This window comes from Mustela erminea, chromosome 9, assembly GCF_009829155.1.
Source record: "Mustela erminea isolate mMusErm1 chromosome 9, mMusErm1.Pri, whole genome shotgun sequence".
Lineage (NCBI taxonomy): Eukaryota > Metazoa > Chordata > Mammalia > Carnivora > Mustelidae > Mustela > Mustela erminea.
Genome location: NC_045622.1, coordinates 79,713,068 through 79,995,848, shown reverse-complemented (window position 1 = coordinate 79,995,848; position 282,781 = coordinate 79,713,068). Strand labels below are relative to the sequence as shown.

The 282,781-nt window shown below is 39.3% G+C and overlaps 3 protein-coding genes across 3 annotated transcripts; all 3 read left to right on the top strand.

The window, feature by feature from the left end:
• The first annotated feature begins 104,065 nt into the window (after positions 1-104,065).
• On the top strand, positions 104,066-111,532 carry LIN7C (lin-7 homolog C, crumbs cell polarity complex component). Its single transcript, XM_032358158.1, has 5 exons — positions 104,066-104,173; positions 107,439-107,557; positions 108,062-108,133; positions 110,208-110,417; positions 111,025-111,532. Exons 1-5 carry the CDS (start codon positions 104,137-104,139, stop codon positions 111,178-111,180), a joined length of 594 nt encoding a protein of 197 aa, XP_032214049.1. The 5' UTR covers positions 104,066-104,136; the 3' UTR covers positions 111,181-111,532.
• Positions 111,533-129,480: 17,948 nt separating this feature from the next.
• LGR4 (leucine rich repeat containing G protein-coupled receptor 4) lies at positions 129,481-232,804 on the top strand. Its single transcript, XM_032357668.1, has 18 exons — positions 129,481-130,227; positions 185,475-185,546; positions 204,771-204,842; positions 206,095-206,166; positions 214,150-214,365; positions 215,200-215,271; positions 217,385-217,453; positions 218,570-218,641; positions 218,824-218,895; positions 219,495-219,563; positions 221,049-221,120; positions 222,215-222,280; positions 223,020-223,091; positions 224,981-225,052; positions 225,364-225,489; positions 226,314-226,429; positions 226,682-226,765; positions 229,595-232,804. Exons 1-18 carry the CDS (start codon positions 130,043-130,045, stop codon positions 230,869-230,871), a joined length of 2,856 nt encoding a protein of 951 aa, XP_032213559.1. The 5' UTR covers positions 129,481-130,042; the 3' UTR covers positions 230,872-232,804.
• Positions 232,805-236,435: 3,631 nt separating this feature from the next.
• On the top strand, positions 236,436-260,549 carry CCDC34 (coiled-coil domain containing 34). Its single transcript, XM_032356994.1, has 6 exons — positions 236,436-236,871; positions 242,091-242,223; positions 249,666-249,773; positions 257,659-257,817; positions 258,382-258,523; positions 260,016-260,549. Exons 1-6 carry the CDS (start codon positions 236,531-236,533, stop codon positions 260,231-260,233), a joined length of 1,101 nt encoding a protein of 366 aa, XP_032212885.1. The 5' UTR covers positions 236,436-236,530; the 3' UTR covers positions 260,234-260,549.
• The last annotated feature ends 22,232 nt before the right edge of the window (positions 260,550-282,781 follow it).

Genomic DNA, 282,781 nt, shown 5'->3' with positions numbered 1-282,781 from the left:
AATATTAATCCTCAGGTGTCCTGGGGATTCAAGAATTCATGGACATCCTACTCATACAGGGAAATCAGATTCCAAATGAGGCCACCATGAGGGAAAGGCAGAGTGGGATTTTGTGGTCACACAGCTTGGAGCCAGGGAGCCCCAACCTTAAATTATGGTTCTACCACTTACCAAACATGTGACGTAGAACATGTTAATTCACTTCTCTGGTCTCCAGTTTCTCTTTCTGCAAAACTTGGAAAACAATATGTAAAGCCAATAGTTATAAAATGCCTTTTATTTTGCCTGTTATACACTAAGACTCTCTTTTAACCCATTGTTATTTTCCTTCCTACTTCCTCTTTGAAAACTCTAATGCTAGAGCGCCTGGGGGCTCAGTTGGTTAAGCGTCTGCCTTCGGCTCAGGTCATGGTCCCAGGGTCAGGGTCTTGGGATGGAGTCCCACATCATTGGGCCCCCTGCTCAGCAGGGAGCCTGCCTCTCCCTCTCCTTCCTGCTTGTGCTCTCGGTCACTATCTCTGTCTCTCAAATAAATAAATATTTTTAAAAAAAGAAAAAGAAAAGAAAACTCTAATTTTCAGGGCACTGGGCAGATAACCTAGGTGAGTGTGAGGGACCAGAACATATAGGAGAAGGCCTCCCCCATCCCAAGAGGCTTCTTTAGATCTGGCCTACTCTAGCTATGGAAATGCCAGCCCAGGATAATCAGATGTGATTTTTGAAGAGAAGTCAGAAATGAGGGGCTTTATGTGTAGTCTCTCACTTTAAATGTCTCAAATAATTCAGTTTTTTTAAACAGCCACATTATAAGGTAAACCCTCAACAGACTGTGTTCAGCCCATGGGGGCTGGCCCATCCTGACAGAAGAAGTAACAGCGGGATCCCAGCCTTAATCTCTCCTCAGAAACCAGTTCAAACCCCCCAAGGCATCTTCGGTTTCCCCCAAACAGCAGGCCATACTGAGGGAGAAGTGGAGATAAGACCAGGGACTGCCTCTCTAGAGGAGTTCTTGGCTATCCACATTGCATCAGGAGCTCCCACGTCCCAGCTGTAGGTCCCAGGAGTCCCCGGGAATGACATTTTCTCAACTCCCATTTTCCTGTACTTGGACTCAGGTGCTATGAGGCCGAAGTCCCCATAAGATGACGTTCCACATATTAAGAAATGTTCTCTTCTGGGTGCTCCTGAGGAAAGCAGGCTGCGGAGATCATCCTTGATGCAAAGCTGAGGGACGTATTTATAAAGCTTGTCAGGGGATTGATTGATTTTGACATTATCTCTTAGGCTGCCCAAGCTCAAATGAGAAGCAAATCATCTTGGGAATCAGGTAGAGGAGGAAATGTCACTGAGAGAGACAGCCGCAAACAAATGTAGATGGAAGCCCCTTGAGAGACACTGGCGTCAGAGGAAGTCAACACATTACAATAAGGTCCTGGCCTCAGTGGGTTAAAAAGCTATCAAATTCACGAAGAACATGATAGTTAAATCCTAGCCCAGCATAGAGGGAACACTTCCAAGGACTTTATCCTCAATAATCAGATAATTTTAAAATCCTCTATGGCTGGCACTGCAGGCAAAATGAAAGGAGAGAGTCCCCATGTGTTAAACACCAACTGTATTCCATGCATGATGGTTATATGTATTCTCTAGCTATGGGACATGGTGCAAGGTACTTGACCACACTGCGACTCAATTTGCACTGTAATATAAGAATGATAATGTGCATGTCTTATAGGATTATTATAGAAAATAAAGCAAAGCATATGAAAGCCCCTGGTACTTGGTCTGGTACATACTAAGTATTCAGTCTTTATCTTATTATCTCCCTGATTTCGCACAACTACTCAGGGATATATACTACACTTCTTGATGAGAACTTAAGTGCACAGATGTTACTAGACCAAATTGCTTGCCCAAAGTCTTGCAGCTAATAAGTCAAAGACCGAACTTCCAATTTAGGTTTGCTTTTGTTTTGTTTTGGTTTTTTTTCCTACAATATTCTTTTGCTGGTTTAGTGACATTAGCAAGTCAATTTTCTAAATTTTTCTAACCAGAGTAATTTTTTTTCTCTTGAACCAGAATTGAATGGGGCAACATTTAACACCCTACTAAACCCTCCCAGGGCAATGCTTTCTTCTATAACCCCAGTTTCACGACCTGACACCCAGTGCCAAAGCCTCTCCTATCACTGCCCACCTCTGCCCTGTATCTTGGTTTTGGGGTGTCTGTCCCAGGACAGGTCTTTCACACACCATAGAGCTGCCATCTAACACGGGATGCCTTCCTAGCTGGATCTGCACCTCTACACTGTGTTCCTCCCACTTTCTTGTTATTCTCACTGCTTCCTGAACTTTGTCTCCTGTTTGTCTATTGTGTTTCTGACATCTGACATCCGACATCCTGACATCTGATGATGTTCTGACATCTGATTTGGCTTCTCTACCTTGACCCTCAGACGTCTGTTCAATGTGGCTTTAATATAGCTCTTGGGTCCCTTTCTCAAAACCAGCTTGTAGAAACCAACTCACCAGAGCTGGCCAGGGCCCACAGTGCCAGAAGCAGAGAACTATGCTGCTGTTTGCAATTAAACTGAGTGTTTGGTATTCGTTAATCTCTTGGTCAACACAGTCAATTCACTTCTAGGAAGCAATGATAAAAAATAACACACACACACACACAATAACACAAAAGCATGCATATATGTAAACAATACAGCATAACTTGTAATAACAAAACAATAAGAGTTTGAGTATCCATCAATGGTGCAATACCTAATGTCATCAAATAAAATAAAGTTAATCTAGAAAGATATTCGAGCTATACTAAGTGAAAAAAAGTAAGTTGCAACTGCATATATTAAGTCTAATCCCCCTTCGGTTTAAAAACACAGCTTATAGGTACATAGGTACTTGACTTTGTAATCAAAAGAGAGCTCTGAAAAGATACTCTCCCAGAAGCAGCAGTGTGCAGTGGCTCAATTTTTTTAAATATTAACTTACATTTATCCTCCCTGTATTTCTTCCTTTCTTCCATTGTAAGCAGATGGCCAGGGCTTTTTGTGGCCTCTTGCTCCAAAGGAAATTTTTGTCAGAGGGCCAGAAGACAAAGTTGTCTTTAAGACACTTCTGATGTAGGTCTGGAATTTTATAAAACCTAAACCCATTGAGGAATTCTCTCTGGTATTTTGGAGGAGCAGGAGAGAGACAGGGAGGCCTTTGAAATGGAAATGGATAGAAGTCTGTGATCCTGGAGTACTCCCAGTAAGAGGAAGACCTCAGATGAACTGGCCTAGGGCACTGGGAATTCTAAAGTCTCACCAAAGATTTTCCTGGCTTACAAAGAGGCAGCTGGGGAGCCAGAACTGGAAGAGATCATGTGCTCTGAGACCATGAATGTCTCAGTAAATATAGACTACTTCCAATGACTGAAGAGTCCCGAGGACTTGGTGCTATGTAAAACCCTGTGACCTTTGTCCAACACTGAGAATGGCAATAATGATGGAGATTGAATTTCTAATAACCTGATAGGATGAGGAGAGTGGCTGTACACTCAGAATTGGATTTAATTTATGTAAAATAAATGAAGTGCTATTTCTTGCACACCTGAGTTTATAAAATAAGAATCATGTTCACTGCACGTACTGGGCTGGAGAGTTAAAGGGAAGGATTTCACTTCTTATGAAATTTTCAATTGGAAGATTATGGATAACTTTTATTTACCTATTTATTTTGCTGCTGCTCAATACCTCCCATATTTTTCTAATACACCTGCTTCTAATGTTTATTAAGTCATCCCACCCTCTCAGTTAGGGGGCAACCTCTCCAGAAGGATAGTTAATTGCATAACCATCATTTCTTTTTTTTTTTTTTTTTTTTTTAAGATTTTTTTATTTATTTATTTGACAGAGAGAGATCACAAGTAGGCAGAGAGGCAGGCAGAGAGAGAGAGAAGGAAGCAGGCTCTCTGCTGAGCAGGGAGCCCGATGCGGGACTTGATCCCAGGACCCTGAGATCATGACCTGAGCCGAAGGCAGCGGCTTAACCCACTGAGCCACCCAGGCGCCCCATAACCATCATTTCTGACCTGAATACATGGGTCCTCTTTACTCATTTAAACATCACTTGAGGGGCACCTGGATGGCTCAGTCAGTTAAGCTTTGGAATCTTGATTTTTGGCTCACGTCATGATCTCGGGGTCCTGGGATTGAGCCCCTCATTGGGTTCCATGCTCAGTGGGGAGTCTGCTTGAGGATTCTCTCTCCTTCCCCTCTCTCTTTCTCTGCCTCTCCTCTCCTTCTCTCTGTTCCTCCCTTCTCTTTCAAATAAATAAATAGTTTTTTAAAAAATATCACTTGAAAGATCCACCTACTTAAATGGTCTGACACTTGCATAAATTGGAATGTTCATGCTCCTGGGTCCTGAATTTCTGCTTCTCTTGGACTCTGAATTCTTCTTTCTCAGAAACCAACCCTCATTCTACCACCTCTTCATCCATCTCCTGACTCAAGTTTTCCCCAAAATCTTTGTCAGATTGTGAACTTACTTTCACACTCATTTATTCTCCAGATTTCCTTGATGAGATTGTTTTAAATTTTCTTTGGAGAGCTTCCCTCTTAGGAAGAGAAAAATGCCTCTAGGGGTGAGTAGGTAGGAGAGAAATGATAGCTCAGGAAAGCTGTGCCCAGTCTGAAGGGGATTTTGCTGTCAGAGTGCTACAGAAAAGATAACTTGAAAAATGCAATAATGACATCTAAGCCCCCTGCCTGGAAGAAAAAAGAAGAGGCTCTTTTCTACACATCAGTCCTTGGGTCCCATCAATCCCTCCAGTCGTAGAGCCCACTGCTCTCCAACACACCACCTCCTGACCATCAAGCCAGATGCTACACTGATCCCCACAAGGGCACAGGTCCAATCACATCTTTGTATAAGCTGGTTGCCCTTCATGGAAAACCACCTCCATCATACTTCTACTAGCTGAATCTTGTCTATCCTACTATGAAACTCTCACTACTTCCTTCTGGCAACAATCACCTTCTCTGAATCCAGATGTTTCACAAACACACCTGTATTAGTCAGCGTCCTCCAGAGGAACACAATCCCAAATCCACATCTAAAAGCACATCTTCGCAGAAAAATCTAGATTGGTATTTGATCCAACAAGTGGGCACAATAGTTTGGTCAAATTGACACCAAAATTTAACCATTACCATCCCTTCGCCATTATTTTATGTATTTGAATTTTTTCTCCTCCATAGGATTTTAAGCTATTGGAGAACAGGGAACAGAATGACATCATGCATTCGGGGAGAGATGTGTCTATTGAAAGCCCCATATAGTAACCAGAATTGGAAATACTGAATCTCAGAGTCTTAATTCTGAATGTCAGAATCTCAAATACATTTCCTGTGACTGTGAACTCAACCATTCGGGGATAGAAAATGTGAGTTCTCATTCTTTCTGCTACAGACTTCTGGATGCTTGCTGTGGAAATGGGGTTTCCTCTGGAATTTAGCTCTCCATGAAGAAAGGAAGCAACTTTCAGCTAAATCTGGAGTTAGCAACTGTCATAAAGGGTCAGTGGGATAGATTGTTGAACGTTGTGATTGAACTGAAATTTATAATTATCTTCAGATTGCTTCAAGCTGTGCTAGCTATATTGGAGAGCACCCAGGGCCAGGTGAACTGATCAACAGTAAGTCAAATATTAATTGGGTCATTCTCCCTTCCCCATCCTTTACCTCTCAATACACACTTATACACACACACACACACACACACACACACACACACACACACACACTCCTCTGACTGAATTTTTGCCTGAGTTAACTGAAGGTTGACCAAAGGTTGACCGATTATCTACAAGATAAGTCTGAGAATCAATCTTTATGGAAGCTACTGGGAACAGAGTCAAAGAGAATGATACCAAATGGGGAAGCAGAGGGACAAACTGTTTGGACTCATAGCCTTGTTTCTGCTACCCTCCAGAGTTAACTACAAGTAATAGTAGCATTTCAAAAAAGGTCCCAACTGCAGTAGACAGTGATCATACACACAACTCCATTTATAGCATACCTGTGGTGTGGTAAGATTGAAATGTCTCATGGCTGTTCTTATCCTTTCCCTGAAACCTGTCATATGCTATAGGGATGGTATATACATGCATAATGTTATATTTTAATATTTAATATAAAACACATACAAGTAGTACTTCATCTGCCTGTATCATGTTCCTAGAAGTATATTTAGAATTTTAAGCTGTTCCAACAATTACACATTTTGCCAAATTTTAGTCATTGAGGGAGTTGTGTTTAAACATCTGTTGACTGCAGATGTTAAGCAGTGTGAAATAGTCTTTTAAGATGCCAAAATGCAATTATAATCATAATATTTTTCTTAGTAACATATCATGCTACATCAATGGAAATTCATAAAGATAACACTCAATGAACAATGCGTGGTAATAATTCTCTAAACAAATCAGCTGTGGCTCACAGGAGAGGAGAATTAACTTTTAACTAAATTATATAACATTATTAATGCCAGTTTGCCAGGTTCTTGAAGATAGATAAACAGATAATTTTTTTTTTTCAAACCAGACAGTGGTCAGTAAAATGCAAGGAAGGACATATTTTTTGGGTTGAAGGATAAAGATAATTCCCTTACTTTTAGCTGGACCACTGAACCAGAAGATATCAGTGTTTAAAATACAGAAATGCCAACTCTTCTCTTGAATGCTAATGTAGGGGTGTCTGATTTATACCTGGGCTCAGGATTCAGTGGAAGGTATGTGGAACATGGACCTGGACATGCCTCAACTTGGGTGTTAAGTATCACCTTCAGCTGTGGAGAAAACACATTTATAACACAAGCAGAGAAGATTCTTCTGTGCTTCTCATGACCTGAAGCTGCCTTGTTTTGGTTGCTAGGTGGGAAGCAGGAGCATTACTGGAGCTTCTAGAAGAGAGGAGAGAGCTATCTCTTTAGTATGAATTAGGCAGTACCAAGAGGCCTCACAGTTCAAAATAGCTTTCTCCCATGCCTGAAATTCTACTGCTAGAGTTTTTCTTTAGGTTTAAAACCTTAGAAGCTCTATAATGTTCCTGAGTAGAACAACAAAGCCATTAGCAGTCAATGTCTCTCTTTAATTTCTTTTTTTTTCTTTTCCCCATTTTGGTTTCAGGTCTAATTCTATCTGTTCTATCTGCATCCTAAAAATATGTTTTGTATTTTCATAAAGACTGGACCTTCATATGTAATTGGTTCTAACATCTTAATGTGTTGACTAAATCAGTCAGAAATTTTTTTCTGGATAAATTGGGTTTATCAAATTTGGTGACCCAGTGTTTCTTAAATTCATCATTGAATGATTGATTGATTGATTGAGCATCTGTTATATGCTGAAATAATTTGTAATGACCACAGTACTGGCTAACATTACTAAGGACCTCCTGGACCACTATACTGCACTAAACACGTGACATGCTTGTTCACAATAATAGTTATCATCTAAGTGTTTCAATGTACCACGCACCATGTTATAGTTCTTCCAAAGATTACATAATTTAATCCTTGTGACAAACTTAAGAAGTATGTAGTATGATTATCCCCATCATCTATACCAGAAAAGAGAAGCTCTGCAGGGTTAAAAGATTTACCGAAGGTCACCTTTAACTTCTCAAGAAAGAGAGAGAATGCTTAGAAAATGAAATAACCAACACTGTGTGCCTCCTGATGTGATAGAATGTATAGCACAGGGCACCACTTATGAAGTATGGTTGCCCAAAAAAACTTGCATTTTTAGACCTAAATTTCAGTTTATTGAAAACAGAGGGATAAAGAATCAAGATGAATGACACCATAAAGAAGTAAACAGAAAAATTTGGAATTTGAGAGTGTAGAAACTGCAGGTCAACTGCCCTGCAGAAGGAAGAGAGCTAGAGAGAGAACTTGGTTTGGGTAGAGTTAATTTAATGTTTAAGCCTTGTTTGGTTCCTAATTTGAGGAAACCGATTTTAAAAAGACGTTTTTTAGTAAGTTGGGAAATTTGAATGTGGACTGCTTATTGGAGGATACCAAACAAATATTCTTTTTTATTTTTTCAAGATTTATGTGTTTATTTGAGCGAGAGCAAGTGGAGGGGCAAAGGGAGAGGAAGGAAAACAGACACCCCACTAAGCATGGGCCTCCTCACCATCTCTGGCTCAAAGCAGGGATCCAAGTGGGGCTCCACCTTGGCTTGACTGGGGATGACTTCATGACCCTGAGATCACAATCTAAGCAGAGATCAACAGTTGGACACTCAACCGACTGAACCTCCCAGGTGTCCTGTAGGATACGAAGCAAATATTCTTAATTTTCTTGGATGTGATCATCACACTGAGGTTATGGAAGAAAATGATAATTTTTTTGAGATGTGTATAAGCGAATTAGGGAATGATGTGCTATTTGCTTAAACATATTTAACAACAATAACTACAACAGAAAAGGATAAATTACAAGAGCATGGCAAACGTTTGCTAATTGTTGAAGCTGACTGATTGATACATAGGGGATTGTTATAGTCATCTCAGTTTTTCTGTGTGTTTGAAATTTTTTAATATAAAGATTCATTTTAAAAAATGCATGGCTTAGGAACGCCTGAGACAAGGATGCCAAGAGCCGGCGACTCTTGGTATTAGGGTTGTGAGTTCAAGGTCCATGTTGGGTGCAGAGATTATGTAAAATTAAAAAGAAATTATATCTTAAAAAAATGCATGACTTAAATCATCAATCAGGCTGAAAACGGATCCTTCTGTACCAGTGGGCCCAGCTTTTTGCAGATAGTAGGTGCTCAAGAAGTACATGGAAAGTTATTGGATTTGAAGCATGGATAACAGCTACAATATGAATGGAAAATGCCTTTGTACCTTTAAACATACAGTCACAGCAGAGCACTCCAAACCAGAAACCTCTCTTCTCTTTCTTCTCTTCCAGAAATGAAATACCTTCCTTCTGTCTTTGCCTTCAGAGATGCCCTTCATGGTAATTTAGATCAAAATTCACACGGATAAAATTTTAAAGGTGGGCCTTTGTAGAATGTTCACCTTTTGAGTCCGGCTTGTTTGATTACAGAAAGCTTTCAATGCAGACTGGGACTCCGGCGTCGTCTCTGAAATCACAAACAGTAGCCACAACTTGAACATGGACATGATGAAATCAGTGCTTTAAGGAGATCAGTTTCCAGCTTCTCTTCCCAGTGCACCTCCAGATCTGTCTTCCACCACGTTGTTTCTCTTGTGATAAGGCAAAAATACCCCTTAATCGTGGCTGTGGAGGAGTGGGGGTAGAAACAGGCAGAAAGACACTGCCCATGCTAATCTCCCATTCTGAACATGACCTAGACTATTTTTCCATATCACATCTGCAGGGAGTAACAAAAATGACGTCAACAAATATTTTGCCGGAAACTGATTTCTTAGACCAAATATGAAATGACTGATACTTTTCCGAGAGGGAAACAAGACAGAAAGCTCTGCCTGTAGCCTGGTTATAATAAGATATTTATTTTTCAATTCCAGAATCTGGCGGTTGAACTCCCAGAAATGAACTGGCACCAATTCCCATGAATGAAATGACTATGAATCATTTCATTCTTGAAAATTAAACAAAGATGTGACTGAACAGGTGATGAGTTGGGTAGATGTGCAACATTTCCACAGACACTCAGCCACAATAGGTGCTCATATTACTGATATGAATCGGAACTCTTTAAACATTCCTGCGTCTGAGCCATATGAGAGAAGGAAAAAACCTTGAGAATATCTGTTTGAACATGCTCAACAACTTATTTTTGTGGAAGTCCATCTTTCAGTGTTTCAGATGAGGTGATGCATAATTTCTGTAGTATGGAATGTCCCGTGTAGCCTGGGCATCCTATCAGAAACAAGTTTCTGCTTTTGAATAGTTCCCTTAACTAAGTGAGCAATAAAGGGAGAGATTACCAGAATTAAGTCACTTCTTGACTCTTGTTTTACAAATCCAGAATTCTGCTCATCCATCACTTAGAGTAAATGCACCCATGCTGCAAAATACTACAGCCAGTAGCCACATGTGACTGTTTAAACTTATACTAATTAAAACTAAACATTCAGTTTCTTGGTCACACTAGCCACATTTCAAGTACTCAATAGTCACCCAAGGCTGGTGCTACCATACTGAACAGCCAAGATTTAGAACACTTCCATTGTTCCAAAGTGAGTGGGGGGAGCACTGACATGGTTTCCATTTCCATTTTTTTTTTCAAGTTAGAAGAACAGCATTTGTCTCTGTAGCCCTCATAGAAAGTTATCGTAGCATCAATAAGAAAATACTTTTGTTTAGTTTCTCCAAAATTCATTCTAAAATTCTGTAGTCTCAGCTGAAATAGTATAAGATTTTGGGGCATCTGGGTGGCTCAGTGGGTTAAGCTTCTGCTTTCGGCTCAGGTCATGATCCCAGGGTCCTAGGATCGAGTCTCACATCGGGCACTCTGCTCGGCAGAGAGCCTGCTTTCTCCTCTCTCTCTCTCTCTGCCTGCCTCTCTGCCTACTTGTGATCTCTCTCTGTCAAATAAATAAATAAAATCTTAAAAAAAAAGTATAAGATTTTTATTAAATAGGTCCTGAAATATTCGAAAAAAATGACCAGAATGAAAAATTTTGGAGTCTACTGTAATAGTTAATTGGATTTTTGATAGTTGATTTAAAAAATAACATTTTGTTAGATCTCATCTGATACTAAGGGAATGGTCTGGTTTATCTATATGCCTATTTCTATATCTACATCTGTCTGTATCTCTATAAGCCACTGATTGGAAAAACCTTGACATACAGAAGACATGCTTATGTAATACTTACAATCTTTAATGTGTTGTGCTTGAGAACAAGTATAGAGCAAGAGACCAGTAGCAAATGAGAGTTTCTTCTTATATGTGATGTGCAGAATGACTCACTTGTTAGTAAGATGACCAAGGACGAGGAAATGGGCCCAGAAGATCTGAAAGTAAAGTTCCTTTCAGAGATCTAGAGTTGGTAGTTTATGTCTATTTCCTGGAAGGCTTCTAATGAAATGATTTGTATGCACTGCTTGATTCAAAGCTAAAATGAGGAGTACCTGTGTAGTTCAGTCAGTCAAGTATCTGCCTTCGGCTCAGGTCATGATCCTGGGGTCCCAGGATTGAGACCTGCATCAGGCTCCCCACTCAGCAGGGAGTCTGCTTCTCTCTCTGACCACCCCCGTCTCATGCTTTCTCTTTCTTTCTCTCAAATAAGTAAATAAAATGTTTTTAGAAATTAAAAAGAAAACAAAGTTAAAACCAATATTAGATTAAGAAGTACTGGGGCGCCTGGGTGGCTCAGTGAGTTAAAGCCTCTGCCTTCAGCTCAGGTCATGATCCCAGGGTCCTAGGATCAAGCCCCGCATCAGGCTGTCTGCTCAGCAGGGAGCCTGCTTCCTCCGCTTTCTCTCTGCCTGCTTCTCTTACTAATTGTGATCTCTGTCAAATAAATAAATAAAATCTTAAAAAAAAAAAGATTAAGAAGTACCTGTTGGGTAATGAAGATTAGTGAAAAAATGCTTCACGGTTGGGGAAAAGTATTCGTTTAACAAAGAATGGAGCATCCATTAGTACCAGTCACTGTCTAGGTACTTAGAGTATTTTAGGAGAAACAGCACTAAGGAAATAACCAAGTTAATAAGTAATTATAACTGAAATAAGTATCATACAGGAAGAGTGGAGAGTCCTATAAAAGCACATGACAGGAGGACCAAATCTACTTCTGGGAGTCAGAGAAGATTTTCCTAAAAGCATGATACTCAAGGAGACACCTGAAGAATGAGTAGGATTTATCAAGATCCAGAGGTAGAGAAAGAAAATTTTGGGAGAAGAATATGTGCATTAAAGCTGGAAAGAGCATTGAGCATTGTTGTACGGCAGGGTTTAGCAAACAAGAAATGGGTTGGGGGATGGGGTGTAACACCAGGGTGGATCCTATAAGCTCATGCAAGACCTTGTACACCATGATCAGTAAATAAACTAAACAACAAAATGCGCATTTATATAAATGTGTTATTGTTTGTATTTTAATGAGCAGTTATAATACATAGCAATTATGCAGAAGTACATAGTTTGGAATGTTACATAGTTACCCAGACCTATGAAAAAGATTTCCAGATGGAAGGAAACAATGGTTTCAAGTTTGTGGAGGTATGAAAAAATACAGGGTTTTCTGGAAATAATTAAGGGGAAAGGCAAGAGAGAAAATCAAATTGTAGATGAGGCCAGATTGTTAAAATTTTTAAATGGCAGGATAAGGTGAATGAACTTGATCTGTTTGTGGCAGAGAACCATTGAAAATTTTCATTAAGGAAGGAGCAAAATAAGGACTTTTTTAAAGGATGATCAAGTGGTAGTGAATGGTTGGGGAAAGAAAAATTTTAATGGATATTAGAGCTTGAATTTGATGTTGTGGCCACAGGCAAGTTATGTTAGAGTCTTGATGTGAGGATAAAAACTTAAATGAGAAAAATTATTTAGCAGGCGGGTAGAATAAAGCCATTGGAGAAATGAGTTAGGAAGGGTTAAGAGCGGGTATGTTGGAAGATAGGGTGGGTGAGGGGATGTGGTTATGAAGAGCCAGAATCTGGAAGCCAATGAGAATAGGAGGATGGGCTCTCTGTGGCTTTTCCAGCCTCCATTTCCCTCTTCTTTCTTCAACAGCCTCGAAATTTTCCTCTGGAGAACTGCCCCCACCTCAGCTTCAAGAAATGTCCAGCTCCTGGTTTTAGTAATTGACTCAGGAATTCATAAGAATTCCGATAAGGGCCGATAAGAGACAAGGAGATACTTGCTGGGGCTTCTCTAGAAAAGAAGCTTCTTCCTAGTTCTCTAAGAGGTGGTACTCTTCCTCTCCCTGAACAGACTAAGAAAAGGATGTGGCACCTCTTTAATCAAAGATGGGGAACCAGGATGAGAATGAGCTCTTCACAGGTGGGAAAGCAGAGGCAAATGAATCCCAGAGAAGTGGGTCGTACCTGTTGACACTGAGAACCTCCACACTCCAGTTACAGGAGCCAATAATCCCCCCACTTATGTTGTATGTGCCATTTTGTGCAGGGATTCTGTAACTCGACACCACCACAGGAAGCTAAATGATAAGGGAAACAAAAATGAGTTCATTTTTAAAAATAGAAAACTGATGAGACATTATCACCAGGAAGGATTAATTTTATCTCAGCTATATGATGAGAATTGGCTTTATAATCAAAAGGATAGATTAGAATCTATAAGACATACAGTAGCACATGGCATAAAAACCAAAGATCCCAATTATAGCCATGTGCTGCTACTTATTTTTTCCCCAGAATTGTTGGTTGCAATAAAGAATCATGACTAATAAGTGAAATTCAAAAATTTAAAGAAGAATATTTAAACATCCCTGCTATTTCCAGTCATTTTTGCCCATACCCAAATTTATTTTCATAAAAATGAGATCTTATTGTATGCACTGTATTATAACCTGAGTTTTGCACATGATAGTATGTAATGGACATGTTTCCACGTCAGAGAATGAAGATTTACGTCATTGTTTTACGAGCAGTTTCACATACTTGTTTTTACAAACCATATCCTCTGATGGTAAAAAGGAAAGATTTAATGCTAAACTGCGTGCTCAGATCCTGCCTCTGCCCTTTACCTCTCCAATACTCTCTGGTACCTCACTTCTGTTTTGCAATTTATTTATTTTTTTTAATGATTTTATTTATTTATTTGAGAGAGAGAGAGAACACTAGAGAGAGAGAGAGAGAGAGAGCAAGTGCCAGTGAGGGTCAAAGGGAGAAGGAGAAGCAGACTTCCAACTGAGCAAGGAACTGGGTGTGGGACACGATCCAGGACCCTGGGATCATGACCTGAGGCAAAGGTAGAAGCTTAACCCACTGAGGCACCCAGGGACCCCATATTTTGCAGTTTAAATGAAATGCTGCCTCCATGGTCCTTAGTACAATGCCTGGCCTGGGGCAGCACTTGATAATAAGAGTTACTATTATCATTTTTAATATACTGTGTGCTGCAGGGGCCAAGGTGAGAAGATACATATTAGATGTAAATATAAACTAGAACTTAGGCCTTATCTGTGCATGATAGAAATGAATCAATAAGAGAAGTTATAAGAAATAACCAAAATTATCATATTCCTTTATTACTAATTTGAAGGCCAAATAGTATTTACAGCATAATCAATACAAATTTGAGCAATGAGATTGTTGAAACAACTGAAGCCCTAAACTCTTTATTTGATTTCTTCCCACCTTCTACAAATTAGGATGAACAGAAACAAAAGAGTAGAGTTTATGGTCTTTATGAAAAAGTGCTTTTCTCTGTGTCCTTAGGCAAAATGCCTTCAATTGACACAGACTCCATCTGCACTCCACGCAAAACTGCACGTTCTTCTTTTTTTAAATGTGTGTCTTGAAAATACCATTTGGCACCCACCCTACAAAGCTTAAAAATTAGCTTTTGAAAAAAAAAAATCACCCAAAATGTTGCCTCGCGTGTAGAAGCAAGCAAATCAAATTCATGTAAATGATCCTTAAGAAATATCTTCAAAGTCTGTATTCCAACAACTGCATTTTTAAAAATACACATTGATTTGCTTTTAAAATTCTTATCTCCTTATATTTTGCTTCCTCTTTTAGAAAAGAACCTGAATTATGCAAATATAGTTTGCATTGAAAACCCTTGTAAGTAAAAACTTGTATTTGCATCATGGAAAAATTAGGGAGTCATTATTTACTCTTCAGAATGATTTTCAAAAATAATTCAAAGTAAAATCCCTTTAAATAGAAAACCTACCAGGGAAATTAAAAGCATGATTTAAACATAATACAACTTTTCTGAACTCGTCTACTAGGTATAGTAACGCAAAAGTGCACATGAAAAAAAATTAATATATCCTCCATTATACTCTCAGCAGTATATGTTTGTAATATTTGGAGCTAAAGTGAGATGGCAGCATTTCTAGCAGAAATGACCCTTGTGATACAAGAAATTACTCTTACCCAATGGAGACTAGCAAATGGTAATAGTAGGAGTAATTTTTCATTTGGCTGTAAGATCTTTCAAGGCAGAGACTATATACTATTCATATTTGTATTAGTGTTCTTTTCCCTATAACATGTTGAGTATTTGCATTCTAAAACTGCCATCTTGTGACTTATTCAGTAAGTAATTGGATTAACTGGATGACTTTAGAAAAAATAAAGTAGGATTCCCTACCACACTCTTTAATATTTAAAAATTAATTCCACATGGATCAAAGATTTAAACACCAAAAAAACCAGAAACTTCTATTTCAGCAACATGAGAGACTAGTCCTTGGGGAATTTTTCACAGTACAGAATACCTAAAAGTTTGAATTAAATTCTTAAAATATATTGTAATGCATGGATGAGCTGTAGGGAAGTTAAAGGGAATTTTCAAAATCCTTGAGGCCACAATCAACAGTAAAAAGAAATAATCTAGTACAAAAATTGCTTATCCCTGAAAGCCCAAACCCTTGGTTTTATTGGGCCAGACATGAGATACAAAGTTGAAAGTAGCCAAAGTAGAATGAAAAAGTAGAGCAAAAATTCTAAAGAAGGAACCCTACATTCAAAGGTTGATTTCCTCATTAGATGATAAATAAACCTGCCACAAATAAAAAGTGTTGGCCTATCTCAGACTCGATTCTAAAAAGAGTTGGAAAAGCAAGAGTGTGGGAGGGAAGAACACCTCACCCTAAATTCCTAACCATAGGTTCCCACTCACATGATTTGTGGGGATGAATTAACATTATGTGTGGACATCCGCAAACAAACAAACAAAAATAACTTTAGTCAAAAAATGTAGTTCAAATGATAAAATGTAGTTATTGAACTACTCAATAACATTTTGTTTAAATAATGATTGGGAGAATACCAATGAAATTGTATACCCACTTCACACTGAAACAAAATATCAGTTCCTGATGGACTGATGACATTGAGAAGGGGAAAATTTTTAAATCTTTAGTAAAAAATATGGAATGCTACTTTTCAACTTGAAATAAGGGAGGAGTTCTTAAACGAGATCTAAAATGTGCAAACCAAAAGAGGAAATACTGATAAATTTGATCATTAAAATTAAAACTGTTTATCAAAAAATACCACCAAGAAAGGAAAGTGACAACTCTTAAACAAAAACTGTGCTGAACCTGGAAGGGAGACTTCCCATAACTACCTTAGAGCCCTTTCTTAGGTCCATATGGATCTACCCACCTTTATTCTTCACATAGGGATATTCATTTGGTTATAATGTCACTATGTTCATACCATCTTATTTAAAATATTGCCATTGACATTGCTATAAATGGAGCAAATCTGGGTTTCAAGAAGATTTGCTCTGTTCTAATTTGCCAATATTCTTTCTTTTTCTCTTTTTAAGGTTTTTATTTATTTATTTGAGAGAGAGAGAGAGCAGAGGGGAGAAGCAGAGGGAAAGAGAGAGAAGCAGGTTCCCCGCTGAACAGGGAGCCCGAGGTAGGACTCAGTCACAGGACCCTGGGATCATGACCTGAGCCAAAGGCATACACCAAACGCACCGAGCCACCCAGGTGCGCAGTTGCCCAGTTGTGTTCTTTAGGGGATCATTCCATGTGTTCATTCAACTGCTTATTCATTCATTTTAATTAGTAAACATTCATTGAGCTTCTACTTTATGCTCAGCACAGCACTAAGTCCTGAGTATCCTCAAGAGAACTCGACTGGATTTTAAAAATTAATTTATTCATTCCTCAACAGCTATATATTGAGCAACTATAACATACCAGGCACTGTTCTAAGCATTGAGGTGTAGCAGGGGGTGGGAAATGAAAGAATTTCCTGTCCTTACGGCATTTACTGCCTAGTATTACCTCTAAGCGTCACATTAACATTAATATCTAAGGCTCTCTACATCCATTCTTTTCTGCCACCCAAGAATTCCAATCCCTTGCATAACTCCCCCTACCATCAGTATATTTGTGATGTCTGCCAAGGAGGTATCATTCTGCCCACAATTCAGGACAGGCTGTCATTTACCACTGGCCTTTGCTCCAGCATTCTGAGCCAACCACCAAGGTGGATGGCCTTAAGCGGCGCATGCCCTGCTAATGTTATTATTAGAAAGACAAATTTACATAACGTTAATAGCTACCATTTAGCACATGGTAGACACTACGTCCCTAACATGCATCATTTAATTCTATGAGATATTCTGTGTCGCCTTTAACTTTGAAATATATTAGCACAGATAGTAATATGTGTGTATGTTTCAATCTACACCTTAGGGTTGTTAATTATCCTGGGTAATTACCCTAATTAAAACCACTTTAGGAAGATTAATTAATATTCAAAGGACTCTAATCAGGAAAACACACTCTAAGGATGTCTAGTTAGCCTTTGGAAGACCTTATTAGAATCCCACATTCCAGAAGCAGTTACTACAAAACTACTTTAGTCTTTTAGCCGTCATGGTCTTTGGTCAACACCAAAAGTTTATTAACTAGAATAGCGTAATGTGTATTAGAAATCACTTTTGTTAATGACACAAGGAGTGTTTCAGCTGCTGGACTGGCTAGTAGTAGTATACAGGCACTCTTGCTCTGCGTTGCTAAAACAGAATACAAAAATCTAGTCACTCGGGGCATCTGGGTGGCTGTCAGTTAAAAGTCCAACTCTTGAAAAAAAAATCTATGGGCGTCTGGGTGGCTCAGTGGGTTAAGCCTCTGCCTTCGGCTCAGGTATGATCCTAGGGTCCTGGGATCGAGCCCTGCATTGGGCTCTCTGCTTGGCAGGAAACCTGCTCCCTGCCCCCCACCCCTCTGCCTGCCTCTCTGCCTACTTGTGATCTCTCTTTCTGTCAAATAAATAAATAAAAAATCTCGGGGCGCCTGGGTGGCTCAGTGGGTTAAAGCCTCTGCCTTTGGCTTGGGTCATGATCCCAGGGTCCTGGGATTGAGCCCCACAGAGAGCCCCAAGCTCTCTGCTTGGTAGGGAGCTTGCTTCCTCCTCTCTCTCCATTTGCCTCTCTGCCTACTTGTGATCTCTGTCTGTCAAATAAATAAATAAAATCTTTAAAAAAAAAATCTAGTCACTCAATAGCCCAGTTGCTTCAAAAAGGCATCCCTAGGTTTAGGGTTCTGAAAGAGAAGATAGTGTTAACCGCTCCTATTAGAAATTTAGGCAGAATTCTACACTTATAAATTTTCACAGTCACCTAAACAGAATCACGGAACCTGACATTTTGTCACACTTACAAAATCGTTTGTATGACTGCTGCTTCCTTATCTGTGGCGAAATTTGAGATTTGGGCCCGAGACTTGCTTTCATTGCAAAGCAACTCCCGATAAATTTGGGAAAAGGAAACCTACAGCCCTCATCTACCTACCTACCTGCTATGTAACTATCACAAGGTACTTATTTTCTCCCAAAAAGGGCCCAATAATAATAATCCCCGGAGGATCTGATAGTGCTGAGTAAGCAATAGGCTTAGGTCCATTTGCCACAAGCAGGTATTATCAACCCATTTTAAAGAGGAGGAAACTAATAAGGTTTGAGATGTTAAATCACTTCATCAAGTTCTTGAAATTAGTAAGTGAAGGGAGTGGGATTTGAAAAGCAGGACTGTGTGATTCTACAAGCTTTATACCAACCCCTTAGCAATATGATACACCATATATAATGATGAGACTCTGTATTACATTATGGAACATATAGCCATCTGTTAGTCTAGCCTTTGGAGGCAAAGCTTGGTTCTCAACCCATGGGTGAGTCACATGCACAGCCATTGCGAGACTGACCAGATACATACTCATTAATCCTCCTTGTCCACATCACCACTCCTTTGATTTCAGGTTTTTCCTGGTACATTTTTGGGTGCGTAGTTGGTTCTGGGACCCCAAAATGGATGTCTTTTTTAACTATGTCTGCCTCAGGAAGGAAGATGCAGGGCCTCCTGAAGTCCCACTAGCTCTCCAAGACACTTTTCTCTCTGCAGGATTCTGCATGGAATCCTGCAGAGAAAAAAAATGGTAGGAAGAAGGTAGGTTGCTAATCTTATTAAAATAGTCCAATTGTTTGAGCTCAAATGCTGGGCAGCATATGAATATGCACGGATCAGTTTACAGCCAGGTAATCCAATCCACAGAACATTCTGCCTAAAATCGAGACTGCTCAGATCCACTCTGATGGCAGCCCAGGCTGAGAGGTTTCCGGTAAAAGCAGTGAGATGCCCAGGCGAGTGGGTCTCCAGAGCTTTATCTCTGTTGGGTAGGGAGGCTGGCTTCTCCCCATGTATTGATATTCTTTACATGTTTATAGCCACACCAGGATGGCATCGCCTCTCTAAGGATGGTTCTGCACAGCTGACTTATGTTCTATTCTCCCCCTTCAAGCCTTTGAAGTCACCTGTACAAATGGCCCAACAGCCCCATGGATGGTGCCTGATACTGAGGGGAAGGACTCAATTACTATGGTAATAATAATAATAATAATAATAATGAAAACATTTTTAGTGTTTATTGAAGGACTCAATTATTATGGTAATAATAATAATAATGAAAACATTTTTAATATAATAAAGTAAATGCTTTACATACACTGTTCTAGAAGAGCTCACAATAGCCCTCTGATCCGGGTATTATTATTATTATCATCATCTCTATTTTACAAATAAGGAGACTGAGGCTCAGAAAGTTTAAAAGACTTGGAATGAGAAATTAAATTAAATAAAGAAAGAAAGAAAGAAGAAAATAATGTGAGTCTGCTTGACATGTGCCTCTTTTCTCAACCACTTTTCTTGCAGGCAATCAACCCATGGAATATGAGACTCTTTTTGATTATAGTCACTCAGATGTAATGCGTTTGATGTCTCTCTGAAAGAAATAAGTAGTGATTTACCTCAATATGGTAAAGAGAGCATGGTATTTGGAATTAGGGGACCTGGGATCAATCCTGGGACTATTATTGGCAAGCCGTCTGATCTTGAACAGATTAGTTCTCCATAGTCTGCTCTTCTTATCTGTAAGATGGAAATGATGTAAACATTACCCATTTATTGTGTGGATCAGATAAAATAACTCCATAAGTCTCCGTTCTCTCCTTCCCCACATCACTCAGCTTATTATTGACTGTGCTAGAATCTAGATCTTGTAACTCCCACTTCTCTTTGCTTTTTAGTTGACCAGACAATCTTTTGACTCACAACTTATTGTAATATGCTGGGCCAGTGTCTTTGGCTTTTGTCCCATTTGATATGTTAGAGAAGTTTTACGTGTACTGACAGCTGAAAGCCCATTAGTAAGTGAAGGAACTCGAGGAAAACTATAAAATACAAACCCAAGATACAGTACACAGAAGCTATTTAGCACTGGGGAAAATACCCCAAGAGCTTCTAAAAGTGTCCCTACTCTAGCACACAGAACTAATTATGTTTGTTCAAAAATGCAGATAATAATATAATACTTTTTAGAAAGCTATCCACTAGCCATGCTCAAATTTTAAAATGAAAAGATTTACTCTCTAGGAAGATAGGCCTGAGATCTGGCAATTCATCCAGAAAAGTCTTCCAAAGTCTCTCTAGCCATTTATTCAATAATTATCAAGACTCTTACCAGCTGACAGACACTGGTCTTGGTACTAAGAATACAGTAGTGAACACAATACACAAAAAGTCCTGCTTTTATGAACCTCACCCTCTTGTGAAGTCTCAGGCAAGGAATACACACACACACATACACACACACGTATATATATATATATGTATATACATATACATATTTGTATGTGTGTACATATACGTGTGTGTCTGTGTGTGTGTATATATAGTAGAGAGTGCTGAGGATAAAAATGAAACAGGGAAAGGAAGCTAGGAAATATTGGAGTTGAAGGTTAAAGTTTTAGAAAGGGTGACCAGGGAAAGGCTTCCTAGAGAGTGACTTTTGAGTAAAGACATAAAGGAAGGGAGGGAACTAGATCTGTTGATGCTTGGGGAGCACCATCTAAAGATGAAGGAAGAGGAAACGTCCCCAAATGGGAACATATCTGGCTTGCTGCAGACTAGTGAGACCAGTGGAGCAGAGTGAGTGAGGGGGGCACAGAGTGATATTGGGGCAGCAGGGAGAGACTGATCACTTAGAGTAGCAACACAGGGGTGGGGGAGGAGAGAGTTCCGGTAGGTTGGTCTACAGGTCATACTAAGAACTTTGGCTTTTATTCTGCATTAGATCATTGGAATTGATACTTTTACAAGATCACTCTGGCTGCTTCCTGAGAATGGACTATCAAAGGGGGCAGGGCCAAAAGCAGAGAAACCAATTAGGAAGTTATTTCAATAATCCAGGTAAGAGACGATGAGACTTTGACCAGAGTAGGGGCAATGGGAACGGTGAGAAGGGGTTGGAAAACAAACAAACAAATAAGTTGTTTTATGTTGGAACTGAATGTGGGGTCTGAGCAAAGAGATGAGTCAAGGATGACACTGAAATATTTTCCAAAAGCAAGGAAAGAATGATGGAATAATATCCAGACAAATCCCAAGCTCTGTAGTCTGGGAGCTGCACCCTTCACAATCTCCTACTTTTCTCCCACCATTTTCCCTCTGTGTTCTGACCCATTTTCAGGTCTCTGAGCTTATCAATGCTTTCTCTTGACCATAGGCCTTCACACAATGCATTTCTTCTTCTTATAACACTTTTTATTCCCTTAATTCCATGAGAGAGGAGACATATCTTCAGCATAGAGCTGGTAGTGTTAAAAATAAAATTGATTAAATGAATATCTCAATACTGCAGGGAACTTCTGGCTGCCTCAGAAGGTAGAGCATGCCACTTTCCCTCTTGGGGTCATCAAGCCCCACACGGGGCATAGAGCTTACTTTAAAAATATATATATATATGCTCAATATTCCAGGTAACTGAGGTTTGTGTCTAGGATCCCATGGTGCTGAAAAGAGGTTGGGTCAAGGCTGAGAACGAAGGCAGGAGTTGAGTCCCAAGGAGCTCCAGGGATGTGGATGCCAGTCACTGAAGGATCGGGGTGGACAGGGGTGGAGTAAAGGCTGGGGTGTTTCATTCAGATCCCTTTATCAGGGTCGACATGTTCATCCCTCAGCTATTGGAATTACTGGCTGAGTTTGTCCCTGGAAATTGTCTCAGCCACAGAGATCTATGTCATCCAAGGCATGCCTGTGTTCAGGGAGCAATCTGTGTCCCATGACAGCTTCTGTGAGGACAGAATGACTGGAGTCCTTGCCTCCTTTTGGGATGGCTCTGATGGGACATCCTAACCATAGAGGGTCTGACAGGATGGCTGAGGTCTGAGCCAGGGCGTCTTATAGGTCAGCTCCTCTGCTCTGCCCCACCCTGCCTTCCTCATTTCCTCACAAGAGCCTGTCCTAATAAACCTTCTCCATGCAAGTCCCTGTCTCGAAGTCTGCTTCCATAGATCTCCGTCTAGGACAGAGCACATTTTTCCAGAAGACAGCTCCACAGTGGACTTGAACAAGTAGGATCCCTTGTGTATTTCAGGGGCTCGGGAAGCCCCAGTGGCTTCAGAAGGTGAGACAGCTGTGAGGTTGAGGCTCTGGCAATTCAAAAGGTTCATTAGTGAAACTATGTGGTATAATTTCATAGAAGATTATTCTATCTGGAAGCTAACAGATGGCATTGAAGCCAAATTCGGGACTCTAATTCAACAGAGAGATTCTGCTGATGTCACCAGCACTTGAGCTGTGTGTTCCAGTGTGGGCTTTTTAAGGGTTTTGGTTGTCTTTTTTTTTTTTTTCTCTTCCACAAACAGCCATAGAGCCTCGAGAGTTAATTCAGCCTTGTAGTCACTCCAAGGCCATCTGTTGTTCAAATTAAAATACATATTTTTAACTTTAACCTTTCAATCTCTAAAGTTTTAAACCTTTGCAATAGAAACAGTCACTTTGCAACAGCTTTTCAGCTTCCTGATTCAGTGACATCAATGAAAGGGTAATGTCAGTTTCAGGGACGTCAGTAAGGAACGTTGGCAGGGCTGACATCGGTAGAGGGACACGGAGAATTTACCAGGCTATTTTCTGTTCTTGCATGACATGGTAACGTGCTATGCTCTCATTAGCTGGAGTTAATCAAAACTCTGAATAGATTTCATGAGGGATAATTTAGGAATTCACATTTATTCTGAGACATAAATAAATAAAGAAGGATCTAGAAAAAAACACAGCAGATTTTCATTTCCTTTGTTAGTTCTATTAATCTGTTGGCATATTCTAGTGTGGAAGCAAGAATAAAATGTAACCAAAATATTAATGTCTTTGTGAATGATTTGTTTCTTATTTTAAAAGTCATGCATGCTTATTATAGAAAAATACAGAAAATGCAGGAAACTCCAAAGATATTCATAATCCTGTTGTCCAGACATAAATGCTTTTAACATCCTGGTGTATTACATTTGTATTTTTAAAAGTTTAATCAAACTCTCTCTTAAATACAGAGACGAGGGGTTGTCATTATAACCTGTGGTATGTTGTCCTTGATATTTGAAGAAGCTATTGCTAATACCTCACTAAAAGGGGCATATGTCTTGAATCAATTTCATCTTGTGTCCTCCCACAAAGCTATGGTTTGGCAGGGAATGGGAAGGGAGACTTCCATCCATCTTATCTGCAACAAATAAAGTAATTCGCTAAAGCGATTTGGAATTACGCAAATCAAAATGGTGTATTATCATTCTCAATTTGATTTAATTCAACAGTGTTTTTTATTTATAACAGGTACTGCATATTCTGCACTGTCGTGGGTGAAGTACGGGGATGGGGTGGGATAAGGAGATACAAATGAGTCAGCTTCCTGACTAGACAAACTCCTATGTGTTCATGCATGCAACGAATATTTAGTGAACACCTACTATATGCCAGGCATTGTCCTAAGTATTGGTGACATAGTAAAGAACAATAGGGACAAGGTCCCTACCTTTGCGGGGTTTACCTTCTATTTGAGTAGACAAAAGAAATACATAAACAAATAAGAATATTTCAGGTAGTGTGCACTCATCATGTTTTTTATTTTCTGTATCTTGTGATTTTTTTTAGATTAATTTTTTATTGGGGTATAACTGATCCATAAAATCATATAATGATTTGATATTTTATATATTACAAAATAATCACAATAAATCTAGTTAACCTCTGTTTCCATAGATAATTACAAAAAGTTTTTTTCTTGGAATGAGTACTTTTAAGCTCTACTCTTTTAGCAACTTTCAAATACGCAATAAAAAGTTATTAACTCTAACCACCATGCTCTACATGCCCACAACATGATGTCTTAACATATTAGAAGTTTTGCTGGCAGGAGAGAGCTGACCTACCCAGGGCTAACCAATTCTTAGCGATGACAAAGAGCTCAAAATGGAGTGCACCTTTCCTGTGCAAACCAACCAATCCTGAGTCACCTCCATCCAGCTACCCCTTTACCAAATTCTCACACACCAAGTCCATATTTTCTCTGCTCAGTGCCATCCAGAGCCAGGTACCAGGCAACTAGAGACCACCCCTATAATCCAAAGCCCACCAGAATTATTCAAACTAGCCTATCCTAATCGGTTTTCTCTGCCCTGCCTTGCCTTTCCCAACAAAGCCTGGGCTCTACCCTCGCTTCTGCCTCCCAACACAAACCAGATATTTCCCCTGTAGTTGTACCTGATACTGCATGCCCTCTTCTCTCCAGAAATGAAAGTGGTATATTCTTATTTCAGTGTTGACCTCCCCCAGTCATCACTCAGTCATCTCCATGAGTTAAAGTCATTGAGACACAGTGGTAAGCACTATGGAGGCATTAAAACAGGAGTGTTATGGAGAAAAGCTGCCATGGAGAATGGCATTAAGGAAACGCTTCTCTAAGAAGATGGTGTTTTGCCTGAGACATGATGGAAGCCATGCAGAGAATGTCCTAAGCAGAAGTAATCGCAAGTGCAAATATCCTGAGGTTAGGTGAGCTTTGTTTGTCCAGAAAGTCCTGGATGACTGGAGCAGAATGAGCTGTGGTAGGAAGAGGTGGGGGAGGGAAGCAGGCAAAGTTCATGGAGGGCCCTGGAAGAGGGTGGGTCAAAGTGGGCCAAACACCACATACAAATAGGCATTACAATATACAATACACAATATACAATATACCGCAAACTATTTGCACTTCTCTCCAAGTTTTTGGAGATACAGTACTAGTGAGCCCAGAGGTTTGGATCTCTGGTGCACTCCCAGGAACTATGGCACAGCAATGTGAATGGTGCTTCTGGGTGGATGCGTTTGATAGTACCCCTTAAATCACACCCTGGCCTTGCTCTTACATCTCCTATAAAGTGAGTCTGTAAATTGAAAGAGGACTATTTTCATCCAGCAGTGTTGAGTGAAATGAGATATACCACAATGTGCATAAAAAGGGCCAGAACCAAGGGCAAGGTACACATCCTTATGTGGGTAGAGGTTGGGGGAGGAAGCTGTTCTTCTTAGTAAGTTCTTGTTGAAGCTCAGCTTCCCAACTGTTGGGTTCAGAGCCCGCACATGAATCATGATTCATAAGCTGCAGCAGAATCCTGATCAGAATGACAACTAGGTGGCTTAGTCCTCACTGCTTTATAAAATCAGACACAAGAAGACATATCCTCCTCTTTGGTTTGATGCAACATAATTGTGTTTCCATTTGCCTGCTAAGCCCGTAAAAATATTTAATCTCTAGGTTCAAAAAACAGACTCTCAATATTATAGGGAAAAAATTTGTTTTAATTTAATGATACCCTTGTATAATATAGCCCATATATTATTTTCTTAATATATATTCCCCCAAGACAATAGTCATCATAACAACCCATTAAATATTTATTTTATATGTTTATATTTATCCCACATCATATTTCAAAAAAAGCATGAGGTGTTTGGAAAATTATACACAATTTTAACATTATACAAACGATTATAAATAAGTGTTTACATAACACAAAGAAAACCGCAGGCAGGAAGTGAAACAGAAGCAGAGACAGGTTATGTTCCCCAATATATGTGCTTTAAGGGGCTTTGACCTTACCCTTACAATGACTTCCAGTGCATTATCCCATTTGATCCTTAACATAACCCTACAAAGTGGAAAATCTGGGTATTGTTCACCCAATTTTGCAGATGAGGGAACTGAGATACAAAGAGCTGAAATGATCTTCCCATGGTAACAGAACCAGTAAGAAACCAGGAGCAGATTCATGTTTCCTCACTTCTAGCCAGAGACCCAGTGCCTTGTGGTACCCAAGGCTCTAGGTGGGAGAGATCCAGGCAAAGCAGGGATGGCCCACCAGACTCTTCTTGTCCAGTCTCCAGGTATCATTCAAGTCACTCCCGCTGTTTACTGGCCACCCGGTGCCCCTGCTAGAGCACTGCCATCCCATGCTCCTCCTCCTCACCTCCCCAGGGTCTCATTTAGACATACCTCCTTGAACAGCATCAACCCCTCCTGGGCTATGAAAATCAGCCAGTGCAGTGTATATACTGAGGCTTAAACATATGTGTATTAAGGCAAGTCATGAACCAAAGGTGACAATTATAGAGAATGATATTTTGGTCTCAGTAAAATGAAGAGCCTTCTCACAAGGCTGTCTAAACACAGAAGGTGCTGTGCAGGTGAGGGAGGTGTGGATGGGTGGTAAGCTCCCATCCCTGCATGGCTCTTGCATGGGCTCAATGCCCACTTGTCAGGGATGTGCCTCTATGCTGCTACTAGTTGGATTAGATGCCTTTGTCTTTACTTCCAGTCCTCCAGATTCTAAGGTATTCTAAGGGGATCTACACTGATAAGCCAGTCTAGCCCGGCCTCTCCTCTCAGGCAACCTTTTTATACAAGCCTGCTGGGAGTTGACTCTCTCAATCAAAAGTGTGACCACACTGGGGAGAATCCCCCAGGCCCGCTGGGGCTGGGGTGGGTGAGACTTCTAACCCCCTTCAATTCAACTGTGGAGAAGCCATGGACCCCATATAACTTTGCTTCCTGGGATGATCTGTCTCTCTATGAGGTTCCTTGCAAAACTTCTCTTTTTCGGTTGGTGTTTAAAAGTTTTCCGATAAAAATCACTGAATTGTATCTCTATTTTTAAAAGTTTGAAAGTGTTTCTCGGTGAATACGAGTATCAGGAAACATCAGAGCAATAAAGCAGCCTTACATCTTAGTCCTGGTTGATCTCACAGCGATTGTCCCCATCAAGCAGTGAGGCTAGAATAAGAAGTCAGGGAGAGAAGCCCATGCACCTCCCCCAGAGGTGACCAGTCCAGTGTTTCGAGGGTAACGTATGTTCACAATGCGATTGCTAAAGCTATCATGAAAAGCTGATGGAGGAAGCAGAGTGAATGGCGGACTATGAAATACTTAGCCATGATCTCCAAAGGCTGACCCTGGTTTTGTGTCCTGCATCACCCCAGCCAAGGAACAGGCACGCCCCTGCCTGCCCCCTCCATAGTCAGCTTCCCTCCTGCTTAGATGTAGGTGTGACCCATGCCCAGACTACTTGTGCTACACACCTCCTTTGTGTCAGTTTGAGCTGGGCACTACCTTAAAGGCCACTGAAACATACACTTAAAAATGGTTAAAATGGTAAATTTTAAGTCATATATATTTTACCGCAATAAAAGTAAAAGACCCTGGATTCCAAAAGCTTAGTACAAAACAAAACAAAAGAACCTCATTAGTGGGGCACCTGGGTGGCTCAGTCAGTGAAGCGTCTGACTCTTGGTTTCACCTCAGGTTGTAATCTCTAGGTTATGAGATCGAGCCCTGCATCGGACACCGAATTCAGCTGGAAGTCGGCTTGAGATTCTTTCCCTCTCTCACTGCCCCTCCACACTCAAATAAATAAATAAAAAATAAATAAATAAATAAATAAATAAATATTGGAGCGGGGGACGGCAAAAGAAAACAAAACAAAAAAATACAGGAGCACCCAGGTTGCTCAGCTGGTTAAGGGGCTGCCTTTGGCTTAGGTCATGATTCCAGGGTCCTGGGATAGAGCCCCACATCAGGCTCCCTGCTCAGCAGAGAGCCTGCTTCTCTCTCTCCCTCTGCCTACCACTCTGCTTACTTGTGCTTTCTCTCTAGCTCTCCGTCAGATAAATAAATAAAATCTTCTAAAAAATTTATTAAAAAACACTAAAATATAATGAATAATGTTCTTAGAGGTTGGGACAAGTCCCACAGGAATTTCCTGACCCCATTCTTCAGTGAGGTCCCTATTATTTCATAGAACAGTGTCACAAAATCTGTTCCACCAGTGGCCAAAAGTGCAAGGAAAGGCACAGCAGTGCTGAGTGAATGGTAGGTCTCATGAGTGCTACTGGCATTCAGAGGAGAGTGAACTTGCTGGGGGATCATTGGTAACAAAGGGCTTTCTAAATGTGTGGGGCAACTGCTGGAGCCTCAGAAAAAGTAGGATTTAGACTGGTGCCTGGCACATACTGGATACTCAAGAAGTGATAAAAATCTAACTTGACCTTGATTTGGCAAAAACAGAAATGTATGGAAAACAGGTTGAAGTGTCACATAATTAAAAGAAAGGGTTGAACATTAAACAGTGGAGGCAGCCTGAAGGTGGGCCTTGGTGATGGATATGAGAAGTGCTGTCCAGATCCCTTTCAAAGAAGGATGTGTTGCCCCAGATACTGGCCATGTGGTCAGCAGACAGCCATCAGCTGTTAGCTACTTCACGGTTTGCCTCAGCTATAGAGAGTTGCCTCACCCAAGGACACATCTTCCATATCTAGTGACCAGTCACTGTGGGAGGATAAAGGTCAGGTTCTCTCAGGTCAGCAGGATAATTCCGATAGTCACTGAACACTGCAGAGCTCTCTGTGAGGTCATCCAAACGTTCATTAGACCTATGCTGCAGTTCAGTTTCTCCTTCTCTCTGTTTCTTCCCTTCATTTCCATGACTGTTGTTTCCTAATAAGTATCCTGTACCCTAAACTCCATCCCAGAGTCTGATTTCATAGAAGCCAACTTTTGACAGCCTAAGAAACATGTAGAGTAAAGGGCTCATATGTCACCAGGATGTTCTCTCTCTTGTTTCTCCTTCTCTCCGCATTTTGCTTCTGTCTCTTCCACTCCAGATTGGCTTTCTCCAAATACTGGGAGACCCGAAGAAGACATACAGATTGTCAACAAACACATGAAAAGATGCTCAACATCACTCATCATCAGGGAAATGCAAATCAAAACCACAATGAGGTAACACCTCACACCTGTCAGAATGGCTAAAATAAAAAACATAAGAAACAAGTGTCGGTGAGGATTAGAGACAAAATGAACCTTCATGTACTGTTGGTGGGAATGCAAACTGGTGCATCCACTGTGGAAATAGTATAGTGATTCCTCAAAAAATTAAAAATAAAAATATCCTATGATCTAGTAATTGCACTACTGGGCATTCACACAAAGAATACAAGAACATTAATTTGGAAAAGATATATACACCCCTATGTTTATTGCATCATTATTTATAATATCCAAATTGTGGAAGAAGCCCAAGTGCCCATCAGTACATGACTGGATAAAGAAGATGTGGTATATGTATATACAATGGAATACTACTTAGCCATAAAAAAGAATGAAATCTTGTTATTTGCAACAACATGGATGAAGCTAGACAATCTAATGCTGAGTGAAATAAGTCAGTCAGAGAAAGACAAATATCATATGATTTCACACATATGTGCAAATTAAGAAACAAAACGAATAAGGAAAGAAAAAGAGAGAGAGGGAAAAACCGAGAAACAGACTCTTAACTACAGAGAACAAACTGATGGTTACCAGAGTGGAAGTAGGTAGGGGGATGGGTGATTAGGTGATGGGGATTAACGAGCGCACTTATCATGATGAGCACTGAGTAACGTATAAATTGCTGAATCAGTATATTGCACACCTGAAACTAATAACACCTGAAACTAATAATGTTTAATAACACTGCATATTAACTACACTGGAACTAAAAAAAAAAAAAAAAAAAAAAAAAAAAAAAAAAAAACAAGAAAAATGAAAAAGAAAATCCCCCCAAAATATGTGCCTTTATTTTTTTTTTTAAGATTTTATTTATTTATTTGGTTGAGAGAGAAAGCACAAACAGGGGGGAGTGGCAGGCAGAGGGAGAAGCAGGCTCCCTGCTGAGTGGGGCTGCTGAGTGGGGCTCAATCGCAGACCCTGGGGTCTTGACCTGAGCCAAAGGCAGATACTTAACCAACTGAGCCACCCACAGGTCCCAAGATGTTGTTTTTAAATTGAAAAAAAAAAAAAAAAAAAAAAAGGAGACCTGAACATGCAGAGTTTCTTATTGTTTTTGCCACAGAAATGGACAGATTGTTCTTGTTCCGTTTCTAAAAATAAATGTTTTAAATCCCAGAGCCCAGTGGGGGTCAGGTGCCCACTTCAAGCAAATCACCTCTGGCCTGGATGTCAAGATACTCTAATTGGCTATGTTTGGATCAAAACCTGTGTCTCAGGCATAGGATCATACAAGAATAAACATGGCAGCCCCCACAGGGCCATGAGGTATGGGGGAGGATTGCTGAGAAAAACACTTGATGATATTTTCTACATTTCAGGGAGTAGGAGCAATTGTCTTTGGAACATTAATTTGTGATTTGAATGTCAGGTGCAAGAAAAGATAAGACATCTTTATCTATTTGCTGATTTTTAAACAAGCACTTAAAGCAACAGAGCTCTTAAATAAAATTTAACTTGGGAACACCAACATAATAAGTAGGTAACAGTGGGGGCTGCTGATTCAAGAGGAGGTAGAATCTAGTCTTCTGGTCATCTCAAATTCCATCTTCTAGCAAGCAATGAGTCACCTAATTCATTCATTCATTTTATGAATTTTTACTGGATAGTTATTCTGCCCCAGGTATTATGCTAGACACTGGAAAGACAATGGCTGAGTAAAAATAAATAGCACGTTTCTGCAGCATACTCTGTATGGTCCTAGAACACAGTTTGAAACTCACTATTCTGGGCAATTTTGTGGGAGTAGGAGAATGGGGGATTGAGAGAATTAAAAGGATGCTTTAGGAATACTGACCTGGTGGTTGTTAGATGAGGTCATTTGGATTTGGTGAAGACTGGTGTATTGATTAATTGGGAGACCATTGTAATAACCAAGACATGAAATGCTGGTTCTAATCTAGAGAAAAAGCAGAGGAAATGAAAAAGAAACATGGATACAAGAAATGTAAGAAAAATGGATGAGTTTTGTTGACAACCTCTTAATGGATCTGGCTAATATCAATGCACAATATTAAAACAATCCCACATATATTTACAGGTACTAGATACCCCCTACTTTTCCCACTCAATCGAATGTGCAATATATTCCAACCCATGTCACTGCACGTATATATTAATCATTCATGCATTCTTGACAGCTCATTTCACTCTTATTCTTTCAGCTACTTGACAACACACACATATTTCTCATGGCCTAAGTACAACACTCTCTCCTGACTGATAGCAATCCATGCCAATCCTTATGTCTTCTTTGTATTCCACTGTAATCAATGATAAATCCCTGAACATTTGCAGATCAATTAATGTCAAATACTCCTTTAGACAAGACATTGTTCCCTGGTTTATCAAGGATTTATTTCGTGTTGTATGAAAAAATTTAATATTCCTTCTACATGTTTTAAGTTCATGTATAGTTTGATGTGATAATGACAGAAGGTCCATTTTTCTGGCTGCATTTGTGATGACCCAGTATTTTCTAGCCTCTTTGAGTTGAAGATACTTGTAAAAGTGTCCCTTTGTATACTCCCTTTAGATTATCTAAAAGTTTTACAAAGGTTATTTTTAGGAAGGTCCATTTCAATCATCACTCTAGCGCCTGGCCTCACTTGCATTCCACAGATGAGGAAAGTAAATTCTAGAGAGTTAAAATACTATACCCTGAACTCCTTAATTTCAATCTTGTGTTCCTTTGCTACTAAAAGATGATATGAGAAAAAGTAGACAAGTATATATTTTATTCCAATCACCCTAAAGGATCAGAGTAGTTTTATTCATTACTGAGCTCTGGTCACAAAACTGAGGGGCAAAGGCTTAAATTTAATTCCTGCTATAGAATTTTTTTTTCTATAGAAAAAGTGTTAGAGTTTTGTGTGCTTGATGCTAAGTGTATACCTAGGCTGCAGACTAATTGAAGAGAGAGTACCATGTATTATATGTCCTTATATCTCACACACTCTTTTACTGGGAACCAAGATTCTAAGTCACAGATTACTCATGTATTTATTCATTTAACAAGTATTTATTGAGTACCTCCTATGTACCAGGCACTATTTGTTTAGGATAAAGCAATAGGTAAAGAAGATAGTCTTTATCCCCATGGGACACATTATATAATGGGAAAATAAGACACTGAACGAGTAGAACTTAGTAAAAAAGAGAATATTCAACAAATAATAAGAAGTCTGATGAGGTTTACAAAAAAGGAAGTGCAGTCTATGGGAACTACTATCAACAGACCACCACCCATTCCTCTCCTTTCTTCCCCATCTTACATAATGGGAGTGTCATAAAGTCGAGAGACAACTGGCAAACTCGAAAAAAAAAAAAGTTAATAACATACACCACAGACCAAAAGGTCTTTCTCACAATAAACTCACAACAAAATCCTAGAAGAAAAGAGAGAAATAAAGAATCATCAATATATAAATAATTTTTTAAACATTTTTGTTTATTTGAGAGAGAGAGAGAGAGAGAGAGCATGAGCAGGTGGAGAGACAGAGGGAGAAGCAGCCAAACAGGGACCCGATATGGGGCTCCATCCCAGGATCCCACGATCATGACCTGAGCCACCCAGGTGCCCCATGGGAGTGAATTTTTTACCATTGAGAAAAGAAGTTATAAATAAGGAGAAGGAGGGATGCTAGAATAAACCCAGTGGTTTCAGAGTGGAATCAGTATATAGGTTAGATAGATAGATAGATAGATGATAGATAGAGAGATAGAGAGATAGATAGATGTATGTATATATACCTCCTGCCTATATATACATAGGTTCATATATAGAAATATATAGAAATATATTACATACATATATATTTTTCCAGCTCTGCCTGCCAGTAGCAATAATAGTTCAGGAATCATAAACAAACTTGGTGCCCAGATCTTAGTCTCTAAAGACCATCCTCCAATGAAGAGAACTCCTAGAAGTGTTGATGTTGAAGTGGGAGCAGGGAAAACACAAGATGATCCTGGAACCTACTGTGATGGCAGACAGAAAATGCTGAAGTGAGACGGCAGCATCTCAAAGAAAACAGGGGCAACCTAATGGCCAAAGCTGGAACAACAAAATCAATATTGATACCATTAGGTTTTAATCCAGAGAATAAAATAGATATCAGTGTGTCCATGTGCATATAATAAATCATCATATAAATAAATGGGGGGATGCAATAGCTCTTTCTCACAATAAACTCACAGTAAAAACCTAGAAGAAAAGAGAAAAATAAAGAATCATCAATAGACAAACATAGCAGTAATTATTGCAGACAAGATGTACTGGTGGATGTTCAGATTACTGCACACAAGTTTGAGGAGGAATAGGATTTGCATAATCGGAAAGTATCTCTCCTAAGATACTTAGCAATTATGAAGGCAAAAGTGATAACTTTTCAATGAAGAAACGGTCAAATACCAATCCAACCAAGTGATCAAGGTAATAATACCACTAACAATTAGACATGTCAACCTCATGAACCCCTTGATATGATGCACTGAGAGAGTTACAAGAGCATTTTTGCAGCATTCTATCCAAAATTGCACAGCCTCAATCTAATCATGAAAAAGTATCAGATAAACCCACACTGAGCAAAAATCTACAAAGTAACTGCCTAGTATTTATCAAAAGTGTCAAGGTCAAAAAAAAAAAAAAAAAGACAAGGGAAGACTGAGAAACTCTTATAACTAGAAGAGGGTATGTGGAAACAACAGCTGAATGTAATGTGGGGATGTGGGGTCATCCTTAGAATCCTAGTACAAAAAAAAAAAAAAGAACATTAGTAGGGAAAGCGGGGAAAATCAAATAAAGTCTGTAGCTTAGTTGCCTATATTGTGCCAATGGTAACATCCTGTTCTTCAGCCTTATACTATGGTTAGATAAGTCATTTTCTTAAGGAGCCCCTGGGTGGCTCAGTCGATTTCAGTTAAGCTTCTGTCTTCTGCTCAGGTCATGATCTCAGGGTCCTGGGGTGGAGAACCCATGGGGCTCGCTGCTCAGTGGGGTGTCTGCCTCTCTCTCTGCCCCTCACCTGGCCCCTCCCCACTGCTCATGTAGGCTCTCTCTCTCTCTCATATAACGAAATAAAATCTTAAAGGAAAAAAAAATATTAGATGGTTGCGGTGCCTGGGTGGGTCAGTTGGTTAAGTACCTGCCTTTGGCTCAGGCCATGATTCCAGGGTCCTGGGATGGACCCCCATGTCAGGCTTCCTGCACAGCAGGGAGCCTGCATCTCCCTCTCCATCTCCCCCTGCTTGTGCTCTCTCACTCTGTCAAATAAGTAAATAAAATATTTTGAAATTAAGTGGGTAGGAGAAGAATAAATGAAACAAGATGGGATTGGGAGGGAGACAAACCATAAGTGACTCTTAATCTCACAAAACAAACTGAGGGTTGCTGGGGGGAGGGGGTTTGGGAGAAGGGGGTGGGATTATGGACATTGGGGAGGGTATGTGCTTTGGTGAGTGCTGTGAAGTGTGTAAACCTGGTGATTCACAGACCTGTACCCCTGGGGATAAAAATATATGTTTATAAAAAATAAAAATTTAAAATAAATAAATAAATAAAATAAAATAAAAAGATGGTTCTCTTAAGGGATGTAGAATGAGGGTATATAAGGAAAATGTACTGTTTTTGAAATAATTTTTAAGTTTAAAATTGGTTTAAAATAAGCAGTCTTCTTAAAAAGACTTTTGCGGGGGTAGAAGGGCTCTTTAGGTTTTAGGGTGTTAGGAATCCCCAGCGGGGTAGATGTCCCATTCCTTGAAGTCTGTGGCCCTTTGTGCCTGTGCTACACAGACCTTCAGCCTGAACTTGCCACAGCGTTGAAAATAATTACTGAGCTCCAGGGCTCCCATTTATGATTCTGCCTCTGCACTGACCTTGAATAATAAGAAGAACCTCATAGTCCACTACTAATTCCTAATGAATGACCATCTGACCTGAGCTGAAATTTCACAGTTGGAAGCTTTTGCTAAGGAAATGTGAAAAATAGGACATGCTTTGCTTGTTGCTGTTTCTTTTTTTAAGTTAAAAAAAAAAGTATATTGTAGCATTATTTATAATGGCTAACATGCAGGAAAAAAATAGCGTCCCAAACCAGGGGACTGGTTAATAACTTATGTTACATTCATACATTGGAATGCTAAAGAGCAATTAATAGTGATGTGGACTATTCAGTGATATTCCATATCATGTTTGTAAAAAGCTCAATAAAAGAGGTTAATAAATAACATGCAGGCTAAAAAATTATTATGTACCAATTTACTTAGAGAGAAACTGAAAGAACATTTGGAAAAATATTCCCTAAAATGTTAACAGGAGTCACCACTGATTGGCAAAATTATCAGCAATTTTCCCCTTCATTTGTTTCACTTTTCTGCATGTCCGCAGTGCACATACATTCCCTTTCCAATTTATAAAAAAAAAAAAAAATAAAGCGAGGGGACTTCTGTTTTAACCTGGTGGAGTAAGGACACCTATGCTCTTTCTCATCTCCAAAGTCACCCTGCAACAATAAACAGAAGGAAAACAGAAATGCAAGCTCCATCTTTGACCAAACTAGGAAACAGCTCCAAACCTGAACCTCATGTGTGAGGAAGGAGCTGGTCAACGCAGAGACTGCCAGGGACCACCGTGGGAAGACAGCACCGGAGCCTTCCTGCAAACACAGAGCTCAGGCAAAATGTGCAGAGCACCAGTGCTCCTCAGAAATGGGAGACCCTGAGAAGAGAAGCCAATTCCTTGTTGCAGCAGTGGTAATGGAACATGCAGCCTTGTAATGGAAACTTCTTTGGTCTTCATTTGTCACCCCAGAGACGTGAGGAAGTTGGGGTTGAAGGCAGAACCACACGTACATGACCTCTTAACAGGAAAACAATCAGTGAGGTGAGGCAAGGTGGAAATGACCTTGAACTGTCAGCTGCCACCTTCCATTAGCCCTGAAAACACAATTCTCTCACACACCCATGTACCCACACTCACTCATACAACCCTGCATTATGGGAAGTTTTATTACTGGGGTTCCTGGGTGGCTCAGTTGGTTCAGTGTCTGACTCTTGATTTCCACTCAGCTCATGATCTCAGGGTTGTGGGGTCAAGCCCAGCACTGGGATGTGTGCTCAGCACAAAGTCTACCTGTTCCTCTCCCTCGGCTCCTCCCCCTACCCATGATCACATGCTCATTCTCTCTTGAATAAATAAATAAAGTATTTTTTAAAAATTATTTATAAAAAAGTTTTATGACTGTGTCAGTTAAGATTAAGCTCTTAACATCATAATAGATGTTTCTCTCATTTAAAAGAATTTTTAAAATAGAATTTGTACCATAGTTTCACGGTGTCATCAGAGAACCCAGCTACTAATTTTCTGCTCTGCTTCTGTCTGTACATGGCTTCCACCTTCAAGGTTACTTCATAGTTTAAGATGCCTTCTGGAGCTCCAGTAATGCATATTCCAGGCTAAAGGGGTAAGAGGGCCCCATTCCCCTCCCACTAAGGAGCTTACCCAGAAGTCACACTCAACACTTTTTTTGCTTTCCATATTGGTTTACAGATAGAGTTAGTCACACAGCCATAACCGGCTATAAAGCAAGCTGGGAATTTTAGCATTTTAGCTGGGCACAATGACAATGAATAGAATCTGGATCCTGATGTTACAGAAGAAGAAAGAAATGAATATTAGAGAATGAACTATGAACTGTAAAGAATTTCTTATAACTCCGAAATATAGGGGCACCTGGGTTGCTCAGTTGGCTAAGGATCTGACTCCTGGTTTTGGTTCAGGTCATGATCTCATGGGTCTTGAGCTAAAGGCCCACATCAGGGTTTGCACTCAGCAGTGAGTCTGCTTGAAGATTCTATCCCACTGCCCCTCTGCCTACGGGCATGCACATGTTCTCTCTCTCTCTCTCTCTCTCTCTCTCAAATAAATAAATAAACAAATAAATAAACCTTTAAAGGAATAAAAGAAATACAATATTTTTCTGTCTCTATAAATCTCCTGCAAAAAGCTAGTTCAGAAAGAACGGATCTCATTCAAAGTTAAGTAGCAGATGATAGGTTCCTTGAAAAGGAGCTAGTACGGAAAGATATTACAAGAGAAAGAAGAAACAGAAAAAAGCAAATGGCAGAAAAACATTCAGCCCCCCCAAATGTTGCCATCAGACAGTTAAAATTACGACCAAACATATGGTCATATACCCCAAGAATTTAAAGATTTTATTTATTTATTTGACACACAGAGAGAGATCACAAGTAGGCAGAGAGAGAGGAGGAAGCAGGCTCCCTGCTGAGCAGAGAGCCCCATGCGGGACTTGATCCCAGGACCCTGAGATCATGACCTGAGCCGAAGGCAGAGGCCCAACCCACTGAGCCACCCAGGCACCCTACCCCAAGAATTTAATAAGAACTTTTAATTATCTCAAAGCAAAATACAAGAGTCAAGGAAGAAAGGAATAGATATTCCTGAGAATACTATAAAGTATACAAAAGACCAAGTTTAAATAAAGAGCAAAAAAAATAAATATGAAAAAAGCACGACAGAAGCCAATCAATGTTAAATGAAAATGTACATAACCGGTATCCTTGGATTACATGTGTTCATTTCTGTATATAAACAAGAGAGATAAACAAACAAACAAAAAAATGATCAAATGTACAGTGTCCCAAGAAAATTAATGTAAAACAAGTGATGCCACGATACAGCCTATTAGACTTCAATAATACAGAGAGAATTCTTTCAGCATTCAGGCAAAAAGACCAAGTCATTAATGTGAGTAAAGGAAGAGTGGGCAGGAACCGAGCTGACCTCTGACATCCTTGCAGCACTGTTTAACATTGGAAGATGAGCAATGCCTAAAAATGACTCACAGTCCAAGCATTTTAAAACTAGCTAAACCAGGGGTCAGAAAACTTTTTCAGTAAAGGACCAGATAGTAAATACCTTCAAATACTCAGTTGCAACTCTGCTATTGTGTTTGAAAGCAGACATAGATAATACATCAATGAATGGGCATGACAGTGTCCCAGTAAAACTTTATTTACAAAAACACACAGCTGGCTATATTTGGCCCATGGGCCATAGCTTGCTGATACCTGAGCTCAACTATCACTCAGGTATAAAAGCAAAAGAAAAATATTTGGGGTGTTGTGAAATCTTCAGCGATATATCCACATAATCTAGTGTTAGAAGACAAACTCCATGGGCAAAAAAGATAAATGAAGGAATTGAAGCAAAAGGACTGGGAAGAAATTAAAAAGCTAAAATAAGCTCTACTACCTGGAGAACAAAAAAAAAAGGCATACCTTCCGGCTCCTTTGGCAGCAAGTCCTTTAGAAGCCCCATGACGTGAAAGGATAATTCAAGAAACCAAGACATCTGTTGGAAGCCATAAAAATTATGATCAGTTCTAAATAAAGAAAGTGATGTCACATTCACAGAGCCCTTTTAAAAACATCTCACAATTCACAGGGATATTTGAATTGTTAACCCACAGCGACAGCTGAAGTAAAAGGGCCTCACTTTCTCAGAAGTAAAATGAGTTGCTGAATTCAATCAGAGATTCTCAGTCCTGACTGCTCATTCAAATCATTTGAGGCATTTTTTTTTCCCCCAAATGCCTGTGCCTGGGTCCCATTCCAGGCCAGTTAAATCAGAATTTCTGGAAATAGGAAAAGCATATGTATTTTTTTAAGCTCCACTGATATTCAGATATGTAGCCATGGTGGAGAACCTATGGATTAGTTATTTTTGAGGTATGGATCAATTCAGAGACTCTATAATCATGTATGTCTATACAAAGAATTATTCCCAACTTGGAAATTCAGAAACTGCTACCTAAAAGAGGTTAAAATACTTAGCCAATTTGGGGTGTGTATTTCTGTAACAGAACCTTATGGTCCACACCGTTCCAACTAACATAGGCTTCTCAAGAGAACCTAGAGAACTAATGCCATTCTAACCTAAAGAAGCTGGTCATTACTCATGAATGAAGGAAGAGTAGAACACCAACTGACAATATAATCAATCCCTTATATTAAAAAAAGGTGTCCCTGTCACTGTCAGGGAACTTGTAAAAGGCAAATGTTTCTTAGTTTTTGACAGACTAAGCCCTTGAGATGATGTTTATTTGCTTTTTAAAGAATTTCATTTTTAATTTTAATTCTAGTATAGTTTTTTATTTTAATTCTAGTATCGTTAACATACAGTGTTCTATTAATTTCAGCTGTACAATACAGTGATTCAACAATTCCATACATTACTCAGTGCTTATCACAAGTGTCCTCTTGATCCCCTTCACCTATTTCACCCATTCCCCCATCTACCTCCATCTTAATAACCCTCAGTTTGTTCTCCAGAGTTGAGTCCATTTCTTGGTTTCTCCCTTTCTCTTCTTCTTCCTTTTGTTCATTTGTTTTGTTTCCTAAATTCCACATGAGTGAAGTCATATGATATTTGTCTTTCTCTAACTGACTTATTTCACTTAGTGTTATACTCTCTAGCTCCATTCATACTGTTGCAAATAAAGAGATCTCATTCTTTTTTATGACTGAGTAATGTTCCATTGTGTGTGTGTGTATTATGTAATGGATAAAGATACATATGTATATAAATATGTGTAACAGATACATGTAATTATATATATATAAAATGATATAATGCATAACAGATGAAGAAGATGTGGTATATACATTCATCTATTGATGGACAGTATTTGTTTGCTTTTAAAGAACATTTCATTAAGTCTGGTCCTTAATCTATTTCCTCAAATAACTCACTCCAGAAATTTGCAAAGTCAAAGAGAGATTTAAACACATCAAGAGGGACGCCTGGGTGGCTCAGTTGGTTAAGCAGCTGCCTTCGGCTCAGGTCATGATCCCAGTGTCCTGGGATCGAGTCCCGCATCGGGCTCCTTGCTCCGCAGGGAGCCTGCTTCTCCCTCTGACTCTGCCTTCCACTCTGTCTGCCTGTGCTCGCTCTCGCTTGCTCTCTCTCTGACAAATAAATAAATAAAATCTTTTTTAAAAAAATTTAAAAAAAATAAATAAATAAACACATCAAGAGAAATAAATGAATCTCAATAGAAAAAGGTAGTTTCCTAGGTAAACTCGATAATCACTAATAATTAGGGTGACAGTAGTTCCAATCTGCCCAGGGTGATCTCAATGTATGCCTGTACTGGAATTGACAGCACTTCCTTTCATGTTCAAACATTTCCTCGTACAGACAATATATTGTATGGTAACTACCACCGATGTTCACAATAATAAATGAGCCATATCTTTTCATTAGAGCAGATGCAAAGACCCTAGGCCTAAAAATGTATTAATGATTAAATGGTACCCTCAAAAGAGGGGACAGCATCTGTAGCAGGAGTGTGGAACTGAGACAGTCTCAGGCTGTGGTGTGGAAGGTGGTATTAAATATGTAGTTGGATCACAATTAGTATTTTCACAAGAGGATGTCATAAGACATTTAAATATAACATTCTGGAAAGGCAAAATGGAGTCTGTTGAGGAAGGGATTGGAGGAATTTGTTTGGGAATCAGACAGAACTTGCTAAAATGCTAAGAGAAAAGCAAGTGCAAGGACCAGGGTCCCAGGGAGGAAACCTGATCATGAAGAGTAACAGGAGGAGGGAGTCCCAGAAAGGGAGGATTTGGTTTAGAACAATTTTGCCAAGGACCTTCCTACTGTTTCCTCTAGCCTTACTGACTAAGTGCATCTTAAAGCACTAAGTTTTTTGGGCACTCAAATGAAGGCAAAATTCATACAAAAAAAAAAGTAAAACAACGTCTATTCTTGCAAAGATTTTCTTAATTCAGATCTTTAATTCAAACTGTTAAGTTGGTTTAAAAAATAATTTTTCAAATCAGGATTTCTGGCTTTGAAAGAAAACTAATTGAATGGTTTGATAAAGTAATTATCCTGAAATAGTGTTAACTTGATCTTTTAAGAGTTTCATGCATTATATAGAAAATTAGAGTCTGCAGAAACATGAAGATTAAGTGTCAGATCAGTCAAATCAATTCTGTCAGTCTGTGGAATGACAAATGTCACTGTCATATCTTCTTCCAAAAAGGAACAGGTGGGGCGCCTGGGTGGCTCAGTGGGTTAAGCCTCTGCCTTCGGCTCAGGTCATGATCCCAGGGTCCTGGGATCGAGCCCCGCATTGGGCTCTCTGTTCAGCAGGGAGCCTGCTTTCCCCTCTCTCTCTGCCTGCCTCTCTGCCTACTTGTGATCTCTGTCTGTCAAATAAATAAAATCTTTTAAAAAAAAAAAGAAGAAGAACAGGTGACAGCACCCTATAAGTGAATGAAGTACATTTATTCATTCAACAAACATGTATTCAGATCTGCTATGTAGGTGACACTATGCCTACCTAGAAAATTATGGGGGTTTGTGAAGGCATGTGAAAAATTAACTATAACAACAATAAATGTTTGAACCCATAAAGGCACAGAACAATGAGCAAGCTGTTTAAAAATACTCAGTTTTACGTCTTATCTTAGAGTTTAATGAGCCATCCTTGTTTTCTTTTTCTAATAAATTCCCCTTTTTGCTTAAGCTAATTGAAGCTGATTTCTATTGGTTGCAAATAAACAATATTGACTAAAATGGGTAACAATGGCAAATCTGATATTTTAATATAAGAAAGTAAGTATAATTCGTATGCTTTCCTGACATTTGGTAGAATTCATATCAAGAATATAGCAACCAAAGGAAATGTCTTCCCGAAAAACATGGATCAACTATAAAAGGAAGGAAAGGAGCCCAGGGATAAATAAGATTAAGATTAAGATTAGTAGGAGTCCTCAATCTTGACACTGGAAGCATAATGAACGCAATTTGGGTGAGGAGAAAATGAGAATGAAACAGAACTAATAGTTACAGAAGCATGCTACTGCGTATTTAATCAATAGAAGTTAGAGACAGTGCCTTCTTTTTTTTTTTTTTTTTTTTTAGATTTTATTTTATCTGCCAGATTGAGAAAGAGAGAGAGAGCACAAGCAGGGGGAGCAGCAGGCAGAGGGAGAAGCAAACCCCCCGATGAGCAAGGAGCCCAACATAGGACTCCATCCCAGGTCCCCAAGATCACAACCTGACCCAAAAGCAGATGCCCAACTGACTGAGCCACCCAACATCCCTGAACAGTGCCTTCCTAAAACATACCAGAAGCCCTGAGTTTTTGTAATTACAAATGGGAACTCTTAAACTTCCTTTTATGTGTTGAGTTTGAACATTTATCCGTGAACTTTCAAATAAACACTTCCAGCTCTCACTGAATGGCATCGCCTGTTGGTTGACCAAGACAACTTAGTTTCAGCAATGTAGCCATCTTTGCCCTTACTACAGTGTTTGCGCAATTATTGGAGTATTCTTTTATAAAAGTCTCTGACTATTTTCTGAAATGTGAGTGGGAAATAAAAAGATTAGTAGTAATGCTACCACTAAGTAATATATTTCTCATTAGCTTATTACAATTAAAACCAAGATTGAAGTCATTAGATTTATCAAAAATAGTGGATTCTTTGCCATCAGTTGAGTTCACTGGAATTAAGCTGTCAGTTGATACTTAGGTTAAAGGAAAATAAAAATATTAAGGAAAATGTATTAAAAAACAGAATTAACATCGTTGTCTTTTTTTCCTCCAAGTTGTGGTATAATTAAGGATCTTGCTTTATTATTCTGGAAACAGAGTCCTCCATTATAATGTCCAGTCTAGGGGCCTGGGTGGCTCAGTGGGATAAAGCCTCTGCCTTCAGCTCAGGTTATGATCCCAGAATCCTGGGATCAAGCCATGCCTTGGGCTTTCTGCTCAGCAGGGAGCCTGTTTCTTCCTCTCTCTCTGCCTGCTTTTCTGCCTACTTGTGATCTCTGTCTGTCAAATAAATAAATAAAATATTAAAAAATAATAATAATACCAAGTCTACCATTTAATACCTGTATATCTGATTTCTGCACAAGCTTAGGGAACAATCATATACTAAAATAAGGGGTGTAACAAAATTGGCACACAGAGACGAACTATATGTTGATGGGAAATTGCAACTCTCTTGACATCTACTAGAAGTCTTTTATAGCTCAAAGTAAAGTGGTTAAAATTGTTTCACTTACCTTACTGAATATCATCTCTAAAATAATAGAAGCTGCAGCAAAAAGACTGCTATTTTGGACCAACTTTTCTCTGACAAGAAAGAACTGAGTGGTTACCATGTCATCTTGGAATTTATAATAAGGAGAGGAAATATACCGCAGAGGCTGATATGTGCTGAAGGTTTTAAGAAAGCAGATGTCAAAAGCTTCAAAAGAGAGGAAGGAGTTATAGCACGGGGTTTGGGGGGCGGGGGAAGGAGTGGTAAGAGTTCAGACGACAGACTCAAGAAAAATGTAGGTTTGAATCCTAGGTGTGCCACTTATGAGTCGTTTGACATTAAGCAAGATATTCAACCTTTCTAAATCTCAGTTCTCCTTGCAGAGTAAGGATAGTAAGGTAGAGCTACAAACTGCCTGGGAAAATTACTTAACCTCTCTAACCTTGTTAAACACACACACACACACACACGCAAGGATAGTAATTATATATGACACACAGGTTTGTGGGAAGAGGACACTATGAAAAGTCATATAAAATACCTAGCACTGTGTTTGGTAAATAGAAAGCATTTTTTAAAAATGCATGCACATACATATTTGATGGTCTCTAAAATTCTGAGAGAATTATTCTATTCTATCTATTCTAGCTAGATCAGATTTAAAATGAATAGAAGTTGGAGTAAATGAGGATCCAGCTAAGAATTAACACCAAAGGCAATCACGGACCTCTAGAAATGAGCTTTAACAGGATAATGCTGAAAAAGAAATGAAGTTGTATTTCTAAAGACAAGGCTTCTTCAGCCACATTTTGTGGGAAAATGAGGAACAGAATGCCTATACTCTTTGGGGACTATTATACAAAGTTACTAAGTGAAAAAAAGAAGGGGGAGGGCTACATCATTTCTATTTGAGGTCTACATTTCCCAGCAAGAAGAATGGTCCTCAGCTGGGAAGGAAAAAAAAAAAAGAGGAAGCCAGGCAAAGAGAGTGTGTACTAAAAGATGGGTTAGAAGATAGAACGGGAAGACAGAGTCACATGGATTCGACTCTGCAGATCCACAGACTAGGTGGTGTCTCGGATTTTTTCAGGATCACAAATGCAATTGCTTGACATAAAAGAATTTGTTACAGCAATGAAGATCTGAAATTATTCTGACAAAGAAACATTGATATGGAGATAGAGATACACTCATTTAAATAAATTGGCCATCCAAATCTTTATAGATTTTATTGGGCTTTATAAATCATACATAGTTTTTACTTTGATGCATTCTTGTGTAGAATATTTAATTATTTAGACCAAATAAGATGCTGCTGAAGCCAGTCAACCATTAGTAGACATTATCCATTACAAAAATCTGCTTCATCTTTCTAAAGCCTGACAAATGGCTCAAAGAAACTAATTCTTTTTTATTTTTTTAAGAGAGAAAGAGCACATGAGCAAGTGGGGAGGGGCAAAGGGAGAAGGAGAGAGAGAGAATCCTAAGCATGATCTACCCTCAGCACGGAGCTTGACTTGAGACTTGATCTTAGGACCCCGAGATCATGACCTAAACCAATATTAAGATTCAGAGGCTTAACTGACTGAGCCACGAAGTCAAGGACACTGATTCTCTTTTTTTTTTTTTTTAAAGATTTTATTTATTTATTTTACAGAGAGAGATCACAAGTAGACAGAGAGGCAGGCAGAGAGAGAGAGAGGGAAGCAGGCTCCCTGCTGAACAGAGAACTCGATGTGGGACTCGATCCCAGGACCCTGAGATCATGACCTGAGCCGAAGGCAGCGGCTTAACCCACTGAGCCACCCAGGCACCCAAGGACACTGATTCTTAATCATCCAACAAAGGTTGAAGCATTTATTATGTGGGAGGGAACTAAAGATATTCTCTTCTTTCTATGTAGTAAGGAAGATAGTCATGTGAACAAGTTGAATTTCAAAACATAGTTTGTTTGAAATATAAAACATAGGTACAAGCAAATTGTTATAGGAACACCCAGAAAAAATAATAATTCTGAGTTGAGACATCAAAGAAAAGAAATATTGTAAGCAAGATTGCTACTAAAAAGACACAACTTACATAAGATCACCAATCAGAATGGACCTCTGACAAATCAGAACAGGTTCTAAGTATCCAGTATCATGATACTAGAAAAGTAGCTGTGGTTAGAGGGGAGGTCTCGTAAAGGCTAATCCTCAAAAGATATGTGAAATTTTGATAGGTTTAGAATGGCAGAAACAAAAACAAAAAACAAAATAAAACAAAAAAACCAAACCAAGACAAAACAAAAAACACCCTTCTAATCTAAAAGAGGAAAACAAACAATGGACAAAAACATGGATTGTATAATATATAACTAAGAACTTCAAATTCATTGGTATACTGGAATGGCAGATCAGTTTGATTTGAGGAAAGAAATAGAAGGAGATGTCACTGTGAATGTTTTTTGAGGCTCATCTATAGCTTAAATACCAGAATAAGTGGTTTGAATTTAATTCTACAATTAGCTACAAATAGCTACAATTTATGGAGCACACACTATGTAACAAAAACTTTATGTGCATTATTTTATTTAATTTTTACAATAACCTCAGGAGAAACATCCAGTTATGACTTGGATTTTACTAAGCCTTAAGACATTTATTGACATGCCCAAGTTCACACAGCTCATTAAAGGTTAGAATTTAGATCCAAATCCATAGCCACAAAATGACTAAGCTGTACATCTTTGATTGTGGGGAAATGAGAATGATGAACACTTTTCGAGAGGGGAGACATAATTAAAACTGAGTTTCTGGAAGATAAAATATGCTGGCAATGGATTCCAAGAGAAGTGAGAAACTGAAGGCGGGAAGTTTAGCTAAAAAGTTATTAGTTCAGATGAGAAACATGAGGGACCTGAATCAGACATGAGAGCAATAAAGAAAAAAGGATAAATATAAACATTGAAGGGAAGAATGAAGAGAACTTAATGTATTAGTTTTCTATGCTACATAAGAAATTAACACAAACTTAATCACTTAAAACAACATGCATTTATTATCTCACAATAAACTTATGTTTATTGTCTCCAGAGTATAGACATCTTGGTTAAGTCTCTGCTCAAGGCTGCTGTCAAAGTATTGATTGGGCTGTGATCTTATCTGAAGGCTTGACTAGGGGAGAATCTACTTCCAAGCCCATGTTGGCAGAATTCATTTCTTTGTGATTATACGACTCAATTCCCCCATTTTCTTGGTAGCTATCATTGGGGAATACCTCTCAGTTACTAGAGGTCACTCTGAGATTCTTGCCCCAGGTTTCCTCCTCTCAAACATTGCAGGGTACTAATTCAAGGCCAGCAAGGGAATCTCTGCTGCTTCAAGTCTCAGGGCTCAAGGAAAGCTAAATTCCTTTTTAAAAGGACTCATCTGATGAGGTCAGGCATACCCAAGTAATCCCCTTTTGATTAACTCAAAATGAGCTGAATAGGAAACGTTAATCACATCTGCAAAAATGTTTTACTTTTGCAATATAATGTAACCTAATTACTGGAGTAATTAGAAATCAGGCTCTAGGGCACATGGTTGGCTCAGTGGGTTGAAGCCTCTGCCTTTGCTTCAGGTCATGATCCCAGGGTCCTGAGATCAAACCCCGCGTTGGGCTCTCTGCTCAGTGGGGAGCCTGCTTCCTCCTCTCTCTGCCTGCCACTCTGTCTCCTTGTGATCTCTATCAAATAAATAAATAAAATCTTAAAAAAAAAAAAAAGAAATCAGGTTCTATACACACTCAAGGGGAAGAGATTATACATGACCTATTATATCAGGGACAAGAGCCTGTCTTGGAGTTCCGCCTAACACATTTAACAGTTGCTTTGATACAAGGAGACAAAGATTACTCAGAGTTTTTAGCCTGAGTATTTAAGATGATATCTGTTAATTGAGATATGACATTGGAAGAAGAAAAGAAGCTTAATGAGAAAGATCAAAAATCTTGCTTGAGATTGCTCATCTGTAGGTATAAGTGGTAGGTACATCCACTTCGCTCAAACAAATTGCATCAGTTAATTTCAATGGTACTTAATGTATTATTAAATTATGTGGAGAAGAGGGGCTTCTTACATCTGGAAGTGATTCCATCATAAGGTACACAATTTTTTAAAATGTTACAAATAACCATAAACTTGAGAAACATTTAGCAAGTTGATTATGTTTTAAATTCATGTCTTCCTTTTATCCCAGCAACCAGTTACAGTGATTTTTTTTTTTTTAATTGGGTTGTTTTGATAAATGTTCCTTTCAGGCTCTGTTTTTCCTGAGAAATAGCCAAACATCTTATTTCCTCCATGAATGTTTATCTTAAAGTATATCCAATGATAGCTGAATGACTTGTTAAACAAGTAGATAAATGAAATACCCAAAATAACCAAGAGAATATCAGGGTTTTAGTGCTAGTATAAATTAGAACAAATAATCTAAACTCTCATTTTAAACTATCTGAATTATCCCATGGCTTTGGGGTTAACACCAATTACATGTTCCCTGGCACACAGTGAAACAGGATATTACTTACTGGCACACTGGAGAAAAGTTATAGTTCCTGGGTGTCTTCCTAATGCCAAGCCCTATAATAGAACTTTTACATATGCTATCTCATCTTATTCTACCAACTCCAAAATAGGCATACATTAATCTTATTTCTTTAATAGATAAGGCAGCTGGGGCTGAGAAGTTAAATGTTGCTCCCAAGCTAGGAGGTGGGAATAGTCTGATTTCAGACCCAAATTTATCTTATTCTTCAAGAATACTTACTCACTCTTCCCACTATTAATCTTTATTCAGTTCTTAGATGAGCTGTACCTTCCTCTAAGAAGTCTTCCCTGACCACTCTGGGATCTCCCAAGACCGCATTGGTTGCACAATCCCACCACAATGTTTTTCCATACAACCGAACTGAGTAGGATCAAAGTGCTTGATTTGAATGACTGCTTAGATAGGATTCAAATGTCACCTTCACATTTGCTAAGTGTTTAAATTTGCAAAATTGACTAAGCTTCAGGCTTTTCACCTGTAAAATGGGAAAAATGTATGGTACCTGACTCAAGGGATAGTGAACATAAATCCCTATCATCAACAACATCAGCAGTAGCAGCATCATATGCTATTCTACTTGTTACACTGTTACTTCACTGATTACACTGGGTTGCAATAGCCTCTTTACTTTTCTGTACTCCAGACTAGATTGTGAAATCATCCCTGGGACAGTAGCTACATCTTATTAGCATGATTTTCCCAGAGCCTAGCACAGTGCCTATGGCACTCAAAAAGTTCTGCTGTGGGAGAGAGAGAGGGAAGAATGGGGGGAAAGAAAGAGGAGAGGGAGGAAGAAAGGAGGAAAGGGGAGAGGAAGAAAAATAAGAGACTGTCCATTACATGGATGTTCTTGCTTTTCATTGGCACAGCCTTAATAAAGGTAAGAACTCTCATGTTTCTTGTGGTATTATTCACAACAGTCAAGATATGGAATCAACCTAAACTCCATCAACCAATGAATAGACAATGGAGATGTAATTTATATCTATATCTATCTGTATCTATATATCTATATCCATATCTCACTCAGCCATGCGAAAGAAGGAAATAATCCTGCCAGTTGTGACAACATGGGTGAAACTTGAGGGCATTATGCGAAGTGAAAGAAGTCTGACAGAGAAAGACAAGGAACTACTGAATACTACATGATATCAATTATATGTGGAATCTAAAAAACCTGAAATCATAGAAACAGAGTAGAGTAGTGGTTTACCAGGGCGGGAGGGCAAGAAATGGGGACTATTGGTCAAAAAGCACAAAATTGCCATCGTAAGATAAAGAAGTTCTGGGGATCTGATGTACAGCATATGGTGGTTATAGTTAACGATACTGTATTATATACTCGAAAGTTGCTAAGAGAGATCTTAAATGTTCTCACCACAAAGAAGAAATTGTAATTGTGTGACAAGACAGAAGTGTTAGCTAAAGCTGCAGTGGTAATTATTGGCCATATACAAGCATATCAAATGGGCAGGTTTTACACCTTAAACTTATACAAATGTTCTATGTCAACTATATCTAAATAAAATTGAAAAAAATTAGACATGAGAAGTATGCCGATGAAAATAAGCCACTACTTCCCTTGAGTTATATTAGACAGTAAAGTTTGTTATGACATCATTAATGCCGAGTATGATCTAAAAACCTTAATCGCGGGACGCCTGGGTGGCTCAGTTGGTTAAGCCACTGCCTTCGGCTCAGGTCATGATCCCGGCGTCCTGGGATCGAGTTCCATATCGGGCTCCTTGCTCAACAGGAGCCTGCTTCTCCATCTGCCTCTGCCTGCCACTCTGTCTGCCTGTGCTCACTCTGACAAATAAATAAATAAAATCTTTTTTAAAAAATAAAATAAAATAAAATAAAAAATAAAAATAAAAACCTTAATTGCTAAATTGTGCCTGGGAGAGGTCAAAGCCCAGGCAGTCTCTTAACAAGTGAGCATTCTCCCTCCTCAGGAGAAGAGATAGCCACCCTTATCCTTCAAGACTGAGAGTCCCGTGCTAAATGGGAAGGGTCTCCCCGAAGTTTCAAAGCCACCCAAAGGACAGTAGCCCATTCCCAGCTGCCACCAACTCCCAACACTGCTCTGAAAGATGCCCCTGGTTCCTACTATCTCTTTAATGTGAAATAACCTAATTTTTGTATTTCAATAGAATTAACATAAAAACATCATGTAAGTTTAAAGAGTACCACGTGTTGATTTGGTATCTTTATATATTTCAGTAAGATTACCGCCTCAGCCTTAGGTAACACTCCTATCACATAAGATAATTATCACTTGTGTTTTGCCATGACAACACTGAAGGTCTAGTTTTCCAGCGACTTTGAAGTATATAACACAGTATTACTGACTATAATCACTATGCTGTCCATCAGATCTCTAGAACTTATTCATCTTCTAACTACAGTTGTGTACACTTTCATCAACATCTACCCAAGTTCCCCACCGCCCAGCCACTGGTGACCAGCTTTCTACTCCGTTTCTATGTGTTTGGCTTCCCACTTTTTATTTTATCTATCTCAGCCATATATAGTTGCATTTTGTCGCTTTTGGCTCCTAGCAGGCCAGTGCCTGTTTTTATTCTCCTGATGGAAATAGCATGTTTGGATTTGTATATGCATATGCATATGGGTATATGTACGGGTATATGTGTATATGTATACGTATATGTATATGACTTGTACCTACTTGAAGTCCTGCATGCAAGTGAGGACAAAATATCGAAGCAAGCATATTTAACTAATCCAGGGTCAACCAGTTTGGGCTCTTGTGGGCCATGGTAATAAGAGAGGATTCTTCATATTTTTCATATATTTCTTATAATAAAGTCAAAGTCACAGGTAAAAATGCAAATCAGGCAAAAGTAACCCCAGGAAAGAGAGATGAATACAAAGATGAACAGCCCTATTCATTTGTGATGCAAAAATCCATTATTAGGAGCAAATCTCCCTGGACAGCCTTGTGTGCATAATTCACCGAGCCCAACCATACTTAGGAAGTGATGGTTAAATATTGAAACTCTGATTGGAAGACAGCAGTGGCTTCCTGCTCTTTCCTGTAATTGCCTTGTCTGATTTTTCTCATGAACAATGTATCACCGGAATTTTTGACTATGATAGAGAGCACCCTCCTGAGAGTTCTGCCCTGAAGGCTAGGGCTCCAGCTTCTCGGGAGTTCTCTGATGGAGGACTTCAGACACGTCCTCTGCACCTGTCATCCCCCATCCCTCGTCCAGCCCCAGGGTGGTGTGTGGAACTTAGGAGCCTCTGCAGAGCCTGCCGCCCTCCACCCTACTGCCTCTTGCACATTACAGCAGCCTAATGAGTTGAAGAGACAGAGCCAGCCCAGGCTTCCCATTACAATCACATTCCATTTTCTTCAAATAAACCCTACTCAGAACAAAAGCAGGGCCTCTGGACACAGCCTTGGTTGTAGATGTTTAATCACAACATTTTGGTGGGACCCTGAATATTATGATGATTGCTTTCAAGCAATTTGGGATATCCATGCTTGGTTGATGATGTCACTGCGCACTGCTGCTGTGCTTTCTGCTCCGTGGCCTCACGCGGCATAGTTTACTGTGACTGTGACAGCATACTCTACAAATGCAAACAGATGTGTTTCCCATGACCTTAACCCTGACAAGGAAAGAGTTGTTTTATGTATTTCCCAGTTAACATTTTTGAGAGTTTCAAAATGCTGCCTCCTAAGGTCTCTCCCTACTTGAGCATTTTATACTTTTGACTATTTTAGGTATTTTAGGAATGTGATAACACTAATGAGACATTAGGGCAAGAAAAATAATAAAAAGCCTATAGGCTCCAACTTTTAAAAAGTTTATTTTAAACTTGTTGGTTTCCCTTATGCTTCGTTCCCCATTAACTGATTAAAGTGATAATAAAGAACTTTGGGGGGCATTACATTTTAACACAAAAATATTCAGGGGAAAAACATCTAGATGTCGGAATATAGATTGAAAATCTAGCGAGAGGAATTCATAGTATGTTATATCACAAGCAAGTGGGGATTGTCCTGAGAGAGTTGATTGATAAGATCAACTAAAACCATCCTGCCTCAAATGCCATAATCATCTCAAGGAACCATTTCCTCTTTTGTGTTTTGTTCTCCTAGGGCCTAAGGAAACAAAAAGAATTTTAGTAGCTGGGAGTGCCCCTTATTTGTGCCTGCTTATTAATGTCTAGAACTGTTTTTCCAACGTTTCCTTGCTAGTGTTAGATAGTACGTAATGGCATGGGCTTTGAAGTCAGATAGGTTTGAAATTAGAACATTTCCAAAATGATGTTACAACTGATCTTTTAAAATTATAGTTTCTTATTTTGAAATGGTTTTTGGCTCACCAAAGATTTCTAGAAATAATACAGAGAAGTGTCGTGTATCTCACCCAGTTTCCCCTAATGATAATATCTTCCATAATCATAGTGCATTGTCAAAACCAAGAAATGGACCTGGGTACAATACTATTCTACTATTCTCAAGTACTGACCTTATTTAGATTTCATAAGTTCTGCCATGGACTCTTTTTGGGGTGTGTGGGTGTGTGTGTGTGTGTGTGTAGTTCGTAACTAGTGTAACCATCACCATAGCCAGTATACAGAACTGTCCTATCACTGCAAAGAAATGCGTTGGGTTATACCTTAACATTATATCCTAGCCCTAAACCTAACTCCTGGCCACCACTCATCTATTCACCCTTAGAATTTTGTCTCCTCAAGAATATTATAGGGGTTCCTGGGTGGCTCAGCTGGTTACGCGGCTGCGTTCACCTTAGGTCGCCATCTTGGGGTCCTGTTATGGGGCCACATCAGACTGCCTGCTCGGCAGGAAGTCTGTTTCTCCCTCTCCTTCACCCTTCCACCCAACTCATGCTCTCTCTCTCTCTCATTCCAGTAAATAAAGAAAATCTTAAAAAAAAAAATAAAAAAGAATATTATATAAATGGAAACAGACCATAGGTAACCCTTTGAGATTGGCTTCTTTCGCTCAGCATAATTCTTTGAAATGCATCTAAATTGTGAATATGTGTCAATAGTTAATTTTATTGCTGAGTAGTTACTCCACCGTGTAGATTAATGGCTTTGTTTATCCATTCACCTGTTATAGGACATCTGGGTTGCTTCCAGTTTTTGACCGTTACAAAGAAAGCCACAATGAACATTTACGTACTGGTTTTTGTATGAAGTAACTTTTTGCTTCTCTGAAATACATAACCATGACAGAGATTGCTGAGTCATATGATATGTGTATATTCACCTTATAAGAAACTGATAAACCATTTTCTAAAGTGGCTAAACCATTTTACATTCCTCATCAGCACTTAGCACTATTGATATTTTTAATGTTTGTTATTTTATATGTGTGTAATATGTAACACATGCAGCTTTAATTTGCATTTCCCTAGAGACTTACGTGTTTATGATAATCAGTTGTCCTCTTTAGACTAGTGTCTATGCAAGTGTTTTACCCATATTCTAATTGGATTGTTTGTTTTCTTACTATTGAGTTTAGAGAGTTCTTTATTATTCTAAATACAAGTTCATTATGAGACAGTAATCTGAAAATCTGTGACTTTTTTTTCATCCTTTTAGCAGGTATTTTACACAAAGCAAAAGATTTTCATTTTGATGAAGTCTGATTTACCTATTTTTTTTTTTCTCATTAATGCAGGGCAGGGATGGAGATCAGGGTTCCTTGCACAGGCTCTGCCAGAGAGGTACACCTCCTCATTACTACAGGATAGGATTTGTTATGAAATGAATTGTGTCCTGCCCCCCATCACAAAAAAATTCATGTGTTGTTGCCCTAACCCCCCCAGTGTGATTATATCTAAAGATGGGCCCTAGAAAGAGGTAATTAAAGGTAAATGGGGTCTTAAAAGTAGGACCCTAAACTGATAGGACTAGTGTCGGTATAAGCAAAGGAAGAGACATCTTTGTCTCCAGGATGCACATGGAGGAAGGGTCACGTGAGGACACAGTGAGAAAGCAACCATCTGCAAGCCAGGAATCCAGATCTCATCAGAAACCAATCCAAAGGCACCCTGAACTCAGACTTCAGCCTCCAGAACCGTGAGAAAATAATTTTCTGTTGTTTAAGCCACCCAGTCTGTGGTCTCCTGCTATGGCAGCCCGAGCTAAGAGAGGGCTGGAAGTCAGAATGCCACCCACAGTTCTGCAGGGGAAGGTTCCCCCACTTCTTTACTGCAGAGAGTCTGGGCAACAGAGCTCTGCCCCATGGAGTCTACCCTGCATCTATTAGGATGAAGGAGGGACATGACTTGCCCATGGAATGAGCCCTGTAAGAAAGTACATATGGATAAAGGTTTCTGATAAAGGATACTCTTCACAAAGAACTTCTCACATTCTTTTTCTAGAGAGCCCAGGCTCCTCTTGTGGCTATTTTTTGGTCTTCATGGGCTTCCAGTAGTAGGCTTCTGTAGTGCTAAGACCAAGACAAATAGTGAGCAAAAAAAAAAAAAAAAGAAAGAAAGAAAAGAAAAGAAAAAACAGGGAATTTACTTTTAAGTAATTACTCAAGTCCTGAGGTTTCTAGCCAGCCCAACTTCTCTATTTTTCAGATTTATGTATTTTGTCCAGGCGGGTTTGTTGTGATTAGTGGGAGGAGCAAAATGGAATTTTTCCTTCATCCTGCCCAGAACTAGAGACTACAACTGGTTTTTTTAAATTTTGTTTTGTTTTGTTTTTAAGAAAATGAACTTAAAAATAAGATTTCAGGAACGTAATAGCAGCATTCTCAGGGGTTAGAAGTTTTCTTGTTTGGGAGACATATTCCGGATTCAGCTAAGTCCAATACAGAAAACACTGTGCTTGGAGGGCTCAGTTCTTGTCTCAGTTTCTGTGTAACCTTGGACAAATTGCCTCACCTGTCCATGTCTCAAGCTCCTCACCTCTCCAAGACACACTTGGACTTGATCTGGATTAGTAAATAGGTTTCCTCTCTTGAGCCAATCAAATGAAATAGAAAAGATTTTTGAGATGTACTTTAAGAACATGATTAGGCTTAGTGAGAAGGAACACTGTATTTTATTAAGAATTTCTGCCTTACACACAAGATAAGATAATAGTAGCATACCTTCTTTGATTTTTTTTATTCTTTGGACGAGAAGATCTCTCAGAACATTTCTAGTTCTAAAATTCTATAATTTTAATACAAAAAGGAAATTAACTTTAATATATGGATATTTTAAATGAAGGTAAAAGAGGTAAAAATTATCTTATGAGAAGGGAAGATAAAACATATTAGGAACATAGGATGAAATAATTGAAGGAAAAAATTTGTCTTAGGTTCCTGACAGCCACAGCAAAAAGGGAAAGTCATTGAAAGTCATTGCTTTTTTTTAGCCTCCAGTCCTACCTTCAGAAGAACTTGTAAATTTTTTATATTCTCTTTTCTCTCTACAAATTTGGACGCTGTAGAAAGTATTTCTATCCTTTTAACTGCTATGCTTAGATTCAAAAAATACATTCTTTATAAGTGTTTCAAGAAGAGTGTAACATTATTCAGCATTAATACCTCTATGTTCCTCACAAAAAAACAGAGGTACCAACCTACTAAGTACCCAGGGAGGACTCCCCTCTATTTTCTATTATTCTTATTCAGAGATTTCGTTTTTTGTTTTGAATACTGTGCCACTTACTTTTTTCAGTTTCTCTGCTTAATTTTGTATCTTGTATTACAGTCTTCCTCTGAGTTAAAATATCTTCTTGCTAACATATATCCTTTAGAATTCTTTTAAAGATGGTTTGTGAGTAAAAAATTCTCTTGTTCGTACATGTGGGAAAATGTTTTTATTTCCGTGCAATAAGAATATAACACCACTAGCAGTGATCACAAGTTAGGATTGGCAACCAAACTCACATAACACAATATGGTTGAATCTATCATTATATTTATTTAGATTTATAGAAGGATAGAAGTCAGGAAAAACAGTATTTTTCCAATTGGGAAGCCCTAAATTTATGTATGTACACAGTTTCTTGTTTCTCCCCTTATCTACCCAGGATGTGTGCAACAGATAGGGATGACTTCAATATGTATGTGTGGGTTTTTTTTTTTAAGATTTTATTTATTTGAGATAGAGAGTGTGTGTGGGAGAGAGAGAGAGAGAGAGAGAGAAAGAGAGAATGAACACGAGCAGGGGGATGGAGTAGAGGGAAAAGAAGACTCCCTGCTGAGCAGGGAGCCCAATGCAGGACTCATCCCAGGACTGTGGGATCATGACCTGAGCTGAAGGCAAACACTTAACCAACTGAGCCACCCAGGCACCCTGGGATGAATTCAATATGTATGTGATTTAACTTAGTACAGAGAAGACACAGCTTTAACCCATTAGTCTTTTATATTGTTCCTGTCCAAGGTTAATACTCCTACCTATAGCAATCCCAGTCCAGGAATACTCCTGCCAAACCGAAATTTCACAGTAAATAAGACAAATTGTTGTTTTTACATGTAACAGTCCACATTTGTCTTATCTCAATATGTGTCCAAAGAAATGATACTGTGAGAAGGAAGAATAGAGATTTTCTTCCTAAGAAAGTCTTTTTATGTTTAGGTTCTGGGCCTAATCCCACAGGTGGTTTAGCCAGGCATAGAATTCTAGATTGAGACTGATTGAGAGTGAAGGTATTGCTCCATTGTTGACTAGTATCTATAGTTGTTGATGTGAAGTCCGCTGTCTGCCTGATGGTTTCTTCTTTCTTTCTTTCTTTCTTTTTTTTTTTTTTTTTTTTTTTTTTTTTTTTTTTTGTTAAGTAAGCTCCATGCCTAACGTGGAGCCCAACACAGGACTTGAACTCACAACTCTGAGATCAAAACCTGAGCTGAGATCAAGAGTCAGACTGAGCCACCCAGGTGCCCCAAGAATCAATTTCTTGAATAGATTTTATATTTTCTCCTTATTTTTAATTTCATAATAATGTTTCTAAATATTCATTTATTTTTACTTAACCTTCTTAGAATGTAGACTACATTTTTAATCTGAGGATTTATGTCTTCAACACTTAAGCCAATGTCTCTTCAACTGTTAGATCTCTACTCTTTCCTCTATTCTAATTTTTTGAAACTTCTATTGAGCTAAATTTTACCAGTTTATCCTTCAATTCTCCAAACCACTCTTTCATAAGTTCTTCAGCTCTACTTTATGATTTATTAATTCTCTCTTTGATCTTGTCTTTTAAAAAATTTATATAATCTTATTATCTAGAAACTCTAATAGCTCATTTCTAGATCTGCCTGATATTGTTTTGTTTCTGCATATTTTTCTTATTCTTTATTATGAATTGTTTCCTTATTTTATCTTGTTGGTGAAAGTCTAGATATCTTACCATAAAGCCTTTTGCAGATTATTCAGTTATTTTCATTTCATCTGAAAAAGTATTTAATTTATTTTTGTTACTCTCTTTTCTTAGGATTTTTTTCTTTGTAAATTATGTAAATTAAATTAGAATTTCAGGTTTTCTTGAGTAAGAGGAAGTTTTGTCCACTATTTAGGGGGTTCTTCCTCCATCTCTCTTCTCTCCTTCCTTTCCTTGCTGGCTGTTTTTCAGTTGCCTCCACCCAATCCAGCTAGCCTCCCAAGCTAAGATGAAATCTTACACTGATAATCAGGTATCCTGCCCCATAAGGGTAGGCTAATGTGGCAAGTATCATGACATTAGAGCTCTGGTTGCTGGTTAAGATCCTGGCTTCAAGGTTGTGTCTAGATCTTCCCTTCTTAGATATTCAGGTAGTAGTAGACAGAAGTTTGTTTGTTTGTCTTAAGCTTTCTTTCATGGCATTGTACCCCATCTCATGCCCTAATTTCAAACAACTATCCCAGGTCTGATCCCCACTTACATGGCACCTCTAGACCCTGTCACCCCATGGGAACTGAACTCTAGTTGTCTCTGCCTCCTTACAGTGCCAGAGCCTAGCAGACCCTCAGCTACTGCCCCATTTATTGCTTTGTATTTATGTTCACTTTCTTGTCCAAAGAAACATTTATTTTGTTCTTTAGAGTGTTGTTATCCTTTAAATGTTTCTCTTTTATTGTTTTTTCTATAATAACTGTTACCCAAAGAAGGGGTAGTTTAAATGTTGAAACTTTGTCTTGAAGAGAATTATAATAGATTTCATTACCCAATATAAAAAGTATTCCACTTCTTTAGAAACATTCTTTTGAAGATACATTTAGTAAGATAATGGAAAAATACTTTAGAGGTGGTTCTTCTGAAGTAGACATTTCTTTACCATTCCTGCATAAAACCAGATAGCATGTTACTTAAATGTCATTCAATGATGACATTTCTAATGGAATTAGAGCTGTAGTCTAAATAAATTTTTAAACTTGGTTTAAGGTTAAAATGTAGAGACTGAATGGTTAGCTTCAAATATCTCTCAAATATCACTCTTCTCAGCTAAGCTTTTTGACAGGGCTGAATTTCAGTCAGTCCAAGATTGAGCTCTTTAGAGGAAGTGAAGACATTGTGTTGATTGAAAAGAGATCCATATGCTTTAGGCATATGTTTTAGACTGTCAGGTGGCAAGGCTGACATTCTGTTATAAAAATTCAGGAGCCTGACTTGTATTCTCACCCCAGCAGAAGGCCTTCTCACCCCCCAAAGTGAGCCATAGCAATGCCTGTGAAAAAGCTAAACTTTTTATTTAAAAAGAGCTTCAAATCCTCTCAAAGTCTTGGTAGAAACCTGACTTGAGGTTTTCCATAGCACAGGAGGAATTTTCTAGGACCCAGAAGGAAAATATTGATAAAAGAAGACCTTAGTTCAGAGGGACTTTTAAAAAGAAGGAACACACATGTCCTTTTTATTCAAAGTTGAATTCAACAAGGAACCTTCATGTGCCCATCTCATACTCAGTTCTGAGGATCAGAGATGGTCAGTTGGTTCCTATCTTTGAAGGATTAGGTCATAACAAGATTAGAGACAGAGAGAGGAACCAGAAAATGACTAGCCATCATGAGGCATAAAAAGGCCAAACTCAGGCAATAAGAATGTAGAAGAGATAAGGAAGGTTTAAAATGTATTTAGAAAACAGAATTCTGATCTATTATAGAATAAGTATGCAAGAAGACTTTGTAATTCCAGAATGATTCTTACATCTTTTGCTTATTTGACAGAGGTGATTGATAGGGCCATTAATCAGCACAAATAATATGTGAAGAAGAGAAGGAAAAGGAGCATTACAGCAAAGAGTTTAGCTGTTAGCTTGGACTTTACGTGTTTGGGAGACCTCCAGATGGAAGAATCTAGTGAGCAGAGTATATACAGTAGATTTCAGGACAGAAACTATAAATTTGGGAGTCATCAACATATAGGAATACAGAATGAACAGAGAAAAAACTCCTGGGAAAGTAGGAGAAAGTTATCACTTTTCAATCCATGAAAATTTTCTCAACCACTTCTTTCCCTCCCATCCAAGTACTAACCAGGCCCGACCCTGCTTAGCTTCTGAGATCAGACAAGATGAGGTGTGTTCAGGGTAGTATGGCCACAGACAAACCACTTCTTTCCCTTTGTTATATCTTGAAGAGAGGCTCAGCATGTCTCAACTGCTGACAAGTAACCTGAAAAGTTGGACTTGGAATTAGATTCATTCTCTGAAATATATAAAGTGCTAGTAAAAAGCTCAGTCTGAGAGGGAAAGAGAGATGACAGATTCCCACAGAGATTCCAGTTCATGATATCAAAGGAGAATGCAAATCTAAGTAAGCAGTATCTCTCATATGTGGACCAAAAAAAAAAAGAGAGAGAGAGAGAGACATGGAGTGCAAGAGGTTCTCCAGCTGCTTCACAGAGGCCAACAGGAGGTAGCTGGGCCCCAGGGATCAGGCAGAAGTAGGAGAGTAGGTTAGGAGAAGACTCAGACAGTTAGGAGCACCAGCAATGGAGAGATTCCAGAAAAAAGGCAGATGATGTATCATCAGAACTGGAGTACTTAGAGCTTGAGGGCTAGAACTCAGAGAAGAGGTATTAAAACGCCTAATGGGGCACCTGTGACTCAGTTAAACAACTGCCTTTGGCTCATGTCGTGATTCCAGGGTCCTGGGATGGAGTCCTATGTCAGGTTCTCTGCTCAGAAGGGAGTCTGCTTCTCCTCCCTCTACCCCTCCCCCAGGCTTGTGTATGCTCTCTCTCGATCTCTCTCTTTCAAATAAAGAAATAAAATCTTAAAAAAAAAAAAAACCTGACAAACTACTTCTTAAATAGTATTCAAATCTATGATCTCTTTCCCTTTTTACTCCTGCTTTGGTTCAGACCACCATCATCCCTTGCTTAAATTATTGAAATAGCCTTTTACTGGATTATTCTGTCTCCAGTTTTGCTCTCTTCTCCTGAGTCCACTCTTATCACTACAATTAGCGTGACCCTTTAAAACTACAAATCTGATCATATCACACCCACCTTCCATTTTAAAACCTTCCCCTGTAACCTTCTTTCTCAAAAGATGAAGTCTGAATCCTTCATGTAACTTTAAGTTTTCTTATGAACTGGTCCCCACTCACTTCCATAATTCTGTTTCTCATCACATGCTGTCTGGTATTTCATGGTCCAGGCATACGAAATTATGAGCAGTGCTCTAAACTTTCTCTTTTCCAGGTCTTGGCAAACTGGTGTTTTCCCTGCCTAGACTACTTCTCAATGTCCTCATTTGGGAATGCATGTTCTCCTTGCAGCTCAGCCAAGATATCACTTCCATATAAACCAGAGGGAGCTGAGTATGCAACAGGCTCCCAGAGCATCACACATATTCTGTCATACATTGTCCTGCCATGTTGTAATTCTCTCTGTCTAGCTCCTCCTCTACAACTTCCTGGACAGCAAGGACTCTTGTAGTTACCATTTCATCCTCAGCACTCACCCTGGTTTCTTGAAAATGGTCAATGGCTATTTGTTGACTGAATACTTCATTTTCCCACTGAACTACAAAACCATAGGCTGTGGATGGGAAGGTATCTTTTCCATTATAGCTGATGTAGTACAGTGACTGAGGTGGACCTAGGAGGGTAACAGTTAGAAACCCCAGTTTAAGAGAAAGGAGGACTTCCAAAACCCTGATATCTTTGTATCCCATTCTTTACTGTTTAAGCATCAGAAAAAATAAGTTTGTGTCTGCTTAGAGTGGACTTATGTAATTGTGAATGTGGGACCTCTCTTTTCTAGCTTGTATGGTATGGGATTGGCACCATATTCAAACTCTAAGGTTGGCCCTTGACCTCCAACATGATCAATTAGAATATGCTATTCCTGATGCTCCGTTAATGTTCACATGACTTTAAATGGGCCATTGGGAATCTTTCACAGGATTTTTGCTGGAGCAAAAATGAAGTCTTCCTGGAGATAGTTTAAATTAGCACAAAGAAGGCTACAATTGTGATCTACCTAAAATGTCGAGTAATAGAAGACTTGTGAAATTAAAAAAAAGAAAAAAAAACATTTAAAATAATGATATCTCTGATTGTTCAGTGAATAAAGTTACATATTTTGATGCACAAAACTGTAGTACATAGATGTATATGTGTATTTATAATTCAAATTATGTTTAGGTAGATAGATAGAGTTGGGTAATAGATAGAGAAACTATTAACAGGATTATATTTATACTATTTCTGACTTATACATAGAGTACATATAACAAAGTTACCAGAGATAAGACTGAAGAGCACAGTTTTTAGAAAACTTATCCCTGTATTTTTAGGGCACGATGGTTAGATGGGAGTTCATAAGCAAGACCATTACTTAGCAGTGAGCAATATCATTTCTCCCCTGAGGGGCATGATGTTTTCACTAGGCAGAAGTTAATCTCTAGGCAGGAAATATGGCAGGTCTACGAACTGGATGAAGGGCGGACAAACTTTTTCTGTAAAGATCCTGATAGTAAATATTTTTGGCTCTGTAGGCCGTACTCCCTCTGTCACAGCCTCTCAGTTCTGCCACTGTAGTGCGAAAGCAGTCACAGACAATATGTAAATAAGTGAGTGTGGCTGTGATCCAGCAACATTTTATTTACAAAAACAGACGGACAATGGATTTGGCCCCTGAGTCATGGGTTGCTGATGCCTGGACTCTGGGAGAAAAGCCTTTCTCTCTGCGAGACCAGTTGGACGGGAATCCTATGTGTGGAGACACTCAGAGGAGTTCCACTGCTGAGAGTAAGCTGTCCTTGTACAGGAAGAAGGCCAGATTCTGTGGCTGCACAAGTGCAGAATATGCTGGCTAGAGGGAAAGTCAAGCTTAGGGAGGTGATAGGGCCACTCTCCAGCTGTAGGAGGTTATGCTAGTCTTCTACTACAAGAAAAAAGCGAACTATTTGTGTCCAACCATAGCAGTGCTGATGACCAGTGGGAGACATGAGTGGTGAGAACGCATAAAGATAGTGGTGGGGTCACAGAAGGTGGTAATGAACAAAGATGGGCTCAGAAGAGCAGGAAACCATGAGAGAAGCAGGGCAGGAGCAACAGTACAATGATTAAGATGAAAAGCTCAAGTAGGAAGAACCCCAGAGACCTGTCCTGTGCCCATGGAAACGGTCAGAAATAGCTGGATGACACTTTGAGTGAGCCAGCTTTCAAGCCCTAGCAATTTGTAGAGCAAAAGGATTTGCAATTCTATTTGTTGTCACTAGCTAATGAGGCCAGAGACATAGGGGTTATTTACATAATAGCCAAAAGCTTCTAGGAATTCAGGAGTACTTGGAATTGAATTTGAGTTTTAGTCATCACAACAACATCTACATTCATTTGGAAAATAGTAGTATATGAAAAGGCAAAACATGTTTTTTATTCAGACTGAGATTGGCATGCAAACAGATTTACATATTTGCCATAATCCCATCTCCCCCCTGGACTCCCCACCCCACCACCAGGGGTCCAAAGGTTGGTGCCAATTGCGTGGAACAAAAACCCAAAGAAGAGAGTGTGCTGATGCTATTTAGAAAGGAACCTGCTGATCCAGCTGAAGAAGCAGAAAACAAGCCCTCAGTGCCCTTCATGGTCTGCTCCTGCTACACATTTCGCCTCATCCGATAGCAATACCCAGGTAGCTTTCCTTGGTCTGGCCTTATCGGCCTGATTTTGGTTCTCAGGAAGCACCTTTTCCTCTTCTTCCTCGGGGCCTTCCTTCTGCTTGGAACACTCCTCCTTACCCCACTTTCCCCTTTGCTTCATACCTTCCTAGACATCCTCCAGACCAGGAAATGCCATGTTCTGTTCCAGTGGCGTTATGGTGTAGGGAGACAGCCCTGGTCTGTAGGTTGGGAGAACTGTTTCTAGTCCTCGATCAACTTCTATCTAGCTGTGTATTTTGGGTTACTTCTATTCTCTCTGAAAGCTAATTTACTTGTTAGGAAAACGGCTAAAAATGTCACCTGTACCTAGCCCAAAGAGCAGCCAGAGAATTCTAGGAGAAACAGTGAAGAGTGCTTTGAAGAGCAGAAAGCACTATATTTGGAAACCTCCACAAGGACCTTTCTAGTGCTTGGCCCAAAGCTCCCTCTCAGACTGCTCCTCACGTGCTCTTTTCCTCTCTACAGTAGGAGATTTCAGCTTGCTTTCCTCTCCTGTGATAACTGGCACTGATGAGGTATAGAAACAGAAAAACGTTCAGATTTAACCTGAAAGGCTAACCTAAAGCTTGCATACTTCTGATAAGGACCAAATAGGGAGCTGGTGGCTTCATTTTTTTTTTTAAGGATTTTATTTATTTATTTGACAGACAGAGGTCACGAGTAGGCAGAGAGGCAGGCAGAGAGAGAGGGGAAAGCAGGCTCCCCGCTGAGCAGAGAGCCCAATGCGGGGCTCGATCCCAGGACCCTGGGATCATGACCTGAGCCCAAGGAAGAGCCTTTAACCCACTGATCTACCCAGGTGCCCCGGTTGCTTCATTTTTAAAGGGTCTCATGACTGCCTGTATATCTCACTGATAGTTAATGTCAAACTGAATGGTAAGCACCAGAGAAATGCTGTGAAATTTGGCTCTACCAGTAGAAATTCAAAGAAGACATTTATAATCTAATACTCCGTGTACATCCTCTGCTTCTTGAGCACTAAGCATGTATACAGCCAAAGTAAGTCTTTTTCTGCCTATGGATCCTATTCCCAGGCTATCTCAATATACTTACTCGGTTTCATCATACAATGTCTCAACCATTCTTTCTTGACCGCTGTGCTTGACCACCCCACAACCCCACAATCCCACCATTCACATTATCCCAAGGCTGATGGCTCTCCCTACACATGATCATATTTAATGACCCAAAGCACACAAGTGGTTTGACTACTAATTATATCCAGGAAGAGAAATAGCAAACTTGGTGTTATTAGTCACAGAGCTGTGGATTTTTATATTTTACCAACCTGCATTTCATTTCAGAGTGACTGAAACATCCTGTACCTCTGTCTTCTAGTTTTCTTCTCAAAGATGAAGCTCAAAAAACCTCCTTTTTTTTTTTAAGATTTTATTTTTAACTAATCTCTACACCCAACATGAGGCTTGAACTTACAACCCTGAGATCCAAAGTCACATGCTCCACCAACTGCGTGAAACTTCCTTCTCCTTTTGACTCTGATATTAGCAAAATCCCTGAGAACTCTTCCTTGAGGGTGCTCTTACTCCTCAGTTGAGAATGTCATCCAAGAAGACAGGTTATCCCCTTTTCTTAAGTATCGTTTCCCCCTGGATGTCTCTAGCCTGGGTGATTCCATGGAGCCTTGAGCCACGTGGGAATGACAGAAAAGAAGAGAGAAAATACATTGCTCATGTGCTGGCAGTCCCTGCGCCAATACCCACATGCATGTTGCTAAACGAACACAGTGCTCTTTCCAGCTGATCCCAGCCCGAACTCAGAGTTCTATTCAGGCCAATGCTCTAGACAGCTTTCATCAATCAAGAGCAGGCAAGTGAGATAAAGCCAATTAGTTGTAAATACCACTAAGGCAGAACCCTTCTCCCAAAGTTCGGTCTTAAAGTACTCGAGCAACCTTTTCTATAAAGCCTTCTGTTGTGCCAGAATTGGAAAGTGGCCTTTGCTTTGTAATTTATATGTACTCTGGCTCCCCGTGATGGTGTTCAGTTCAGATTAGTAGACTGCTCTAAGAAAACATTACTAAATGGAGCAATTCTGCTTTGGGTAAAAAGTTTAGGCTGAAATTGTCCTTATGAGATGATTTGGTTCTTTCTCTAAAACAGAGCTGCATTTTATTTTCTGTTTGCTCTTTAGGTGCTAAGAACCAAGGTTTTTGCAGCCACCATTGGGGCCCACACAAATCCTTTCCCATCTTCTTTCTTGTTGGCAGAATCAGATTTCACTTGGTATTCCTGGGACTTGACTCGCCCCTTTGGGCAGTGTGTCCTTTCTGACTGCTTGGTGCCATGCTTTATTTGATGTTGAATATTTTGAATATCACACTCTAGTTTTCCGCCCTCTGTGTGGTCCTGTGCTCAAGGAAAGGGCTCCTTCTCACTGCCAGGAGTGAATTGCTATTTTTCTAAGCCAAAGTGACCTCATCCCCTTGCCAGTGATTGGTTTAAGCATTCGCATGTAGCCCCATGTAGTACGTCTAGTGGGAAATTCTGGGAAAATGTCTTTAGTATTAGAAAGAGAAATCCAAAGGGCTTCACAATAAAGTTGACAGATTAAATACATGTATTCCCTGCTGGTCCTTTCCAAAGCCCCACTAAAAAGATAGTAAACAAAAATTCCTCCAAGGCATAGATCTGTAAGAACAAAGAAACTAAGAGAGGAAAGAAGACCAAAATTTTTAAAGCTGAAATGTTTAAATGTAGAAACTGATTTAGCAGACCCAAAGAAGCTGAATCCTAAGCCATCAGTGCAGAAGGCTGAGAAAAAAAATCTAATTTCACAAGACTGCCCCAAAGCATCAGAAATTCTGGGGACAGGAGTAAAAACCAGGCTGAAAACAAAAGGATTTTTTTTTATTCTGTTAAAAAAAAAAAAAAAAAAGACATCTGCAAATCCCCTCTGTGCATCTGGTAATTTCTCGCCCCACCCCCACTGAGAGGTGACCATGCAAAAGGGAAGAGAAAATCTCTTAAGGATCACCAAGCAAGAGGCACCTGGGTGGCTCACTGGGTTAAAGCCTCTGCCTTCAGCTCAGTTCACAATCTCAGGGTCCCGGGATCGGGATTGAGCCCAGCATTGGGCTCTCCGCTCAGCAGGGAGCCTGCTTCCTCCCCTCTCTCTCTGCCTGCCTCTCTGCCTACTCGTGATCTCTGTCCGTCAAATAAATAAATAAAATCTTAAAAAAAAAAAAAAAAAAAAAAAAAAGGATCACCAAGCAAAGCTGAAGACAGGGTGGCTGGATTGAAAACAAGGAGACTGAGTGAAATGTCACACACTCGCACCTGTTCCATAAGTTGGGTCCCCAAAATGCTGACACTCAGGATTATACATTTTGAGACAGGAGACTGGAGGATTCTTTTTTGGATAATCTGTCCACCTGAGGGGAAAAAAAAACCGACAATCATGTCATCAGGAATTCCTTCAGGCAGTCTACCCCGTCTGAACACAGAGCAGGGCAGCTCACAATTGACAAGGCCCAAGCATGTACAAAGTGTTTGCAGTTAGCTTTTTAGTGGTCCACTCTCCAGTAAGATTAGATTGCAAAGGATCATCAGGCATTTGAGAAAGGCTCTGACAGGAAGGGCAGAGTCCAGGCAAATACAGAAAAACAATTTGGAAGATACAGCTATGACACAGGGAGAAAAAAATCATTGATGTCTTCAGAGAGATAAGAGTAAATTTTACATCTATAAAACAAGAACAAGATGGGGTTTGGGGTTTTGTTTTTTTGTTTTTTTGTTTGTTTTTCATTTTTACCAAAGAGGTTAAGGGAGAGAATCAAAGAACAGGAAAGATCTTTTGAAAATTAAAAACAAGAGAAGTGAGAAATTTCACTAAAAGGGTTAGATGGTAAAGCTAAGGAAATCTTCCTAAAAATAGAGCAAGAAGTAAAAAAAAAAAAAAAATTTGGAGGAGAAGCAGCAGTTAGAGCAAAAATTCTGGAAAACAAAAAGAAAACCTATGGCGGTAGATATAATGAAAGAATTTTTTTTTTTTTAAACCCGTACTTAATGTGGTAAGTTTCCAGACTGAAGGGTTTTACTGAGTGCTAAACAATTTAAAAAAAAAAAAAAAAAAAAGGTTCACACTAACACACCAAGACACATCATTATGAAATTTTAAAACAGCGGGGACAAAGGAAGTCTATTTATAGAGGTGAGGAAAAAAATCAATTACATACTCAGGATCAAGAATCAAAGGACATTGGACTTCTCTAGAGTAACACATTGTAGAGCAATGCCTTCTATCCTGTGAGTGAAAATTACTTTCAAACCATAGTCTACACTCGGCCAAACTATCAATCAACTATTAGGATAAAATTAAGATGCTTCAACTCTTCGATGTCTCAAAAAATTAATTTCCCATGCACCCCTTCTCAGAAACCTGCTGGAGAATGTATTCTATTAAAAGAAGGAATAAACCAGGAAAAGCGAAGATAAGAAATCTGGAAAGAAGGGATTCCACACAACAAACAGACCCAGAAAACTCTGGAAGATGGAGAGAGACCTCAGGGTATCCACTGTGTCGACACTGGTACAGGTTAGGAGGTTGCAGGAGATACATCTCTGAGAAAATAAGGTTGATAAATGGAGCTCCTAAAGGTGTCTGGCATCCCTGAGGGAGTTGCCTTGGTCAAAAGTCAAAGCATTGAGTATAGACCACCCTGGTCTCCAGACTTTGCATTATGTGAGATAATAAATGCCCTCCAGTTTAAATTGCTTTCACTTGAGTTTTCTGTTCCTTGTGGGAAAAGATCATCCAACTGATACAGAGAGAGGAAAGGGTAGGGTGCTTGACACCAGTCTGGAAAGCCATCACCAATTTAGGCAGCTCCCTCATTAGGTCAAGAACATTCGACTAGCTTTCTCTCTCTTCTTATCTATTCAGCCTTCTCTCTTCAGCCACTGTTTCCTCTCCTTACTCATTCATCCACTACTTTGAAGCTAATGGCCAGTCACAACCCTCCTCTATGCCGGAGCTGCTTTTCATCTTCCGCTTCCATTGTTAAAATACATATCCTCTAGTGATATCTTGAGAAAGTAAATAGGATAGGTCCAGCTCATATTTTAATGTCAGGCCACATGGTATCTCTGATGTTTCTTATTGATTTCCTGTGGTTACAATTCCCACTCCTGGTCCTCCCGGGAAGGTGGTGGGGAGAAGCAAAGAGGCACTAGGGTCATGATGGTATAAGCCCAGCGCCTTCTGGTGAGATCCACCGACCACCTCATCAGAAGATTCCTGAGAGTAGGAAGGGGATCTGTCTTAGAACGGGCTATGGAATAGACTGACTTAACCAGTTTCAAATAACTGGTTGCCTTTTTGAAACACCAAAAAAAGAGAGAGAGAGAGAATACATAAACTCCTTTAATGGCTCATTCCTTCTATACTACCTCACGAGAAAGGCATTTTAAAGCCTAAACCACAGCTTCCTGCTACAATCATTTTCTCTTGTGGCCTCACTGGAAATGAGATACAGCAGCTTCTCACCACTGCTATAGTATCCATTCTGGAAATATTATACCCCTGGGGGAGTCTCATCTCTAGGGAAAAGAGATCCCATATTTTTACATTGCCATTTTAAGGACTACAAAAAAAAATCTCATTCATCACATTTATAAAAGTTATCTTCACAAAATGAATGTGTTGATCAGTTTTTGTTCAACAGTAATGAAGATATTATGCAAATACCAAAGTCAATATTTTAAATTATGGCGTTTTTATTCATGGACTATGTACTGAATACAATTTAAATATGCAAATCTTTTGTCCTTCCATTGATCACAAACTACACAGTCATTTTCTGTAGAGAACCAGAAATTCATGATGAGTGAAAGAATAAGATGTAGATATGCTTTTAGACTCATAGTCCAATATGGAGATATATATGTAGACAAAACTAATATGCCTTTAAGTTCATATCAACTTTGTGATAGCTTGATGCATGCATATCTATATCCACAAAATGTTATTCTACCTTATGTAGGGAATACATAGGGAAGCTTGTGTATATATGTGTAAATAAATATGTTGAAGGAGGGAGAGAAAGCAAGTGATATCTTTCAAAACAGGTATCAATCTATTCTAAAGGAACATTACCATAATAATGTATCTTTAGTGTATATGTGAATAAACCTTCAATGCTAACCCTGTGGCAGCCTAGCAAAAATATAATATTGGCCTGGCAGTGGGGTCATGGCAGATTCATCAAGGCTTATTCCGATGTAAGGCCTTTCTCTTTAGTAGCCTATGCATGTCCAATCATGATCAGTAAAAGCTCTGTTTACTGAGTACTTACCAAATGCAAGAAATAGTGCTAAGGGTTTTTACTCTCATCTAATTGAAGGAAGAATAGAGGAAGCCAGTCTACATTAAATTTATCAAATCTGGATCAAATCTTCCTTTGTGTTCTTCTCATATTTGGCCCTTCCTCCCCATCTGAGTTGTTATCACCCTAGGCAGACCCAGTCATCCCATACCCAAGGTTGGCAATTGCTTTGTTTGTCAGTCGGCTCCCCTCTAGACCTTTCCCCTGCCACCTCCTCCTTTCCTACAGTGAAAATTTCATGGGATCTTCTTCCGTTAGCCTGTGAGTGTTTAGGAGCAGACATTGTCTTCCTCCCATAATTCTCCCCAGTTTTGTCATAAGAAATAGCATCCTATGGAAGGGCCAGAGAGAAAATGGTGAGAGATCATTGGCTTAGCAAAGTTCAAATCCACTTTTCCCACTTTGGGTATTTTTGGATAAACTGGTGTGTACCTTTACCGTCTGGGAAATTACCCAAGTAAGTAGATGATCTCCAGGAATCCCCTGCAGCAGTCATATTCTCACACTCCAAAGCTCAGCCAGTTTCAGCTCACAGGAATGACAGTGGCTATACAGAGCTTAGACTCTGGAAGTCATCGGTGACTCCTCAAGGTAACACAACTGGCTCACTCCTTCTGAATGCACCTTTCCTTCACAGACAGGAGCCCTGGGAACTTTCTGGTTCCATTGGTTGGGAACAACTTACACAAAACAACTAAGAAACATATACAAGAAAGTGAGAATATTTTCTTTCTTTTTTCTGCTTAGCCCACAGAGTGACTAAGATCAGCCACACTCATGTCCCCCTCTCACACAGGACCATGATATATCCTCTAAAGAAGTCTTGAATGCATCGTTAGATTCTAAGCTGATCTGAAATCCAGTTTGGGAGAAGGAAATATGCTTACATTTATGATTGTTTACATGGATTGTCCAATCAACTAAGATTATTGTGTTCTCCCAATCTAATGTTGAAAGACATTTTATTGGGAAGTGTTCATACTATACCACCATTATCAGAAAAGTCCAGTTCTTCCACAAGACACGTAGACTACATGTTTTAAAGCTGATGAAATTTACAAATTTGCCAGTCCACCACCTTGTCTAGTCTACCACCTCCTTAACTACAGAGATCGATTTAACTTCCAGGGGCGGAGGATTGAGAGGAAGAAGAAACCCCATGCAAAGATCAGAACACCTGTTCCTAATTAGAAAACACTGAGGAAGAAAACAACCTATTAGTTCAGAACAACTGCAAAAACCAATCATAGAGCCTAAAACCCCATCTTCCTCTGTCTTTGCCAAATGAAGCCAGTTGTTCTGGACTTTCCTTCCTAAGTGATAGTCATACATTGTATAAGGACTTGACCATTGTTATTTTTACAGAGAAGTCAAAGGTGTTCCTGTAAGGCTCTTTAACCTGTTTACACAGGTAGTTTATGTAAAATGATGGTCGTAATTACTTTTTTTTTTTTTGGTGGCCAATACTTTTTTTTTTTTTTTAAGATTTTATTTATTTATTTGACAGAGAGAGATCACAAGTAGAGAGAGAGGCAGGCAGAGAGAGAGAGGGAAGCAGGCTCCCTGCTGAGCAGAGAGCCCGATGCAGGCCTCAATCCCAGGACCCTGAGATCATGACCTGAGCTGAAGGCAGCGGCTTAACCCACTGAGCCACCCAGGCACCCTGGTGGCCAATACTTTAAATATATCAAATGAGCAGCTCTATAGAGTAATGTTTCAGGTGTTTAGAATTCTATAGCTGCTTTTAATCTAATAACATTTTTCCCATTATAAAAATAATTCATGCAAAAAAATTCATGCATAGTATTAAAAATCCAGAAAATAATATTAGATATTATTTGATATCATATTTATGATATTTAAATATAAAAATCATAAAATATTTACTGTTTTGGAATATATTCCTCTAGTCTTTTTTCTATTTATATAGTTGTTGTATTTTTTTTTAAGATTTTATTTATTTATTTGAGAGAGAGACAGTGAGAGAGAGCATGAGCGAGGAGAAGGTCAGAGAGAGAAGCAGACTCCCCAGGGAACTGGGAGCCCTATGCGGGACTCGATGCCAGGACTCCGGGATCATGACCTGAGACGAAGGCAGTCGTCCAACCAACTGAGCCACCCAGGCGTCCCTGTTGTATTTTTTTTTTTAACAAAGGAGTATATCTCAAAATTATTATATAACATCCTTCTCTCTCTTAATAAATTGCATGCATGGTATATGTATTAGGTAATTCTCTCATGACATTATTTTTAATGGCTACAAAATAGTCCATTAAATGGTTGCACTTCAATTCTTTTATCTTAATTATACGTCAATTAAAAAATCCTGTTACCATGCATTTAGATTATTTTTCATTTTTACTATTAAAAATTATTGCAATGCATCATGGTTGATATACTTGGGGGTGCATCTATGACCATTTCCTCTTGCTCTCTTCCTCAGCATAGATGTGCAGGGTCAGAGTTAGCAAAATGGTAATACTCTAAAGGTTATTCATGGAAGATTCATTAAGCCAAGAATTTCATTATAAGAGAAAGAAATGTTGTGCCAACTCTATTTTTTTAAATCTTAGATTCTTTTAGAGTAAATGAAAGGAAATTACTTCTGGAGAGTCTAATTTAAATGCTCTGGAGTGGAGCCCAGGCCAGTCACATACATTTTTTTTTTTTGAAGTTCTGTAGCTGATTACAGTCCAGCTAGGGTTGGGGACCACTGGGACTCGTTAGTGAGCTTCCTGGTCTACCCAGGAATTTTACTTCCAGGGAAGAAGTAACTGAATTACAATCCCATAAACAAATTAAAAAAAAATAATAATAATGACTGGAACAGAAACTTTTTTGAGAAATGCAACTGTGAGTCCTCACAAATGAATTTTATAGAGTATCTTCTGTTGGTGTGCATCTGTAAAGTGCATACAGGCTAAATATCTAAGTTAAAGCAATGATTGATGAAAGGAATTAACTTGTACTTCCTGCCCCATCGCATCTTTACTGTAGAGTCCACAAGTAAATCTGCAACAAACAAATGAAGCAGGCATTTTTCACCACTCTTTTGTCATCTTTATTTAATCATTTTTTTAAAAAGGAATGGATGACTAAAAAGCACAGGAAACACGGTCTCCAACATCCTAAATTCTCAGGGGCAGGAAGATGAGAGATCCTACTACTTCCTCTTTCTTAAGTAATCTCTCAGAACATTATAATCCCCTCATCATCCTAGAGAAATTCAATCAGCAGCTTACTCATGCTGCTCTCTGTTTCTAGGATCCTTTTGTTTCAATAACTGCCTTTCTCTGTCCTTCCTGCCTCCCAGCCCCCCACCCCTGCCACACTGGCCCAGTCTGCTGTGGACACTGATGCCACTTGACAATTATGCCTCTCCTCCTCTCCCTAACCTCCTAGTATAATGTGCCTTTCCATTTATATCTTTAGTATTGTCTCATCAGGTGTCCCAGTTGAGCTCAGTCCTCCGCATTCAACTGTAAATATCTCTACAGTTCCCATGGAAGGACCGGGTCATACCAACTTAAACCACGTAAAGATCAGCTTACAAAAGACAGTAACTATTTGTGTCCAAAAATGTTGGCTTGTATTGTCTTTGGCTATTTCCTACAGAATGGAGCTACACACCTAATTAATAAAAGTAACGCCTAGCATTTATTAAACATTTCATTTACTAAGCCTGGCACTATAGGAAGTACGTTATATGTATTCACTTCAGCACTAACACTAACCTATTTCTCAGAGGAGGAAATTGAGACTTAGAGAGGTCAAGGCGCCAGTTATACCACTGGTAGGTAACCAAATGGATTCAAGCAGAGATCACCATCTAACTTTAATACTCACATGCTTGTTTATTATGTTCCTAAACTTAGTCTCTCACTGAAGACCATCCATTCTCCCCTCTAATTTATCTTCTAGCCAAACTTCAGCCAAATTGTCCTACTCCCTGTTCCCCACAAACATCATGTGGAATTATGGCAACGGAAAAATCTCTTTCACTAAACTACAGAAACTTTCAGAGTTTTACTAGAGAATTCTAGAAGGATAGTGTCCAATATCTGTTCATATATATCTACCCACCCCAGTATTTTTATGCTGGAGGTCTTGCTTTGTTTCCAAATGCACTCCGTTTCCTTGGACCTCTTCTTTCTGTTTTACCAAGTGGACACATTTCTCAAGACCACACGCATGCCATCTGCACAACTGATTTGCAGCCCATTTACCACCAGGGAAGGAAACTCCCTTTTTCCCGTAATTTCTGGTTCACCCAATGACACAAATGCAGTTAGAAAGGGACCAAACGGGAGAGTATGTGTATTGCTGTATGCAACCCTTGTGGTGGAGAGTAGCTTTGTATTAACAGGAAAATTGGGGAACTAGCAAAATGTGGCCATGTCAAAGAGGGGGAGCAGATTCAGCATAATCTTGGCCAAGTGGCTTCATTTCTGAGCCCTCAGTTTCATCATCTTTCAAAAGAAGAGGTTAGGTTAAATAAACTCAGTTCTTATTCCTTGCAGTTTTTATATCTTCCATTGTCTGCAACACTGGAGGGGCTCAGCTGGCAAGGCTGAACTGACTTACTCACTTTGAGTCTTGCAATGAAAAAATGTGTCTAAACCCTAAACACACATAACTATTAACTGGCTTCAAGTTTTGCATTTCTGGAAGAATGGAAAATTTTAATTTTGAAATTCTGATTTACCTTGACTTGGTGATGGGATGTGAGAGTCATCTTTACACCAAAACCTTATTCAAGATTCAAAGCCAGAGAAGCCAAAGGTTTATGAAGGCACGTCCTTACCTCTCATTTACACCTACATCTATGTGCCTCTGGCTCTTGCCCCAGCCTCAACCCTAAAAGAGCTTTTGCAAAATCACCAATGACCTACTTGCCAAACACAACTCACCTTCTACTTGCCACACCATCAGAGCTGACTCTTCTTACTGAACTCTCTTGTTCTGCATAAACCCTTTTCTCTCCTCTGCTGCCTTATTTCTCCTCCTAATCTCCTTCATGAATTCTTCCTCTTCTTTCCCCTCCAGTATTAGTGTCCCTGGGTTTCATTCAGTCCTTGTCTCGATGTCTGCATTCTCCTTGAGTCATTTCATCTAAACCCCAAATTTCCTAAACAGAATTTCTCACCTCAGCTCTCACCTGCATTTCAGTTGTGTATATAACAAACATCGACACCAGAAACAACCCAGAAATACCTTAAGGCCAACATATACAGAGCTCAGTCATTAGATTTCATCCAAAAGATATATTCCAACTTCATTAATATGGACATGTATGTAAACTAATCATCTCCCCCATCACCATGCTCACTCTTTCTCCTTTTCTCTGTAGGTGATAGATGAATATAGGTTACCTAGGAAATAAATGTATCCAAATTTGGAAAATCTTATTTCAAGTTCCAACTCCTTTAGCCCTTCAGCAACAAAAAATCCTTGAGTCACTATTTTACTTTATTTTTATTTATGTTTTATTTTTTAAAAGATGTATTTATTTTAGAAAGAGTGCATACACAAGTGGGGAGAGGGATAGAGGGAGAGAGGGACAGAGAGAACCTCAAGCAGACTCCCCCACTGAGTGCAGAGCCTGATGTAGGGCTCAAGCTCACGATCGTGAGATCACGACCTGAGCTGAAATCAAGAATTAGTTGCTTAGCTGGCTGAGCCACCCAGCCACCTCACTTTATTTTTATAAATTAACATATAATGTAATTGCTTTTTGTATACAGTTCTATGAATTTTAACACATGTATGGATTTCCACAATAAAAGTACAGAACAGTTCCATATTTTGCTCCAAAAAATTTCCCTCATGTTGTCCCTTGGTAGCAAGACCCTCTCCTTACTTCGTAGCCCTGGAAATAGCTAATCTTTTCCTTGTCACTACAGTTCTATCTTGTAGAGAATGGCATATGAATAGAATTATACAGAATATAAACTCTTAAAAAAGCAGCTTCTTTAAATAGACATAACGTCTTTTAGATCAATCTGAATTGTTTTGTATACAAGTAATTTGTCCCTATTATTGCCAAATAGTGTTTCTGTTGTACAGATGCAGCACGGTTTGTTAATACATTCACCCATTGAAGGACATTTGGGTGTTTTCAATTCTTGGTGATTATGAATAGAATTTCTATACATATTCATGGGCAGATTTTTATGTGAACATAAGTTTTCATTTTTGTAGGGCAAATACCTAGGAATGGGATCACTGGGTCATATGGTAAATATATGCTTAATTTAATTTAATTTAATTTTTTCAAAGATTTATTTATTTATCTGAGTGAGAGAGAGAAAGAGTGTGAAGGGACAGAGAGAGAGGGAGAATCTCCAGCAGACTTCCTGCTGAGTGCAGAGCCATTCAATCCCAGGACACTCCAGCAGACTCCCTGCTGAGCCATTCAATCCCAGGACACTGAGATCATGACCTGAGCTGAAATCAAGAGTCAGACATCTAACCAAATGAGCCACTCAGGTGCCCCTATGTGCTTAATTTTGTAAAAAACTGCCAAACTGCTCTCCAAAGTGGCTATTTCATTTTGCTACCAACAATTAATTGGATTTCAGTTGCTCTACATTCTCAGTAGCCCTGATAATTTTTTTTTATTATTTTAGCTATTCTAATAGATGTGCAGGACCATCTCGTTGTGGCTTTAATCCACATTTCCCAAGTGTCTAATGAACATTTTTATATGCTTATTTGTCATCCTTTTGCTTGAAATCCAAAATTATTTGGGATATTTTAGTTCCTTTGGGTTCTCATATAAATTTTGGAATGAACTTTTATATACTTTCAAAAAGTCTGTTGGAATCTTCATATGAATTAAGTTAAATTTATTTTTAAGAATTAACCTTTTGCTATGTTGAGTCTCCCAATTCAGGAACACACTGTTTTTTAGAAACTGGGTAGTTTTCTTCCAGTTGAGTTATGAGAGTTCTTTTTATATTCTAGATACAAGCCCTTTGTTGGATATGTGATTTGCAAATATTTTTTCTCAGTCTGTAGCTTGTCTTTTCTCTCTCAAAATAGTGCCTTAAATAGAGCAAAAGTTTTTCATTTTGCTCAAATAGAATTCACCATTGTTTTACGGATTGTGCTTTTGGTATCACATCTAAGAACTCTTTATCTAACTCCAAATCACAAAGATTTTTCTGCCTATTTTTTTCTCTAAAACGTCATAATTCTATGTTTTACATGTAGACTTATGACCTATTTTGAGTTCATTTTCATATAAAGTTTGAGGTTAAGATCAAGGTTTTTTGTTTGTTTGACTGCGTCCGTTGTTTCAACATCATTTATTGAAAGTCTTCCTCTATTGAATCTCTTCCAAAACTTTGCAAAAAACCACTTGGACATATTTGTGTGGGTTCTCTATGTTCCATTGTTCCATATATTCTATATGTCTGGGTTCTCTATTCTGTTCCATTGATCTGTGCCTATCATTTTGCTAATATCACACTGAATTGATTGCTGTAGCTTAATAACAAATCTTAATATCTGATAGCGTGATTTCTCCAGCATTACTCTTGCCTTCCAAAATTGTTTTGGTTACTGTAGTTCCTTTGCTTTCCATATACATTTTAAAATCAGCTTATGTGTGTCTATAAAAATAATGCCGAGATTTGATCCACCAATTTGGGGAGAGTTACATCTTTGCTATGCTGATTCTTTCAAACTATAAAATAAGTAATCTCTCCATTTATTTAGATCCTTTTAAATTTACTTTATCATTTATTTATCATTTATTTTTTGTAGTTTTATGCATACATACTCTTTTCATGGTTTTTGGATTTATATCTAAGTATTTAATTCTTTGGAGCTAGTGTAATTTTTAAAATTTTATCATTGCTAGTATAAAGAAATACATTTGGTTCTTGTATGCTGACCTTGTATCTTTCAACCTTATTAAACTCACTAGTTTAATAAGTTCCGTCATGGATTCCTTGAGATTTTTTTGCATGGACAGTCATGCCATCTGAAAATATGCTTGCCTTTTATTTCTTTTTCTTACTTTATTATATAGGCTAGAACATCCAATACAATGTTGAGTGGTGAGAGTGAATATCCTTGCCTTGTTCCCAACTTTAAAGAAAAAGCATTCGGTCTTCCACCATTAAATATGTTAGTTATGTATTTTATAGATTCCCCTATTGGTTAAAAATTTTTTCTTCTACTCATAGCTTGTTGAGAGTCTTTCTCATTAATTGATATTATGTTTTGTCAAATCCTTTTCCTGCATTGATTGATATGACCATGTGATTTCTTTTTCTTTCTATAGATTGTTAATATGGTGGATTATATTTACTGATTTTCCAACATTGCACCAGTCTCACATTTGCACTAGAATCCCTACTTGGTCATGATGTTTTATTGTTTTTATATATTGAAATATTTAATTCCTTAATATTTTATTGAGTTTCATTATATTTAGGGTAATGAGGCATATTTGGCTTGTAGTGGTTTTTTGTTTTGATTTTTTCTAGTGCTATCTTTGTCTAGGTTTGGTGTTTGGGTAATGATGGCCTCATAAATTGGGAATGTCCTTTCCTCTTCTTATTTTTGGAAGAAATGGTGTAGAATAGGTGTTAATTCTTCTTTAGATATTGGGTAGAATTTGTCAGGACAGCCATCTGTACTTAGAGATTGCTTTTATAGAAACTTTTAACTGCAAACTCAATTTCTTTGTTACTGAATTAATTATCTGTTACATCTTGGGCAAGTTCTGAGAGTGTGTTGTTTTCATGGAATTATTCTATTTCATCTGTTTTCACATTTGTGTCAATAAAGTTGTTCTTGGTATTCCCTTAATATCTTTTTAACATCTTTGGGATTCGTAGTAATAACCCCTCTTTCGTTCCTGATGTTGGTAATTTATGGCTTATCTTTTTTCTTTGTTAGTCTTTCTAAAGGCTTATCAATATTGTTAACCTCAAAGATTCAGCTTTTGTTTTTATTTTCTCCATCATTTTCTCTTTTTAATCTTATTGATCTCTATGTTATCTTTATTATTTTCTTCTTTTAGCTTGTTTTGGGTTTGTTTTACTCCTATTTTTCCAGTTTTTTTTTTAAGATTTTATTTATTTTATTTTACAGAGATCACAAGTAGGCAGAGAGGCAGGCAGAGAGAGAGGGTGGGGGGAAGCAGGCTCCCTGCTGAGCAGAGAGTCCAATGTGGGGCTCAATCCCAGGACCCTGAGATCATGACCTGAGCTGAAGGCAGAGGCTTTAACCCACTGAGCCATGCAGGAACCCCCTCCAGTTTTTCTTTTTTTAATGGAAGTCTAGGTTATTGATTTGAGAACTTCCTTTTTTTCTTAGACAAGCATCTAAAAATTTTTTAAATTTTTATGGAAAATTCTGTATGGTAGAAAAATACTCAGACCTAGAATTAGGAGCATTAGGGCACATCAGATTTAATTTGAATGTAAGGCAAGAATTATGAATCCATCACCCCATTTGAGAGAGGTGAGCAAATGATTCCAATATAAACTCTCTAGATAGTCCAGTGCAGAATTAAGAATTAATCACAGAGTAATAATAGGCAAGAGCTGTCAGGGAGCAAAGACTGGACAAGGCATTCTCTGCGATAGTATAGGAACCTCCCCTGCAAGTTTCTTGATTTTTCTACTAAAAGGCACTCTGATAGCTTTATTTAATTTTTTTCTTTCAGTCACCCATGCTCCTACCTTTATGCCTCTTCTGCTTGGGAACGCCAATCTGCACTATGGAAGTGTCCATGGAATGTTGTTTATAATATACTCAATTGCACCCTATGTGATTCACTCGATAAATATTAATAAACATTTCTGGTGTGTCTGAGGTTAAAAAAGAATTAATTTAAGCCCTATATTTTAATGAACTTAGGAGAGAACACAGTATACACAAATGAGACCTACATCAATCAGTAACAGCTATTATTTATTTAAAACATACTGTGTGCCAAACATTGAGTATGCTGTATACTTTACGTGCACTTAATCTCTATCACCATCCAATGGTTTTATGGGAAGAATATTGGTTTGGAAAACTGAAACCAAGTTTGAATCTTGCACTCTCTCTTAACATGGCTTAAGTCAGTTATTTAAACTCCCTGAAGTTCAGGGTTTGGGTCAATAGTTTTTGTTTTGTTTTGTTTTGTTTTTTTAATTAAAAAATGGGGATAAAGATGTTGTGAGGATTAAATATGATAATATATGAAAAGGGCTTAGTTGGGTAGGGAAAATAAGGGTTTTGAAGTCTAAGACTTTGGCTTCAAACCCATGATCAGCATGTAATAGCTGTAAGAAGTTCAGCAAATTACTTACCCTGAGTTTTGACCTCATATATAAAGTAGGGCATGGGTAGATGATAGATAAAGACAAACAGGTCTTCTTCCCCTTCACCACCACAAAACCTCTCCTGTAGGTGTCCCCTTCTCAATACCAACCATCTTCTCCGTTGCTCAGCACTAACAACTCAGGATGATTTTCAACTCTCCCTCTAACTCAAAGTCATTCCAAAAGCAAATCCTGTTAGTCTACCTTCAAATCTATTTAAATTCTTCCACCTCTCCTATCTCCTCCTCCATTTTCAGGGTCATAATTTCCTAACTGATTTTCTCTCTTCCTCCCTTACCCACCACTATTCACATCACAGTAACCAAGATGGCCCTTTTAAACACAAGTCAGATCAAGTTCTCTAACAGCTTCCCATCAAGACTGAAAGTCAGTCTTGACAATGCCTTAAAAGATCCCTGAGCCATCCCTACAATCTCTTCTCCTACGTGCTTCCTGCACCGGCTCCACTCCAGGTCTACCAGCCTCCATGCCATTTTGGGGAGTCTTTAGGTTTTTTTCCACCTGAGTGTCCTTATACTTTCCATTACTTCCACCTGGAGTATTCTTCAGCCAGATAGCCTCAAGACTTCCTTACCCAAATTTCATCTTCTTAGTAAAGCTTTGGCTCTCCATTCCATTTAAAATTCCAAAAGTCCCCAAGGGGTGGCTGAGTGGCTCAGTCGCTTAAGCATCTGATTTTTTATTTCAGCCCAGGTCACCATCTGAGAATAGTTAGATCGAGACCTGCATTTGGCTCCACACTGGGAGTGGAGCCTGCTTGGGATTCTCTCTCTCCCCTCTGCCTCTTTCTCTCTCTCAAAAAATAAGAAAAAAGAAAAAGAAAAATCCAACGACACTCCAACTCTCCATGCAGTATTCTATCCTCTTAGCCTACTTACTTTTCTTTATAACATTTATCTCCATCTAGCAAGCTATATTGTGCTTACTTATTTTTTGGTGGTGTTGTCTGTTCCTCCAACACACACATACACACACAGGAATTCCATGAGAGCAGGTATTTGGGCTGTTTTGTTCATTGTTGTATCCCCAATTTTAGAATAGCATCTAGCACGTGGTATTCTCTCTCCCCTTCTCTCTTGCTCTTCTACCCTACCTTCTTCCCTCCCCTCCCTTCTCCTCTCTTCTCTCCTCTCCTTCTCCTTCTCCATTCTCCTCCCTTTTCCCCCCCTTTCTAAAATATCTACGTACTATACATATCACAATAGAATTTCTGGATTCACAGAACGCTAGAACACAGTGTAAAGCCAATCTTAGTTTCCTTAGCTTGTTAGAAACAGCTCCCCTTCCTTGGGAAAGAATGGAGGATTAATGGTTTATGGATATGTGTGTACCAGCTCCTATTACATATCAGGTACTACTTTAAGATAAATAAGAAATAATCGGAGTCCTCAACTCACTAACTGTCTAGTTTGAAAAACAATCAAGTAAACATGTAAGAAATAAGAGAAAGGGCCATCTGTACCCCAATGTTTATAGCAGCAATGGCCACGGTCGCCAAACTGTGGAAAGAACCAAGATGCCCTTCAATGGACGAATGGATAAGGAAGATGTGGTCCATATACACTATGGAGTATTATGCCTGCATCAGAAAGGACAAATACCCAACTTTTGTAGCAACATGGACGGGACTGGAAGAGATTATGCTGAGTGAAATCAGTCAAGCAGAGAGAGTCAATTATCATATGGTTTCACTTATTTGTGGAGCATAACAAAAAGCATGGAGGACATGCGGAGTTAGAAGGGGGTTGGGGTAAATTGGGAGGGGAGGTGAATCATGAGAGACTATGGACTCTGAAAAACAATCTGAGAGGTTTGAAGTGGCGGGGGGGTGGGAGGTCGGGGTACCAGGTGGTGGGTATTATAGAGGGCACGGATTGCATGGAGCACTGGGTGTGGTGAAAAAATAATGATACTGTTATGCTGAAAATAAATAAATTTTAAAAAATTTTTTAAAAAAAGAGAAAGGTGCTCACAAAAAAAAGTATTTTACTTGGTGAGGGGGGATTTGTGAGAGATTTAAAAATAGGTCTGATGCGGTCAAGACAAACCAGCAATAACAATCAATTAGAAGAGTAATGGCACAGCGTGTTTGGTGCAGAAGTTTTGATCAATATAGGGGGTTGATCAAGATGATTCAAGTGTTCCTTTGACAATGAGTCATCCATAATCTCATGACTGCTGTTGCCTGTGCTCGTGGTTATGAAATGATCCTCACACTACAATTCCTAATATTAGTAAAAGATTCCCTTCCAACTGGTACAAATTGTTAGGCCAGGGAGTGGGTGTTTAGAGTATGGCTTGTTTGTTCTCCAGTGGGCTGGGGTTACAGTGCACTCAGCATTTACTGAATAAGAAACACATACTAGAACCTTCCCTGATATGCTGAATGGGAGTAAACAAGAGGTGCTTGGGGGCACATTCAGGGGAACTCAAAGAGCTAGACGGAAGAGTGGGAAAGGTGAGTAGGAATAGCTGAAGTATTCTTGTAATATTAAAACAAAATTGTCCTTCTGAGTAAACATTTAGCAAACTGGCAGATTCATAACTCCAGCAAGCAGAGGGCTGAATGCACCTGTAACAACAGTGAAAAGAAGCCTTGAGAACATACCTCCAACTTGCAAGCTTTATTTCATTAGTGGAAACTTCTGGAGTGCTGCGTCAGACACTAGCAGTCTAACTCCACACAAAGTTGAGGATGGAAACTTAGACACAAAGAAACATCTGGAGGAGAGCTGCACATCCTTTAAAGGTGCTCTTTGGGAATTTGGTGATAACGGTATGGTATTGGGTGGTCTCACATGTGTGATCTCATCTAATCCTCACAACATCTCTGAGAGGTTAAGAACCATCATTCTTTACTTCATAAAATAGAAAACTGAGATGCAGAGAGATGAAGTTATTTTCCCAAGAGGCAGAGTCAGGACTTGAATTTTGGTCTTTTCACTCCCAATCCTATACTCATCTTCCTCTACTTGCTATGATGAAGTTCTGGAAAACTGTTTCAAACATTCTGGAACATACAAGAGTTGAGTGTTTCTCAACTCTGGTAGCATACCAAAAGCACCTGGGCATATCTACAAACCCTGACGTCTGGTTACCAACACTGGAGAGTCTGACTTAATCTGGGTAATGGGGGTTTTTGTTTATTTATTGTTTGTTTTTTTAAAGCATCTTTACAACTAAGATGGGGCTCCAACTCTCAACTCAATCAAGAGTCATGTGCTCTACTGACTGAGCCAGACAGGTGCCCCTGGACAATGGGTTTTTCTGTTTGTTTGCTTGCTTTCTTTTTTTAAGGCCCTTGGTGTTTCTAAAGTTTATTCCAAGTTGAGAACAACTATGGGGAAATTATTTTAAATTACAGATTCCTTGAGCTCCAGCCTAGGCTTATTGAATTAGAATCCACAGATGAGTTGGGGTAATTGTGTGATTTTACAATTTTCCCAGATTGTTCTAGTAAGTAGCCAGATCTGGAGACTCGTGGAGTGAATAATACTTGAAGATCCAAGTGCTAGTCCTACCTCTGTCCTTGTTTGTGTTCTTATAGGGAACTGATTTATCTTCACAGATTCATCCGAAAATGAGGATGTTGCTATTTGTTCCATTAGTCTCTTTGGAATGTTCAAAGGAAAAGTGATGGATGTTTTAAAAGTTTTATAATGTCCTACACTTGCCAAGTACTGTTTTTATTACTACCTCCCCACCCCCACTCTCACGGGTGTACCTGGCTTTTTTCTCTAGAACTGACTGCCTTCTCAACAGGTCATTTCCATAGGCGAAGGACTCTGGTCTTCTCTTCCTACTCTCTCTTTAACCATTTTTATTAGTTGCAAGGAGGCAGCAAAGGGCTGAGAAATAGGGTCATTGCGGATTCTCTTTCCCATCAGAGGAAATAATGCAGGGAGGAAGGTGACCCAGAGAGGGGAAATGGAAAGAGAAGGGATTGTGTAGCCCCAACTGCAGGCACTTGTCAAAGATAAAAATGTAACAAAAAGACTGAAACATTAGCCGAGTCCTTCAATTTCATGAGTCCTTCAATTTCAGAATGAAATTTTCTGCTTTCCCAGCACTTCAATTCAGAAATGAGACTGCCTGTTTCTCTATCTATTCATCAATAACATCTCATCCAGTCCGGAGTGTACAGCTTCTCCATCTGGGCTATCCAGAGCTTTCTGCGTCTAGCTCTACAAGGGACACATTAGAAATGACAGGGAAGGGGAGGAGATACATAAAGGAAGAGAACACGTTATACAGATGCTTTCTCACTTCAGATCCAACTTCTAGTTCCAACAGCTCGCTACTCCACAAATTTTCAGGAGGATGACATAAGGGGACGGATGACCTTCCTAGAGGTTTTAACCCTTCCAACCCTAGGGAAGACTGTAAATTACTAATGCCTGGGGTCCACACCCACTCAACTTAAAACTTAAATGTTTTCAGGTGGCATTATGTAGTAATTTCTAGGGAGATTTTAATAGGCAGTCAGGGTTGAGACTCCATGGAGAAATGAATGACAGGGTAAGAGGGGCCAGTCTGTATCTGCTGGCATTACTTTCCCCTAGGAGTTCTGTAGTTTTACTGCCAGCCCACTGCCATCCTGACCTGAAAGCTTTGAGTCGAGTGTCTCAAGTTATCCTCAATTAAAGCTTTGAGTCGAGTGTCTCAAGTTATGGAGTGATTGGGTCAGGATTCTTTTAAAAGAATTTATTCAAATTCAATTTAGTTATCATATCCTGTATTATTAGTTTCAGGGGTAGAAGTTAGTGATTTATCAGTTGCATATAACCCCAGTGCTCATTATATCAAGTGCCCTCCTTAATGCCCATCACCCCATCCCCCCACCCACCTCCCCTCCAGTAACCCTGTTTGTTCCCTACAGTTAAGAGTCTTATGGTTTGCCTCCCTCTTTGTTGTTATCTTTTTAAATTTTTCTTTCCTTTCCCCGAGGTTCATCTGTTTTGTTTCTTAAATTCTACATATGAGTGAAAGCATATGGTATTTGTCTTTCTCTGATGGACTTATTTTGCTTAGCATAATACTCTTTAGTTCCATCCACACCATTGTAAATGGCAAGATTTCATTTCTTTTGATGGCTGCATAGTATTCCATTGTATATATATACGACATTTTCTCTATCTATTCATCTGTTGATGGGTGTCTGGGCTCTTTTCATAGTTGGGCTATTGTGGCCTGTGCTGCTATAAACACTGTGAGGCATGTGCCCCTTCGGATCACTATGTTTGTATCCTCTGGATAAATACCTAGTAGTGCAGGTGTGTCTAGATGACTCAGTTGGTTTACCATCTACCTTTGGTTCAGTTCATGATCCCAGGGTCCTGGGATCGAGCCCCATGTTGTCAGGGAGCCTGCTTCTCCATCTCCCCCCAACCCCAGTGTGCTTTCTCTCCCTACCTCTCTCTCTCAGATAAATAAATCAATTTTTAAAAAAAGCAATACCTAATAGGGCAATTGCTGGGTTATAGGGTAGTTTTATTTTTTAACTTTTTGAGGAATCTCCACACTGCCTTCCAGAGTATCTAGACCAGTTTGCATTCTCACGAACAGTGTAAGAGGGTTCCCCTTTCTCCTCATCCTCTCCAACATGTGGTTGTTTTTTTTTTTCCTGAGTCGTTAATTTTAGCCATTCTGAACAGTGTGGGCTAGTATTTCTTTATATATTTGGATTTCTAGTTCTCTGATGTCAAATGATGTTGGGCATTTTTTCATGTGTTTGTCATTGGTCATGATTCTTTAAAAGACCTGACTGAATTTTGAGGGAGAACCAAAATAAAATGACCAAGAAAACATAAGAGATAAATAAGGTTATAAGTAAAAATTTTTAGGCCATAGTTTCTATCAACTATAGCACTTACTAGCACCTGATCCCACCAAAAATCTTCATGACAACATTTACCCACTAGTCCTTCATTGCCAAGAGGGTGTGTGAATGGAGAAAAAAAAAAACTTATGCAATTTGAGTTCAAGAAACCAGTACTTCTCAATATATATTTTTCTACAATAATGACATTATGAGTAGCTATATTCATCAAATTCTATTGACTATTATAAGTAAGCATTTTACTATTGCACTCATTTTCAAAGTTGACATATGCATGCACCCCAAAAGCCTTAAAAAACATTTTCCCCCCCATGGGGAAAATTAAGGAAGCACCCATAATTAAGCAGGAATAGGAAAAGGGTTGGTTCTCACAGTATTTTTAGAGGCTTAAATATCTCATAGCCATTGTGACTTCCTAAAGTGGGAAACAAATATAACATGGTGAACTTCCCATTCTTATTTGACCCTGGAGACTTTATCCACATGAGACAAGAATTCTACAGAATCCATTTCAGGAAACACTGCTCTTGTCCAAAAGGATCCAACCCACCTCAAAACACTTTTAACAGCTTCCTTTCCTTTGATCTTCAAGCAGAATGCCTCCATGTGTGGGTACCATCTTACCACCCACCACACTGAAGCTATCTCCTGGTAAGTTAGTACATTTAGTCTAAGAGAAAGTTTTCACTTTGTTCTTCTCTGGGTCCTGCCACTCATTGGGGTTCCAACTTTACTGAATGATTGACATGACAAATGAGCTCACGGTTCACATGTGATCCTAATCCCTATAACGAGAATACTCTGGTCATTTTCAAATTCAACAGTATGATAACACCTGACCATGCAGTATTCAAACCATCCACTCTAAATCATACAGCAAGTAATGGGAAGTCAAGTAGCACTTTCCATTTGCTAGGTGATGTGTGAATATACAATAACAGGTAATAACATAAATTGTAACTACAATGAAGTGAGCATACCTTGACCTGTGATTCTGATGACAAAATGAATATAATGATTGTTGGTGATATTAATGACCAGATGTGGATAATATATTATGTGGTAAGCTCTGTACTCTACTCTTAACATTTAATTCTCACCACAATAATGGCCACAAGATTGGTACTGTTATCTCCATTTTACGACTAACAAAACTAGGGGCAAAGTGAGAATAACTTGCCCCATATCACATAACTAGTAAGTGACCTAGTCCAATTACCTAGCCCTCTATGATACTAAATTTCCCGATGTTTAATTCTTCAGTTTATCCTATCCTGTTTGAGGTGAAAGTCTCCATATTCCAGAGTTACACCTTAAACTGTAAGTGAAGGCTTGAATCCAGCAACTCCAGCCAGTGGCAGACCAAAGGAAATCAAATGGATTTGTAAAAGGACTACCTAATATGAATCCTGAACTTCAAAAAGTCCAACAACTGACTAGAAATGGTTTCTAAAAGCATTTTTTATCTTTATATCCCTTTTAAAACTAATTGTTCTATTATATTTGATAACTTTTCTGTGAAAAAAATTCTGGGAATTGTTTCCCCAAAGAGGAGCTATTGATATGGTAGAAAAAAAGCAAGCTGACCTAGGTTTGAATCTCAGCCTCCCCATGATTTTGAGTCAGGTACTTAAGCACTTCTTGTCTAAAAAAATGTGGATAAGTGTATCTTCCTTTTAGAGCTATTATGAGATATAAATTAGATAATGTCATTTGTAAGGACAGGCACATAGCATTTGTCCAGTAAATACAAAAACAACAAATAAAAAGGGTCCATCTGTTCTTCTATCCCTTAGCTTTTTGGTGTGGGTACCATTGGAAAGTTTCTAGTAGGGGTTGATCACACAGTGCTCAAAGTGGTATTTTATTTTCAAGCAGCTCAGATTTGGCTGAAAAAGGTAACACTAACTAGACGGAGTTCTAAAACCTGTCTAAGCCTTACCTTGGACAATAATGATACAACATCCCCACCTGTGAAAAGGCAGATGCAGGCACTGACGCAGCTTCAGTGGTGAACGCTGTAGAGCATGGGAGAGTCTGTATTACTCAGCGCCCCTTGGTCACTATGCAAGCTTATGGCTCCCCAGCCCCCAGGAAATCTTTCTACCCAGAGAACCCTTGAATTCAAAGAACAATTACGGGTACTATTTGCATACTCTATTAAAAACCATATAATGGGGGCACCTGGGTGGCTCAGTGGGTTAAAGCCTCTGCCTTCCGCTCTGGTCATGATCCCAGAGTCCTGGGATCGAGCCCCACATCGGGCTCTCTGCTCAGCGGGGAGCCTGCTTCCTCCTCTCTCTCTGCCTTCCTCTCTGCCTACTTGTGATCTGTGTCTGTCAAATAAATAAATAAAATCTTTAAAAAAAAAAAAAGGAAAAATAAAAAACCGTATAATGCAGTTTGGGGTATTTGATTTAAGTCATAATGAAAGCTGTTAAATCATCATACAATGACATATGTAGGAACACTAATATTTTATTTTTTCTTTGCATTTTGATTACAAATTATTAATAAAGTATTTGTAGTAGCAGTTTTTAAGATGCATGTTTTGAATATAACTAAATCTTTCCTACTTTGCAGATGGAAGGGATCCTTTAAAAAAAAAAAATCAAATACAATGGAGTCTGTCCGTGTGGGAGACAGGACTATAATTTTTGAAAGATTAAATGTTTCAAAATGTAAATGCCATAAACTGGAACCGATAGCATAGGTGTGTTTACATCCTGACCGTGCAACTCACTAGCTTCAATGACCTCTCAGTAAAATGAGGATAATTTTATATAATTTGAGGAGTTAGTACAAAAATTAAAATGACCTGTGTAAAGAGCCTACCATGAGACCCAGCATGGCACCGACACTCAATAAATAATAGTTCTTTTTGCTTTTTCCTGCTTGAAGATGGGCTTCACTAGCAGATTCTGATTCCACAGAAGTGGTTTACATATTCTTTGGGGACAGAGAAAGCAGCTTTTAGCAGGCAGCTTTAAACCCTCACAAACCTCGAGTGAACACTAACCAAAAATAAAATAAATTAAAAGTCAGTGTGAAAATTATAAACATAGACATATTCAGTTATTTTTTGTAAAGCTTGTAGAAAACATTTAAAATATGTAAATGAAAAAGAAGGAGGTGAGGAACTGTCACAACTCAGACAACAATTCTGTGGCTTTGAGGAGTTTATGCTCGTCTTTATGCCTCGGTTTATCCACCTTCCTCACAGAGATAAAACAGAGAAAACAAAGAATATACTAAAAGGCTTAAAGCTCTTCTCCTCAGAACTCATTTTTATCACATAAAAGCAGCTATTTGGAAGGTAATGCCTAGAATACCTATTGCTACATCGTTAGGATGAATTACACCCTCTTGTCCTCCATTTGTTGAAAAGCAGGAGAAGTCAAATTTTGCATGGCGGCCATTTGGATGGAAATGCCTGATCACCAAAAGACTTAGAACATTGCCTTTTATTTCAGCCAAATCCGACCCACATCCCAAAGAAAAGAATATAAATAACGTACATAATCATTGAATGAATTACCCAAAAGAAATTTTCCTTATATTGATTCGTTTCCTGTCATTTTCTTGGGGTTTGGAACTGGGTCTTCAACTCAACTGGGACCAACAGTCTTCCTACATTTGAAATACAAAGTAGGCCAAACCACGTAGCTAGCTAACAAAAAACAATAAGGAAATGACAATAACCGTAGCCTACATTTGTAGAAATAAAGCACGTTCATGGCCATGATCTCATTTGATCATCAGTGATTCTGTGGCATGTGGCAAGCTAGGTCTTTCCTACTATCCCCACTTACTTAAAAAGAAAGGACATCAGCTCTCTATGGGGATGGGGCAGTATATAAGAAATGGTGGCACATAGCTAATATATGACCGCAATGACACCCACCTGCATTCCACTTTCCATAGGTTCCTGGGCTCAACCCTGGGGTGTTTTGCAATTAGTTACTAGAAGGCAAGTGATGCGATTCATTTTGGCACCAATGAAACCTTAAGTTCAACTCCAGTGCAAGGACAAAGGAGAATGTGCCACCAATTTGGTTTATTTGAGTAAATATAGAAGCAGATTACCTAAAGCTTGAAAAACAAACAAACAAAACAAAACAAAAAATCTAAACTAAAACCAAACAAACCAAAAACCTATAATAGGCTCTCTTCCTTACCTCATCCTTAGGGAGTATTGGCTAGAAGAAATTACCTATTGTGCTAGGTAACATGAAAGGGGAAAAACAGAGGAGGGCAAACCAAAGTCAAAATCAACAACCTTTGTGAATTTGAGCCATGGACTCTGCCTGAAGGGGATGAGAGAGGAACCAAGTTTCCATCCTCTTGATGCAGAAATAACAACAATTGTTGATAGAAAAAGGAAAATCTTTTCCTCTTCTCCCTCCCCAGGAAAAGCAGTCCTAAATAACAACACAACAGTGCCACTCCAAAACCCCATGTCCTAATTAGAAAGCAAAGGACATGCTTTAAAAAAAATTATACATTTCAGATCAAAAATAACAATAAAGTAGAGTGTTTCCAGCCTTGGATGTAATGTGATTACACACGGTAATTAACAACAAATTTGTAACCAGCCCTGTTGGCTCTGTTCAGACGCCAAGAATGGGAGTCCAGTGGATTGTCAGTTATGGGTGTATATCACTAATCCAAAGGCACTAAAACTTCTGGGTGATGAGTGATGGATTTCAAATGGTTGTAGTGACTTGAAGGAAAAGAACAAGGCTTTTGAGACTGAACACCAGCCAGACACCTGGGTTGCTTTCTTGGTGCCAAATGTTATCCCTCTGGTCCACAGACCTCTTTGGGACAGAATCAAACTCAAGCCCAGCATATGCAGCACAGCCAAGACCCAGCCCAGCACTTAACTCTCTGCCAGCCTGAGATGAGCCCTGAGGACATCTGTCCCAGCCAGGAAAGGAGGAGTGCCAGAAAGTCTGAATTCAGCCTGCCGTCCTTGTGTTTGCTGGGACTTGCAGCATCAGTATCGACAGAGAGCATTTTGATGCTGGATGACAAATTCCTGTAGACTTGGCTTTGTACAAGGCGAAACAGAACGATCTCCTTAATAAAGGATTTGGATGATGGATTATGGTCCCATGGTGATCAAACCATTTCAGCCATTCCCACACAGAGGAATCACATCACCATCAGTGGAAGCAGGCCAGCCCTAGGCCAAATTAAATAGTAGGACAAACCTGTCCTTGGTGTGCTCAAAGCTGGGTGTCCCTACCCGCCTCCCTTCTTTCAACATGCTCTACCTTCTCTGCTTTCTCCCTACTTTCCACCCTAGTAAGGAACCCTCCTCACTGCCTCTGGCAATGCAAGGATCCCTCTCAGTAAACCAGTTGTCTGAAGCAAGGCCTTACTCCACCCCCAACACACATTGTTTGAGTCTTAATTATGGGACAGACAAAATACAATGTATAAGAAAGACAAATATATAAAAAACGCTCCCGAGCCTTGATGTGAAGAGCCTTATAATTCACTCAACATGTACTGCGTCTCCTCCTGAGAGCAGGGCGTAGTGGCGCATAGCTGAGCCTGTGGGAGGATATGGAGATGAGGAAGATGCATTTTCCCCCTCCAGAAATCCCTTGAACTCAAGAAAAGACTTAAGAAGACAGAGGGGTAGAGCCATGTAATGGAAAGGACCTGAATGTCTTGCCCAGTCACTGTAAAAGCTTCTAACTGCTCTCCCTGCTTCTGCTTCTGGCCCCTGGAATAATAAAAACAAGAACAATAATAATGATATAATATAATAATGTAAATCTATTCACCACTCAGGAGACAGAGTTTTCTGTATAAAACATATAAATCAGATCATGCCACTTCAATCTTGAAACTTCCCAGACATTTCCCCATGTGCATAAAGTAGAATCCAAACTCCTTCCCCGTAACTGGCAAAACACTAGCTGGCGGGTCCTTGCCCACCTTTCCCTCTTACACATGCAGACACATTCGGCATTTCTTGGTTCTTCAGACATTCCTGCCTCAGTGCTTTTAGGTTTGTAGTACCCTCTGACTGAAATGTTCTTCTATTTTGCGTGACTGGCCTCATTTCATCATTCAGGTCTTAGTTAAATGCCCCTTTTCAGACATGCTTTTACTGACAAGTCTGTCTCAGGAGCACTTCCCCAGTCCCTTCACAGCTTTTTTTCTTTTTGCCATGACACATGCCACTAGCTGAAACTGCCTTTCTTTTCTTTCCCTTTCTCTCTCTCTCTTTCTTTCTTTCTTCCATCTAACAAAAAACTCACACTAAAGAAATCTCAACTCGATCTACTAAAAATAAATAAATAAATAAATAAAATCTTTATTATCTAAATAAACAAATTAAAATCTAATAAAAATCCTTAAAAAAAAATAAAGAAAGAAGACAAAAAGTGTCTACTGAGTTCAGAGAAGACTTGAGAGTTGATACACCAGAAGCCAAATGCAGATGTTTCAATGAGAGAATAGTCAATTGTTGCAAGTGAGATGAAGACTGAGAACTGACAATTAGCTTTGACAAAAGGGAAATAATTGGAGACATTGACAAGGACTGTTTTGGTGGAACAGTGTAGATAAAAGTCTAATTATAGTGGCTCATGGGAGAGCATGGGAAGAAGACATGGAGACTACAAATACGAAGAAGTCGTTAAGGGAGTTTTATTACAGAGATGATAAGAAAAATAGAAAGGTAGTTGGAAGGAAACTTGATATCAAGGGGAATATTTTACTATGAGAAATAGAGCGTTATTTATATGCTCGTGGAAATAAACTGATAGTGAAGAAGAGAGCCTCTCTAAAACTGAGTAAAACTGCTTGAGTAATTTCCTTGAGCAGGTGTGAGGTCTTGGGACCTAGTACACAAAAGCAGGTATGCCTTTGATAGGAACGTGAACAGTTGTTTATGCAAGATGGGACATGGTTATAGATACCAGTAGGTTGGTGGAAGTGATGGAAGCAATATGTGGAAGGTCTCCCCTGGTTGCTTCCATTTTCTTCATGAAAAGGAATTAAGATCATCAGCTCAGAATGATGAAGGAAGAAAGGGGCTGAAAGTTGGAGGAGACATAAGATATGAATGAGAGTTACTGGATTAGGGGAAGAGTTAGAATTGCTGGGTCCAATCAAGTTTAGTGGTTCATGAGTTTCAAGTAAGGCCATGCAGTAAAGTTGGGTATTTTCCTTCAGCCACGTTCAGCAATCAGAAGGCAGGCACAGAGGGGGAAGAGAGTTGCCAATTACCAGGACTGGAGTTTTGCCAGAGAAAGACACAGAAGTGAGAGAAGCTCTGGGCAGTTAAGGGTGTGTAAAGTGAGTGACTATTAGGATAGACTATAAAATGTAGGATGGATAAAGAGTAAGTAAGGACATGTGGGGTATGAGAGACAGTGAAAAGATAAGACAAACGCATTGTCTGGTCAAAGCATCTTCAAGTCAGAGCACCAGAGATTTGCACGGAAAAGATATGAGATGTGGTCCTAGAATGGAATGCTTAAGATTACGGAAGTGTAGGAGCATCTGGGTGGCTCAGTCATTAAGCGTGCCTTTGGCTCAGGTCATGATCCCAGGGGTTTGAGCCCTGCATTGGGCTCCCTGCTTGGCCAGAAGCCTGCTTCTCCCTCTCCCACTTCCCTTGCTTTTGTTCCCTCTCTCACTGCCTCTTTCACTCTCTCAAATAAATAAGTAAAATCTAAAAAAAAAAAAAAAAATTATGGAAGGGTAGCTGTTTCTGCTGTTACTGACAAGGACAAGGTCTAGAGTAAGAGGTGAGTGACCCATTTGTGGGACTGAGTAGCTGAGGTTGAGAAAGAAGGAGATCATTAGAAAGAAGAAGTCAAGGCAGTCAGAGACCAGAATATTGAAATAATCATCAATATGGAGGTTGAAATCGCCAAGAATTATGACAGACACATTGTTGGAAAGAGTGAGGCTGAGCTCAGAGCTTAAAGTTTCAAGAAGTGTGGGGTGACCCAATGTCAGCAGATGACCGCAATAATAAAGGGTTGCTGATAATCTTCACACCAAAGTGCTTTACGAGAGAAGAGAATTTGATCTTGTAGGTGCGATGGAAATCAAAGGGACATCCCCATCCTCCCAGGTCCAGAATTCCACTCCAAATTCACATTCCAAATACAGGTTTTTGATGTCGCAAAAGTTATACTCTGTCCCCAAAGAAGCTGGTATGCCTAGAGGCTTCATGCTTTCACTCAAAGGAAATACTTACTAATTGCTGAGACCAGAGGCATTGCATACCACTAGTGTGGGAAAGATATTTTGGAAAAGGGTCTTTAAACCATCCCTGGGCATTGTCCCATATATGCAGCTGTTCCTGTATAGAACTTTCTTCACATGACTAGCAACAATAAAAACATTAAAAAATCAGATCCATGTTTACTAATGATTAAAAACATAAAATTTTACCTGATACTCTGAATGAGGGATGTTGAGGTCAAGCTAATTGAGAACTAGCAGCATGAGTCAGTGGCTAAAATCTGTAGAAGTGCTCTTAATGATTTTTACAATTGTTTCCTTAATAATGGAATCTTAATAAGCAGGTCGATGTTAAATTAATAACATGCAGGCATTCTAAAAAGCCTATTGAAACATGATTCTAGGCCATTCACTCAAGGCTTAAAGCCGTACTCCGGTTTTTTTATTCCTGGTAGAATATCATCTATCGGAAAGAATTATTTATGCTAGAAAATGAAGTTTAAAGCATAATATTGATAAGAAGGAAAAGTGGAGTTTTTATAATACCCACGCAAAGGCAATGTAGGCCCAGAGCTACAACATTTCTGCTGTTCATTGACTTTGCTCCACTTCATTCATTGAATGATCACTGAGCATAGGAAACATACCAGATACTTTGTTACCTGCTGGAGAGTCAGAGGAGAATACTCTACCATTCGTGTCCTTCCAGTGAACCCAAGGGTAAGAAGGTTCACCTAAGGGTTCACTATCTGATTGGCAAAAATAACCCCTTTCGTAGTAAACACAAAACGATGTTGATATTTGTGTGAAGTGCAGCACAGATAAGGAACATTTGAGGTGCATTTGGAGAGGAAGCAGAAATGTGCTCAACAGAGAAGAAAAGCACGCCAAGCAGGAAGAAGAGCAGGGAAGCATCGGGTATTTGGGAGTAGGAGCTGCTTTGTGGGGCAGCTCGAGGAACATGGAAGGATGGAGTGGGAGGTGAAATGACATATTACAGAAAAAAACAAATTCTTCGGCCCAATTCTAGTCGGCACTGCCCCTTTCTCACCACCCTTCTCCCCTAACATCCAGTCAATCCAAATAGTCCTCTTCCATGAGAAATCCAAATACGAGTATGTTGTGGTGTTTGAAAACATTACTAGAGATTTAGAGGACACAAGGAAGGACTTCATAGTATAAAATTCAGTGAGCCCCTCCCTGCCCCCGGTTCTCATTCCCTTGCACCACCTCACCTCCTCAATACCCACCCCACACCAGTCCACACCATCACCAACACCTAGTCCAATTATGTACAATTTCTCCTTTCTTCTCCGATATAACTGGTACTTTCCAATCAGAGCTTAACAACAGACAACACCCAAACAAAGACGACTCTTCCTTCAAAGCAATTTTCTTAGTATCTGCTATAATAATCAAAGTTGCTGGGGTGCCTGGGTGGCTCAGTGAGTTAAAGCCTCTGCCTTCAGCTCAGGTCATGATCCTAGGGTCCTGGGATCAAGCCCCACATCAGGCTCTCTGCTCAGCGGGGAGCCTGGTTCCTTCTCTCTCTCTCTCTCTCTCTGCCTTCTCTCTGCCTACTTGTGATCTCTGTCTGTCAAATAAATAAAAAAATAAAAAATAAATCAAAGCTGCTTCTTCAGATTATATTTCTCTTTTTTTTTTTCAAGATTTATTTATTTGAGATAGAGAGACAGAGAGCAGGGGTGAGGGGGTAGGGGCAGAAGGAGAGGGAGAGAGAAATTCAAGCAGACACTCATGCTGACCTGAATCCCACAACCCTACAGTCACGACCTGAACTGAAACCAAGACTCGAATGCTAACCAACTGAGCCACACAAATGCCCCGTCCCTCAGATTATATGTCTAAATTATAGTTCTAATTCTAGCTCTTCAATTTTTAAAATCCTTCAGTGGCTAACTCTAGCCCAAAGAATAAATCCAAGCATCCAGGAGCCTCCACAATCTGTCTCAACTTAAATGTTAAGCTTCCTTTTCTTCCATACTTTCCCCATCCTAAGGTGTACACCATATACTCCGCTGAAGCCTTCCTTGCTTCCTAAACTGGGCATTCATTTTCTTCCTGCATGGCTTTGCTCACATAGCCCTCTGTCTGGCATTCCCATTTCCCACTTACCCACTTGTTAAAATTCTAATGATCCCTGTAAAACTGTTTCCTTTCTAAAGCATTAGAAATAAAGCATTTCCAAAGCAATGTTAACCTTGGCACTCTTGGCATTTTGTGCTGGATACTTCTTTGTGGGAGGAGGTGGGGAGTTGTCTTGGGCAAGGTGAGATGTTTAGCAGCATCACTAGCTTCTATGCTCTAGATACGAGTAGCAACCCTCACCCCACAAACCACCATCTGACAATTAAAAATGCTTCCAGGGCGCCTGGGTAGCTCAGTTGGTTAAGCCGCTGCCTTCGGCTCAGGTCGTGATCCCAGTGTCCTAGGATCGAGTCCCACATCAGGCTCTCTGCTCAGCCAGAAGCCTGCTTCTCCCCCCCCACCCCGCCTTCCTCTCTGCCTACTTGTAATCTCTGTGTCTGTCACATAAATAAATAAAATCTTTTAAAAAAAAATGCTTCCAGACATTGCCAAATGTTCTCTGGGCTTCAAAATCACCTCTGGTTGAGAACTACAGCTCTTTAAAGCTTTCTCTGGTCACTACCCATGAGAAATCATTTCACTCCACTCTACTGCACAACGCTTTGCCCTCTATTAAAACCCTTGCAACTGAAGCAACAGGAGCAGCAACAATAACAACAATTAGCTCCATCTCTGTTTTGTGTCTGTGATGGCTCATATGTCTGTTCCCTTCTGTGGGTCTGTGAGTCCTTTGAGAGCAGAGTATCTTTCCGGTATCTCTAGGACCCAGTGCAGTGCCTTACTACAGTGGGTAATCAGGACAAATTTGCTGAGTCAGTGGTAAGACTACTGTCAGTGTCTGTCTTCTGACTAGCCATTTGATGACCACATCACCTGCAAGACTGAGAAGTTAACAATCCTAATGTTGTTTTGCAAGGCTCTGTCCATATCTGGCAAGTTATAAGACACATTAAGATCAATGGATCCTGGAAAGTTTTTTGTTGTTGTTGTTGTTGTTTAAAAAATATTTACATTTTGGAATGGTTTATAGTTGAGTAAATATTAATTTTCAGATTCAGTTTAGGTTAATAAAGTAATGTGGTTCATGTCAATAAATATTTTGGTTTCAGTCAGTTTGAGCACAACATGATTTTCTTTTTTGAGTTTGAAATGTAAATATAAAGTGGTGGTCCGAACCATAAAACATAGAACTTTAATAGATGTTGGTAGATTGATTAATTTATATAGGTTTCATTTACCCAAATCACTGGAGAGTTCCTTGAGGGTAGGAACACACCTGACATTTCTCCTCTCTCCATAGCACTTGCTGGTAAATACTTCTGAGTTAACTGGCTGAAACTTTTCAATGGGGGAAAATAAATTTATTGACCTAGAATGCTCTAAGAACTAAGTTTTCAAGTAGGTTTTAGAAGCTGCGGTAAAGTATAGCAAAGACTCCTAGAGTATTATCTCCACATTTAGTTCCCTCTTCCTCCCAAGGGACACAGTAGAAATTTGCGTAGCTGGGCCCTTTGGCAATCAAAATAAAAGACCTAATTCCCCATTTCTATCACAGCAAGCTGGAACCATCTGAGTCAAAATATTATGTGAGACTTCTCAGACAGCCGCTTAAAAGATGCTAACTTGGGGTACCTGGGTAGCTCAGTTGGTTAAGTGTCCAACTTTGACTTGGGTCATGATCTCAGGGTTTTGGGATTGAGCCCCATTGAGGCTCCCTGTTCAGTGGAAATCTGCTTGTCCCCCTGCCCCTTCCCCCGACTCTTGCTTTCTCTCTCAAAAAAAAAAAAAAAATCTTAAAAAAAAAAAGAGGCTGACTTGAATAGGAAGGGTGATTGCTACATTTATGCAAAAACATATCCTTTTCTTCTGGCCTGAAACTCACATGTAATAATTGGAACTCCTGCAACCATCTTAAATCATGAGTAAACTTAATGATCAAAGCCATGTCCTAGGATGCTGGCACAAAATGACAGAAGCCAAGATCCCTAATGAAAATGAGGAGCTATCATACTTGCCCCAAATTACCTATCTCTGGATTTCCTTTACTTACTTTAAATGCACTATTACTTAGGACTTCCAAGTTTTTATGAAGCCATACCTAATATTAACTGATACATAAATATTTCATTGTAATTCAACACTATTTATGAATGGCTAATATGTGCTAGGTCAGTAGTTCCCAACAAAGAAACCCCATCACAAAAACCTTCATAATTTTCAGAAAAAGAAAATGTTCATTTCATACTCAAGGCTTTCTGAATTAAAATTTACATAGTGGGTCTCTGGTATGAAGAAAATTAAATATATATACACACACAATATACATCAACAAATCATATAAATTAGATGTATGATTATATATAGTCATATATAATATACACATAGTTACATGTAGTATGCATAGTTATACTTAATATATATTATATATAATACATATGTAACATATTTTTTATTTCTGTAAGGTTGGTAGTAATTCCGATTTTAATAATTTGAATTTTCATTATTTGCTGGTTAGTTTAGCTAAAGGTTTGTCAACTTCATTGATCTTTTCAAGAAACCCAGTTTTTGTTTCACTGATTTTCTTACTTGTTTTTATTTCTATTCTATACTGGTTTTTGTTCTTTGATTTCTTGCTCTAAACTTTATTTTTTCCATCTTTCTACTTGTTCTGGGTTTAGTTCATTCTTCCTTTTGAGTGTCTTAAAGTTTAGGTTATTGATTTGTGGTCTTTCTCCTCTTTTAATATAGGCATTTTAGCTATAAATTTCCCTCTAAACACTGCGTTAGCTGCATCATGAGTGTATTTTTAAAGCCCTGTAGTGTAGAGAATTCTGGTTTATAGTTGGTGAGAACTGCTGTACTTCTTTGCCATTATAGGATTTGGGGGTTTTATTTGTGTGTGTGTATATTTTTCCATTTTCCAATGTGGTTGCTAAACTGTTGAGTAGACAAAGCTTTTCCTATAAAGTAAAATGCCTTGGCTTGGGTTTGGTTGGATTTGCAGAATGACTCTTGCTTATAGCTCAAAGATTTCTTTCACAGCCTAATGTAAAAAGCAAGGACATGTTTGTTTTACTTGATTTTTCTCTGTAAAGTGAGGATTTCCTCGGCTATATGGGCCCTCTTTAAAGGGCCCTTTCAGTTGGAAGTTTCCTTCTCTGCCTGCTTATTTCTACTAAGCATATTTTTGGCAGCCCTGACACAATGTTTATGTCCTGTAAGTAGAGGTCAGCTAGTAGTGAAAACTTCCTGTGCTACCATAAGTCCTTTTCCTTGGCCTGGGTACTTTGTTATTTGCCATGCTTTGTCCACAATTTGGCAGCACCACTACCCACTCTACGTGACAAATGACATCATTGCTATAATGAGAATTCCAAGCAGCACCACTGGATCAAAGCCCATCTGTGTGCCTGCTCCCACACTTGACAAAACAAATTCCAAATTCATTCAGCATGCCGGTGCCATTTAGTCACTGTGACATATCCCAAATTTTGGACTCTGTGCAAAAACCAATCTGTGCCCACAAAATTAATCATGGAACACATTTTATGACGTTTGACAACAACTTAAAAGGTTCTCATCTCTGGCAGGTGGCTCTGCCAATCTGCAAGTATGTGCATGACAAATCCTGAACAATATATTATGTGGCTGAAAATATATCATGCAGGATGCACACCCTGGAGAGAACCAGAATGAGTCCAAACAATCCTGAGGTCTGTCTCAGGGATACATAAGCCAGAATGCTGTCTTGTGAAGGAAGGATGATGGCCCCAGGTACACACAGAAAGCCAAAGAAAAGGCAACAGCTCGTGTGCCAGTAAATGCTGAGAACATTGGCACAACCGCCTGTGTTGGCAGGACCAAGAGTTTGAGATGGCTAATTTAAGCGACAAGATCCTGGCAAACAGATTTATTTAGGGCAAGGGTGCGTCAGAAAGATGCCAGAAAAATACATCAATCTGTGCCTTTACATGTACTGTAGAGTGATGATGAGACAGTTGACATTAAAAAAGTAAACCCTTACACTTTAATATAATCTGCAGCTCATCCTAACAATAAGTAGGGTTTTACTTTCGATCTCTGGTACTCCACGATGGGGTTTTATGTTTTCACCTGAGATCTTCAATCAAGAAAATATTTCTTCAACAGGTGTTCTTGAAGAGATTTCCCCATATGGCTGTGCTGAATTGATGAGACTAGTGTTTTTATATATCGTTTAGTTTATTTAAACATGTAGGCTATTTCACATTTGACAATATCTCACTTCAAATAAAGGAAGTCACTTATCTGAAATTTTACTTTACTGAGGAGTATATTACAGGGACTCTATTAGAAAAAGAAAGACAATGGGGATTTTAGTAGTACTGGTAGAACTCTTCGTTTAAGAGCAATATTTTACTTGGTACTAAGACATAACTTTTTACATATCTATTCTGTACAGTAGTGCTTATTTGTATATAGTTCAACCGGCAATAAAACAATAAAATGTGAAAAAAAATAGTAAGATGCTCCACTTGGTGTGTCTGGCTTCCTCGTGTTACTTTCCATGTTCCATTTTCCCTCTCTAGACAGCCTCCTACCCGCAATTTTCCCCACCTACTCCCTTCTCTGACTCGATGCTGTCTTAGTGCATTGTATTTGCAATGTCTTGGGTTAAGAATGCTTTCATAACCCGACAGCCTACTTAGGACTTTAATTCCTCATATGAAGAAAAATTTGCATAATTTAGCTTTCACTGGGATTTGTCTCCACTCAGAGTTCCTATTCTGAGTCTTCCTTTCCACCTCTGAGGCAGAAAATAATATGAGGAAGCAACAGGTAAAGAGGAGTTCTTCCACAGGAAGAGCAACTTCTTGATTAGGAAGTGAGTCTTAATAACCTGATGAGTCAATAACCTGATAGAGGCATAAAACTCAAATAGCTCTGTGCTGTTCTGTGCTCACAATTGCCTCCTTTGGGACACAGGGCAGCAATCTGTCCTCTCTTCTGGAAAGTGAAGGAGCTGGACTCTAGTCTCTCAACTCCAGTAGTCAGAGAATTGTGAATTACAGAGTGGGATTTTAGGGGATCTCTCCTTACACAAATACTGATTCTTTTATTTTGTGCATTAAATACAAATGAATTGTTAATTGATTCATATTTTCCCTGCTCAGTAGCTACTAAAACTTTTTTCTTTCTTTCCTATGCTTAAATAATTAGTGATCTGCAACTGGTCTGATTCCTAATTCTTAGAATATGACTTTTCAATCTTTTTATTTTATCTGAAAACTTATAGGATTTTCTACTTATCCCTGGAATTCTGGAATTTTATGCTGATTATGTATGTTAAGAAATTACCAAGGATGGGGTGCCTGGGTGGGTCAGTCGGTTGAGCATCTAACTCTTGGTTTCAGCTCAGGTCATGATCTCAGGGTCCTGAGATCAAGACCTGCATCATCAGTCATCGGGCTCCCCACTCAGCAAGGAGTTGCTTCCTCTCTCTCTCTCTCTCTCTCTCTCTCCCTCTGCCTCTCCCCTACTCTCTCTCTATCTCTCTCAAATAAATAAATTTACCCCTACTCTCTCTCTCAAATAAATAATCTTAAAAAAAAAAAAGAAGAAATTACCAAGGACAAGGAAAGAATCACCCAAAAGGAGCAAACAATACCCAGTCCCAGCTACTGAGAATTGTTCCTCGTCCTGCCAATCAAAACAGAATCACATAATTCATGGGGCATGGGGTAAAGAACTTAGAATGGTATTGACTCAACAGTGGGACATAATTAGCCCTATACTAAAGGCTGTACTGGTTCCACTTAACAAAGCTCAAAGGACAAAATTATTTTCAAGTATCCTATCTGCATTTCAAAACAAATCTCAAAAATATTCATAGGGATACAAAAATATCCAGCACCCACAATGCCTGGCATTATAGATAGATAGAGATAGATATAGATAATCTATCTCTCTCTATATATATATATCTCACTGGTCATGAAAGAAACAGGAAATTATGAGTCATAATGAAGAGAAAAATCAGTCTATAGAAACAGTGCCAGAAATAGCACAGATGACAGAATTAAAATAGAAACATTAAAATTGTCATTATAATTGCATTCTATATGTTCAAGAGGCTTTGGGAAAGATTGGGCATGGTAAGGATGGACATGGGAAATGTAGAAAAACACTCACACTCTTAAATCTTAACTGCTACAGATAAAAACTATCACCTCTGAAGTGAAAAATGAACCATTGGTACTAAGAGAATGTTAGATGTCAAAAAAAGGAAACAGAAGTTTTTGAAAAAACAAAATGAATAGAGCACTAGTCAGCTGTAAGACAGTGCCATACAATGGAATGTACGTGAATGTAGGCTCCCCAAAGGAGAGGAGCTGGAGGAAGGGGGGAAAGAAAATATTTGAAGAAATCAGGGCAATGTCTGCATTTGTCTTGTTCCATGAGGCATTCTCAGTGCCTAGCAAGACACCTGGTAGACACTAGACATTTAGCAAACATTTCTTGAAAATATTTGTGGCATAACAATGAGTAAGAGATAATCACATGAGTGCTACTGTAGGATATAAGGACTATCAGGGACCAAGGAAGAACACTTTGAAGAGAGGGAACCTTAGTAAAAAGTGGAAATTCTTCAGCGGACCAGGAGGATGGGTTCAGTTTGAAGGTGTATAACATGGTTTGGAGAATTAGAGGAGATGAGCAAGGTCCTTCTCTATAAGAACAATGTAAGTGAAGACTTGGAAGCAAGAATAAACATGGTTTTGAATATATCACCCTGACTGGAGGGGTGGTTACACTCGAGGGATAATGAGAAATGAGATTAGATGGATAACTTTCAAGTGTCGGAGCATGCAAGTCTTTAGAAATGAGAAATGGGGGTTAAGGGAGGAACCATTGCAAGTTTCTGAAGAGAAACCTTTAATGAAGAAATCAGGGTTCAAGGGGAAAAGAGCCTAATGATGACATTCATGATGGATTAGAAGAAAACATTATACTTGAATGGAACGAGTGGGCAGGACATGACCAGGAAGTTGTTAAAACAATCCTATCATGAAGTGTTGAAAACTTGTATATGAGGGACGCCTGGGTGGCTCAGTTGGTTAAGCAGCTGCCTTCGGCTCAGGTCATGATCCCAGCGTCAGGTCATGATCCCAGCGTCCTCGGATCGAGCCCCACATCCGGCTCCTTGCTCGGCAGGGAGTCTGCTTCTCCCTCTGCCTCTGCCTGCCATACTGTCTGCCTGTGCTCGCTCTCTCCCCCTCTCTCTCTCTGATAAATAAATTTTTAAAAAAAATCTTTAAAAAAAAAAAACTTGTATATGAAAGCACCTAACACAGTAACAACAGAGCCTATGGCTTAAATGAATGTCAGTGTGATCTAAATATTGAGCAAATTAATATTCCATTTAAATTAAGTACTAGGTTTTTTTTTTCTTGGTTCATTAATTTTCAGAAGCGGCCCTAAGAAATGCATTAAGAAAATTTGCTTCCTATTTCATTTACTAAGACTTTGGATCTGCTTTTTTAAATTGTTCTTTTGTGGTTGCACCAAAGTGCCTTGTTCTCTTGCTCGCCAGGTGTTTCATGCTTTTTTGTACTTTGACATCCTTACTCTCAAACAGATTTGCAGGGAAGACTCATGCCTTGATTTTTAAAATTAAAGGGATGCTGCCACAAAAAGAGAATTTATCCCGTTACACACGTTGTCACCGAATCCCGAAGTTTAAGAGTGGAAAAGAGCTTGGAGATAGGCCCTTTTCGTCTCACAGACTGGGAAACTGAGGCCAAAAGAGATTAAGTAAGCAGTCCAGACTCGTACAGCTATTTCTGGTCAAACCAGGACAAGAAGCCAGACTTCACTTGGAGCCAAAAGTTCCAAGCGAGTGGAACAAGGCTTGAGTCCGAGGCAGGCAGCAAGTCAGGAAAGGTGCTTCTTCGCCTTCAGAGACCGGGGAATCCGGAAGCCTCAGGACCGCTTCCTACCCTGCGCAAGACCATCGCCAAGATCCCTGCTGCTATATCGCCCCCACCACCGTCAGAGCCTCCGCTCCTACTCTCGCGATACTGTCAATCCGTCGCCTTCCAGCTCCCGCTAAGCCCCGCCTCTCCACCGCACCCTATGTCGTCATTTCCTGTGGGTCTGCAGGCAAAGGGAGAAGATGGCGGCGTTGGGGGAACCTGTGCGGCTGGAGAGGGGTGAGTACGGCCGAGGCCGAGACCGAGGTGGGCGGCGGGAGTGAAAGAGTGCGGTATTGCCGGAGGGGAGGAGGGGCGACCCAGGTTTCAAGATCTGGATCCAGGCTGTCCCTGGCGCCGAAGTCGCTGCGCTTGGCCCCTGGGAGGGCGCTTGTGGTCCCTTGACTGATACTTAGACCCCTGCTCTGTTCACATGGACTATGCCGGGGCACAGTACAGTTAAACACCACCTGTCCGCGTTCGCATACACACGCCGCACACGCGCTCCTTGGGTGCGCATAGCAGACGGGGCGCCCAGAAGCCAACATCACAAGCCCATTTGGGACCAACCGCAGTCACTGGCTTTATTTTTGCCCGCACAAATCCGGTGTCCCCGTCTTCACTCACACATCGCAGACATCCCGGGCACACAGCGCATTTACCAGAATCCATATTTAACGCACGAACTCCGACTTTATTTTTACCACGGCCTCACTTGTGTTTGTTTCGGGCGACTTCCTGGCTTTGGTGCCCCTCCCAAGCACGGAGAAGGTGCTTTAAAAACCATCCTGCTGATTTGGTCTTGGGAAGAAGATTACATAACTAGTTGGAATAGTGGTGGGTTGTAAAATACCGAACGTATAGTCTTATTCCCTCTTTACAGATCTTAAAACTGGTAACTGGCTGGTTGCTTGCTTTTTAGAGCAGACTGTCAAGAGAGTAAAATCTGTTCTGCTGAGTAATTAGATACGGAAGAGCTAGTGACGGTACATGGCTATGCTCCTTTCAGACTCCTGTTCCATATTTTCAGCATTCCACTCTTTCCTTCCCCAGACCAAGCATGTCTTTGACACACCAGTATTAGAAGTTATTGGTAAGCGAAAAACAAACTGAACATTTTGAGTACTAGTAGTAAACAAAATAAAGGGTGGCGATTGTAAATATCTTCGAAATATTAACATTTGCAGTACAGCCTGAATATTAAGTAACTTCTACCCCAAGAAGAAATATATTTTTTGGAATTACTGTACTTAGAGAAACCTCTTTCCTCATACCTTCACACAGATGCTCACTTAACATTATTAATTCCTTACGGTGTTCACTATTTGTAAGTCTCTTTTTAAATGATACTGTTTCCCTCCTGCCCACCAGACCATTAAGGAATCATTTTTGACAGAGGAGTAGCTACTCTGGGAAGACTTACTAAGTTAGGCCTAAGACTGTGACATCTTCCTCTTGAGCACAATGGCACTGTGCTTTGAAGGTGGGAACAACTCTGTTCCTTGTGAACAGAGGAGTAGGTGTTTTTCTTTGAAAGCCAGTTGCAGGATTCTAACATGTTGGCGGTTTTTTGTATTTTTAAGTGCAGCACAAAGTGTGAAACTTCACCTCTGGCATTTAGTTTTGGTAGTCATGACTTTTATTTTTTTCCCCCCCTTTTTCAGAGTTCTTTTCAGTCCTATAATAGAATGCTCAGCAGCTTAGTAGGATGAATTGCTAGTGGTTGCCATTTAGCAGGATAAGAAAGATTACATCACCTGTTTTCTTTAGAACTTGGTTTAACAAACTCTATTAAAAACACTCCCAACAGTCCTACAATTCAAAATTAATGCATATGATCAAGTTCTGAGTGTCTTCTAAATAATCAAAACATGATTCAGTGGAATACATTTAAGCATGTATTGGATACAGTTCAGGCTCAGTAAAGGTTTTTTGTTACTTCAAAATATTTATGTAGCTTACATATCATAACTTGTAAATTAAAAGAATCCATTAACCAACAATCTGTATTCACCAGTCATCCTAGGGGTGGGTTATCAGAATGGGGAAAGTCTGATTCCATTGCATTTGATTGACATCATTTTAAGCTTTTATTACCTGAAATTGAAAATCTACTTCTTTTTTCACTACATTTATTCCTAGTTTTGCAGTTGCATACACAAAGAAGGCCATATTAATTCTATAAGGAAAAAGTTTCAGACTTGTGGTATAATACAAAGTTTAGAGCTTTTTCCTTTCAGAAGGAGGCAAAGAATAATAAAGTAATATGTACTCTAGCCTCCTGGAGTACAAAAACAGTTAAGAAAAAAAAAAAATAGAGTCAGTTACTAACAGTGCTTTAAACATGACTCTAAGTCTTTTTATAAAAGATTTTATTTATTTATTTGAGAGAGGTGCCCTGGTAAGTACGGCACCTGACCCAAGGCTCATCCCAAGACCCAGAGATCATGACCTGAGCCTAAGGCAGATGCTCAACCAACCTGAGCCACCCAGGCGCCCCAGTATAACTGAATCTTGTAACATTTTTTAATTTTCATAAAATATTTTTACACTTCCCAATGAGAATTTCCTAACATGCTTAATATATTTGTGTAAATCTGTACAACCCCTTAATATTTCTTGTGATTAATTGACATCCAGGTAACTTAACAGTTATGCTTGCTACATGTCAGACATGTGTTTTTTGGTTTTGTCAGGTAAGTCTTTTTTTTTTGGTCAAGTACGTCTTATAGGGAAGTACTGTTAACTTCATTTTACAGCAGAAACACTGAGGCACAGACATTAAATAACTTGCCCAAGATCACACAGCTAATATTGAGGCCAGATTGACAAAACTTTTTATTTTTCTATTTTGTGAACATATGTATTTGATTGAGCCTATCTTAATTAAAATACTGTGTTAATGATTATAAGCTGAAAGCAGACCACAGTTAATTTGTTCCTTTATACCACTGTTTTAACTGTCCCTGCCACTAACTGCATCTGTTACTGAATGGCTCATATCCACATATAAATTATAGTTTTCTTTGGGAAATGAAAAGGAATTTCACTAGCACACAGTCCTTTCACTCCTCTGTGCTTTGATCACTAATAATGATAGATAAATTTTTATTGACTAACTAGTTCCAGAAAGAACTGTCAGCATTTTGAAGCAATACAGTTCATGTATGTCACATTTGAACACCTGTCCTTTCCTGTGACATTTAGTATTTTATATTCAGTTTTCCTCCATCTTTTCAAAGATACTGTTTTTCAGATCTTATGTGTGCAACATTAGGTTCATAATTGCATAAAAGCATTCTCAGATTTTGCATTCCCTTCCTCTTAATGTGTGTTCACAACCCTCCTTCCCCCCACCAAACACACAAACTCATGCTCTTACGTTTTGTTTTTTCTCCATATTCTACATTTTTCTGGTTAATCCTTGGGGACTGAATCTTGTTACGAGGCATTTAAAAAATCTTCAGAGAAAATCATCTGTCAGTGTTTGTTTGTTTAACTCTAGATATTTGTAGAGCAATTGAGTTACTGGAAAAACTGCAAAGAAGTGGAGAGGTACCACCACAGAAACTTCAGGCTTTACAAAGAGTCCTTCAAAGTGAATTCTGCAATGCTGTAAGAGAGGTAAGTAAATGGTATTAAATTTACCAAAAGCCTGAGTTAATTAGGTATAACATAATACTGTGAAATTTGGGTTCAGAAGTTCTTAAGAAAACAAACTTTAGAAAAATATTAGAACCTATCCCTCTTCATTTTTTGAAAAAAAAAAAAAAAAATTGTTGAAGTATGGCTAACATACAATGTAACATAAATTTCAGGTGTACAACATGTTGATTCAGCAATTCTGTTCATTATTCAGTGTTCACCACAATAAGTGTAGTCATCATCTGTCACCAGACATGTTATTACAATACTAAGATTATATTCCCAATGCTATACTTTTCATGTCCATATTTATTTCATAACTGGAACTTTGTACCTTTTCATTTTTTGGAATTTATAATAGAAAAACATTTTACCAAGATGGCATAACTTTGCCTAAAACTTGAACACGCTGAATAAATTAACTTAGAACTCAAATGTAGTATATTCTGAGATTTTAAATCATGACGATGTTGGGTTTTACAGGTATATGAACATGTCTACGAGACTGTGGACATCAGTAGCAGTCCTGAAGTGAGAGCTAATGCAACTGCAAAGGTAATTTTTGTTTTTGTTTTTTGTTATTTAGTAAAAGTGAGAGAATTCATCATAAAGTTTTAAAATATGTAATTATTAGATATTTGAAAGGCTTGTTTTGAAAACTAACATAGAGTATCTTTCAAGCCACACTAAACTTGTCTCACGTACAAGGATAAGACATTTTTTATTGGCTTTGCAAGGAATACTTCATTATACAGTTTAGATAATGCATTAAAAATACACTTGCACAAAAATAATAATGCACATGTAATACACCGTTGTTATATATAATATACATATATCATTATGTAAATTTTCATCAAAACTCTGAGGTATATATTATTCTGATTTTATCAGTGAGGAAACATTAGATTAGATTATTTTTCTCAGACCACACAAACAGCAAATGGTAGGACTGGGTACTCCTGCAGGTTGCTCTTTGCTTTTCACCTTTACCTTAACTCTGCAAATACAGGGTGATGTTGTTAGTAGGTTACCTCCTCAGAGCTGCATATGGTAGGTTTTATGTGCTTTTCTGTCCCAGTGGTTTCCTCTGATATTTCTAGCATTGACCTCAATGTCTAGCATGTTTTGTTAAAATAAATATCAGCATTAGGTGACTTATATTAGATTTACTCATTAGCAAGTACTTTTGTCTTGTTAGTTACTGGTCCATAAAAGGAAATATTGGATTCTTTGTTGAATATAAACACTTAAACATGTGGATACAGTTTGGAAGAGCATAAAAAAATGTCTTTCTCTGTATTTGAGACAGTTTAGTGCAACTTGAAAGATACTCTGTTAGGGGCGCCTGGGTGGCTCAGTAGGTTAAAGCCTCTGCCTTCGGCTCAGGTCATGATCCCAGCAGGGTCCTGGGATCTAGCCCTGCATCGGGCTTTCTGCCTACCTGTGATCTCTGTCTGTCAAATAAATAAATAAATAAATAATCTTTAAAAAAGAGAGAGAGAAAGATACTCTGTTAGTTTTCAAAATAAGCCTATCAGCTATCTACCATTTGCTATAAAAGTATAGAAACTTGGCTTGAAATTCCTTAGTTTTATGACCTTCATGGCTTACTGAATTTCTGGACCTTAGTTCTGTTATCTAAAACAGAGATTCTTTCAGACCTTGGAACCTAGTGATATTCAGTAGATCTTGATTTCCTCCTTCTTCCCATTTTTGCTCATGTACCCTGATCTGTCATGAAAAATGGTACCAGATTACTTCATTACCTTTAAAAGCAGAATGAAGCAAATCTCAACTTTGTGTTAGAATTAATGTAGATTAGTCTAAATTTGAAAGTTTTGAAGAAGATGTGACTTTGTTTCATCTTCTGTGGGATTTTAGTAGTAACTGGGTAGTTAACTAAAGCAACAAAAAATTTCACGGTTGTCTGTACCCATCTTTTTCTCAGCAGTGAATTATTTAATTTGTCATTTATTACATATTATAGCAGCCCAAATGACTGTGTAAGAACACTTATCTCCTTACAGATTATTATGTATGTAGGTTGTGCTTGTACAAAAACTCCTGAAGGAGCCAGGCTCTTGAGCCCCAAGTTGAGGGCTGCTGGCATGCTGGGGGAGGAGTTTTCTGTTAAAGTGCTCCAGTGTTCATCTGCCAGGCAAGCCTGCTTGCCTGTTGCTGCTCAGAAGTTCTGGACACTGGGTGGCTGAGTGACCTAATCAATCTTAATACCTCCTATATAGACCCAGGGTGTGCTTTCTAGTCATCATCTCTAAAACCCCATGCACTTAGTTTTATCTTCTCCTAACTCCCAGTGAATTTGTGAGCATGCACACATCAAAAGTAAATAAAAAAGAGACAAAAAGGGGCATCTGGGTGGCTCAGTCAGTTGAGCATCTGTCTTTGGCTCAGGTCATGATCCCAGGCTCCTGGGATCAAGTCCCAAATCAGGCTCCTTGTCGGCAGGGACCTTCTCCCTCTGCCATTCCCCCTGTTTGTGCTCACGCTCTTATCTTCATGTCAAATAAATAAATATAATCTTTAAAAAATAAAAAAAATTAAAAAGAGACAAAAGAACTGAAACAAATAAAGTTCACATTTTTAAATATGTAAAATTTTCTTTGAGGCTACTGTGGCTGCATTTGCTGCCAGCGAAGGACATTCTCATCCTCGTGTTGTTGAGCTACCAAAAACAGAAGAAGGCCTTGGATTCAATATTATGGGAGGCAAAGAACAAAACTCTCCAATCTATATATCTCGAATAATTCCAGGTGGAATTGCTGATAGACATGGCGGCCTCAAGCGGGGAGATCAACTCCTTTCTGTTAATGGAGTGGTATGGATGAATTTTATTTCTATTTGTAGTAATGCATTGTAACCACTTGGGGGTGTATTTGAGTTCTAGAAACAAGATGGTGGGGGTGAGGGAGAACCAAAGAAGCTTTGTAGTTCAGAAATCCCTTAGGAGAATCCTGGGCAGTACTACTTAGGACACAGATACTTTTTAAGGCATTTTAAGTGTGTTTTGCTGCTTTTCCAATGTAAATTCGCAAAGCTTCGTGTGATTTTTATGAAGTAATTAAGCTCTCTAGTAGTTAAGGAAGTACATTAAATTAATAAAAGTCTGCCCTTGTTTTAGTCTTATAGTAGAGCCATTGCTTAATTTAATTCTAACTTAGTGAAATAATACGGCAAATAAATTGGTATTAGGAGTAATTATTTGGAACTTAAAAACCAGTTCCTGGACTACAAACAATACTATTTTAGCAGAAGATTTCACATGGATTAAAATGATAAAGCCAGATTATCTCATAGGTTTGTTGTGTTGAGATGATACATTAAAACTTTTTTACTTATATGTATTGTAAACATTTTGTGTTTTGAGTTACCTAACAAAACCTGAATATTAATTGTATGTGTGTTCATGTCTATTTTTTTCGTAGAGCGTTGAAGGAGAACATCATGAAAAAGCTGTAGAACTGCTGAAAGCAGCTCAGGGAAAGGTTAAATTAGTAGTACGATATACACCCAAGGTCCTAGAAGAAATGGAGTCACGCTTTGAAAAAATGAGATCAGCGAAACGCAGGCAACAGACCTAATGCAATTCAAAACTTTATATTCCATTTTGCTTTTAGCTAGAAAAGTTTTACTTGTGACCTACTGATGGCCGCAATGCCAATGATTGTAAAAAAGAAACAGAAACTTCCTGCGAAATCCTCCTTGCCATTTTATAAACACCTATTTTAACATTGTTGTGGTTCCAGAGATGCATACACTTTTTTCTGACAAGAAAAAGTGAAAGGTGATGAGGGCAATTCTGTCCTGCTGTTTTTACAGGCCTTTTTCAAATGCAGATTTTGTCATAAAGTTGTTATAGATTTTTAAAAATGCTTTTTTAATATTAAAATGTACTTTTACATTCTTAATCTTTTTTTAGGAAAAAAAAGTTTTCTTCATTTGGCTGCTTATTTAAAAATAACAGTTCTCCAATTCTTTTTTTTGCTTACTCTATTTTTTTTAACCTGTAAAATTTCTTTACGGTTTTCCAAGAAATTAAACGTTAACAGTCTCAGCTACAGCAGTTCATTACACTATCAGTGTTCACAGCACTGCTGCATTTTGTACTTTGAACACACACATAATATATATAATCAGTGGTAAATCATAACGCAGCAGAGTAGAAGTTTTTTACTTTTATTTAAACATAACGTATAATGAATATTCATTTATACTGATTTATAAAAGTTTTTAAACACTGAAACAATCATTGCTAAAATATATATTTCATAATATTTGAGCAGTGAGGCAAGAGGATATTACTGATTATACCTATTTATGTTCAACAACATATCTTAAATTACAAATGCAAAAACAGGTTCAGGTTTCATCTTTTGCAAATTCTTTTAATACTGTTCATTTTTATTTAAATATATTTCTTATATTTTGGTGTTTCCATTCCTAGAGATGAGCCAATTAGTTCGTTCTGGTAAATAGCAGAAGCAAAATAAAGGAATACTCAACCTCACTAGCCTCAAGAGTTACACACTCTTAACTAGCTCAACATAAGAATTGGTTTTAAGTAGGAAGAAGATAGAAGGATATACTTAAGATACATAGAAATTATGAGATGATATATTCATAAGAATCTGCAGACTCTTAAGTCAAAATGAGTAGGAACTCATTCATACTGAGATGGTTGAATTCAGAGATGTGATCTTTGATTCAAATGATGGGAATTGTGAGAGATACTTTCATTTGTCCACTGGATGTCACTCTTTAACTGAAAGGCAGCTACTAGTGTAGAACTATGACTGAGGTCTTTTTCAAGGTGGAAATTAAGAGTTGAAGTTCATTTTCAGTCACAACTTATAGGAACGTTTGTATGGTTTTTAAGAATTTAAAGTGACAGATGCTAAAAAGAAGATAATGGGTTGAAATGTATAAGGAATTTATCCTAATTACTGACCCTGTGTAAAAAGTGGGCATTTTGTAACATTCCTTCTGGAAGAATAGAAATGTATACCTTTTTCTGCATGTTTGTGAGCACTGTGAGTCTTACAAGATTATTCCAGTTTTCAGTGATTTTCAGAATAAGTCAATCAGCATTGTTATTTATCATTTAGGTATTGAACACTGGATTGCATGGTTGAATGTGTCTTTAGTCCACTACAAAACGTGCTTGTATTGATAGGATCATGTTGTTAAATTGTGTATTTTCAAAATTAATTGATGTTTTTAAAATGTTGAGACCAAAGTAGTGTAGAATTATGGACTTAATTTAATTGTAAAATTATTAGAGGTATTTGTTGTAGAGCTTTACATATTAAAGAGAGACATTGGTGCATATAAAAACAGTAATATTATTATGCTCGTATTCTTGCATTACAGGGTAAGTAAATCCTGAAAAATCTTATTTTAGTATAGCTACAGCTGTAGTAGCTTTTAAGGGTGTGTCAACATTTCATTATAAATTATAGCTTCCTGGTTCAGTATCTCAGCTGTTTCAGAACTTTCAGCCAAGTTCAATCTTTTTTGGTGTTGAAACTTAGTAAGTTGAGTAAGCTATTTTTTTTCCTTCTACAGTAATCCACAATCTGTTCGTTGTGTGGGTTGGCACTTATTTATAATTCTTAAAATAAAGATAGCTTAAAGGAGCCAAATACAGTAGTTTTGCTTGCTCCTGTTGAGCATGAGTAGCAGTAGTTTGTTTTTGTTAATGCAGTTTTCACAGTGTATCCCGGAATTTTAAATCTTGACCATAGAAAAATACAGTCGTTCAGTGGCAATGATGTACAGTAGTGGTCTAGTATATAGTGAGGGAATGAAGGGAGTTGTCATCTTATAAATAAATGTACGATTCATGAACGTAACTAGGCACATTATAAGTATATAATAAGTTTTCTTATTTGTAAATTATAAACTACCCAATTTCCATCTAATTTCTTGGTATTTCAAAAGGGGTGGATTCAGTGGTTTTCAGCCTTTGCTGCACATTAGAACGCCCTGCAGAGCTTTTAAGAAGTAGCACTACAGGACTTCCATTCCATACCAAGTAAGTTCAGAATCTTTGAGGGTGCAGCCAGATACTTAATTTTTTAAGCTTCCCAGGTAGTTCTAAAGGACATCTAGGGTAGAAAACTGCTTGTTTTCCTCTTTATAAAATGCTCTAATTACACTGGATTCTGTTTGGAAGTATCAGAGTAGAATAACTCAAATTACAGCTACCTTTAAGTAGCTGCAAATATAGTAATTGAGTATCTTCCTTAGTAATTTCTTTAAGAATAAAAGATACTTGACATTCCTTATTTGGGAAGTAATTACAGTTTATCTTTTATCTTTTTTTTAAATCTGCCAGTAGTTTAAAATTTTAATGTCTGTCATCTTTCTGCCCCTTTTGCCTTTAAACCTTAACAAAAATAAATGTTTATTAGTTGAGAAAGCATGTTTAAAAACTGCAGGTGAGAAATACTGTCATTGATAATTATGTGCTGTCTATGATCATATGGCCGCTTTATCTGTTAGTATACTAGATTATAATGGCCTGGTTCTTTGGGGTTTGGTAATTCAGATGTGTTTTTAAAAAATCGTTGTCTTCCTCTACTAAATTTTTTAGTTATTTTTCTCAAGTACTTAAGTAGTTTGGCTCAAGTACTTTGTTTACAATTTAAATGAATATTATAGCATTTAATAGAAGAAACGGCTATGGCTTCTCTGAAAAGAATGTCAGCATGACTTGGTGTAGACTTAAAAGAATACATGTTATGAATATTTTATAATGTGGAATGATCACTGAAAAATCCAGGACTCTGGTAATTGTATTTCCAATAAATGTATGTTTATGAATTTTCTAACTTAAATTTTGTTGTCTCTCCTAACAGTCTGGTATTTTATACTTTCTATTGTCCAGAATTCCACTAATAGTGTTTCTTCAGTGGTTATTGTAGTTCTGTAATGGTTAAATAGCAGAGAAAACCAATTTGCCTGCTCATTAATTTTCAAGAACTTCCAAACTAATTTGTACCTGGACATAGTTTCTAAAAATATCAGCAGATAGTTTGCTTCTACTTTAATTCTTTGGTTTGAGGCAAGGAAGTAAGCCCCAAATGGATTTAACACTTTTTCAATAGATGACTTCATTTACCAAGTTAATCCTGATTCTAAGGTTTATTTAAAATAAATTTGTATTATGTTCCTATTATTTGGATTTTTAAAAAAAAATTGGTATAACTTCTATAATAAATGTGTTTCTGAAAGCTCTGTATAAAATAACTTTTACATAAGGTAAAAAGCATAATGTATGGTAGTTACTATTGAGTGAACCTTTGAATTCCTATATTTTGTTTTGTCTTTCATAAAATATAACTACAGAAAAAATTCTCTTGTGTTATTTTGAGAGAGGCAGTATGGCATGTGATTGACGGCACAGTGTGTACAGGCTCACTACCCTGGTGTGAATCCCAGACTCACCATTATTGTGTAATCTTAACAGAAGTTACTTCTCTGGACCTTAGTTCCTCACCTGTCATGTGTAATAAGAATGCCTGTAACTGGTCGTTATCTGTCAAGCCCTGAAAAAGGTGCCTGGTGAAGTGAGTGCTATTTGTGTCTGCTATTATTTGCATATAAAAGCTTAAGGGAACTTAGTAGTTGAAGGAAGATATGTGACCACATAATTAAAATTAGCAAGTTCTTACTTTTGATGGTGAGGAAACAGCCTTTAAATTATGCTTGAAGGACACCTGGGTGGTTCAGTCAATTGGGCGGCTTGCCTTCCACTCAGATCATGATCCCGGCATCCTGGGATCCAGTCCCACATCAGGCTCCGTGCTCAGGGGGGAGCCTGCTGCTTGCTTTGACCCTCCCCCCTCATGCTTTCTCTGTCTCTCTCTCAAATAAATAAAATCTTTAAAGATAAATAGGTAAAAATTATGTTTGAAAACTTCATAAGGAATAAGATTCATAAGGAATTTTCAGATTTCTGTCCACTTGGATCAAAGAGCTAATGGAATTCTAAAATTAGTGGGGCTTGGGGGGTGGAGGATTAAGGCCACATTCAAAATGAAAATCACACTAAGTTCAGGTAAGGGATTTGTTTAATCAAAAAAGCAGTTTGTAGGAAGGATATGACCTAGCTCTAGAAACCATGGATTGCTGGAATGAGTGTCAGACATATAAAAGGCATAATTCAGCATTGTGTATTTTTAAAATGCATGAAGATGTGTTAAGCCACAAGGGATACAACAAAAAGCACTTACTGTTAGCATTCGGTTTCTTCAAAATACTAGTAAGCTAGAATACCGATTCTCTAAATCATTCAATTCTAGTTTTAAAATACTATTGTTAATTACTCTCATTTTAATTAATGAAGTGGTGACCCAGTTTTTTGTTCACTTACTTGGTGGCAGATAACCTCCACCTACTGGGATTTTTAAGATTTACTTCATATGGTAAGCAAATGATAAATTCATATAGAACCCATTTGTAAATTTTATTATATCAATTTAATTTTTTTTTAAAGGACAATGTGCTTTATATCAACAAGCTAGGTGTGAGAGCTCTCCTAATACTCATCAACTGCAGAGGTATATTTTGTCCTATAAAAAGGCTTTCTTTTTTCTTTTTTTATGTTTTCTTTAGAGGAGGAAGTGTGGAAGAAATCTTAATTTGTTACAATCTCCAGAATTGTAACCAGGGGGATAAAAAGAAAATTTAGCCATTGGTTGCTGATAAGTTGCCCTTACTTTGCTCTTATTTGGCAGTTCTGGAAAGTAATTCTAATCAGTTTCAAAAACTCAAACCTTTGGGGCGCCTGGGTGGCTCAGTGGGTTAAGCCGCTGCCTTCGGCTCGGGTCATGATCTCAGGGTCCTGGGATCGAGTCCCGCATCGGGCTCTCTGCTCAGCAGGGAGTCTGCTTCCTTCTCTCTCTCTCTCTGCCTGCCTCTCAGTGTACTTGTGATTTCTCTCTGTCAAATAAATAAATAAAATCTTTAAAAAAAAAAAAACTCAAACCTTTAATTTTGTTTTTTATTTGGCAAAAAGTGCAATCGACATGAAATAGGGAGAAATTTGTGTTTCTGGTATCTCTTACTTGATGTAGGTTTGAGCCCAGAGTTTAAATGCTATCTAACTTTGATTTTGCATCTTAAGGTGTTACAGATTGAATTGTGTGCCTCCCAAAAAAGATACGTTGGAGTCCTAACCCCCAGTACCTCAGAATGTGGCCTAATTTGAAGATGGAGTCTTTACAGAGGTCATCCAGTTAAAGCGAGGGGGGAGCCTAATCCAGCATGGCTGGTATTTTCATTAAAAAAGGGAAACTTGCCCCTGGGGATAAAAATACACTATATGTTTAATAAAAAAAATTAAAAAATTTTTTTAAAAAAGGGAAATTTGAATACAATGCAGGGAACACCATGGGCGGATGAATGGGGTGATGCTTCTATAGGCCAAAGAACACCAAAAATTGCTGGCAAACCTTCCAGGAACCAGCAGAAAGGTATGACCAGATTCTCTTTCACAGTCCTTTCACAGATTCTCTTTCACAGGAGACAAACCTGCAGACACACTTGGATCTTGGACTTTAGTCTCCGGAGCCATGAGAATAAATTTCTCTTACTTAAGCCACCCTGTCCAGTTTGTGGTACTTTGTTTCAGCAACCCGAGAGAACTCGTGTGTAAGAGAATCCATGTTTTGATGGCATTAGTTACCAAAAATAGGTACAGAAGCAAAGTTGAATATGACTTTCCCCATGTGTGATAAAAAGGTGTCAGTAGAAGTGGTTTTGACCAGGGGAAGAAGATTTCTCACCTCTGGAGTGGGGGAGTGCCGGGTTCTTTTGTTTTCTGTTTGACGCTTCCTTAGACTCCCATGCAGCTCTGTTGAGCTTGTACCTCCAAAGGGCCATCTGAACCCGCTCAGAACTTTGTTTTTCCTTCCTTTAGGGCTGCCAGTTGTTGCCTGGCTGCATCTTTCTCAATTCAAGGACTTATGTAGGAGTTGGCAGAGGTAAAAGATCTAGCACTGAGAAGAAACTTTGTATAGCAGCCCTTGCCCCAGGTGGAACATGATGAGAGTTGGCCCTTGGCCAGGGGGATTTCACCCTGTAAAGGTTTGTACTGGCTCCTTAGCATCCACATGCCTGACTGAAAAGCATGGATGCAGCCAGAACCAGTTGTGGTGTTCCATCCCGAAAACTCTTCATTGTACTTAGGATGGAATCTGAACGCCTTGCTGTGATTGGAAAGTTTCTGCCCACTTCATTCCCCACTTCCTCTCAGGCCTCATCTCCTCCCCCTGCTCCGCTTGCTTGACCCACACCAAAGGCCTGTTGCCAGAAGGTTCTCCCTCTGGTTGCTGCTCCCCATTCAGGTTTAAACTGGCTGCTGCTCCCCATTCAGGTTTAAACTGAAGTCACCACCTCTGTTAAGGCTTCTGTTCACTCCACTCAAAGATACATTCCTCATCCTCTGTTAATGTGGCAATGCCTTATTTAGATTATGCACTTCATTGTGTTTTCCCCATTAGAATTTTAGTTCATGACAGCAAGAAAGATCACCACTCTCATTAACCTAGCATGGTGCCTGAAACAGTACTGTGATTTGTTCTACCTTGTTGAATTGGTTTACGTTCCATGATTCCCAGTTAGATCAAGAATTTACCTTGGAACCATAAAAAAGCAACAGTTTGTCAGCTGATCTTGATGTTAAAACAAATAGTCCAGGAAGGACCGTAATACTATAGGGATAATATCTTCATCAATCCCTCACTCCATTAACGTGCCAGGTCCTGTTCATGGAAGATAGCAAAGAAAGTTACGTTAGCTCCCTCTATTTGCCACCCTTCTTGTGTCTCCAAACATGACAAGCCTTTACATTTGCTCTTTCCTCTGCCTGGAATCTTCACCCTCTGCTGATCTGTATTTGTCTATCTTGTCAGCCCACTCCCTCCTCAAGATCATAAGTGTTGAGGGCTGGCAGGATTCCGTTTTGTTCACTGTCCTATATCCAGAGCTGGGAATAGTACCTGGCACATAGACAATATTTGTTGAGAAAATAATATGAAAGAATGCTTTTTTAGCAAGTGAGGAAAGGTCTCTCTGAGGACATGGGCATTTGAAGAGAAACCTGCATGGTGTGAACTGCAGAAGCTACCCATGTGACTGTCTGGGGATTTGAGTTTTCAACCGGGTCTAATATACAGGGTTGCTTTTCCCCCATTATGGCTCTGAATATGGCAGGAAGTAAGACAAATGAGTTGGCAGATGGGTACCAAAATGTCCTCTTCATTTTTTACTCATATTACAAATATTTGTTGAATGTCTACCATGGGACAATTACGGTCTAGGGGATACGGATACAATAGAGAACAAAATGAAGCCCTTGCCTCATAGAGCTTACATTCTTTTAAAGACCGGGCAAGTGCATATATCTAGGCTTCAGAAGTAAATATGCTTTGGGACACCTGGGTGGCTCAGTTGGTTAAGCGGCTGCCTTCGGCTCCAGTCATGATCCCAGCGTCCTGGGATTGAGTCCCACATCGAGCTCCTTGCTCGTCAGGGAACCTGCTTCTCCCTCTGCCTCTGTCTGCCTCTTGGCCTATTTGTGATCTCTCTCTCTCTCTCTATCTATCTGACAAATAAATAAATAATCTTAAAAAAGAAGAAGAAGAAGAAGAAGTAGAAGAAGTAAATGCTTCTTCAAATTAGCCAGATGCATCTACCTAGTCTGGACCATGGCTCAGCTCTCATCTTTCCATCCTGCAAGGGCACAGCTCGCTCACTCCCTAGACGGATATGGGCAGAGCCAAAACAAAAATGTCTCTTTCTTTTTCCCGGATTACAGCTTGGATCGTCATGCCATCTTGCATAGAATGAATGCTTCCATGCATATAAGCAAAAGTAGACACTGAGAATTTAAACCTAGAAGGTGTGATGTCCCCACAGCAAGGTAAATCATAAACATATAAATAATTGTATGAGAAGAATGGTTGGAAACAAAATTTTAAACCATAATCTAAACCATTTTTAAAATTTGCAAATATTGGAAATATTGGAATTTTTATAAATATTTTCATTTTAAATATTATTAAGGAGGGAAGGAGGCAATAGCATGTACACACACACACACAAACACACACACACACACACCCCTTTCTTACCTCCTTTCTGTAAACGGGGAGAACCTCACGGATTGATTATACTCTATGTGGATAGTCGGTTTCCTCCTGCCTTTTCATATTTCACCACAAGATGGCACCAAAGTGCTACTGTTTCTATTTCAGAAATTTCTAACCGTTCTTGCTGACTAAAGATCAGGCCAAAAATTTAAAAATCTATTGATTTGACTCTCAGGTTGGTGAACAGGTGGAGCAGTATGAGGAGAGCGGCACCCCTGGAGAAGGAAGACACAGAAGCTCCACGTCCCCCAACGGTGCCCTCTGCGTGTCTTCTGCCTGGCTGTTCCTGAGTTCTATAATCTAGTTGTGGCCCAAACACTCTGCTTGCTGAGGTCTTCTGTCTCCGGACCACCCTGCTGGGTTCTTCCTGTGACCCTGTGTGACCCGCAGCATCTTCCTCTCTGGAGCCTAACTGCTGCCACAGCCATGGAATTGCCGGAATTTGCAGCCAATACTGAAGAGAAAACAGAGAAGAAATAGAAAGAACCTCAGGTTCTTGATGACATCACTGAGTGGCCACATCAACCTGCCCCGAGGCCTGACCTCTCTGCAGACTTTCTGCAGCGAGATAATAACCTCTCCTCTTGTTTGTACCCAATGTGCCCAATCTTTTCTTTCACATGCAAAATTAATCTTTAAATGTATTTTATAAAAGTCAAAACACGTAAATGAGTAAACTCAAATACACCTTGAAAGAAAACAGAGCAAATCTGTACAAATCACCAACTTATGTGACTATCTACCTACATTTGGTCTATAGGCTGTCAGGGATTGTGCAGAGGGAGGATTCCTGTAGTATTGTAGGGCTTCTAAGTACGAACAACTCGAGTTGACTGGAAATTGTCTTTGGCTTTGAGCCTCTTCCTTATCTTCACCCAAGCCCAAACAGGATGTTTGATCAAGAGAAAAGTCCTTTCAGAGAGGACATGGCACGTTCCTTAAATAAACCAAAGACCATCTGAGGCCTTGAGATTAACTTGCTTTGCATGACACTACATTTGTGAAAAATTTTTCTCTCTTCCCTCTAAATTAAAAACACAAATTAAACCAATTATAGCGTACTCACATGCCCATTTATAGCATCCATCTTTTTTTTTAAAAAAAAGATTTTACTTATTTATTTATTTGTCCAAAGAGAGAGAGAGAGAGCGAGCAGGCACTCCAGATTAGCTCCAGATCTGCCATTCACCAGGTATGTTGCCGGGGGTAATGTAGTTACCCTCTGTGGGTCCGATTTCTCACTGTTGAACGAGGGGATTTTACATATGATCTCCACATTTCTTTGTATTTCTGAGTATTTTAACGTATCAAGGAGAAAGAGTTGGCACTACAGAGGATGGAACTTCTGAACAGCCCATCTGCTCAGAGAGGGACGCTACAGATGGGCGTGTGAGTACGCTGACGCTTGATGCATCCAAGAGTGACAGAGACACTTGCCCATTCTTCAGCCTCAGACAGGAGATTCAACAAGCCTTAAGGTCTTTTCTAAATTCCCTAAATTACGTTGGACTGGAAGCTGCATGAAGGGAGGGACTCCTTACCGTACCTTCTTTGGTGAGGCTGCCACGGAAATGCCCCTGTGGCTATGGGGAGGCTAACGGACTCTCTCAGTCCTGCTGAGAAATCCTTCACCACATCTTCGCTGGGCTGGACCCAGTCAGGGACAGAGCACAGCTAAAGCAGGCTTGCTCAGGAGACAAAGGGACTCTTCCGATGGTGATTTTCTCTCCCGGTCTCCCCACTGATCTTGCCAAACCTTGATAGAACTGCACTTTTCTCTTCCCTTACAAAAAGCATTTATTTATTTATTTTTTATTATGTTCCATTAGCCACCGCAGAGTAGTACATCATTAGTTTTGATGTAGCGTTCAATGATTGATCCGCTACGTATAACACCCAGTGCTCATCACTACACATGCCCTCCTTAGTACCCATCACCCCCTCCCTCCCTCCCTTCTGAGACCCTCAGTCCACTTCCTGGGGTCCACAGTCTCTCCTGGCTCATCTCTCTCTCTGATTTCTCCCCCTCTAGATTTCCCTCCCTTCCCTTGTAGAACTCTGTGCTATTGCTTGTGTCCCACAAAAGAGTGAAACCATATAATTGTCTTCTCTGCGTGACTCCCTTCACTTAGCATAATCCCCTCCAGGTCTCTCCGTGTCAACTACACTTCAAAGACTCACCCACCCAACTTCTTGTCCTTCCTTCTCTCCTGCCCTGGAGTCAAACCTGTGTCCCAATCTAATGGTTCTAAAAGGTCTCCCTCTGTCCTTCCTCTTCCCATTTTCCCTCAGAAATACTTCCCCTAATAAACGTCTGGCATGAGCTATCCTATGATCTGTGTTTGCTTCTCCAAGGACCCACGCTTGCACAATCTTCTATCAGAGAATCATAAATTTGGGTGGGAGACTACATTAAAATAAAGAAATTTTAAATACTGAAAATCCAGAGCCCCATGTCAGGCTTACGACATCAGAATCAATGGAGGGGGAGTTTTTAAACATCTTCCCAGGTGATTTACATGTAGACTGGCCTACTTTAATCTAAACTTCTTTATTCCGAATCTACTCTGCTAAGGGATAAACAGTTTAGATTTAAAGTAGGCCAGTCTACATGTAACATTCCAGAGAATGTTGGAAATCTTTACAGTTTGTGTTATTCTGATATAAAAGGAGCAAACTGGCCAAGTTACTATGATATGTTTCTTTCATCTCAGGGCGTCTGACTGGCTCAGTAGGTAGAACATGTGACTCTTGATCCCCAGGTCATGAGTTCATGGGGCTCGAAAAGATATATATATTTCTCTATCCCCTCAAGGTCCTTTTTTTTTTTTTTTTAAGATTTTATTTATTTATTTGACAGTGAGAGAGGGAACACGAGCAGGCAGGGGGAGTGGGAGAGGGAGAAGCAGGCTTCCCGCTGAGCAGAGAGCCCAGTGTAGGGCTTCATCACAGGACCCTGGGATCATGACCCGAGTCGAAGGCAGACACCTGAGGACTGAGCCACCCAGGCACCCCACCTCAAGGTCTTTTATTCACTTCCATATTGAAAATTTTTTTTAACTTTCCTTACTTATTCTGTTCTATGAACAGAGTTCATATATTTTAACAGTAACATGACGCAAAAAGTTTAATAAATAGTACTAAGAGTTTGCCGGCCAGACTCCAAGAATAGCGTTTTGGGCATCATCCTAAAGTCTAAGACCATTGACCTGGTCTCCATAGTTGTCTTTGCTCATTTCTCAAATGAAAATTACAGACAATTGGTAGTGTGCCTGTGTTGTTTAAAATCATTGTCTCCGATTTTATTTTAAAAAAGGTTTTAAAAACATTTTCAAAAGTCCTAGGGTGATTAAAAGTTTTCCTTGTGATTGCCACTCCTTATTTTGAAGAGAGTCATGGTAACTGTCACTAGACAAAAAGAAAGCTTTTGAAATTACCCGTGAGGTGTTCAGTAGTGTCCTTCTTGACACAACATTAGGCGTCCAAGTCAGGAATAGAAAGAATCTACAGAATGGGATGTTTTCTCTCCCCATCTTCCCACAGCTTCTTTTTGAGTTTAAATTCTCTTACTGCTTCTTTCCTAGATTCCTTTCCAAATATGTTCATGCAGATGAAGAAGAGCTTTCTGGGATATTTCAGTTGCCAGGTAAAAACTACTCCCAAGCGCTGGTCTTCTGCATGCGTTTGGCTTATGGGATGCCAGCATTTTGCATGTGGTTCTTTGAAATCTTGTCTCATGCTATGGTCTTCCTAAAATGTTCAAGCTCTTATTTGGAATTCTGAAAGAGTAAAAAGGAACCCAATTCTGTGACTGAACTTTGTGTTAGTACTTTGCTCCTAACAATTTCTCAGAGTGACCAGGTGATAATCTTTCTAGATTTCTATTTTTTTGATTTTTTTTTTTTTTTTTACACTTTCACTGTTCTATCTGTTACAATGCCTGGCTTCTGTAATGCTTATTTACCTCTGCTTAGTTCTGAGCCTCCCCAGTAGGCTCTCAGGCACTCAGGCCTTGGGATCTACATGTGGTTCTGTCATTCGGAAATTGTTTCCTTTGAATGTCTTTCACCTCTTGGGTTTGATTTGAAAGGGAAAAGATCAGAATAAGAAAATCGGGTTTAGAAAGACTGGGCATGAATAGGAAAATATTTTTGATATTTCTCTGAATGTTTTGAAATTTGGGGTGAATATGGGTCTTCAGAAGTACTGAAAAGGGTCTCTGACCCCAGGATGTCCAACCAGGTCAGGAAACTGAGACCTCTTTGGTGATGTCTTGAAAAGAGCTGATTTCAAAAATGGATTTCAGTCAGTCACACCAGAAGTTGCCAGTCCTTACATCCCAAGGTCTGTCTGTCAAATCTGCGCATGTGGCAGTAGAGGAAAATGGGCCCAGAAGCCCAAATCTGGCCACAGTGCAACTTTTAATAGATCAGCAATTTTCCATTGTTATTTTGTGTGCTTCAGAGTGATTGTTGTTATTTTAAATTATCCCTAAACTATAGGTCCTGTGCATAACGGGATCACTCTAGGGACACTGAGACCCAGAAGAAAAGAACGAGTCGGTGAAAACACCTGTTTAAGACCAGGAAAGCACGAGTTTGGCGAGCCTCTAAACCAGCATGGGGGCTCTGCTTGCCCCAAATGCAAATGTGGAGGACTCAGAGCTTAGAAACAATAGCATTTCTCGAGACATCAGCTGTTAGATACATACCAGATATCTGATGGGTGTGATATTCTTTCTTTATTCCTTGACTCTCTCATGTTTTGAAATGTTTATGTATGTATACGTACATATAGATACCCATGTACATGTATGTGTTTGCATGTGTAAATATGAATATAATAACATAAATATAAACTTTTTTTTAAGATTTTATTTATTTACTTGAAAGAGAGAGTATGAGAGGGAGCAGAGGGAGAAGCAGACTCCCTGTGGAGCTGGGAGCCCGATGTGGGACTCGATCCTGGGACTCCAGGATCATGACTTGAGCTGAAGGCAGTTGCTTAACTCACTGAGCCACCCAGGTGCCCAAGTATTTTTAATATACATATTCAAGCTTCTAACTTTGGGTGGCAGGTTTGGCACCCATGCTTTTATAAAGCCAGTAGCACCTTTTCATAGGTCATGTGATTGTCTCAGGTCAAAAATCTTTGGAGTGCTTTTTGGATGGAAAATAAGGTAAACCTTGAGTGCCCAGGACTCTTTCTGGACCATTCATAGCTCATTCCAAAATATAATCTTTAGCATGAGCTTACCACAGGACCAGAAATTTGAAAGTTTTTCTTGATCTCAATTTATAAGAAAAGATGATCACCTTTGAGGTATGTCTTTTTGAATTTCAAATAATCTTACAAATGGTTCAAAAATAATCAGATTTCAATAAGGGATTTGCACCTATAAAACAGCGCTGTGAAACTATGGCCCAGGGGCCAGAACTAGCCCAATATCTATTTTTGCCCAAAAAGTTTTATTGGAACACAGCCTCATCTATTTGTTTATGTGTTATTTATGGTTGCTTTGACGCTGCAGTGACAGCGTTGAATAGTTGTGACAGAGACCATATGGCTGACAAAGCCCAGAGTGTTAACTGTCTGGTCCTAAACAATAAAAACAAATATGAACAACCCAATAGGAAATAAACAGGCAAAGGAAATCAGTAGGCAACGCAAATGCACACAAGAGCACCCTGAAATGTCCAGTAAATAGAGAAAAGATGCAGCTGTAATCAGGGAAATTCAAATTTAAACTACATTGAGATGGCATTTCATATGCATTGGATTTATAAATATTTAAGTCTTGTAATATCGGGTGCTGGTAAAATATAGAGAAATGGGAATTTTTATTCTCTGCTGCGAGAAGCACAAGTAAGTGCAATCACTTTTTTTTTTTCAGGTTTTATTTATTTATATGACAGAGAAAGGCACAGCAAGAGAGGGAACACAAGCAGGGGGAGTGGGAGAAGGAGAGAAGCAGGCTTCCCGCCGAGCAGGGAGCCTGATGCAGGGCTCCATCCCAGGGCCCTGGGATCATGACCTGAGCTGAAGGCAGACGCTTAATGACCGAGCCAGCCAGGCACCCCAGTTCAATCACTTTTGAAAGGAATTTTATAACATTCAATAACAGTGAGTGCACGTAATCCACTCCTAGAAACACACACACACACACACACACACACACACACACATACATAATACGCGTATATAAAAAAGACACATGTTAGAGAAACTTTTGAGTGCACAAATAAGGGGACTTGTACAAAAATATTCATGGTACCATTGTTAGAAAAAATAGAAATAAGTTTAATATTAACAATAAAATGGATAAACACTGGGTACATTCTTTAAATAGAATACTATTTAATAATAAAGATGAATTTAAAAGGATCACATATTCCATGAACACCTATTTCATAAAGCTCACAGTTGAGTGAAAAAAGCAAGATGCACAGGAATACAGAATTATATTATTTATATTTGCAACACAAGACAGTATATTACTCAGGGATACATACATATAAAAAGCATGAAAATAGGGGTGCCTGGGTGGCTCAGTGGGTTAAGCCTCTGCCTTCAGCTCAGGTCACGATCCCAGAGTGCTGGGATCGAGCCCTGCATCAGGCTCTCTGCTTAGCAGGGAGCCTGCTTCCTCCTCTCTCTCTGCCTTCCTCTCTGACTACTTGTGATTTCTGTCTGTCAAATAAATAAATAAAATCTTTTAAAAAAAAAAAAGCATGAAAATATGCATGGAAATTAATTACAAAATTTAGGAAAAGGCTGCCTTCCCAAGTCAAAAAGACTGGAGAGAGGTACAAAGTGTGTTTCAAATACAACTGTAACATTGTTTTTTTCTTTCCTTTTTTTTTTTAAGACAGAGATAGAACACAGGCGGGGGGGGGGGGGGGAGCAGCAGGCAGAGAGACAGAGAGAAGCGGACTCCCCACTGAGCAGGGAACCCTATGTTGGGCTGGATCCTAGGACCCTGAGATCATGACCTGAGCCAAAGGCAGATACCTAACTGACTGAGCCACCCAGGTGTCCCAACATTTTGTTTCTTAAGCTGATTGCTGTGAACTCAGATTTTTGTTCTTTCTATAAGTTGGAAGTAATTCATAACAAATGAAATTCTGTATGCTCGATGACTTTCAGTCATTATAGCACTATGGGAGAGCCCCCAGGACCTCCCAGTTTTTATTTCCCTGATGGAGCACCTTGGCCTAGCAGGTGGAGCCTCTGCATACACTTACGCAGTCTCTATATTTACAAGAGCACCTGGGTGAAGAGGTGAATGGGACCAAAGTCTAGCTTGTCCACTAGTCGATAAGCCTTGTTGTGCCCTTTGCCCAAAAGCCCCAAGGTGAGCATCACCCAAAATGGGTGCCTTCTCCATTGCCCAAAAGTGCCCTATAGAGTGTGCAGAAGTCTTGCGGCCAGGGTCCACTTCCTCTTCTTTAGCCTGTAGATGCTGCACATTCACTCATCCATAGCTACTAAAAATGAGAAAGACAAGCTGGTCTGGAAACAGTCTCTGTTGAGTTTTAGCTTGCCAACACATTTTGGTTCATCCTGATATCTTTCTAGGTCCTTATGGTTTATTTAACAACTGATCATTTTTCTCTAGTTATCTGGGATAGAATCTAAAAAATTATTTGTTTTGCTGTCTTAGGACATATTACCCAAGAAGTGAAGACTAACTGGCCAATTTATCTTTAATGTAAAGCACAAATACTATAGGAACTACAAGAGATATTAACACTTTTATAGATATTACATCTTTTCTTCCTTACTCAAGTCCATTGCTCTTGAAATTTTGTCTTCTTGGACAAACTGCAAATTTGAAATCTCTTTTCTCACCTTCTTTACCTGATAGACAATAGGAATTTATTCTTCAATAAAATCTACATGTCTCCTTTCTCCAAAATCTGAATCTCCCCTTTCCCTGAAGTTGCCAGCCCTTTACTCCTTGGAAGCAAAGGAAAAATGTGGTTATGGACTCCCTATAACACTTTCATGTGATGGGCATCAAAACCCTGATTCCTGGGCTCCACACAAGTCTGTTAAATCACTTTGCATTTTTAATCAAGCTTTGCATGCTATTCCTATGCTTCTTGAAGTTTAAAACCCACTACCTTAGAAGAAAGGAAATGAATTATTTTAGTTAAAAAAAAATCAACCAGTATAATCTATAATTCTTGTTTTAAAACTGCATAAGAAAGTGATATCTTGGCAGGAGAAATTCTGTCATCTTTCGTGTTGTTATCAAAAGAATGGTCTTAAGAGAACCAATTAAAGAAACCCAATTTACAATTTTTCCTCACTTCACTTTCTCATGAGAGTTGCCAGAAAATAATGGAAATGATTTAGACAATGGGCACTAATTTAGGGAAGGCTCCAAGGGCATGAGACAAGGAGTCAGGAGACCAGGAGTTGCTCTGTGATGATCTTGGGCAGCACACAATACTGGAGGGTTTTGGATTTCTCATCTATAAAACCAGAGGGTTGTCCATATAGCTCTGAGTTCTCTTTCAGACCCACAATTAGAGGAAATATGTCATTCTTAAAAACTGGAAGTCAAGGCATGTTTGTATATATTGACTCTCTCAAGACTCTACTTTCAGGGATCATTTGTGTAGTGTGTATTTATTGACTCTCTAGCATATAAATCAGTTTATGGTATATTAGTCATATGCCCAGCTAGGCATTATTTTTAAAGATAAATTCTCAAATGCAAAGATGATGACAATGTCTCATTTTAAACTTCTTAGGTCTGTATCAATTTATTTCCATTTTCCTTAAGTGACATGAGTGGTAAACTTTATGATAGTGACATTTTTAACCCCATCTGCCTTCAAGTATTCATGAAAACTGTCCCTAATATAGATGGTAAGAAAAGAGGTGCCCATAAAGCAGTATTTGTTGCAAATAATGATTCTGTGGGGTCTATTAAGCCCCAGAAGTCCACAAGAGGAAGGAATGCTGATAAATTACCTGACACCAAAGTTGCTGGATGACTTCTCAGTGGTAGTTACCTAGCACTCAAATGTTCTCTTGTCTGGAGAAATTTTCCAGTGTTCAGAAACATCACCTCTTTTGCCCCTTACAAGATTCCTGTGTTTTAGGATTTTAAAGAACGTGAGAAAGCTGTCTGAACTGAGATCCCCAAAACTTGGTATCATCAGTGGTTCATTGCTAAGACTTAGCTAACCAGTGCCTATCAAAATAGGTGTAAAGATCTCAGGTGAAGTGAGAGGGTTGTGAGGGTACGCGCCTTTAATTCCGTATATAGCTAAAACCTAAAAAATTAAGTCAGAAGAAGGGAGACTTCCTCTTTCTCCTCAAAAACCTTTTTGCACAGCTCCCAAAGACCTCACCCTTTGGAAGAGCGGAGAGTCATTTGAAACTAAACTGAAGGCTGGAGGCAAGTTCTACTTTTCAGGTCATCCAATTTAGGAGATCCAGTTTCTGCGGAGGGAAGAAGACGGGTGGGGGAGGGGAAAAAGCAGACTCTACGTCTTCAGATCCTTCCACCTTCCATCCACAGTCTGCCACGCAAATCGAGCCAAGTCGGGGATTTTGCCTTGAACCACCACCAGCACCAGCACCAGCACTACCTTGTCACTCACGCCCGATAAACACGCCCCTCTGGTCCTACTCTTGGCCAGTGGCGGCTCCCCTCCTTGCATAGTAATGAGCTCGAGACCTGTGCGGGCCAATGGCGCTCCGGGAGAAGGGTTAGTTTTGCATGTACCTAAGTGATTTGCATAACCCAGCGGCTGGGGGCTTGGGAACCCGAGCGTGCAACCCTAGAAGGGAAAAGGACGGGAGGAGATTGAGCCGCGGCTGCGAGAGAGCGAGCAGGAGCCTGGGTGTTTGTACGAGAGCCGGGCGGGGGTTGGGGCGAGGGGCCGGCATGGCTGAAGGCTGCGCTCCGCAACCTTGAGGAGCGGCTGCGGCGCGAGGCCGGGGACGGGGAGGCGGGTGCGATGGCAGAGCGCGGCCCCGGCAGCTGCGCACGGCCGGGCCGGCTGGCCTGAGCCGCGGGAGGAGCGGGGCTGCCTCTGCGCTTCCATGGAGCAGCGGGAAGGGCGAAACTCCGGAGCGCCGCGTCCCTGCACTGCCGCCGCGGACTGTTGAAGGGGCCGAGCCCGCGCGACCGCCGAGAGAGGAGAGCCCCCGCCCCAGTCCGCAGGCCTGCCGCCCCGGGGCGGCGGGGGGCGTCGGAGGGCAGCGGAGGCGCGCCGAGTGAGCGGCGCCGCGGGAGAGGCCGGCGCGGGAGGCGGCCGCAGCAATGCCGGGCCCGCTGGGGCTACTCTGCTTCCTCGCTCTGGGGCTGCGCGGCTCGGCCGAGCCCAGCGGCGCGGCGCCGCCTCTCTGCGCGGCGCCCTGCAGCTGCGACGGCGACCGTCGGGTGGACTGCTCCGGGAAGGGGCTGACGGCCGTGCCCGAGGGGCTCAGCGCCTTCACCCAAGCGCTGTGAGTGCCGGGGTGAGGGCGCCGGGGGCAGGGCTGGGGGGACAGGGGGTTGCCGGGGGGGGGGGTTAGAGTCGGTGGCCCGTCCCACCCCACCCACCCGTGTTCCGAGGAGCGGGGCGCGGGTCACCTGTGTGTGGAGGTGCTTAGCACCCACTACCGCGCGGCGGGCATTCCAGACTTCGCCAGTCCGGGTCCGAGCCGCGAGCAGCTTTTAACCCCAGACTTTTGGGGCACAGTCACCCCCCCCACCCCCAGAAAGAGTATCTGGGGCCAAGCAGAGGAAGGAATCTGGAAACGTCTGCCCCTGGCAGCCTTTTCAGGAGACCTTCCCTTCTCACGCGGGCCCCCGCTCAGCTGGCCAGAGCTTCGTAGTCGGTAGGCTGAGGGCGCCTAGAACTTGGCCTGGGTCTGCAGACCGAGGCACGTTTCGTGGGGAAACACCTGGAGCTTTCTGGGTTCCAGCATGTGGGGAGAAGAAACACCTGTGCCTCAGGGTGAATCCCCTTCCATTTCGGCCTCATCCAGGTAGAGCGACCTGGCATCTCGGTCCAGTTCCACCGTGAACTGCCCGACAAACGCCCAGGGTTCTGGAGCGCGCGGGGACGGGGTGGGGGCGGGGGGAGCCGGGCAAAAATAAGACGGAAGGAGGGGGGAAATTGCAGGTTTCTTTTGGTGAAAATACTCTCCTTCCCCAAGTAGGCCTTTTAAAGAAAGAATGCTGACCTGAGGTACAGGATGTTGGAAGAAAATCAAAGCTCCAGACCATATTCTCTGCCCAACCTTCTAGAATGGAAGGCAGCCGTTTTCTGCTGTACATTCATCTCCAGAACTTTTCTTTTGAGCTGCCTGGGGCTGGGGAAGTCACTCAGAGCGTTCTGACTTCTTAAAATCTCGCTCCTCAAAGGGAGACCTGAGGCTTTAGACATTCCCTTCAAAAAAGAAGAGCAAACTGAAATAGGTGTCGTCCGTGGTATTGGCAAATACGACCAATAAAAAAATAGGGTAACTGAACGCAGGGCTTGGTGTATGCACTTGTGTGTTGTGTGGTCTGCGGAGTGATTAAGTCAAGAGCCCCGAAAGAACTGTTTGAGGAAGGGATTCTGAGAGGTCTGTGGTGAGGGGAATTTTCTTTTGCCTTATAGCCAAGGTAGGGGACCTCTTAGAAATAAATAATTTTAAAGGAGTAATAGACCCCGTGAAGAATTCCTTTCTGTGCAGGCCAGAGCGTTGCCGTGTTTCCAGGTGGGTGGTGGGAGGCGTTCGGCTTGCTCTCTGCCAGTGGGGTTTTACTGAGTATTGCAGCCTGTTGACTTGGAATCTGCCTCATTCTCTGGCCTCCAGCTCCCCATCCTTATTTCTCACGTGCTAGTAACATATTTGAAGTCATTTTCCTCCAGTATGGTGAAATTTAACTTTCTTACCGAAGGAAGTTCATTTTGCAGTGAAGAGCAGTTTGCAAAAAGTTCTATCAAGTGGGCAGGTTCGAGTGGAAGGGAGGGGAAGAAGACTGTGTAGAGGAGATGGGCTTCTTTTTTTCCTTGTTCTCTTGACACTTAGAGAATTCATGCAGGAGAGGTGCCTTTATCTGACCTCTCAAGGCTCTCTAATCGTAGAAAAGCATCTTTTTGCTGTTTTGACCAGTAGTAAAGAGCTTGTTTAGTAGATTCTACCAGGTTTTTTTTTTTTAAGATTTTATTTATTTATTTGACAGGCAGAGATCACCGGTAGGCAGAGAGGCAAGCAGAGAGAGGAGGAAGCAGGCTCCCCGCCTAGCAGAGAGCCCGATGCGGGGCTCGATCCCAGGACCCTAGGATCATGACCTGAGCCGAAGGCAGAGGCTTTAACCCACTGAGCCGCCCAGGCTCCCCTAGATCCTACCAGTTTTGATGAGCAGTCTTGTCCTGTAAGGAAAGGGGCTGTTTTGCATTAGTACCTAAAACCACAAAGAAATAGCACAATTTTATGTGAGCACGTTCCTGTCTGCAGATTATCTTCCTTTAGAACTCACTGGAGGTAGTCAAATGCCATATTTTCAACTTAGAGCCCTATAGAACTCCCTGTTTGAGGCTTGGGAACCAAAAGTCATTGGTGACTGTCCAGATTAGGTTGCCTAAGCTAGCACCATCCTGGCACTTTCTGAGCTGCTGTGGTGAGCAAATGTGCTACATTTTCCTCTTCCACTTGTGACCTCTAGCTAGAGTGATTGGACCTCCTGACAACTAACTCCTTATTTCACCCCTGTCTCTTCATTTCATCCTCAAAAGTATATGTGACTGCCCCACTTAAAGGGCATTTCAAGGGCAGTGTGTTTGCATTTTGAGAGACCAGCTGGTTCAGTGAATCTCAAAAGCCATATTGAGGATGGGCAGGTGCTGTGGGTTTGCACAGTCCCATTGATCATCTAGGAACTCTTTCCAGGTACTTCTGATTTGCTGTCCCTTTATAGCTTTAGTGAGCCACGGTTACATAGCAAGGGATTAGATCCATGGTCCCAAACTTTTGCTCACCGTTTCCTAATTTCTGGAGCATTGCACAGAAAATTACAAACACAGATGCAAGTTAAAAAGATGAGGCCAATCAGTCAAAGTTCTTTTATTTTCTTCTCATGGCTCAGTGGTATATATGGTATCTACACCTCCACCAGGGGTGTGTGCACTCCACTTTGGAGACCCTGGGACCCACAAAGAGCAGAGATTTTATTTTACTCAGCTTGGAGTACACAGAGCCTGGTACACAGGCACTTAAAAATGTTGCAGTGAAGAGAGAATAACTTAAGGCCGACCCTGAAGGCAGACACGGGGCTTGGAATTCAGACATCATTCCCACACAGGATTGCCAATTTCAGCATTCTCAGCATTTAGTCTTTTGTCCAGATTTGAGAAAGCCCCAGAGAGAGGATACTGCTGCTTCTCCGTTAGGCTCGTTTAAACTTGTTCCATCCAACAGTGTCTATTTCCTGCTGAAAGCTGCTTTATCCGAGTCTGGGGGCAGAGTCAGATGTAATCCTCAGTATTGTTGATGGGATTCCTGTGTTCACACTGTTTGCTGCACCTGTACTGGTGATTTATATTTTGCAAGAGCTGTTCTCAGTCTTGTGTCACACAATACACTGGCTTGTCACAATTCACCCTGAGGTGTTTTAAAGGAAGTCATCTTACTGGTATTAAAATTCAAAGTTTATTTTATCAAAGAGATTCAAGGTTATTCCTATAGTAATGGTAACAGGTCACTCTTTAATCACCTATACTCCCAGAGGCTTGAGAGAAAGAGATGAAGTCCCAGTGGTGTTGGGGAGAAGTTTGTTCACATGTGTCTCCTGTGTTACTGCCTCATCGTCTGGGTGCCGTGGGCTCAGAGCACAGATCTCCACATCCTAGATTATGTCTGGTCACCAGTGTTAAGATGACACAGCCTGTTTTTGTGGCTTCGTGGAGACACTGGTGGGTCTGAGCCCTTGATCGTAGTCCTTACCTTGACACTAAGTAATTTTGTGGCCTCGGGCAAATCGTTCTCCTTTTTTTGAGGTGTGTGTGTGGGAACAGTTTTCTCATCTGAAAAATGCAGTAATTGGATTCACTAGATTATTTCTAAGGCCGCCTGTAGCTTCCAGAAGTTATATGATTTTATAATTCTTACATAATCTTAGGATGGCAAGGTGACCATAATGTTATGATCATCTCGTAAAAGATCCTAGGAGCTGCAGGATTTTGTTCTGGGTGAAGTTGCACAAACCTCTTCATTACCACTCACTTGGAGGAGGAGTTCTTTGTGTTTAGAAGTGTGTGTTAGGAAATTTGCCATGGAGACTTGTTGCAGAATGCATGACTAGCTAAGGCGCTTTGCTAGGGTAGAATAGCCCTGCTTGTTTCCTGTGGGTATGGCTTAACACTTGGAAAATAAAATCGTTCTGTTTCAGTAATTTGGATACTGTACAAAAAGTTACTCAATGTCCTCACTTCCATATAATTAGTCATAATCTCGCCAGCCTTCACGGTGTGTGTATCCTGTACATCGGGCAGGTTATTGAGCTTTCTATATAGAATTGATGGTTACCTGAGAGGCTTTGCAGTGTTTTTAAAATAATGTTATTTTTTTCTTCATTTGGAAGCCTGACCTTAGATTCTTCCTTAAGATGTATTATTTCACTACACCAAACAGCTTTCTTCTTTTAATAGTATCATCTGAAAGTATTTTCTTCTACTTTCTCTGATGTTTCCTCTATTCTCTGGTGGCTAGTCATCGTATACCTTTGTTGATGGTAGACTTTGGTATTTCTTGATTTCTGCCTTTGGATCTGTAAGTTTCAATGTTTAGTTTGTGTAGTGTGTCTTCCTAGAAATGCACTGATATCACATACAAGTGAACTTTGTGTTAAACAAAGCCAATATGTGAATATCTTTAAGTTTAGAATCTTCATTTTACAAACCAGCTGAATTGCTGGGTTCTCTTTAAATACAAGAGAAGGAAGGGCATTCTGCTGGGAATATGGAGAGCTGGTTTCCAGACCTGTCAATAAATTGCACAAGTGACCTTGAGTGGGTGACATGCTTAACCCCTCAGGGCCTTGGTTTCGCCACCTGTAAAACAAGGAAATAAACAACTCTTATTGCCAAGAGTTTTCTTTCTCTTGAATTTATTTATTTATTTTTTTAAAAATACATTTCTTGCATCCTCTCCCTTGGGTAAGGGAAGTATAGTTCATGGAACCTCTTGCCCACCCAGGAAACTTCTTCGGTTGTGCAGCTCTGCTGGAATGTTTCCGTTGAATGGGGAGCTCACTCCCTCACAAGGCAACAATGTGCTGGTCTGAACAATACCCAGGACTTGAACCCATAATTCTCTTATCCAAGGCTCCTTAAGGTTTTGCAGTTACCACTAATGTTCTATGATTTCTGTCGAACTGAATGTTTGTGACAGTTATGGTATCACAAGCATTTAATGTCCAGGCACTTGGCTCTTAACATTAGAATCGTAAGGTAACATTTGACAACTTAATCTCTTAGGGAAGATCAAAGTTTTTTACTGGTAGGTGGATCCAGGCAAGTTTAGGCATTTTCTTGGCCTCTTTCAGTCTCTCTCTCAAATTCTTATTTTAGTCATCTTTATAATAGTGAAAGTACTGAGAGCCTGCACGTTTGGATTTTGGTTTCTGGTCTTCCTGTTTGTGCCTATCCCTTCATTCCCACTTTTTCTTACCAATAAGTGATGGATATTGGACTAGATGATGGCAAATGTCTCTCACTGCTTTGAATTTCTCTGAACCTGTGTTAACTGTTAAGCAAGTAAAGTTCTGAGAATCCTTTAGTGATTTATTGAAATTTTTTCTAAGAATGTCTATCACTATTTCTCTATAAAAAAGGTAAATTTCCATAAAAGTACAGTATTTGTTGGTACACTTGGGTTAAAAGTTAAACCCTGCCAGATGTGCCTTTTACTCTGAAAAATGTAACTAATGTAACTCATAGTGTTCTTGATAAGAGAGCTTTGCTCTTTTAATTTTTTAAGCTAGATCTCAAGGATTTGGCTTTAGAAGGGTGTTAGCCAGCTTGCCTTTAACTGTCTCAGGCAGCCTTCGAGTTTTTGGCAATGCCAACAGCTTTTCTTATATAATAAAAGAATACGGATAACTTTTTCCTTTTTTCCCCAACTTTGTTAAGTGAACTATAGCTTCTTTTGCAGAGCTTCATTAGGATGATAAAATGCTCTGTTTTTAAGTTCTGCCAGGGAAGGAAAATTTTGCTAGGACTAAAGTTTAGCAAAGCAGTACTCTTACACAAATGGCTAATTTGTCTGCCTTTCTAGGCATTTCTTTTGTGATTAAGTACTTGATGGTCCAGCTGTAGGCCAGGTAGCACTTCTATGGTCTGAAATTGGGTGAGTTCCAAACTGAGTTTAGAAATCAGTGTTAGCAAAAGACAGATCATGACTTTATAGTTCATATACATTTAATAACCTCAATTTCTAAAGACTTTAGCAAGTTTGTACTCAAGTACCTCTTTTAAATGGCAAGATGTAATTATGTAGTAGTCTACTCTGGATTCACCCCCCAACAGACAAGTATTCTTTCTTTCTTTCTTTCTTTTAAGATTTATTTATTCATTTGAGAGAGAGATCACACAGAGGGAGAGACTGAGGGAGAAGCCAACTTCCTATTGAGCAGAGAGCCTGATGTGGGGCTCGATCCCAGGACCCTGAGATCATGACCTGAGCTGAAGGCAGAGGCTTAACCCACTGAGCCACCCAGATGCCCCTAAGTATTTTTTCTTAAACAAATATATGGTGTATATTTGTATATGGCTGGCACTGTTTTTAGTTTAAAGTATAGTGAAGTATGTTGTGGCATGTACAAGCAGTTAAAACTCTGAATGTTGGGGGTGGTTGTTTTTAATCTCAAGCATGTTTGGTACCATTACATATTTTATTTTATTATTTTTTTTTTTAAAGATTTTATTTATTTATTTGACAGAGAGAGATCACAAGTAGATGGAGAGGCAGGCAGAAAGAGAGAGAGGGAAGCAGGCTCCCTGCTGAGCAGAGAGCCCGATGCGGGACTCGATCCCAGGACCCTGAGATCACGACCCGAGCCGAAGGCAGCGGCCTAACCCACTGAGCCACCCAGGCGCCCCCCATTACATATTTTAATTGTCACAGTAGCCAGGTTCTCCCCCTCTGCACTAAGTTGACAGCAAAATTTGGCATTGGGCATCTCTTTTTTTTGATGCAAGTGATTGAGAACAGGTAAGCCCTTCTAAACAGTTCAGGTCCAAGAAGTGAACATCTTTAAGAAATATATTTTTCTGGTTTTCCTAGCTTTTCTGTTCTGAAAGGCCTTATGGGGAAGGCATTGATTCCCCCCTCCCCCCATAGCAACATGTGGGCCCATAAGAATGTAAGAATAGCCTTGTAAGGAAATGTAAACCATAGATATTTTGGGAGGCAGCTGGGCCATTTAGATCCCAGGCTGGTCTGATGTCTGTACTAGTGAGAAACTTGTGGAGGAAGCGTATCTAATATATTTCAAGTTACTTAATGATACTTTATCCTTCAAAATTAATTTGTATTTAAGTATTAAAAATCAAGAGAAATAAAGGGTTATGTAAGCCCCTTTAGCTAGTTTTTTCTTTTCCTCTATTTTTATTATTTTTTTTATTTTTTATTTTTTATTTTTTTTAAAGATTTTATTTATTTATTTGACAGAGAGAGATTACAAGTAGGCAGAGAGGCAGGCAGAGAGAGAGAGGAGAAAGCAGGCTCCCCGCTGAGCAGAGAGCCCGATGCGGGACTCGATCCCAGGACCCCGAGATCATGACCCGAGCCGAAGGCAGCGGCTTATTGTATTTAAGTATTAAAAATCAAGAGAAATAAAGGGTTATGTAAGCCCCTTTAGCTAGTTTTTTCTTTTCCTCTATTTTTACAATAGAATGTAGCCTTTTATTTTTTCAAAGTTTTAAATATAAAATTGACCATTGAAGGAATGAAAATCTTAGTGCGTCCTGACAACAAAATATTTTTGATGCTTTAATCAGATTTCAGAACCTCATTCAGAAAAGTCGTGAGGTTAAGTCTCCCAGTCCTGTACATTTTTAAGGTTTTATATGGGGAAGTTGTCCCTCCTAAGAAGAGTGACATAAATCTGACTGAGACATGGTACCTTTACCTTTGTGCCGGATTAGGGCAGGGCCAAGGAATGAGCCTAGATTGCTTCCGGTCTCACTTCTCCATTCTCCCTCAGGCTGGGAAGTTCTCACATGCAGCTGCTACTAGACTGCAGACGGTGACATAGTATACGTGGGTGACATCAAAACCTCCGTGAAGAACTTGATTAGAACTCTTCTCCTAGGAAGATAGGTAGATTTCCCAATTCTCGCACTTGTCATAGTTCTTGTTATTTTTAAAGATTTATTGTTTATTGAAGAGAGAGAGAGAGAGAGAGAGAGGAGGTAGAGGATGCTAGCAAGCATGGGGAGGAGGGAGGGCAGAGAGAGAGGGAGAGAGAGAATCTCAAGCAGACACAGAGCCTGATGAGGGGCTTGATCTCATAACCCTTCGATCATGACCTGAGCCAAAATCAAGAGTCCGTTGCTTAACGAACTGAGCCACTCAGGTGTCCCATGGTTCCTGTTTTAAAGGTACAGGACAGGGGGTGTACTTTCAAGTTGGCGGGGTTTTCTCTGAAACTCTAGGGATTAGGTTGTGTTGTTAACTTCTGGGTTCTCCCCATTTTCCCAAGAGAAAATACTAAGAGACCCTTGGAGAAACCATATGGATCACAGGAGAAAGGGTTGGCAGATAAGATTTTCCCAAGAGAGAGGAGACCAGAGGTCACGACTCTGTTCTAGATTGTCACCTTTCTTGTGTGGAAGCCATCTCAGAGGGCTGCTTTCCCATGGAAGAATTCTCCAGAGAAGATCACGAGCTCTTGAATAATTTAAAGCTTTAGTAACTCTGTTTTAAAGTCTACCAATTCTTGGGGTGCCTGTCTGGCCCAGCTGGTAGAGCATGTGACCTTTGATCTCAGTGTTGTGAATTCAAGTCCCATATTTGGCATAGAGTTTGCTTTAAAAAAAAAAAAATGAAGTCTACTGACTCTTTTTCAAGTTGCAGGGAGAGAAAATAATGACCAACTTTTAGGCTTCTTAATGTTCTAGAAGACTGTTCATATGCTCTTATGTTTTAGGCACTCACTTCATCCAGTCTTTGCATTTTCCAAAGTGATAATTGCCCTTGGGTCCTCTTCAAACTCTCCTTATCTGAGATAAATTGAAACATAGAATTCTTACACAATATAATCAGAATTAAGGGAATATTAAGTGAACTTAATACACTTCAAATATTTTAGAATCATGTTGTAAAAATTTCACATGGATTTACTGATATCTAGAAGTTTCTTATAATTTCACTTTTCATCTTTTCTGTGCTACTTCTGCTAGTTCATCTCATTTGATTAGTTTTTTAAAATATTAATATTTTCCTTTCTTTGTAACAAAGAAAAATTTTCTTGTTGGCCTTCTGCTCTTTTCAAGGTCATTTGAGTCCGTGGTCATGTAATCCAGCTTCTTATGTCATTCTTCTTTTTTTTTTTTTAAAGACTTTATTTATTTATTTGAGAATGAGAGAGAGAGCATGAGCAGAGAGAGGTCAGCGGGAGACTCACACTCCCTGCTGAGCAGGGAGCTGGATGTGGGACTTGATCCCAGGACTCCAGGGTCACAACCTGAGCCAAGGGCAGTCACTTACCCAACTGAGCCACCCAGGTGCCTTATGTCATTATTCTTGAGTCTTCTTTTTATAGGCCTATCTTTATGAGCAGACCTTCAAAAAGGTTTTGTTTTTGAGAGTATGGCACAAAGAATCAAGACCCCTGAGTTCCCAAATCAGCATGGGCATGTCACGTAACCACTTTGAACATTGACTCTTCCATCTGCAAAAAGAGGTAACTTCATTTTGTCTTCAAGGATCACACCTGGGAAACTTCAGCATGACCTGTCTGAGTGATGGCCAGGACCTGATTTGTTGTCATTTCTTCTGAAAGTGACTAAGCAGTTGCTTGTGTGTATGTGGACCCTTTTTCTCTGGTTCTTTGAATGTATACCAGGTCCAAAGCCTGTGTAGACTTCGCAGGTGAGCCATTGTGCTGATGGGGAAACGTGTACTTACCTGGCAGATTTTTTTCATTTAGAAAACCATGAAGATCCAGGTGGAGAAAGAGTATATATATGCACTTTTATCAAGATATCTTCTCATAGGTGGTACTACTCCCCTTTTAACAGGAAACCATGATGGGGGGGGGCAGTTAGTTACAGTTTCCCTGAAGGAGAGTGCTCAGGGGATATCACGTTTGCTCCCCTGGGTTTCTGTGATTGGCACAGCTTTCCTGAATGAGATGGCTGGTCACGTAGAAAGGTGCTATCCTTTCAGGGGACACAGCGTATCTCCCCACAGTGAAAAGACATGTGACCTTAGGCAGTGTCAGTGTGGTCTTTAAAAATTTTTTATTTTATTTTATTTGGCAGGGGGAGGGGCAGAGGAAGAAGGACAGAGAATCCCAAGCAGACTCTGAGCTGAGCCCGACAAGGGGCTTGATCTCACGACACAAGAGATCACCACCTGAGCCAAAATCAAGATTCTGATGCTCAACTGTCAGAGCCACCCAGGCGCCCCATCAGTGTGATCTTTAGATATGAATTTTCCACTTCCAGACTTTGGAACACTGGGGATTTTCATTAAGCTGTGCTTAACTCTTAGGGAAGCCTCATGCCAATGACTGCCTACTGCAGTTTCTCAGATCATTTTCCATTTTGGGGATGGATAAGATTTACTCAAGATTGACAGTTTAGCTGCATTCTTGTTTCTTCCCATCACTTGGTTTCTAAGAAACATTCAGATTATGAGAGAACTTTTTCTTTTAATTGCTTTAAAAGTGATATTTTGTTGGATGTTTGGATATCTCTGTCTTTTTTAACATTTGAGATTAATGCTCAAGTTTTGTGGATAAAGCCATTTTAGAACTAAAATCCACTCTTTAAGATCTTCTGTATTTCTAGAAAGTGACATGGCATTCTTGTTAAGCATAATTAAATCATTCTCAGAAACTTTAAAAACTTTTCTGGATTTTGATTCAGACCTGATTTGAAAATGAATGGTAAAGCCAGAATAGCAGCAAGCATATGCAGCAGTGCTCACAGCCGATTTAGATCGGCTGAGTGCTTCAACTACAGTTGTGCATTTCCTACCCTGGGTCTCTTTCTTTAAAAAAAAAAAAAAAAAAATGGTTGAGATGTTTTTCCCATTACCATCTTGACATCTGCCTGGTTACACATGAATAGCTTGACCCAGTCCCTCAGCAGGGAGACTACCGTGGCCTTGCTTTCAATAGCCATGTCACTGACAAAGAAAACATATGGAATATTTCATTCCTGTCCTTTGCAAACAGTCTGGGGCTGTGAGGGCATGCAGCAGAAAGCTTCATACTTCATGGTAGGTTGGCAAGTCTGTGTGCTAACCACAGGCTCTGCTGCTTACAATCAAACTGTGTTTTCCAAAGCCCCATCATGTTCTTGAAAATGGAATGTTGTATTTTGGAGAAATCAGTTTCTAATACCAGTTTGAATTAACTTTGTATGACCTGCTTCCATGGTGGGTTTCTGACTTCATCATATATTTCACCATTGGGAACTTGTGCTTGCGCTTGTGCATGTGCGTGCGTGTGCAGGACATTTGGTTGCTGTTCCTCCAGGTTTGATATGTGGTGTGTGTTTAATAGATACACAAGTTGGGAATGAGGTTGCTTGATTCCCAAGAGAGCATGCCTCGAGGACTGGCTGCCTCCATGTTTATCTTCTTGTCAGTTCAAGGCTAATTGATCGTTCTCTACTAGCCGAGTACTGCTGCATTGACCTTTAAAGGTTTCTGTTGCATAGGACCAGCCTTCTACTTAGGGACTGTGTTTCAGTTCATCTAGCATTAACGGTTTTGCTTTGTGGCATCTGAATCCATGGTGTGGAGGCTTGTCAGCAGGTGTGGCAGGAGAGGCCAAGAACGGAAAAAGAGGGGTAAATCAATTGTTGTCTTTTTCAGGTCTTCTGTGTTAAAAGAATTTGCCCTTGGCACAACCCTGGCTGAGGTGGCATTCCAGAAGGAGAAAAAAACAAAAAACAAAAACCTATGACATCCCTAAACGAGAAGATTCGTGACTTTGGTGGAGGAGATGACATATATTTCCACCCAAGTTACCCCAGCCTGAAATTCATTGTTTCCTAGACATGTGGGCTGTTTCTGACAGGAGTGGATTTACTGAAAAGGAAATGAACTCCTGTATTATTTCAGAAAGAGCCAAACATTGGAATGTATATGTACATCTTATCTAGAAGGTATTTCTGATGGTTCTTGGTATCATTACTGTACGTTAGCTGTAAAAACAATGTGCTGGGAGAAATTATTGCCTTTCACATTTTCTTCTAATTCCTTTTTAAATTTCTTATCATAGATTTCCTTTAAATTTTTTTCTCTTGGGAGGTTACATTTTCAAAAGCTTAGGTTTTAATGAGTCTATTTGAGGTCCTCCCCATTCTTTTAGTGCCTTCATATTTTTATCCAAAATAACTAGTTTAATCTTGGGCGTTCCATTTTCCTACTTTGACTACTTAACTAACTTCCATAACTTTGAATTCATATCAGAGGAAAACTCTCTCGAATCTCTCAGTTCTAAAATATACCCTTTTTTTTAGTGTACAGTTCTGTCAGCATGGACATGCCACAATTTATTTGTCCATTCCCCAGTTGAGAAACACTTGCCTTGTTTCCAGTTTTTGGCAAGTATAAATAAAGCCGATATAAATATTCACGTAGAGGTTTTGTGTGAACGTAGGTTTTCATTTCACCTTTGTAAATATATAGGAGCGAGATCCTAGGTCCAGTGGTAAGTATATGTTAATAAAACATTGGTCTAGGTTTAGATGTCTTAGAGCTGTAGTAAGGTTTGATATTACCAATTACTTAGAGCCTCCGTATATTCTTATCATGGTATGTATGTAGTAACAGCAAATGCTGTTAAAAACTGATTTTGTTTCAGTGCGTGTACTTTTTAAAGGAGTAGAATATTATTTTCTAATTAAGTTCTACATTCAAAGGGGGGCTTAAACTCAGAACTCTGAGATGAAGCGTGGCATGTTCTATTGACTTAGCCAGCCAGCCCGGCACCCCAGAAGAGAATACTTAGCTCCCTCTATGGTGTCTGACCGTTATTGTGATACCCCTTCAGGAGGACTTGTGGAGTAATGTTCCCAGTGTGGAACATTTTGCTTATAGTGACAAACGTTTGAATTTTTAGCATGTCTGTGTTTGGAAAGTCTGATTCAAAAAATGGAAATTTGGTGAGAATTGCTGGGCCTCCTGGTGTATCAGTCGTGTTCCGTGTGTTAACTGTAATTTCCACAGTAATCATTCTGGGTCCCTGGCACGGTTCCCATTTTATAGCTGCGTATACGGAGATTTGAAAGGGTTCAGTAACTTGCTCAAATGTCCCACAGGTAGTGGGTGGTACTTTGCGAAGCTCAGGTGTTTGCTCTTTGTTTGTACCTCCTGTAGATTACTTGAATTGTTGACAGTTTATTACAAGAGGGGAAAGTAAAATGAGAAACGAAATGGTGAGAAGCTACAGGTTTTTACAGGGGAAAAAAGATCAGAACAGAACATAAAGCATCCTGCAAACGCATACAGACCTGTACATACGGTCGGAGACTGACTGGATTTAGGAGTAACTTACATGACAAAAATGTACTTACTGTGTAAAATTAAGGGATCTTTTATTCACAGCAGATTTTTTTTTTTTTTGGAAAGTATGTCTGAGTATCTTTGCTTTTTGTACTTCTTTGTTTGAAAGCGTTTGCATTTTTTATATTAATAGTGTTTTTCTATGTCCGCAAAGTTAAGTATCAGTTGTGTGCATTTTGGCTTGCTTTTTCTTTTTCTTTGTGGAATTTGCTGAGACGGTATATGAGGATCCATTAGCATACTCGCTTTTCTGCTTCTTAAAGCGCACATTTCTGAATGTGCTCCTTTGAATCAAAACCCTGAAGTAAATGAACAAGCGAAGTGTGCACTGTGATGGTTTCCATATAGCCGCTCCCTTTCACTCACTGGAATTTCCTGCCTCTCCTGTTGAAGGTGTTTTTATAGGGAAGTCAGCATAAAAGTGAATCACCCATGAGCCTTTTTCCCCCCAAGGCATTTCATTTAGTCAACTTGGTACTAATTTAGTTGGTACTCTTTCGTTGACTTGAGCATTGTGTTTGTTGATTGCGTGAGCTGATGTTTATTAAGCTGTTAATATTTTACGGACTGGATGGGCTCTTGTTCGGATCTGGGTGCTCTTTTCTTTAGCAGCAGGGCTGTTCATGATTGAATCTGTGGCCACAGTTTTGACTTTGAAAGGGGTGACAGCCAGCCCCATGCCGGACCGTTATTTGGTGACTCTAAAGGTTTTCTCCTGGAAGCATTCTCCTTTTTCATTTAATTAACTTTGCAGTCTTGGTCTTCTTTATGGTCTGTCTTCCCATTCAGATAAACCATCATCGTCACCTTGTTACTAACTTAGATGCTAATAATAATAAATGTCATTGAGTACCGAGCATGATATGGGAAGTGCTTTGTGTGTTATCGATTTAACACTCTTTTAAATTTTATTTTTATTATTTATTTATTATTCTTTATAGCCCTCTAAAACACACGCTTTTGTTTGCTGTTTTAGAGATGAAGAAATCACAGGGGAGAGAGCACACAAGTAATGAACAAGGTTTTGTAGCTGGGGATCGGATCTCGGTTTTTCAGACCAGGGTCATTTGGTTGAGTGGGTGGTATGCCAGTGTCCTGTGGTGTCCCTTCTAGATATAGGCATCCATCTATCTTGTTGCTGAGGATACCATGAACTGTTCATTTTATAGATAAGGAGTTAGTTCCAGAGAGGTTAGCTCTGTTTTGTTCTCTGCTTGAAGAGTTCTCAGCCCCTTGGAATATAGACTTGGACCCTTCTGAATCTTAAAGGCCATCTAGTACAGCGGTGCTAACCCTCTTCTAGGTCTTTCTGTCCATTTGGGAAACAAAAAGTCCTTTCTCCCCCAACCCCCGACCCCCAGACATACGTTTATATGTTTATAGGCCTGATATCTATTATTTGCTAAACCTTTCAGTTACATAAATTGAAAACACCAAATTTTTGCTTATGTTTTTCAGACCTTCCCTCCCTCTTCAGTACAGTTCTTTTAAGACTAGTTGAGAACAGGGCCCCTGGGTGGCTCAGTGGGTTAAGCATCTGCCTTCAGCTCAGGTCATGATCTCCGGGTCCTGAGATCAAACCCCACATCAGGCTCCCTCCTCAGCAGGGCATCTGCTTACCCTTCTCCCTCTGCTCCTCCCCATGCTTGTGCTGTCTCTCTCTCAAATAAATAAAATCTTTAAAAAGAAAAAAAAAAAACCTAGTCAAAAACCAGTTGATCTCGTTGAAATTCTCCATTTAACAGGGCAGCAGTCCACTTACATTTAGTTGTATGACTTGTCCAGAACCATTGGTAGCTCTCCAGTGTATGTTAAAAACAAAACAAGCACATTATCAGAAAAGATGGTCTTTTCCTTGGTTATATAAACCTTTAACATTTAAAAAGAGTTTTGGCTTGAGTTGCTTGTCAGATGGTAAAATCTTCTGTGCTTTTCCTTGGCATTTTGTATAGTCTTTCATGGGCCCAGTACTTTGTTGAAATTATAGGAGATAGTTGTTTTATGCAGGTGAATAAAAAGGTTTCCCATGAATAATTTTATCAGTTCAAAACTATTTTTTGAGAGCCACTAATATTTGTGTAATGGCTCATGGAATCAACGGTCTTTCAGTTTCAAAATAATAATTATTGAGATCAGGGGCGCCTGCGTGGCTCAGTCGTTAAGCATCTGCCTTCGGCTCAGGTCATGATCCCAGGGTCTTGGAATCAACCTTGGAATCGACCCTGAATCAGCCTCCCTGCTCAATGGGGAGCCTGCTTCTCCCTCTCCCATTCCCCCTGCTTGTGTTCCCTCTCTCGCTGTCTCTCTCAGTCGAATAAATGAATAACATCTTTAAAAAAATAATTATTGAGATCATAAGTCAATACTCAAAAAATTAACTCATTTAATATTTAGTGAGTACTTTATGTGTTAGGAACTGTTCTTGGTGCTGGAGACAGAACTATCAGACAGCATCCCTGCCCTCATGTAATTTACCTGGCATGGGATGGTATAGTGGTGGTGGTAGACAGTTGAAAAATAAATACAGGGGCACCTGGGTGGCTCAGTGGGTTAAGCCTCTGCCTTCGGCTCAGGTCATGATCCCAGGGTCCTGGGATCGAGCCCCACATCGGGCTTTCTGCTCTGCAGGGAGCCTGCTTCCTCCTCTCTCTCTGCCTGCCTCTCTGCCTACTTGTGATCTCTGTCAGATAAATAAAGAAAAAATCTTAAAAAAAAAAAAAGAAAAAAAAAAGAAAAATAAATACAATGAATATATGAGGTCAGGTAATATTAAGTACTGTGAAAGAAAATAAAGCAGGGTAAAGGGGGCTCACTAAATAGGGGCAGTCAGAGAACACATGGATGGGGTTGTTAAGATAATTACTGATTAAGATTGCATCTACTGGAATATGAACCATCTTAAGCAATGGCAAAGGAGGACTTGAAGTTCTTCCTCACCCCATAGTGCTAATTAAAACACGAAAAGAATAAAATCAATGTGCCATCATAAACTGGTATGTCAATGCCGTGGAATAGTACACAGCAATAGAAGATCAAATTATTGATACATGCAACAAGATGGATACATCTGCAAGGTATTACGCTGAGTGGAAAAGCCAATCTCTGTAGGTTATATACACTGTATCATTCCATTTAAAACACTGTAGAATGACAAAATTACAGAAATGGAGAACAGGTCAGCGGGCTAGGGTTAGAGGTGGGAGGACGGCAGGGTGACTTCAAAGGGTGCCAGGAGGGGGTGATGGAGTAGTGATGGCAGAGGGCTCTTTGTCATTTTTCTTTGTTCATAGTAGATGGGTAGTGGGTCTGGAGCCTAAAGCGAGGCGTGGAGGTGAGAACACAATTTTCCTTGAGAGGTTTTTTGTTTGTTTGTTTTTTTGTTTGTTTTTTTTACAGCAACACATTATGGGAAGTTCTTTTTCTTCTTCCAAGTAGAAATTTGTAGAATTGAAAATGCCGCTTTTTTTATTTTGAGGAATTGAAAATAGTCTGCCAGGAGGAATTGGATGCATTAATTCCACCCAGGGCTTCATTGCAGGTAGAGTAATATGCCCATGTTTCCCTTCTGGTAAAAGAGCAGGTCCTTAGGACTGTAGTGGTGACTCTATGAATCCGTACATGTAATTAAAAAATGAATGCACATAAAAGGAGTGCAATCTGAGTAGGGTCTTTTGTTCATAATGCACCGAAATGAATTTCCTGGTTTAGCTAATGTATTATGCTTATGTAAGATGCTGCCATTTGGAAAAGCCGAGTGAAGGATGCTCAGGGACTCTGTACTATTTTTGCAAATTTTGATGAGTCTGAAGTTATTTAAAAACGGCAACAGTAGGGGCGCCTGGGTGGCTCAGTGGGTTAAGCCTCTCTGCCTTCAGCTCAGGTCATGATCTCATGATCATGGGATCCAGCCCCACATCCACATCGGGCTCTCTGCTCAGCAGGGAGCCTGCTTCCTCCTTCTCTCTCTGCCTGCTTGTGATCTCTGTCCAATAAATAAATAAAATCTTTAAAAAACAACAACAGCAGCAGCAGCAGCAGCAGATATACCAAATCGATTTAGGGTCTTGAGAAATCTTTATTTTGGCCTCCCTCCTTAAAAAAGATGGGGAAATTGAGTCTCTGAGGTGAGATTATAAACTGAGATTGCAGCGCCTAAGTCTGAATCTAAACTTTCTTATTTCATTTACTTATTTTTTAATTTAAATTTTGTTAGTGAACATACAGTACAATATTGGTTTCTGCAGTAGAATTCAGGGATTCATCCCTTATGTACAACACCCAGTGCTAATCCCAGCAAGTGCCCTTCTTTAATAAGCATCCACCATCTCGCCCATCCCCCACCCCCCACCCCCACCCACCTTCCTCTAACAACCCTCAGTTTGTTCTCTGTCATGAAGAGTCTCTTACGGCTTGTTTCCCTCTCTCGTTTTTTATCCTTTCCCCCCTTCCCGTATGTTCATGTTTTCTTTCTTAAATTCCACATATGAGTGAGATCATATGGTGTTTGTCTTTCTCTGACTGACTTACTTCATTTAGCATAATACAGTCTAGCTCCATCCACATCGTTGCTGATGGTAAGTGAATCTAGACTTTTTAACTTTCAGGTCAGTGTTATTTTGCTCCCTTAGCACATGACCAATTTTAATTGGTATTGAGCAGTTGTTGGGAGATGAGGCATGTGTCCTCCGTCTTTCTCCCCCGCTGCCTTCCTTAAGTCCCCTCCGTGTGTGTGTGTGTGTGTGTGTGTGTGTGTGTGTGTGTGAATTCTCTTCTATGACCACAGCGTAGAAAAGTGTAAGATACAAAGTATGCATTAGGTTTATCATTAGAAGGTTTTAGTGGTATATTTGAGTAAAACCCCTATGCCCTTCTATTATGGAGGGGTTTTGTTTCTAAGCACTTGGTACAGTCTAAGTAGCATGGGGATGGTGTTGGATCTCTGCCTGTGAATTAGTAGCTGAGTGGTGTTTTACTTCTGATGATTCAGTATATTTGCCTTAATTGCTGGATTAACCAATTTCTTGCCTCCCACAAAAAGCACACACATTTGTGTAAAGAGAGGGTAAATGAATGAAGTTTTAGGGACTAATTTTTGTGGTATTTAAGCAACAATAGTCTAGATTACCCACAACCTTAATTTCCTTTCATGAGTCCTATAGATGGGCTTTGTCACCATTTACACTTGATTACTTCATTGTTAACCCCACTGATGTGATTTAGCGTGCAAAGACTTAATTATTCCTTTCTGGCCTAGTGAGAAATTTCCTTCCAATAATTGCCTCCACTGTCCTTTAGCCTCTTAAGCATTTAGTTTGTTTGGAACAACATGGTTGCTCAGAAAGCATTTCCATGCCCAGCAGTGCCTCGAGCTGTCTTTGGGCCCATAATTTATACCTTTGACATCATGACTTAGGCCTCAGTTCTTGAGCAGTGTGCCTGGTGGATGTTCCTCGTTAGACCAGTGGGGTGATACGTGTGTCTGAAGTTGCAGGAAGAAAAGCTCATGACCAAATAGTACTAAAGACTGCCCACGTGGTCTCTCTGTCTCAGTTTAACATTTCCTTATTTTAGCCAGACAGTTAGGCCAACTTTGGAAATAACATTATATTCTTAAAACACAAAACAACAAAAAAAAAAAGTTGGTGTTTGAAAGAAGTGTTTTTCTGAGGCGGCCCCATACAGTCCCAGTATAGAAGAGATCACTGGAGAAGGTGTCACTGTTAACAGGGGATCTGACTTGCTGGAAGAAAGGGATAGATTTAAGCAGTGTTGCCGAAAAGATGTCTTTGTTTTAGCTTGGTTAGTTTCTAATATAGGCATCGTTGCATCTAGAACCCTAAAGCAAGGAATAGAGATGAGAGAAAAATTTTCTGCTGGAGTATTTTTTTATTTCACGGCAACAACATTACGGGAAGTTCTGTTTCATTTTCCAAGTGGAGGTTTGTGGAATTGGAAGTGTCTGTTTTATGCAAGGAATTGAAAATATTCTGCCGGGAGGAGTTGAAAGTATTAATTCAGCCCAGGGCTTTGTTTCAGGGAGAGTAAAATTCCCATGTCTCTATAGGCAGTTTTTAAGGTTTAAGAATCGCTGTGGGCTGGGGGAGATGGTGGGAAACGGGACAGCATGATTTTAGCGCCTTACTCCTAAGGCCTCTGTCACCCAGCTTCAACATCCTATCCCTTTCCATTCTTTAAACAATATTAACCGCTCCATTTCTCTCAGAGAAGGTCTCGAATAACAATGGCATCATGGGGTCATTGGATATTCTACAATAAAAATACCTACATGCCATTGTGTTGTTGGAGATACAGCTAATTCATTAGATAGTAAAATATCACATTCATCCCACTAATTAAAAATGTTTTTACAGGAGGTATCTTATATAGACAGGTTCTACTTCTCAATTTCCATGTTTTATAAGACATTGTTTTGCCTTAAATGATCAGTTTTTAGGAGAACAACTAATTTTGTTAACCTAAGAAATAAATCAAAGGAATACTTACTGAAGAGATATAGGTAATGTAACAGTTATAATTGTTGAAAAATTGGGAAGCCCAGCAGAAACAATTGAAACCTTTCTGTAATATATTTCCTAGAGGATTTTTAGAGTTTAAAATACTCAGCATAATCCAGACATTTGCCATTTGATTTCTGGGAAGTACTATCTCAAGAAACAGAATTTGGCTCATAAATGATACTTTCAAAATTCCACACAGTGATTGAAATAGAGTTCTGTTAAACTTCATTCTGATGCAATAATAAATTCAGTATTATCCTTCTTAAACTCCCAGAGGTGGTTTAAAGATTCAGTATATTTAGGTAGGCATTGATTATTTTATTGCTAGTAAGTATCTGGCCAGTGTTAAGAGGATGGATACCACTCTCTCAGATGAAGATAATCAGACTCTTGACATAGATTGATTTGTTGTTATAGCTTAGTTAGCCTATGATCATTAGATATTAACACCTAGGTGAGATATCCCCCCTCTGTTTGTATATTTCCATGGAAAAATAAGAAAAGCAACCAAAGTTTATCATGGGTTTTCTTTGAATTTGAAATATCCATGAGAGTGTGAGAAAAGATGTTTGTTGGTGATCTAGTCTGGTGAGAGGAGGGAAGAGGCGGTGCCCTGCTTGCCTTCAGGGGGCTTGTTCCAGCTGTTGGCTTGAAGAGCCCTTTTGTGTTGGTCTGTAGCTACTCTCTAAAGAGAGTGGGATGTGGTGAATCTGCCTTGGTGTTGTCAAATGCAAATATGTATAGATAGCTTTCATGCGGTATTCAGATTCTCATGAAATTAGTGTCTTATGACAAAAGGATTTGGGTCAAGAACAAATGTCCAGCAAAATCATTTTGGTTCCATAACAGTCTTTTCAACTAAAGTACAGCTAAAACTCTGCATAATTTATTTTAATTCAGTAAGGGTTTTAAATTAGTCATGATTTCATTGAAGTAGGTCTTACTAAAATTGCAGCGTTTAAACAAATGGTTCTATACTTAATGATAAAGTCTTTGAAAAGAGCATAACGGAAACGATGATTTTGCTATACATTTGTTCACGACCCAGATTTTTAAAATCTCATGCCTGAGTAGTTTTAACTCTTACAGTCCTCCAGACAGTAATAGAACCAGAGAGCATGGACTTGGAACCAATGCATGCACTATATTAACATGGAGCATTAGTAAGAATTACAGGATTCATTGAAGTATGTAAAATACAACATTCTTAAACTCTTATTTCCCTTAGCTAAATGAGACACATTGGTTGTACATAGTCTTTTAAATATTTGATGGTTTAATACACTTGAGAAAATGCACATTAGTCAAATGTATTGTGAAACACAATCAGCCGTGAATGTAATAGGCATATATTTCTAGAAGCCTCATGCTCAGAAATGCTTGTAAGCTCTTGGAGGGCAGGAAACAGATCTCACTTAATATGTTTTTAGCTATTCCCATATTTGTTCTTTGCATGAAACATACTCTTACTTATTTATTTGAGAGGGAGAAGGGGGTATGGGAAGGAGCTGAAAGAGAGGGAATCTTCTTCTTCTTCTTTTTTTTTTTTTAAGATTTTAATGTATTTATTAGAGAGGGAGAGAACATAAGCAGGGGGGAGGGGCAGAGGGTGAGGGAGGAGCAGACTCCCCACTGATCAGGGAGCCCACTGTGGGGCTCTATCACAGGACCTTGAGATCATGACCTGGGCAGATGTTTAAGGAACTACCGGGGCACCCCAGACAGAAAAACTTAAGCAGACTCCACACTGCCATCACAGAGACCTTAATGGGACTTGATCTCACCACCCTGAGATCATGACTTGAACCAAAATCAGGAGTCAGATGCTTAACTGCCTGAGCCACCCAGTTGCCCCTCGCATGAAATATATTCTTAAGTGTTGAATAAATTGAAGGATGTGGAAAGATTACCTTTGGGAATTGTATTTTACTTGTGACTTTTTATTAATAAATCAACTTGCTTAGCAAAAGTTGTTTCCGTGAACATGGAAGGCATGCCTATTATCCTTCCAGCTGTGCTACTGTATTTGCTGGGGGAGAAAAGATATGGGCTCTGCTTCCTTTTTTAACATTGGTCGTACTCTTTCTTTTTTTTCTTAAAGATTTATTTACTTACTTGAGAGAGAGAGCAAGCATTCACTCGAATCTGTGTGTTCACTCATGTGAGTGAGGGGGAGGGGCAGAGGGCAAGAAACTCAAGTGGACTTTTTGCTGAGTGCAGAGCAAGAGGTCTGGCTTGATATCATGACTCTGTGATCATCATGACCTGAGTGAAATCAAAAGCCAGATGCTCAACTGACTGAGCCACCCAGGCCCCAACACTGGTCATACTCTTGATGTATACCAGGCATTGGGCAAAGAGCTTTACATTCTGTAGAAGTGTCCTCTTTAATTCTCATTTTAAGCTGACAACACAGAGGCACAAAATGTAATTAGCAGGTCCAAGGTCATGTGTTTTATAATCTCTAACCAGGATTGGACCCCGGATTGTCTTCCTCCAGAGCCTGGGTTATCCTGCAGTCCACCATGCTGGCTCACAAGCTCACAAACTTCCATGGGTGATCTGCTTTGGTGGAGAAGACAGGCATAACACAAAATACAGTGTGGGAGTGCCATAAGGAAGGAGGAACAAAGGCTGTGGGAGCAAAGAGGGAAGGAACTTACTTTGCTTTGGGGAGCTGGAAGGCTTCGCAGCAGAGGTGACATTTGAGCTGGGTCATTCAGTCTTCTGTGGGGCAGCTGCCTGAGTTCTGCCTTGTTTGAAATAAGCACATTTACAAGAGAATAGTAGAGCACATTCCACTTGATGGATTGGATCGACAGTTTGGAAGTAACTCCCCAGAATGATGGCTTTGTTAGGTATTTATTCTCCGAGAACCCTACCTGCCACTCCCCTTTGGTGAATTGTGGCAAGAAAGCTGTCACATTAAGCTGTCACTCAGGATATTTGTGAGAGGGGGAGGGAAGAACAAATTATGGGCAGAACTGGATATTTTCAGAACAGTCTAAAACCCGGAAAGATTGTATTTCAGAGCATTTGAACATGAACACAACAGCCTTTTTTAAGTCGTGCAAAAAGAAAATTGAATAATGAAAACTTAATTAGGCTATGGATATTTTTAAAGCTAGACATTCTGATTCTTATCCACTATAATTATGTGAAGCTTTGTGAAGGCCAGGATTGGCGGCAGTGGGGGGAGACTTAGAGGCAGAAATCAATTATAGAATTGTACAAAGGTCTTATAGAGATTGCTTAATTGTAAAAATACTTGATCTTTTTCTATGCGATGTTTTAAGGAATGTGTAAGAAGCGGAGTCCATCATGACTGGCATTACCTTTTATCTCTGTGGTCCAGTTGTTTGCTCGTCTCATGCGTTTTGCTGTTTCTTTCAATGTGTGTATGTTAATCTATTGAAAGGTTTGAGAGCCCAGTCTAGATCTTTCTAAATTATGTCTGCTAACAGTTTTATTTCTGAGGAAATGGTTTTGCGAGGCTTCTTGGAGTTGGCACTCTCCTCCTCCTCCAGCTCCGGCTTTCCCCACCTCCCTTCTGAACAACCGCTTATTCCCTGTCCACTCCCCAAGCCTGAAATGGAAAGAACTTGCTTTGTTACTGATGATAATATTTAAGCTCCAAAATTTTAACAGTATTTCAGTTGCAAATAAATGGAAATTGTGTATTCTGTTTAATGTGTTTCAGAAAATCCCTGCTATTTTTTTTTCTTTAAATACAAGAAAACAGGCGTGTAATGCCTCATTGAAAAAAGCCTGTAGGGGTGCTTTGTGCTGGTCTTAATTAAGGGCTTTGAAAGACCAAACAAAAGGAAAAAGGAAAATGCTACAGGGTTATTGTTATTCCACCCCATTGGCTCAGCTAGCTGACCATCCATTGGAGCATTTTGTCCATTCTGAAACTGAATGACACTTTTGTTCGTGATTAACAGAGGTGAAAGAAGCCAATTATTGGGCCGTCTTTTTCCATAGAGCAGCTGCTGTTGGATTTAACTGCAGGCAAATATGGCCTTTTACTACCACAAGGATGTTGTGATGACAGTTTATTTTTATAGAACTCTGTGGTGGAAAACAAAATCTGTCTGACTCCTGTTATGAATATGCCCTGGAATTTATCACGAAAGGGCGATTTTAATGTTCTAGCTGTACCGCAGTTCTCTTTTTATTAACAACATCTCTCTGTGGGTGTGTGTGCGTGTGTGTGTGTGTGTGTGTACGGGTAATATATATATGTACACATTTTAAACGGCTTTTTACATGTGGGATTCCAGCACTAAAGTTAGATGCTTGTTAATATGTACATTTGTAAGCTGCTTCAACTTTTCCCCAATCTCAAGCACACCCCACCCCCATTACTTGTTAAAGTTGCAGAGTAATTAGTGGAAGACAGTGGTGTTGCCTGAGTCGCTAGCTGTTTTGATATATAGACTATTTAGATGGGACAAATGGGTCTCAGAGACCACCTACCCATTAGTGCAGACTTCTGGCCTCTCCAGCATTCGGTGGTAGGAATGTAACTTGAGAGGACTCTCCCATGTGCCTTGGTATTAAATGAACGGGTAATAATGGGGTGTAGCTGAGGGAGGGGCACAGGGGTCAGCTCTCAGATCCACCCTACTCTGATATCCTCTTAGATAGCGGGGCAGGAGGGGGTGTCTTGGAGTCCCAGGGGTCAGCCATGATTTCCCTGGGTGAGACTCTATATTTTCCTTTTTATCTCTTGCAGCATGCTGGTGCAGTGGACAGAGCACCCTGTCCAGTCTCCTTGGGCAAGTTTTTTCATCTTTCTCAGCTTATTCCCTTAGTTGGAGTTTAAAATACCTGCCTTTCAGAGTGGCTGTGAGGATTAAATGATTGAGTATGTGTCTAGCACAGTGCCTGGCACACAGGAAATGTTTGATCTGCATGAATTCCTGGTTTTTTTTTTGGCCTGGGTGGCTCCTAATACTGAAATCTGAAGCCAAAAGGCAAAAATCTAGCAACTTGGCTTCTTATCCAATTCAGTTTTCTTCTCACCAGATTTTCAAGTAGCAGAGGGCTGAGTTTCTGGGTATAATTTAATGAGAATAAATGGCTTCCCTCTGCAGCTTTCTCTTCTTCATTGGCTTAGGACAGAACCATCATGACCCCTCCCTGCATTGTAGAGCATCTGCCAACAGCCTGGAATGTTGACTTGGTCTTTGAGAGCCATTATCACAATTCATTTAAGAGTCTTCTCAGGCCCAGCTAGGTCTTGCTTCGCAATCCTGGGAAAGCTCAACTTCTGTGTTTATTGGCAACATGGGAATAATAACACTTAACTCATGACCTCCTCTCAGGTGTGTTTTGGAGATGATTACATCATTGACAGTTCTAAAGACCTTCATAGAAACCACTACATTAAAATGGAAAGATGAGGTCCCCAAAATTGTAAAAACCAAAATAAATTTTTGTGACAAGCAAGGTATCTTAGTTGTGTAGCTGCATGGGATTCAGCTTCAGTTGAACACGCTCTTCAGTTCGTTAGCTCCTGGAGTCTTCGGAAGCATTTTCATCCCCATGGGAAAGTGAGTAATTTAGCTGTGATTGTAGACTTCCCAGAAGACATGGTGTTAAAGCTGGGTTTTGTGCCTCAGAGGCCCCGATGTGACTTCCCATTCCTCCTCTCTATCCCACGTCTTTGCTGCATGTTCTCTGACACTCTCCCCAGGTTAATAGTCTCTCCTACCCCGGCAGCTGCTTCATCGGTTCTTCCTGCAAACTTCCGGTTGTGTTGCTCATCTTTCCACACCGTTACGATCTTAGGGTTGAAGTTCTTGCCACTGCTCACTGCTGCCCGTAGGTCACTAAGCTTCCCTCTTCACTTACAACCTCTGTTCCTCCTGTGGTGCATGACCTTCGGTTCTGATACCTCACTGGTACTGTCATCAACTGGCTTCTTTGTTGGTCCCCGTTAGGCAAGTCTTAGGGGGTGCCTGGGTGGTTCAGTCGGTTGAGTGTCTGACTCTTGTTTTTGGCTGAGGTTGTGATCTCAGGGTCCTGGGATTGAGCCCTATGTCAGGCTCCTCACTCCACAGGGAGTCTGCTTGTCTGCTTGGGGATTCTCTCTCCCTCTGTCCCTCCCTGCTGCTCACACACTCTCTCTCTCTCTCCCACTCTCTCTAAAAAAAAAAAAAAAGTATATATATATATATATATATATATATATATATATATATATATGATAATAAAAAAGTCTTTAAAAAGAAAAAGAAAAGAATTAGGTGCTGAGCACATGGTCCTCTCATTCCGGCCCCCCCTGCACTACCGTGAGTTGTATGATTTACCCCAACGGCTAATCCTCAGTGCGCTTACCTCTCACTTCACTTCTCACCATGCGCGGGAGCCCTGGTGCACTCCACTTCAGCCATTCCTCATGGCCATATTCTGGGCCTTGCTAGCCTCCCAAACTGCGAAGTGTCCTTTATTGTTGTTAGCTCAGTTTCTCCATGCCTGTCATTAGGCGAAGTCTTCTACCTCACTATGTCCACAGGTCCCGTGATCCTTTTACTACTGTCTCTCCATGGACTCATTTCTTTCTCTGGCCAGATGAAGGTCTGCTGTCCATTCCTTCAGTTGCTCGCCAGAGTCCTTAGCCTTCTCATCCTCTTGTCTTCTCAGAGTTGTCTTTTTGTTCAACAGTGACAGCTACTTAGTCATCTTTGCTGCATTTTTGGTGAAATACCTAGTAGGTCCCAAACCAAGTATCTGACCACCCATATACTTCTCAGGGACATAAAAAGTGACTCATTGTTTAAGGAGGTAGTTACTATTAGAGAAGTGGTTTGTTGAAGAATGAGCTTTCCCTTATGATACCATGTGGTCTTATTCAGATCATGCAGCCTTCTGGGCCTCTGGCTGCCTCATCTCTATAATGAGACTGCTTGGCTATGTGATACCCAATTTTTTTCTAGCCCTACACGTTACATAATACTAAAACTAATTTGTTCTAATTCTCCATTTCCTTAGCTGTGTTACTAAGGACAGCTGTGTTAGCTGTCCTTACTTTCGACAAGTCAGGTGACCTGGGCCTCAGTTTCCTCATTTTTAAAAAGGGACACTACCTAACTCTGCCTGCTTCACAAGGTCATTAGAAGGCAGGAGGATAAAAGTGCTTTCTAGGGTCTGTGGGCAGTTGTATCCCTGTAATGTGTATTTGAATCACCAGGAGGAGGGCTAAGTAAAACTCAGATAGCCACCCCCTCCTCAAATTTTTCATTCAGTAGACCTGGCTTAGGTCCCGATAATTGGCATTTCTAATAAATTCCTAGGTGATAACTAATCCCACTGATCATCCGGAGAACACACTTTGAGAACCACTGTTTTCAGAAGTCCTAGGTCTATGAAAGATTACCTCATTACACTTTGACACAGTTTTATGTAGCTGTGTTAACCATACTTTTTAGTTAAAAACCAAGACAAGCCAAAGTTACACATAGTTGGAATTCATACTCTTTCTGAACATCTTGGACCTACTGTCCCATAGGAAGGTATGTCAAGCTGCATTTCTCCAAGAGTTAACTCCTGGAAATGACTGAATTTGGACTGCACACTTAATCGTAGTACTGTGTGCTCCATAAAACCAGAATCTTTTCAATAAATACAAGATCACAAAAATCCCAAGACTCTTTTTCTTGAAGAAGGTGCCACATGGAAAACTCAAAGTTTTATGGGAATTATCTGCATCAGGTTTCATAGACTGGAGTCACAGATGGAGCGGTGTGCCTGGCTGGCTCAGGCAGTAGAGCATGTGAGTCTTGGTCTTGAGGTTATAAATTCAAGCCCAATGTTGGATGTAGAGATTACTTAAAATCTTTTCCATACTCTTCATGTTTTCCATACTCTTCATAGCCCTTCACCCTGGTTAAGAAACATTATAGAAATTTTACCTCAAGGAAATAGAGGGTGACTGTTCATATTTAAAAATCATTCCCTAGGGTTTCTTTAAGGGTACTCCAATTTTAAAAGTATTGGTTCACTACCTGCTTCATAAAAAGGGTAGGATTTAGAAAGGAAGTAGAGCAGAGAGATGTAGACAGAAGAAACTTCAGAAATGGGTGGTCTTGCCAATTCAGAATGCACTTGAAGGAATGTAAAATGATGTAGCTACTAAGGAAAACAGTATGGAATTTCCTCAAAAATTTAAAAATGAACCATATCATCCAGCAGTTCTCCTCAATATATACCCCAAAGATTTGAAGGGAGTCTTGAACACATACTTGGACATGTTTTCATAACAGCCTTATTCCCAATAGTCAAAAGCAGAAGCCACCAAAGTGTCCATCAATATGGATGGATAAACAAAATGTGGTACATACAAACAGTGGAATAGCAGTCAGCCTTAAAAAGGAAAGAAATCCTGACACATCCTATAGAATGGATGAACTTTGAAGACATTATGTTAAATGAAATACTATTGAAATATTGTAATGAAATATTGCCAGTCACAAAAGGACAAATATTATATGATTCCATCCATATGAGGCACCTAGAATAGTCAGATTCACAGAGACAGAGTTCTCCAGAGAAACAGAGCCCAGTAGGATATGATAAAGAGATTGACTCTTACAGAGCCTGGGAAGTCCCAAGAGATACAGTTGGCAGGCTGGAGACCCAGGAGAGCTGATAATATACTTCCATTTTAAGTCTGGATTCCAAGGCAGGAGAAGACTGATGTCACAGTCTTTTGTTCTAGCCAGGCCTTCAACAGATAAGGTGAGGCCCACCCACATTGGGAAGAGCAATCAACTTCACCCAGTCGGCAGACTCAAGTGTTAATCTCATCCAGAAACATCCTCACAGACACATTCAGAATGTTTAACTATCTGGATACCCTAGAGCCCAATCACACTGACATGCACAATTTACCATCACTGGGTCTGTCTGTGCATTGTTGGAGGTTTAGCACCATCCCCTGCTTCTGTTCACTGAATACCAGCAACAACCCCCATCTCTCCAGTTGTGACAACTAAAAATATCTCCAGACATTGCTGAATGTCTCCCAGGGGGCAAAATTACCCAACCAAAATTAATGGTTGAGAACCATTGGTATACATTGTTCAGTTCTTAGGTAAGGAAAAATCGATATTCTTTGTAGATTTGCATTTGTTTTGCTATCTTTGCTATAAATTTAATACACATCAATTACCAGTTTGTATTGGGAGGAATGCAGGAAATGTTGAGACCTAGATTTTGGTTTTCATTCTGGTGATGTGGCTTTAAAAAAGCAATTGTCCCATTTTGGGCCTTAGATGTACTCATCAGTACAAGCTTTGGGAGCCGGGGTGGGGTTGGATGAATTAGATCATCTCTGTGGCTTCATTTAGCATTGACACACACAAACATCTGACTCCGGGGAGATTCAGGTAAAAATCTGTAGACTTTAGAAGTAGAAACATCTTTTTTCCATGCTTAGCATGACAAGGCTTAGAAGGACAGACCTAATTCCTGTTCTTTGCAGGAAAATACCTGACCATGTGGCATTCAGTAAAAACAGACACTCTTTCTCAGTTTTAACTCACTGTTTATTAATAAAGCACTTTGTAGAAAGTGCATTTTATGGAGATATATTGGTTGTAGTGATTGTTCCTAGGTATCATTTTGAAATTTTTTCAATGCTAGAAAATGGCATGTCATTGGCCTGCCCACCATGCATGGATAATTATGATTTCTTTTCAAAACAGCAATTTATATAAAAAAAAAATGGCCAAAACAGTAGGGTTCTTTGGCTATTTTTTTTTTAAGATTTTATTTATTTATTTGACAGAGAGAGATCACAAGTAGACAGAGGCAGGCAGAGAGAGAGAGAGAGAGAGGGAAGCAGGCTCCCTGCTGAGCAGAGAGCCCGATGCGGGACTCCATCCCTGAGATCATGACCTGAGCCGAAGGCAGCAGCTTAACCCACTGAGCCAACCAGGCGCCCCTCCTTGACTATTTTTAAGGAAGAAATTGCTAAGATGCAAAATAAGGTTTAAAATAAAAACGAGTGTGTGTATATTTGGACTAACTTACATGTTTACATTGGTTGTCCTGGCTCAGCCACATAAGTGGCAGTTTGCACTCTGGGCCAAACATTTTAGCCTTGCCATCCCCCAAATTTTAGATCTTTTCCAACTTTTATGGCTCATGTTGCTGCCTAAATATTGGGTGGAAACAACAGAAGAACCGAAATAAAATGGGGAGGGGGGTTGGTATTTGAAATTAAAACTAGTTAGTAACCCAACAGGCAGATGTGTGCCAGATTTTCTGGTGTCACCCTCTCAGCCTCCCTCAGTGCGCAACCCCCCCCCCCCCCCCGCCGTCCCCCACCCTCTACCCCCGTTAGACCTACTCCTGGTTATAGTGCGGAGACAGGCTGGCTAAGGTACAGCCAAGCAAGAGGCCTGTCATACAGATACAGGATTTGCAAGCACATGATATTTAGGCCTGGATGTTTATGATACTTACTTGCAAGTGTGTGATAGTTGCAAGATAACATTGGGAACAAATGATATTATGTTAATACCTGTGACAAGGGTAGGTGGCCTAGTAGTGATTTTCACTACCCTGTAGTAAACTATAATTAGAAAAATTGTAGGGCTGTAAGGAATCATCTTTACTGCTGTCATTTTCCTGAGATTTTCTTTACTTTTTTTTTTCTCCCACATACATGCTGAAAAATTATGGAGGAAAAAACTACGCAATACATGTTTTAGTTATATAAATGTCTTTGCTTTCCACCAAACTAAATGAAACTCCCATTCTTTTTTTTTTTTAACTTTTTTATTACCTTTTTTTTAAAAAGATTTTATTTGACAGAGAGACAGATCACAAGTAGGCAAAGAGGCAGGCAGAGAAAGAGGGGGAAGCAGGCTCCCTGCTGAGCAGAGAGCCCGATATGGGACTGGATTCCAGGATCCTAGGATCATGACCTGAGCCGAAGGCAGAGGCTTTAACCCACTGAGCCACCCAGGCACCCCATTACCATTTTTAATTTAAATTCAACTAACTAATATATAATACATTAATGTTTCAGAGGTAGAGGTCAGTGATTTCATCAGTTGTATATAATACCCAGTGCTCATTACATCGCGTGTCCTTGTTAATGCCGATCACCCAGTTACCACATACCCCTACCCCTCTCCCCTCCAGCAACCCTCAGCTTGTTTTCTATGATTAAGAGTCTCTTATGGTGGGGCGCCTGGGTGGCTCAGTGGGTTAAGCTGCTGCCTTCGGCTCAGGTCATGATCTCAGGGTCCTGGGATCGAGCCTCGCATCAGGCTCTCTGCTCAGCGGGGAGCCTGCTTCCCCTTCTCTCTGCCTGCCTCTCTGCCTGCTTGTGATCTCTCTGTCAAATAAATAAAATCTTAAAAAAAAAAAAAAAAAGAGTCTCTTATGGTGAAACTCCCATTCTTATAGGATAAATTTCCTGGATACATAGATGGTTTTAGAACATTTCTTAAAATAATTTATTAGTGCTTGACAGTTCTTTGTTTTTGTTTTTTAAAGCATTATGGTATAGTGACTATGGAGACAAGGCTTGGAGACAGGCTGCCTGGGGGTTTGAATTCTGGCTTGCCACCTCTGCTGGGTCATTTTGAAGCAGTTCCATTTCCAGTTCTGTAAAATGAGAATAGCAATGGTATCTCTCTTCTGGTTGTTGAGAGGATAAAGTATGTGAACCATTTGCTACAGTGCCTGGCACTAAGTGCCACCTCTTTTTGTTATTGAAAGTAGTATTGTTCAGCAGAAGTGGCACGTGGTCAAATAAATGTTATCTAGAAAGGATAATGCTGTTACAGAATTTGATCGTTTATGAGAAATTAAAAGAGTTTGTATCCAGTTGGAACACCACGATCTCTGAGTTAAAATTTTGGTCAGAAGAGCCATCTGATGTAAGGGTGTTGGTTCCCACCTGCCTGTGTGATGGAATGCATGGTGAAATATGAAAAGCAGAGGTAATGTCATGGTTTTTTTTTTAATGATTTATTTTTTTAATAAACATATAATGTATTATTAGCCCCAGGGGTACAGGTCTGTGAATCACCAGGTCTGTGAATCACCAGGTTTACACACTTCATAGCACTCACCATAGCACATACCCTCCCCAACCCAACCACCCTCTCCCTACCCCCACCCAGCAACCCTCAGTTTGTTTTGTGAGATTAAGAGTCTCTTATAGTTTGTCTCCCTCCTGATCCCATCTTGTTTCATTTATTCTTTTGCTACCCACCAAGCCCCCCGCATTACTTCCTCATACCAGGGAGATCATATGATGGTTGTCTTTCTCCGATTGACTTATTTCACTAAGCATGATATCCTCTGGTTCCATCCACGTCGTCGCTAATGGCAGGATTTCATTTCTTTTGATGGCTGCATAGTATTCCATCGTGTATATATACCACATCTTCTTTATCCATTCATCTGTTGATGGACATCTAGGTTCTTCCCATAGTTTGGCTATTGTGGAATGTCATGGTTTTTAAATAAGTCTACTTTTAGTCACCTGAACGGCCATCTTTTATTCTAAGACTATGCCCTTTTGGCTTATTTTGGTATTAAATCCCTCCTGCCCCTTTTAAAAATAACCTGATGGATATATTGTAAATGTTCTCACATGTCAAAGCATTGTCAGTCCTGCATTGGTTTCCCCAGTTGTGTGGGATTTGGGGCCGGGGACTCAGTGCTCTATTGATGTGTGGTTCCAGAATTCTAGAAGTCCCATCCATTATAGGAATCTTGTCTCATATCCTTGTCAGAGGCCTTCTAGCCACTGCCTGAGTATTTCTGGTGATGACTAGGTAGTGGCTTCTCCTACTGAACACCTCTAAGGCATTCACAATCTTCTTTCCTGTTTCATTTTGTGGTATATTCTGCCTGCTCATTCAGTATAGTGGAGAGGCTAGGCTTCTACTACAAATATTATTGTTCTTTGTCTGTGGAGGCCAGAGTTCTATCAAAAGGGACACAGATGTAAACACTGAGCATGTATTAGACTCTTGGGAATTGCTCATTTCCGTCCATCTTCCTTTCCCATCTATAGCATCTGTTCATTCATCGTGCCTAGTTCTCTCACCAGCAGCGACAGAGACGCATCTTCTCTGATCCACAGGAGAGCTTTGGCTCCTTCCTTCAAGCTCATCTTCTCCAGACCAAATCGCCTGTATTTTTAGTGGCTCCCCTAGTTAGCATTTTGAGGTCCCTCTGCTTCCCAGCCTTCAGTTTTTGAGGTAGACTGTGCAGATTCTCTATGTGCCAAGCCTTTTGCATGGGCACCTAGTATGTGCACAGTAGTAGTTCACAGAAGGCTCTGTAGATTGAAAAATGCCGTCCCGTCTCCCCAGCCCTGTGGCAGAGCAGATGTTCTCCCATCTGCCCGTGAGGAGCCTGAGAGCCTTTCTAAGAACAGACAAACATCATTTAATTTTAGAATTGGAAAGACTATGCATACCATGCCAGCCTCGTGTCCCAGAAGAGAAACCGGAAGCTCAGAAGAGTTAAGGGCCCCATGACCAGAGTTTGGCCAGACCCCTGGGGAATTTGACTTCATTTTGAAGTCTGGTTTTAGCCCAGAAGTTGGACCACTATGCTGTGCTGTCTCTGTGTTGTGCTGTAGGTGAAGAGAAGCATTAAGCAAATAAAACAGGGGTTTTTAGCATAAGGAATTTGCACAGGAATAGGGCAAATGATCTGTTTAGTTCCTTAAAAAAGAAAAAAAAAAATCTCAGCAGCCAAAGTGATGATGGCTACACATTTGGGGAAGAAAGTCCACATTGAGTGTGATTCCTCAGGAAGGGTATTTTGAAGAGACGTTGAAGAAAATTAGATTCGGTTCTGGGGGAAACAGTAGAGGGGTGTCCTGTGTGAGGAGTCTAGGTCTAGATCAAGGGGTCTAGGGCATTGTTCCTTAAAATATCTGTGGTGATGGACCAATTTTGTTTAATTTCAGATATAGTGTGGTTTGATACTTTTGTAAAACATAACAAAGGTGAACTTTTAGAGAAATAAAATGGAAAAAAGAAAAAAAAATACAATGGAAGAATACCAACCCAAAGTTTTTATTATTCGATTTTTAGTATAAAATGATTTTTATCTATTTGCTAAGATGTGAACTTTGAGTATCTCTGCTGGCCTCATGGTGGCATTTTAACAGTTTATGCAGTGGCTCCATGTTTTGAGTAGCACTTGTCTAGTGTGAACAAAAGTGGGAAAAAGTGGGCTGTGGTGGCAGGGAGGGATGGACACACAGGAGGTCTGAGGGAAGCAGCCCTCGCCAGAGCAGGAGAGTGTAGGAGAAGCCAGGTGTATCTTGACTTGTGGAGATCTCAAGTTAAGAGAGTATCTCAACTTCCAGTGGGGATGGGGAGCTTAAATTTGGCCCCATGAGCAATAGGGAGCTCCTGTGGGCTCTTGAGCAAGGGAATGGACTTGTCAGTGCCATGCTGTAGGATACTCTTGGATATTTGAGATCCTTGCTGCTGTGAGTAAGCTCTGGGTATATTTAAAAGTCCTTTGTTTCATGTCAGCTACTCTTCCATGATTTCTGTTTTTCTTCATTTTCCTCTGTTTATATCATTCAAGTAGCAGAAATAGGTGTCTTGTATTCGCCTTTGGGCCTCGTCTGGGATGGATACTTCTGCCGAGAGCAGGTTAGCCATTTCCCCACACTCACTCTCCTATTGCTTTCCTACTTTCTGTGTAGTTACATTCAACTGCAGATGTCTTCCAGAAAACTCCTAACTTTTTAAGCAAATACAGTTGACCCTTGAACAACACTGGTTATATTTTCATGAAAATGTGTTTTCTCTTCCTTATGATTTTCTTAATAATGTTTTCTTTCCATGGTGCCTGTGTGGCTCAGGTAGTTAATTGTCTGACTCGATTTCAGCTCAGGTCAGGGTTGTGAGATTGAGCCCTGAGTTGGGCTCCGTGCTTAAGGTTTTCTCTCTCCCTCTGTCCCTCACTTACCACCCCCCCCAACCCCGCTAATAACATTTTCTTTTCTCTAGCTTACTTCCTTGTAAGAATACAGTGTATAATACATATAACATACAAACTGTGTGTTACTTGACTGTTTATGTTATTGGTAAAGCTTTTGGTCAACAATAAACTGTTAGCCATTAAGTAGGGAGTCAAAAGTTGTACTGGGAGTTTGATTGTTTGGGGAGTGGGTGGGGACGTCAGTGCCCCTAACCCCTGTAAGGGTCCACTGTACTTGTTTTAATTCGGAGTATTTGGAAAGCAAGGTCAAAGATAGGGACTGGGGAGAGAGAGGTTGTTTAGTTGGAAAGGGCTCTGGGGAAAGGGTATTGAGGGGACTGTAAAGACAGCTCATCTGAAGTGGGATCAGTGCTCCTGATATATGGAATGCCTTTTTGTTTGTCCATGAGAAAGTGACAGTGCTTTGCTATACAGAACAGTTATTTGGTCCTGAACTCCCATGACTAAGAATTTGCCCAAGACCTGGGCCTAATAAGCAATAGGCCATGGACATGATGTTTAATAGCCCACATGTATGGAGTAATGGAATCCTAAGGAGAGGATTCTTATTTTGAAAAGAATTGCTTTGGACGCCTGGGTGGCTCAGCAGGTTAAGCCTCTGCCTTCAGCTCAGGTCATGATCAGGGTCCTGGGATTGAGCCCTGCATCACGCTCTCTGCTCAGCGGGGAGCCTTCTTCCGCCTCTCTTTCTGCCTATTTATGATCTCTCTTTCTCTGTCAAATAAATAAAGTCTTTTAAAAAAAGACAAGAAAAAAGAAAAAATAATTGCTTTGAAAAGATTGTTTTGGGTGTTAGTGCAAGTTGAATTGCAGAGGGGTAAGCATGAAAGCAAGACCAGCTTGGAGGCAGCTACAGTGGTCCATCCATGGAGAGAGGGGAAAGAGGATGGACTTGTCCTGTTGTTCTGGTGTTTATCCCAACGTTGGAAGCTCCTCGTGGGGGCCCAGGAAACAGCTGAATTATGTATTGTACATGCTGTTTTAGAAAGCAGAGAAGTGCAAAAGGCATTTTAGAAAAATAGCTGTTACCAACAGTTATTTGAATGCCTGCGCCTCCGTTCCCCTGGGGGTGAACCCTCAGCTATCTGGAAAACTCGGCTACCCGAGACAACTCATTCTCTGAGAGGTCTGGCTTAGCTATATTAATGTGGAGTATAATCTGTGTGTGTGTCATTGCTTAATTGTTGGCATGTAGTGACTCAACTGGTAATTTAAATTAATAGACTGTGCGTATACGCACACTATTGTTCTTCTTAGATCTCGATGGAGCTTTGATTGGCACTTAAGTGATGGTGTATTTGAATTAATTACCATAGCTGAGCAAGAGCTGGGAAAACACATTAGGAACAAAGTAGAGAGTTGTGATGTAGGGGTGGAAGGAATACATTCAAAGTGAGAGTGAGCCGAGAGTACGTGCCCCTGGATGTGGAGAATGGAGTCAATGCCCGCACTCACAGACACAGACATCTGGGGGTCTGTGGACACCAGGGCTGCCTCAGGAGGTGTGCTCCGCTGGTAGCCTCAGTTGCTGACTGGAGGTGGATCCCACTCTTCTGCCCCTGCCCATTCTGGCCCCTGCAGGAGGAAGAGGCACCGTGTAGGTCCCCCTCTCCCTGTCTGTCAGGATCCAAGCCCAGGCAGTTCCACCTCAGGCGGGCTCTTCCTCACATGTTTACACACATCCTCCTTAAACCTTGTGTTACTTTTCCTTTTCTCTTTTAAATCTTGCCCAGTTACCTCAGGAAATTCTCTCCCTTTCTTTGTTCTCTTCCCAGAACCAAAATAAAAGGGGAAAAAAAATTCTAGTTATGGTTAATATTCATGAGATTCATGCTGTGATAAACCTATTGACAAATGATCTAATTACCAAATCCCGTGGCTAATAGAGTTACTGATTACTTGGCAGCATTTGACAGGGTAGTACTTCATCTTCTTGAAACTTTTTCTTGAGATTTTTCCCTCATCTTCCTGGTCATTCCCTTCCTGTTCGTCTCTCAAATTGAGTTTGCTTCTAAAAAATTTTTTTTCTCAGGCACTTTCTTTCTTGCTGGGCACCTCCTCTCTGGGCGATGCCATTCGCTGCAGCAGTTTTAATTTTCCTTGTTGCCAACTCCTACATCTTTACCTCCTCCTTGTCGTGTCCTCAGTTCTGGGCTTGAATTTCCAGCCATGTGCTGATAATACCACACCACCCAACAGGCCCAGTGCCCGTTTCCCTCCTGTTAGGTCTCCAGCTTCTGACGGCATCACTGTCCCAGCTCTGTGGACAAACCGCCACGGTGTCATCTCCAAGGTTCACCCTTCTTTCTCAGCTTCTAATTATTGAAGCTCTGCTGGTTCTGCCTCTGGAAGAGGGCTCTCCTCTTTCTTTTCCTCTCTGTCCCTTGTGCTGCTGTTTTGGTTCTAGGTCCCCTTCTCCTTCACAGCTCTCTACCCCACCCTTCTGGCCTCTGCGGTCGCCCTTTCAGACCGCCACCGGATGCGTGGGTACATTTGTTGGCTTACGCCGGGCCCCAGGGAATGCTCACAAAATGCTAGCATAATCCACCTTATTCCAAAAAGAATTTTAAGATAGCTTACAAAAACGTGTAACATAAAATAACAGAAAAAGTGAGTGAGAAGCTGAAGACCATCCCGGACTTGAATAAGAACAAGAAGAAAGGATCACTTGTAGACAGGAATTACCGAAGCTACGCACCTAAGGTGTACATTTGTGAAAGGCGGTGGGATACAGTTTAAGTTTGGAGAATCTTAGTACCCTGTAGAAGGGGGGAGAGATTCCACGTTGTCATAGGATAAAAAGGACACATTGTGCAGGAGAAACATAGCTGTTCTTGGAACTGGGGCCAGAGAGAACTTACTCCCAAGGGTTCTGGTAAAGGGAATACTGTGCAGCTTCACAAATCATCACCTCACCTCATGCTTACAGTAGCCGCGGTGATCAGTTTCATGGGGCTGCTGCTTCCACCATCAGAGTAGCAGGCCAGTAGCAGAGTGCCCATGTGGAATTTCAGTAAAGGTAGTTGTAAAGCTATGTAGAGTGTAAAAATGGTGCCCACCCAACCAGAATTTCTCTGCAAATCAGCCTTCTTCATGTTCCTTTAAAAAAATCTTCCAGAGCCTCTTGTTTCTGTGCTCACACTCTTTGTTACATGGACAGTCCATGTCCTCAGGAATCTGGGCCCCTGCCGTCATTCGAGCTTTGCCCCTCACCTGAACTCCGTGTCCCAGTCAGGTCGGTCTGCTTGCAGGTTCCTGACTGGTTCCATCCTCTAGAATCCACCTGCATGCAGACAGTTTCTGTAGCTTTGGAGACCCTTCTCTTTCTCTACCTTTTTTTTTTTTTTAAGATCAGAGGGAGCAGTTTACTCATTGTGCCAATAAAGATTTGTTGAACAACAGCAGCAAAAGGTATAAGTTCTTTTAACAACTAACATATGACTGTCAATGCATCACAGCTTATAAAGGTAAACAGAATTCCACTTTGGCAATTTTGCCTCATTTTAAACTTAAAGGACCAGTATTTTTAGTAAGTAAGAGACTTTTCATCCATTTACTTGGTTGAGTACGGGTAGTATTAGTTTATCTGTTTCCATGTTTCGGTTGTAACATTTATTCATTAGTTGAACTATAGGGCTCTATAGTGAGGGGCTCTGCCAATGGCTTACTCATTAACCTCAGAATCCAAGCACCATTTAACACATGGCTCCTAGGGAAGTTGTTTTCCTGAGGTCCAAAGCATATCACTAAAAACATCACTGCCACATGTTCCCTTTGAGGGTGGTAGAAAGATCCCTGGACTTGGGTCTATCTTTATTTATTTATTTATTTATTTATTTATTTCAGAGAGAGAAACATGAGCTCCTGAATGGGGTGACGGGCAGAGGGGGAAGGAAAGAGAGAATCCCATTCAGACTCCCTACCTCCCTGCTGAGTGTGGAGTCCAGCGTGGGCTGGATCCCAGGATCCTGAGATCATGACCTGAGCCAATATCAAGAGCCAGACCCTCAACTGACTGAGCCGCCCAGGCGCCCTTGGGATTTATCTTTTTGATTCTGACCTTGGTTCTTTAATTAATTAATTATTTAACCTCCCTGGGCCCCCGTTGCCTCATTATTAAAATGAAATGGTGAGATTAGATGGTGATCAGGTGATGATAACCTTAAAATAATAATTGCAGAGTCTGATTGAGTTTTGACTGTGGGCGAGGTGCTGGGCTGCGCACAAGTTGGAATTCACCTCATCTAACCCTCACAATGATGTTCTGAAGCCAGAAGTCTTATCCCCGTTTTGACTGAAGAAACTGAGGCACATAGAGATTAAGGGACATGCCCAGGGTTATATAGCTGGTGAGTGAGCAGAGCTGTATGCAAACCCAAGGCATTTGGTTTGGCTTCTGGGGGAAGCATTTAACCACTATGCTTTCTAGTTCAGTGGTTCTGTAAGATACTATTTTTAGGAGAAAGCCTGTATTTTAAAATTTTGAGGAAGAAAAATTAGTTTTACTGAAATCCAAATTTACATCATTCCTCCCAAGCTATTTTTAAATCCAGGAACTTGTATTTAAATGAACACTTTGCTCTCTTTCTTGCTTTTTACCAAATATGTTTGCGTATAGGGTTACTATTTGATTATAGAAATTAGACTTTGGGAGGAAATCTGTCATTAACACTCTTTGCTGTCCATAAGAAATATTGTGATCCTGACTGTTCCACAATCAGGTCAATTACAAAAATTTGTAAAAAGAGGGACGCCTGGGTGGCTCAGTTGGTTGGACGACTGCCTTCGGCTCAGGTCATGATCCCGGAGTCCCGGGATCGAGTCCCGCATCGGGCTCCCAGCTCCATGGGGAGTCTGCTTCGCTCTCTGACCTTCTCCGCTCTCTGACCTTCTCCTCGCTCGTGCTCTCTCTCACTGTCTCTCTCTCAAATAAATAAATAAAATCTTAAAAAAAAAATTTGTAAAAAGAGGATAGTTTATATGCCCTTTCTTTCTTTCCTCCCACAACTAGGCCATTGACTTCCTTTAGATGACTGGAAAATTAAACCTTTTTTAAAAATTCATTTTTTTGGAAATGCTAAGTATGTATTTGCTCCATGACCGTTAAAATGTTTAAGAGTGTCTGGCATGCTATTCACTCAACTGTGGCCACACAGTATGCCACAGGCTTGGGACACAGTAGGAAGCAAAACACATACCCTACCTTAATGGAGTATATAGCCCAGCTGGAGGAGCAGGAAATTGATCAAAGGGATATTTACAAACTCTACAGATGTTTAATAAGTTGTGTGTTTTCATATTATAATTATCCATATAGTATTATGCCAGTGAGGAATTAGCCTTTTATTCAGATCATCCCCAAGGCAATCCAAACCAAGATTTCCACTTCTTCCCATCACAACTCATTCAACGTCATTCAGTCAAACCTACTGCTGTTAGTGGGATGATCATTTAATTTATCATTCCAATAACTGTACCTCTGAGAGGGAAAAGGAGCACCATTAATAATTATGCCAAACAATAGATGTAAGCTGGGGTGGTCTCAGGCAGACTGGGGTTTAGTGGTATTCTGCTTATTGGTATCTGAATTGACCTTCCAATCTTACAATTTTTAATTGTAGGTCAAGCTCTTTTTGGAGTGTGTGTGTATGTGAATGTGAGTGTAAGTGTGAGTCAGAGACACGTGTCTGGTTTCACTGGTGGTTACAATATTAAGTATTCACTTTTTTTAGGAATTTCGTTTCTTTCTCTCTTTCTTTACTTCTCTCTCTTTCTTTCTTGCAAGATTTTATTTATTTGATAGAGAGCGAGCAAGTGCAAGAGGGTACAAGCAGAGGAAGCAGCAGAGAGAGAGGGAGAAGCAGAAACCCTGCTGAGCAGGGAGCACAATGTGAGCCTCAATCCTAGGACCCTGGGATCATGACCTGAGCCAAAGACAGACACTTAAAGACTGAGCCACCCAGATGCCCTAGGAGTTTATTTTCTAAGATATTATTTCTTCTCTTCTTACCAATTAATAACAAAACTGCTCCAGCAAACATTGTCAACTCCAGAAATGAGAGATTTTCTTAGATAAACAATATAAACCAATAATTCTGAACATATTTTGGAGTTCCTAGAGTGCATCTGTGTCTTTCTTTTTTTAATAACCAAATTTCAAGGGGCGCCTGGGTGGCTCAGTGGGTTAAGCCTCTGCCTTTGGCTTAGGTCATGATCTCAGGGTCCTGGGATCTAACCCCACATCGGGCTCTCTGCTCAGCAGGGAGCCTGCTTCCCCCTTTCTGCCTGCCTCTCTGCCTACTTGTGATCTCTCTCTCTCTCTCTGTCAAATAAATAAAATCTTAAACAAACAAACAAACAAACAAATTTTAAGGTAGCCCATTGTTTTCTGTTCAAGGTAAGAAATAAAGGATCATATGATCCATGTTAATTGCTGAATTAAAAGGAATTAGTTTTGTGTTTGGGACTTGTTAGAACTTAAAAACTTGCTACAAGTGGAGATGTCCAGGAGTATTACAAAACCAAATTTGAGAATCTTTCCTGAAAGATTTAAGAGTATCTTAGATCTGATTGCATAGCTTCTTCTATGGTGAATAAATCATTAGTGACTTTAATGAGTTATTAAGTCATTCCCAAGGGAATATCTTTTTATAAACCATCATTATCAATGTCTGTTGTCTTGTGGTCACCAGAAATGATTGAGTCATCTTAGTTACAATTTTGAGTCATTCCTTTAAGGATAGAATATATTTTATAAGCCTTTTAAAAAACGGCCATCAGAGGGGAGAAGGGAGAGTGTGTGGTATGTGTGTTTGGGAGGGGTACCACATGCCTCATAACCTGAAGGGAAACAGTTGCTCCACAAAGCCTACATTAATAGGTTGGTGAAATCTCAGCTTGTTTCTGAGTTTAGGCCTAGACCTTATCATTTAGAATTTTATTCTTGTCTCCCCATAATGAAGTTAGTGCCTCAGTGTCTTAGAAATTGGAGCTTTTCTTGTCTAGGATGATTATTGGATGTACAAATAGTGATTTATCATATACTTCTAGGAACCCCCACAGAGAGAAGAATGGATGAATACAGAACTTCAAGAAAGAGCTAGACAATGTAAGAAAGTGACAGTGAGAGATGAAGAAGACAATAACAGAAGGGGAAAATACCCTAGAGGGAATAAACAGCTAGTTAGAAAATACAGGAGCTGGGATTAATGATCCAGACGACAGGGTAGTGGAAATCACCCAAACTGTACTTCAAAAAATAAAAAAATAAATAAATAAAATATTTAAAAAAATGAAGCTAGTTTCAGAAACTTCTGGGACAACATGAAGCAAACTAACATTCATATCATAGGGGTCCAGAAGGAGGAGAGAGAGAGAGAAAGGGGCAGAAAACTTATTTAGAGAAGGGATACCTCTGAAAACTTCCTTAACTGGGGGAAAGAAACAGACATTTGGGTCCCAAAAGTAGAGAGTTCCAAACAAGATGAATCCAAAGAGGTATACACCAAAATATATTATAATTAAAATGTAAAAAAAGCTAGAGAGTCTTAAAAGCATTAAGAGAAAGCAGTTCTGTATAAGGGAACCCCATAGACTATCAGGCAGTTTTTCAGCAGAAACTGCAGTCCAGAAAGGAGTGGCATGATATATTCAAGTGGCTGAAAAGAAAAAAACCTTAACAGTCAAGAATACTCTACCCAGCAACATTATCATTCAGGAATAGACGGGAAAATAAAAAGTTTCCCAGGCAAGCGAAAGCTAAAGGAGTTCATTTCTACTATCACAGCTTTATAAGAAGTAACAAAAGAGATTTGCTTAAGTGGAAAAAAGGCCATACATAGAAATAAGTAAATAAATGAAAGAAAATAATCTCATTGGTAAAGCAAATGTACAGCGAAGTTGGTGGATCAGCCACTAATAAAGCTAGTATGAAGTTTGAATGACAAAAGTAGTAAAATCAGCTATAATCACAGTAAGTTGTTAAGGGATACACAAAATAAAAAGTAAAATATGCTGTCAAAAACACAAGTGTATACACATCCCTATCAGTAATTACTTTAAATGTAAGTGGACTAGGTCAGTTAGTTGATATCCAACTCTTGATTTTGGCCAAGGTCATGAACTCAGGGTTGTGAGATCAAGCTCTGCATTGGGCTCCATGCTGAGTGTGGAACCTGCCTAAGATTCTCTCTCTGCTCTTTCCTCGTTTATGTGTATGCTCTCTGTGTCTCTCTCTCTTAAAGAAAAAAAAAGTGGACAAAATGCCTTTAGAAAAAGTTCATTTATTTTTCAAAAGATTTTATTTATTTGACAGGGAGAGAAAGACAGAGAGGGAACAAGTAGGGGGAGTGGGAGAGGAAGAAGCAGACTTCCCACTGAACAGAGAGCTTGATGCAGGGCTAGATCCCAGGACCCTGGGATCATGACCCGAGCCGAAGGCAGACGCTTAACGACTGAGCCTCCCAGGCACCCCTATCTATTTTTAAAGTAATCTCTATACCCTGTGTGGGACTCAAACTCATGACTGAGATTAAGATCTCATACTCTTCCAACTGAGCCAGCCAGAAGCCCTTTATTTTATTTTATTTTTTTATTTATTAAAAACACTTAATTAAAAACTGAACACTTTAATCAAAATACATAAGATAGCTAAATGGATAAAAAACAAGACCCATCTATATGTTGCCTACCAGAGACTCACCTAAGATCTACAGACATGCCCAGACTGAAAGTGAAAGGATGGAAAAAGATATTTCGTGTAATTGAAAATAAAAAATAAAGCTGGGATAGTAATACTTGCATCAGACAAAATAGACTTTAAAAAAGCAGCTGTAGCAAGAGACAAAGAAGGGCATTACATAATGAGAAAAGGATTAATCCAACAAGAATATGTAGCACTTGTTAATCTGGACCCCCACATATATATAAAGCAATGTTAATAGACACCAAGGGAGAAACTGACAGTAGTACACTAACAGTAGGGGACCTTACCACCCCACTTACATCAGTGGATAGATCATCCAGGCAAAATTAATATAGAAACATTGGCCTTAATGCAGATGGACTTAATAGATACAGACAGAACTTTCCATTCAAAAACAAAACACACATTCTTTTTAAGTGCACATGAAACGTTTTCCAGGCTAGATCCCATTTTAGGCCACAAGACAAGTCTCAATAAATTTAAGAAGTTTGAGTGATTTCAAACATCTTTTCCTACCACCACAGAATGAAACTAGAAATCAATTACAAGAAGAAAAATGGAAATGACGCCAACATGTAGAGGCAGACAGCATGCTGCTACACAACCCATGGGTCAATGAAGGGCTCAAAGAAGAATAAAAAAAAAACCAAAACACCTTGATACCCATGAAAACGAAAACAGAATGGTCCAAAATCTATGGCATGCAGCAGTGCAATTCTAAGAGGAAACTTAAAAAATTTTTTTTAAAAGATTTTATTTATATATTGACAGAGATCACAAGTAGGCAGAAGGAGAGAGGAAGGGAAGCAGGCTCCCTGCTGAGCAGAGAACCCGATGCAATGTGGGGCTTGAACCCAGGACCTTGGGATCATGACCTGAGCCGAAGGCAGAGGCTTTAACCCACTGAGCCACCCAGGCTCCCCAAGAGAGAACTTTATAGATAAAGGAAGACTTTCAAGATTACTAAATACATTGAGCCAGTCCTGTGCTGGGAAAGCAGCTGCAGTTGTGATTCCATCGGGGTGTGTGTGTGGGGGGTGCTGTTGGAGAAGAATAAGAAATATTTGGCTTTAATAGCCAAACCCTTGAATTCATGGTTCTAACTATATTTCACAGACACGTGTATACAAACTTGAGACTTTGTAGTCAGTAAGACAGAAACACACATACACTAAAGTTCCCTGAACCAATACTTTCTGTTACTACATTTGATATACTCTGATTTTTTTTCTAATTTATTCTATTCTTTCCTATTTAAATTAAAAAAAATTGGCTATGACCCATCAAAATGATTTCATAAGCCATTAATTGGTTGTGAGTTGAAGTTTTTTAAAAAAAAAAAAATGCGCGTCTAAACAGAAGTTTTCGTGGGTGTGCGTGTTTGAAGGCAGGACCATGAAGTAATGTTTTTCCTATCAGTGGTGTTAATAAGTGTAGCCATAATAAAACATAAACCGTTTAGTTAATTAGAATATTTACCGTAATAAATGCTGTTGGGTTGATTTCTTTATGAATAGTGCATTTTGTTGGCTGGGATGAAGTAATTGAGTGTTTCCAATGTGCCCAGCTGACAATACTTACTTGTTGATGTTAAATGGACTATTGAAATACCATTCTGTCTGTGTGTCTTGGCTGGTAATGAGCGCTGTTTTGTCATCGTTAGGGTTACCAGAACAGCTGTTGACACCCAAAGAATGCCTGGGAACACCCGTTAAGTAGCAAGAAAACAAAGAATATTAGAGTTTAACCCTTGTCTGTTCCGTATGATGCCAGATGCTAGGGTCCTTGATCAAACTATAGAAAGAAAAGTAATGTTCTTTCTCTCTTTGGCATGCATTTCTTCTTTGCCATTTAGTAAACATTACTCCAAGTTTCGAGCATTTTATATTTTTGTCGTCAGTGCACATTCCACACTTGACAACTAGACTCTGTTTAAAAAGACAAAAACAAAAAGCTCCAGAAACAAGTGGAACTTGTTTCAATATTAGAAAACATTGAATTCGCCTGACCACTTTTATTTTTTAAAGGTACCCCTTTAAGGATGTATAATTTCAACCACACCTGCCTTTCGTTGTGGGGTGGTATTTTCACACCAGTGTTTTGTTCTTCCTCTTTACTAACTTGTTGGGTTAGCATCTCCTTGGAGAACACACCCTTCAACGTCTCCTAGGCTGTATTGCTTCATTGAGAGCATAAACAATTACAGCATAAAATATTACCTTTGGAAATGAAGTCATGCGTCTTTCTTAATTGCTGAACCCTTGTAATTCTGAAGGGGTTATGTTTTAAAAGTCTGTGCTTCACACACTTGCTAACACAAGCAAATGTGCCCGCGCATATAGGAAAAACATGAATCTAAGAGTTGCTTATTTTCTACTAATTATGCATGGAATGTGCAGAATCAGGAATGCCAAAGTAGGAGTCATAATGATATATTTGGAAAGGACCTGAGAAGTAGCAAGTACACAATATTTTACAGTCAGGGAACTGCGTTCCAGAAGGGCTGAATTTCATCTTTCCTTCCTTTCCTCCCATTGTAATATATGGCTGCCAGAATTATCTTTCTGCTGCAAACTTGATATGCTTAAAGTTCCTCTGGCAGCTCTGATTTGTTTTTAAAATTTTTTTTCTTTTTATAATTTTTTGAAAGATTTTATTTACTTATTTGTCAGAGAAAGGGCAAGTGAGCACGAGCAGGGGGAGCAGCAGGCAGAGGGAGAAGCAGGCTCCCTGCTGGGCAAAGAGCTGGATGCGGGACTCGATGCCAGGACCCTGGGCTCATGACGTGAGCCAAAGGCTGACGTTTAACTGACTGAGCCACCCAGGAGTCCCTGACAGCTCCGATTTCTAGAGGTCACATCAGCAAGGCTTTTGGGGATGTATGTTCTGCTAATCTTGGTAGCTTCTCTTGCCACCTGTATCCCTACTAGTTTGTAATGTTCAAGTTCCTAGATAGTTTTCTCTTTTTAACCATTCTGGTTTTATCTCATTCAGTGTGCTTTCACACGAGATTGTCCCTGTGCCTGGAAGGCACCCCTACCCAAACAAATAAGTTATCTCATTCAGAATCTTTCAAATTTATTTCCCCATGAATCCAATGACTACATTTTTCATCATCAACCAGTATATATGGAAAAATCTAAATGATTGTCGTGAAACAATCCTGGTTCTCTTTCTTTCTTTCTTTTTGTTTTAAGATTGTATTTATTTATTTATATATCAGAGAGAGAGAATATAAGCAGGGAGAGAGGCAGGCAGAGGGAGAAGCAGACTCCCCACTGAGCAAGAAGCCCAATGTGGGGCTCAGTCCCAGGACCCTGGGATCATGACCTGAGCCGAAGGCAGGCACTTAACTGAGTGAGCCACTTGGATGCCCAGCTGGTGCTTTTTTTATGTGATGTACTTTGATGTTAGCTCTTCATTTTATATATATATATATATTTTTTTCTTTCTTTCTTTTTTAGAATGCCATGTTCTACTTGCTAAATAGATTTCATCTTCCTCCCTGTGCTACCAACTTGCTTTGGGAAGGTTGGAAGTGTTTGGGAAGTGTTTTTAGTTGCACTAATTAGTGTGCTGGTGGGAACAGGGATGCCAAGTGCCCTATAGTGAGCAAAGTTGTCTTGAATAATGAGGAATTATCCTACTCAACATGCCAATTGCGCCCTGCTGAGAAACGGTGCCAACCTAATGAGTGAGTGCACAGATTGAAATACCAGCACTCTACAAAGTAACATCTTCCCTTCACACCTTGGCACCACAGCCTTGCCTTTAGAAGTCTTTCCCCTGCTCCAGGTTTGGTTGATTATCTTCCCTTGGTGCGCCACACATATCACAGTGTTTACTTGTCATTTTTTATTGCCTTGCTGCTGTCTCAGAATGCTCTTTGGGTAAACTCTGTCTTACTTGCCTTTATGTACCCAGTGCCCAGCACACAGGCACAAACCCAGCAGGTGCTTAGTAAAGAGGGAATGAAGAGGCTTGGGCTGATGTCTTGCTGTAAGTGGGTAGCTGTGTGTAATATCATTTGGAGTTGGGTCAGCCTGGGAAAGAGAACTTCTAGCCAATGGATTAATTCTTTTTCCTGTGGAAGAAATGTGAGGAGGATAATATATATGTTCTTATTTATAAAAGGCTGGTGTTGAGGTTTAATTTACATACAGTAAAACTCTCACTTTTTAGTATACAGTTCTAAGAGTTTGGATATCTGTAATCCTATAACCATCATCAAAATCAAGATCTAGAGCATTTCCATCACACCAAAATGTTCTTCTGTTCCCCTGTGTAGCCATTTTTCTCCCACTCCATCCCCCCCAGCTGTTGGCCACCGATCAGTTTTCTGTCTCTAAAAGTTGGCCATTTCTAATATGCCGTATGAGTGGAACACAGTGGATAGTCTTTTGAGTCAGGCTTTGACGTAGCATCAAGTATTTGCGATTCATCTGTGCTCCTGCTCCTGTGTATCAGTAGTCTCCTTTTTGTTGTTGGATGTTATTAACATTGTATAGATACACCAGAGTTTCTTTATCCCATTACCAGTTGGAGGGGGTTTGGGTTCTTTCCATTTTTTGGCAGTTACTTATACCTCGCATTGCTGAGTCATATGGTCATAAGCCCATGTTCGATTTTATAAGAAACTGCCGAACTGCTTTCCAAAGTGGTGGTACCATGTTGCCTTCCCACTAGCAGTGTATGAGAGTTCCTGCTGTTTCATATCCTCATCAGGACTCGGCATGTTCAGTGTTTTTTTTGGGGGGGGGGGTCACATTTTAGGCATTCTGATAGTTGTGTGGTGTGGTATCTTGTGATTTGTGATTTATTTTGCATTTCCCCACTGGGAAATGAACATCTTTTACTATTGAACATCTTTTTTAGGTGCTTTCTGCCATTTGTGTAATCTTCTTTGGTGAAGTGTCTGTTCAAATCTTTTTGCCCACTTAAAAATCAGGTTTATTTTCTTACTGAGTCTAGAGAGTTCTTTCTACATGGAGATACTATTCCTTGATCTTAAGTGTTTTGCAAATATTTTCTTCCAGTCTGTTTCATGTCTTTTCATTTGCTTAGCAATAGCAATATAGTCATTAATAGAAAAATTCTAAAAGGGCCTGAAGGGGAGGTTTTAATCCACTAGAGTAGATGATCATAAAATGAATTAAGCATTGTTCTCTGTATCTCCTATACCAAAAAAGTTTTCATTTTTTAAGATCTGAAGTTGGCATTTTCTCTAGACTTTCTGTATTGTTAAGAAGATTATATATAAAGATATTCAAGTACTTTAAATAGATCATGACAGTACAAGGTGATAACTTTTCTCTGCAGTAATTAAAATTTATTTTTAAGTATCATTATGCTGGGTTGTAGCAGATAACCTCCTTAAGGACTGCAGGCCTGCAGGGAAGCAAGTTTTGGATTCTTTCCCTGGAAATCACTGCATTTTTGTGTTTGAAACACCAACCAGTGGTCCAGATAGCATGAAGTCAGTTCCTCTTGCTGACTAAAACTGCAGTAGAAATTGTTGCCCATGGCATTAGAGGGCGGTCTGTTTTGAAATCAAGCTGGACTCCTGTAGTGCTAAACCATGTAAAGTCAGGAAGATACCTCGGGAACAACATCTGACTGAAATGGCGTATGAACTGTTTTGGCCTAATTTCTGTAGTATAAAGAGCAGCATCTTCACATAGACATAGTTGCTCTGGTTGCTTTCAGAATGCAATGATGCATATTTTAAAAGTGGAACTTAATTGGATGTTGCAACAATATATAGTGATAGTAAGTGGTAGAGGAGACTGGAGTGACAGATTTTCATTAAAAAAGAAAATAACTGGGAGCACAACTTCTGATACAAGGAGCCTCACATACTAGCGTGCTGCCTGGCACATATGTGGCTAATGTTAAATGGGTGACACGATATCTCCTTTTATAGGCAAGTCCTTAATCCACCTCTTTTGCCGTTGGCATGGTGGCTTTTACTAACAAGGGCTTTCTCATCTCATGCTGTATGTCCTGCCAAAAAGAGCATCAGGGTCTATTAGATGGTAATATTTGTACTTTTAGTCAAATATATTTTCAGGGAAGTTTTCATTGCCTCTTGAAGACCTTTAGGTGCCGATGGATAAATGTGTTCAGAACTATAGGATTTCGCATTTGTAAAATCGTACACTCTACGTAGAAAAAAAATCTGTCATGACACCCATGAAATAGGACAGTGGTTATTTCTGTGAATTGATATTGTGGATGGTTTTCTCCGTATTTCAGGGTTTTTTAAAGTCATTTTAAAAAAGATTTTATTCATTTATTTGAGAGAGAAAGAAGAGCACAAGCAGGGGGAGAGGCAGGCAAAGGGAGAAGACACAGGGCTGGATCCCTGGACCCTGAGATCATGACCTGTGCCGAAGGCTGACACTTAACTGGCTGAGCCACCCAGGCACCCCTGTATTTATATTTCAGTTTAAAAAAAAAAAAAACAACCGATACACATAGATCACTTTTGTTCTAAAAAGAAAGAAATAGGGAGAAAAAGAGATTGCTTGCCTAGAGATATAGAATTGTGTCAGAAAAGAAATGAACTCTTCATGGGCTTTGACTAGAACTCTGGTGTTCTGTGTGTGTCGGCACTGCTGGTGGACAAGAGAGACCTTCCCTTCAAATTAGTTCCCCCAGAAGCATTTTTCAAATGTAGTTTTCGTTTTCTTTTTTGTTCATACTGTAGACATCTGTGAATGGGAGACTGACCTGAAATTTTTGGCTAATTACGAAAGACCCTAGAAAAGTCATTGGGATAGTAGTATTCACTATCAACATATGTTTGTTGAGTTTAAAGACACAACCATTTCCTAGAGAACACATTACAGAACCCTGTGTTCTCCAGCACCTGCATGTCATTTAGGGACTTGAAACTGCTGGATAGTGTTTGAGATATAATCAACAGTGTGGTAGTAGCAGTACGGTTTTATCTAGTACAAATAGGAGGGCTTATTCAAATTTAGATAACATTGGGTCAGTCACAGTATATTGAAAATTAAATAATTCCGTGGCAGGAGGCCCAGACCCAGCGAGCATGCAGTGGCGGAGTCTATGGTGGTACACGCTTGGCCATCAGCAAACAGGTTAGGCTTGCTTCTGGAGCATTTTATGGGGATTTTAAAAAGGTACCTTGTTGAAACATGATGTTGTTCTTTACTCTGTAGATACATTAGAGGTAGTGAATTTTATGAGAGAAAAAAGATGAGAGTTTAACCACTGGGGAGATTTAGCAGTTTCAATTAAACAATTGTACCCTTTAAATTTTAATTTTGAAACCAGTGACTGCTGGTGTTTGAGCATTCAGCTTTATTTTTCTAGTGAGGTAATGCACCTTCTGTATTTCTGATCTCTGTGGTAAAAATTGGGAGTTGGGTTGGTATAATATGCAGACATTTGTTCTGTTTGAGAGAACTAAGTATGAAGAAGTCTGTTATAGAACAAATATGTATGGAAAAGATATAGTCAAGCAGCCCATTAAAAGCTCTGGATTCTGTTCTCTGCTTATAACTGTATGAAGCCCTCCTAATCCTTAGAAAGTGGATCGTCCTTCTAAAAATTTCCCGTAAGAATATAATTTCCTTCCTTCCTCTCTGCCCATTCCTCTTCCCTCCCCTGTCTTTCAGGTGCTTGACTCTGTCAACTCCTGGGCCTCAACTTTTTTCTTTTAAAGTGAAGTATGTGACTTCAAAGGGCTCTTCTACCTTAAAAATTTTGACTCTTGGAGTTCTGGAGTTTAGGATCTAGTTTCGTAGTTGGAATGACTCCTGGTTTTAGGTCTTCTGCACCATTGAGTGTTTCTCTTGTGTAAAACTGATTTCTTTCTGGGAAGGAAGTCCACCAAAGGTGTTGTGATGCTCGGCCTGCTAGCTTTCACTGCACTGGACTCAGACCGCCAGCTCCCAGGAGCAGAACAATTATGGATGGTAGTAAGGTAATACCTTATTACTTACTTAGCGTCTCATGTGTAATTTGACATTTTCTGATCTTCAGGAGTCTACAGGATTTAGTTATTCCTGACTCTTTGTTTCCAAATGAAGAAGCTAGGGCTCAGAAAAGATGAACGGCTTGCCCAAGATCACACAGCTAGTAGATTCATAGGTAGATCTTGGTCTTTGTGATACCAAGCCTGTGTACTTCCAATTATACCAGGCTGAACCCAAGGAAGGCCGTCAACTCTCTTGAAATTTCCCTCGGACGCATTTGTGAGTTGGCGATGTTCTGACCTTGTATGATTCTTTTCTTTTCTTTTCTTTTCTTTTCTTTTCTTTTCTTTTCTTTCTTTCTTTCTTTCTTTCTTTCTTTCTTTCAGATTTTATTTATTTATTTGGCAGTGAGAGAGAGAGAGAGCATAAGCAGGAGGAGTGGCAGGCAGTGGCTCAGAGAGGCTGAGCAGGAAGCCAGATGGGGGATTCTATCCCAGAAACCTGAGCCGAGGGCACATGCGTAACTGGCTGAGCCACCCAGGCACCCAATTTTTTTGTTTTCTGTTATATTTATTTCCTTCATAGGCACCCAGGATGGCAAATCAGTGGGTTTGATATCAGAGATTGCTTCTAAGATTGTGTTGCCCATATGACTGTCAAACCACTGATCTCAAGGTTTATCTTTTAGCTGAACATTTTCTATATAATTTTTTTAAACTTAGGTGTTTTAATGATTCATATGGCCTGTGAGCCTGAGATGTTTGTAATTATGGCATAGGGCTTCCATTTGTAAATTGTTACAGTTAACTTATCATCCCCAGCATCCTTTCCAACCATAAACTCTGTTGTCAGAGTTGGTGATGTCAGGTCTGGAATCCTCTCTAAGGCTTGTCTGTAGGTTGTTTATCACCATTAGCCCTCATTATTTTAAATGAGTACCCACCCACCTTATAATCTGTAACCACATGTTTCCAGAGCTTCTCTGGAGATAACATCTTGTAGGCTCCCCCATCTTCTTCTTTTTTTTCCCCTTCCTATTCTCAAATGTTTTGTTTAAACCCAGAAAGATGAGGGGAAATAGCTATAAAGGTAAAACCTCTCTAGTTTTGTGAAATTCAGGACATTTTGGAAACAAGTGTGGCTCCTGAATCTGAAACTGAAACAAAACCTCACCACATGTTTAAAACATATTAGTTTGTAAATATGGAGTCCTACTAATTGCATTTATGGCTCACAGCAGAACTACCTGTCATGTCTTGTTACTCTTAGGGGGAAAAAAATGAGAGAATTATATAGGTGTATGTGTTTTAAAAAATTGGAATGCAGAGAATAGTGTGGTGTAATTTCTAAGTACGTGTCTTTTTATGGTGAGGCAAATAATCAGTTTTTCTGTTACGGTGATAGTCACATGAATTCAGAGAAAACTGTATGGAGTGCCTCCTTCTGTAAAATAATAAACTGTGGTTGTCCTTCTTTCTCCGTTTATTGGAATGGCTAAAGAGCATCAATGCTGTGTGATATTTTACAGAATCATTGCTCACTCAGATTATTATTTTGCCTTTCAGTATGACTAAATGTTTTGTTGTATTCTTAAGAATGATTTTATTGGTTAAGGGCAAATGGGTTTCCAGCGGGAATGACTCAGTGGTTTTATAATGGCAAACTAGTAGTCTTTAAATTTTGTGTTATGGTAAATGTTTCAGAAGCATGCCTTTTCCACAAAACAAACCTCATATATTTTCATTTGGGAGGAGGGACCCCTCCATGAAAACTGCAGTAAAAGGTGAATCATAGAAATATACAATTTCAGGCTGGGAAGCCCCTCAACCAATCAGTTCAGTGCTCTCATTTTACAGATGAGAAAACTGAGGCCCAGGATTACATAGTGGCTACGTGGTGGTAGCAGGAGTTGAGCCTGCTTCTTCAGAACCCAATTTTGCTGCTGTTTCTCCAGTATCTTGCTTGAGTGTTTATGAAAAACAAAGGGTTTCCCTTCCCCTGCCCAAGGATATTGTTCACTGACTAACGAAAGTACCATTAGGGCCTGTGTTTAAAAATAATTCCTTAAGAAAAAAAAAATTCCTTCAGATATATATTAATTTTATTTTTCTTACAAATTATCTGTAAAAGATTTTGAGTTACTTTCAATGATAAAATTTTGGAATGCATGGGAATCTCTGTGGACAGAGAATTCATCTCTAGAATAGTTTCATGCTCAAATTTATATGAACTTTGATTCCTCAAATTCTAAAGCTATTTATAGTTCTTTTTTTAAATTGTCAAGCAAGAGCTCTCCTAAGATTCATTGATGATTGTACCAAGGTCTTTACGGGCAGTATCCCTCTCACTTTTACCCTTGGTAGGACCGTGGGTTTGCTTTCTATCTTGACAATTAATGGAGAGAAGTAACAGGATTTGCACAATACCTTGGGAAGATTCAGTGTTCAGTTAAAATCATGGACTCTGGAGTTCACATTTTCTGTGAACATTGGGGAGGTTCTATACCTCAGGAAGCCCCAGTTTTCTCATTTGTAGGGGAAGATCTTTCGTGCGGTCTTAACCACAGTTTCAATATTCTCTACACATCAGCTGCCACTGCTTTTGCTGGTTTTGTGCCTGCTGTTACTGTTAATTCCCGAGCCAGGAAGATTTCCAGACTTGCCTTGGGAAGGGCTCGTAAAGAGGGTGCAAATTCCATTTCCAAATTTTAGTGAGTAGCAAAGATAGGGAGAAGGGACTCACATACCTTAGGTGAAGGTATTGGCTCCTTTAAAAGAAGATTTCACCTGACCAAATAAATAAAAATCATTGTGTTTTTATTGTTAGCTGATTTTGGTGTTTTATTGTTCGCTGATTTCGCTTCTACCTTCATATGTGTTGAGGCGGTCACAGTTGTGAATTTTCTTGGTGATTTTTAGAAAGGAGAGACCTGAGGGCACAGCCACAGACAAGAGGCAGAGGAACCTGAGTGAGGTAATGGCCCAGTGCATGCTGGGACTTTCCCTCTGAGGCTGCCTTAACCTGCCTTTCACCGTGTCCATGTTAACACAGAGTGTGGAAAGAGAAAACCAGTTGAGAAGGCAGTTGCCAGGGAAGAAGAAAATGGTTAATAAAGTATTTCTTTTAACTGTTTGAACTAGTTAATTGTCAAGTTATATCAGCAAGTGAGTTCTCTCCTTCCTGCTGCTTCTGGAAGGAAAAACTGGAAATGGACAGCATACCTGTCATGTAGCCACATGTCTCTGGGCTGCAACTGTTCCTAGGCTAAAAATGAAATCCCCTCACAGCTATTACTGGAGGACTTTTACAGGTTTTGCAGAAAATATGACTGGAATACAGCTACAGCCTGTTTTATTGTCCCTGACAGTGACTTAAGAAGGACCCGTACCTGCAAATCTTTTATCATGCCCCAGGGTATTCATTTGTTTATTTTTTATCAGGTACAGCACTTTGAATACCAGAGCCCTGGGCAATCAAACTGGCCTACTCATTGTAGGTAGTTTGAGGCCTCTTTTTTCCTTTCCCTTTCCATGTCCTTTTCTTTCCTTGAATACTTAAAAAGTGGGATATACATAGGATCCGGGTATAGTTCTATGTACATTTCTAAGTTATGGAATATAATTTATCGTAAAAGATTTACCTTTGCATTTGGAAGCCAGATTGTGGCTATCCCTATGTCTGACTTGTGTGTTCATTTTTCTCATTTCTTTATAGAATGCCAACACTTATTTTTCTGTTGAATTAAGTTCTTTAAGTCTAATATCACTTAGTCAAAAATCTTAACTTTATGTTTTCCAGGGATATCAGCATGAACAACATTACTCAGTTACCAGAAGATGCATTTAAGAACTTTCCTTTTCTAGAGGAGCTGTAAGTAATATTTTATGAAATGTGTTTTATTTGTGTGTTTATTTCCCTGTTCCCTTTGAAGCTCTTACAAAAAGTCCAATGTTTCTTAGGGGGCATTCAGATAGCTTAGTTTCAGTGAGATTTGTGCAGAGGATATAAAGTGGTTTATTTTTTTCTTCTCCCTTTTTTTTTTTTAAATATTTTATTTATTTATTTGACAGAGAAAGATCACAAGTAGGCCAAAAGGCAGGCAGAGAGAGAGCAAGAGGAAGGGAAGCAGGCTCCCTGCTGAGCAGAGAGCTGGATGTGGGGTTTGATCCCAGGACCCTGAGATCAAGATCTGAGCCGAAGGCAGAGGCTTAATCCACTGAGCCACCCCGGCTCCCCTCTTTTTTTTTTTTTTTTTTTTAAGATTTTATTTATTTGAGAGAGAGAGTGTGAACAGTGGTGGGGTGCGGGCAAAAGGAGAGGGAGAAGCAGACTCCCTACTGAGCAGTGAGCCAAAGGCATGTGGGGCTTGATCCTAGGACCCTGGGATCCTGACCTGAGCCAAAGGGAGATGCTTTACTGACTGACCCAACCAGGCACTCCGGAAATCATGTTTTTTTTTCGGGGAAACTTGATTTTTTTAAGTAGTGTAATTGCTGAAGTTATTTTTGGATGCCAAAACTAAAAATGTTACTTTCATTGGAATTTTTTGCTACAATTATTATAACCATGAATGCTACAGTGACACAAGTTAATTACAGTGTTATCCTGAGATAACAAGGCTAGAGTAATTACCATTGTTGCCAGAGGAGTTGCTCTGTGGGTAATACAACCATAAAAAATAATACAAGGAGTTTTAGTGTCATGATGCAGGAGACAGTATTGTTGCAAGTGAGCAGAAAATTGAGTGTAGGTCTCCTGGGACATTTGCACAAGACTTGGGAATTGGGAGAAGGCATGGAACATAATCCCAGTCTCTTCAAACACCTTTAAGAATGTTTTTGGACTTGTCAATTCTAGCTCACACTTCCAGTTTAACAGTTTATTTTGTGGTGAAGTTCTTTCCATCTGTTTTCTTTTGTTTTTTAAGATTTTATTTATTTATTTGACAGGGAGAGAGGCAGCAAAGGAGGGAACACAAGCAGGGGGAGTGTGAGAGGGAAAAGCAGGCTTCCCGCCGAGCAGGGACCCAATGCAGGGGCTTGATCCCAGGACCCTGGGATCATGACCTGAGCCAAAGGCAGATGCTTAATGACTGAGCCACCCAGGTGTCCCTTCCATCTGTTTTAGCCTCCATTTCATTTTGCTTTCCACACTTTTTTGAAGTTTGTGATCAAAATAGGCACAATTACATTTTAAAGTAATTGGAAACTCTATATTACATTGAGAATCCAGGTGAAAAAATAAAATAAAATCAGACTTATATTAAGCTAAATCTAGGCCTCTAGTGGCCAGGCTAATGGATTATGTAATACAGGTAGGTAAGAAGACTACAGTTTGATCCTAAGAACATCAAAGAGATACAGCCCTGAAGGAATCTAAATTCATATTACAGATTATATTCTGTAGCCCAGCTATTGAGTATTAGATCCAAGTCCATGAATGTCTCCTATCTTAGCTCAGCCTCTCCCCCAGCATGGGGAACAGGAGTCAAATATAAGCCCTGCAGGTTGTATGTTCTCTCTTGCTTCTGACAAGAGCACTGAAAGAGCAGTTAAGTATTTAATAAAATTTAGGCAAAATTTTTCTTCCCACACTACTTAGCTGAACACAATGTTCCCACAGCAAAAATTGAACAGAGATTATTTGCCACTTCTAAGCTTGTGAACTGGGTCAAGTTACTTAACCTCCCTGTGCTCAGTTTCTTTGTCTGTATGGTACAGATAGCAACAGTCTCTCCTCATAGTATTCTGGTGAAGACAGAATGAATTAATAGATGTTAAATGCTTGGACAGTGCATGAAACAGAGCAAGTGTTATGTAAATTGTAGCTAGTATTTATTTTACTATTTTAAAAGTGCAAGGAAAAAAAGCAGTGAAATACTAAGTGTTATCTTTGGGTTAAAAAAATTAAATGTATATTTTATTTTTGCCTCTCTTGTTTCCTATAGTGAACATTAATCATTTTGTAGTAAATGGCTATTCATTCTTTTGTTGAGATATGATTGACTAATAACATACTAGCTTCATGGTGTTCAATATAATGATTCAATGTTTGGGTATATTATGCAATGATCACCACAGTAAGTCTAGTTAATGTCCATCCCCATGAGTCACACATTTTTTTTTTTTGTGATGAGGACTTTTAAGATTTACTCTCTTAACAACTTTAAATATGCAATACAGTATTATTAACTCTAGTCAATGTGTGCTATACCTTACATTCTCATGACTTACTTATTTTATAACTCAAAGTTGGTTCCTTTTGACCCTCTTGACTCTTTTTGCCCACCCCACTCCCTAATTGGTCATTTTTAAATTAAAATTTAAATTAAAAACGAGTGAACTATGTAAGATGCTTTACCTATTTATTCTTGTTTCTTATTTATATGTTTATAAATACATATTATACAAATTTATTTACTTATTTTTAAAGTTTTAAACTTTAGGATTAATCTCCCTTTACGGAAGTAATGATGCAATGAAAGGACATTTACAAGTGGTTGTTCACCCATTGTATAGCTGCTGTGTGATGCACCAGATAGGAGAGAGGCTCTGCTTGCTCTGGGTGGGGTGATTGGGTGCAGACCACCTTCCATGTTGCCTTGGACTGCCAACTCCACTCTGAGGGGTTGTGTGGTGAGGGCCTGGATATGGAGTCAAACATGCTTAGTCTCTGCTTTGTGAAGTTCACATCTTGGGTTTCTTAAAATCGCCAATGTCAAGCTCGCGAATTCTGTCAGTTGAGACTTTTCATTGGCACCAAATTACCCTTGACTGTTAGTGCTTTGTGGGTAGGTCACATTGTCTTCATATTCTGCTCTGGCAATGATGGAGCCCATCAAATCAAGCCAGCACATCTTCTCCAAATATTGGATGGGATTTAGAAATGAATTCAGGGGCACCTGGGTGGCTCAGTGGGTTAAACCGCTGCCTTCGGCTCAGGTCATGATCTCAGGGTTCTGGGATCGAGCCCTGCACTGGGCTCTCTGCTCAGCAGGGAGCCTGCTTCCTCCTCTCTCTCTCTGCCTGCCTCTCTGCCTGCTTGTGATCTCCCTCTGTCAAATAAATAAATAAAATCTTAAAAAAAAAATAAAAATGAATTCAGTTAGGAGAGCTGATGGGTATATTTAAAGAATACTTTAGAGTAGTCTTTAATACTTTGGGAATACTTCAGGCATTTAAAGTAATTTTTTTCCATGTTAATAAAAGCATGGTAAAAAGTCCCCCCTCCTTTTGTAATAGAACATTGTAGTTGATTTTGACATTCCAAAATGATGCTGCCATGACTATTGTAATAGTTCATAAACCTTGTAACCATTTATCCAGAACTCATCTGGAAGTCATTTAAGAGTGATTGTGAAATTGAGGTGCCCTGAGTTGAAATGAATGATTTGCTGAGGTTTTGGGTTTTTTTTTTTTTTTCCATTATAGTTAATGAGGTGCACTTTACAAGATGTGACCGGGTTGGCCAAATTTTATATGATGATCCAGAGTGCTTGGAGTATTGGGTTGAATCACTTCCCAGCAATACATAAGAAGTATTTATAGATACTTAAACATTTACTTATTTTTTTCAACAAACACTGGATCCTTCTCTGTACCAGGTTCTGTAGTACTTTCCAGGGGTACAGAGACAGGTAAGTATGGTCTTCGTCCTTGGAAGTGACAGTCTGCCTGTTGCTGTGCTAATACTAGAGCCATTAGCCATAGGTAGCTTTTTAGTTTTACATTTAAAATAATGAAAATTAAATAAAAAATCCAGTTCCTCAGCAAAACTAGCCATCTTTCAAGTACTTGGTAAGCATCTGTTCCTAGGGGCTATTGTATTTGACAGCACAGACAATAGAACATTCCTAACACTGCAGAAAGCTCAGTTTTACAACATGGGTCTAGAGGAAGGTATGGAACTATCTCTTGGTACAGTGTGATGAAGACTGTGAGAGACATGTGTGTAAGGTCAATGAAAGCCTAAAGTGATATATTACTTGAGATTCTAGGATTTGGGAAAGGCTTCCTAGAATAGCTTCAACAGGGATGCCTAGGTGGCTCAGTGGGTTGGGCCTCTGCCTTCGGCTCAGGTTATGATCTTGGGGTCCTGGGATCGGGCCCCACATCGGGGTCTCTGCTCGGGTGGGGAGTCTGTTTCCCCCCCTCCCTCTGCCTGCCTCTCTGCCTGCTTGTGATCTCTCTCTGTCAAATAAATAAATAGAATCTTAAAAATAAAATAGCTTCAACTGAGTCTTAAAGGACTTCTGGGAATTACCAGATGCATGTAAGGTTGGGTGCTCCAGAAAGAACCTTTTAACATGTGCAAAGACATAGAGGTAGACATTTCAGAAATGTTAAAACACACTTACTAACAGGTATTCCTAATGACATATAGAGAAATTTGAAATATTCAAAGATGGAGAAGTATCAGAATATGAGGCCAGATAGATCATAAAGGGACTTTTTAAGCTAAACAGTTTAGACTTAATCCTGAAGGAGCTGAATTGGATATGAGGGTGAGCAGTAGGGAGTTGACTAGATTTTTGCCCTGAATGACTGGATGCCCTTCACTGATTTCTCCCCTACATCTCTCTTACAAAAAAGTTCAATTCAATGCATACAACATCTGAAAATTTGGGACAGTGTCTTGATTTTTGCACCTTGGCTTCCTACTCTTGAACATGTAACTCCTCACAGTAGTATTGTGAAGGGAAAACAGAATAATTTATGTCAAAGTGCTTTGTGGCCAAAGTGCTATGTCCACAAGAGTGAGGTAAATTTCACCAATCCTCATAAACATTGCAGTGTTTCTTTTTCTTGAAGTATTTCAGAGAGAGGTTCTTTTGCTTGGCGATGGAAGCTGGAAAGGGTCAATATAGGTTTCTGTTAGCAATGTCAAAGGAAAGCCAGAATTCTTAGGAAATACTGACTTATTATCCACAGAATCTAGTCTGATGTGATGCTGGTACAACCACTTTTGGATTTCCTTGAGACCTGCAGGGTATTGATAGGCATTTGGGGAATGGCTGAAATGTGGAGTTGTGAAAATGATTTAATTGGAAACAATAGAGGGAGTATCCAATTGCTTTTCCATAATTGCCACCAAAAAAAGTCCATGGATGTTACTTCGAGTTGTTTTTTTTTTTTAAGATTTTATTTATTTATTTGAGAGAGAGACAGGGAGAGAGAGCATGAGCGAGGAGAAGGTCAGAGGAAGAAGCAGACTCCCCATGGAGCCGGGAGCCCGATGCGGGACTCGATCCCGGGACTCTGGGATCATGACCTGAGCTGAAGGCAGTCGTCCAACCAACTGAGCCACCCAGGCATCCCTGTTACTTCAAGTTTAAATGTTGCAATAGCAGGTAGAAACCATTGCCAGCTTTGGCACTTATACAGTTTATTGTTTAATACATTCTAGCAGTTGAGGGTAATTCCATTTGTTTCAAAATGTACTTTGACTTTGGAAGACTCACAATGCTCAAGTAAAATTTAGATCTCTGAGTACTATTCAAGCTTACTCATCATCTTTTTTCCTCATCTGTAGGACGTTAATTCTAAATTAAGGCATTACAGTGCAAAAGAGGACTAGTGAATAATTTGAACAGGGAGATTTCAAATCAGATACAAATAGTGGGTCAAAACCAAATAGTTTAATTTGGCCAATACTTAAATCTAGAACAGGTATTCACACATACACACACACGCGCACACATGTACATAACATTTCAGGCTTACGAAATGTAAGCATAAAGAATTTTCACACATACCATTTAGTCAGATTCCCCAAGTGTTAATATTCTCTTTCCACATGCATGCACACAATAGGAGATCTAAAATATATATACATTTCCCCCCTGAATCATTTGAGAGTAAGTTGCAGTCATAATTCCCCTTTACCACTAAATATTGCAGCAATTCTAAATACAAAGATATTCACAGTTGCCAAATTAAAAAAAATACTGTTGATGTATATTATCATCTGATTATAATTCTCTTTCAAATTTGACAGCTGTTCCATTGGTAATTCTCTATAGCAACAGAAAAATAAAATTCTGGTCCAGCATACAGTCTAGAACCACAAGTTGTATGTGGTTGCTGTGTCTTGATAATTTATTTTAAGTTTCAAAAACTGTTTTTTCCAGAATGTAAAAGAGTTTCTCAGTTGCTCTGGTGATGTTTGAAAGTTAAAAATTCTCTGTTCTGGGGTGCCTGGGTGGCTCAGTGGATTAAGCCTCTGCCTTCGGCTCAGGTCATAATCCAGGGTCCTGGGATGAAGCCCCGCATCGGGCTCTCTGCTCAGCAGGAAGTCTGCTTCCCCCACTCTCTCTGCCTGCCTCTCTGCCTACTTGTGCTCTCTATCTCTCTGTCAAATAAATAAATAAAATCTTTTAAAAAATAAAAATAAAAATACTCTGTTCTTAGGTGCATTCTCCTGCTCCAGTTTCTAGTGCTCTGTTGGGATGATTTGGTAGCAAAGATCACTCCCTTTACTGTTGGAAACTATACAGTGAGCTCACTGACAGACATGGTTGTTCATGTTAATTCCTATGTGTCATTTGGAAAGCTGTCAGATCAAGGAGTAAAGGTGGAAAAAGAGAAATGGGAAGAGAGCTTGAGCTTGTACTAATTGAACCTGCTATGTATTGGGTAGACCCCCACCCTCCAAATAGACATTGTTCTGTTTTAATTCATAAAATGTTGAACTACATATTCAGTCCCATTTTCCTGGTGAGGAGCTGAGGTTTTCCTCAGAGAGGTTAAGTAACTTGTCTGAGGTTACATAGCATGTCATTAATGGACCTGGATTTCATCCCAGGGTATGCCCCTGTAGATGTGGAGAGGATGGGGAAAGACTTGTAAAACAATTTGCTAACTCAACAGACTTTTGTTAGGTAGAGCACTGTGTTCAGTGTTGAATTAAATGAGATCCTTGCCTTCAAGACAAATGGGTGGTATATTAGAGTTTGGAGAGTTCAAAGGAGAAAGAAAGTTCTACTTACTAAGAAATATTAGGGAAGACCTCATCCAAGAGTTAGTATTTCTGGAGAGTCTTGAGGGTTGGTAGGAGTTAATTCATAAGGAGATGGGGAAGAAGGAGTGTGAGAAAAGATATAAAAACTGGTACAGGTGTTCAGAATGATGTGGTGTTTGGTTCGGTTCTAGTGCTGATTTACTGAAAGGAAGTTATGGAAAAGAAACCTAGAAAGGAGGTTTGGGGCCAGACTGAAGCCCCAGTCTTGTGCTTGTTTCCTGGCAGACAAATGAGGAGTTTTAGCCTTTGAGTGACTATTGAAGTGTTTTGAGCTAAGAAATGACTTGACCAGATATGAGCTTCAGTAAAGGTAATCTCATAGTAGACAGTAGGATGTTTGTGATTGAGACAGTGCAGGAGGACAAATGAAGACGCTGATGGCAATTGTCCAGGTGAGAATTATGAGAATCTGAACTAGGGCAGTTGAGAGGCAGTAAGAGAGAGCCCGGAACCTCTGTAAAAAGTACATGGAAGTAGAATCAAGAGGATGTCTCAGGGGCTCCTGGGTGGCTCAGTTCTTAAGCATCTGCCTTCAGCTCAGGTCATGATCCCAGGGTCCTGGGATTGAGCCCCGCATCGGGCTTCCTGCTCAGCATGAGGCCCGTTCCTCCCTCTCTCCCTCCTCCTGCTTGTGTTCCCTCTCTCTCTGTGTCTTTCTCTGTCAAGTGAATGAATAAAATCTTAAAAATAAATAAATAAATAAATAAATAAATAAATAAATAAAGGACACCTCAGCTAGGATGATGGGGATGACATCTGTAACACTTTCATTTGGGATTATCAGGAGTCTGGTGTGCTTTGATAAAGATGCAGACATACAGACAATACAGAAAGAGAAATTGTTTGGAAGAAAAGCTGTTAGTTTTGAATATACATATAGAGTTTAGATGAGATATGAATGGGGTCCCTGGAAGTATAGGCATGGAGCCCAGAAGTATAGATTATAGAATTAGAGTACTATGTGTATATATTTGGGAGTCTTTTATTTTAAGGTGATTACTGGAAACATGAGATGGAAAGAGCTTGCCAAGAGAGAGAGGGCAAAAGAAAAGGGAAGGAAGCCAAAGACAACTCCTTGGGAAACACTTGAATCCGGGTGTGGGAAGAAAACCAATTGCCAGAGAAGCAGGAGAACTAGGGCAAAACTGTGCCCCAGGAGCTGTGGGAGGAGAGATTTTTCACAAGAAATGAAGGATCAACATTGACAGGCTAGAGAAAGGTGCCTGTGGCCAGATACTGAGAAAAGGCCTTGAATTTAAGTTTTTTAAAGAATCATTTCAGTGAGGTTGTGAGATTGACGTTGGGGTCAAGAAGTGCATCAAGTGCGTTTGGGGACTGCTATAGGAGGTTTCTGGTTTGGGGAGAGTAGCTAAAGCTTGGAATATGTACTGTATTTGACACGAGTCCCCAAGGGTTAAGAGACAGAAACCCAGCTGAGGCATAATAGAGGATTTATTGTTTCATGTGGAACTAGAAAGTCCAGAGGTGGAGTTGGCTTCAGATGGTACTCGATCTCAAGGTTTAAAAGTTATGAGAGTTTTCTCATGCTCTTCATTTCTTAACTTTGATTATCTCTAATTTTGTGTTTTGGCTTCATTCTTTCCTGTTGCAAATAGCCTGTCTCCATATGGTGGAAAAGTAGACCTTTGGTAGTCCCAAGCACGTCTTTGCATCTTGAGATCCAATGAGTATCTCAAGTCTTCCTCACTGTTTTCAGCAGAAAACTCCTAGGAGAACTTAAGTTAGCTAGACCTACTTCATGTGCTTATTCTTGAACTAGTTACTTTGTTTGGGATGGCATGGTCCAGTCTGGCTTATGAATTCATCCCCACCCACTGGGACTACTTGAGGTGGGACAGTCCCCCTGCAAGGAAGTAGAAGGGGGAAGGAAGAAACCACAGTTGTTTCAGCACATTAGAGTCTCGTAACTACACATGTTGTAGGAGATGTTTAATTGGGCCAATCAGAAATGAACAAAGGACCAATGAAGAATATAGAAGGGTCTCAGTTAAAGCCTAAGTATTATTAATTTATAGTGGAAGCAACGGGTTCTGTAACTTTGTCTTGTAGTGCTTTGCAGTTTTTACAGTTTAAAAGTAGAGGTGATGAAACATGGGGTGTACTCAAATCTTGGGTTTGAGAAGTCAGGACTTTATAGGGGATGAGGGGAAATCAAGTAGGCAAATCAAGCAGTTCATTGTTAAAAGGTTTGTGGGATTCCGAAAGTGTAGAAAAGCAACTGAAACCACAGTTTGCTGGTCTATTTATGTATTTTAATCAAAGCTAATTATTTGTCATTTGACTAAAAATAGTAGTGATTTCAAGTAAGTGAACATGTATTTGACTTCCTACTAACATAATTTAATTTTCACTACCTCTTAGTTAGGACTATGTGTTTATATCAAAGAAGATCATGTTGGAGGTGCTAAAAAGTCTGTATGGCAGATACACTTAATTTATTAAGAAAATGATCATAAAATTAATGGATACTTGATTTTTAAAATATGGAAGCCTAGAAAGATAAGGTAGAAATATAAAAGGAAAAAGTAAGCACCCATCATCTCAAACAACAATGGCTTAAACGTGTAAGGTGCACACGCACACACACACACACACACACACACACACACAAATACACACATATCTAGGGAACTACTGTGGTATGTCACAAAGTCAGCAGGACTGTAGGATCTGATACTCTGCACTTCTCATTCTATAGCTACCATGTCAAGATCATAAAATAATTGTCTACATAAGCTGTAGCCATCCTGACCCAGTTCTTAACAACAGGAAAGATGAAGGCAGAAAGAAGGAGGTGGGTCTTTCCCAGTGGTCAGCTTCCAGAAACCATCTTAAGCCTCCCATATAATACTTCTGCTCACACATCTCACTGACTAGAACTTGGTCACATGGGTACACTTAACAGTGGGATGCTGGGAAGTATGGCTTTTGAACTGAGCTTATTGTTGTCTAGACCAAAATCATAGTTTTGTTAACAGGTAAGAAGGGAAGAAAGGTTATTGATTGGACAATTAATTAAAGTACTTTTGGGTGTAAGAAACAAATTCAATTCAAAGTAGCTTCAACAATAAGGGAGTGTATTATCTTGCCTGATGTGAAGACCTACATGTGGTAGAACTCTTGTAGGGTTGGTTAATGGAGTTAGGTCACATCTTCAAGAATTCACTTTCTGTCTTCCTACTCCGCTCCTCCGTTAAGGGTAGCACCATGGTTTCAGTCACTTCACATAGTATATTTAGACATGCTAGCACCCAGAAAGAGAAGAGAGTTACCCTTCTATTGAATCCCCGTTTAGGAAGAAAGCTACCTTTCCAAGAAACCCCTGCAGACTTCCTTTAACCAGAGCTGGGCTCACAGGTCTAGCCCTAAACCAAGTCACCAGAATGGGGTCAGTATGATTGGTTAAAACCAATCATGATTTACTCATGGAACTGTGTCATGTGAAGGAAATGATACTTGAACAACCAAGGGCTCTGCCAGGAAGGCATGAATCAGTATTTGATATGCGTTGTTCCTCTCTCTTCTCTTCATATCTTACCCTTCTCATACGGATCCACTTTGAGCCCTTTCTGCCAACAGAAGCCTTCCCTGGTCTTTCTTTTCCAAGTTCCTCTTGCACTTTCTGTGCTCCTCTCCACGAAGTGCTGGCTTGAGTGCCCTGTTATTTTGTGCTCAAGGTATGTCAATGTGCACTTGTCTCTCCAGCTCCTCTGACTTTTCCCTAAGGCTGGGTCCTGTTGTCATACCCTTCCATATGACCTGGTGAAGGTAACCACAATTTTGAGCTTGAAATTGAGGGAGGAATGTTAAGACAAAGGATTTCTTCTTATTTTGAATTGATTGCAGTCAGAAACTCTATCAGACTACATTAAAACTAAATTCCATTAAAGTTTTATGTTTAATGAATTATCCTTATTTAAAAGAAATGAAATGAGAAGTGTCTTGGGAAAACTCAGTACTTACCTTGCCAAACCTATGGTGCTTGGCCTGTAGTCGAAAGTCAATATTTGCTGGTAGATGTGAGTTGTAAAACTTTTTAAAAGCTATAACATAGTTCCTCATATGAGTGGATATTGTGTGTGTTTATTGCCAGAAGTTGTCAAGATAATTCTCTCAGGAAATGTAACCATTGCCAGGGTTTTATTGCTTTACCTATGATACATGTAGGTATATTCAAGTAAATATATGAAATAATTTTCCTCTTCTCTGAGGGAAATCTACTTTAAAAACCTTGGGAATTTCTCTAATAAGGGTTCTTAATACATGCATGTTCTTTAAACATTCCATTTTAATGTGCACTTCCATAAAAGTTATAATGAAGATATAAGACTTCCTGATATGTGAAGAAATAGGGTGAGTAAAACACTGTCAGATGAAGTTTATTTAACCTTGATAGGAAGAATGTCCAAGGCAGGCTATTTAGTTGTTACCCCTTGTATTTACTAAGAGAATAACTACATCCTTTGTTTCCCTTAAAGCCATTCATAGAAAATACACAAAGCAACATTGCTTTGTTTCTGCAATTTACATTATTTTACTTATTTACCTTGATTTATTTCTAGGATTTATGTTATTTAGCTGTGGTATAGGACCTTGGACAAGGCATGAAAGAAACATAGGCACTTTGTTCTATTTAAAAAAACAACAGGAAGATGGTGATAATGAGGACCAGTAGAGTAGGATAATAAAAATGAAGAGGTGCTCCAGTAATGTTACTTTTTGTCAATATATGTACATATATTTCTAAAGATTTATGTATTTATTTTAGAGAGAGAGAGTGCATGCACATAGGAGGGGCAGAGGGGAAGGGAAAGGGAGAGACTCCCAAACAGAGTCCCCACTGAGCCCAGAGCCCAACATGGGCACAAGCTCATGACCCTGAGACCATGACCTGAGCCCAGACCAAGAGTTGGACACTCAACCAACTGAGCCACCTGGGCGTCCCAACTTTTTGTCAATATATATTGATCCTAAATATCCATCAGTGGAAACCAGTGCACCTCTTGAGGTCTTTATTTTTCACAGGAGGCAGTAGAGTTCCAACCACACAGTAGGGCCTTAACATGTAAATAAATACATGCTCGGGGACTTTTATTAGAGTCATGTGTTGCAACATATTAGAACCTGTGGATTTCAAATTACATTTATTAAGAGGAGGCCTCTCACACCTCCTGTTAGACACTTTCCTGTGGCCATTCTTGCTCGGTTCAGTCTTGAACGAGAAATGCCTTCTCTGGAGGCGGTGTCCTGGGCCCGTGCTTGTGTCTGTTGTACTTTGCAGGCAGCGTGACACTGTGCTGACCCACCCGCTGGACAGAATTTCATGGCATTGCAGGAGAGGCAGCCTGGATGTAATTGGGGGTCGTCTGGCAGTTCCTATGTGCAGCTTCATCTGTGGGATGGAGAAACATAGGTACAGAAGGAAGTGGTGAGGGAGGAGAGGAGACCCTGCGGAAGGGGTCGATGAATATAGCTCAAAAGGGAAGGGGGGTGCACCAAGTACTCTTCTGCCGGAACTTGACAATAGCATAGTGCTAGCCCAACTGGTAACCGCTTCTGAAAAGGGAAGGTAGGTGCACAAATGGGTGGGGGCCTTTGTCCTCTATTCCCCAACCTCTCTGTAGTGTGGTAGAGAAATGGCCTCGAGCACAGCTCTCTATTGTGTGCACGCGTGCTTCCGGCCTGGGCCCGACTGCGGCAGTTGCTTTAGCTCCCGCTTTCTCGCTTTCTCCACGCCAGGCTCCTCACGACAGCTGCTGCAAGCTCCTGAGGCCTCGTCTGCCCTCCTCCCGGCTGGGTGCCTATGTCTAGTCTGTGTGTAGATTGCAGACCTTAGTCCACTGGTTCTTGGCCGGAATTCCAGCCAAATGGCTACAGTGAAATTTCTGTAATAGGCCAGAAGAAACCTAAATCCAGGCCTTTCTTAGAGAAATAACACCAACTGTTTTATTATCTGTTCCACACTTGCCTCTCTCCTTTCTTTAAATTGCTTCCCAAGTGAGGAAATCCCAGTCTAATTCAGCACATTTCATGAAAGCATGAAGCCTCTGGTGCAGATTACACACTGAAATGTGGCCTACTTGTTCATACCCACCACTGGCCAGTGCCCATTTAACCAGCGCTGTTCCTGCTTCCCCCTTCTGGGACAGACAGCAGATTGAAAATATGATGTAGCATATGCATTAGGAAGAGAGGATATAATTGAAAACTCTAGCTTCCCCTGGAAAGAGCTGCTAATGTGAAACCTTGGACCTTATGAATAATAAATGTGCACAAAACAGATTCATAATGACATTACACACTGAGCCACTTGTATCCTGTTTCCTGGAAGGGTTCCAGATCCAGTGGGAGAGCGGAAGTCTAATGGCTTGCTCTTTCCCTCTCCACCCTCTGTCTGTCTCTCCCCTCCCAGACTTTTTCTGCTTCTGAGACTGTTGTAACAAGCAGAATAAATAGGAGTTGCCTTGAGGTAGACTGTGTCCCCATTTGAAGTCCTGCTAGACTTGTTTTAATTTTGTGTGATCATGTGCGCAACTCAGAGTGTGTTGAGATAATACTGTTGACCAGTGGATTGGTGTTCCCGTGTTTAAGGTCCAACCCCCACCCTTCCCTAAGAAAGCGTACTCCCAGCAGATGTTAAGAAAGAAAATTGTTGCCATAGCACATTAAGAGCTAGCCCAGTAGTTCTTTCTTGTCAGGAGAGTGAAGGGTAGTAGGGGAACAGAAATGAAGCAAGAGCAGAAAACATGCAGAAGAGAGAAGGTAAACAGTAAGCTTTCCCCACTCTTTAAGAAGCAGTGAAATCCAGACTCCTACCGGGGCTTAGCAGAGGCATTACAGCAAATACAGAGTGTCTGCTACACATAAGGTCCCATGCAAGAGAGTACAAAATGAGTATGATTAGGTCCCTGCCCATGAGGGACATATAATACAACTTAAGGAGGTATGACAAGTTTCTAGTAACGAGAAGCAAAAGAAGAGGTGCCTGGTGAGAGCTTTGTCTAAGTACCAGTGGAATCAAAGGAAGCTGATACCGTGATGGTTTCATATTCATAGTAGTATCCAACTTGGACAGTAATGATGAGTAATGTTTCACTTGGCAGAGACTGGAGTCAGGGTATTTCAGGCGAAGGAAGTGTGACCAAAGAGTCAGAGGTGGAAAAGCCCGGTGTGCTAAACGGTAGGACACAGGCAACTTTGCAGAATCAGGTAAGAAAGGAAGGGAGGACCCATAATGAAGTTCCAGCTAAGTCAGCAGGGGAAAAAAAAGCCTTTGGGAAAATTCTCAGAGTTGTGCTTTTTGAAGATTTAGCTCTCACAGTATTATAATTAAGTGGTTGAGGCAGGAGTCTTGGGCAGGTTCATGGCAGTAAGCCAGTGGATGGTGGAGGGGAATTGAGGGCTTAGAGTCAGGTGACAGCAGAAAGAGTCAAAGAGTGAATGGGTTGAAACCGAGCAAGGAGGCTCTTGGTCTTTGGAGACAGGAGCTACAGGGTACAGAAGGAAAAGAAGTGATGCCTGGGACTTATACCCCTAGCACGCAGAAAATCGAACATCATCACCTTTCTGTTCTTACACTAATGATTATTTGCCCCTTAGGTCCTCACAGCCATTGGAGGAGTAGTAATAGTAGATATCCATATATCCTCATTTAGCAAATTAAAAAGGTTTTCTGGGGCCAGCCAGTATGTCCTCATGAAGTGAGACATTGAGAAAACTGCTGGATCAGGCACAGACTAACCCGGGTATGGAGTGGGAAGTGGCTGGTCTTTGCTAGTAGAGGGAGACTGTGGACTCTTCCTCAGGACCAGCCACCTCTTTTTCCATGAGTGGTGCATTTAAAGAAGCACAACCAAGAATACTCTACGTCCTAAATAAAGTCCCAGTGAGTTTAGGGCCTGCTCTCACCCTGGGCGCACTCAGGCATCCCGTTCTTACCCCCTTTCCCACTGGTCGTCTTTGGCTATGGGAAGGATGGCACTGTTGGTCTGTTGGGATTTCCTCCACAGTTGCAGTTCTGAGCTCCTAATGCCAGAGTCCCTGATTGGGAGCTGGAATGCACTGGTAGAGAGCTGTTGATACTCAGAACGAGCCTCTAGCCCAAGTCCACTCTGTTCCACGTCTCTGGGAATTATTTCCCAACCTCTTGGTGACACACTGGAGCCACTGACGTGAATATAAGCACTGAAGCTAGCCAGGCAAGAACTGGAATGCTGGCTACTCCACTTCCCATCGGCGTGACTTATGCCGCGGCGCCCAGCCCCTCAGGAGCTCAGAGAAGTGGGACTGTAGCAATGAGATGATTAAGATGGAAGAATGTCTATAAACCATGTATCTTGGTGCCTGCTATTACTGTGGGCTTGTTACATAGGTTTCTTTTCTTTCCGAGTTTTTGGGACTCTGTCCCTAACCCTGTTCCTTATTCACTTTGCTGTCTTCCGGATCTGAGGTTTTGGATGTGAAGCATCCCCAGCGTCTCCTATAAGAGATACTGGCTCATGAAAGCTGCAAAATAGGATGAGACTTTGGGGCATGTGATTGCTGGATCTGTAGAGCCTTTTCTAAGCTGTTGTATTTTTTATTCATGAACACAGCAGCATGGCGAGCCTGGGTTGATAACATTCCTAAAGGCTCCACAGGGTATGTATTCTAGTGAGCAACAAAATAATCACAGCAGTGCACGGTAGTGTGCCCTCTTGCTCTCCATCATTGCCATGTGCTACATCCCCAAGTGTTTGTTTCTCTAGATAGTGGGCTTGTAATTTCAGAAGAAGCCACATACAGAGAGCTCAGTTGGTCATTTCTATTAATGATAAGAGGATACTTTCTGAAGTTAGGTTGCTTCAGTTTTCCCTTGGCTTCAAAGGGGGCAGAGATTTTTGGAAATCTGTATCCTGGCTAATGTGGTTCAATACTCTCTTCTGTTGACAAGTACAGGTAATCAGGTGCTCTGCATTTTGCCACTTCCTTTGTTATTTTGTAAAATACTCTTTCATGATCCCTAGTATAATAGATTGAACTCCTCAAGGAAAACCGATAGATATGGGGACATTAAAACTAATAGTAGAGGCAAAAAATTAAGAATCCTATGACAGAGGACGCCTGGGTGGCTCAGTTGGTCTAAATGTCTGCCTTCAGCTTAGGTCACTACTACATTGGGCTTCTTGCTTCTCCTTCTGCCTGCCACTCCCTCCTGCTTGTGTTTTCTCTCTCTCTGACAAATTTAAAAAGAAAGAAAGAAAGAAAGAAAGAAAGAAAGAAAGAAAGACAGACTCCTACAACAACTTCACTCTGTAATAGTTTTGTCTTTTAGTAGACCTGAGCTTTTTTTTTAATCCTTCTTTTTTAAAAGATTTTATTTTTAAGTAATCTCTGCATCCAATGTGGGGCTCAAACTTACAACCCTGAGATCAAGAGTTGCTTGCCCTTCCAACTGAGCCAGCCAAGTGCCCCCCTCCCCTTTTTAAAAGATTTTATTTTTGAGTAATCTCTATACCCATCATGGGCCTTGAATTTATAACCCCGAGATAGAGAATCACATGCTGTACTGACTGAACCAGCCAGGCCCCCCAGACTTTAAGGCACATCTTTCAGATAACGTGGAGGAGTAGTCATAGTCATCTCATTGCTTGCAGCCCTAGGAGGGAAGAAGGCTATTTATTGCCCCTTATGGTACAATTTGACTTTTTTTTTTTTAATTTGCTTTTTAAAAATGTGATCTTTTAAACATTCTGTTTCAGCCTTCAGCATTACTGATGGAATATTATTAATTAGTGGATCTGAGACATAGAAAGTCTGAGCATTATTAATTAGTGGATCTGAGACATAGAAAGTCCCCTGACAAAGCTCACACTGAGCCTGCTCTAAGGTAGACTCTGGGATGCTATGGTATTGGAATGGCAAGCATTTTCGAGGGGGAAATTCTGAGAAAATAGTTCCTGACTAATGAGTTGACATGTTGGTGGGTAGTCACAGAAGTCTGAGATGCACGCCCTGCTCTGGACACTCTTTGTACTTGACCCACAAGACTAATGTGCCAGAAACAACCTATAGAATAGAGCCTGTGTTTAATTACGAGTTCTCGGAATTTACACACGAGATGTGTTCATGAGAACTGAAGTCTTCATGGGAAATAAAGCTGGAGTTGGGTTTTCAGGGAGTAAAGGTGAGGTTGTGAGGTAAAGCATTTAAAGACAAGGGGTGATGCGGACTATTCTAGAACCTAGAGGATTGCTAGGAGAAATAGGAGGTATTAGAACTGTCTTTTCCAATCCCTCATTTTACATCAGGTGCGTCCTAGGAGGTAAAAGGCCAAGAGACTGGTGGTACAAAGTAAGCTATTTTGAGGCTGGATTTTGGGACGTCTTAAAAGTGCTGGGTGCCTTATGAGATCAAAGCGTGTGGCAAGAAGGCTTTTTAGAAGACATTTCATTGAGGGGCATGAACCCTGTGTTACACCTATGGTGTTGCCCGAGAAAATAGCACTAGATCCTGCAATGGAAGAAATAATTTTATGTACGCACTCTTGGTTTCTGAGTCCTCTGGTTCTTCACCTGCAACCCGTCACTCCTGCCCAATACACACCTTCAGGGCACATTTCTATGTTAATACGAGGAGGCGAGGATCAAACTTTGTCCTTTCCAGGGCTATTTGCATTTTAACTAGGACAAAGAGTTCCAGAGAAAATAATGCATCTAAAAGGTAGAGTTTGAGACCTCAGTGACTTCAAATGAAGGAGCTTTCTTTGTGTTCCTAAAATCAGGGTATATAAGAGGAACATATTAGAAAGTAGGGGTGCCAGAGGCAGGGTGCCTGGGTGGCTCAGTCAGTTAAGAAAGTGGGGGTGGGGCAGAGGTCTGAGAAGAGGACGTCCTAGGCCTGGCACTTAGTAGACACTCATATTTGTTAATGAATGAAACTCTCTAGTGAATGAGTGAGTTGATGAATACAGCTCAGGGGTGTAGCGTGCTTGCAGAGAGAAGAGAAAGGTTTGAAAATAGAACCTTTAAAGGAGGCATTAATATGACTTGATGACTATGTGATCCTAAGAAACAGGGAGGGAGAGAGCATTAAAAAAATTACAGATACACAGTCTTGTTGGAGAGCGTACCCCTGGTGAAACCAGGAAACTGGGACAGTCCTGTGTTTAACATGTGGGCACACAGCTCTCATTTCTAAGTCAGTGCTTGGAAACCTTCCTTCAGTTCTCCTGTTTGTAAGTTACTTACATGAGTTGCTGCCTTACTCCCTGCTTCTTCTCCCTAAAGTCCTGTTTAACTTTTTCTCCCATTTCTGTGCGCCTGGGAAAAGGGGAAGGAAAGTGGGGCTCAGTAGAAATTGTGGGCTCAGAGATCTTCTTACAAAGGACCCAAAGAGTTCTTATCCTTTCCTCACTCTGACTCCCAGTTAAATGTGTCACTTTAAAATTTCTTAAGGAAAACGTCTTAAAAAAAACCCACCAAAACCATATGTGTGTGTGTGTGTGTGTGTGTGTGTGTGTGTACACATATATATGTGTGTGTATATGCACATACATGCCTTTGCTTGGAAATTTACGATTACAGTGACTTTCACTTTTTGCTTCCCTTTTGCACAGAAAATGCGGCCCTTGGTAATGGAGAGATAACAGGCTGACTTGCCTCCAGAAGGCATTCCTCCTAAACAGACTGGTTTGCTCTGATCTGTATAAACACTCCTGCCTGCTGACCAGTGGTCTGTATTTATGAGGCACTTGGAAAACACTGCAAGCTGCAGAGAGTGACCATGAATAGCAAACTTAATTTGGTTTAATGTGTTTTGGCTTGCTTGACCTCACCAGAATAAAAATGTGCCTGTTTGAATTATTGTATTGGGAGTTTAAAAAAAATTCTAGAGACATTTATCTCATTGGAAGAACCTTGGGATCGCTTTAGCAAAGGTTTAAGTCCATGTTTAATGTCAGATAGACTTGAAAAATGTTTAACATAGAGCTTTAATCACAGATTAGTTTATTGTGAGTTCTGAATTTTTAAGAGCCTGAATTACTATTTTTTTTCTTGCTACTTTTTTCCCTAGACGATTGGCTGGCAACGACCTTTCTTTTATCCACCCCAAGGCCTTGTCTGGGTTGAAAGAACTCAAAGTTCTGTAAGTAATGCAATTTTAGAGTTCCGCAGCTGGCTGTGTATTTTCTTTTTGCATAGTCAACATGCTTGGAGCTAGGGTAAGCACAGTTTCTTTTAGTTCAGGATTAAAAGATTTAAGGAGTGGCCAATGGGTAGTGTGGGAGGCGAGGGTTGATTTAGGCAACCTTGGGTCTAGATAACAAAAGTTAAAACTCTAAATAATAGGTGTTCTGACCTTCACTGCATTACAGTTGAATGTATTAGGCTTTTTTGTGGGGCTAATGGATTGAATCAAAATCATATTTAAACTTTACTAGTAGAGTTTTGTTTCTACTTATTGTATAGCTGTAAGAACTTTGAATTAGCTGACCCTAAAGGGGAAAAAAAAAGGCTTACAAAAACTCAAAATGTTAAAATCGTTTTAAAGCTAAAAGGAATTAAGATGCCTATCATTTACAGAGTCTGTGAGGGACCAGGAAATAAATTCCTGGCAGTGGTTAGGGGTTGGGCAGGTTGGGGAACAGGTGAACTCACTACCAGCCCCATTTCTGCCACTAGCTTGCTGGGTAACCCTCCGCAAGTGACCCCTGGTTCGGGGAATTATATGTGGCTTTTGCCATGCCATTCTGTGGTTATGACTCATGTCAAGCAGTCATTTTATTAATATGATTAGAAATGGCTTTAGGCAGAAATAATAAATACTTCATTTTTGGTACTGGTCTATGCCTCTCTTCTCTGTTAGACCGTTCAAAAGCTCTTTTTTCGGCTCTGGCCCACCATTCACTGAGGACATGTCTGCTGCTCCCTAAGAGCTCAGGATCGCTGTCTTCTTGGAAAAATTGGCTTGACCCAAGGTCCATATTCCTGGGCTCTGCTTTGTTCAAATTTGAAAAGGCACTAGGGATTCCAATAGGTTTGCTTGTTGTATCTCTCAGTTAACTTGTTATGCTTCCTAATTAATATTAACAGTCTCTACGGTGACAAACATTAATTAGGGTGCTTTAATTCCTAAGAGTGAAACACCCCTGGAAATGTGTATTACCAGTAGGTCTGTGTTAAGAGATGGCTTGGGGATAGCAGCTCAGGTTTCATTTCTGAATCCATAGCAAATGCTTCTGGCTTTTTTGCAGTTTTCCTTCCTTGGGTGCTCTCCACCTTGATCTCTCCCCCTTTCATGCCATTGGAAATATTTTTGGGGTAAAAACGTTCTGAATTTTTCTAGGAAAGAATAGTGACAATTGCCTGTTATTCACTAACCAAAAATTTCCTTCCAGAACCCTGCAAAACAATCAGTTGAAAACAGTTCCCAGTGAAGCCATTCGAGGACTGAGTGCTTTGCAGTCTTTGTAAGTAGCTTTTTGGTTTTCTGTGTCCTAAATCACGAGTAGACCACTCTGGCTGCTAAATGTGTGAAGAACTGGAATCCCAGGAAAAGGGAAGATTTATCCTCTCACCTGGGATAAAATTGGAGATGAGTAGGAGCTATTACCAAAACGTCCTTCGGTGAGAGAGAATGAAGTGGTTCAGTTTACTTCCTCTCTTATCTCAGACGCTGGGAGAAAAGTTACAAGCATACACGGCTAGTTATGATTCCAGAAGCTTCTATGGCAGGTTGTCTTCACCTCTTTAGAACCAGTTATGTGTACAGAAGTCCTAGAGTCTTACGCCATGATGGTCACAGTTACAGAGAGGCTTCTGTTTTAGGTGTAATGATAATCAGACCAAATTGATTATAATTTCTCATCTGTGGACCTTGAAGTCACATTGGGGGTGGTAGCTTAGTCTCTTGTATTGCCTTCTTCCCAAGTTTTTCTTTTTGAGGAGAGTTTGGTTTTATGTGGAGTGTTCAAGTTTTCAGTTCTGGGTTTTTACCATGCTCAAAAGCTTGGTTTTTATTAATTTCAAAATTTTTTTTTTTTAAGATTTATATATTTTAGGAAGAGAGAGTGAGAGGGCGAGTGAGAGTGAGCAGGGGGAGGGGTAGTGACAGAAGGAGAGAAAGAGAAAGAAGCCCAAGCAGACTCTCTACTGAGACTAGAGCCCTACACGGCGCTGAGTCTCACGACCTGAGCTGAAGCCAAGAGTCAGACACTCAACCAAATGAGACACCCAAGTGCTCCAAAAGCTTTTTCGTATAGCACTTCACTTTGTTCTTTTTTACATTCTTTCCTGGGGGTGTGTGTGTGTGTGTGTGTGAGTGTGTATGCATGTATGTATATGAACCTGGAGGACAGTGGTCACTGCTTCCACTGTTGTTTTTGTTGATGTTTTTTTTTAAGTTTTATTTATTTATTTGACAGAGAGAGAAATCACAAGTAGGCAGAAAGGCAGGCAGAGAGAGAGAGAGAGAGAGAGAGAGAAGCAGGCTCCGCTCTGAGCAGAGAGCCCAATGCAGGCCTCGATCCCAGGACCCTGAGATCCTGACCAGAGCCAAAGGCAGAGGCTTAACCCACTGAGCCACCCAGGTGCCCCATGCTTCCACTGTTTTGATGCACACACTCATATACCTCCCTTCCCGCTCCGGTGGTGGATCAGGTAGGCAGCAGTGGTATCACCAGAACCATGAAAAATCCATGGAAGCTTTTGAAGAAACAATGAATTTTTATATTAAATAAACATATTTGTTAATGACTAGAATGAATGTTATAAACTGGTGGTGTTAGGGCTACAACTTTAGTTTTTCTCATCTTTGGGACTGGAAGATCCAACGAGAAGCACTGAACTGATGCGTGTGGTTTTTACAATTTGCCTTTTGGCCAGATTAAGAAAAGCTGCTAGCTTATTTATCCGGCTTGTCTGGTTTGGGATCCCCGCTTTGCCACTTAAACTAGCTGTGTGAGGTAGTGCAAGTTATTTAAAATTCTCCATACGGCAGCACGCTCATTGCTTGCCGTATGTGAAGATGTGTCAATCTGTGAAAAGCACTTGTAACAATATCTGACATGTCCTAGGTGTTCAAGAAACATTTGTGGAATCTACTAATAGTAATAATGATATATTTTATCAGTGCTTTCTTTTGATTCTTAGTTTACCCAGTTTACATAACCAGGTGATGGGAATGTCTGATAGTAATAGAAAAATATTCTTTATCTTATTTTACCTTTTTTTAAAAAAGTATTCTTTGAAACAAAGAACTTGGTTAGTTTGTCATTCTCCTAGAATAACAAATACCAATGCACACTGTTTGGCCTAATTGCAAATACAGTGGGAGGAAGGTGTGGTTGGTCAAAGTGTGGCCCTTTGACCACCTGCAATGCAGACCCCTAAGCCGTATCTTGGAAGTGTTGGTATTTTCTCTTTAAAGGTAAGATCTAGCAAGCTGTATTTTTAAAAAAACTTCTCCAGGAAGTTCTCATGTGTATGGAAGTTTTGAGAATCACTCTGAATAAAAAATTTTAATAGATAGCACATGTATATGTTCTGGGTTAACAAAATTAGGTTTTAATCATATCATATAGTTGAGTAATCTACTAACCTGTCCCATATGTTTTTCTTTTTATTGCCTTTTGAAATAACTTTATTTTTATTTATTTAATTTTTTAAGATTTTATCCATTTATTTGACAGAGAGAGACACAGCAAGAGAGGGAACACAGGCAGAGGGAGTAGGAGAGAGAGAAGCAGGCTTCCAGTCGAGCAGGGAGCCAGATGCAGGGCTCCATCCTAGGACCTTGGGATCATGACCTGAGCCTAAGGCAGATGCTTAACGACTGGGCCACCCAGGCGCCCCTGAAATAACTTTTAAATGTATGCTTTTGTAGGAAACACCTACAGCAGAAGACTTGATTGAAAATGATTGAGCTGCTTGTCTCTGCTTACTGATATAAAACCATTTTTTAACTGCATCCAAAACACATATCTGGAAATTAGGTTAGCTTTTCATTTAGATTAGATAATCTCCTAGTTAATATGAAAATAAAATAAATATGTACCAATAAAGGGGTACCTGGATGGCTCAGTTGATTGGGCATCTGACTTTTTATTTTGGCTTAGGTCATGAGATTGAGCCCTAGGCTCTCTGCTCAGCATGGAGTCTGCTGGAGATTCTCTCTTCCCTTTTCCCTCTGCCCCTACTTGCGTGCGCTCTCATTCTCTCTCAAATATAAGTAAATCTTTAAAAAATACGTACTATAAAGCATATTATACACTGTAAAGGTTAAACGTTAGAAATGTATCTAATGTCATAAAGAGTATCTGAGGCATTCATTTAATTTCTAGGTTTTTTTTATTTTTATTTTTTAAAAAATTATTATTTATTTGAGAGAGAGAGAGAGAGCAATGAGCAAGGTCAGGGGCAGAGGGAAAAGCAGGCTTTCTGCTGAGTGGGGAGCCAGACACAGGGCTCTATCCTGAGACTCTGGGATCATGACCTGAGCCAAAGGCAGCCGTTTAACTGACTGATCCCACTCAGAAGTTCTAGTTTAAAAAGAAGTTTAATTTAAGGTAAGAAATATATTAAATAGCTAATTTTGCCACAATGCCAAGTTGTGGGACATAGGGTTTGTTATTTGCCGTAACTATTTGAGGAGACTCTGAGTAGACTCTGAGTAGACTCCCTCAGTGAATCAATTGGAATGAGTTCCTTTCCAGACATGTGACTGTGTCACCCTTACACACTTTCTGAGCTTGGACAGATGTACAGGGAGGAAGCCATCTTACCTCCCTCAGAGCCAGATTCATTAAACTTTTTTTTTTTTTTTTTTGTCAGAGAGAGAGAGAGAGAGAGAGCGAGCACAGGCAGACAGAGTGGCAGGCAGAGGCAGAGGGAGAAGCAGGCTCCCCGCCGAGCAAGGAGCCCGATGTGGGGCTCGATCCCAGGACGCTGGGATCATGACCTGAGCGAAGGCAGCTGCTTAACCAACTGAGCCACCCAGGCGTCCCTCATTAAACATTTTAAATAGTCATTTTCTTGTGTTACTTAAGGAACTTCATATGGCGTTGTTCTTGTTCCCCAAACTAAATGATCAAAATAGTCCTTTGTTTAGTTAGAAGGCTGAAAAAGACAAAGCTAAAATCTTTGAGTTTTAGAACAGAAAAACCATGAAGATTGATTGAAGACAGATCGTGGTCAATAAGCACATTAATGTCCACATGACATTTACTGATAATTTAGATGATTTGAGGTGTTTTTCACAGTAGGTTTCTCCCTCTGAAATAATATTTTTAAAAAGCATGTGCTTATCACTCATTGAGTGAATTGCATAGTTTAAATTATCTCCAAAATTGGGATGGGGGTGGGGTAGAGAGGAGTCAAAGCCAACTATTTTTTTTTAAAGGCATTGGGATGTTTTTATCTGCATCAGAAACACAAGGAGCTAAGTGTCGGCCTGTTTTACTTAGAAGGAAATGTACATGGGTTTGTTTGCATAGTGGGTGTAGCAGTCAAGTTAGATACAATTGAAATTCTGTCATGGTGAAAACAGTCTTATCGCCCCTTGAGTTCAGTTTGCGAATCTGATCTTCAGACCTGAATTACATGAAAGATTTCCTTGTGGTTCTGAAGTAGTGCTCAGAAGGAGCAAAGTTCGTTTGGGGGAGTTGAAATTGACCAGAAGTAGTTTGATGCAAGTGTATGAGGATAACTATAAAATCTGAAAGTGAATTGTCAGAGTGAGTACAAAGGTAGCGTGATAGCCTTTCACAAAGCCATGAAAATGGCTAAGGCGTTATCTGAACAGGCTATTAAAATGACATGTCAGAATTTGCTCCAGTGCATTCTTTTCCCCTTAAATTAGATCACACTTCTATTGAATGGTAAAGGAGGATTTCAAAGACTCAATTTCCTAGGTTTTCCACAATAAAGTATTATTGTAATAAATTTATACTTGAAACTGGTAACAAAATGTAACACTGTAATATATACATTAGTAAGTTAGAAGTAGAGAGAAAAGGGGAAAGCTTTTGATTACACCAAGTAGATAGATGTTGGTAACAGACATTCTTCAGTAAAATATGCATATGGAATTATTTGTTATTGTAATTTCATTTAATGCGAGAATAAAAAGTATGTGAGTTTCAGTAAGATATAAAACAGTCTTTTGAGAATAGGAATAGAAGCACATTTTAAAGACAAAAGTAGTAAGGGAATTCAGTCAATACGATGTTAACATCGTATTAACAACAAAAGTACACTTAAAGTAGTAGTTCTGTCTTGCCAGATGGAGTTTCAAGTGTAGAATATGTTACACAAGTCCTTGTTATTTCCCCACATGTGAGATATCTGATTCTATTCATGCATCTACTGAATCAGTGATAGTATTGTCTTGGTCTCTTAGTTAGGGTGAATATTAAGTATTCAGGTCATTGGTACAAAGCCATAATTCTAAGACTGTTTCTCTGTGAAACATTCATCTTGGTGTAAGGCAAAGTCTACATTTATGAGTGTGCCCCCCAACATCTGCATGTGAACTGAGGTTAAGGATTAACCCCTGAGTCACCACAAATGCTTTGGCTCATTTAGCTTCTTATTTAAGTGTCTCATTTTTACCAGAGTTCTTCCTTTTGATCTCTTACTTATGTGTGACTTTACGATTTGGGGAAATTTTTAGCACAGAGGAAATTGCGTCTGTGTGTTTATTGTTGTATTACTATTTTGCATAGTAGGTAGTTTAATTACCGGCTTAACCCAAAACTTGCTTGGATATCTTGCCCTAAGCTAAGGCCATCTCTTTTCTACGATGGTACATGGTACAGAATTCTGCAGGAGCATAAATGGTGTATGTAATACTGAAATTATGCTAAAAAGGTACGGATAGCTTTTCTTATAGTGTTTTACCACATCTTAATGAAACACTTTTATAGAGGGGTTAATTTCGGTAGAGTGTTGTGTGCATATGTAGGCAAGCCTCGCTCATTATTTTTGGTGAATATGAATGCACATCATCATCAATATGATCAAATAAGCAATTTACACTTTTGAAGTGCTCTAATGCTGAGAAATTGGAAAGGGACTTCAATTTGTACAATTAAGATACAACCCCAAACCCTTGCCTGGCCTACAGGGTCTATATAACTTGGTCCCTGTTTGCATCCCCAGCTTTGGCTCCCCAGACCCTCCACCCTCCCTCCTGTGTTCTGATCACTCTGATCTTCTGGGAGTTGCTTGGACCATTTCTGCTGAGTCTCTGCCCTCTGGATTTCAGTTTGAATAGCACCTTCTTAGAAATGGTTTTCCTGACCAGTGCATTTTAAGTAGCTACCCTTCTCCCTTAGTCCCTATTAGTCTTTACCCCAGGACCCTGTTTATTTCATAGCACTTAAGCACTCCATAATCACTTTTAAAGTGTATTATATTGGGGGTCATTCTCCATTAGAATGTCAGTCTCATGAGGACAGGCCTCCTCATGTAGGTGTTCACCATTTTTATCTTTTGTGCCTAACAAGATACTCAGATACTCAGATACTCACTTAGATGTGTTGAATAAATTGCAGATAATTAAATCAACTGCAAGTAAACTTTAATTGCATTAACCATTTTTTTAACTTTTTTAAAAAAGATTTTATTTATTTATTTGACAGAAATCACAAGTAGGCAGAAAGGCAGGCAGAGAGAGAAGAAAGCAGGCTCCTTTCTGCTGAGCAGAGAGCCTGATGTGGGGCTCGATCTCAGGACCCTGAGATCATGACCTACGGCAGAGGCCTTAACCCACTGAGCCACCCAGGTGTCCCTGCATTAACCATTTAGTTACATTATATGGTTGATTATAGGTCCAGTGTCTCTCTTTCCCTAAGTGGTAGTTCCTCAAGGTTGTGAAGTGTGTGTGTGTGTGTGTGTGTGTGTGTGTGAGAGAGAGAGAGAGAGAGAGAGAGAGACCGAGACTGAGAGAGAGAGAGAAGATAGAGAGAGAGAATACTCCACACATTAAAGCAAATCTCCTAAGCAGCTCCATATCCAGGACTTTGCCGTCTTTATAAAATGAAGGATGCCTATCTCTTCTCAGGGGTCGGTATTAGAGAATCTAAGGAATAAAGAGCCTTAAAAAATGTCTTTTCCCAAATGGATTCTTAAGTTAGCTGCTCAGTTTCCTGTGCTGTCCTCTTTAGTGCTTATCTCAACTTTATCAAAAAGAAGCTACTATTGGACCCTCACCAGGACCAAGGATCTCTAACCCCTGCTAATCTGAGGCTGGAGCAGGTGGTTGGGCACAGGGCTCAGCATTTGCCTGGAGGGGAAAGGGGCAATGATGGCCCGAAGCCAGAGCAGTATAAGGCAACAGGAGGCATAAGCTCCCCTCTAAAAGTCAGAAATTCCTAAACTCGACAGCTGCCAAAATCCATGTCTTTAAAAATATGCTGTCATTTTGACTTTTCTTTTTTTGTGTGTTCCCTGATTTTCACCAAAGAGGTTCATGCCTGGAAGGTATGAATTTAAGTAGTGAAGATAGAGCATCAAGGGATTCATGCAAACAGTTGTGATTTGCCTGGTGCATACTGTCCTTCATCTTATTAATATCAGGGTGCCTCTGTGTCAAAAAGTGATTGTTCCCTTAATTATGCCTGATTGTGCCGACAGTAACACTTCGGACATAATTTTCCAGGTTTTTAGATGGGGACTTAAATTTTAAGTTTGAATAATCCTATTAGCAAGATGTCTTCGACTCCAGAATTTGGAGAAAAATTAAAAGAAGCCCTAAGGCCACAATGACATTGATCAGAGTGGCTGTTTAATTTTTCTTGTGGACAGTTTGTCCTTTTCTTAGTAACTGTTAATTTTGAACTTAGTGCTAAGAGAAGAAGAGAAGGTTATTTGATCAGTACATGACACCTATAGTTTTAACATGCCTGGTGGTAATAAGCATTGTTAATAATTTGCTGTGAATATTTTTTGGGGGTAAATATTTCCTTATTTTTTCCCCTTTTGGTTCCAAGTCAAAATAGCAGTTAAATTTAATATCAGATATTAGTTGTGATGTAAAATTTTAAGGACAGTAGCTTATTTACTCAGCTTAGTTTCTTCTCTTTTTTTCTACTTTTGATTTACATAGATTCTGAAATATAAAATTCTAGCTTTAAGTTTCTGAGAGTTTTCTTTTAAAAAAAAAACAGACATCATTTTGCTATAAAGTTATTCTTAGCCAGAGATTCTGGAGAGATTGAGATTTGCATTCATTCCTTTGTTATGTGGGAAGGGAAAGAAGGGACTTCCATACTATGGTCTTAGAAAAGTTGTTAGAGTTTATGAGACTTTCTAGAGAAATTGAAGAAATAAGGAATGCCATGACTCTGGTCATTTTTGTAACTCCTTTCTGTTTTGAAAACTGCGAGTTGTCTGTGACTTGGCTCATTCTTCCAGAATTCGTTTTTGAACATGGTTGTTTCTGTTTCTGTCAGGCGTTTAGATGCTAACCATATTACCTCAGTCCCTGAGGACAGTTTTGAGGGGCTTGCTCAGTTACGACATCTGTGGCTAGATGACAACAGCTTGACGGAAGTGCCCGTGCATCCCCTCAGCAATCTGCCCACTCTGCAGGCATTGACCTTGGCTCTCAACAAAATCTCAAGCATCCCTGACTATGCATTTACCAATCTTTCGAGCCTGGTAGTTCTGTAAGTATCTGTCCCCTTAAATACCATGTATTTGTGTGAACTTGGGGGGCAAAGGCAGATTTCTTGTGACAAATTATTATAAAGGTATGTCACTTTTGATTATACTTCTGAAGAGATATTTGAGGGGAGTTGCCTTTTTTTTTTTTTGACAAAATTAAGTGCGATTTTTTAAAATACAAGGTAGGATAATTAAAAAATTAAATCTGATAACTGTTGAATCTTTCTAAACTATGTGGCCGTTTGTAATCATAAGAAGAAATTGGGACATTCAGCAAATACTTAGACAATACCAGCAAGGTATTCAGTGTTAAAAGAAGTGGCATTGTTTTCAGGCACTCACAGAAAATAAGCTTCAGTGATACTTCATGTTTTGATCAACTTGTCTGTTCAAAGAATATATGATTCTCTGTGTTTTTAATCTTTGAAAACTTGGACATTAAAAAATGGCATTTCTTTTAAAATCTGTTACTCACCTTCAGAGGAGTAAGGTGATGCACTCCCCTCCATGCTGGTTCCCCCACCTCCACAGGGGGAGCTCACCAAAATTTCACTTCATATGATGAAAGGCTCATTAGAGCTTTTCTTCTGATATGGGTAAACATTAAAGAATCTTCAGTGTGCATACCATTTTTCCATGAGAGATCCTTTCTGTGTTCAGTGAATCTGAGTCGTGCAGCATATATCAAGAGATGTGCAATTTCTTGTCCATTAGTCAAGGGTTGAAATGTTTGGCTACATGGTTCCTTTAAAAGCCAATTTAGATGCATAAAACATTATAATGGTTGCTATTGGGTGATGTAAAAGTCATTTCAATGTTTTTTTTTTTTTCCATAGACATCTTCATAACAATAAAATTAAAAATTTGGGTCAGCACTGTTTCGATGGACTAGATAACCTGGAGACCTTGTAAGTGGATTCATATTTCAGATGGTTATATTGTGATATTAATGGTGCAGTTTTGTATTTCCTTGCAGAAAAGGATAAAATAATGGTCTTGAGTTCAGCTCACTATTGTTTTTAAAGATTTATTTGTTTATTTGACAGAGAGAGACAGCACAAGTAGGCAGAGAGAGAAGGGGAAGCAGGCTCCCCGCTGAGCAGAGAGCCCCATGCGGGGCTCGATCCCAGAACCCTGAGACCATGACCCGAGCCAAAGCCTTAACCCATTGCGCCACCCAGGTGCCCTGAGTTCAGCACCCTATTAACTGGCTTTAATACATGACTAAATTCTTGCCATCAAATAACACAGTTAAGAATACCAATCTCAGGGGCGCCTGGGTGGCTCAGTGGGTTAAGCCGCTGCCTTCGGCTCAGGTCATGATCTCAGAGTCCTGGGATCGAGTCCCGCATCGGGCTCTCTGCTCAGCAGAGAGCCTGCTTCCCTCTCTCTCTCTCTCTCTGGCTGCCTCTCCGTCTACTTGTGATCTCTCTCTATCAAATTAATAAATAAAATCTTTAAAAAAAAAAAAAGAATACTAATCTCAGTTTATGGTTAAAAATGGTGCACAAGTTTGGACTTGATATTTCTTTCAAAAGTACATGTAAAAAGCAGCTTGATCTGCCAGGCCATCTGTCTACTTTCTCAAAAATTTTGATTTTGTTAAACTGTAAAATGTTCCAGTTTTGGAACATTGAGCCTTATAAAATTAATTCTGGAAAAAAATCTTTTGTTTGTCTTTTCCATGATTTCAATTGTCTTACCTAATTATTAACCCTGGGGTTTGAATATTTTCTCTGCTTGCTTATACGCTAAATGAAATAAACTTCTGTGTTTTGCTCAGGATATTTTCATTGTTATTCTTACGAGTTAAAGTATTTGGGAATTCTGGCTGTTTCAACTGCACACTGCACCACTGTTGGAGCAAAAGACATCGTGCAGCTATGTGTAATTAAGAGTAGGATCTCTATCCTTTTGTTTTAGTTAATTTTAGTCATCTTTATGAGAAGCTTTATAGCATTTGCTGTTGTGGCATAGTAAATGACTCAGAAAATGTCCCAATTAGTAACATTTAGTTAGTAACATTTGATTGGAATACTCAGGATTTGTAATATTTTGTTGAGTTGAATATTCTGGTTGGCTATCAGTTAAGGAGAAGACCTAAAACCTTTTAGTTCTAACCAAAGGATAGTGAACATCAGTGGATATTTGAAGGTTGAAGCTCTTGAAGAAGAAGATAGTTCCAAGCTCAGTTCTCCTTTACTGTGTAAATACCAGTGAACCAGAACACTGGATGGATCTTCTGATACTAGACCGTGTGTATACTCTTCCAGTTATATGAAAAGGAAACCTCTTCTTTCCAGATAAATTTTTATTTGCCACTTTTCTTTCTATGTAGTAAAGAAAAACAAAACAGGTCCCTGAAGAGCTGGACCTTTGAGTTTAACTTACTCTCATTCTGAAATCAACCATGATAATCATATGCCAACATGCTCTTTAGGTTATAAAAGAAGTTAAAACTTAAACACTCAGAAGTAAGACTTTTTAGCACAGATCACTGTGGCTTTTCTCTCTCCTAATTAATATAACATTTTCAGCAAATTATAACCTGCTTCAAGACATACTTATCTCCGGTCATCTACCTGATAGTAGGGCTGAGGTCAGCTGCCCACATGCCAGAATTTCAGGAAGTCACTCCAAACCCCAAATGGAAACCTTGGTTTCAGGCTATTGTCATTTAGAAATGGATATTCCATAAATTCCGTTTTATGGTGAATTTCCCGAGAAATGTCATTCAAATGATTTATTTAATGTACCAATAAAATGTGATTGAGAATTCCTTGACCTTGTAAAATGAACTTAAAACCAACATAGATGAATTATGATTCTTTTTTTTTTTCTGTTCATTATTCTAAGAAAAGGTGTAAGAAACTACAGGGTTTTAAATGGCACTATGGTTCGTGAGCAGAGATCACCATCCAGAGGATGTGATTTTTAAGGAATGCATTTGTACCAAAATGCCTTATAAATTGTACTACTCTTCAGTGTCCTTACATGCTTCTCCTATTTTTTTTTCCCTAGGGACTTGAATTATAATAATTTGGGGGAATTTCCTCAGGCTATTAAAGCCCTTCCTAGCCTAAAAGAGCTGTGAGTATTGTTTTGCTCTCTCTACGCCTTAGTATCCTTCGAACTCACCACTTAATGTTCCAACAGTGAGATTTGAAAACCTCTTTGCTCCATTAGATATATCACAATACACAGACACACATATGATCACACAGACTGGATTATGTTAGTTAGTGCAGACAGTTTTGAGCCTGGATTTCTGTGCTGGGCTCCATACTGCTGAAACAAGAGCAGTAATGTATGGTCCTTGCCAGTTAGAAGCTTGGAGTCTTAGTGGCACTGGGGAGGCTAACCATGTAATACAGAGAGCAGTTGCTATGTAGAAATAAGTGCTAAATGAAGAGGGTAAATGAAGCATCCCAGAAAAAAGATTCCATTGAGAATTGGGGTAATTGGAAAAGGTAGCACTGAAGAGAAAGAATTTGACTGGAGTTAAAATGGTAGGGGTGTGTGTGTGTGTGTGTGTGTGAATTTATTCAGATCCTTGGATCTGTTTATTTGAAAGAGAGAGCGAGCGCACGAATTGGGGGAGTGGCAGAGGGAGAGAGAATCTCAGGCAGACGCCACGCCCAGCATAAAGCCTGATGTGGGCCTCGCTCTCACAACCCTGAGATCATGACCTGAGCCACCCAGGCCCACAACCCTGAAACTATTTAACCAGCTGAGCCACCCAGGAACCCAAAAGGGTTAAGGGGGCATTTTAGATGTTGGCTTTGTCAAGGGCAGAGATAGGAATGTACATGGCATCGCGGGGCTTGTGTATGGTCATCTGTTGACAGCAAATACTCTGACACACATTGCTTAAGGACTAAATGTAAGGTGACAGAGGTATATGGACGTTAAAACACCTTATGATTCTCACTCATGGTCTAAAGTTCTTTGTTGAGAAAGCAACAACTCAGCGTGTATGAGAGACCTGAGCGATACCAGCCTAAGCGTGGGTTTAAGAGGAATTAGGAAATGGTCCTGGAAAGGATGAGATGGAATTGAAACTTCAGTTTCCTCATACTTTTGGAATTAACATATAGTTGTTATCAGTTGTGTTTCACATAATACTGAACAGGGCTAGATATTCAGGTTTTAACTTATTTCACAAGGGAACACGTGTTTCAAAATATTTTTCTCCTCCTTTTTTAGGTTATTTCATAGTAATTCTATTTCTGTTATCCCTGATGGAGCATTTGATGGTAATCCACTCTTAAGAACTATGTAAGTAGTTTTGAAGGTTTGTTTTAATATAGAATCATGTAAAACATGTCTGTATGATGCCAGGCATCTCAATGAAGAATGAAAATGCAGGCTTTTAGATGTATGGACTTTGTGAAGATAGATGCAGTGTTGGATGGCTTGTGAACATAAGAAAACTTTACCTTTTTTGGGTATTTTTACAGACATTTGTATGATAATCCTCTGTCTTTTGTGGGGAACTCAGCATTTCACAATTTATCTGATCTGCATTCCTTGTAAGTATCATACCAATTTTATTTTTAAATTTTTATTCTTTTTTTTTTTTTTTTGTATTATACAAATTGTAAGACAACCTGAATATCTATGCTGTTGCTTTACTGGAAAACTAGAATGTATTATTGTAGCTCCAGAAGACAAAAAAATCTTTCTTTTTTTTTTTTTTTTTTTTCTGTTGGGTGAAAGTCCAGAGGACAATTCTGAAGATTTATGATGGTTCTTATTTATGTGAACAGTTGGCCTAATTATCGCAGTTTCAGGTGCATTCAAGAATTGAAACTGATTTTATTTTTAGGTATAGTAGTTCTGACATTTTAATTTATTTATTAATTAATTTTAAAAGATTTTGTTTATTTATTTGACTGAGAAAGACACAGCGAGAGAGGGAACACAAGCAGGGGGAGTGGGAGAGGGAGAAGCAGCCTTCCCGCCAAGCAGGGAGCCCAATACGGGGCTCAATCCTGAGCTGAAGGCAGATGCTTAATGACTGAGCCACCCAGGCACCCAGTGATTTTAAACTGTTCAAAAAATAAAACAAAAATATTATCTATGAAAACTTTTTATTTTAAATTATGTTTTCTCTCCCAATTTCTTGAAGAGTCATTCGAGGCGCAAGCATGGTGCAGCAGTTCCCCAATCTGACAGGAACTATCCATCTGGAAAGTCTGTGAGTGTGGCTGTTTTTGAACAGGGGTAGTGTAAATATAACATGCGGGCCGGCTCAGCAGGGTGCTAGTGCTTTTTGGCAATGGTGCTGGGTTTGTGTTGGTTCCTGTATCTCTCTTTGTGAATAGCATGCATGGAGATGTGTATTTATTGGGTTAGGGTTCAGTCAGCTCAGGTAGCAGATAGCCTGGTGCATGGATATTAGATCTGAAAAGTTCACTGAAAATATAAGCAGTAAGTAAATGCCAAATTTGAAGCAGTGCTTTAGGAACTCAGAAGTGGAGCAATTGATGTAGAGTATCAGAGAAAGCTTTAGGGAGGAGGTGTAATGTTTTCAAAACTGAATACTGTCAGGTTTCCCAGAGCCGGGGATTTTATTTAGAAAGGCAGGATTTAGTAAAATGGGGAATACGGAAAATTTCCTCAGGGGTGGCATGCAGATGATCGTGTATAGCTAGAATTGCATGTGTTTAATGGAATGTGATGTGATATGGAGAAATTTGGAAAATCATTTGGGTCACGGTTTTAAAATGGCAGCCATCGAACATGGAACATTTGGTTATGGCAGTTCTTCCCAGTGGATGGTCTGTGAATGGGATACATATGGATCTGAGCTTTTGCTGACCTGAGCCCTCCAGAAAGCCAGAAAGAACCTGAGCTGGTTAAGGGTCTCCAGCCACAGGGAACCTTATCAGAGTAGGTCACATAAATGTTATGATTTTCACATGTGCCAAGATGTAAAGAAAAAGTGTTCTGGAAGCACTGGGCTCAGAAGTTTAAACTTGACTATTAAGGTGGTTTTGATGTGTCGAGTACATGGCAGCAGGTGATGTTAGGGCAAGAGAGACGAGATGGGAAGAATCACAAGGAGGTCCTAGGAATAATCCACTTGCTAAGTGGACACCTTTAACACCGCTGACGTTCCTCTGAGTGGCCTGAGGCTCTCTGCCTCATTCCATGTGTGATCTGCATAATAGCAGTAAAAGTGAAGAGAGAATCAGATGCTGGACACACCACAAAGGAAGAAAGCACAGGAATTGGTAGTGACTACAGATGGGAACGTGGAGAGGGAGGGAGGAGGAGAACATTTCAGAATGGTGAGTTAGGTTGGCTGGGTTTGGAATGCAGGATGCTGAGTTGGCTTCCCACGTTTTTGGTATGAGGTGGTGTTACCCGTGATTGTAGTCAGGCTGTGGCTGTGGATTAGTATTTTTCTGTTGGTCCACATGAGAAATCAGCCTCATTGTCTGGACAGTATTAACAATTCTAACATAGTAAGGCTTTTCTGTCTTACTATGAAAATGAAATCCATAATGGAGGGCTTAATCCATTTCCCCACATACCTGACTTTAGGGAATAAGTAGGCAGTGGAATACACAGGCTTTAGTTCATAGGCAAATATCTGTTTCTTTTTCTATGTGAGAATAGCATTTTATTTACCCTCTCAACTTGAAACATTTCTTAGATGAACAATGTTTTTCCACAGGACCTTGACAGGCACAAAGATAAGCAGCATATCCAGTAACTTGTGCCAAGAACAAAAGATGCTTCGGACTTTGTAAGTTGGGTCCCTCTTCCCTTCTCATACTTTTTCTTTTATGTGCTTCACCTATATTGTTTTATTTTTGATAAGCTATTTGCATTAGCTGATTTTAGGGTAGAATTGTGTCTTATTTGTTCCCTTTATGGAAATGAGCAGGTGTTTTCGTGACCCCAGTGTAGGTAACATTTATTTCAATTTGGCTTTAGAGTGATACGTATGTCACACATCTTGGGACTTTTGCTTTGAAAAAAGTAAAACCAGACTAGACTCTTCCTTGGTATTTTTCCTGACTGGACTCCCTTGTCCTTATCCTAGAAGCCCCAGGAGTGTCAGCTTTCCACATCTTTCTCTTTCATCCATAACCTAAGCAGAGCCCAAATCTTTCTTGGGTCAGGAACCAGCTAAGCATGGAACTTTCCAAAAACTTTAAACTATCTGGAAATTAAAAGTAAATAAAGGGTATAAAAATGTCACAAGAACAAACAATTAAGTTTCTAAGCTGTTAATAAGTATTCAGTGGAGAGCGATAGTAACAAAATAAGTGACTGATTGATAAAGCAAGCCATTAAATGTTGTCGAGTATCAAGCACAGTGATCACTACTGAGGAAACACTGCAGTGGAATTAACTGAGAGTTATTGAGTCCCTGTACATGATTTAACACAATTTTTTTGAAAATGTGAGCTATGCATACCATCTCTCACAGCTTTATAATTAAATAACAGAGAAATTGTTTATGATATTATAAAAATATAAAAAATAATCTACCACTTACACATAATTTTATAGATTTTACATATTTTTGTATATTTAACTTTATATGCTTCATGTTTTTAATAATTTTACTTAAAAATTGAAAAAGAAATAAATGTTTTTAATATATTTTATATTGTCTATACTCGATATTATGTATTTGAAATTTGCAAATCATAAGCCCACTATATCACTGGGGTACTCTAGAAGCTTGTAAGTCTTAGAAAAAAAATAGTTGTTTTCTTCAGCTCTCTATTATAGATCTTGGAGCTGCTTTCAGTACTTCTGAGTATAGCTTCTTTTAACTTAGTTTTCTGATAACATAGAAATTAATTTGTTAATTTTTGTTGCTTTAAGGGACTTGTCTTACAACAATATAAAAGACCTTCCAAGCTTTAATGGTTGCCATGCTCTGGAAGAAATGTAAGTTGGTCTTTGACTTACTCTTTTCGCTGTGGTTTATTGTTGATTCACTGAACATGTCCTATTTTAAATAATGGCTTTAATATTTAAAAAATTAGAAATGTTAGAGAAATAGATGTGTATAATCAGGTGTTCCTGTCAAATTATACTAGCTATAGTCATGCAACCAGCATTTCTTAGGTATTTATCAGGCAATCTGGGAGACATTATAGGGGGAAGCCTGTGTGCACAAAAAACAAACAAACAAAAACTGTTCCTGGATATTGAGGGAAATCAAACATGCATAACTACTGTGTATCTATAAGTTCTGGTGGCAGTTGGTTGGGAGAAGGGAGAGGAAGGCATTGATTCTCCCGTTTCTGATCCCTTTCTTCTTCTAGCTTTCTTCCTGCAGTACTTGGTATGGTTATGTTGTCCTGGATCCTTTTTTACCATATTGTCTTCCTGCTCTCCTAAGTGGGGTTGTTAAGGAATTTAGATAATAGACATTAATTCCCAGTATAATTTGGGAGGGGAATACCAATTAATCTAACTCTGTGATATTACAGGGGAGGAAATGGCAGTTCTTTTTACTTTCAGCAAGATCAATCATTGTTACTTATGAATGAGTATTTAAACTTAGGAAAAGTTGAAGAAATGTTAGCTTTCAAAATCGAAAATAATTTTCTTTTTTTTTCTTTTTTCTTTCATCACCCTTCCTCTTCCTTCTCTTCCTCCTTCTCCTTCTTCTCTTTTTTAGTTCTTTGCAACGTAATCAGATCCACCAAATAAAAGAAGGTACTTTCCAAGGCCTGATATCTCTGAGGATTCTGTAAGTTTCTCTCTGATTATTAGAAACAAATACAGTTTTTGTCCAGTTCCAAATTAATATATCATTACAATTCCCATGATAGATATATTTAAAGATACAATTTATTACGTGTAAATACTGTTCCGGTTTTACCACATGGTACTTTATCAATACTCTACTCTCAGTATTTTTTTTTTTTTTTTTTAAGATTTTATTTATTTATTTGACAGAGAGAGATCACAAGTAGGCAGAGAGGCAGGCAGAGAGAGAGAGAGGAGGAAGCAGGCTCCCTGCTGAGCAAAGAGCCCGACGCGGGACTCGATCCCAGGACCCTGAGATCATGACCTGAGCCGAAGGCAGCGGCTTAACCCACTGAGCCACCCAGGCGCCCCTCAGTATTTTTTTTTAACCTTAGCTTTTTAGTTAGTATTTTTTACCTTTTACCTTAGCTGATTTATGATATCGTATGTTAGTAAGTGAAAAAGCATAACACATATAACCTGCGAGATGGAGCTTGCTTGTTTTCTTGTCATGCTAATGAGGTTTGCCGCTCCATTAGGGCAGGGTTAGGCTAGGCAAACTATAGCCTATGGGCCAGGTCCAACCTGCCTCCGATTCTTGTAAATTAGGTTTTACTAGAACACAACCATGCCCTTTTAAGTAAGTGTTTCACCATATTATGGCAGAGTTGAGTAGTGGGGAGTAGAGACCATATGACCTATAGATGAGAATATTTACTATCTGGCCCTCTACAGAAAAAATGTGCTGACCCTTATGCTGTGGTATGTATTGTCACAAATATAGCTAATATGCAGCAGAAGCACTCATTAGAAAAAATGTATTTGCATTTGAGTGTGTATTTGTGCCAAATATTTACTTAAGCACTTGGGGATAGAGAGGTGGCTAAGACAGGCCTTGTCCCCACCTTCACAGAACTTTAATGCAGAAAACACAATATGCTAAAATAGTGACCACTTTTAAAATACACAGCAAATTTAAAAAACTGAAGGTGAAGTGAAATTACATATATTGAATACTGTCTTCCAGTAGATCCCCAGTAAGACAATGAAAATGTTTTCTACTGGAAGATACTTTATTGCAGGTTGGGATCTTTCCCTGTGCCTGACAGGCTTACTGTGCATGGGTCTGGGCAGCAGCGAGGAAGGGGACTGGCTCCTAGCTGCCATCACTTCTTAGAGCACTGATAAGCTACAACAATGAAAAGCTGGCCTTTTCATGATTTGGAACCAAGTTTGTCTAGTTGTCCTGTGATCCAGGAGATGGGTAATGGAATGAATTTATCCACCCTTTAAATTTTGATTAATGCTCCGTTTAAGGGTGGTTGCAGATTATTTCTCCGTTTTTATTAAATCTGCAAGATCAGAATTTCTTAGGGTGTGTTTCTGAATATAGTACAGCTTTGGTATTGATAGGATTTTTATTTCCTGCTTGGGAAAGAATGATATCTGAAGCCTTCTGGAATGCTCTTGTTTACATATTGATTATTTGTCTTCCCTCAGGGCCTTATCACTGACCTTTGAGAAAGCAAATACTATGAAACCTGTTTTCATTTTCAGCTTTGTCAGGAGCTGAGTTTTTCCTCACCTACTTAATAGTACCAAAGGTTATATCATATCATTCGTATTTTTGAACTGCTACCAGAAGGATAAGGTGGAGAAAATTCACAACTGTTTTGAAACAGATGCCAACTAGAATTACTGCTCCATGGAACCCATTCCAAGAAACAGATTTTTGTGAAGGGGAGGGATTCAACATAAACATAAAGTTGTTGGTCAAGATTAATATCTTATCAGGGATACTGTGACTACCTCAGATTCCATAGTGTGGTCAAAGTAACTGCAATTTGAATTTATTTGAAAAGATTAACAATGCTACTCTTGTAATTGCAGAGATCTGAGTAGAAACTTGATCCATGAAATTCACAACAGAGCTTTTGCAAAGCTTGGGTCAATAACTAACCTGTAAGTTGATGATTTTATGCAGTAATATCTTGAAAGAAATGAACCATCTACGGAAACTTGTGTTTTAGCATTGCCCTATAGAAATATTTTTCTGTTCAGTTGTTCCCCTGTGTAAATGCTAAGCTGCATTCGTATTGAAATGGTTTCTTAGATGTCAAGAAGCATGCCAGATCTATTGTTTTACTACACCTTAACTTCCTTGTACAACTTTAATATTTGTGATGTTTACACATGTATAACATATAAACATATACATGTTTTTGTGTAATTTGTATCCTAGGAGTTAATTTGAAGTCTCATTCATATTTCAGAGATATAAGTTTCAATGAATTAACTTCATTTCCTACGGAAGGCCTGAATGGGCTAAATCAACTGAAACTTGTTGGCAACTTCAAGCTGAAAGAAGCATTAGCAGCAAAGGATTTTGTTAATCTCAGGTGTGTTTTTACTTATTTTTCTTTTTTGTTGAAGTTGTGGTGGCCCTCTAAATTATAGAGTATGCTAGTTTTTTTGCTGTGGTTCTCAGATTCTCTGGGAGGTTATAATTTAAGAGTATTTTCTACCTCAGTCCTCACAAATTTGGTAAAAAATAGAACATGAGCATTATTCTGTAGTTTTTGAGAACATGAATTTGAGTCCTGGAGACTGCCAGAGAGAGAACACGGCTGTTCATCAGACTGGTTTTTCATATAGCAGATTTGTCATTAGCAATGTGGCAGGAGCCCATAAGTGTGAACCTACAGAAAATTGGCACAGTGCTCTAATACATTTATAAAGTATTTGATACCATAGAGATAGGGTTGGGGATAGTACCATGGGAGAAGAGAATAAATATGTTTACTATAGTTATGTGAACAAAGTACATTCATTTAGTGGTAGAAAGTCACAAAGATCTGCGACGTTGATTTTTAAATCAAACTGCCAGTATCATATGATAAATTAGGCATGGTTAATTCATGTATAAAAGGAGTCTGATTAGACTTCACTTTAAATTGCAACATTACTAAATTTTAAATATGGTTTGTTTTAAATTGAGTTTTTAAAAGCCTATCTTATATGAAAAGAGAAAGTCATGGTGACATCTGATAGGTGACATCCTCACCAATGAGGAAATGGAGGCCCAGAGAGGCTAATGACCAGCTTTTAAAGCATGTGACAGTCAGATCTTTCTCTGGGGCTCTTAAAGATTGAAGTACTTCTTACAGAACAAAAGCATGTCTGTGAAGTTGTTATTCAACGTAGATTTTACCATCTTTTCCAGGTCTTTATCGGTACCATATGCTTATCAGTGCTGCGCATTTTGGGGCTGTGACTCGTATGCACATTCAAACACGGAAGATACCAGCCTCCAAGACCACAGTGTGGCAAAGGATAAAGGCAAGTGCATATACTTCTAAAAATAGAACACTCTTTATGGCATTAATTCAAGTCTCTGTTCTTGTAATCATTTGTGAAGGATAAATATGAAATATGTGAGAAAATGGCATTTTCTGTGTTACTGGCATCTTTGTTATGAAGCTTCATGCCAGCTGAATTTACATCATGCATGACAGAGAAGATTGCAGAAGAGTTTGGTTCTTTTCAACTGCGCAAAGCTTGAATTAAACACAGTTTATGTTATATATTCAGGTCCCACTGATGGAGCAGGTGTCACCAGCAGTGTGGAGAATGAAGAACATAGTCAAATAATTATCCACTGCACACCCTCCACAGGTATGCCCAACACATTTTGCTGCAGTTTCTTGCTTTAAATGAACTTTAGGCAAATATATCCGAAATGTGTGGGGAAACGTGTGATTTTTTTTTTTAATAACAGGAGCGGGACTAGATGATGTCATAAGGCCTTATGCCTCAAAGTGTGGTCTGTGTACCAGAAGCTTAGGCATCTCGTACAGAATCTCAGTCCCAGACTCATTGACACAGGATCAGTGTTAACAAGCTCCCCAGACAGTTATGTGCATTCAAAATTGAGAGGCAAAATTGAGGGCTTCATTAACTCTAGGACTAGTTCTAGAAGTTACTGATCTGCAAGGATTTTTAGTGTTACTCCCCGCCTTTTTTAATTCAACCTTCCTTTTCCTTTTCATTCTACTTTATTTCATTGAATTTTAGTAGACTTGGGAAAGTTACTAAAATGAGACCATATATTTAGTTCTGACGTACTGTTGGATTAGATTTCATCTATGAGGGAAGATGGATTTGGAATTTTACTGTAAAAGAAAAAAATTGGCTAACTTCTGTGCTATGAAGTTGATTTTTTAAAAAGATTTTATTTATTAGAGAATGAGAAAGCACAAATGGGGAGCAGCAGAGGCAGAGGGAGAAGCCAACTCCCCACTGAGGAGGGAGCCTGATGTGGGACTCAGTCTCAGGACTCTGAGATCATGACCTGAGCCAAAAGGCAGCTGCTTAACTGCCTAAGCCACCCAGGTGCCCCCCACTTGTTTTTTTTAAAGATTTGTTTATTTATTCATTTGAGAGAGAGAGCACAAGCGGTAGGGGTGCAGGCTGAGCCAGAGGGAGAAGGAGAAGCAGACTCCCTACTAAGCAGGGAGCCCATCATGGGGCCCAATCCCAGGACCCCGGAATCATGACCTGAGCTGAAGGCAGACGCTTAATAGACTGAGCCACCCATGTGCCCCAGTCATGAGCTTTTTAAGGGCCTGTGTTTACATTCTTTTACTGCTTAGTACAGTGCCTATGTAGAGAATGAGCTGAACGTGACCAGATGAGTGAATGGAATTGGCAAAGAATCATTTCACCTTAAACAGTGTATGTTGTCTAGGTTCCAAAGGACTCACTGCCCTTCCTGGGGTCCTTGTGCTGGAGGATGTACTTAAGGAACTGACAACCCAGTGAGAAGGGAACAGCTTTATTAAAGGGGAGTACCAGCAGGGATTCTATATCCTCCACACTGAATTTAAACCTTAGTCAGCCAGGAGGAACATTAGTCGTTGGTCTGAGCTCCTCTCCCCAGGCTGCAGGAGAGATACACTGTAGACCTGACTCCCCCCTCAGTTGTAGTAACACACAGACACCCAGGTGTTCACTCAGAAGTAGGAAGTAGTGGAGAGTGGAGTCCTTGTGTTAAAACTGGAGGAGGCTGGGTGGAGCCTCCTTGCCAGGATTTTGAGGGAAAGTACCTCCACCTACCAAACACTTCCCAAAGGGTGAACTGTTCTCTCAGGTCAGATGAGCTAGTACTCCCTCTTCCTTGAAAGGAGGATGAGTTCAGATACAGAGATAAACGTGAAAGCTTTCTTTTAATACTCCCTGAGGGTGGGGGCGGGGAATGAAAATAGTTAATTACTTAATTAAAAAAATTTTTAAAACTTGTGATATTTGGGATATTATATAAGACATAAATGTTACAGAGATGGCTTGTTAGGTCTATGAATGTCTCAGTGATTTAAAGTGCTTTATGGGATGTATCAAACTTCATGACAGTTCAGAAGGATAAATCAGAACGTGTGTTTTAGGCAACTGTAATAACATAGTTTTCTTGTGCTCTATAAACAGCATTTCATTTTTCTTTACTAATTTTAAAATAAAATAGTTGTCATTTGTGACATAACTAGCCTGTCAAAGCCCCTTACTAGAATATACAATTTAGTTACGAAATTAGTTGTTGCAATCCTAGTGTAAGTTTCACAGGATTTTATTGGATATGGCTTTGTATGTATTTAACATCCAGGTGGTTTTGCTCTCCCTTCACTATCTTATTGAATAACCTTTGTCAGGTCAATCGAACATTTTGACATCTCAATTTCTCTAGATGAAAAGTGTGTATAATTATACCTATCTTAACTTTCTTCATCAGGTTGCCCTTGAAAGCCATAATGTGGGAAAAAATAGATGTATACATGCATATATGTACATATATAATTTTCAAAAGCTGTATTAGGACTAGGAAAGAGGAAGAAAAGGACCTCTTATTTATTGAAGGCCAGCTATGTACCTAGTAACCTGCTTAGGTACCTCATGTATATAATTTTACTTAAGGTACACCATGCTATGAAATAGGCATTAATATCCACAGGGGAGAAAATGAAATTGATATGGGTTTAAGCTGCCTTTTCAAAAAAGAACGGCAAGTCATGAACCCTAAATTAAAACCATAATTTATCTCATTCCGAGCCTTCAGTATATCAAGTACTTTCATGTATGAGACACTGTAATTAATATATATATATGTGTGTGTGTGTGTGTGTGTGTGTATACACACACACACACACACACACACACACACACACATATCCATATCCATATCTATATCTGTATCTATCTATCTATCTATATATCACTCACTGTTTAGGTTTACCAGATATTTAATAAAAGGAATTGAAGTGTGTTTTTTTTAAAATAGCCTAGTCCAATGTCTAAAATAGCTAAGAAATAGAAATCTTTTCAATTTGGTTCAATTCAATTTTGGTACCAGATTTAATTATTCTAGATTAACCTTCTTTAGCTTTTCTCTAAATCCATAGCATATGAGAATAGGGTGTTTTCTAAATTGTCTTTTATTTCTCTCTCTTGTTTTAGGTGCTTTTAAGCCCTGCGAATATTTACTGGGAAGCTGGATGATCCGTCTTACTGTGTGGTTCATTTTCTTGGTTGCTTTGTTTTTCAACCTTCTTGTCATTTTAACAACATTCGCATCTTGTTCACCGGTGCCTTCCTCCAAATTGTTCATAGGCCTGATTTCTGTATCCAACTTATTCATGGGAGCTTATACCGGCATCTTAACTTTTCTGGATGCTGTGTCCTGGGGCAGATTTGCTGAATTTGGCATTTGGTGGGAGATTGGCAGTGGGTGCAGAATAGCTGGGTTTCTTGCTATTTTCTCCTCAGAAAGTGCCATATTTTTATTAATGTTGGCAGCTGTCGAAAGAAGCTTATCTGCAAAAGATATAATGAAAAATGGGAAAAGCAATCATCTCAAACAGTTCCGGATTGCTGCCCTTTTTGCTTTTCTGGGAGCGGCAGTGGCAGGCTGTTTTCCGCTTTTCCATAGAGGGGAATATTCTGCATCACCCCTTTGTTTGCCATTCCCCACAGGAGAAACGCCATCGTTAGGATTTACTGTAACCTTAGTGTTATTAAACTCATTAGCATTCTTATTAATGGCCATTATCTACACCAAACTTTACTGCAACTTGGAAAAAGAGGACCTTTCAGAGAACTCACATTCTAGCATGATAAAGCATGTCGCGTGGCTCATCTTCACCAACTGCATCTTTTTCTGTCCTGTTGCGTTTTTCTCATTTGCGCCACTGATCACTGCAATCTCCATCAGCCCTGAAATAATGAAGTCTGTTACTCTGATATTTTTCCCATTGCCCGCATGCCTGAATCCGGTCCTATATGTTTTCTTCAACCCAAAGTTTAAAGAAGACTGGAAGTTACTGAAGCGACACATTACCAAGAAAAGCGGATCGGTTTCAGTGTCCATCAGTAGCCAAGCTGGCTGTGTAGAACAGGATTTCTTCTATGACTGTGGCATGTACTCACATTTGCAGGGTAACCTGACTGTGTGTGACTGCTGTGAATCCTTTCTTTTGACAAAGCCAATGTCATGCAAACACTTAATAAAATCACACAGCTGTCCTGCATTGGCAGTGGGTTCTTGCCAAAGACCGGACAGCTATTGGTCTGACTGTGGCACACAATCGGCCCACTCTGATTATGCAGATGAAGAAGATTCCTTTGTCTCCGACAGCTCTGACCAGGTGCAGGCCTGTGGACGAGCCTGCTTCTATCAGAGTCGAGGATTCCCTTTGGTGCGCTATGCTTACAATCTACCAAGAGTTAAAGACTGAATTGACATGTTTGTAACTTTCCCCCATCAACCAAAATCACAGCATTTATAGACTGAACCCTAGTCTGCTCTTTCATCTGGGAAGCACTTCTGTGATCACTGCCTGGTGTGTCACTTAGGAGGAGGAGAAGGTGGCAGTTTATTTCTTAAACCAGACATTTTCAGAGAACAAGTGCCTAAACTGTCAATTGATGAAAAATGCAATGTCCAAGCAATGTGTGGTCTATTTGGAACAAATTTATAACTTGAAAAAGATTTTATGTATATCATAGCAATATAACGTTAGGTTTTCTTGATCCGTAAGAAGCAAATTTAAACCTGTTTCAGAATTAAGCACAAGATGAAGAACAGCTGTTAATATTTTTTTAAGAATATTTGAAAATATGATTTTATGTAACTAAGAAAAAGTCTTGCTAATTTTACCTAATGTTGCGTCATTAATCTCAGGACAACTTACTGCAGGGCCAAAAAAGGGATTGTCTCCCAGGTAGAACTGTGAGAGTAGAAGAGTAGGCATTATCACCCAATTGCATTTTCGGGTCCCATCTTTGACATAATAGCATCATAAATTTTGTTTAAGTGACTTATAAATCTAAAACCTGAAGATGTTTTTAAAACAATATTAACAACTGTTAGATTTTAAAAGAATAGCTGAACATTTGTTTTCAGACATTACGCATCTCTTTGGTGCAATCACAGTGATTTTTTCCTCAATGTCTTGTGACCACACTAGGAAGAAGTAAAGGACTAATGGTTGTGTGGGTTTGGTATATTTGGATAAACTACTAGCTAATATGGGGTTTGAATAGCATCTGAGGGATTTGATGGCTCCATGGAATGTTCTCATTCATAAACAGTTCTTTAATAACATTGGCTGTACCAACATTATCCAGTTTTGTTGGTATGTTATCTATGGATAGTTTAAATTATACAGAAGATAAACTGGTAAATTATTGTGTCAAGGTGGAAGAAATTGGGAGTAATTATTGACACAAAGCACTTATCAGGGTTTCTTAGTGAGCCAGATTCTCCTAAACCTGTGCTGTTATCTGGTAGCTTCCATACATTTCCCCCTTACTGTGATTTAAACACAAAAGAGCCTATACAACAGTTCAGAAATTGTGTTCTTGTGAGACAAAACAAATGTGTTGTCAAAGAAAAAGAAAAAGGAATAAAGCTTAGGCCTATGTCTTTAACAATTCAAAATTTTACTTGATTCTTATCTATGGACTTTTGACATGTCACTATGTGGAGTCTTAAAAGTTATAAATGTTCAGTGTGTTTTTTGAACAATATGCTAAATCAATAGCAAACCCACTGCCATATTAGTTATTCAGGATATACTAAAAAACATTAAGCTAAATTACAGTTTAATAATTAAACTGTATATACTGTGCATATAATGAATTTTTATCTTATGTAAATTATTTTTAGAACACAGTTGGGAAATGTGGCTTCTGTTCATTTCGTTTAATTAAAGCTACCTCCTAAACTATAGTGGCTGCCAGTAGCAGGATGTTAAATTGTGGTTTATATACTTTTTTGCATTGTAAATAGTCTTGGTTGTACATTGTCAGTGTAATAAAAACAGAATCTTTGTATATCAAAATCATGTAGTTTGTATAAAATGCGGGAGGGATTTATTTACAGTGTGTTGTAATTTTGTAGGGCCAACTATTCACAAGTTTTTGAAGTTGCTATCATGTTTGTATATTTACACATCTGATAAATATTAAATCATAACTTGGTAAAAATATGTAGCTAAAAGGTTTTTTTCCTCCGAAATTCAAGTCACTGAAAACTTTGCATTCATTTAAAATATAGAATAGCAGGTATATAAAATGTGTGGTAAATCATGCATTTACCACATTTATTTCTAGTGGGAGATACACTATTGTAAGCTGTGTTTTGAATTATTAAAGTTCTAGAAATCTAGCAATCTATTTTGCCTTAATTTGTAACTAGGTATGTTAATGAATTTGCTTAATGTTAAAGTAGGCAAATTAAACTATTTTTTAAAACATAGAATGTATTATTTGTTTCAGGGGTACAGGTCTGTGATTCATCAGTCTTAACAATTCACAGCCCTCACCATAGCACATACCCTCCCCAATGTCCATCACCCAGCCACCCCATCGCTTCCACCCCCTCCCCTCTAGCAATCCTCAATTTGTTTCCTGAGATTAAGAGTCTCTTATGGTTTGTCTCCCTCTCCGGTCTCATCCTGTTTAAAGGAAGAGTATTAGAAGAAATGCTCAAAGAACACTGCTGATATATACAAGTAAGATTTTATTCTATCTTAAGTCTGAACCATAATCATGGGGAAAAAAAATGTGAAATTTAAGAGAATACCATGAATTAGATCTTTATTTAAAAGCAAATGATTGGTGGTGGTGGTGGTGGTAGGGTGCCTGATTGGCTAAGTAGCTGGTGCATCTCGATCTCAGGGTTGTGAGTTTGAGCCCTACATTGGATGAAGAGATTAGTTAGAAATAAGATCTTAAAAAAAAAAAAATGATTGGGGTGCCTGGCTGGCTTCGTTGATGAAACATGCAACTCTTGATCTCAGGGTTATAAAGTTCTAGCCCTGTGTTTAATGTAGAGATCGCTTAAATTAAAAAAAAAAAAAAGCAAATGATTTAAAATCCTGCATGATACCAAATGTAGTCAGTTTCTGAAATGTTTAGATATAAATATTCACCATCATGAAGCCCTCATTTTACAGATATGAAAATAGAGGGCTTGATGAAATTCAAGTGAATACCTAAGGCACACACAACAAATTAGAAACCAAACCAGCACCCAGTTCCTCTTAACTTGAGACCTAGTTTTTTGGTTTTGTTCATTTGTTTTAAACTTAAGTATGTGTCTAGAATTCCCACAACAAAAAGTGGAATAGTGTAATTATTCCTCCCATCCCTTCAGCCTTCAGCCCAGGTACCCATCACCCAAATGTGGCAATTACCAACAGCACATGGTAAATCTTGTTTCATCTCTGCCCCATTCACCTATTTACTAACTCCCTCTAATCCATCTGCCCTTTGGATTAGTATTATGTATTTAAGATTTATTTATTTTAGAGAGAATTTGAAGCAGGCTCTGTGCTGAGCGTGAAGCCCAATGTTAAGTCCAAAATCCCAGGACTTTGACATGATGGCCTGAGCCAAAACCAAGAGTTGAAGCCAAATCAATTGCGCCACCCAGGGATACCTGCCCCTTGGATTATTTTGAAGTGAATCTAAGACACTTCATCTGTGAATATTTCAATATGTCCAGGGATAAATTTTTAAAAGTTGCCTAATATATTGCTACAAGGCTAAGTGGTAATGGTGTTACTTTTGTAACAAAGTCAGACGGATTTTTAAGCAAAAGTTACTCTTATAACAAGGTAACAAAGCCAAGAAAAAAAAGTTATCTAGAATATATATCATGAAAGTGAAAATAAATGAGTAGTAAGAAGTTACTAATTTAACACCCAAAAACTCAAGGGGAGAGGCCTTCTTTTGAGCTTATTTATACATTTATGTATAATTCTACCAAACTTGAGGGGTGCCTGGGTGGCTCTATTGGTTAAGTGTCTGCCCTTGGCTCAGGTCACCATCTCAGGGTCCTGGGATGGAGTCCCACTGTCTGGTTCCCTGCTCAGTGGGGAGTCTGCTTCTCCCCCCACCCCCTTCCCCACCCCTGCTTTCTCTCTCTCTCTCAAAAAAAAAAAAAAAAAAAAAATCTTAAAAGAGTCTACCAAACTCGATTATGGCTTCTCACTCTCAGCAATGACAAGACACTAGAGAGACCACATGATTCAATTATGTTCACGTAGCAGCACCCATACCATGCATCTCTTTGCTTCATTATTTCCAGTGTTGCTATGGCATAATGCAGTAGTTGGTCATTATTTCAGGATTCTGTGGCATCAAGGAAAAGACATAATTTGTTTCATAAAATATTTTGAGGAGGCAGAGAAGTATATGACATTTTAGCTTCCTATACCAAGAGGCTAAAGTGGGAAAGTTTGGGAGTTTAAATGACACAATTTATCGTTTATCGTTTTCTCTGTCAGGTCCTGTGCCAGAAACTTTATTACTAATGAGATAATATGACTGGGAGGTAGGTTATTTCCCTATGTTACAAAGGAGTAAGTTAGGACTTACAAAAGCCAAACAGCTTGTTTAAGAAGACCAAGTAAGAAATCACTGATTCAAATTCAGGTCACTTTTTGTTTTTACTAAGACTTGTGCTTTTTCCTATTTTGCTTCAGGTATGTCAGATTATGTCTTTTGGAAATAGCTTAAATTTACCTCCTATGAAGCCCTGAAGTGGCCCTAAGCCTTTTGATGCTGTTACTGATTCTAAGGAGGTTCTCATAAATGGTTTTAACCAGCTATGCTAAAATTGAATAATTGGGGTAGAGAATGTAAACTAAGCCACTTTTATTTTTTGATTAATTTTATTACTCAGTTAAATATTTTTTCCATTTCCATTTCCATTTTGTTCCTACTGAAAATTTTAACAAAATTAACAAAAAGTTAGCATTGCATTAAAACAGTTTTAACCATGTGATATTTTACTAACTATAGCTACTGCCTTCTGAATTGCCCTCGGTTGCTATTATTTCTACCGTATCTAATTCTCCTGTGTCACCTTTTGCAGATCTGAATTTCATCACGGACTCTCTATCACTCTGGTCAATACCAAAATGTGTGCGCTATTTTTGGCCTTTGTCAGTTTTCACTCTGATATTTCTACTAGCAATATGCATTATGACATAAATAGGACAAAAAGCCCTGTGTATTTACAGCTGTACTGAGTTTTGTCAGCAGGAGTAAAGCATCCAGCTTTATTGTCTATCACCTCTTTCTTGCTACCTTCATCCCTATTCCCAGTCCCTGAGAGGACAGGGCTCCTTCCGAGGCCCCACAAATCATTTTTGTTATGAATAAAATGTGTTACCACAGAATATTGTAATGGTATGATGCTACACCACAAAATAATGAACGTGTGACGGTAGGGTTTTTTTCTCCTCTATCTCTAGTGCTTCGCAGAGGCCCTAGTAAACTAGAGGCTCAAAAGACCTCAAAATTGACACGCACAAACTAGTTACCCGAAGTTTCCAGGCAAACAAGGCGCTACCGAACAACGGAAGATCGTCCCCGAAGTGCATTCTTGAATACACTCGGAAACTTGGACAAGGTTCGCTCTCCCCTCCTCATACAACATGGCTGCGTGCTGAAAGAAATCACGACTGAGCCTTATAACCCTGACCTCGTAAGGATACGGGGTTAGTTTTGGCTTCCGCCTCTTGCTCTGCCTTGCTCAGTGACGGCACAGTTCTAGCACAAGAACTGCTGCGCCACAGCGGACAAGGGACGCGCGCCCTCGGAGCTGTCAGCCGGGAGCCGGAGCTCGCGGGGGAGCGGAGATGCGGAGTTCAGCTCTCTGGCAGCAGCGGCCCGCGGGGATGGGGAGGGGGGAGAGCGGGCCGAGAGAGGCCTGAGCGAGGCAAGCCGCGGCAGGCCGGGACAAAGCCCTCGCGGCCTCCACGCGTCGCCATGGCAGCGCGGGGTCTGTGCCCGACCGGATAGGCCGGCCCGGCGCGCGCGGGGCCTGCTGGGAGCGCACGTCGCCACCGCCCCTCCGCCGGTTTGAACTTGGCGGGCCCGATGTGGGCGGCCGGGCGGTGGGGGGCCGATTCGCCACCTTCCGACGCGCGGTCGTCAGCAGACTGCGGGTCCAGGTCTCGGCCCTCCTCCGACTCCGTCTCCGTCCTCATGGCGGGCGCCCGGGGGCAGGGACTGGAGCCGGGGACTGTGAGCTCGCCGTCGCCCCCGCTGAGCTGCAGCAATTCCACCATGTCGCTGTTGTCTCCCCTCGGCCACAAGAGCTTCCCGTTCGACTACGACAATGGCGACGGGGAGGATGAGGAAGACCTGGACGAAGGTGCTCATGATTCACAGGCTAAGGTGGCGAGCCTGAGAGGAGTGGAGTTACAGGGGTACGTCAGGTAAACTCGAGGCCGCCGGCCGGTACAGCCCCTCTCAAGATTCCTTAGACCCTTCTAAGCACCTTCTGGCGGCCCAGGCCCCTCCCGGCCTCGCCTCAGAGGCCCTGCTGGCGCTTCCTCCTGAGGTGCTGCTCCTTTTTTGCTTATCAAGTAGTTGTGGGCCAGTGCGCACGCATGCCTACAGATTTTCTATGATTCTTAATCTTTTTTTTTTTTCCCCTGAGAATATGATTTCTACAGTCTCACCCCCCAGAAAAAATGTACCTAGTGTCAAAAACACAAAATTTTGCTACCATTTTGGGAATTTTGCGAGTATTCAGAAGTCAGATTGTGGACACCAGAACTCCTGTTCAAACCCTGAATACCAGAATTGATTTCTGCGCCTTGGGAGTACCTGTAGTTGTTTTGGAAAAACCTGCTTGCCCGTGAAGTAGGTTGTAGTAAGCAGTATGTATACATTTTGGGTCATAAATGAGGAGCTGCAGCCCAGCTTAGCAATGTTAACCTCAGCATCCACAGATAAGGTTGGATCTGGTCTGTGCGCTCAAAATTAACAGTAGAATAGAAATCACTGAATCAGAGCCAAATATATTATTAAAATCACCCCAATTTTTATTTCTACAATTACTCAGCAAACATCTAGTCTGTGCCATATACTCGTCGAGATACTGGGGACCACAAACAAGATAGACGTGGCCTCTACTCATGAAATTAAAACCTAAATTAAGCTACTCATTTTACATATAACAAAACTGGCTCAGGATGCAGATAAAAAGTCTGATTCGAAGGCATATACCTAGTTATTAGCAGAGCTGGGTTTAGTACTGAGGTAAATAGATCACATTCTCTCTTCCCTAGGCTACGTGGCTATTACTGAATATATAGAAATAAGAACAAAGGGCTTATCCCTGCCGGAATAACTTTCTGAGACAGGCTAAGTAATGTAGGCCCCTTCTGGAATACAGTCATACGTCACCTTCAGAAAACATTTACAAGTTTCTGATTGTCGAGCTGTGTAAGGCGCAATACAGGAGATCTCAGAAACAGACCAGAGAACCTATGCTTTATGTGTAAGTAGCAACATAGCCCCCTTTAGTGTAAAGCATTCATACCCAGAGTGAATGAATGGAATATGGAACCGTATGACATGACTCACACACAGTTACAGCAATGAGTCTCTTAAGAATGAAAAGTAAAAGTAAGTACGTTGATGGGAATGGAGATCAGTAAGCGTAACCAAGCAAGCCACTTGTCCAGACTGGTCGTAGCGACAACAGGCCTCTGATCAACCTGATAGTAGAACTTGATGATAGAGTTTCAGGAGTCCATTTTCATGTGGGTCTTTGTAGGCATTCTTCAGGATTGAGTTGGTCCCATAGATTTTTAAAATAATTTTAAGGCTTTGGAAAATATCTTTGAGTCTAATCAACAGGACTGAGCAATGTAGGTACAGTTTAGCAACCTATGGAATGATGGCTATCAAAACCACAGCTCAGCTGCTGAGACCTTGCATTAGCTTCCAGGAGTCAAACTCCTAACCAAATAGCACTCAGGAGAAGAGCCAGACATATTTTTTTGTCTCACTTTAGCCAAAGCCCAAATGAGCTGGTAGCATCCCAGGCTTAAGGCTGCCTTCCTTATCGCAACCTTATCATGGGTCATTCCTTGTGAGTCTAAGGGATAGGATATGGCCTGGAAGGAATGCAGGAGTTGACAGGCTTTTTGTATGGCAAGTGTCAGATGCGTATTAGGTGTTTCAATAAATAGTGCTGAATGAATGCCTGGTTCCTACTCCTAGAGAACAGATAGATGCAGTGGTTGTCTTCAAATGCTCCAGAGAACATAGCATTTCCTTTCAGGAAGATAAATACAAAATTTCATCAGGCATCTCCCTACCTCTAACCTTTAGTTGGCGCCCTTGGCAGTTTGGGGATGATGCCCACGGCCTCATCCCTAGTTGCAGGCCATGGGCATTCCCTCCATGGAGCAGGGAGTAAACCCATGGCTGTTTGGGGTTTTATGCCTTTTGTCCATTGTTCATCAGCCACAGAGATAAGCTCAGATATCAAGTGTGCATGGTGATATGAACTCCAGGTAGTTTATGTGTACGTAGAGCCATGTTTAGGGGATGCATGGACCTTCAAGTGTGTTGGACAGGACTGAGATGAAACTCACAATTGACCTCGGATGATGACAAATATTTTCTTGGAGTCTTTTATAATAAAGCCTTCTGTTCATTCAGCTCTATCCTGGTTTTAATATCACTCTATCCATTAAGAAAACCATGCCTTAATAAATATTTTAGTCATAAAAATCTGCTTACTGAGCATCTCTTGATTATGGGTAAAGCTGTAGTGTATATGCTATACATTTTTTTAGTATATACGCTATCATTTGTTAAAAATATTAAGGCAAGGAATTTAATATTTGAAATGTCATTTTTAGAAGATTGTATTTATTTATTAGAGCATGAGCAGGGGGTGGGGTAGACTCCCCACCAAGTGGGGAGCCTGATATGTGGCTTAATCGCAGGACCCCAAGAGAATGACCTGAGCCCAAGGCAGACACTTAACCGACTGAACCACCCACATCCCCTTAAAATGTCATTTAACAAAAACAAACCTCTAATTGTGCTTTTTCAACAAACATTTTTTAGGGGGTTACTATATTCTATGCCCTAAGCTAGACTCTTGAAATTAAAAAAAAATGAGTTAAAACATGTTTTCTGTTTGTAAGGAATTCATAGCCTATGGCAGAGATGGACAAGTGACAGAAAGCCCAAAGTACTCAGTCCAGATTTTTTGCAGAGTTTTACTATGAGGCAATAAAGATTAATGCCCGAGTTGAATCTTAAAGGGAGAGTAGGAATTAGTCATATTCCTCCTCCTCCTACTGAATGACATGTATCAAATACTGAGTGCCCAGAATCTGTCTGCATGCTTTAACATAGATTGTCTCGTTCAGTAGTCCATGTGAGGTAGCTTCTGCTGCTATTTCCATTTTATAGATGGGAATGAAGGCTTAAATAAGTTAAGAAATGTACTTAGCCAGGAGGAAGCAGGTAGAGATTCACCCCAAATGATTTATTCCCAAATCTAAGCTCTTGCATGGCTACATGTGGAGATGTAGGCATTTTGGTTTTAGATAAAGCTACAGAGCACAAGGGTATGGCACATTCATCAGTCTGCTTAAGTTCAACAAAACCAAAAGAGTCCAGATCAGCCACTGACATAAGAAGAAGCTGGGAAGATAGGCAGCAGGTAATTCATGGGTGTCAGACTGTGGAGTTTGGATTTCATCTTGTGCGCAAAGGAGCCACAGAAGAACTTTGAGGTAGGGAGTGACATGATGGAAGGATGCATTTGAAGAATGAATGTGGCAACAGTTGTGGAAAATGGTTTGAAATAAGGGAAAAGGTCAGTTATGTCCAGATAGTGGTTGTAAGGTTGGAGAAGAGGTGAATGGCTTGAGAAAATGGAAAGAAGTAGAATAGACATGACTAGGTAATCATGTGGGTGTGTGGGTGGTTAAGGGACTAAATCCAGACAGGGCACAGGAGGAGTCGCAGGTCCGGGTTGCTGACAGAGCTAACTGGATGGGTATTGGTACTCGTCACTGATGTAAGATTATAAGGCGAGGAGTAAAATTTTTCTTGGTGGAGAGGGTAGTGGATAGAGGGTAGAAGATGATTAGATTTGGTTGTCCCTGATTTATAGTTAAGTGGGGCAGTCTATTAGATGGCTGGAAAGAAGTTTGGAGCTCAGGAGAAAGATCTAACCCGGAATGACAGATCATCAGTACCTAGTGGTAGTTGAGACTGTGGAAGCAGATAAAGTCTGGAGAAGGAAAGATGTGTATGAGAAATAAACAATACATTAGCAGTGTCTTTTTCCTCCTAGAATACCGACTGCAGGAGGGCATGGATGAGTGAAGAAAGCTGCAGAAGAAAATGAGTAAACTGAAGCAACTAAAGCACAACTAAAAAGTTGTGCAAGGTGGAGGGAGAGGCATTTGGTGGCCTGAAGCAGGAATGTTAAAGAGAAAGAGGAGCTGAGTCTATAAACACCTGGGCCCTGAACAACCTTTCTTTCCTTGGGTCCTAATGGTCCGCTTTTGCTCAGTTTTATGAGGCTTGTGTATCTGGCTGAGGCCCAGTATTTCCCACTCCCTTCTCTTGAGCTTGTGTGAGTAGTTACTTTTCCGTGTACCTGGAAGAGACGGACTGACAGAGGTGCACACGGGAGATGCACTAACCAAAATGGAGAGTTGTAGACCCCCTGTTTGAAGAATGGGCAAAAAGGAGTCAACTAAAACATTAAGGAATACTAGAGCCATATTTTTTTGGTAACTTTATTTTAAGACAATTTCAAACTTAGAAAAAAGTTGAGAGTTTCTGGGGCATCTGGCTGACTCAGTTGATAGAGCATGGAATTCTTAATCTTAGGGTTGTAAATTCAAGTCCCATATTGGATGTAGAGATTATTTAAAAATAAAATCTTAAAAGAGGTGCCTGGGTGTCTCAGTCATTAAGTGTCTGCCTTCGGCTCAGGTCATGGTCCCAGGGTCCTGGGATTGAGCCCTGCATTGATCTCCCTACTTGGCAGAAAGCCTGCTTCTCCCTCTCCCATTCCCCCTGCTTGTGTTCCCTCTCTAGCTGTGTCTTTCTCTGTCAAATAAATAAATAAAATCTTTAAATAAAAATTTTTCTTAATCAAATCTTTAAAAAAAAAAAAGAATTTCTGTTCATCTTTCACCCAGAATCCTTAATTGTTAACACATAACACATTTTCTCTACATATATACAAATATTCTTTTTTTCCTCTGTACTATTTAAGGGAGGAAAGGGAAAAGTCTGCTTCAGGATATGATTAGGGTCATGTGTGTCATTAGTTGTCCAGATAAGAGATTTTTAAGAATAAAAAATTCTTGTCATTGAGGCAAATGGACTGGGTCTGAGTTTTCCCAGTGGGTTTTTAAATAGTGTGATTTTAGATGATGAAGGAATTCCAAGGCAGTTTGATAGATAAACTAATTCAAATGTTGGACTTCTTGTTCATGATTTTTTAAGTGTATGTTTATAGATAATTCATATATATGCATTTATAAAAATCACAATATTGTAAATATATTATTAAATTCTGCTTTCACTGTATGGTTAAGTGAATGTATAGCCAAAGAGTTTTGAGTGCAAATGCTATGTGTTCTTTCTTTTGGAATAGTGTGGTTGAGTCAGAAGATCACCAAGAACAGAAACAGGAGCGCCTACCAGAAAGCAACCTGACGCCATGGGAAGTGTGGTTTGTTGGCAAAGAAAGAGAAGAACGTGACCGTCTGCAGCAGAAAGCTCTGGAGGTAAAACTAGACAGTATCCTTTTTGCTTAATCTATGAGTTCACAAATTAGAGCTGCTATCAAAATTAAAATGTTAATGTTAAATGGCTACCAGACACATGAAAAAATGTTTGTCATCATTGGCCATCAGGGAAATTCAAATCAAAACCACATTGAGATACCACCTACACCATTAGAATGGTCAAGATTAACAAGGCAGGAAACAACAAATGTTGGAGAGGATGTGGAGAAAGGGGAATCCTCTTACATTGCTGGTAGGAGTGCAACTTGGAAAACAGTGTGGAGATTCCTCAAAAACTTAAAAATAGAGCTACACTATGACCCAGCAATTGCACTACTGGATATTTACCCCAAAGTTACAGATGTAGTGAAAAGAAGGGCCATATGTACCCCAGTGTTCATAGCAGCAATGTCCACAATAGCCAAACTGTAGAAAGAGCTGAGATGCCCTTCAACAGACAAATGGATAAAAAGATGTGGTCCATATATACAATGGAATATTACTCAGCAGTCAGAAAGGATGAATACCCAACTTTTGAATCAACATGGACAGGACTGGAGGAGATTATGCTGAGTGAAATAAGTCGATCAGAGAAAGTCAATTATCATAGAGTTTCACTTACTTGTGGAACATAAGGAATAACATGGGAGGCATTAGGAGAACAAAAGGAAAAGTGAATTGGGGCAAATCAGAGGGGAAGATGAACCGTGAGAGACTGTGGACTCTGAGAAACAAACTGAGGGTTATAGAGGGGAGAGGGTGGATGGATGGGCAAGCCTGGTGGTGGGTATTAAGGAGGGTACATATTGCATGGAGCACTGGGTGTTGTACATAAACAATGAATCTTGGAGCACTACATCAAAAACTAATGATGTATTTTATGGTGACTAACATAACACAATAAAAAAAATACCCTAAAAAATGTTAATGTTATTATCCCTCAAAAACAAATTTTCTTCATTTACTTGTTTGCTATGTCCATTTTAATAACTCTTATTGTAAAAATAATACATGTTCACTGTAAGAACATTTTGGAAAATATAGCTAAGCATAATTAAGAAATTAAAATCTCTTATTTCATCACCTAAAGGTAACTGTGGTTAATATTATTGTATATAGCTTTCCAGATTTTCTTCTGTGTATATTTAAAAAAAAAAAATCTGAGGCACTTAGTTGGCTCAGTGGTTAAGCGTCTGCCTTTGGCTCAGGTCATGATCCCAGGGTCCTGGGATTGAGCCCTGCATCAAGCTCCCTGCTCTGCTTCTCCCTTTCCCACTCCCCTGCTTATGTTCCCTCTCTCACTGTGTCTCTCTATGTCAAATAAAAAAGTAAATATTTTTTTAGAAATCTACAAATGTGTAAATGAAGACACATACAATCGAGCTTTACTATATACACATTTAACTAAAGTAAATGCAACTGCATTTATTTGATAATTTTTTTTTAAAAGATTTTACTTATTTGACAGAGAGAGACACAGCAAGAAAGGCAACACAAGCAGGGGGAGTGGGAGAGGGAGAAGCAGGCTTCCCACAGAGAAGGGAGCCCTATGTGGAGCTCCATCCCAGGAATCTGGGATCATGACCTGAGCTAAAGACCGAGATGCTTAACTGCTAAGCCACTCAGGTGCCCCTACTTGGTAAAATTTTTTTTAAAAAGATGCTAAAATGAAATAGAGACCGGAATCAAGCCCTATATTACTCAGAGCATGTGCCCTAGAGTGAGTGTGTGTGGGGAGATGGGAATCTGGTGGGCTTTCAGGGTTTTTCAGTTCTCTGTGCCAACCTGCCTTGCTTGTTGAACATTTCCGTGTTTGTGATTGTCTCTGAACTCTCGCTCTCCAAACTCAAAAAAGTAGTGTGATATACATTTTCACATGAATCCTTCATTTTTTTTTAACTCTTACTATTTGCTGTTGAGAAACTAGCAACTAAGGAGATTTGGATGATTTGGCATCCCATAGTATCCAGACTCACTATGTGAATTCTTCTTATCTGACCACAGAACCCAAGTAGATTTGAATGGTGAGGGGTATATCTTGTTTCTAGGGAAACGGGATCAAACTTCTTTGTAACCTTTTTTCTGCCTGTTACACTGTTAAATATTTCTATTTCATTAAATATTTTTGCAACATCATTTCTAAATGGCTGGCTAAGATTATTAAAATATATTTTAAATGTATTAGCTATAGAGTGCCTGGGTGGCTTGGTCAGTTAAAAGTCCTACTCTTGATTTCAGCTTAGGTCATAATCTCAGGGTTGTGAGATCAAGTCCCTTATTGCACTGTGCACGAGGAGTGGAGTCGGCTTGAGACTCTCCCTTTCTGTCTGCTCCTTCCCTCATGTGCACCTGTGCATGTGTGCTGTCTCTCTCTCAATAAATAAGTAAAATCTTTTAAAAATATAGATATAAGAATATAGTTAATTGGTTCACTATTATCATATATTTAAGTTTAATCTGTTAGTAACTGTGTTGCCATAAATATCCTTGGATCTGAAGCATTGCCCTCCATGATCTTCCTTAGAATAGGTTTTTCATACAGTTTTGAAACTCATTATTTCTGTGATGCATTTTGAACTAGATAGGCAGTCACATATTCAGGAGGCTTGGCATGATTCAAATGACTGTAGAAACCAGTGCATTCTGTTATTTCCTTATTGCATGATGTTTGTTTTCTAAGAAATAAATTTGTTCCTGGAAAAGTACACAGTAGTACTTGTTTCCTCTTAGAAGGGCAGAGTGCTTGAGAAAGACCTTAAGATTTGATGCCAGGCAGGCATGTTTAAACTTTTTGCTTCAATTACCTGTCCATACAATAAGAATAAAAGTAATACCTATGTCACATGACTTTTGTGAGGTTTAAATGAGACAAAATATTGTGACTGATACTGTTTTATTAGTGTTGTTACTGATATCATTGCAATCATAGCCTTCTTAAAGGTTTTTCCTTTATTTTCAGGATTAGTGTGTATTATTGAGACCCCATACTCCTATCTCAGCCTCAGATTTTAACATTACTAATTTCCACTATTTAGAGCAGTAGCTTTCAAAATATTTTGTTCATGGTGAGAAGTCTACTTTGCTTGTCACATAATAAATCCATACATTTATGTATATTTACACATACATATATTTGTGCAAAACCTGGTATGCTATTCTTTCTTTCCTTTCTTGTGTTTTTTGTTTTTAAAGGCCAGTCATAACCCACTAAATTGGTTTTGGACTCACAGTTTGGAAAACACTGATCTAATGAGCCGTTGGTAAAGTGGGGTTCGGTTTATGGTATTTAGCTTTATCTCTGACCTCACTAGAATTCACTTGTTACATTAAGGAAAGGAAAACCACTTCAAGTCATTTTTAGAGTTAGCATACAATAAAAGAAGCTAATTAAATTACAAGAAATTCATAAGGGAGCCTGGGCTTTGGAGTCACACAGAACAAGGCCGAAATTTTAGCCGTGTCACCTTGGGAAAATTATCCACATCTCTGAGCCCCCAGTTTCTTTATAAACCAGATTTTAGAGAGGCAGTCCTAAGGTGGCTAAAAGCAGAAATTCTTGAGGTATACTTCCTGGATTCAAAACATGAATCTTGGTCATATCCTTAAACTTGCTGTGCCTCAATTTCTTAATCAACAAAAGGGGAAGAATAATATTTACCTCATAGTGTTGTTGATGAGGGCTAAGTCAACATAAGGATACAGCCTAGTATATAGGACATTCAATGAAAGTTCATTGTTGTTACATGTTAAAGCAGATGATAATAATAACTACTGAAGATACGTTTTTGAGAACAGATTGAAATAATGAATATGAAGTCCCTGCCGCAGTCATTAAGCATGTAACAAAGTGTAATTAGTTGAAAGATTAAAATTTCTTCATGTATTTAGTAGTTTGAAATTTCTTATGGCTACATCATTACTTAACTCTAAAGCAATTAAATATTTTAGCATAAATCATAGCCTATCAGTCATGCCAGAGATATCATAACATATAGGCCAACTACTCACTTTATAAGTTTATTTTGTGCCTTTATGGTATTCACATTTTTTCATGCCTTTTCCTTGTTTTATTTTCTAAGTGATACTTTTCTTATTATTATCTAATTTATTGCATTTCTAATTTGTTTATAAATCATATCATTAGAAGCATAGATTATTAACCATAAAGAACAGTTCATCTTAGATTCCTATTGAGGGCCAGAAAGTAGCTGCCAACATTTCATTTCCTGGCAAAGCTGGGATGGGTCCTGCTTCCTTCAGTTTTCAAATAATAATTTTTTTTTCGTAATATCAAGATATTATAGAAATAAATGGGTCAGACTTAGTATTTAATTTTGAACTTACCCCAGTTGTCTTATTTTCTTCCTTGAAAACTTAAAGGAAAATTCAAAGGATAATTGGGTCATTAAAAAGATCATCTCTTCTCATAAACTTTATTTCAGCAACCGACATTTAGGTAGATGTTTGTTTCAGACATCTCTAAGATGGAGTTAAAAATTATTTTTAAAATATTTTTAAATTTTTAAAAAATTATTTTAATCCATCAAAATTACCTGCTTACAAAATTTTTTACATTTGTAACTAATGTTGAATGACAAATATAGTAAATGTTGAACATTAGTATTATAAAAAATAGCATATTGGTTTTGTAGATCATATACATTTTTATATTTAAATTTCTTTTTTTTTTTTCAAAGATTTTATTTATTTGACAGGGAGAGAGATCACAAGTAGGCAGAGAGGCAGGCAGAGAGAGAAAGAGGAGGAAGCAGGCTCCCTGCCGAGCAGAGAGCCCGATGAGGAACTCCATCCCAGGACCCTGAGATCATGACCCCAGCCGAAGGCAGAGGCCCAACGCACTTTATATTTAAATTTCCCAGGCGCCCTTTATATTTAAATTTTTATTATTTAAAAAAATTCTCTAGCAGACTGCCATAAATTCTCTATAATCTTTGGTTAATTCTAATTTTTAACATTTGCTTTAACATTTTAATACAATCTGTTCTAAATTATTAAAAAAATTATTTAGTTTGTGAATAATCCAGGTGCTTTTTTCTTTTTTTTTTCCCCAATCCTGCACAGGGCCATTTCATTCATCAGTCCTTAGCAAAGAAGTAGGGTAGGATTTAGAGCTGGTGAAACTCAAAACTGTCTCTTTTCCTGATTGTTACCTTCAGTGATAAGTTCTTTGAAAGTCAGCAAAAGCTACTGAAAGAAAAATATATGTTTAGGATCCTCTTTGGATTTTGGTTTTCCATAATCAAGTGTTCACTGTGTGTGAAAATAGCTATAATCCTATTGAAACTCCAATTGTCTCCCAGAAGACGTACTAGGGGCCTTGTGGGAGAGGGTGCTGGCTGTGTCTGGAAGAGGCGTATCCTGGTGGTAAACAGGTGGAGACATTCAGGCTGGGAATTCTGAGAGGTGTTGCCTTGTGTATTGGGGGGCAGGGGTTGTGTCTCAGAAAGGGATGTATATTCTGTGACAGCAAATTACTTGACCAGACTACCTGAGAGCAGGGCACAGTTTGGGTCAATTTTGCATTTTCTAGGTACTTTGGCCTTTCATCTTTAATTCTTATGTCAGCTAAAATTTTTGAACACAAAGTATCCTTTTTTTTTCTTGATTTTTGAATTTAATTATGTGAAGAATCTTAAAAGAGTACATAAATATAATCAATCATATTATTAGTTGTATGTTTAAATAATCACTTTCCTTAATAATAAGTCTGTTTTGGAAAATTTTGGATATCTGATTGTCAGAACTGTATCTTGCCTTTCATACACACATACTTCTTCTCAGACCTTCCCCTCACAATTCCTACACCGTGGCAATGTCCTAGTCGCCTCCCTTAGAGATGTTTTCCTCCTTTCAAGTGCAGTCTGCAGCTTTAAGGGTTCAGAATCATTGCCTTTGCCATGTATTCCTGCTTCATAGTGTTCAATTTACTCTGCCTGTCTCAAAAAGATTTTTTTCCCATCTAGTTAGTACTACATTCTGATTTTCTAGTTGTCCATCCCCCACCCCCAGCCTAGTCAAGCCATCTCCCAACTATCTATTTCTGACTGCCCTGGTCCGCACTTTCTCTCATCTCATCTTCCCTTCCCTTCCCTTTTCTGAAATGTTATACACAGCTCCTCACAATGTAGTGCTTTAATTCTTTTATGTATGTAGAATCACATCAGATTGGAGACATCTAGAATTTCATCTGTATCTAGTTTTTGCTATCTTCATAGTAGGCACTGCATCCAAGAAGCATTAAGTGAATAATCAAGGCATAATCTCTGCAGAGGTCATGAAAAAATTCCTTTAAAAACCAGATGGATATTTTACTTTGTGAGGGGTAGAGGGGTGTATAGTGTTTAAAAGTTGGAAGACTTTCTGAATGAGTTAGGGCAGCTATTATCTGTGCAGCAGAATTTTAGAATGAGAGGTCATGGAAGATAGGTATCCTGTGACCAGTTGTTCTAAAGTCCAAAAGATTTGTTCTTGGTGTCAAGTTTTATCTCCATTTCATTTAACACACTGGAATTATCTGAGAGTTGGAAAATTGGCTTTCCCACTAGCACCCTCAGGTGCTAGGTAGTAAGTCTTTGGGAAATGGAGGGATGGGGAGGAGGAGTGAGGTCCAATGAAAGATATATAAAAGTATCTGATTATTAGTATCTAAGGAGAGAGAAGAAAAATAACCAGTAATTATGGCAGTAGAGTCCTAGGAGTCTAGTTTGAACAGCATTCTCAACTAATGCAGTAATTTAACTGATGAGTGACAGAGTGGTGGCATTCAGCTTGAAGTTTTATTTGGCCATACCTTCTACATTCTTTCTCCTGAGGAAATGCCCAAACGTGTAGATTCGAGTGACAGCAAGGCAGTTAAATAATCTGGGATATGAATGTGGTTTTGTTTTACACTCCAGAAGCTATAAAATCAGTGAAGAAAAATCTGGATTCTTTTTTTTTTTTTTTTCTGTAAGAAAATTGAGTAGTTTCTTTACATTTCTTCTTTGATTAACCTTGAATCAAAATTTTAATTTAGGGATTATTTAACTCCAATCCTTTATCTACATTATGAATCTAGAAACTTTCTATGACTTAAAAAAGTTGCAATTCTCTTGAGCTTCTGCCAATAGCGTACAGTGATGCCAAAATTTATGTGTGGGAAAGTTGATTTCAATGAGAGTTATTTAGCTGAAGTTTAGTCTATGAAACTAGTGTTTTGCTGCCAAGCAATTATTTGCATTTTTTAAAAATGACTTATAGTTTTTACCAATGGTTTCTTTTCATCATGGACTAGTTACTTAAGTAAGTTATTGTCACTAACAGTGTATTTTCTCTAAAGGAAATTATATTCTTGTTTAATTTGGTTAATATCAGCCTTGTTTTTAATATGTGATTTGAGTACTTCTATTAAATGCTGCCTTTGTTTGAATAAAAATCCGTAGGAATTAAATCAACAGCTAGAAAAAAGAAAAGAAATGGAAGAACGTGAAAAAAGAAAGGTAATTGCTGAAGAAAAGCACAAGGAATGGGTTCAGAAAAAGAATGAACAGGTAAGGAGGAAAAAAATCTGCACCCACATATTGACAGCTATTTTTCAAAGTCTTTCTTTTCATTACTCCTCATAACGAAGTTTTTTGTTATTTTCTCTCAGATTCATTCTTCGACTTGATTTTTTTCCCCTACATTCGTGGACATTTATCAAGTTTCTCTCTTCTACCCTTTGTTCTCTTCTTCTCTTCCTTTTCGCTCATGTGGCTTCCTTGCTTCTTGCTGTAAGTAGTTACAGATTCTGTATCTTGGCTGGACTTCCTGGGGTCTTGGACTTCTATCTATTAGGTTGACAGGTACTTCGGAGCCTGCAAATCTATAACAACCCATTTTTTGCCCATTTTCCTTTGATGCCTGTTACGAGTACTACTGTCATCTCAGTCACCTAGGTATTATCAGAGTTATTCTGTTGTTTGTGCCTTCCCCTCCTGCCACCTTTCCTTTATTGTCAGCACTCTCCTGTTTATGATCTCTTTCTGTCTGGTCTCACTATATCTTTCGACTTATTTACTGCTTATTTCCCCTACTGGATGTAAGCTCTATAAGACCAGAGATTTTGTCTTTTTATTCAGTTCTCCAGCAGCTAGATCAGTGCCTGATACATAGCAGATGCCCCAGAATATTTGCTGAGTGAATGAATCCATCCTCTGTGGCTTTGCCAGGCTGATCTTGCTGAAAAAATCAAATGTCATTCCCCAGTTCAAAATATATTTTTTATGATTCCCTACAGTCCTCCAAATAATGTTGTAACAATTCTGGCCTGGCTGGTTAAAGATCTTCTAGTCTGCTCTCTGAGCCATGTCTTCTTCCACCTGTGGTTCTCTTCATCTTATGCTGTTGCTTCTTACTAGCATTCTTTTGAGAGCACACATAGGATAATCATGATCCATTTCTTTGAGTATTGGTTTTACTGGAAATTTTTGGGAGGAAAAGTGTTATTTTCATGTTAAAGCAGGATAGATATTTAATGGTAATAGAATAAAAATTTTATGTTATTTTAAGATACACAGGAGATTTCAGAGAAATCCCAAGCAATAGACTGTGCTCCCCACTCTCCAGGGATATGTATTCATGAGAAATTTTGAAAACATTTCCATTCTGTTTCTCACTTCCTTATTTTTTTATATTATACTTCATCAGCATGGAATTTCATCATATCCTCCTCCCTACCTTTCCCTTTATTATCCCAACTCAAAGTATTTCCTACATGAATCATTCACTGATCACATGCTAGAAATAGAAACTCTTTTCCTCTCTGAATCCTGGTTCAGTTTATATCACTTTGTATTTTGTATCTATTTTGTTGCTATTTTGGATTTTGTATACACAAAATCTTTAACAACTTTGTAATTTTAAGAATTTTTAAGGGTAGGAATTATTTTTTATATTTCTATGTAAGATCTAGCATCATGCTTTATAATGCAGTAAACATTTGTTATTGGAATGAGAAAATAAATCTATTATCTTTCAGGTTTTTTTTTTTTTTAAAGATTTTATTTATTTATTGGACAGAGAGAGAGATCACAACTAGGCAGAGAGGCAGGCAGAGAGAGAGGAGGAAGCAGGCTCCCTGCTGAGCAGAGAGCCCGATGCGGGGCTCGATCCCAGGACCCTGAGATCATGACCCGAGCCGAAGGCAGCGGCTTAACCCACTGAGCCACCCAGGCGCCCCTATTATCTTTCAGTTTTAATAGATTCTTTTATTGGATCACAAATTAGTAATTTTGAGAATACCTATCTTTTTATCTGTTTCTTTTGTAATTTTCACATATTTAGAATGGTATTGATTTTATTATTTGATCCAATTTTATGAGTTTAGTTTGATATTTAGAGCACAAGACAGAATCTTAGATTTTAATTCTAATTGTCCTTAATATTATTGAATCTAATGCTCAGTGGCATTACTAAGAGTACCTGGTCAATAATTTTAATAAGTTGAAGATGACGTAGCTTCCGTCATCCAGGTATTGTAAGAAGGAAATTGGCTGGAAGTGTGTGTGTTATAAGTGTAAATGTATTTGCTCTTTATTTCAGAAGTAAATCATTTTTATTTATAAGTTTTCTTCATTCCATAATACAATAAGAAAGTTCTTTGTGAATCAGTGCCCAAATCAGAATAAGTCTGTGTGACTATTTGCAAGGTCTGTGTGATATTTTGTGCAGTTTATAGCCATAAAACCAGTTTTACATGTGTAGAATAGTATGCTCTCTCCTCTAAAAGCTTCTCTTATCTTTTAACTCCATTAAGCTCATTTTACCATGCCAGTCAAACATAGTTGTTATTTGTCTAAGAATGTAAGATATTGCTAAGAGATGATATAGTCTCTATTTCAATTAGTGTCAGTAGATCTAATCCAGTTACTTGAGAAAAAAGTTTTTTTTTTTCTTTTGGTTGGAAATGGTTTGTCCTGACACAAATCACCAACTTTTGAAAGCAAGTATGAGTGAGAATGGTTCAAAAATAAGCTCTGAGAATTTAAATTTATTTATTTTGCAGACCTCTTGTGCAAGTTAAGGAATAATTGATTACTCCATTTTTTTTTTCCTTTCAGACCTATCAGATTTCCTCTTTCAGTCTCAGATTTACCTTCTTTGTAAAGACTGCTTTCCTGGTTCTTCTCTTCCCATCTGGCATCTTTGTTTACATTTCATGGTGTGTGGTCCCTGCTGCCTCTAGCTTCATTCACATTTTAGGTATATCTGTGGCATAATTTTCTCTAAGTCATTTTCTCTGCATTCTAGCAAAAACAATCAGACAAAAAGAATTTGTATATCCATTAGCAAAGTCGATTTCTTCTAATATGACACTAAATTGTTAAATCATTTTCAAATAAATGGCTTATCTGGTACTCTTACATTTGTGTGGCCATACTAATTCATTTTTCTAGATTTTTTTTTTACAGTGTGTTATCACATATGTTATGAAAGGACCCTTATTTACTGTTTTCAGAAATAGTTAAAAATAAAATTACTTTTAGTTCTCAAAACATGGAACTGATTTTACAGTGTAAAAAGTTCAGGTTGATAAAGCATAAATAACACTTATCCAATGCATCATTCAGACATTCAACACTTTTACTCTGTTCCAGATACTACTGAAGGAACCAAAATAGAGGTTTTGAAACTTTAGGTACCCAGTTATTTTGTTAATTTCCTTTAGTTACAAGAAACAAAGGTTCTCTCAGGGCCCTGTCTTAAAAAAGGGAAGATTTATTGTTGTGCTCTGTGTGGTATAGAATTGGAGTGCCAGAAAATCTGAAGCCACTTAGTAGCTGGCTGCTCTCTGTCTTAGTGCATCCCTCTGAGTGCCTGCTCTCCTCTCCTTGTGCTAACTAAAAGCATTCTGTTCTCTCTTCTCCAGGTTAAATTCTACAGAAATTCTTTTTGATGTTTTATTTTTTTTAATTTTTTAAATTTCTTTTGAAGGCCAAGCAAAGCTTTATTTCGCACCAAGCATCAAGAATCTAACCGAACGTTCGGGGCCGCACCTCTTAAAAGAGAGGGCAACCAGTCTTTTTGAGGTTTTAAAAGAAACTTCATTGAGCTATAATTTACATACAGTAAAATAACCCTATCTTAATTTGGATGAGGCTTGACGAACTTATATGCCTGTGTAATAAACATCACTACAGTAAGATAGAGAACATTTCTGTGACTCCAGAAAGTTCCCCCTGCCCCTTGGCATTCAAGCCCTGTTCCCCACCCGCAACTAGTCCCAGCTCCAAGAAAACCATTATTCCACTTTCTTTCCCTGTGGGCCTCTTTTGTTTTTAAAATTTGCTTTATTAAGATTGTACCTTTTTATTGTTGAGTAGTAGTAACCATTCTGTGGAGTATTCTGTGCAGTAACCATAAATTGATTATCCATTTACCAGTTGGTCGAAAAATGTGCTATTTTCAGTTTGGGGATATTACAAATAAAATTTTATGACCACTTATGTACAAGTTGTGCTGTGGACATTAGTTTTCTTTCTTGGTTAAATGCTTAAGAACTGAATTGCCAGTTTGTATGTTAAGTATGTGCTTAAAAGAAACTGCCAAACTGTTTTTTAATATGCTTGTATCATTTTATATTTTCACCACTATTGTATGAAAGTTCCCCTTGCACCACATCCTTGCCAAACTTGATATTGTCTGTCTTTTTCAGTTAAGTGACTATGTGGTGGTATATTATTGCCGTTTTAATTTTCATTTCCCTGAGATCTAATGATATTTAGCATCTTTTCATAAACTTGTTGTATTAACCTGCTAGGGCTGCCATAAAAAAATTCCATAGACTGGGTGGCTTAAACAATGGAAATTTATTTTCTTACAGTTCTGGAGGCTGGAAGTCTAAAATGCAGGTTATCAGTGAAGGTTTCTCCTGAGGCCTCTCTACTTGGCTTGCAAGATGAATGCCTTCTCTCCATACCCTCACAAGCCCTTCTCTCTGATGTCTCTTCTTATAAGGACACCAGCCCTATGGAATTTGAACCCTACCCTTAGGACTTTAATCACCTTCATTACCTCTCTAAAAGTCCTGTCTCCAAATATAGTCACTTTGAAGGTTAAGGCTTCAGCATAAAAATTTTGAGGCACCCAGTTCAGTCTTTAATGCTATCAACCATTTCTACATCTCATTTCCTGTTTTTGTTTTGTGCTTAAATTTTTTGTGGAAGAATTGTATATTTTACTCATAAGTTGCATGTTTTCTTTTATATTCCTTTAAGTCCTGTCACATGTATGTATTGCAAGTTTTTCTTCCCATTTAATTTTCCTTATAGGATTTTTTAAAAGAGAAGTCTTAAATTTTGATAAAGTTCCATATTTAAAAAATTTTTATGGGGTGCCTGGGTTGCTCAGTGGGTTGAGGCCTCTGCCTTCGGCTTGGGTCTTGGTCCCAGGGTCCTGGGATGGAGCCCTGCGTTGGGCTCTCGGCTCAGTGGGGAGCCTGCTTCCTCCTCTCTCTCTGCCTGCCTCTCTGCCTACTTGTAATCTCTGCCTGTCAAATAAATAAATAAAAATCTTTAAAAAAAAAATTAAAAAAAATTTTTTTATGTAGCTTGTTGGTTTTGTGTCCTATTTAAGAAACATTTGCCTACACCAAGTGTATGAAAATATTCTCCATTATTTTCTTTTGGAAGGTGTAGAATTTTAGTTTTACCTATATGTATATTTTGAGTTAATTTTAATGTGTGGTATGAGTTAAGGGTCAAGGTTCTCTCTCTCTTTTTTTTTTTTTTTTTTGCATATGGATGTCCAGTTGTTCTAGCACTATTTGTTGAAAAGATTCTCTTTTCCCTATTTAATTACCTTGGCACTTTTGTTTAAAATCTATTGGCGATATAAATATGGGTCTATTTCTGGACCCTTTTCTCTTCCTTTGATCTAGTCCTGTGCCAGTACCACATTACTCTGTTACTGTAGTTTTATAATTATTGAACTTATAATTATTCTTCTAATCAGATCATGTAAATCTTCCATCTTTTTTCTTCTGTTTCAGAATTGTTTTAGTTATTCTGTGTCTTTCCATATTTAATTTAGAATCAGCTTATGAATTTCTCTGATCATGTTTGCTTTAATAATACCTGACACTATTGTGATTTCATTAAATATATAGATCATTTTGGAGAAAATTGCCATCTTAGTAATATCAAATTTTAAATCTATAAACATGATTTTTCTTTCTATTTATTTAGGTCATCTTTAGTTTCTCTCAGTAGTGTTTTTTAGTTTTCAAGGTATAGTGGTATTATACATCTTTCATTAAATGTATCTCTAAAAATTTCAAGTTTTTGATGATGAGAACAGTTATCTTGTCTCATCCTTATTAGTATATTGTGACTTCCATGCCTTGTTTTGATATCAGAACAATACTGGGTTCTTAAAATGAGTTTGGATGTATTCCTTTTTTCCTCTATTTTCTGAAATACTTTGTGTAGTAATTAGTATTATTTCTTCCTTAAATGTGTGATGAAATCTGGCAGTGAAGCTATTAGAGCCTGGGGTTTTCTTTGTGGGAAGGTTTTAAATTCTGAATTATTTTTAGAAGTAGAGCGTTATTCAGATACTCTATTTTCTTTTTGAATCAGTTTTGGAAAATTATGTATTTTAAGGAACTTTGGCATTTCATTTAAATTGAATTAATTGGCATAAAATTATTCTTAACATTCATTTTGGTGTCTGTATGCTCTGTTATCTGCCATTTACCACCTGTGTAAATTTAGGCAAATGACTTACCTTCTTTGTGCCTCATTTCCATATTTTTAAGTTGAGATTATAATACTGCCTACCGCATATTGTGGTTATAAGAATTGATATAGTACATATGTATAAAGTATATACAAAAGTAGTAAGAAGAATCAACACTCAATAGATGTTAGCTGTTATAATGGAGGGCAACATAGGGACTGGACGACTCCTTGTTGATGAGGTTGTGGAGGAGTCTCATGAGTCAGACAGTGAGTGAAATATACTACAAGATTGTTTTTAATCTTGTAGTTTTTCTGACAGTATGAAGTAAAGTCCACTATTGTTTTAATGGAAATTGTGTTCTCAGCAAGAAAGGATTCCTTATTGCAGCTGTTGGTTGACCAGCAAGACAGAAGTACACATAGCATCTTGGGCTTGATTTTTTTTTTTTTTTAAGATTTATTTATTTATTTGAGAGAGAGAGAAAGCAGTGGGGAGGGGCAGAGGGAAAAGGAGAGAAGCAGTGGAGCTCTACATGGGGCTCGATCTCACGACCCTGAGATCATGACTTGAGCCGAAACTGAGAGTTGGTCACTCAACTGACTGAGCCACCCAAGCGCGCTGGGCTTTGAATTTTAAAACCCGTCTTTCCTGTATGGCATCTGACGTATATTCTATGGAACTGGTGTTTCTTACTTGGATGTTAATTGAATTACTTACATTAACATATTCTACAAGATGCTTTCAAGGGAAGAATTTTTTTCTTCGATCATATTTCTTTTGCTCCATGAAGGGTAATGCATCTGGCATTTGTACTGCATACACTTCGGCCTTGAAAATTATTTTTAAACCTTTGATAAGGAGAGTAAGCCATGTTATTGGTTTATTTAGAATATAGGTGGATTGGTAAATTATCTTCTGAATGAAAAGGAAACAAACATTAGTTACAGTCAGATTTTTTTTTTAAAGGGCCAGATAAATAGTTTAGGCTTTGTAGCCCATACAGTCTCTGTTGTAGCTCTTCAACTTGCTGTTGTGGTGCAAAAGCAGCCACTGACAATAGACGTATGAATAAATGGGTTTGGCCTTATTTCAGTAAAACTTTATTTACAAATACAGGACCATGTTTGGTCTGGGGACCATAGTTTGCCACTTCTGGTCTCTGTAGAACTTATAAGAATTATGTAGCTAGAGATTTGTCTGTATGTGCCCTTATAACGGTATTTAATGGTTCAAAATGTTATTTTTTTGGTGCTGTGTACCTCACAGATGACAAAGATTTTATCTAAGTATTTGTATTGGCAAACTGTCAGGAAATATACATATATGGTTTCTACTTTAGAGTGAAGGTAAACATCTACTATAAACTACAAGATTTAGAACAGTCTAATGAGTTGTAATTTCTTTTCATTAACCAACAAATCTTTATTGAGCACCTACTGTTTACCTAGTACTGTTACAACCTCTGAGTATACTTCGGTGGGCAAGGTCTTTGTTACTGTCCTCATGAAATTTATAGCAAAGCTGGTAGACTACAATTGACCAGGCAATTACAGGTATGTTATATATTTTCAAAAGCTACATTGTATCAACCACTATGTTACCATCTCTTTTAAGAAATAACTGAAGTTTAGAAAATTACTGCATATAACACTCCTTGCTTATATGGGCATAATTACAGATAATGCAATTGAAATTCTTTCATTTTTATTTAAGAAAAGAAAAGAAAGGGAACAAAAAATTAATAAGGAAATGGAGGAAAAAGCAGCAAAAGAATTGGAGAAAGAACATTTGCAAGAAAAGGCAAAAGAAAAATACCAAGAATGGTTAAAGAAGAAAAATGCTGAAGAATGTGAAAAGAAGAAGAAAGAAAAGGTATATTTATATTAAAGTAACCAGTTGGAATATATGGCTTTAGTGTTCATATGTGCCAACTATATTGTATAAAAAGTTTCTAATAGAAAATAGGGACCACTTTACCATAAAACAAAGACATGAAACTATCCCTACTTCTTTATACTATGTGGAAGTTTCAGAAATGAATATGCATTTATGGCTTTTTCAGGTTGAAGAATATTTATAAGCTTTTTGATATATTTTCAGTCAGGTTCAAACTTTTTTTCATGGTTTATGCTCTTAAATATTTTTTATGCACTTTTATGAAAGTCTTATTACATTGTAAGTTACTGTTCCATTTTAAAACTGCGAATTGCATTTTTCCTTCTTGGGTTTGATGTCTTGTGTAGAAGCAGCCACCTTTAGATTACATCCCTGATCATGTTTAATTTTTTTTTATCAATTTATAGAAATATGATTTAATATTTATGATCAGTAAGCCATTGGGGTAGGAAGCTATTGGGGAAGAAGAGTCAATTGAATTTGAATAGAATTTTTAGTTACAGAACATCACTAGAGATTCTTTGGTCTTGTCATTTTAAGGAAAAAGAAAAACAACGGCAAGCTGAATTACAGGAAAAAAAGGAAATAGCAGAGAAAAGGTTTAAAGAATGGTTGGAAAATGCAAAAAATAAACCTCGTCCAGCTGCAAAGAGCTATGGTTATGCCAATGGAAAACTTACAGGTTGGTTTTTATGTTATGTGGCTTAGATAAATATGGCTTACAGGAGCAAATATTATACATTATGTTTCCTTCTGACATAAATAGATATGTGTAAAATTCATTTTTCTTTCAAATTACTATTTTTTGGAAGATTATAACACACTATGTTCCTATAGAGATACTACAAAAATTTTGTCATTCTCTTATAAATTAGATATATTTTAAAAGCAGTAGTTGCAAAACTGCAAAGTAATGATTTCTGCCAGTAAGAAACACGTGGAACTTTCTTATGTTTTTGGTTTTTGAAGCCTTCATGAGGAATATATTTAAAAGATCATTTTTCCTCCCCTTCTTCTAACCATCTCTGAGGCTGAACTTCCAATGTCTTTGGTACATTCCTTTTGCAGGGTGGAATACTAGGCAGCACATGAACCCGACACAAAACCGGTTGGCCTTTAGGCTTGCTCTGATTATAAATGGCAGTGCATGTTTTTCTTTGTACTTCATGTTGGAAGCTCATACCTTGCTGACAGCTGCCTTCACTTGTTTAAGTGATTTATTATTAAAAATACCCCATTCTGTTCTGTTCACACAATAGAACATATTCCAGACTTTGTTTTGACCATCTTGGTGAAGTGTGTGTTGACATATCTATGCAGTCAAAGTGGGTTGCCAGTGTCGGAACAACACATTCCTGCTGTCAGGGTTTAGGCCTCTCCTACGTGTCACAAAAGTCATCCATTACAGATATTAGGCACTAGGCATGGTCTGCTCCTTGCTTTCTCTTTTTCTGTTTGAAAAAAAAAAAAAAAAAAGAGGAATAAGCAGTGGTTTTAACCCAACAATTGATTAGTACAGTTAAAACTTCAGGTGGGAATATATATATTGACTAGAAGTTGTTTGCTACAATAATGGATTATTTTATCAAATTTTGCATTTTTAATGAGTTCTAATAAACATTTGTCTGCAAATGCTCTACTACTTTTAATAATCAAAATTACAGGCGTAATATATAATCAGATTAATTTGATTGATAATAATTTAGAATTTCAGTGATTCAGAACAAGAGTTTTGATTCACTTTAGCTATAATGCAATATACCTTTCTTTTCTCTAAACTTCAGTGTCTGACTAGGAAAAACTAGTACACAAACTGGTTTCCTATACTGAGTTAAGAAAATGAAGATTTTGATCAGTTTAAGGGTTCTAAAAGTGATTTCTTAATAAAATTTTTATATGAGTTTTTATTTATATAGATTTTGACAACACTCTTTGGACTTAGAATTATCACTTATATTTTAATTTTTACTGCAGTACTTACTATATTTTAAAAATGTTACTTGTTTGAAAATATATTAGAGTTCAAATTTTAAATGGATTAAATTGGCTTGTCAGTATTATTTTTGCCCTTTTGATACTGTAACATTTTTCTGGGAATTTAAAAATAAGTAGTTTCTTTGATCTCAAGAAGTTTTTTCTTGTTTTGTTTTGTTCTGACTTTTTAATAATTTTAGATTTTTACAGTGGAAATTCTTATCCAGAACCAGCCTTTTATAATCCAATTCCATGGAAACCCATTCATATGCCTCCTTCCAAAGAAGCTAAGGACCTATCAGGAAAGAAGACTAAAAGGCCTGTGATAAGTCAGCCACGCAGGTCATCATCCTCTCTGGTGGTTCAGAAAGCCAGAAGCAATCTTTGCCTTGGAACTCTGTGCAGAATACAAAGATAGTGGATGTGGGAGATTGCATGCTTTTACCTAAAGCTATTTAATTTTAAAAGTAGAATCGTTTTTATTCCTCAGTCAACAGCTCAGCATGTGATGTGATTATTGGCACTTTCCCATTTTTGCATTTGTATATGTTGTCCTTAGAGCTAATTGAAGATCCTTTATACATTTTCATTTTTATAAGCGCTTCAAGGTTGATCTTGGCATTTTGTTTCCCAGGATAAGTGACTGAATATCTAACAACTGTGTTTATATTTAGCTTGTATTAAAGCTACATTGTAATGCCAATAAAACCAACAATTTGTGTTGTGTTCTTTCATACTCTGTGTTTGTGTTTATGAATATAGTAAGATTAAGCTTAAATTGTTCAGACAAACATTTCTAAACTGCATGCTCAAGATAACTCTTAGAAAAACTTAAATAGGTTAGACTCCTACAGTAATCAAAAACAGTCTTTGTTGATAACTTTTGGTGTATTTTCCTTTGTAAATATTTTTAAATGTTTTTAAATAACCAATTAGAGGCATGTTTTGTAACAAAGAAATGAGGGTCGAGTTTTGAAACGTTATTATATGCTCTGGATCTTAGATTGGTATGAAACACTAATGATATTTTGCTAAACTTTATACAAATACTTACACATTAGTTATAATTAGGTGGTTAATTTTGAAATTAAGATTATTAGTACATTATTTTTTAATGTTAAAGTTTAAGTGGCATTTTATTAAAGCTGAGATCATATTAGTAAATACATATTAAGGAAGGTTCAAAGGATTACAAAAATAACACTCAGCACTTTTATTAAATTTTAAAACTCTGTATCTTTTTTTAGGAACCATCAAGAAATGAAGATTTGTTGTGACAATATAAAGTTCAGTAAGTTCATTTACCTATTTAGAACATATTCCATGTTTCCCTAGTTTAGTCATCTGTCACATTTCAGGTGATGAATGATGAATGTACGGTGGTGCTGACCAACACAAAGAAACAGGAGTAAGATCTTGGAAGGGTGTTCACACCATCAGAGATCTGGGAAAATTCACTTCTAAGCAGAGAACAGTTTGGGAGGAGTCAGTAGGGTTCATTGGGTCAGAATATTGGTGAGATTTAGAGGCTTGATGATCCTTCTGAGAACCTCTTAGACACAGTGATTTTTCCAGGTGATGATTCTTTAACAAATTCACCTGTGTCGGGGGACTGTACAATTAGCCAGAGTAGCAATAAACTTTTTATGTGTTAAAAACAAAGCATATAGAGGCCTGAATTCTTGGGAGTTTAATATATGTTTGTATTTAAGAAACCTTCAATTTCACACATAGATTAAGTTATTTAGGCAACTTTTAACTATAAGCCTAATTCTAATCAGACTTTTTTTGTTAAATCATCGATTAATTAGTTTGGCCAAATTACAATAGTCCCCCCTTATCTGTGGTTTTGATTTCTGTGGTTTTAGTTATCTGTGGTCAACTGCAGTCCCAAAGAAGGGTAAGTACAGTACAATAAGTATTTTGAGAGAGAGACCACATTCATACAACTTATTATAATATATTATTATAATTGTTCATATTGTTAATCTCTTACTGTGCTTAATTTATAAATTAAACTTTATCATAGGTCTGTATTTATAGGGGAAAACAGTATATAAATAGGGTTTGGTACTATCTGGTTCAGGTGTCTACCAGAGAGAGGTCTTGGAATATATCCCCACAGATAAGGGGGGACTACTATAATCAAACATTTACTCTGTGACAGGTGTTTTGCATATTGATTTAGGAATTTAAAAACATATTTCTTTAATTCAGTCAACATTTACAGCCTAGTCAGGAAAACCTGTAACAGACTAAGTACTATAATATGCTGTTTAAAATCAAGTTCAAAGATCATCTGGGAACCTAGAGGAGAGATAGTTCAGTTTGTGAAGGGATTAAGAAAGTCTACAAGGAGGAAGTGACATTTGAGCTGGTAAAAGATAGCCAGAGATTTTTCCAAATGGTCATGAGGCTGACCATACTCATGGACATGCTATGAAAAGTAGCTAGGAGAGAAGCAGGGGTCAGAGTAAAAAGGCTCTGTCTATGCTGCAGAATTTGGACTTGATCTTATGGATGTGTGAAGTTCTGTTTTACTACTACAATGATCTTGACTGCCAAACTCATTTATTATTAAAATCCCATTTTATTAATCAAAAACTTGAATCAGCATACCTGATCACCAGGGTGTTAGTGTTTTAAATGAGAATCCATTTTTTTTTGATGTCAGGGTACTTGGTATTTTAGGCATTACAAACTATAACTTTTGAGGTTTTGAAAATATCTCTGACTTCTACTACCACCGATTGGAAGTGCTCTGAAATATCTAGATAAACTATAATGTCAAAATCATGATCTGATAGAAAGAACACAGGTATTGTAGACCTGAGTCTGTGAGTCCTGGCTATATTTCTACGTATCTGGAAGATGCCTCTTTTTTTCAGTGTTCAATACCTTGTCTAATTTAGAAAGTTATCATGGGGTTACAAAATAATAAGTGGGAGTACCTAAAAATGCAGGTAAGTTTCTTTTTTATATGATATTTATGATAAAATGTACCAATATTCTTTTTCTTTAGTGATAATTGATTTGTATAATAACTGACTTCAGTTAACATACTGGTCTTGACTGAGGATATACTAACAGTAAGTTTACTTGTCAGTGCTTCTCAATACTCATTTACCCCTATGCTAAAAGTAAAAGGTGAATACTGTTTTTGTTTTCTTCAGATTGATTGAATTAAAACTTATTGAATACCTACCATGGGCTAATTAGTATTCTAGATGCTGGGGGTTCATTTGTGAATAAGGGGCCCCCTTCACTCTCATGAGATCTTATATGGCAGAGATAGGAAACATATTAAATGTGTAAACAAACAGCATTTTATTTGGCTTTGGATGCTATAAGAAAAATAAGAGAGAATATTGGGATAAATAGTAACTGGGTGGAGGAGGAAGTTCACTACTTTAGATGGATGGGCTTCTCTGGGATGGTAACATGCAGCTAAGTTAGCCTTGCTAAAATCTGGGGAAAGAGATTTCTTGTCTGAGGCAACAGCCTGTACAGAGGCCCTAGAGCAGAAATGAGTTTGTGGGGCACCTGGGTGGCTCAGTCAGTTGGGCATCTACCTTCAGCTCAGGTTGTGATCTCAGGGTCCTGGAATTGGGCCCTACAACAGGCTCCCTGCTCAGTGAGGAGTGTGCTTCTTCCTCTGCCCACCCCTCATACCACTCCCCCCTGCTTGTGTTCTCTCTCTCTCTCTCAAATAATCTTTTTTTTTTTTTTTTTTTTTAATGAGTTTTTTATGTTTGAAAAAAGGCCAGCGTGTCTGGATTGGAGAGAGTGATGGGGAATATAGTAAGAGTTAAGGCTGGAGAGTCAGATCACATATAATCCTGAGTTCACCAGTTTGATTATTCTAATTGTGTTGAGAAGCCTCTGGAAGATTTTAAGGAGGGAATTGATGAGATCAGATATATACTTAGAGATTACTCTGGCTGCTGTGGGGAAACTGGCTTCTTGGGGACAAAAAGTCAAGGCAGGGAAACTCATGGGGAAGATTTTGCTGTATTCAGGAAAAATATCACAGTAGTTTGAAGTAAAGTGACAGTAGCAGCATGGTAGGAAGTAGAGATGGATTTGGGATATATTTTGGTGATGAGACGAGCAGGACTTCTAACATTTGGACGTCAGGCTGAGGGAAGGAGGAAACATTAGATGTGTTTTTAGGCCTGATCACCTGGGTGAATGATGACAGCTATTATAAAAATCAGAAGATGTGGTAGGAGTAGATGCATGGCTGAGATGGGGAGAGAGGAGTCCTTAAGTATTCTGATCTAGATCTCTGGTTTATAATACTAACTTAGTAACCTGGTGGAGATGGCAGTTAGATAATTGTGTCTGATGCTTGGGCACAGCCAGGATTGAAGATATAAATTTCAGCAACATCAGTATATAGGTGGTATTTAAAAGCATAGAACTGGATCAGGTTATCTAGGGAGGGTTTGGATAGTAAAAAGAGAGGGCTCAATATCCCAATATTTAGAAATCGAACAGCCAGCAAGTATCCTGCAAAGAAGCATTCATTGAAGTTGAAGGAAACCCAGTGAAGTATGATGTCCCAGAAGCCATGGGAAGTGTTTGAAGCAAGGAGTTAGGAATTTTGTTCAGTGCTGCCTAAGAGATAAGGAAGAGCTGGAAAGAGCTTTCATAATTGGCCATGGTAAGATGAAGAAAGGCCATTATTGACCTCAATATTGGATACTTTATGTATGCTAACAGTATTCTGTGTGCTTTTATGTGCGCTAGCTTTTTTAGTCCTCACCACAACCCTATGAGACAGTTGCTTTTATTATCCCCATTTTATAGCTAAGGAAATTGAGACATAGACAAGTTATGCTACTTTTTTACCTAGCGAGTCACAGAACAGGGATTGGAAATCAAGAGGTCAAAGTCCAACAACCTTATGTTGTTTCCTATATAATATTTTTAATAAGAAAAACTAGTATGAAACCACATCAAAGTAAGTTGAAGAGAGAATGGCAAGTGAGAATGTGGAGGTTATACATCAAGACAACTCTTGAGAGAATTTTTGTGGAGAGGAGATAAATGGGATGGGAGCTGGCAGAAAACATAGGTCAAGGACATTGTTTTGCTTGAGATGGGTGATATTAAACATGTTTCTCTGCTGATGTTGATGATCCAGGTGAAGAAGGGGGCTTGAAGAGAGGAGAGATCAAGGATGGTTTTAGGAATGTAGTTCTTAAATGGCTCATGTGGAAGCAAGGAATCTTCCTCCCTGTTGGCAGGAGAAAACACAGTATATTGGTTCATATGTAGCTGGATTAACAGCATTGATGGTAGGAGGATGAGAGAGGCAGTTCTTGTTTCATAGTTTCTGGATTCTCAATGAAGTATGAAAGGGAGGCAAGTAGAGGGATACAAGAAGTTATGGCAAGCAGGAGAGATAAAGGTAGAGGTAATAGAGAATGAGCATCTTGCCGAGGGGAAAACAAATGTACCAGAGAAATTAATGGGACTTAATGATGGGTAGTGTTGTTTGTGATTTGATATTTTTGGTTCAAAATTGGACCAATTAACAGAACTCTGTCATGTTTTACTCCTTTTCTGGGGAGAAGTTTAGCTACTTGGGATTAGGAGCAGAGTAAGGCTTTATTAGGGTTGGACAAATAGGGCAAGCAGAATGGAGGGAGAAAGAACAAATCATTTAAAGAGTTTTTTCCAGGTGGCTCATTAGCGCAGTAGGTAGCACGTCAGTCTCTTAAAGAGTGTTTTCCAGGGAGTGATTATAGCACCGAAACATGGTGTTTAACTATGGATGTGGATAGTGAGGAAGAGCTTTTCAGTTGAGTGTTTCCAGTGCTCTTGCACAATGTTGGGCTAGAGGTTCTTGAGGGAAGCTGGAGAGGTAGGAGCTTGCAGTCAGTTGATGGTGATGACAAGATCCTGACCATGACCATGGCAGTGGGTGGCCTACATGGAGTATATCAATGGAACTGAGAAAATTAAGAAAACAACAGGCTGGGATTTGGGGAGCCTTTTTTTATATGGATGTTCAAATTGCCAGGAATTATGACAAGTAGTGGTAGAGAGAAGATGGTGAGCTCGGTGCTAGGATTTCAGTAACTGGTTTAACTTAACCATATGACAGTCAAAAAGAGCAGTATTGGCTATTGTGGTCAGATGACATATTCAGAAGGGCTGTGAGTTTCGAAGGGTTGAGATGTAAAGTGGTTTGCAAGTGGCAGTGGGGATCAGGGTAGATAGGGAAAACACATACCCACTGACTCCAAACCTTGAGGTGTATCCTGAAAGAGGGAGACTATATAAAGAGAGAACATTGTCAGTCCACAGCAGGCATGCAAAGCTTTTAAAAGTATGACAACAGCAGGATGGCTTGGGCAGGGTGGGTAGGGAGTAGACCGAAGACAGTAATGATATTGTGGAACCAGTCCCCAGAGAGGTGACAGGATCAGATGAGGACAGTAGGTATAGAGAGGAGGCATGTCTGAAAAATCTTTCCAGAGTAGAATTGGAAAGGGTTGTTTCAGACCTAACTGATGTTGATACTATTAATGGAGAAAGGGAATATAGAAAAGTAGGATAGATATAGGGGTAAGAAATAGAGGACTTTTTCCTCCTACTAACTTGATAATGAAGATAATATATACACATGGTTTAAAAATTAATTAGTGCTGGGGCACCTGGGTGGCTCAGTGCTGGGGCACCTGGGTGGCTCAGACACCTATGTGTCTGACTCTTGATTTCAATTCAGATCATGATCTTAGGGTTGAGAGATTGAGCCCTGTGTCAGGCACAGCACTTAGTAGGGAGTTTGCTTGAAGAATCTCTCCCTCTGCCCTTCCACCCCCTCTCCAAAAAAAAAAAAAAAAAAAAATCTAATAGTACTAAAAGTTTTTTGATGGAAAACTATTTGCCTCACTTCTCATTACCTTCATGGCCCTGCTCTCTGGGGGGTTATTTACGTGAATTTTTCCTTTGATGATTTCCTCCCCACAACATTCTCTGTTCCCTTTTTTCTTCAATTTGTTTAGGCAGTTAGCATTTCTGAATCAATTCTCTAATCTTTTTTTAAGCCCCACCCCCCTTAAATCTCTGTCCCACCCCCATACCCTGCCCCACCAGCAGAGGGACCAAGATTTCTTTGATGTTATCTTCTGATTCATGGGCAAGTTTTTTATGGCTACCTCATTTTAAATTCCAAGCACTCACTCTCTCTCTCCTGTTTATTCCTTTTTCATAGCATCCTATACTTATTTTATGGATATAGTATCTTTTCACATATCTAAAGACATTAATTGCATTTTTCCCCTTCTTAATTGGCTGTGTTTCCTCCAGGTGCCGATTTTTCCTTCATTTTCTCTTTTTCGATCCTCAAATGTTTGTTAATCCCTGTCTGACATTTATGTTCATACTATGAATCCCGTCTGTTCTGACTTAAGAATAGAGCATTAAAAAGGCTTCATGGAAGCTGTGTGGGCATGGGCAGGGTTTACTGATGGTGGATTTTATTTGTTGTTGAGGAAACCTCCAAATGCTTGGAAGTCTTCTTCTTGGGCTATTCAGTTCCTAAGAGAAGAATCTGTGGATGTTCCTGGGGGATATAAGCCTGCTGCCAGTTTTCGTGAGTAGAGTTTGGGAAGGCAGCCCTATGTATCATTATGTGAGCTATCACTTCAGGGTGTTTCAGCCCATCTAGGGTATGAGCTCTCCTTGGTACCTGGGGTCTCCATGTGTAATTTCTGTAGGCTGAGTCAGTTCTCTGTGTGCACCAGTATCTATTTCGGCTTTTAGAAACCTTTAAACAGTAAAAGAGAAAAGGGAAAAAGGTACCTGGAAGAAACAGAGCCAATTTAAAAAAAAAAAGAAAGAAAAGAAAAGAAATGCAACTATCATGAGTATTCTTAGAGATGGTTTTTAAAAATGCCATATCCACACTGTCCTAACTTGGTTATTTCGCCTCCATTCAGTGCCTTCTAACAATGTACTGAAATCTTCAGTTAGCTCTTGTATTCTCTTCTGTTCTCCTTCCCCTTGTGGATTTGTACTTTTTTCTTTTTTTTTTTTTAAAGAAAGTCCTTTGCCATCATTTTAGCAGAGGTTGGAGAGGGAATGGAGATAATTGCATTTGATTAATCTGTTGTTTAATTAGAAATCCTAAGTTTAGTGGTGAGTATATTGACATAAGGGTTCTTGTGGAGACACAGGTTTGTTGCCCAGGTGAGAAATTTAGTTTAGGGTTAGATATTTAGACCTCCTCAGTTTAACATAATTATTGAAGCCATGGAGATGGATAACCTTTCCCCAGGAGAGTTTGAAGCATGGCATTCATTCATTCAACACATACTTACGAAGTGCCTATCATGTGCTGGCAGGGAGATGATGGGCTAGGCTGGGGTGTAGGGAACTGACATAAAGATAAGGCAGTGGGAAAGAAGCCACTGGAAGAGCAATGGGAAAGGTTGAGAGGGCATGAGAGGAGAGTGTGCCCACCTGAGAGGCAATTTTAGAGAAGGGAGTACAGATACTTTCCATGATATAAAATGCTAAATGAGGGTTCAGATGGAATGAGGGAAGCCTTCTATTTGATTATTCCATTCATATTTATTGAATTTCTAGCACAGTGCTAGATTTGGGGGATAGAGTGGTCAACAAGATTGACCTGGTCTTAGATCTGTTAGAGCTTACATTCTGGTGGAGGTGGAGTTAAACCAGGATCAATCTTAAAGCATGAGCCATGGGAGCACATCGGGAGGAAGTTAACTTTGTCAGGAAACACTTCCAAGTGGAAGTTATTAAGCTGTGACCCAGTTTTGAGGCCCTGAATAAGCAAAACTTAGCATTTAATCATTTTGGAGCCTGGAGAGGAAGGAATGGACCTAGAACAGGGATGATTCAACATGTAACCTGCATACCTACCTACTTCCCTACTTACCCTTCCCTTCCTCCCCTTCCTTCCTTTCGATTTTATTTATTTATTTGGCAGAGAGAGAGAGAAATAGTACAAGCAGAGGGAGAGGGAGAGACAGACTGCCCGCTGAGCAGGAAGCCTGATGAGATGCAGGACTTGATCCCAGGACCCCAGGGATCACGACCTGAGCCAAAGGTGGACACTTAACTGACTGAGCCACCCAGGCACCCCTACCCCTCACAGGTAACCTTTCTTTCAAAGACCCAAGGCTAGGTTATATGACAGTTTTTGAATATCAAAGGGTCTTTCAGATGGATTGTATACATTGACACCCTCTACAACGTTACAAGGGAAATTTCTAGAATCTTAGTCATTTCTATAGAAAAATCTTAAATATTCCATGTGAGAGCAAACCTTGAAGTTTGATGATTAAAAATGGACCACCTATGGCTTCAGGGTCTGAAGTATTACAGATGGACTATTTATTTAAAAAATGAATTGCTAGTGATCTAATTAGCAATTCAAACGTTGGACTTTCAAAGACTTGCTTAGTGTGATACCCAGGGCCCAGATGAACAAAATATAAAGTAGTTTACATTACACTAACAAATTGCACTTTATGACTTAAACTAAAAACTAATTATTCTTTATTCAAAAAAGGAAACATAGCAAATAATATTTAAGTGTTTACCATGCCCATTAGTATTCTAAATTAAATTCGTATGTGGGCTGGCAAAAAAACACACTAAGTTCCTTTGCAGTGAATATTTACCTACTGTTGATAATGGCAGTCTGCCTGAGAGAGAAAATTTTTCAGAAAGGGCAGTGGGTCTTGAATTTCCTTTTAAAATTGGAAGGGGTAAGAGGAACACTTGAGAAGGGAAAATACTCAATTATCTGTCAGTAGGGAGAAAGTTGCACCTTATGTGCGGGAGAAAAAAGTTGGCAAGGAACAACTGCACTTTTCTTTCCCAGAAACCACAGCACCTCCTCCTTTCCCTTTCTCATTCACCTGCTCTAAGCTGATGGAACTAGCACGTGAACTTGGAAAAAAAAGAAGAGCCTCTCCCTTCCCACCAGCTTCATGGTCCTGGGAACCACCTGAGGGCCAGAGGGAGATGGAAGCAATCTTTGTTTCTCTTTGGTGGCGTGGGAGTGGAATGTTTTCAACTTTAGTTTGAATAAATTTACCGAAACAACCATACAGCGCCTACCTGTCTGTGACTCCCACTCCCTCAGCCCAGGGCTTTCCTCTGTTGGTGTGGGCTGAGATGCAAAGTGCCCACATAGGTAAATCTAAAAGGCAAATCTTAAAAGGTGTATGTTAAAATAGAGGAAATTCCCACCAATTTATTTAGCTGTCCAGATTGAATTTTTTTTTTTTTTTTAAAGTAGGCACCATGCCCAGTGTGAAGCCCATATGGGGCTTGAACTCAGGATCCCAAGATCAAGATCTGATCAAGAATTAGACGCCTAACTGACTGAGCCACCCAGGCACCCCATTATTTAGCTGTCCAATGAAGACATGAGACAAGGTGATTGTGAAAGTCCCTTTCTGCACTGTTTCTGTTTTCTATGTTGTTCATTTTTGCAATTGTAGAGGACTTGGTCACTGCTTATCCCTAGTAAGGATGGTGAGAGCAATATCATCTCATCTTAGTTAGTGACAAACAAAACTTACTTGAGGATGCCTTCCTCTGGTACACGTGCAGGTTCTGCCAGGAAGCAGCCTGGCTCAGGGGAGCATAGACTTCTTGAGTTTGAATATGTGCTTTGCTCCCTAAGCTGTAGGAATTAGACAAGTCTCTACCTCTCTAAGCCTCAGTTTATTCTTCTAAAAAATGGACTTAATGCTTTCTCCAGAAGATGGTTGCAAAGATAAACATACCATGTGAAGTACCCAGCACAATGTGTGACACATAGAAGATGCTTTATATATCATTTTGAGTATTTTTTGATAATGGAAGTAACATTTTACTTCCTGACAGTAGATTAAATAAGGGTACACATTTTCAAAAAGTTGTACAGTTAAGGAGAATTACTCATGCTACTATCATGTTTTTGATGCCAATTGGTAATTTTTTTCATAAAACATTTGGCCTTTGAAAGTAGTAGTAGTGTTTTTAGATAGGTGTATGCTTTATGGGAGCTTTTAATGTAAAGGGTTTCTTTGTTAAGACTGTGCAGAAATCTTCCATATGAATTTGATGAGGGAAATTCAGGCATATTTTGACTTTCAGTTTGAAGCTTTGCTCATGTGCTTCTTGGAAGCTCATTTAAGTTATCTTTGGCTGAAATTATGGAGAGTTGTTTCCCATATTTCATAAGAATCAAATAGGAAAATTAATTAAAAAAAAAAAGGTTAAAACCTTGTATGTTAGTTTGGATCCTCTGAGAAACAGACACCAGGATAGGATTAGTCACGGAAGAGATTGTGAGTACTAGCCTGTAAGAGAAATAGCGAGGGAGTCCGAGGAGCCAGGAAAGCTATCAGACCATGGTTAGGTCTGACCTGCATGGGGAGGACAGAAGGAAAGAAAATAGGTTGGGAGAAAGAGGGTTAGGTTTCAGTGAAGTTCTAAGAAAAGTTCAACAGAGCTGATGAGGCCCCCAATGCATGTTACCCATCAGTACCCATGTTACGCATTTTTTTCTTTTCTTTTTGTTTTGTTTTGAAGATTTTATTTATTTATTTGACAGAGATCACAAGTAGGCAGAGCAGTGGCAGAGAGAGAGAGGAAGAAGCAGGCTCCCTGTGAGAAGAGAGCCCAATGTGGGACTCGATCCCAGGACCCTGAGACCATGACCTGAGCCAAAGGCAGACGCTTAATGACTGAGCCACCCAGGCGCCCCAGAGAGTCCACATCTTGTAGTTATGGTTCTGGTTTCAAGTCTCCACTACTCAGTCATTGGCTGGGAGCAGCTTGTGGGAAGACTGACCTTGGTTAGAACTCTGTGATAGATTCAGAGCACCGCATCTAGGGACCTTGGTCCGTTATGCTTCTGACAATAAATCTGATGGACCCATTTCCATGGCCTCCGTACTTCCATGTACCTCCATAGCCCATGTTACAAAGCTTTATGACCTACCTAATTAATGTTTTCCTCAAGCATTAGTGTCACAAAATGATTGAAAAGAAATGTGTAATGCTTCATTGAGATACACCTGACAGATTTGTCCAGTGATAGAAACATGGGCTTCATCTATCCTCAGCATTCCTTTTTCGTATTTTCAACTGCAGCCAGTCAGCAACTGTGTTCTGCTGATTTCACTCCCTAAACCAGTGATTCCTTCCATGTGTCTGCACTTTAGAATCATCTAGGGATCTTTTTAAAATTCCAAAGACCAGGCCACATCCAGATTAATTAAATCACAAGCTTTTTTTTTTTTTTTTTTTTTTTTAACTTCCCAAATGATTCCAGACAAGTTCGGAAACCAAAGTCTTAAATATTTCCAACTTAAATATTTCCAAATCTGACTTCTCTCCATCCCAACTACTATGGCCCTCACTTGGTCATTCATTCCTCACTTGGATGATTGACCAGCCTCTGTGCTTCTAATCTTGTCCCCCTCATATTTATCCTGTTCACAGAAACCTATTGCTCTCCCAGAAGTGTACATCTACTATGTCACTATTCTGTTTCCAGCTCTCCCAGGGCCCCTCACATCTAAAGCATTGCTACTCAACCCTTTCTTCCCCCTGCTTCCACAGCTTCCACCAGCATAACACACATCCTCAGTGAGTATCATACATGGTGATTTTCAACATATTCGGACATGTTATGTTCCCCCTGGGGAAGGATTCATAGTCTGGGCAACTTGAAAAACACTTTCTCCACCACCCCTTTTTCTCACTATCCTCTTCCCCCATTCCTGTTATGTGCTCTCCTGCTAGGGCCTTAAACCTTAATATGGAATACAAGACCACTTTTTGATCTTGTTCTATCTCTTTGATCTCATCTTTCACCTTGTTACTTAGTACTTATGTTCCAAACTTCTGAAAGGTGCTGATATAAAACCTGTTGTTCCCATCTTTTATGCCTTCGATTATTTCTGTCCCCTCTTTCTGGAATGCCTTGCCTTTTACCTTCTCTAGCAGTGCTTTCCCTTTTGAACTAATTTGAAGTTTTACAAACAACCATTAAGTCTCAACTCTGTGGTTACCTCTGCAAAGCCTTCTCTGACTCACTACTCCAGCCAGGTTGGGAGCCTTCTTCATTATCAAAGGCCTGTGTACTTGTTTTATCAATTTTGCAATGTTGCACTGGCATTAGCTATTGTAAAGGATCTAGACTCATTGTTCTCTTTTTCTAGAATTATAATTTTTATAATTCTTTGATTTTATTTACTCTGAGAATTTGAACAAATGTAATTTGGAGCAGGGCATTATGATTAACAGAAGCTAGAATCATAAAATATCAATATTGAAAGGGACTTTTAAAGGTAATTTTGTTCAATCACAAACGTTTTTTTGTATTTTATATTTAATAAATTGAAGGAGAGTCCAATTTTCTAAATGGAAACATCCCCACATATTTTGGGAGTGCAAAATTATAGTACATGCTGGAGAAATCAGCAGAAAAGGGTGGATGGTGCCTCCAAGGGAAAGGGTATAGACAGGAAACAAAGGACAGATGACCTGTCATTGGACAGCACTTGCCTTTAGGAAACATGAAGCCATTAAGAGATGTCAGTTGAGGAGACAGATTTGTAGAAGGAGAACTGGTGTGGTGGCATGAAAACCAGAGAAATGAGTATTTTAAGAAGCAGGGAGTGACTGTGGGGCCAGTACTCCAAGAGGCTCAAATAGCGGGGGTCCTATAAAGTTTCTTTTGGATATAATGCCTGCTCCTAGAAAGCAATATCTACTGAGGAAGAATATGAACCTTCAAGAAATCAGGCAGAACAAATTTACCTCTCCAGCCAGAATCTAAACCTAAGTAGTTCTTGCCTTTTTTTCTGGGATTCATAGACTTTTGACAATTGGATAAAATCTTCTGACTCTGTTCTCAGAAAAATGCATAAAAACACACATACACATACAATTTTATGTACAGTTCCTCATAGTTCATTCTATTACCTACCCCAAACTATCCCTACTCAAGCTTCTCCATGGACCCCCACGTTAACACACATTGTTCTGCTGTCAGGTACCAAAGCTTGGGTGAAGAGGACAGGTAATATACTTGAGGAATAAGAACTATTTCCCCCTGCTTAAATCTTAGGTGAACTAAACCTATAGAGGCCTTGGAAATTCTGTTTTGCTATGTCCTTCTAAGGAGCACTAGACTGAGTAGAGGTATTCCTAGGTGCTTCCATGACAGCCCACTCTGCAGATTGTCCATTCTCCTGGATTCCTGTCTGTTGACTAATCGTGTCACTCACTTAGGCTTGGTAGCCACTGTGTCTTGGCTTTTGAAAAGACCTCCTTCCAAATTTTAACCAGCGACCATGACTTACCTCATTTCTACCTGTCTGGCTTCTGACTTCCACTTCTTTTAAATAACTTGGCCTCAATTATTCCCTTTTCAAATTAAAGAATTTAGAGAGGCAGTGAAAACATTCTGGCTTGCAGAAATAGAAAAATTTTCATTTAAATTTTTATGAGAAAGAGCATAGTTTCGGTCAACCTTTACCAATCTCAGCCCAATAGGATTGCAGTGACATGGAAAATTCAAAGCACTTGGCAATTTAAAAATACTAAATTTGTGATTTATTTTATGGAAGTTATTTTTGTACCTGTTTTTTCTGCTTTTCTTAGAATTGTTTTCACAATGCCTGGGTGGCTCAGTCGTTTAAGTGTTGGACTTCAGTTCAGGTCATGATCTTAGCTAGGTCCTGGGATCAGGCCCTGCTTTGGGCTTCCTGCTCAGTGAAGAGTCTGCTTCTCCCTTTCCTTCTGCCCCTCTGCCTGCTTGTGTTCTCACTCTCTCAAATAAATAAACAAAATATTAAAAAAAGAGAAAGAAATGTTTTCACAATAACTAGATGAGAATGAAGTGGACATGTTGGAAAATTGCCCTGGGATACCACATGAACTTTGTTTGATCTATGCTTGTTAGTAATTAATGGAAACTGGATATCTTTTCAAGAGAGAATTTTAGAGTTTGATAAATAATAGCAATTTCTTAAAGTGGAACATGAACTTTGGATAAAAAAATGTAAATAGTGGGACGCCTGGGTGGCTCAGTTGGTTAAGCGGCTGCCTTCGGCTCAGGTCATGATCCCAGCATCCTGGGATCGAGTCCCACATCGGGCTCCTTGCTCAGCGGGGAGCCTGCTTCTCCCTCTGCCTCTGCCTGCCATTCTGTCTGCCTATGCTCGCTCTCCCCCCCACCCCCGATAAATAAATTAAAAAAAAAATGTAAATAGTGTGAAAAAATACTAGTCTAGAAGTGATTATTTTAGTCAATTTTATATTGGATTTTTAAAGGGCCACGAGTTTGGATAAGTAATTAAAAATGCTGCCCCCTGCACAATGAGATTTTTAGGGTGATGGGCCTGGTCTGTATGGTCCTGTGGTGTTGAATTACATAAATCTATACATTTTTCAAAATTCATAGAATTGTATACCATAAGAATAGCATTTACTGCCTGCAAAAAAACGAAACACCCAGGATGTCAGGGGAATTCAGGATGAAATGCAGACTGTGACAAATGAACCTAACTGTGTTAAAAATATAGGGCATAGTCTCTCTAAAGGGATGGGAAAGAAAAGAGTTGACCCAAAGAACTTGGGAAAACAGTGTTTTGCCTTGTTTCTGTAAGGATAAAGGTAAAAAGAACTGGTCAAACCACTGGAAAATTTTTTTCTCTCAGAGGTACAGTTTAGTAATTCTGATACCATTTTACATATTTGCTAGGGTTGAGCAAATATGTAAATAAATTATAGATGATAAGAATCAGGTGCCAGTTTCTTTATTAATAGACAAAAAAAGTAACAAGTATAGGGGATGGGGTGGGCGCTAGGGTTTCCTCTATGAATAGGTCAGTACAGATATAAGTTTCGATATGTGTGTTTGCAGTGGTTACTATAATGTACATATTTCCCAGCTCTGTTCCTTGGAAGGACTGAGAAGCAATGGCACCTAGTAGTGACAAGCACACCAAGATCTTGTTTTCTTAATGCTAGTCTTCAGTAAAAGGAGCCAGGATTCCTTGGAGAAATGGCTGATTGATTTTAAGACTGGAATAGGAAAGAGACAAATAAGCCTGGAGTGTCTTATAGTATATCAGAAAGTAAAGAGGAAGGGAAGAGGGGGATGAAGGTATGTCAGAAGGACACAGGGGCCAACCAAAAGAAGCTGCTAATGGCCAAAGCTAGACGAATTTGAGTACTAAAGTGAAAGCCATTGGACTATAATCTAAAAACTAAAATAAATATCCCTAAATTCATATCCATAATAGATTGAATAAATAAGTAAATAAATAAATGTACAGGGTGAGGAGGGGCAAATCTTATCTGCATAGAATGAGGGAAATAGAAATCAGTAGAAATCACCATTAGAATACCATGGTAGTAACTGCTACAGGCAAGATGCCTTGACGAATGCCATGGTCAGCCAATGAAGCTTTAACAAAAAACAGAGTATTTGCATAGTTTTAAACTATCTCCCCTCCAAATATCATTTACTGCTGTAGTGGTTTTCACATAGTTATAAATGTTTTGATGTTCTCCCAACTAGGAGGTGGAAATTAATTCCTCTCCCATTAACTGTGGGCTGTACTTAGTGTCTCACTTCTAGGGAAGCAAATATAGAGAAATTTGGCAGACAGGCGCCTGAACCAAGTGATCAAGGTTAATATTACAGGTTGATATATAGACTTCCTGATACGATACAACTGGAACTGCAACTTCGTCTCTATGGATTCTTCCCTCAAACCCATAACTTAGTCTAATCATGAGAACACATCAGACAAAACAGAATGGAGAGACATGGCACAAAAAACCCTAACCACTACCCTCCCAAAACAAGTCCAAGTTAGAAAAGACAAAGAAAGGCTGAGAAGCCATCACAGATTGAACCTACGGAAAAAACTAAACAAAGTACCCTGGATTGGTTCCTAGAACAGAAACCTGAAAAATATTTACAGCGTAGTTAATAGTATTATACCAATGTTAATTTCTAAGTTTTGATATATGTTTGTACAAATGTATTAACATTTGTTAATGTTATAACACCATGGTTATAGCTAAGGGAGAGATGGGTGAAAAAGGTATATGGAAAGTCTTAATACTGTGTTTTTCAATTTTTTTCTAAATCTGAAGTTACTTTTGTATAAAAAGTTAAAAAAAAAAATATGCTGCTCCTGAAGTTCACACTTACAAATTCAGAACTTTGGGGTTTTTGTTTATTTTTATAAATACTGTGTATTTTGCCATTTTTCTCTTTTAACACGATAACTTGTCACTTGGTAGAAGAGCATTTAAACATAGTTATTAATACCTGGAATTTATTTAAAGTAAGGGCTTTAGTCTACTTTATTATAGGTCTTAAAAACAGAATAAAGTCAAAGTGAATAATGGTCAAGACTAAAGCAAGTCAGGTTATAAATGTGCATGGACAGCTACACTGTATTCATTATAAGTCTTTTGCTGTTGAGAGAAGAACTTACGTTTGGAATGTTTCCAATAGAATATCATCCATAGAGAAAAATGCGTAATTTTAAATTAAATACATGAAAGGAAACTAATTTCATGGTGTCATTGGGGGAGGCAAGCAACCTTTTTCTTGATATAAATATATATATAGTTGCTATATATATATATAGTTGCCATATATATATATGCACTTAGGCAAACAAAATTGTTCTTTTGATTAATCTATCTCTAATATCCCTAATAATTTGAAATCATGAAATAATATAGTGAGCATATGGACTGTTAAAAATAGTCTGATTTAAATTGGAATGGGCTATACCGGAATTTGCAAATTGCATTTAGCTGTGCGTTTATTTTCATTGGCTGCCATAGTTTAAATTTTTTGAATTAGTTGTCTGTATGTATGTATTTATTTTTTAAGATTTATTTACTTTGGAGAAGACAGAGAGTATGTGAGAGCATGAGCAGGAGATGCAGAGGGAGAGGGAGAGACTATGTCAAGCACACTCCCTCCTGAGATTGACCTGGGACTCAATGTCATGACCCTAAGATCACGACCTGAGCAGAAACCAAGAGTCAGATGCTTAACAGACTATGCCACTCAGGTGTCCCTTGGCAGTATTTTAGAATAGTGAGTTTTTACATAAAAACTTGGATTTTCATTCTCTCTCAAAGAGTAAGATCCGACAACACTGTGTGTCCATTCTGCTATGGTGGCCCCTGCCAAGGACTGGCTGATGGATGTCTGTTATAAGATGTGCCCTTTCTAGTTTGCCACATCTCCTTTGTTGTTATTGTATATAGATTTTAAAAATTGAAGTGAAATTCACGTAATGTAAAATTAACTATTTCAAAGTGAACAATTCAGTGGTATTTAGTACCTTCACAATGTTGTGCAACCATTGCCTTTAGCTGCAAACTTTTCATCATCCCAAAATAAACTCTATTCTAATTAAGCAGTCACTCCCCATTTCCCTGCTCCCAGAAGCCCCGGCACCCACCTCTCTGCTCTCTGTCTCTTTGGATTTACCTGTCCTGGATATTTCATATAAATGGAATCATATAATATGTGACCTTTATGTATCTGGCTTCTTTCACTTAGCATAATGTTTTCAAGGTTCATCAGTGTTAGAGAGGACTTACTAGTACTTTTTTCCTTGTATGGCCAAATAATATTCCACTGTTATGGATACATACTGCCTTTTATTTATCCATTCATAGGTTGTGGACAATTGGTTGTTTCTTACTTTTGAAACTTATGCATAGTGCTGCCATCAACATCTGTGTACAGGGTTTTGTTTGAATAAATACCATATTTTTAACATTTTCTATGGATATTAATGTTGTTTCAGTCACACTTCTTGACATTGCCTATTACCTCCCACCCTGGTCTGCTTTATTTACTTCTTTTCTCATCCTGTTTCCATTGGCTTTTGTATTTATGCTTTCTGGTATGTAATGGGGGCAGGCATATGCATTTCCTCCATTTCCGTACCTTCTTCCAGCACAGAACTTGAACTAATTAATGAAAACCTTTCTTTGTTTGTTTGTTTTTTTTTAATGTACCTCTATACTAGATTTCTTTATCTTTTCTTCTTCAACTTTGATGATTGATAAATATTGATTGTGGATAAGGATGGTTCTATTTTCCTCTATTTTTCACACTAAAAAATTGGACAGTTTTTGAAGATCTAAAATTGGGGATAGGGCTTTGGCCCTTTTGTAGTAAGCAGTGCCTTTATATATGCATCTGGGTTTAATTATAGTTGGCATCTCTGAACTCTGAGGGAAATTATGCATTGCTGAGATGTCATGTATTTCTGGCAGTCTAAGAGTATAATCACTCAAATGTAAAGTCACTCCTCTGGCTTTCTTTAACTTGGCCTTAAGGTCTGTCTTACCTCCCTCTCCTTGCTGTTGAACTCCTGGGAGGGCCTCTTTTTCACTTCAATCCCTATCTGCTCCTCCTCTGATGTGCCCTTATTTGCCATTTAATCATTTACTCTAAGTAATATGACTTAACTTCTTTATGGTTGTATCAAGCCTCCCTAACTAGATTATAAAGCTCTGCTGAACAGACTCTAGTTTTGTTTATTCTTTATATGCTTCAGTGCAGAGCATGTATAACAGGCGTGCAGTAAATACTTGCATTAGTGACTCACCAAACCAAAAAAAAGAAAAACAATGCTCTTTTAAATATACCTAACTACTCAGTATTATGAAGCTGAGCAAGTTTAAAATTGTTCACATTCATTTTTGTATGTCTTTTTTTAAAATTGAAATATAATTAACATAGTGTTATATGGATTTCAGATGTACAACACATCAGTTCAACAGTTCTGTGTATTACTCAGTGCTCATTATGACAAGCACAGCTACCTGGAGTAAATGCCCAGGAGTTCTTTTGCTGAGTTGTATGGTAGTCATGTCAGTTTTTTTTTTTAACTTAATTTAATTTATTTATTTGATAGAGATCACAAGTAGGCAAAGAGGCAGGCAGAGAGAGAGGAGGAAGCAGGCTCCCTGCGGAGCAGAGAGCCCGATGTGGGGCTCGATCCTAGGAGCCTGGGATCATGACCTGAGCTGAAGGCAGAGGCCACTGAGCCCAGGCGCCCCAGTTGTTTTTTTTTTTTTTTTAAAGAAACTGCCAAACTTTTTTTTCTAAAGTGACCATACAACCATACAATCTTATTACAGTGTTATTTCAAACTCATTTTTTAGTATAATACTTATCATTAAGATTAATAGCCATTTGGAAAGAAAAGTTTTGTGTGATAGCTATGGTACCTAAATTCCTTTTCAAATCTAATTAATATACTAGTATAAGTTGGTGATTCTAAAAATGTGTGTTGCACACTGCCTACATCAGAATTCCTATTGTGTTGGTTGAAAATGAAGATGCTTGAACCCACCCATGCATTTATACACTAATACATTCTGATGGTTGAGCCCAGGAATCTGCAATTAGAAGGGGAAAAAAAAGCTCTCTTGTAGTCTTATGTACTCTTAAATTTTGAGAACCATTGGGATTCTTTGAGAAGATGTTAATACCTTCACTTGGGATATTTCAAGTAGATTGAAGTTCAACTTAGGTTGAAAATAGAGATAATTAACAAATTATATATTTAATAAATTATAATTTTTTTTTTTTAGTTTTTAAGAAACTATTTTGAAACAATTATGTGTTCATAGGAAAAATAGTGCTGAGAGGTCCTGTGTGCTCCTCACCCAGTTTCTTTTAATGGTTCCATCTTAGGTACCCTGCAGTATAATACCAAAAGCAGGGAATTGACATTGCTATGATATGTGTATATGGTTTTGTGCCATTTTGTCATATGTATAGATTCACAAAATTACTCCCACCCCACTGCATCAAGATACAGAACTGCTCCATCACCACAAAGATCTCTGTCATGCTACTACTCCCTTGTGATCACTCCCACCCCCTTCCAACTACATTGCAATGATGAATCTTTTCTCCATTGCTATAATTTGTCATTTTGAGAATGTTTTATAAATGGAGTCATGCAGTATGTGACCTTTTGAGACTGGCTTTTACTCAGCATAATGCCTTTGAGGCCCATCGAGGACATTGCTTTTATCAATAGTTTGTTCCTTTGTATTGCTGAGTTGTATTCCATGGTGCAGATGCATTGTATTTTGTGTAACCTTTCACCCATAGAAGGATATTTGGGTTGTTTCTAGTTTGGGGATATTACAAGTAAAGCTGCTATGAATAACTGTGTTTTTGTGTGGACATAAGTTTTCATTTCTCTGGAGTAAATGCCCAGGAGTATATTTGCTGAGTTGTACAGTAGTTTCTTGTTGATTTTTTTTAAAGAAACTGCCAAACTCTTTACCAAAGTAACCATACATTTTACATTTGCACCAGCAGTGTAGGAGAGATCCAGTTTCTCCACATCTTTGCCAGCACTTGGTGTTGTCATTATTTTTTAATTTTAGTTTTCAAGTAGGTATATAATAATATTTTTGCATGGTTTTAATTTGCATTTCCCTGATGTCTAATGATGTTGAACATCTTTTTGTGTGCTTATATGCCATGTATATGTGCTCTTTATTGAAATGTCTGTTCATATAGTGTGTTTTTTTTCTAATTGGAATTTTTACTATTGTTTTGGGAGTTCTTTATATATATGAGATATAGGTCCTTTTTGGGCATGTTGTTTGCAAATATTTTTCCTGTTTGTAGCTTATTTTTTGTTCATCTTAATAGGGTCTTTCACAGAAAAAAAGATTTGGGTTCTGATGAAGTCTCATTTATCAATTTTTAATTTTCTGTATCCTGCTTTGGTATATATCTGAGAACTCTTCACCAAACTTAGCTCCTGAAATCTTCTATGTCTTCTTTGAAAAGTTTCATAGTATTGCAATTATATCTGTGATCCATTTTGAGTTGATTTTGGTGTAGATGTGAGGTTTAGGTCAGGGTTCATTTTTTTGGTTTTTGTTTTGTTTTGTTTTTTGTTTTTCTTGCTTATGGTTATTCCTGCACCATTTGTGGAGAAGACGATCCTTTATCTATTGAATTGCGTTTGCTCCTTTGTCAAAAACCAGTTGGCCAGGCTTGTGTGGGTCTCTTTGGGTTTTCTGTTCCGTTTGATTGATGTATGTGTCTGTCTGCCAATATCACATTTTTTTTTTTAACGTACAGTGTTTTATTAGTTCCAAGTGTACAATATATAGTGATTGAACAATTATATATGTTACTCAATGCTTATCACAGTAAATGTACTCTTAATTCTTATCACTTATTTAATGAATTATAATTTTAATTCAATATTTGGGAAGCTAATTTTCTTGACGTGAGTTTACAAATGAATGTTATTGATGGTGCATAGTTTTAATGGTATGGAATTAAAATCCTAGAAATTTAACAAATCCCAACTAATCTGAGAATTGCTGAGGTGAAACAGAATGAAATCACTTAAAAACACAACTGTGTATGATTCACACTTAAGTTACTTGTAGGACATAGTTATATAACAAAATGCTACTCTCTCATCCAAAAGCTGCATATGCAGTTGAAAAATAATTACTGCATGACACCCTCCAAATTATAGTTACTGTTTACTGATATTTTTAAAATCCTGCATCATTTATTGCTATTATGAACATGTTCTGGAATGTGTTGAGCAGAGGCTTTTCAAGGTATTGCATTCAGATAATACAGACTTTTGTGTCCTAGGAGTTAAATAAACACAGCCTTAATAAGTAATCCAGCAGTATAATGAAACAATCACCAAACAAAAGTGACACAGTACATTGCTTGCTGGTAGCAAGTAATTGAAATGAAACAGGTTTGTTATTTTTTAGGTAATATAAAGGAATAATAGCGAGCAATTGAGTGAACACTTTTTGTTAGAAAAATCAGGAGTTTTGGGGCTGTGTTTTTCATCAACATTATAATGCTTTTCTTCCTCTTGACCTTTTCACGTTTTGCACTTCT

What these genes read in the sequence shown, in the direction of transcription:
- LIN7C (XM_032358158.1), top strand. Translation starts at nt 104,137, where the DNA reads ATGGCGGCGTTGGGGGAACCTGTGCGGCTGGAGAGGG. An exon ending in ACCTGTGCGGCTGGAGAGGG is followed by an intron (nt 104,174 to 107,438) that starts GTGAGTACGGCC and finishes GTTTAACTCTAG; the next exon opens with ATATTTGTAGAGCAATTGAG. An exon ending in TCCTTTCTGTTAATGGAGTG is followed by an intron (nt 110,418 to 111,024) that starts GTATGGATGAAT and finishes TTTTTTTCGTAG; the next exon opens with AGCGTTGAAGGAGAACATCA.
- LGR4 (XM_032357668.1), top strand. Translation starts at nt 130,043, where the DNA reads ATGCCGGGCCCGCTGGGGCTACTCTGCTTCCTCGCTCTGGGGCTGCGC. An exon ending in CTTTCGAGCCTGGTAGTTCT is followed by an intron (nt 214,366 to 215,199) that starts GTAAGTATCTGT and finishes TTTTTTCCATAG; the next exon opens with ACATCTTCATAACAATAAAA. An exon ending in ACTATCCATCTGGAAAGTCT is followed by an intron (nt 219,564 to 221,048) that starts GTGAGTGTGGCT and finishes GTTTTTCCACAG; the next exon opens with GACCTTGACAGGCACAAAGA.
- CCDC34 (XM_032356994.1), top strand. Translation starts at nt 236,531, where the DNA reads ATGTGGGCGGCCGGGCGGTGGGGGGCCGATTCGCCACCTTCCGACGCG. An exon ending in GAGTTACAGGGGTACGTCAG is followed by an intron (nt 236,872 to 242,090) that starts GTAAACTCGAGG and finishes CTTTTGGAATAG; the next exon opens with TGTGGTTGAGTCAGAAGATC. An exon ending in AAAAGAAGAAGAAAGAAAAG is followed by an intron (nt 257,818 to 258,381) that starts GTATATTTATAT and finishes TGTCATTTTAAG; the next exon opens with GAAAAAGAAAAACAACGGCA.